General features: G+C 39.0%; 18 protein-coding genes and 4 long non-coding RNA genes across 27 annotated transcripts; 6 read left to right on the top strand and 16 right to left on the bottom strand.

Annotated features, from left to right (window-relative positions):
* The first annotated feature begins 7,519 nt into the window (after positions 1-7,519).
* lratd2b (LRAT domain containing 2b) lies at positions 7,520-9,890 on the top strand. Its single transcript, XM_083539000.1, has one exon. The coding sequence runs from the start codon at positions 8,079-8,081 to the stop codon at positions 8,868-8,870; it is 792 nt and encodes a 263-aa protein (XP_083395126.1). The 5' UTR covers positions 7,520-8,078; the 3' UTR covers positions 8,871-9,890.
* A 35,822-nt stretch (positions 9,891-45,712) lies between these two features.
* tyrobp (transmembrane immune signaling adaptor TYROBP) lies at positions 45,713-47,067 on the bottom strand. Its single transcript, XM_083557980.1, has 5 exons — positions 46,888-47,067; positions 46,705-46,725; positions 46,457-46,594; positions 46,290-46,357; positions 45,713-46,055 (listed from the first exon to the last, which is right to left on the bottom strand). Exons 1-5 carry the CDS (start codon positions 46,928-46,930, stop codon positions 45,999-46,001), a joined length of 327 nt encoding a protein of 108 aa, XP_083414106.1. The 5' UTR covers positions 46,931-47,067; the 3' UTR covers positions 45,713-45,998.
* An 8,712-nt stretch (positions 47,068-55,779) lies between these two features.
* Positions 55,780-60,980, bottom strand: hcst (hematopoietic cell signal transducer). Of its 2 annotated transcripts, none has more exons than XM_083540328.1 (5): positions 60,469-60,980; positions 59,179-59,257; positions 56,927-56,950; positions 56,652-56,783; positions 55,780-56,541 (listed from the first exon to the last, which is right to left on the bottom strand). In XM_083540328.1, exons 2-5 carry the CDS (start codon positions 59,222-59,224, stop codon positions 56,498-56,500), a joined length of 246 nt encoding a protein of 81 aa, XP_083396454.1. In that variant the 5' UTR covers positions 59,225-59,257; positions 60,469-60,980; the 3' UTR covers positions 55,780-56,497. The 2 variants fall into 2 exon arrangements, with proteins under 2 accessions (XP_083396454.1, XP_083396455.1); XM_083540329.1 differs by lacking the exon at positions 60,469-60,980 and adding an exon at positions 60,228-60,461.
* Positions 56,958-57,797, top strand: LOC310725831. The gene is made up of 2 exons (XR_014533525.1): positions 56,958-57,552; positions 57,622-57,797. It is a non-coding gene; the product is annotated as an uncharacterized lncRNA (long non-coding RNA).
* A 1,367-nt stretch (positions 60,981-62,347) lies between the features above and the next one.
* LOC310723481 (uncharacterized protein) lies at positions 62,348-79,128 on the bottom strand. Of its 2 annotated transcripts, XM_083536581.1 has the most exons (5): positions 78,824-79,128; positions 70,066-70,164; positions 69,113-69,758; positions 65,822-66,789; positions 62,348-63,552 (listed from the first exon to the last, which is right to left on the bottom strand). In XM_083536581.1, the coding sequence occupies exons 2-5, from the start codon at positions 70,162-70,164 to the stop codon at positions 62,434-62,436; spliced, it is 2,832 nt and encodes a 943-aa protein (XP_083392707.1). In that variant the 5' UTR covers positions 78,824-79,128; the 3' UTR covers positions 62,348-62,433. The 2 variants fall into 2 exon arrangements, with proteins under 2 accessions (XP_083392707.1, XP_083392708.1); XM_083536582.1 differs by lacking the exon at positions 78,824-79,128 and having other exon boundaries at positions 69,858-70,154.
* Positions 79,129-79,323: 195 nt separating this feature from the next.
* Positions 79,324-79,673, top strand: LOC310733004. Its single transcript, XR_014535608.1, has 2 exons — positions 79,324-79,395; positions 79,495-79,673. It is a non-coding gene; the product is annotated as an uncharacterized lncRNA (long non-coding RNA).
* A 374-nt stretch (positions 79,674-80,047) lies between these two features.
* On the bottom strand, positions 80,048-87,552 carry znf576.2 (zinc finger protein 576, tandem duplicate 2). The gene is made up of 5 exons (XM_083538012.1): positions 87,294-87,552; positions 84,538-84,699; positions 84,192-84,307; positions 82,900-83,043; positions 80,048-82,054 (listed from the first exon to the last, which is right to left on the bottom strand). The coding sequence occupies exons 2-5, from the start codon at positions 84,683-84,685 to the stop codon at positions 81,248-81,250; spliced, it is 1,215 nt and encodes a 404-aa protein (XP_083394138.1). The 5' UTR covers positions 84,686-84,699; positions 87,294-87,552; the 3' UTR covers positions 80,048-81,247.
* Positions 87,553-92,100: 4,548 nt separating this feature from the next.
* Positions 92,101-109,164, bottom strand: znf576.1 (zinc finger protein 576, tandem duplicate 1). 2 transcript variants are annotated; one of them, XM_083534389.1, is made up of 10 exons: positions 109,018-109,164; positions 107,894-108,443; positions 104,889-105,413; positions 97,236-100,858; positions 96,861-97,068; positions 96,574-96,735; positions 96,391-96,480; positions 94,909-95,110; positions 94,612-94,819; positions 92,101-94,406 (listed from the first exon to the last, which is right to left on the bottom strand). In XM_083534389.1, exons 2-10 carry the CDS (start codon positions 108,393-108,395, stop codon positions 93,204-93,206), a joined length of 6,723 nt encoding a protein of 2,240 aa, XP_083390515.1. In that variant the 5' UTR covers positions 108,396-108,443; positions 109,018-109,164; the 3' UTR covers positions 92,101-93,203. The 2 variants fall into 2 exon arrangements, with proteins under 2 accessions (XP_083390515.1, XP_083390514.1); XM_083534388.1 differs by having other exon boundaries at positions 96,574-96,759; positions 109,018-109,163.
* Positions 109,165-110,741: 1,577 nt separating this feature from the next.
* On the bottom strand, positions 110,742-112,166 carry LOC310726551 (trypsin-like). Its single transcript, XM_083542253.1, has 5 exons — positions 112,069-112,166; positions 111,775-111,934; positions 111,428-111,687; positions 111,065-111,201; positions 110,742-110,913 (listed from the first exon to the last, which is right to left on the bottom strand). Exons 1-5 carry the CDS (start codon positions 112,106-112,108, stop codon positions 110,764-110,766), a joined length of 747 nt encoding a protein of 248 aa, XP_083398379.1. The 5' UTR covers positions 112,109-112,166; the 3' UTR covers positions 110,742-110,763.
* A 2,966-nt stretch (positions 112,167-115,132) lies between these two features.
* LOC310730758 (trypsin-like) lies at positions 115,133-117,179 on the top strand (the record flags this gene model as incomplete). The annotated part of the gene is made up of 6 exons (XM_083549889.1): positions 115,133-115,147; positions 115,451-115,529; positions 115,664-115,826; positions 115,910-116,169; positions 116,390-116,526; positions 116,699-117,179. The coding sequence occupies 6 exons, from the start codon at positions 115,133-115,135 to the stop codon at positions 116,846-116,848; spliced, it is 804 nt and encodes a 267-aa protein (XP_083406015.1). The 3' UTR covers positions 116,849-117,179.
* A 920-nt stretch (positions 117,180-118,099) lies between these two features.
* On the bottom strand, positions 118,100-236,184 carry LOC310725592. The gene is made up of 4 exons (XR_014533439.1): positions 234,956-236,184; positions 234,289-234,904; positions 232,894-234,040; positions 118,100-118,390 (listed from the first exon to the last, which is right to left on the bottom strand). It is a non-coding gene; the product is annotated as an uncharacterized lncRNA (long non-coding RNA).
* LOC310733647 (trypsin-like) lies at positions 121,720-123,411 on the top strand. Its single transcript, XM_083555070.1, has 5 exons — positions 121,720-121,817; positions 121,930-122,089; positions 122,177-122,436; positions 122,657-122,793; positions 122,943-123,411. Exons 1-5 carry the CDS (start codon positions 121,778-121,780, stop codon positions 123,090-123,092), a joined length of 747 nt encoding a protein of 248 aa, XP_083411196.1. The 5' UTR covers positions 121,720-121,777; the 3' UTR covers positions 123,093-123,411.
* Positions 130,247-152,310, bottom strand: LOC310733862 (transmembrane protease serine 9-like). Its single transcript, XM_083555322.1, has 12 exons — positions 152,214-152,310; positions 151,966-152,128; positions 151,540-151,799; positions 151,200-151,336; positions 149,984-150,127; positions 137,600-137,735; positions 136,706-136,755; positions 134,803-134,860; positions 131,277-131,436; positions 130,930-131,189; positions 130,570-130,706; positions 130,247-130,420 (listed from the first exon to the last, which is right to left on the bottom strand). Exons 1-12 carry the CDS (start codon positions 152,251-152,253, stop codon positions 130,271-130,273), a joined length of 1,695 nt encoding a protein of 564 aa, XP_083411448.1. The 5' UTR covers positions 152,254-152,310; the 3' UTR covers positions 130,247-130,270.
* LOC310723191 (uncharacterized protein) lies at positions 156,613-164,432 on the bottom strand. Of its 2 annotated transcripts, none has more exons than XM_083535942.1 (2): positions 163,757-164,432; positions 156,613-162,251 (listed from the first exon to the last, which is right to left on the bottom strand). In XM_083535942.1, exons 1-2 carry the CDS (start codon positions 164,160-164,162, stop codon positions 158,053-158,055), a joined length of 4,605 nt encoding a protein of 1,534 aa, XP_083392068.1. In that variant the 5' UTR covers positions 164,163-164,432; the 3' UTR covers positions 156,613-158,052. The 2 variants fall into 2 exon arrangements, with proteins under 2 accessions (XP_083392068.1, XP_083392069.1); XM_083535943.1 differs by having other exon boundaries at positions 156,613-162,370; positions 162,565-164,408.
* On the bottom strand, positions 167,549-175,124 carry LOC310726674 (uncharacterized protein). Its single transcript, XM_083542428.1, has 2 exons — positions 174,711-175,124; positions 167,549-172,629 (listed from the first exon to the last, which is right to left on the bottom strand). Exons 1-2 carry the CDS (start codon positions 175,075-175,077, stop codon positions 168,947-168,949), a joined length of 4,050 nt encoding a protein of 1,349 aa, XP_083398554.1. The 5' UTR covers positions 175,078-175,124; the 3' UTR covers positions 167,549-168,946.
* Positions 178,523-192,059, bottom strand: LOC310724045 (uncharacterized protein). 2 transcript variants are annotated; one of them, XM_083537807.1, is made up of 3 exons: positions 191,005-192,059; positions 183,226-183,648; positions 178,523-182,774 (listed from the first exon to the last, which is right to left on the bottom strand). In XM_083537807.1, the coding sequence occupies exons 1-3, from the start codon at positions 191,243-191,245 to the stop codon at positions 181,990-181,992; spliced, it is 1,449 nt and encodes a 482-aa protein (XP_083393933.1). In that variant the 5' UTR covers positions 191,246-192,059; the 3' UTR covers positions 178,523-181,989. The 2 variants fall into 2 exon arrangements, with proteins under 2 accessions (XP_083393933.1, XP_083393932.1); XM_083537806.1 differs by having other exon boundaries at positions 178,523-182,780; positions 191,005-192,058.
* Positions 195,704-198,256, top strand: prss1 (serine protease 1). Its single transcript, XM_083559171.1, has 5 exons — positions 195,704-195,789; positions 196,004-196,163; positions 196,311-196,564; positions 197,743-197,879; positions 198,024-198,256. The coding sequence occupies exons 1-5, from the start codon at positions 195,750-195,752 to the stop codon at positions 198,171-198,173; spliced, it is 741 nt and encodes a 246-aa protein (XP_083415297.1). The 5' UTR covers positions 195,704-195,749; the 3' UTR covers positions 198,174-198,256.
* LOC310723485 (uncharacterized protein) lies at positions 200,172-210,378 on the bottom strand. Its single transcript, XM_083536633.1, has 2 exons — positions 209,948-210,378; positions 200,172-203,637 (listed from the first exon to the last, which is right to left on the bottom strand). The coding sequence occupies exon 2, from the start codon at positions 203,322-203,324 to the stop codon at positions 200,616-200,618; it is 2,709 nt and encodes a 902-aa protein (XP_083392759.1). The 5' UTR covers positions 203,325-203,637; positions 209,948-210,378; the 3' UTR covers positions 200,172-200,615.
* LOC310723348 (uncharacterized protein) lies at positions 226,321-236,213 on the bottom strand. Its single transcript, XM_083536251.1, has 2 exons — positions 236,072-236,213; positions 226,321-230,426 (listed from the first exon to the last, which is right to left on the bottom strand). The coding sequence occupies exon 2, from the start codon at positions 230,357-230,359 to the stop codon at positions 226,823-226,825; it is 3,537 nt and encodes a 1,178-aa protein (XP_083392377.1). The 5' UTR covers positions 230,360-230,426; positions 236,072-236,213; the 3' UTR covers positions 226,321-226,822.
* Positions 236,214-236,507: 294 nt separating this feature from the next.
* On the bottom strand, positions 236,508-239,142 carry LOC310725763. Its single transcript, XR_014533498.1, has 3 exons — positions 237,839-239,142; positions 236,748-237,587; positions 236,508-236,699 (listed from the first exon to the last, which is right to left on the bottom strand). It is a non-coding gene; the product is annotated as an uncharacterized lncRNA (long non-coding RNA).
* A 10,645-nt stretch (positions 239,143-249,787) lies between these two features.
* znf1035 (zinc finger protein 1035) lies at positions 249,788-269,648 on the bottom strand. Its single transcript, XM_083533379.1, has 4 exons — positions 268,995-269,648; positions 268,806-268,887; positions 258,471-258,525; positions 249,788-258,385 (listed from the first exon to the last, which is right to left on the bottom strand). The coding sequence occupies exon 4, from the start codon at positions 258,292-258,294 to the stop codon at positions 250,573-250,575; it is 7,722 nt and encodes a 2,573-aa protein (XP_083389505.1). The 5' UTR covers positions 258,295-258,385; positions 258,471-258,525; positions 268,806-268,887; positions 268,995-269,648; the 3' UTR covers positions 249,788-250,572.
* A 1,885-nt stretch (positions 269,649-271,533) lies between these two features.
* LOC310723732 (uncharacterized protein) lies at positions 271,534-285,669 on the bottom strand. The gene is made up of 3 exons (XM_083537153.1): positions 285,437-285,669; positions 284,023-284,096; positions 271,534-274,680 (listed from the first exon to the last, which is right to left on the bottom strand). Exon 3 carries the CDS (start codon positions 274,293-274,295, stop codon positions 272,484-272,486), a length of 1,812 nt encoding a protein of 603 aa, XP_083393279.1. The 5' UTR covers positions 274,296-274,680; positions 284,023-284,096; positions 285,437-285,669; the 3' UTR covers positions 271,534-272,483.
* Between the last annotated feature and the right edge of the window lie 2,689 nt (positions 285,670-288,358).

The raw sequence follows: 288,358 nt of genomic DNA, 5'->3' as shown, positions 1-288,358 counted from the left end.
ATCAGACTCCCTCCCATATAAGCAGCTTCGCTTCCCACCAACACCATCCGTTATTGCCCTTATGGACTCAAGCTGTCAGCTCTACGATTCCCTTTCTGCTGCCAGTTTTGCTTGCTATTTCGACACGCTACTTTCGATACAGCCCCTTTGCTTTCGCCGCTTCGCTCCGGGTTTCTGTTCTGGTTGTGTGAGTGCTCATTGGACTTTACATCATCTGTCATTAAAACCCTGGTTTTGCACAGCTCCGCTTTCCGCCTCGTCCGTGCGTAACAGTCTGTACATGAGGAATATTTCCCATGCAAAAGCTGAGACAAACAAAAACAGTAAAAATTCTTCAGAAAACAGTATAAATGCTGCTCAACTGATTCATGGCTTATGCAGATGCAACTCTTTGACCTATCACAAGCTCTCAGGCATTTTACTCTATCCGACATGAAGAAGTGCTGAATGCTACTTTCATTTCTTTAATCCATGACAGGGTCTTAAACACACAGTATTTTTTGTATTACAAATATAAATACATTATTATATGTCATCTATTCGTTGTGCACAGTATCTTCTTATGTTTTCTTTTTTAAACAAAATTATGGTTATAAGCTAAGCTGAAAGAAGCACTAATTAGGAGCCCTACTTACATCCAGGTGTACATGGATTAAGTGGCACCATCTTCTGATGTATTTTGTAAAGTGTTCAATTAGGACTGGCGCACAGGATCACTCCACTTTTATCTTTCGGTTCCTTTTATGCACTCATTTGTGATCTTTCTTCCAATATCCACTTTGAACAAAATCATCCTGTGTTGACTCAAGTGGAAATGACCTCTGACAAATTATTACAAATAGGCCACGAATCAGCATCTTCATCAAGGCCTCAAATGCTGTATAGACATACTCCAAAAACACAAAAAAGAATTGCACTATAATGTAACACACTGTTGCAATGACATAAACAAAAACAGCACTATTCAAACCAACCAGTGTCACAACCAGTCAAGTCAAGTTTATTTCTATAGCGCTTTTCACAACGGACATTGTCTCAAAGCAGATTTACAGAATTTAACAGTGAATGGTGTGTGTTTATCCCTAATGAGCAGCCGTGGCGACTGTGGCAAGGAAAAACTTACCAGACTCAAAAGAGGAACCCATCCTCATTCAGGTGATATCAAGAGTGTGATTATAGTCTTTAAACAATACAGAACACTGGAGAGTGAGAACTAACATGAGTACCGCAGTGTGTGATTATGAGTAATGTCCTTTCTACAGTCTTATACAGTCATTCGAGGTTATAGAACCAGGAGCAATACTAAGCAAATCATAAAATAGCTCAACATTTGCGATCATCATAGATCCAACTCCAGCTTCTCCATGCCAGAGCCTTTAAACACTCAAAGAAGTCCAATGTCCAATGAACCAACCAGTGACACTGTAGATAACACAAACCAGAAACACCTTGGATTAATAGTATGGAATGGGAATACAGGAAACAATGCGAGTAAATTACACACATTGAAAAACAAAGTAGAATCTCATGCATAACCTCACTATATATTTAACCGTCAGAATATTATATATTATTCAAATCTCATATACATATACAAATCTCAAATGTCATCCAGTCTACAATGTGAAACGCATCACATCAGGGCACACTTTATATTTTGGTTCAAACAGTTCTCAAGGAAATGTAGCAAACCATTATAAACAAATTTGAACAAAGTTGTCCTTGTTACCTAATATTCAAGGATTTCTTTTTTATAATATGACCTGTACAGAATGTTCCATTACCTTACTACTGATGACGTTGTCTTGCAAGGTTGCTTGTATTAAGACCCAACTACTGAAGCGTGATGGAAGAAATGTCAGTTGAAAATGATGAAAATAAATTTGAGGATAATGTTTTGCGATTTTAGCTTTCAGTTATATTTGTTAATAGTGAATCTTAAGAAAGAAATTCAAGATTTCTTTGTGGTACAGTAGGATCTGGAAGTCTGCTCCTCTAGAGGTCAGTATAGGATGAAATAATATAAAATAAAAACCTTCGCTTTGTTCATATTACTCATATAGCTCTTCAATAATACATACAACCCCTTGCTCTATGCTCTATCATATTACTCTTTAAATAGTTAAAACTGTTGGATACTTTAAAAGCTTCTATGTAAAATTATTTCTGATAAGAAACCTAATGACATTTCAGATAAGACTGTAGGATGTAAAACCAGTAGATATTTGAAATGCTGTATAATGTATCAGCTGCAATTAAAATATTACTATCATTCCATGAACATTTAGAAACCTTGTGCTTAACTACTTGTGCTTGCGACCAACTGAACCCTGACTTGTTTTATGTAATTATCCTCCTGCACATAAAACCGTGCAAAAACTGATCAAGAACAGTTAACGTTCACATCAGACCTCAGAATGTGGGCATGGTTGTTTGTACCAGATGGGCTGGTTTGAATATTTCAGGAAACTACGGATCTCATGTGATTTGCATAATAGTCTCCAGCGATTACGAAGAATATTGTAAGGGAAAAAAAAAACATTAAACATAAAGTGAAAGCCACATTTGTGGGTACAAATTGTGGGTAGAAGGTTCAAATAGATAGGTCTGGTGTAGTTTCGTTGAACCTGTGTCCAATGTTGGGTTCGAAGACGCTCTTCCTAATTTTGCATTAATTAAGTGACCATAGACTTTCTTTTACCTTAAAACAATCTAGTAATTCTCTTCTGACCTCTCTCATAAACTCTCACTGAGGAGAGAGCTAAACATTGGAAATGTATTACCTGGTCTGATGAATCCCTGTACAGGTGATCCTATTACAATGGCTAGTAATTACTTACTTGAAATACAATAACCTGAACCTGAAATCATAAGGGGGATAACACCCCGTGGATCTTCCCACTTCATCCAGGCCTGCCTCTGGATAGTGTTCTCTTTGACTGGAGGCCACTCTGTGCAGCTGGGGAAGGTTTGTCATCAACGCCTTGGGTGGTTCCATGAAATTCCGGAGTAAGAACGGGAGCTTTGAGGATGGATTGGACTGTAGTTGTTGTCAACAGTCTCCTACACTGACTCAGAAATACATTTCGCTTTTGATCATCATCACTGTACCCGCAACATTGTATACCTGCCACAAATGGACATTCGGTGTAACCCAGATGAGGATGGGTTCCCTCTTGAGTCTGGTTCGTCTCAAGGTTTCTTCCTTATGCCATCTCGGGGAGTTTTTCCTTGCCACAGTCGCCAGTCGCCACCGGCTTGCTCATCAGGGACAAACTTACTCATAAAGCACATATTCATTTTTAATCACCACATTATCTGTGTAAAGCTGCTTTGAGACAATGTTCATTGTTAAAAGCGCTATACAAATAAAAATGAATTTAATTGAATTGAACACAATACCATTAAAAAGGGGTGGGTGAGTTACAGACAATGCTGGGAAGCTTCAGGCCAGCTGATACCTAGTCTGCCTCTTTTCCATGTGCACCACTGGTGGGCTTTACGTAGAGACGCTCCCCTAAAGAGATACCCACCAAGTGCTTCCAGCAATAATCCATCTTTGATGAAGAGCAGTAGACTTTAGGACCGTTCACCAGTAAAGGGGGGAATTAAGGGGCTTACTTTTAGCTGCTTAAAATTCTTTTAATGCAGCCAAAGTGAGAGCAAGGAAAACAAAAACCACTCTGTGTCACATTTTCTTTCATTTTTTCCCTCACATGTGCTGGTGGTTAACGCTGCATGTGGCCATATTTTTTCTGTGACTCATTTTGAAAGCTGTCAGTATCAAATGTCACAAATTTACATTAGTGAAATGTCAGGTGGTTTCAAATCCCCCCCAGTTTACTCATCAGGACAATGGTACAGAGTGTGAGGATCTTTTTTAACACATTGCTGGAGCTTAAGACTCTACTATAAAACTCACAGGGTGTAGATGGTGTCAGTCATTTATCATTTATGTGTCAAACTTGAGACTTCAGTATACGCATGAATGCAGGACTGTTTTTGTGCTCTCGACTCACACCAGTGCAGATAATACGAAACTGAAAGAGCTCTCTATAGTGCACGTGTCGTTCAACAACCTCCCCTATGTAGGTGTAGACATAAACGGCTAGAAGAGGCCTAGGAGAGGCAAATCTGATGAAAAAAATATTGATTAGAAAATGTAGTTTGCTGAGCAAAGAACAGAACGTAAATGTAAATAATCAGCCAATACAATCTCTTTAAATATAAATTAAAGTTCGGCGCTGGGGTTCTGTGAGGTGGAATATTGCGATGGGTGCTCAGCATGATAATGAGACACAGAGACATGCCTCACAGCAACACCTAGTGCAGGTCTTTCAGCGCGAGTAAACAAAGCGAACTCTCTGGCCAACTGTTAGGGGGGTTTGATTAAAAACTGGTGCACATACCTCCAGGTGGGCTCAGTGCAGGTGACAGAATGACAGATGAGTGCAATGACATGTGTGCAACACATGACCTGAGATCGTAGCAGCGTATATATACACACCTGTCTACATTTATCTCTGAAAAGATCAAAAAAAGTTATTTTAAAGAGCAATACCTGTCCACTTTTACTCTGCACATTTAAAATGACTGATTTATCTCTGATTTGCATCACCAGTGATCAGAAAAGGCCACTAACATGTTAAAACATTGGCAGAAAACCAAATAGATGACCTTTCATTGTGCAGTTACGATCTAACAAACTTAGAAGTTATTTAATCATGTATCAGTTGATAGGTACAGTGCATACAATTTATTATAGACTGAGAGCTTTGTGTCCACACCGTTGCGTTTCAATGCACATGCTGAAATAAAATAGAAAATAATACAATAACAATAATGCATTACATCAGTGCACCTTTCCTACACATTATCGAATCTTTATCGGAGTCTATTTCTCCTGTGCCGATCAGGGACATGTTTGTATATTCAATGCACGTGCTGAGGTTTGGGAACCAATACACACTAATCACTGGAGCATGAAATATTCAACAAAAGTCAAGCAAATAAATAGATAAAATAGAAAATGGAAAATAAATGTCAATGATTTTGTGTAAGAATTGCTGGATTGTGAGTAAAGGGAAGGTTTTATAGTGCTGTCACAGTGCAAAGAATAAGACCAAGCATTAGCAATTTACTAAAGGGATGAGAGACAACAAAGTGTAAAGTAAGTAATATGTACAGTAACTTTTATAGGTTTTATGGCACATGAATGCTCCCTTTGTTTCTATGCAACAAACTAGGTTGAAGGGCAAAAATACACAAGAATTAAGCAATGAATGAATACAAGTTCTGTGGACAATCTGAGTCCAATTTAGACATTTCTGGCCCTAACAAAAGAACTTATGTAAGATGAAAAACAAGAGAGAAACGATATCAGACTGGATTACACATACAGTCAAACATGGAGGTAAAAGCTTGGTACAGGGTTGTTTTGGAGCAGGGATGGTTGTAGATTATTCCAGGTGAAAGGAATACTGAACCATCATGGCTGCCATTCCATATTTCCACACCATGCAATTCCATCTGCACTGCGGCTAACTGGAACCAACTTCATCGTACAACAAGACAATGACCTGAGCTCTTTAAGCGTTATTTAGAGAGCAAACAGTCGGCTGGAGTTTTATAAATCTTCCTAAATCCTATTGAACTGCTCTGGAAAGTCCAACTAGTGTCTTTGGTCTTATGGACCAAAATATGTCCAACTAGTGAAAAACATCTTTGAAGAGTTTTACAAAGTATTTCAGCTCCATGTTTGAAAAATTAAACTGTTTGGATGCCAAACATGTGTTAAGCTTTCATTTATGCTAAGGAAAAAATAGTGGAAATAAATTGAATGTCAAGTGAAACATTTGTACATTTATGTATTTGTTTGTTAAAAGTAAATCTTTATACCATTAAATGACCTAGATTGTTGCAAGAAACGTGCATGTGTCTCTCAAAAAACATAATACTAGGTATTTTCAAACTATTAACAGTCTTGGTACACAGCGACTAAAACAATAATTTGCTTGTTAGCATTAACATGGTTCATGCAAATTCTACAACCAGGCAGTTGTTGTTCATTTGAGGCATTTTTATTGCTGCAAAGTACAAATTACATGTCAGGTAAGCAGTCTGAAAATGCGCAGTTGAGAAACTGGTCAAAGGATATTAGTCTGCGGTTCTCAAACAACCTGCCTGTGAGCATCACACTAAACATTCTCACATGATAATTTGCATAACTGAGCACAGAAATAGTCAAAAGTAAACAATCTAAAGCTCTGTTGGCGTCATTGTGGGGTTGTACCAAATAATAAGAATAATAATAAGTTTTTACCTGAGTTACATGTACCAACTACTGACTGAAAAAGCATGAGCCACATCACGATTAAACTCATGATTCAAATTTATTTGTATTACATTTTTAACAAAGTGTCCAGAGTTAAAAGGGTTTTAAAGTTTTAATTTATAAGATTAGAGCCTTTGAGTTTTTCCCTCATGAGCAAGCCATCGGTGACAATGGCAATGGAAACCTCCCTGAGATGCAGTGCCGGCTGTCAAGGCTTTCTCTACTGACCTAAATTCATCAGAATCACTGACTTACATTTTAATATATTTTTGTCCACGAATATGTAAATTATTAATTTTTTCCCAATAGTCTATTCTCTTCATTTTATAGCTTTTCTTTCAGGTTCACTGCTACTTGCAGCTTCTGTGTCTGTTTATGTTGGAGTTTCCATCCAATCAGATTTCAGCTGTCACGGTCAGCACCTGCAGACTTTTTTTTAGCATAAACTTTATACTGCTTGAAACTGTTGCTTTAACCAATCAGATTGTGATTTGGCCACTCCAAAGCTCTCCAGAAGAAGGCATCCGGTCACAATAGGCATTTTCACGTCTTTTGATTTGAAGGTTATCTGTAGCCCACTGAACAATCTCAAATATATTTGTGTGGAATTAATAGCTGGGTTTGGGTTTTTTTCATATCACAATGGATGACAAATAAGAAGAAATTGATTTGGTTGCAGATATATTTACAAGGGTATTTGCAAGAAGGACTGGACATTGTGAGGAAATGGTCGGTCACAATAGTTCGAAACAGTTGTTTAGCTTTTTTTTATGAACCATTTATATTTTTGCATTTTCTTTCCCACACATTTTTGGGCAATAACAATAACACAAAATTTGTCTTCGCGAAAAACACAGGGTCGTTTTATGAAGTTGATATTGATGCTTCTGCTGGACATGGTGCATGCTGGCAGTGAAGCTGTGGCTGCAGTGAAAGGAGACTAAATGAATTGTTTTATTCGGGTTTCTTGCTTTAGTAATGGCATTCATTCTCGCTGATGCAGCACTCCCTTATACTGAGTTTCTGTATAATATTGATGGATTTTAAAGCCTTGGTGTCATAATGTTGGCATTTAAAGGTGGATCGATTTAGGAAGGACACCACTGAAGGCCTATGTGTGAAATACATGGCCCGTCACTGCTGAGATAGAATGATGAAGAAACATTGAGAGGAATCAGACTCAAAAGGGAATCCAATTCTCATCTGAGTGGCAACGAATGTCCAATTCATTACACTCTTATCATTGTTGAATGAGTGTGAGAACATGTGTGGAGTATGAGTGCAGGTTGTGTGTTAGTGTGAAGACTGGTGAGTGGTGCACTGTGTCTTTAAATGGCAGCTCTGTGGAGTTAGTGGATATTTAGTCCGATGAGGTCGCACCAAACCGTCACAACGCAGAGCAGCAGCTCGTCTGTGTACTCCGTGTTCACTCACAGGAAGTTCTGCAAACAAATCCGGACTAAACTTTTACACACTTTTTTCTACTTTTTGAACATTTCCGGATCGTCTACACAACCAGCACTGGAGTACTTCAGCGTTTAAGTTCCACGCCTGTTCGTGGGACTCGAGGTAGAACCGGAAGTGAACAGGTGGAATACACCTTTTCAGGAATCTTAATATGATCTGAAGCCGAAACACTCAGACCATGTGGAATACTGCGAGATGGTTTAAGTGTTACTCATCATGATCTTGAGGAACATCTCGTCTCGGTAGTGTCGAAAAGTGTTTATTTTTCCCGAGTGCGATGGGGAATCAGGTGGAAAAATTTACCCATTTAAGTTACGACGAAGTTCCGACCGTGGACCCGAACGGCTACGAGAACGACGAGGGCCCGCGGATCGGGGTCTCGTACATTTTCTCTAACGACGACGAGGACGAGGAAGAGGAGCCCCCTGCGGAGAACGGAGAGGGCGGCGTGCGCGAAGTGGAGTGCGCGGTGTTCTACCGGGACGAGTGCGTTTACGAGCGGAAGGGCGCGGACGCGGCGCCGCTGCAGTCGTGCGAGAACTTGGCGGACAGGTGTAAACCGGGCGACCTGTTGGAGTTCGTGGCGGCCGGCCAGTATCCTCACTGGGCGGTGTACACGGGCGACTTCCAGGTGGTGCACTTGCACGGCGGCGAGATTAAAACGGACCACCTGTACGACGCGGGTCGAGGCAGACGCGGGCGCGTCGTGAACGACTTGTACCGATTCCGCGCGCTGCATCCGGACGTCGTGGTGAAGAACGCGCTCGACCAGGCCGGCGGGAAGGACGGCGCCGTGTGCTGGAGGAACTCCGAGTCATTCGCTGCGTGGTGCCGCTTCGGCAAGCGCGAGTTTAAGACGGGAGGAGAGCTGCGCATCGGCAAACAGCCGTACAGGATGAAATTACAGCTGTCGGAAAAGAGGAGCCACGACCTCGAGTTCCAGAGTCTGGAAGATCTGATCACGGAGAAGCGCAGGAACGATCAGATCGGCCGAGACGCCGTGATCCAAGAACTGGCGAATCATCTGAACTCCAGTGAAGAGGTCAACAGCGATTGCAGTTGTGATTAAGTAGTAAAATATGCTTTGTTTTTAGACTATAACCAGATGACTGAACTTTAAAACCTCTAGAAATCCACACATGATTGCAATAACCTATATGATTCACGATGAATAAGAAGATATTGATGGTCAAGGTCAGACCAGTGGATTTTGCATGTCTTAGGGTCGGCTGGTCACCAGAGATAAGAGAGAAGTAAGAACCGAAGCAATATGGACAGCTTTTATAAAGTCGAAAACTTTATTCACAATGATGGATATGAATTTGCTTACCGTGGCAGTGATTCCTTGTTTTGAAACGATACACCAAAGTTACAGATTCCTGTAAGGTCCAGTAGTGTTTGAGTCCTGTTTTCTGTGTTCTGTCTTCTCTGTGTGAGCACATCCACCACATGGCACATTACTGTGGTTTAGTAAAACGTGTTTACATTCACTACATTACGACACAAATCAAAGCTGTGTTCCTCAAGATCATGGATTCAAAGTGCACCCGGTTGACCGTTAACCTTCTTCATAGAAGTTGTATTACAAAAACAGCACTGTATTTTGTTCCCCACGATTAATTTGTTGCATCAAAACCAGTACTTTCAGGTGAACAGACACTACGTGTAAGCTACCTTTTGTTCATGCTGTCGTGGCTTAAATGACCTGTGTCATATTTTTTTAATATATATAATCATGGAAATAAATATTTTCAATAACCGTTTTGTAAATGGTAGATATATAGTGCACATGTATCCACTCCTGGCCTCACCTGAACACAATATTCACCTGAGATCCTATTTAAATATTAATTCGTGCACAGTGTTTACGGGTATTTGTTGGAATCGATGCACAGTTTGAAATGTGTTTTGTAACATCAGGAAGTCTTATGGACCAGCCTCCTTTTTATATGTAGCATTTCGAGCATTTTAAGGGGAGATTAAAACATTTTATAGTCTGCGACCCCTAACTGTTCACTCCACTGACTCTCATAGTACAGGTTAATTTTAAGCCAACAATTGACAATAAAAATCCTGATTTAAATGTGCACATTAATGTTTTGGCCCTTTATTAAGAGTTTTCTATTCACCGCTTTCTACTGACAGCACAATTTCTATTAAAATTAGATTTCTGTTGTCATTGATATCCGTGCTTGGGTTTTTTTTATTGACCTTTGGATAACACCCCTTTTAATTTGAGTGAACAGTCAAACATGGGCTAATGCCTGTATACTCAGGAACACCTGTACAACTGCAAATATCATGCACTTATCCAATCAGTCGATCGTGTGGCAGCAGTGCAGTGCAAAAAGCAAATCATGCACATACAGGTCAAGTGCTTCAGGCGATTTTTACACCAGTCATCAGCATGCAGATGTATTATCTATTCGACTGTGATGATCTGGCCTTAGCATTTTCAACAGTGCTGATCTCCTGGGATCAGCACAGTCAACAGTGAAGAAAGTAATTTGGTAAATAAATATGTAGAACTTTGCTAATAGTACATTGTGTGCCCTAAAGTATCTGGACACACAACCATCTTATGTATGTGCTTGTTGTAAATCCCAATCCAGATTTACTCCCATTAAATATTGCAATAACCTCCACTGTTCTGGTAAGGCTTTCCATAGATCTCATGGAAATGGGGGTTTGTGAACATTCAGTCCCGTTTATTCCAAATGATTTTCACTGGGGGCTCTGAAACTCAAGTTCTTCTGTGGAGCTTGCTTTCTGCACAGGGGCATTAGGTCCAAGGAAATGTTTGAGCCCCTTCAGTTTCAATGAAGGGAAATGCTAATGAAAATGATATAAAGATATTCAATACGATTGTACTTCCAGGTTTGTGGTGACAGTTTGAGGAGGACCTACATATGGGTGTGATGGTCAGGTGTAAAAGAGGTTGTAATTTCTGCCACTTTGCTTCATAGAGCACTTTGGGTTCCTGTACTGTACCTCACATTGGAAACCACTACTGGGGCAGCATTGTGACTTCTGAAGGTTTGGGTCCTTGATTAATGCATGTAGGATTCCTTTTTTTTTTTTTTTTGTTTGGCACAAACAAGTTTCATCTTGATATCAAATAAAGAGAAAAATGAAATCTGTCAAATAAGCATAAGAGATGTCTATATATTTAAATATAATTAATATAAGATATTCCACTGCTTTGTGATCATGTAGATGCCAGCATATAATTACTGTGTGTGAACCTCACAGTCTTCCACACATATCTTGGCTGGTGGTCTGGGCAGAGTTTAGACAAAAGTATCAGGACACCACACTTCTAGCCATAAGTACTTACTTCCCCTTATTCCCCCTCAACTTATCACAAAGTTGGAGGCATACATTTGTATAGGATGCCTTTGGATGTGGTCGCATTAACTTTTTCCTTATTTTGAACTAGGAGACCCAAACCTGTTCCAGCATGACTGTGCCCTTGCACACAAAGCCAGCTCCATGAACAAATGGTTCACATGGGTTGGAGTAGAAGATATCTTTGCTATAGAACTTTTACCTTAATCCTATTGAACATCTTTGGTATGAATTAAAATGCTGAATGCACGCTAAGCCTCCTCACAAAAGCACACTCCAACTACACACTCCATCTTCCCAGAACTGCAATGGTTTGTTAAAAAAATAGTACTTATAGTCAGGTGTCCACAAACCTATGTCCATATAGTGTATATTTATGCCTTAAAAATTATTATAAAGATATTCTTTATTTTAATAAACATTTTGGTGTTAAATTATAGTTCACTTCAGTCATTATTACAAGCCCCAAACATATAACACTTTATGCGGTTAGTGTAATCTAGTATAACCTTTCTGGGGTCTAGAACTGACTACAGAAGCCTATTCAAGGACTAGTACTAGTGCTAGGAGAAACTAAAGCAGCCTCCAAACCATGATAATATCTCGGTAGAAATTCAAAGAAGAAGCATGTGTTGGCCTAACAAATATTGGCTCTCATGCAGTGGAAAAGAATGCTGATGAGTGCAAATATATATCCAAATGTTATTTTTCCAGATAAAGACAGGAATGTCCTTTCTTTGTTAATCTTTTTTCAGTTTTAAAATACCTGAGGATGAAGAACATGTTAACACTCACCATATAATACATTTATTTTATCGATCACATTTAGGCTGAACGGACATGGACCTTTGCTGTACTGTATTTTGTCCCTCAGCGCTGCCATAATGCATACACAATTTCCTAGGGGTCAATTCAAATAGGTCCAGCTGTGTATACAGCTGTTAAAGTACACTGTTTTACATCTAAAATTACTTTGTTAATCGCACATTGGGGTCAAGGCCAGTTACAATTACAACACAGACCAATCAGAATGTTACATGAGGCTACATGTTTGGTGAATGATCAGTCTGTTCATCTGTTTCTTTTTAGTTTTCCATGAAGAGCAGTACTGAAGACATATTTCTATTAAATATCTGCAGGCTATAGACAGGTTGCCCAGTCATGATTTTATATTTATATTTATATATATATATATATATATATATATATATATATATATATATATATATATATATATATATATACATACACACAGTATATACAGTATATACAGTGATGTGAAAAAGTTTCATCTTTTTTTTCATGTTTGTCACACTTTCACTTTCATGTTTCAGATCATCAAACTAATCTAAATATTAGTAAAAGAAATAAGTAAACACGTGCAGTTTTTATTATTGAGGGAAAACAAAATCCAAAACTACATGGCCCTGTGTGGAAAAAGTGCCTCCTAAACCTAATAACTCTTTGGGCTGCCCTTAGCAGCAACAACAGCAATCAAGCGTTCGCGATAACTTGCAATGAGTCTGTTACTGTACTGTGGAGGAATTTTGCTCCACTCATCTATGCAGAATTGTTGTCATTCGGCCACATTTGAGGGTTTTTGAGCATGAACCTTTTTAAAGTCATGCCAAAGCATATCAATAGGATTCAGGTCAGGACTTTGACTAGGCCACTCCAACTTTATTTTGTTTTTCTCCAGCCATTCAGAGGTGGACTTGCTGGTGTGTTTTGGATCATTGTCCTGCTGCAGAACCCAAGTTCACTTGAGCTTGAGGTTTCGAACAGATGGCAGGACATTCTCCTTCAGGATTTTTTGGTAAACAGCAGAATTCATGGTTCCATTTATCACAGCAAGTCTTCCAGCTCCTGAAGCAGCAAAACAGCCCCAGACCATCACACTACCACCACCATATTTTACTGTTGGTATGATGTTCTTTTTCTAAAATGCAGTTTGACTTTTACGCCAGACATAATGGGACACACACCTTCCGAAAAGTTCAGCTTGGCCTTGGGGATCATCAAGATGTTTTCTGGCAAAACTTAGACGAGCCTTTATGTTCTTTTTGCTCAGAAGCAGTTTTTGTCTTGGAACTCTGCCATGCAGACCATTTTTGCCGTCTCTTTCTCATGGTGGAGTCATGAACACCAACCAAGTGAGGCCTGCAGTTCTTTGGATGTTGTTGTGGGATCTTTTGTGATCTCTTGGATGAGTCGTTGCTGTGCTCTTGGGGTAATTTTGGTCGGCCGGCTACTCCTGGGAAGGGTCTCCACTGTTCCATGTTTTTGCCATTTGTGAATAATGGCTCTCACTGAGGTTCACTGGAGTCCCAAAGCATTAGAAATGGGTTTATAACCTTTTCCAGACTGATAGATCTCAATTACCTTCCTTCTCATTTGTTTCTGAATTTCTTTGGATCTCGGCATGATGTCTAGCTTTCAAGGATCTTTTGGTCTACTTCAGTTTGTCAGGCAGGTCCTATTTAAGAGATTTCATGATTGTGAACAGGTGTAGCAGTAATCAGGTCTGGGTGTGGGGAGAGAAATTTAACTCAGGTGTGATAAACCACAGTTTTATCAAGAGGGGCAAACACATTTTAACACAGGGCCATGAAGTTTTGGATTTTGTTTTTCCTTAATAATAAAAACCTTCATTTAAAAACTGCATGTTGTTTTTACTTGTGTTCTCTTTTACTAATATTTAAATTAGTTTGATGATCTGAAACATTAAAGTGTGACACACATGCAAAAAATAAAACAGGAACTGATTTCCAACAATTTTTCACATATATATATATATTTATTTTTTATTTTTGTGCAAGTTCTCCCACTTAAAAAGATGAGAGAGGCCGGTGATTTTAATCATAGGTACACTTCAACTATGAGAGACATAGTTGAAATGTAAATTAAGACAAAATGAGAAAAAAGAATCCAGAAAAAAATCAATGTGATTTTCTGGATTTTCTTTCTCATTTTGACTCTCATAGTTGAAGTGTACCTATGATGAAAATGACAGGCCTCTCGCATCTTTTTAAGTGGGAGAACTTGCACAATTGGTGGCTGACTAAATACTTTTGTGCCCCACTGTATGTGTATATATATATATATATATATATATATATATATATATATATATATATATATATATATATATATATATATATATATATATATGTGTGTTTTGTGTGTGTGTGTGTGTGACCATAAATAAATAGGCTATATAGTATAGACTATAAATAGTATAGACTGGTCATTAGTTTTGTTGCTTCTACCCTCGACCACCCCCTACTCTTCTCTCTCAACTTGGAATGTTGGAAATGAGTTGTTCTGCTCTCACACTGTTTACTCCGAATGGAAATTTCTTTATAATAGGATAAAATAATTGGGCAGTTGTAAGTATACATCAGTGCCCATCCATGTTTAATCTAATGTGTGTACAAAACTTGTACAACCATTATCTTTAGACAGTTTTTTATAATTTACTGTAAATCTAATTCTGACATTTTTGCAGAACCTACTAAGATTTTTCTGTAGGTTCACATGATTTTTCCCAACCTAAACTATCAATCTTCACTCTTTCTTACTGTGCAGTTTTGCTAAGGAACCTGCACATACTGTATTTACTTCATGATACAAGATTCACTGAGATGGAAAAAACAATAATGTTCAGGCTGTATGTTGTTAAAATCAATACAAGCATCCCAGTTCTCCAAAACACTTTATAACTATAATCCCTTCCGATCTGCTCCTGTACCTAAGAAAAACCTAGTCACAATTTTTGACTAAACTAATTTACAGATTACAACCTGGACTCCAAAGTCCTGAACACTATTTGGTAGACTGTTGTATTTATTAGACACTAATTGGTAACTGTTTCATAGCTGTGGGGCATTGAAAGAGAAAGCTATGCCACACGTCTTCACTATTTAAGGTACCAACAAATAACCTGCACATTTTGATTGAAATAGGGGTGGCGGTCATAATAAACCAAAATTTTGCAATATAAAGTTTAACCAAAAATATAAAGATATGAATAAAGGGTAATGTTTTAAGAAATTAGATTATATATATATATATATATATATATATATATATATATATATATATATATATATATATATATATATATATATATATATACCAGTTTTAATTGCTTTGTCACACATTAATAAATATGGTGACTTTAAAGCTGTGAGACAACAACATACATCAACAGCATTTGGCAGAAGCCCTCAACCAAAGTGACTTACAATTATACTATTTATAGAAATGTGCAGTTGAAGGTTAATGGCTTTGCTCAAGTGTGCAGGAGTGGCAGCTTGCCTGGGATTTGAACTCATGACTTGATGGTTAAAAATCATTGTTTTAACCACTGAACTCCCACTTCCCTTCAGGTATCCAGTGCAACACTGGATAATATGGATAATATATTTTACATGAAGCAGAAACTAAGGTACACAATTATTTTGTACTCATATTCATAATGGTATTTACACACTGTTGAAGTGACACACTGTGAATAAAATACTATGATATTAGCACTATGATGTGACAGTCCCACAGGAATGTAAGAGAAATAAAATTAATAATGATCTGCATTTTGCTTTGTAAGTAAAGCCCTGGCCTACATACACTACATTTATTTGCTTTAACATTAGAATTTCACTTCACTGGAACAAAGAGGCCAAAACCTGTTCCCACATGACAATATACAAAACAAAAGTTAAATTCAATTTCATTTTATTTGTATAGAGATTTTAACAATAGACATTGTCACAAAGCAGCTTCACAGATGCAAATAGGTTATAGATATAAATTTTACATTTTATATATACAATGTATAGTGTATGTTAGGAGGATTTACAAATTCTTAATCTACATGTGTATGACATGAAAAAAAAAAAAAGATGTTGAGAATTAAAAAGTTAACCCAACCCTACAGTATATTGCTGTACATAGTCTTATGCACTGTTGGTGTCATTCGTTTATTGAATGTTCTAATAGTTATGCAATATGAAAAAGGACTTACTGCTTTTTTTCAGTATATTATACTAAATTTTTTTAACTGCATCTGGAGACAGTATAGCAATAGCGAATAACCCCTGAAAGCACAACTTAAATATGTTTAATTTAAATGTCCTCTGAATTTATTTATCTGCTTCTCAATTACCCAGAGCCATCCACATGCATTGATTTTTAATTTTTTTCTAGTTTCCTCATTTTTACCTAATCTTATTAATAAAGCCAGATACATTTCAGATGCTGGTGTACACAAGAGCTAAACATTTATTCACAAAATCTTCACAGAGCGCATTTCATGTACAATGTTATTTGTCGGAAATTAGTAAAAAAAATGTATAATAGATAATGTGAAATGTCTCAGCACTGACCCCACTAATGTATAATAGATAATGTGAAATAGCTCAGCACTGACTCACTCGCATCCATTCATCTGGTCTAGATATATTGTCAAATGACAACAATGAACTCATCCAAAGCAAATCTGAAATTTTTACTCTCATCTTTATGTTGTCGTGTCTCAGAGCAGAGTTTCCGGATTTTATATTCCACACACACTATTTTTGCGTTTGTCATTGTCACAACTGCTTTACATGCCCCAACCAAATTGGCTTGCTATTTGGACAAATAATGCTAATCATTACAAATGATTAGAATTAGAAACAGTTATGTTATTTTCCTATTTTTTATTCGGCTAGTTAGGCTAAAATATTTGCATAGAACCCAGACACATCACATTTCTTTGCATATAGACTGTTCATGTTGAGTTCACAAATTGAAAAAAAAATAACCTCATTATATCTGATTGTTGTACCTTTTCTGAAGCAAACATAGATAATTACATAACATAATATGCTGCTAATGATTGTGGCATTCATGCACAAAGAAATTCTAAGTCATATGATTAGTTTGGAGATTAGATTCGAGAATGATATCCGTAATGAAAAGGTCTTTGTGTAAGTGAATCTGATTTGGATAAGAGCTTTGCATATGCTGTTCACATAAGGGACAAATATTTTGATTGCGGCCCAAAAAGTCCCTGGGGCCCAAAGGTCTTAGAGTTTACAACAATCCTTTTCATTATTCATTACTTGTTCACAAACCATATTACACCTGTTGGTGTAGCAATATAAATACTCCACCAAGAAGTCTCTTGGTTTTGACCTCCATGCTCCTCATCTCTCTGCTGCTCCCTCCATTAGCTGCTTGAGTTTTATGCTGCTATAATCTGGAACACTGACTGCACCCCAGGCCTCCTCACCCTACATCAGTATCTGGCTTTACTAAAGCCTGTGTGGCACAATTCTGCACAAGCACACTCTAAAATCTATTGAAACAGAAGGATGGAGGTTGTTATTATTATTAACTGAATGTGGAGTGAGATGTTTAAAAAGCCCACATGAATCCTATGGTCAGGTGTCCACAAACATTTGCTCTCTATACTAAAGCAAGTGATTTGTTTTTACAATTCTGATGATTTCCAACATCCATTAGTCTATTCACTGTGTATGATAAAACCTTTTTTTTATTCAAACCAAGCTGGGGTGGACCACCATCACTCTACCTGCTTATATTTATGCATTAATACCCATTTCATCTTTTGCCTTTCTATCATTTGCCATTGTACCTCCACAGCATTTCGCCATTTACATTCTTCCTCCACAGTTCGTTCGTCACCTGATGCCATTTCTCTGGATGACCCCGGCAAAACAGAATGACTTTGATTTGTCATCCCAAAGGACTTGCAGCTCTTCATAGAGGCTGCCTCAATGATTGGTTTAGGTGGTTTCTATAGCGATCTCTTGTAGTCCACTTCCATGCTTGCTGAGGTTACTTCTCTGCCTCTCAAGGAAGTTATAATCTTCCTCTGTCACTGCCTATCTTTAAGGTCACCACTAGAATTGTGTCTTCAGAAAAGTTCAACACTATCTACTATTAACATCATCTGCACTATTTAAAAACTCAAGTCTTCTAGTATATTCATTTTTTAATTTGAACTCCCAAAAATTGAAGATACAGAGCCTGAAATAATTTGGATATGCATAGTTTTTTATGTTTTTTGAGAGACACATGCATGTTAGCCAATTAGTTATTATAACAGTATGAATATTTACTTTGACCAAACAAATGTATAAATGTACAGATGTTACTTTATTTTCATTTAAAAATCTTTTCTTAGCATGAATTACAGCTTCACACACTCTTCTTATCCGGACAGTTTTTTTTTTCTCCAAACATTCAGCTGAAAAACTGAAATAATGCCATGCCTCTTGTTAAATTTGTCAAATATATTCTTCAATAGTTGGAGATTCTTTTCTGACGTTGCGATCCAGTTCATCCCTGAGCAGTTCAGTAGGATTCAGATGCAGTTACTGGCAGGCCATTTCATGATAGATAACACTCAGCCAACTGCTCTCTAAATAATCGTTAGAGCTTATGCTTTTAGCTTATTTTATCTTGTTGTATGGTGAAATTTGATCAAATGAGCCTCCCTCCATATGGAATTGCTTGATGATGAAGTACGGAATGGTAGTCATGTTGGGTCAGTATTCTTTTCACCAAGAATAAGTCCAACCTCTACTGCTCCAAAACAACCCCAAACCATTAAGCTTTTACCTCCATGTTTGACTGTGGGTTTGAGAAAGTCTGCTAACATCATCCCTCCTCTTCTCAATCTTACATAAATTCTTGAGTTAGAGACAAAAATGTCTTGACTTATTTGTCCAAAGATTTTTTTTCCAGTCATTCACTGTCCAGTTCTTGTCTGTTTTTGTTTTTCGTTTTACCGAGTTTGCTGCATAGACGCAAAAGCCATAAAATACTCTATACTTCTGTTTTTCCATACTTTTGACCGACACTTTTATAGCTGTAACAAAAAAGTGTCGAACACTGATCCTGTGTTTGTACAGTGACATACAAGCTGCCATCATTTCCATCGGTCTGAATGCAATTACATTAAGCTTCACATTAAGTCAAGCTTTAGATTTATTTACTTTGAAATTTTCCCTTTATTAAAATTTTGAAATACCTCGTAATACTCCACTGACTTCTTTTAATTCTATTTATTTGTCATTTCTATTACGGTCACCTGATGTTGTGAAATAAGGTAGAAGCCTCTTATTCGTCTGCATCGAGCACTTGCTTTATTGCACACTTTAAAATGTCATCTTTCACTGCCTGTTGTGTTAAAAGCACAAAGACTCGCTTGCTCACCGCCCTTTACTTCCACGAAAACATTAAGAGTGTTTGCACTGCAGAGTCCCACGCAGAGACCTCGGAGAGAATGGGGGGTTAGGCAGGAAGGGCTTCGTGTGATCTAAATGCAGCATTCAACATCATCTAGGGAGAAAAGCAGAAACCTGCGTGGCCGTTAAAGTCAGATATGTTATCGTCATAACAAGTTTCTGATGAAGCCAGTTGCAGTCTATTAATGAGTCATTAAAACACTTCAGTAGATCGCTTTCCAATCACTGGAGTGATATTATGTGCGAGTCAAATGGGTTGAAAATGGATTTTTTTTCTCCTGTTTACATGAAATTAGAGACTACATTTTATTTTAATCTTCCGGCACTAGCGTTTCTAAGCACCTGGGCATAGAAAATAATTAGCTATGCACTTTCAAGCAAAAAAATAATAATTATAAGGTATAATAAATCAGAAGTGAATTCGGGCGAAGTGAGACCAACCGATACAGCCATGCGAATTGATATTAACATCCTCATCCGTCCTACTGATTCGATTGTAATTCCGCTGCTCAACCCATGAAGTTCAAAGGAATGATTGTGAATATGAATCACAGCTGAAATAAAAAGGATCGCTTTCAATAACATTATGCTAATTATGAGGTAGAGGAATAAAAAGCTTTATTGTCTCTGCGATTTTTTTTGCCTCTATCTAATTCCACTTCAGATGAACAAGAGCTTGTATTTGCTTCAGGGATTTGCTGAACCTGTGCACAGATTCACCTAGGCACAATAGGAGTAATCCTTTCACAGACACCTGTTTAGAATTGAAGCTCTCTCACACACTAAATGACTAATTGGGTGTGCGGACCTGAAGAGTCCTGAATTTCAACTTAGTCTGTTTTAGATTTGTAGGTATGATGCTGCACATTCAACTTCTTTATAGTGTTTCTAAAAAATGCTTAATTATACAGTATTCTATTTATACCTTGCACTGCTAAATAGTACCTGTTATATACTAATCATTATATATTTCCAATGATTATATACAATTTATACTTATAATCAATGACGGTATTCCATTATATCTTGCATTGCTAAAAAAAAGCAACTATTATATACTACTTATTTTAGGTGATAAATTATATAAAATATTATATGGAAATTGTTTTGTCTGTCCTAGGTTTGAAGCTGCGACAAAAAAAGCAGTAAAGACACTGTCAGCCTACAAACTCCCATGCATTTCACTAAGCAAATTGGGTTACTGAAAAGCAGAACAGGATGACGTTATATCACAGTGCAACCAGGTTCGGAAACGATTATGTAGAGCATCCGAGGTGTTTGCTAATTTCGTTTTCAAGCAGTATACCTTTGTGTACCTGGATTAAATGAATAACTTTTTAACCGTGACCTCGCTGTGTATTGTCTGCATCCGGTCTCCAAACAATATTATAAATCAAACTGAAATGAGGAGCCTTTATTCAATAAATATATTTACATTCAAATCGCTGTTGTTTGTGATCCAGGCTAATATCGTATATATCCATCCTTGGTAGCTAATAGACATGACAGCCAAGAGGATCCATGCTGCACCTTTAGACCAAATTGAAATTGTTTCATTGTTGTTTCAGTGGCAACAAAAAACTCCCTGAGAGAATATGAGGAAGAAGAACGCTTGAGAGGAACCATACTTGAAAGAGAACATGTCCTTATCTTGGTGACACCGGATATCCATTTATACAGTTTCATCATTGTAGATGTTATCAACTGTTCACTGATGAACACTTGAGTGCGAAACTGCTGTGACAGTTGTAATGCTAAGCCACTGTAAGAGATTTGTGTGGTAGAACAGTTCGAACAGTATAACAGTTCTCTATAACTTTTAACTGCTTATCACTGAACAGATCACCGCTACAGTCATGTAACTATAATGGACATTCAGTGTCATCCAGATGAGAATAGGTTCCTTTTTAAATCTTTTTAGATCTATTGTTTAAAAACCTGTATAAATAACACTGAAATGAATTGTATTGAATTGAATTGAATTGAATTCAATTATATTGAATCAGATCTCAGGAGCATCGACCCATACACACTAAAAAAAAACCCACTACTGAATAGCTTGACTTCGATTAGATTAGATCATGTTACACTATTTGTCGGTGATATAAATCATCAATTACAATCTTCTAAAACCATACTCTATGATGTAAGATTTTTTGGGGTTCTAGAGATCACCATTAATACGAGAAGATGTCTTGATTACAACCAAAAGCTTGAACAGCCTGAAAGGAGGAGAAGACACTTTTTGAGTTTGGACTATTTGTGCGTTTTGTTTATGTATCACTGTCTGTTATCACATCACACGTATTTAAAAGGGCTCTCAATCCTTGTCTCATAGGATTTTTGGCCTTGTTCTGTAGAACGTCTAGTTGATGAAGTCACTGATCATAAATTAATAAGGCAAGATCACAGAGTCCAGAGTCCCCAAATGATATCTGCTGTTTAGTATTTGGATACTGACTCAGTCAACATGAATAATGTATTCCTGAAACCAGCCATTTAGATTTGTTGAAAATTGAAAGGACAGTGTATTTTCTCAAGCCAGAAAAGAAAAGAAATCAACCATTTAACCATCAGCTGTTTACAATAACAGGTATAGTTAGAAGTTAGACACTTCACCATATGATTGTTTTGTGATTTTTTTAACATCCCATTCCACATATAGTCCCTATTTACAGTTATATTAACCTTCATTCTTCTGGGAAGATTTTCTAGATGTTTGTGATCATTCAGCTACAAGGGTGACAAAATCAGGTACTGACGTTGTCACCGTTCTACTACAGTTAAGGAGGTCTGTGGTGCAGTCAGAGTTCCAATTCATCCCAAAGGTGTTTATTAGGGTTGAGGTCAGAGCTCTACAGCAGGCCATTAAAGCTCTTCCACTCCAACCAATGTAAACCATATTTTTCATGGAGCACGTTTTCTGCACAGGGGCATTGTCATGCTCGAACAGGTTTGGGTCTCCTAATTCAAGTAATGGGATAATCTAATGGGATAACCCTATCCAAAGGCATCCTATAAAATTGTGTGCCTTCAACTTTGTCGCTTAGGAAAGAACCTTATATGGCTAGAAAAGTCAGGTGGCCCAATCCCTATTGTCCATATGATGTATCTGTACTATTAAGTTCTTTAAAATGTGTGTTTTGAAAAGATGTTAATTCACCAAAGACTGGGTTAAAATTAAATTTGAATGGAAATTCAAGCCTGGAAATTCATATGCATCAGCTCTTTCTGCTAAACACAAAGCACTGGCATTGCTGTCAGAAGCCATTAGAGAATGAAAAGCACCCCAGGCCCTCAGTGGTACAGTAGTTCCAAGAAGGCAAACAAAATCTAAATGCTCGGGGAAAAAAACACTAAAACTGTGTTAATAAAGGATGTGAATATGTGAGTTATAGTAAATTTGTCTTTATAAATAAGATAGACAAGTGAATAAACAATAAGAACACACTGGCACTATTTCAGGGGTCTCCAACCTTTTGTAAACAATAAACCAGTTTTGTTCTGAAAATATTCTCACTAGTGGGATGTGTGTGTGTGTGTGTGTGTGTGTGTGTGTGTGTGTGTGTGTGTGTGTGTGTGTGTCTGTCTGTGTGTGTGTGTGTGTGTGTGTGTGTGTGTGTGTGTGCCTCTAACTCACACACACTCACTCACACACACACACTCACTCAAATGTGTGTTACCGAACTGTACAACCTGGACTAAACACAATCATCACTCATCTCGATCCACTCCACCACCATTTATCTATCTATTATTATTTATACTCGCACCTTTGTATTACAGTATAATGTTTACATGCTGTCTTTGCACCTCCTTGCTGCTGTTTTTTTGCACTACATTGTTCTGTTTGTATTCTCTCCTGGGTATAGTTTTTACATTTCTCCTTCACAGTACTGTATAATCAAGTATACAGTAGGATTAGTCGGCGCTACTTGGTTTTTTTGTCTTGTCTTGTCTTGTGTTGTCTGTCTGCACTGTCTGTCTGTACTGTTTTTTGTTTGCACTGTTTTCACCAGGTTGCACTCGATGCACTTTATGTTTGTGTTGTAGCTCTATGCTGTTGTTGTTTAGTGTAGCACCAGGGTTCCAGGGGAACGTTGTTTCATTTTTACTGTGTGCTGTGTACCACTGTGTATAGTAGAAATGACAATAAAAGTCACTTGACTTGACTTGACTTGACTATTGGCTCATTATCTAATATATGATAAATAACGTATTATACACATAGGGTTTAGAGCATGTGAACTGGAGCAATAAATCTGTCTTATATGTATGAGTATTCATATTTTTGGAAAAATGCTTTTATTTTTTCCCTTTCCAGCTGTCTTTCTTTCTGTTTGCTTGATCTTTTCTTCCCTTTTCCACCAAACAAACTTTCAAGGGATGTTTGTTAAACCCTCATGTTAATAGCTGAACCTGCGGCAACTGTGGAAATGATGATTTCTGCAATCGCACTTTGCGTAAATGATTTTAAAAAATGTTATTTTTCATTGCTATTCATCTGAATTAATCTCTCACTCAGTTCTTCAAAATGACTGATCATACGGTACACTGATTGATTGTGTCTTTGAATTAATAAGCCTAAAATGCTCTTTACATCTCAGTCAGCCTTACAATTATACAATAGCTGCATAAATTCCTTTTTATATAATAGTTTAAAGCAGTGTTTGTAAATCCTAATCTTATAATATGTTGAAACAAAAGCAAAACAAAAGCCAGCAGAGAGACAGTGAAGGAAACTCTCCACCCTTCCTCTTGTACTCAGGGGAACGCTTATGACAATGATGAAGGCTTGCAGAGGAAGTTTAGTTTAGAAGGAATTAGTGACATTGCAAAAATATTCAGCCTCGAGTTGTTCAAAGAGTCAAGTTCCTCCCCAAACTGTTACCACAGTTGGAAGCACACAATTGTCATAGTATTAAAATTTCCATTAAGTTGAACTAGAAGATCCAAATCTGTTTTAGCATGATAATACCCCTATGCAAAAACAGTTTTAAAATGAATTGGAAAACAGACCACAGACCTTCTCACTGAATGAGCACAAATGTCCACAACCACACTGCAAAATCTTCCCAGAGGGATGGAGGTTTTATAACAGCAAGTAGGGACTAAATGTAGAATGTGATGTATAAAGAGTACATATGAATCTTGTGGTTAGGTGTCCATAAACTTTTGTCCATATAGTGGATGTTATTGCGTAAAGTTGTAAGACACTGCTAATCTTAATCCCATCATCTTCCAGAAAAAACATACTGTTCCTGTAAACATTGTTATCAGGGGAGGTGTAGCTTCCAGGATTTCCTCGGCAGATTAAAATTATACTGCAACGCGTCAAGATAATTTGACTTTAAAAAAAAAAACTACCGAAATCTCTGTTAAAAACATTGCTACAGTTTTTGCACCTATTTCTGAGATCAGTTACAGTACAGAAAATGTGCTATTCTTTTATGTTTACTACATAAATCCATGTTTTTTCATAGTTTGGATGTACACTGAAGGAGAAGTCCAAACTTTTGATACATTTGGTACTGTTCAAAACACATGTTTTTACAGGATTTATATGGTATGAACAAATTTGTCAGCAGAGCAGAGGAGCGTGCTTTGTACATTCCAGGATTGTGAGTAATGCCAGTTTCCCGTCACCCTAAACATTTCATTTCTTTCAAGCCTTTAATAGGTATAATAACAAGCAACAGAAAACCTCATCATCATCAAGATAAAGTTGCAGGTTATAATTCAATTAACTCCTTCTATAACTACTATACTGAGTCTATAAATACATTTCATCTGACAGTATCAGCAGGGTGTGATGTGTGAAATCGAATCACTCTTAGGGCACCAAGGAGGCACTGTCTGCACTTCTGATAATTTACACTAGTGACCATCTGAATCCAATTTGAGAAGATAGACCTTATTATCACATATATAGTATCCACCCGTGGAATTCTTTTTTTCCTTCACATATTCTAACTTGTAAGGAAGCTGGGGTCAGAAGGCATGTTCAGGGATCTTGTTAATGTGCAAAACAGTAACAGGGCTCTGATTTATACTCCCAACCTTCTAATCAGCAGCACAGTAGCTTCCAAACTAATCCACTGCTGCCTTGAGTTGGTGTGCAAAACGTTACTATCCAGGATAGCTTCATCATGAATAAGGGGCGAGTCAATATCACACTTCCTCGCAAAAGGCCAAGTGCAAAGCAATATGTTCACCTTTGACGTAGTGTGCTTCAAAACAGTGACAAAATAGATGGTAACTAGAAAATATATGCATTCCAAATTTATAACCAAGATTCAATGAATCAGCAATTTTGATGACATCATGCTACATTTTAGGTGCTGAGCAGATTTTCTGTCCGAACAAATTCAGTACAGAGGTTATTAAGTGTAAACGTATAAGTTTAGTGTCTATAGGTTGTTACAAACCTTATGTTTCTGTGCCTGAATTCTGTTGTGTATGTTGTCTTGTTTGCAGGTCCCATTACCACCCTGAGTTTCCAGCCTGCCCTAGTCTGCCTTGGTCCTGCCTCCAATTAATGACCTCATGGCTGATGACTCTATTAAAGGGAGAGAAGGAGAAGCCACTGGCAGAGGGTTGTTGTGGAGTTTGGTGTGGTTTTGTAGTTGTAGTAGTAGTAGTAGTAGTAGTAGTAGTAGTAGTAGTAGTAGTAGTAGTTGTAGTTGCAGTGGTGGGCCGTGCATTTGGTACCTGGGCCTTCAGTGGAGACTTACCCGACTTAATCTACCTCTTAATACCACCACTATCACGTCACAATTATAAAAATCATCAATACTATACAAAAACGCAAAATAACAACGCATGGAATTACAGAGAGAGAGAGAGGCATTTCACATATGGAGGGTGAATACCATTTTATTAAAGCAAGAAACCCAGTTAAGATTCCAAACCTCTACCCTACAACTGCAACTGTGCACCTACATCATCTGGAGCAGTTTAAAATCAATAGTTGTCTAATAACATGACAAATACATCACCAGAGATACATACTCATAAATTGCACCGCTCCACAGAGGCTGTAATCCAGTGGTACGGCTCGTATTCACTGGTCTGGAAGTGGTAAAGAAATCCTTTCCCGGGCTGAGACGAGCTAGCTAGCTTCGGGGTTGGCCGATCTCTCCTCACGATGTCTAGCTTTTTTTTTGTTATATTTTTTTGTACAAAAATATTTTGTGTACAGTAGAAACTTGGCTGTAACAGTTTCCCTTTGACCAACCAATCAGAGGACGGAAAAATGCTGACACTATTCTGGGCCAGCTGGTTAAAGAAACAGATCAATTGTTAATAAAGAATAAGGTAAAAATTCCAGCACTACTGATTCACCACATAGAGCCTGAAATCTGACTGGACAAAAAAATCTAACATCCACATCCACGTATTGGAAGCAGTTCAGCCAAGAAAAACACTACGAAATGAAGAGAATAAACTGTTGGGAATAAATTAATACAATTTCATGGAACAAATATTGTTTTTTATTTTGTAAATGTAGGTCAGTGTTTCTGAATACTACAACAACAACTACTCAGTGGCGGGCCATCAGGGCTTCTCTGCTGTAGTAGTAGTAGTAGTAGTGTTTGGCGTTGTGATATATGTTTCTTCTGGTTATGACTTTGGCCTGTATTTTGACCCTGAGATTGGTTTGCCCTTTTGGACTTTGTTGCTGTTTCTTTATATAGTTACCACTGTATGTATAGCATTTACTTGACTGGCAGTAGGGGTGTGGCTGCTATTTCTTTTGGAGTGGGGATTGATGTTCTGTGTTTTGTAGTAGGGAGTTAGGGAAGCTGAATGTTATTTTGTTTCTTTTCTTTCAGGCAAGGAAGCTTAAACTCAAACATTTTTGTTTATTATTTTGGCCTTGGCCCACCCTGAAGACAAACCATTGTACAGTTGTGTATATCTGTAATAATTACACTTGTCTTATCAATATACCAACAGTTTCAATATACCTTTGTGTGTGTTTAATTAGTATTATTTTTTATAAACATATCTATTTTCTTCAATCCTGAGCTAGTTACTCCATGCGGCCTAACCCTAGACTGAGTCGTAACATGGTTGACAGGAAACAGTCTCAGAAGGGAACCCATCCTCATCTGAGTGTCACCGAATGTCCATTCATTAATGTTCATCATTGTGCTTAAATGCAGAAATGTTCAAGCAAATGTGAATTTTATCCACTGTCAACATCTATCAAACTCATACTCTATTCAAAATGCAGGAGCCACTCAATATGCCACGGTCTGGCTTCTGTTTCAGTGGAATTTATGTAATAACATTGTGTGATTCAAGTGACTTTCATTTTCAAAATGAAGATGTTGCAGAACTAGCAAAGTCAATTTCACACTTTCCTCTCAGGTTCATGAACAAAGCACCAGAAAAGGTGAAAATTACACTTCAAACAGCAACACCTTTATGAGCCGTGCTTCCACCACTGCTTGGCATGTGGCATGCATGCAGGGTTTGCATCATACTGTGTCTTTAGAAAACACCACCGTGACATCCACACCCTTTTCACTGTTCTCACAAGCATCAAAAAGGTTTTTTAATCCATGCTTCTTTTTCCTTCCCAAGACGTTTGTCTCACGCTTGTGTGTCAAACCCTCGAACCTCCTCTAGTCCCTCTTTCACATCTCAGCACACAGCATTTCCCATCTGACTAACTTCTGCTTAGCTAATGATGTCCCTTCATGCTAGGGAGCCATAACTGATGCATATCAAGCACATACAGTAAGCAAATGTAATCGATATGAATGTAACACATTCAGCTTATTGCTGTTTTTTTTTTTTTTTTTTCAGTTGCTCCTCTTGTCCTGTTCCCAAATATATTAATAATGAGTTTCATCCCTAATTAGAGTGTGCTATGGCTGTAAAGACAATTTCTTGCATGTTGACAAAGTATGAAGAACTTATTAAATAAATAAATCCCACAGCTGTCAGATATGGGTTTTGTGTTTTATATCCAGGTTCGTGCTTTCTCTTAGTCTTAGCAAGTCATAGTGAGCATTTAATATCAGGCTTCCAACAATTAAATCTACCACATCTTTGGTTTTTTAGCAACCAAAACAGCAGCTTTCTATAACATTCAGCACATTTTTAGGCTTGGCAGTAGTTAATGAAGACATAAATATCTGTTAAAAAATTGCTTATAAGTTACACAGCAGCACAATGTTTACAAAGTTGTACATCTTGTTGCTGAACAAAACCTGAAGTTCCTGACAAGGTGCTGTGTTCCTCAGCTTCTACAGACTACAGAAATCTGGAATGATATCAAATCAACCCATACAGTGTTTTCCGGATGGAAGAATGACATTTGTTTAACTGAATGTAGTTACGTAATATAATTGTTGATTGTGTGCTTTTAAAGAGCACTGCAGTGACATTACATAAGAAAAGGAAAAAAACACACACACAATATAGTGTGCTGTTGGAGAGAAAAAACAACAACAACTATGCCGTGGTGTGATGTGACCCAAATTTGAACATTCTAAAATAACAACATATGCTAAAATGTTTTGTTGAGCAATTTTCTGAGCAAAGGAACAGTGGCTCAGTGGTTAAAATGTTACACTTTGGATCAGAATGGAATGAGTCAAAATTCCAGACTACCACTGCTGGACCCCTGAGAAACAATTGACTACTCAGTATAAAAGAGATCATTTCAAGTATAATATATATAATATAATATATGGCAAGTAAATAAATATGATGTATAAAGGTATAACGTAAAGTATAACTGTGCTTTTTGTTCCTTTATGATCATGTTATGTGAATTTTCCAGTCAGGAAAAGTTGAAAGTAAAATGAATAAAGTAATAAAAGACTTAAAAAGGTAGAAAGAGATTAGTCTAGTCATTAGTCATAAATTACCCAAATTACGTGAGTTTACATGAGTTACATGGAAAGCAAAGGAATATGTTAACACTTACAGGTACAGGTCAGTCACATGGACCGATTGAAAAAATGGAATTGAGGACATTTAATAAATGTTGCAGTTTTGTACACCAAAAGTCTATTTAATATTCATGCAAATACCTAAACATACTTAAAAGACTTGTCCACTTCTGCTCTATAAACCTGCTTGGGCTGTCCTGATGTGCTAAATCTGGATAGAGTTCTCAGAAATTGGAAATTATACAGCTGAGGTTGGCTACATGTGAACAATCTATAGATATATGATGATACTCTGCATGGTTACACTCAGAAACCATGAAAGTAGCATCAAATCCCACCACCACCACCATGCTGCCACTGCTGGGCCCTAGAGCAAGGCCGTTAACCCTCTCCTGCTCAGTTGAAAGTCGCTCTGGATAAAGGTGTCTGCAAAATTCCATAAATGTAAATTGAATATAAACAGTTTGCTACAATGGCTCAGGACTCCAATTGCCACAAACAATTCACTCAAATGTCCATTAATTGACAGTTGATAACGTCAACAATGATGAAATGATAATAAATTTATATTCTGTGCCACCCAGATGAGGATAGGTTGTCTTTTGAGTCTGGTTCTTCTCAAAGTTTCTTCCTAAAATCAACTCTAATTTAAACTTTAATTTCAGTGTTTACTATTAAAAGCGATATACGAATAAAATCGAATTCAATTGAAACATAAATTCATCTTAAATTGTTGACTTCAGTTCATTTTTGTATAGTTCTTTGAACAATGGACATTGTCCCAAAGCAGGTATACAGAAATAAAGTAGTTATAAAGTTGTATAAAAGTTGTATATTTATAATGTGTATTTAGTGCCTATACATTTGTTCATTACAATTTTAAGTTTATCCCTATTGAGTGAGCCAGTGGTGACCGTGGCAAGAACAACTCCCTGAGATGGCATAAGAAAAAGAAACCCAGAGAAGAGCCAGACACAAAAGGGTACCCATCCCCATCCTGGTGGCACCGAATGTCCACCCACGACAGTTCCATCATTGTTAATTTGTGTTGTTCAGTGACATGTGCTTGAATGCAGAACTGTTCATGCAATCTGTGGTCCTAAGTCATTGCAGTACAAAGTTGATATTACAGTCCAAATCAAATTACTCAGTAACTTGATGGATCTACTTTAGGTACTCTCTATACAGATGGATTTGCCGGAAGCCAAATATTAAATTCAATTAATTTTTTTTCTAACCAGACTCAAAAGTGAACCATCCTAATCCAGGTGAATGTTCATTCATTGTTGGTCCATCATTGTTGAGGTTATTAACTGTTCACTGATGGACACTAGAATGCAAAACTGCTCATGTCAATTACAAGCCATTGCAGCAGACTGTATTATACAGTATATTTATATTATAATTATATAATTATATTCTGACCTAATAAAAAGTTGTTATTATTATTTGCAGTTTGTTTTATTTGTTTGTATTAGCAGGATCAGTAAAAGAATTACGACCCTACTACATCACTGTATCACAAATCTCCGAGTTAATCAAGGTCATCAGCAATAGATCACCCAATATTTCTATCTGTAATCTAAGGATCTTTATATAGAAATTAGCGACCTCTGCTGTTTCGAGGTGGAACAGCAGGCAAGCTGTAAATAATACTGAATACTTTACAAACGAGTTTACATACAATACATACATTACTCACAAAGGGTTTCAGGATTTTACATTTAAAGAATGTTTCAATAAACGAGATAACAAAGTACTCCTTTGAGATTAGGAACATTTTGGGAACACTATACCCCCACCCCAACACCAACCCGAGCTCACCCTCTGGTTTATTTCCTATCATTAAAATTCATATTCATTTTCTCTTCATTATAAGATATTAAGACAAAAAAAAGACATTCTTCTGACATCTTTATGGCTGTTATAGACAACTGACACCAAAGAGAAACTCCTTCCATAAATACAAAATAAATGACTCTGAACAGAAAATGTCACGTCTTTCTTTGTTATATAACCCTATGCATGAGTTCTTCTATGAAATCATCATATACTACAAGGGGTATGATCATATAAAATGTCTGCTCTTTGAGAAAATGCCGTGCATAATACATTATAAAACAGATATAGAATAAAATATATTAAATGAACCAGCTTGAAGAAGATGCATTCACAAATAAAAAGAAAACGGTAAGAGAATTTACAGTCTACATAGTACATCTAAGCTCTCAGTTGTGTCAGGGTAAGAAATTGTTTTTCTGACTTCTTCTCAGCTGAGGATCATCGATGTGACACACATTAGCCCTGCTCTCTTTGACTGACCCTATAGAACACTGCGTGTATATCTGAGTGTGTATCTGCGTGTATATATGTGTGTGTGTGTGTGTGTGTGTGTGTGTGTGTGTGTGTGTGTGTGTGTGTGTGTGTGTGCGCTTGTTTAAAGTAGAACACAGACAACTATCCCTCCCTGCAATTTCATAGACTTCTTCAACATTGACCCATAATTCTTTATTTTTGTTCCTTAAAAATATGTAATCGCAAACTTAGCGATGATATTTTTCCTTTTAGTTTTCTCACATTTCTCATTGGTTTGCTGTCTGTCACATTTTCTCGCTCCTTTTAACACTCCAAAAAAACAAATATGTTTTCAATCCAATTTAGAAAGTTATTCCAAGTTCGAAACGGTTTCTATTTCAGCACATGTCCTACTGCCTTTACTGAACTGAATACAGCTGAATGTGTAAATACAGGTTCGAACGTTTTGGTATCATGTTTTCAAGATTTGTTATTAGGGGCAGAGGTAAGAGTTAAGTTAACTTATATGCCAATGACCTACAATAGGCCTACATTTCTTTGTGGAAATAAAGAATGGCATTAAATATTATATATAGAATAAAATATCTGAAGACATTACGAATGAGCATTTTTTTCTTTTTTCACAAGCAATATTTATGAAATTACATCATTTCTGGTCCTTTTTTGGACCACGTGGACACTACAGTAATGACAAGGTATGCAGTATTGTCATTAAATGTGCAAAATGCATAACACTCTGTCATATCTTTTAAAGTAACAGCAGGCTTTTTGCAATAAACAAAACCACAGCCCTATCCCAAGAACATCAACCTCCTCGAACATGACAAATAAACTGGATTAGAAGTGATTCAGCATTAACAAAGATGTAGAGAAACAGTTCATTACTTGGTGTGTATTGTTTGCTTTCTAAGGGACAAATCACCCAAATGAGGATGGGTTGCTTTTTGATTTAATGAGGATGGGTTCCTCTCAAGGTCTCTTCTCAGGGAGTTTTTCAGTGCCACAAGATAATTAGGGACTCATTTATGGAGCTAAAAATGTTTGTTCTTAATCCATTTCCAAAAAAACTGTTTTGAGACATTATTAAAAGCGATATACAAATACAATTGAATTTGGTTGAAATACTGCTTTCAATTGTATGAAACCAACTGGTTCTGGTGTTCTGGTGAGAAGGGTGAGAGAGAGATAGGGATAGAGAGGAAGGAAGGGAGATATCCATTGCATTCCACACTGTTAAAGGGGAGGGCTGCTCCTACTTGAATCTTGCCAATTTGAACTTACTCTGCTTATTGCACTCCTGTGTTTCAAAACATACGACAATGAGTGCTGACTCTGACCTTGAACTCTGGATTTTTTTTTTTTTTTTTTTTTTTTTTGCATACCAGATTTCTGGGGGAAAAAAAACCCCAAAAAAACAAAACATCTGCCATCTTTCAAACTCAGTCCTGTAATTTCTTTCCAGATTTTTACTAAGTATTTTTAACTATGCTTTTGGAGACATTAGATATTATTGTTTAATCATTAACTGAGTTTGTAAAGAAAGCACTCCCTCATGCCTGTCTGGAAGTGTGAGTCTTTGTGTGTTTGTGTGTGTGTGTGTGTGTGTGTGTGTGTGTGTGTGTGTGTGTGTGTGTGTGTGTGTGTGTGTGTGTGTGTGTGTGTGTGTGTGTCATTTGCTGCAGGACAGGGTTCAACAAGGCCCGGTATAAATCAGAAAGTCCTCTGGTGTTTATTTACAGATGTTGTAATGGTGTTTGCCGTTACAAACTGGAGTAATTGTTTTTTAATATACTCTATTTACTCACTCACAGTATCCTAAAACTATGTAAGCTTTGGAATGTGAAATAAAAAATGAAAATTACATGTACAGAAGTATTCATAGTCTTTGCCACACTCAGAATTGAGCTCAGGTGCATCCTGTTTACACTGATCATTCTTGAGATGTTTCTACAACTTGATCGGGGTCCACTTGTGGTAAATTCAGTTGATTGAACATGATTTGGAAAGGCACACATCTGTCTATAAAAGGTCCCACAATTAACAGTGCCCGACAGAGCACAAAACCATGAAGTCTCTCTCTCTCTATCTCTCTATCTCTCTATCTATCTATCTATCTATCTATCTATCTATCTATCTATCTATCTATCCCTACTGTGAAGCATGGTGGTGGTAGCATCATGCTTTGGGGGTGTTTTCCTGCACATGGGACAGGGCGAATGCACTGTATTAAGGAGAGGATGACCGGGGCCATGTATTGCGAGATTTTGGGGAACAACCTCCTTCCATCAGTTAGAGCATTGAAGATGGGTCGAGGCTGGGTCTTCCAACATGACAATGACCCGAAGCACACAGCCAGGATAACCAAGGAGTGGCTCTGTAAGAAGCATATCAAGGTTCTGGCGTGGCCTAGCCAGTCTCCAGACCTAAACCCAATAGAGAATCTTTGGAGGGAGCTCAAACTCCGTGTTTCTCAGTGACAGGCCAGAAACCTGACTGATCTAGAGAAGATCTGTGTGTAGGAGTGGGCCAAAATCCCTCCTGCAGTGTGTGCAAACCTGGTGAAAAACTACAGGAAACGTTTGACCTCTGTAATTGCAAACAAAGGCTACTGTACCAAATATTAACATTGACTTTCTCAGGTGTTCAAATACTTATTTGCAGCTGTATCATACAAATAAATAGTAAAAAAAAATCATACATTGTGATTTCTGGATTTTTTTTTTTTAGATTATGTCTCTCACAGTGGACATGCACCTACGATGACAATTTCAGACCCCTCCATGATTTCTAAGTGGGAGAACTTGCACAATAGCAGGGTGTTCAAATACTTATTTTCCTCACTGTATATATATATATATATATATATATATATATATATATATATATATATATATATATATATATATATATATATATATATATATAGAGAGAGAGAGAGAGAGAGAGAGAGAGAGAGACTTCATGGTTTTGTGCTCTGATGTGCACTGTTAGTTGTGGGAGTATATAGTTGTTATGAGTAATTCTAAAATGATGATCATGAAGCAATTTCAACACTGATGTTACACTTCCAACACATTTGAACAATTTGGGGAAAAAAGAAAGTTCTGTTCTGGCCGTTTTAGTCTCAGTAGTTTTTTTTTGTTGCATAAATAGAGCAGGCAAGGCAACAAAGAAGCAAGTCCCTGAAATCCTCTTAGGACCAACCTGATGTAAGATTATTAAAAGATTAGCTTCACCTAGTTTCATCTCAGGACTCAGTTTATACCTTGGGGTTGCAAACAAAGAGCCTTTAAACAACAAGAAAGAATGTAACCGCTGACACTCTGAGCACAATATGGGATCATTATGAATTTTGAAATAGAGTTTAGAGCTAACTGTTCAAATCAGCATGTGTTGGATGTTTCAATTACAAAATGTGTTTGTGCTGAATGTTAAATTAAATTCATTTATGTTTAAAAGAAATGAAGTGAAATGTTTACATGCAATATTTTGATGGCGTGTCCTTTATATACAGACATCGCGTCTTTGTGCTTTGTGGGCCGTAACATACATATATATATATATATATATATATATATATATATATATATATATATATATATATATATATATATATATATATATATATATATATATATTAGCCTATCCCAATAACCTTGAATCTTTCAATATACAGAATTATGGATACCCTTAATAAAAGAACATTCGCTGTATAAAATAAGCCACAAAATTGCTTCTGTATATCTACTCAGGCAGGCCAATGGAGCTTTATAAGAATTCAATGTGCTCTAATCCACAAGAACATCACATCAGCCTGTTGTAATGGCCATCTTATCTACAAACAATATAAACAGTCATAATTAAACTCTCCAGATAAACCCAAGTCATAGCTCATTCCTCAGTTTTTTATATAAAAGCAGATTATTTAGTATGGTGTTAAAGAGTTATGCAATGCGAATGTTACGACTGAAAGTGGTTAAAATGTATTTATAAGACATCAAGGTTAGTTTGGTTGCTTTATATAATGCATATTATATAAACTAGGACCAAGCCTTCGTCATGTGTGTGTGATATCGGGTTGATCTAGCATCGTTAGCAAGTCTGTCTATTTAAGAAGGATTTCTAAATTAATATGACAAGGCACAGGGCTTTTTTTTTTCTTTTAATTATACACAAGTCAGCCATTAATGTGATAAGTGAGCCATGCAGCATTATCTGATTTTCACAAGACGTTGATCAACATGGAAGGGAGGCAGCTTGCTGCTGAATCAATTTTATACTGTGAAAATCCTTGGACGTTCAACTGGTTTATGCAAATGTAGTGATATGACTTTAAGGTATGCTCATGCAATAGGAAGCTAACATGATTACTGTTAGCATGACAAGGCTCAAGCTTTAGATCTTTAATCTGATTTTTCTGTTCTCTTTTTTTTTTTCTAAAATAAGTATGGTGGCTTTTAAGTCATTTAATATCGTTGCTATTTAAAATCAAAGCATTTTTTTTTGTGTGGAAACAAGTGACCGGCTTTCCAACAAAACAAGTAAACATGGTTCACTTCTGTTTTATGATTTTACCTTTTCTTTCTTGATCAGGGAAACATGTCTTGTCTCTGGTGCCATACATACTGGGATACCTCACTTTTCCAGCCATATGTGGTTCTTTCCACAAAATTGGAGACACACAGTTGTATAGGATGTCTGCATTATGCACAATTGTATAGCATTCAATTTTCCTTTCACTTGAACTCAGAGACCCAAACCTGTTCCAGCACGACAAAGCCCCTGTGCACAAAGCCAGCTCCATGAAGATATTATTTACATGGATAAGAGTGGAGGATCTTGAGTTTAGAGCTCTAACATCAACCCTACCCTATTATAACAGCAAATAGGGACTAAATGTGGAATGGGATGTTCAAAACACACACTTATGGTCAGGTGTCCACAAACTGTTGTTCACTTTGTGTATCTGTGTATAATTAAGGTGGTGCATGCATTCAGTTGCAGAAACATGCTTTCCTTTCTATTGCCCTCCCTTTGACCCCATGCTGCATTAATGTGACTGTGAGGTTGAAAATACAGTACTTGGTTGTACATAAGAATGTCTAATATTTAATAGTATGAAATATATTTGGGTCATTAATATAGCTTCGGTGCATCGCCCAGGCTTCACAAATGCATCGGAAACATTTGTTAAAAGTAAATTCTCCAGGTTGTACAGAGATGGAATTCAAGATCAGGGAAATTCTTAAGAATTGAGATAAGCTGCCTGGAAATCACGCCTCCAGAAATTCTAGGCATAGAAAGTTACAAAGTCTAAACTGATTGAGAAATAGCAGGTGTAAATAGAACTCTTTATATCTTTATTAGTACCTATAATTCATTTAAAATAATACACTCTTAAGGATTCATCAGTCTCTCCCTTTGGGGGTGTGGGGGACGTTGATGGTCCTAAAAGAAGGTATTAATTACTATTAAAAAACAATTGACAAAATACTTAAATTGTCAAAGTTCTTTTTTAAAGGTAGTATTTTTAAGGACAACATACACAATAATCTATTACAATTAGCATAGTTGACATGGTGCCAACAATGCTCTACCTGTTCAAGCATTAATAAAACATTGCACAAATAATCTCACCTAGATGTTTAGAAGAAGTATAATTAGAATAAAATCCCTAATTCTTGTGGTTTTTAACATGAAACCTTCTCCAGACCTTTTACATTTTTATGATATAATGCTAAATTTTCCGTATCCGAATTTTCAAACTAATTAGTTTTTTTTTCTTGATAACTTTTACTGTAAAACTCTTTTAGACCTTGCACCAACTCTGTTTCTCTGTAAAGGACCTTTGTGTTCATTTTCAGAGTAAAAAAGTGAAATTTTCTTAATAAAAAAAATTATTCTGGTTTGTATAATTGCATCCATGCAAATAAATAATGAAATAAAATTTTGGTTGTTTTTCTGAAATATAATCTAATGAGTGACTTTTGGGGAAAAAGACATCAGAAAACATTAATGATTTTATAAAACAGAGAACTGGGTACATCAGGGATTTTTGAAATGCCCAAAGCATACCACTAATATTTGCTTAATGAATTACCTCAGGTGCACTCCCAGTCTATGACAGCTCTTTTTTTTCTTCAGGTTGTTAACTAATTGAGTGATTCCTATCTCTAGTCCTGTAGGACCAGCAGTATTTTAGAGTTTAAAAAAACTGATGGGTTGGAACAGCTTCATTGATTGAACACAAATGTGCTCTGGGACCAGGTTATGATTTCTTTAACAGACTCTTGTTTCCCTCTTGTGGTGGAACTGCTATTGTACAGTCACTTCATATTATTTGTATTAGCTCTCAGTTAAACTTTTAATATTCATAGCCAATTTTATTTAAAAACATCTCGTTAAAGATTTTGTTAAAAGTTTTTTTTTTGTTGGTTCATGTGCATGTGATCATCAGGTGTCCACATACAATATAGAATGCGCTAGATACTATATAGCTCATATAGCTTTTTTTTAAACATGGACAGCAAAAAAAGTGCCACACTATAACTGGATGAAATTATTTTTCTTTTGTTTTGGACCTTAATTTTCTGATAAAAGTAATTGCACATTGAGACAGATCTTTATAATAAATATGGGCATAAACCCTCACATACACAAACTATACGTTTTTATTTACATTAACAATAAGTTGTTTGCTAGCATGAAAGTTTGACTCTCTTTTTGAGAAAGGATCAAGCTTCACTGCTATAAATGCTTAGTTATAACTATATTATTCTTCGAAAACATTATTGTTAAATGCATAACTGAAAGGATCGCTATCTAGCTCGAAGGACCAAATGTGAAAAACCAAGAGTGTCAGTAAAAACACGGTATAGGATTCAAAACAATCAAACTTTACTGGGTTAAGGATTTGATCTTGTGTGGTGTGATTCATGCTGTCATCTGCTAGCTGCTGTTTGGTAGGTTGTGCGATGTCGAATGAGTGACTGCTAGATGCTGTCTGTGTACAGTCGACCCTTAAAGTTGACCTCTGCAGACCTTACTTGTTTATCTGCTCCAGGAAATGACCTATTCACTCTCCCAATTAACCAAAGGACTCGTGGTAGCTGGGGGTCAACCATCATAACAACAGACCAAACTGCAAGGGTTATAGACTCTGCATGCCATTTGTGTCATAGCTGGAGATTAGGTAAGTAGTATCTAACGAATCTTGACTAAAAATGATCAGTGAGAACTTGACTCTGCCTCCATCTATGAACTGAATATGTCATTCGAGGTAAAGAGCTGTCTGGCCGCCCCATTAACAGGAGATTGGAGGAGACATAACCTAGAGGTTTGCTAGTGAGAATTCCCTCTATCTCTATATGTATTGTTTGGAGAACTTCCTCTGTTACTGTTTGTGCACCTACTACTGTACAGAGGGCATTTTTAAGAGATCAGATCTCTTTCGAAGCTGCCACCAAAGTGAGGGGCATTAGGCGGGTTAATCGAAATTCAATCTTTTGTTTGGTGAAATGTTGTTGAAGTTCCTGGCTGCAATTCATTAAGGCATCTCTTAACTCTCTCTCCACCCTTTAAGTTAGTGCCCTGGTCAGATAACAGTTCTGATAGGGTGCCTCTGCCTGCTATAAATCTCCCCAGAGCCATAAGGAAGGAATCAGTGACTATAGCTGTGAGAAGGTCAATGTGTACACATTGAGTCGGTAAACACTTAAAGATTACGCCCCGTCTTTTCTCCAGGCGTCTACCTATTTTGATTTGAAAAGGCCCAAAACAATCCATACCAGTACTGTAAAAGGGAGGATTGTGGAGTCTCAAGTGTGCTGGAGTAAGATCAGCCATTTTAGGGGTCTCAGGTTTAGCCTTCCACTTATGACATTCCATGCAGTTATGTTGGGATTTACGAATTGCCTCACAACCTCTTAGCATCCAGACACTTCTCCTCATTTCGTCGAATACTTGTTCCGGTCCTGGTTGACACAGCTTACTGTCCTAGTCCTGAATGAGTAGTTGTTGGCTCGATGATGAGGATCTAGGATAATGGGGTAAAATGTTTGGAGTTCCAAGCCTTCGGGATGACGTAGACGTCCTTCGACCCGTATAAGCTGACTGGCTTAATCAAACTCTGGGGCTGAAGTGAGTAATCGGCTTGTAGTGGATACAGGCTTACCAGATTTTAGTTGTTCATATTCCTCTGGAAAACTGTCTTGTTTAAGGTTATGGAAGAGGAGATGTTCTGCTGTCACATAGTCCTTAGCTGTAGGTAAACTAGATTGATTTAGGTCCCTTTGACGGTGTTGAACTGTGGCTTCAACAAGGTATTTCCAGGAACTGTACTCACTGGGATTTAAGGAATTTGTTGTTCGTGTGACAGCGCAGAATACACTGGCTCTCCTTTCCAATTCAGGAATTTTTAGAAATGTCAGAACTAGCCACTCTGAATCAGCTTGAAGTAAGAACGGTGGGCCTTGACTTCACCTGTTTGGTGTAACAAGCTCTATTTTCTTAATCTCTTCATTATACACAACAGGCTCAGTACAGGCTCAATAGGTCTTATAAGGTGAGGATGGTCTACTCCTTTTAAAAAGGACTTACTTTGTCAATGAGCTGTAAAGGAATGCTTTTCAGGTGTTGGTATCTTTGCTGGAGCGTTGCAATGGGTTAAGAATGCTCAGCCAAACCTAAGCGTTCAGAGGTAAAGGCATTCTGGATCTGGTAGCTCCATTGGGGCTACGATATAGAGAGTACTCTAAATATAACTGCTGCCCCATTGAGTTTCTTAACATTTTGTCAAAATGTTCTTAATGCTAAATCCTCTGTCCATGCTAGAAGCCCTAGTTTCTGAACTGCATTTGGGATTAGCATGGTCCTTTCGGATCCATTATCGAGTAATGCGTAGGTGTTTAGGGTTCGATTGTTGTGTTGTAATACAACAGGGATCACTTTCAGCAGAACATGCTTGGATCCCTCAGGCTTGTATAGGGTTTCGCTCGTAGAACTCACTAGACAGGTATTCTCTGTTTGAGATCAGTTACTTACCTCATAAAGGATTTGAAGGCGTTTCCCACTGCACAGATGACAGGGCTTCTTGGGTACAATTTCTAGCTAAGTGTGATCGCCCGCATTTTCAACAACTTTGCTGTCTTAGATACATTTGATCATCTCTTCTTTACTAAATGTCTGGAAAATGGTACACTGTCTTAAGAAATGTTCGGTACTGTCTCAGGATGGGCACAGAACTCTAATCTGTTCAGATTTCTGTGAAGGTGCAGGACAGAAGCGAGTCTAGGCTTTGCTATTGTGGGGCAATATATATTTGCAATATATATTTGCTATTGTGTATTGGAGGGCAAACTAATCAAAACAGGCTAAATCTCCAGGCTGAACATCAGAAGCATCTATGACTGCTGCTATCTTAGAATCTGTCCGGCGATTCTCTTCAAACCTCAAGTGGTCTAGGAGAACCTGATAGTGGAAGAGCTCAGTTGCATCAGCAGGGAAAATGTAATCAAGGGCTAACTTTGAATGAGTGAACTCACCAGGGTCAGGACAGGTGAAATTTGGAATTGTTGGATGGACATACAGTAGGCCGCACCATCAAGGAAGGACATAGTAGATCATGATCGGTATCAGGCTGTGGGCTTGTCTTGTAGGTTTATGGGGGTCTGCGGGGAGTGGGTTGTGGTATATAGGGCACTGGCTTGGGCACCAGTGCTCCAGGTGGTTTATAAATAGTTCTCGGTATTGGGACTTGAGTCTCTTTGACCTGCTGTGATTGATGAGCTGGTAAAACTGACTGCTGCTTTACTGTTAAATATCCTTTGAAAGGATCTGTAGTTGTCAGACTTCCTGCTGAATGGCTCCTGAGCTTTACGCAGTTGCCTATTTTCTCTCTCAAGATCTTGAAGCTTCGACTTGTGCCAGGTGTGAGTGCAGCCTCGTCCTCTTGTAACATAAGCTCCCCCTCTCCATCACTTACAGAAGGCGGTGTGGTGAATTGCGGTCTATCTGGTTGTTTGTCACCATTATCATATGGACTTGAAGGAAGAAAATTACTAAGTTCGAAGGGTAACACACAAGATTCGACTCTCACTGTTTCTCCTCTTCTTGTCCATGTGAACGTTTCATAGGATATTGCACCTCATTGTCTTTAAGGAAGAAGGTTGCTCTGATATCCTGTCTCTGTGATAAGCACACTTATCTGGCTCGAAGGACCAAATGTTAGGAAGGATTGCTATCTAGCTCGAAGGACCAAATGTTAGGATGTTTTACGATCTGGTGTACGCCGATCAAGAGATTGCACTCTCTCCCTCTAGTGGTGAAGCGTGGAAATACAACTGAAGGGGAATCCTTTCCTACAATAACTCTGTACTGTACTGTACTGTACTGTACCACCTGCTGCCAAGACTGTATGAGGAAAGCTCTGGAATTTTTACCAGCCTATTGAACACCTTTGGGATGAATGTGAATGCTGACTGCACTCCAGGCCTCCTCACCTACATCAGTAGACAGCACTAATTCCTCTGTGGCTGAATGAGCACAAATGTCTACAAGCTCACAGCAAAGCCTACTGAAACATCTTCCCAAAATAATGGAGATTCTTGGAATGTTCAAAAAGCACATACAAATCTTATTGTCAGGTGTCCACAAGCTTTTATATAGTGTTAAATATGGTGTATTTTTGGATGACAAAAAAAACCAAAAGAAAAAAGTGTGATACAAATAAGTCTCAGCAAAAGCCAGTTCATTTGCATTTACACATGCTCTTTAGGCAAATTATTATAGGCTGCTACTCCAACTAACTAAGATGAACAGTAGCTCAGCACTGGTAGATTTGCCATAACCTTATAACCTTCTACTTGTTGTTCCTATAATCACAGGATGGGGATGAGGATGGGTTCCCCTTTTGAGTCTGGTTCCTCTCAAGGTTTCTTCCTCATAACATCTAAGGGTTTTTTTTCTTGCCACAGTCACCATGGCTGCTCATCAGGGATAAATACACATCCTTCACCTTAACTCTTAAATTCTGTATATAGTACATGCTGTACATATGCTACATATTTATCTGCACTTGTCTATTTGCACAATTGCTACTATTTAGAATTATCTATCTATCTATCTATCTATCTATCTATCTATCTATCTATCTATCTATCTATCTATCTATCTATCTATCTATCTATCTATCTATCTATCTATCTATCTATCTATCTATCTATCTATCTATAACTGCACACCTCAACAATGTTGGAACTGTAATGAATGGACATTTGGTTCCCTTTTGAGTCTGGGGTCCTTTTCAAGTTTTCTGCCTCATACCGCCTAAGGGAGTTTTTCCTTGGTCACAGTCACCACTGGGTTGCTTATTGTGGATAAACTTACAATTATAAGGCATAAAGCTGCTTTATGACAATGTGCATTGTTAAAAGCACTATACAAATAAAAATAAAGACTTTTCTTTTTGCTAACACAAAAATAAACAAAAAAATGAATGAAATAAACAATAAAAGAAACTGAAAAAGAGGTTTCTTTCAATATAATAAATAAAATAACTAAAGGTTACTGTGTGTGCAGAGTTTCTGTTCGTGTTCATTCATTCACATGAGGAAGAGTTCTCTGTCTGGCTCTGTTTCTTCCTCATATCTTCTCAGAGAGTTTTTCTCACCACAGTCACCTCTGGCTTGGTCATTAGGAAAAAAAAGCTGCTTTGTGAGAGTATTTTTAATAAAACAGGTATACAAATCAAACCAAAATAAACTGAATTGAATTCCAGTAGGTTCAATTGCTGCTTGGTGTGTAAGTGTGTTTTTATTGTGTCCTGCATTACCTGTTGTACCATTTAGGGTCTATCCCTAGAGTCCTAGGTCCTAGAGATCCACATCTAATCAGGATAAACAGTGACTGAATGGAGGAATACATTTGGTATGATATCCTGGTCTATTTAATAGCATTAGAATATGTTTATATAATATATATAATTATTACATACACACTATATAAAGCATGCATGAGTGAGAAACAAATAGAGAGACAGCAAGAGAGAGACATATACAGTGAGACAGAGACATTTACTAAAAGAGACACAGAGACAATTAGATAGAGAAAATAGAGAGACAAAGATAGCGAGATATAGCCACTTCCTGTTGGAGTGTTTATCCCGAGCGACTCTTAATGATCTCATTTACTAAATGAGCAGTAGTGAGTTAAGGGCTTGCTCAGGTGCCCAAAACTGGAAGCTTGGAGGTGTGAAACATGTATCATATTTACAGCATGTGATATGTATGTAAGCATATGTACAGTGATTAAATATAAAGGCTATATCAGTGCAGAGATGTGTGGACATCATTTAGAGCCTTTGCTTCCACACGGACAGTTAATGAGGTGATACCGGAGAAACTGCACCTCTTCAAGTCAAGTCAGGAAGCTTTTATATATATAAAATTATAGACATTTTACAGATTTGAATGATGTATTGTTTTTATCTGTACGATCAATAAAGACAGTAATTTAAGTTTGTGTCGCCATTATGAGGGAAAAACCCACAAAACACCACCCAGAGGGTAAATTGTGTAAAACATGGCGGATTTGGTGTTTGATTTGAGACTTGGCGCAGAAATAAAACAAAAGTTTACTGATTAAAATATTTTTATCTGGAGTTTATTTATTTATTTTATATATAAGAAAGGATGTCGTGGATAAACATATTTTTTGCCAAAGGTTTTAATTGCGCCTCTTTTTTATTTAGTTATTTATTTATGTATTTACATTTTCTATAAAAATGGTGAAACAGAAATGCGCGCTAAATTGGTAGCGCGTTAATAAAATTTAGTGCCGTTTACAATCATTTTAATTTTGACAGCCAAATATACATATACATACATACATACATACATATATATATATATATATATATATATATATATATATATATATATATATATATATATATATAAATATATATATATATATATATATATATATATATATATATATATATATATATATATATATATATGTATTAATACAAAAACGAAATAAAAATGTTGTTACCTAATGAATGTGTCCAGGCTGAAGATCCACATATAGAACACAAGCAGAGAAAAGATGATGATGATCAGGAATGTGTCTGTTCTCAGTCATGTTTACATCACTGACTCCCTCTGTCTCATCCACATTAACCCCAAACTTCTTACTGCCTTCTGCCTGCTGATTCTTAGCTCCATAAACTAGTCTACATCTGTGGTGAGTGAGAGTCAGGACTTTATACACCAGTGGATTGAACGTGCAATGACAGGAAATCTGTTGTTCGGCTGAAATCGGCGCAAAGTGAAAATAAAAAAAAAATATCACCAAATCAATGGATTAAAATTGAAGTAACGAGCCGTTTTTGAAAATGTAAGAAGTAAAAAGTACAGATATTTGTGTAAAAATGTAATGAGTAAAAGTAAAAGGTTGTCTGAAAAATAAATAGTGGAGTAAAGTACTGATACCAAAAAAATCTACTTAAGTACAGTAACAAAGTATTTGTACTCCGTTACTTTCCACCTCTGCTAAGGGCTGCATTTGCAATGAAGTGTTTTGCATTCAAGTGTCCATTATTGAACAGTCGATAACCAAAACATTGATGGAGCTGTAATGAACAAACATTGGGTGTCACCCAGATGAGTCTGATTCCTCTCAAGGCTTCTTACTCATACCATCTCAGGGAGTTTTTCCTCACCACTGTCTCACTCATTATGGATAAATATTTAGGTACTAATTTATCATGTTTAATTAATATTGCAATCTATTTATGTCTGCAAAGCTCCTTTGAGACAATGTCTACTATTCACTTCTGCTTCATGTCAAATCACTTAATCTCAATAATCCATGGAAAAGACATAATCTTGTAAAATCGTGTATAATTGTTTAATACTCTGTACAGTTTTTTTTTTTATTCGTCAGCCAAATATTTTCCTTGAGTCATCACCATGTGCTGATTTGTCTCCTGGCTTAAAACTGCTCATGGCATAGGGAAGTTCCAATTTAACTCTCTTCATGATTTATCACAAGGTCTGAAAATGTGCACTCTGTTTTTGACAAACAAATGTGTTTATTCTGTTGTAAAGATATTGTACTCAAACAATGCAACAATGGAATACATACAGTATAGAAATGTATTATAGCTACATGATAGATTTAGATTAAGGCAATAATTAACACACTCAAAAACACACCCACACAAACATAATGTTATATTTCAAAATTTTAAAATTGAAAGTAATAGAACTACAGTAAGAATGTCTAAGTCTTGAAGCATTTGTCCAGTTTATAAATTGTTGCTGCTAAGCATCTGAGACCTTTTAACCTGTAGAAGCATTATTTCCGATACTGGTGAAGATCATTGTAAATATCCGACTGTACTCCATAGAGTTCCTGTTACAAATTACACAAAGAAACAGATTCCATTACAACCAGAAATTTCATTTGTCAAGGAAATAACTGCTTTTAAAAGTGTTTAAGGACATGTGTTTCATTACAAGAGGTTATAAGGGATTCCATTACATAATTATAGCAATAAAATTAAATATGGGTTATTTCTACTATTAAGTTTATAAATGTTGTTCATCCGACAAGGTTCTTATTGTTCTTAAGAAGCAGAAATTTGACCTGATAAGGTGACTCTGTAATTTCCACCTCCTTTGGTTTGCTTGATGACTGCCGAAATTGAGCTTTGACTAAGGGTGAGAAAAAGCATCAAGTTCATTTATGTTCATATCCAAGTCGTTAACATTTCTCAAGCAAATGAACAAACAAACAAGCACGCAAATTCTTACGTGGACGCAAACTGTTCTTCTTTTTTTCCCGTGATGCAAAACAGTAGACTGAGATTGTAATGAGTAGTGTAAGAATTATATCACAGGTAATTATGGCGATAATAACCCCCATGTTCAGCTGATAGCATGTACCACAGTCTGAAAGAGAAACAGACAGACAGAGAGTTTGCCATACGAGAGGAGATCCAAAAAAAACAAAGTACTGGTATCTGTTACCATATCATCATATCTGCGAGAATAAACATTACCTTGAGTTGCTGCCACATAACCTGACAAAACAGTAAAGTATAATTTAAAAAAGCAACCAATGAAAAACATATATATATATATATATATATATATATATATATATATATATATATATATATATATATATATATATATATATATATATAGCACATACAGAAAACAGAAACACAAGACAAACTCACCAAGTCCACTAAAAAGAACCAAAGAGTGCAGGATCCACCCCATGATGGCTACACTTTATCCCCATATAAATGATGCGCAAAGGCTTGTGTTCAAATCCAGATCTCACATTCAGAAGCGCACAATCCTTTCTGTTGACTAAAACCTAAAGAGGGCCACTGCGGTGAGAGTCTGAGTAAAAGCTGAGACGTGTCAGTTTCTGCCGGTCAGTGTGATACTAGGAGGAGTCAGTAGTTGTTGTGCTGGGTTTTTTTTTTTCTTCTTTGTCCTTTCTTTTAAAAAAATGCAAATGTATATTGCATAAAATTGCTAAAAATACTTACAAAAAAAGTTAAGAGTTTTAAGTGTTACATTTACCTATGTTTCAATGTGGGAATGGTCAGGATTTTGTCCCAGCTAAAATCTTGGGCCTCTTTGCTTAAAATGAATACAAAACAAACACACAAACTCAAAGTTCTTATATTTGAGCTGGTGTGTAGTGTAGTATGTAGGCGTATGGCTTGAGCTTATTTCCGTCCTCAGGCCAGTTGAATGCAAACTTTGCCTTCTCAGCATGTGGTTGATTATTTAGATTCACTGTTGTGGGTTTCTATTTTCATGTCAATCTGTCCGCTGTAGTTTTGTTTTATCACTATAAGCATGCACAAGCTTACACAGTGTCACCTTGGCACAGCCCTAATTTCAAAGGATAATGTTTACAGCAGTTGCAAATCATAGTGAAATTGTTTATCATTACAGTCAGAGTTGTTTGGACCATCATGGTGGCAGTGTGCATTTTGCATAAGTGAAGGTGGTTATGTGGTTTACACTTTCTGTTGTTGTTCCTAAAAAAAATTGGAACATGGTTTACTGTGGGTTTGAAATTAAATAAAAAAATCTTAGTGAAAGAGGAAATGTTTTGTGAAATAAAAGTAGGATGTCTACATACGAAATAATATAGAATGTTTTAGAAATGTGGCCAGGTCACAGTAACACGACCATGGTTGCAAAATATGATATTAATCATTCACCTTCTCTCAACACACACACACACACACACACACACACACGCATCTCTTTTTCTCTCTCCATTTGTGGGTTTTCCAATGACCTTGATACTTAGCAAGGTATAACCTTTTAACTCTCATTATTAACACCAGATAAGTATCAGGGATGAAGAATGGAGAAGGACACAGACATAAAGAGGGGTTTTTTGAAAAGAGGCGGGTTTAAGATCAGGGTTTGAAAATGGCTAGGTTCAGGTGATCAACGCAGAACAAGAAAACCAAGAAACAAGACCTGAGAATAACACCACGGAATGACAAGAGCTTGGCAGGCAGTTTTTGGGTGGTTTGTAAGACTGTGATGCAATAATTAGAAAGCTGGTATGCTTAGAACACACGGAAATTTGTAAAATAGAATATTTATATTTAACTATTTTAGCCATACAGAAACACCACAGGCTTTTTGCTAGCTAGCATAGAATTAGTCATTGACATAATTAATTGATAGGTTGTAATGACCAAAGATGGCATGTATATACATAGACAATCATCTTGACAGGTGATTGGCCTATTATTTACATTTTACATTTATTTACATTTGACAGACGCTCTTTTTCAAAGCGACTTACATTCATCTCATTCAAACAACAGAGCAGCTATGGGGTTAAGGGCATTGCTCAGGGGCCCAGAAATGGCAGCTTGGTGTGGCTGGGATTTTACCTCACTACTTTCAGATCCACAATTATAATGGTTTAATCACATGCTACCACCTCCCTGTTAACTCTGAAGGAGGCTTATCAAAGACATACTACAGGGTTAACATTGTTTATTAACAATATTTAAGAAATTCTCACAGGACACAGATACACTGAATATACTGTACACACTAATCAAAGAGAAAATGAAATATAAAAGTGCAAGTAGTAGAAACACATGAAGGAGACAATAAATGGCAAGACATAGGTGCAGAAAGGACATAAACCAGAAACTAAATATTAAACAACATTGAACACTGAAGTTAGTGCTTCGACTGATCCGGTATTAAATTCTGATTCGTGATCCACATATTGTTTTTGAGACGTGTTGCTGATATAAATTTCTAAGTTAAATTGGTGTTGTATGCTTATTTGCATATTTGCCACCATTTTTCATTTGTATTTGGTCATAATATTCTAAACTAGTTTTTTTTTTTTTTTTATCTGAATGGGCCAACAAGAAATTGAATTTTAGGGAAGAATAAAGGAAAATTTCCCCCTCATAATACTGACCTTTGACCTTGAGTTGCTGATTTACATCACTTAATCTGAATATTAAACCTTTTACCCATTTGCTCCTTGAAACACTAACCATTAAGGGTGAAACATGAGTGACCAAACATATATAAATAGCAGTGGTGGGCGGTCAGGACAAGCAAGGCCTTCTCTGCTGGCCTAAACACTATCAGAAGCACTGAACTACATTTACAACCTAAATTCTAATATTTGTTTCATGAAATTGTATTCATTTATTCTCAATAGTTTATTCTTTTCATTTCGTAGTGTGTCTTGGCTGCACTGCTTCCAGTACGTGTATGTGGATGTTTGATTTTTTTGTCCAATCAGATTTCAGCCTCTATGTGCTGCCATGTCAATCTAATCTGCCCAGGGCCTTCACAATCAGTACTGCTGGCCGATGAACCTTAAAATATATTAGCAATGTTTCTTTTTCTTTAATCAATCTGATTTTAAATATGCCAGCTAAATGGCCCAGAAAAGCTTCACCATTTTTCCGGCTGGTCAGAGGGAAACTGTTACAGCCAAGTTTACTAGCAAAAAACATCTGTAGCGCTCTGCACCCAGTGATACATCTGAGTTTGACTTTTTTTACACCCACAATGGCTGAAAAGGAAAATAATTGAATTTGGTCTCAGACATACTTAAAAATCCATTTTCAAGAAAAGCTAGACATTGTGAGGAGAGGTCGGCCCACCCCGAAGCTAGCTAGCATGTCTCAGCCTGGAACATGGTTTGTTTGCCACTTCCAGACCAGTTATTACGAGCTGTACCACTGGATTACAGCCTCTCAGGAGCGGTACAAATTATGAGTATCCATCTCTGGTGAGTAAATTGTATTTTATTTATATTTTTAATGTTTTTGTCATGTTATTAGACAAATATAGATTCTGAACTGCTCCAGATGATGTAGGTGGAACAGTTGGGGTTGTAGTGTAGAGGTTTGGAGTGTCTTAACTGGTTTTCTGGCTTTAGTAAAATGGTATTCACCCTCCATATGCAAAATCTCTCTCTGTATTGCCACAAGTTGTTATATTGCATTTTGTACAGTATTGATTTTTATAACTGCGATGTGATCGTGGTGGTATTAAGAGGTGGATTCATTTCGGTAAGTCCCCACTGAAGGCCCAGGTACCAAATGCACGGCCCACCACTAATAAATAGACACACTGCATCATGCTATATGTGTTTATTGAACATAACATTATACATATAGTCATCTTTGCTGTTTTCACTCTTTTGGGATGGCGTTCCACTATATTATTTTAGGTGCAGCTGTAGGGATTTTTGTTCTTTCAGCCACAAGAGCATGAGTGAGGTTGGGGCCTGATATATATATATATATATATATATATATATATATATATATATATATATATATATATATATATATATATATATACAGCACATATAGCCACTATCTGTTCTGGTTTTGTCAAGCTGACTTCCAGTTTCACAGTGTAAGAATCAAAACTTCACAGAATGTACTTTTTCAGCTTATTGTTTCCAATCAGATTAGAACAAAATGCTGAAGTGTTTTTCGTTGGTTCGTTATCAAGATGAAAGATAAAGAGACTGCTTAGCTGCAGATGGTCATTAGATGTAAATACAGACTGCAGTACAAAACAATTCTACTTCATTTACTTCTTTGCACAAATAAAAGATTGTTGACAGAACTAACAGAATCAGAGTTTTTTTTAAGTAATATGTAATATTATTATGAAGAAATAGTGAGAGATTAGAGCAGGGGTGTCCAACCTGAGGCTCGCGAGCCGCATGCGGCTCTTTGGCTGGTTTCATGCGGCTCTTACGTTCATATCGAAGTTTGTGTTTGTGTTTTTTTTTAATGTGTGTTCGCTTTGCTTTAGTTCAATACGCTATTTTTTAAGACTTAAATGATCTTGCCCCTACTGGAAAACTTTGCGGTATATTCATCTCACGCACATGCCCATTTGACGAAAATACCGTATTGAAGTGAACATGCACATAAAAAAAAAACCCCACAAACAAAGTCTGTGTTTTCTACCCAGAAACACGTGAAATCAAAGCATCGATCTGTTCTGACTGACACACATGTAAAATAATTGCTTTGAGTGGCAACAACGGAATACAAGGCAGATTCGAAGAGGATTGTTCAAGGCGAAGAATGCCAAAAGTCCCACTAAGTAACATGCATAGTAAAAGAAAAACGCTATTGTAAATTATTATATTTTTGTTTGTGAACTTGGTTAAACTGAAAGTTCGTGTGTGTGAGACAGTGCAGTGTTCATTGTTGAAAATGACTGTCCTGTGGTCTTAGTACTGTAGGAGTCAATTTCTGTCATTATGTTGGTGTGTGACATTTACAATAAATCTGGCTGAGCAGAGGTTTGTGTGTGTGTGTGTGTGTGTGTGTGTGTGTGTGCGCGCGTGTGTGTGTGAGAGGAAGGGATGGGTGATGTTCATGTGTGCCCATGTGTATGATGTGGCTCTTTGCGGTAACACAGTAAAAAATGTGGCTCTCAGTCTCTGACTGGTTGGCCACCCCTAGATTAGAGGTTACATAATTTACCTGGTTTGTGCAAAACATATATTGTATTTTCACACTTTTATACACTGTATATATGTTTTATAATGAGCACAAATGTGTAATAGTGGCGAAGGCGACCTTGGAATTAAGGAGCTCTTATAAAAAAAGAACTTGCTGGGTGACAGGGCTGGTCAGAAAATATGACACTTGCATGAAGGTTAAGTTTAATGCTACATTGAATTATATTAAATTATATTAACTCTGAACTTATTAAACAATTTATATGTACTTTTTCAGATAAAAAACTAATCAGTTTTTATGGAAATGCATTAATTCATGGGTTACTGCTTTGTCTTTTATAAAGCACACAGTAAATCTCTCCTAAACATCTTCATGCATCTACCAGTTTGTCAATGTGGTCCTACTGAATTTCAACTCTTCATCCTCCTAATCGCTGCTCTTCTTTCCTACTTACTAATCCTATCCCACCTCTGCCTGGCCAATCGGTATAAATCCTTTTCTCTTTCTTTATTATCCAACCTCTCATACAGCTCCTCACTTTTCTCATCACTCTATCTATCTTGATTCTGTTTTTTTCCCTTTCTCCTGATGCTGTCCTGCACGTCCTCATTCCACCACCACGTCTCTTTGTCTTTCTTTCTATTTCCAGATGTCACACCAAGTACCTTTTTAGCTGTCTCCCTTATCACTCCTGCAGTAGTTTCCCAATTATCCGGCACCTCTTCACCACCACCGAGCCTCTGTCTGACCTCTTCCCTGAATCTCACACTACACTCTTCCTCCTTCAGTTTCCACCATATTATTCTTCTTTCAGTCCTCACTCTCCTCTTTTTCTTCATTTCCAAATGGCTGTCCCCTGCCAACACCTTACAGTCTCCAATCTTTTTCAGGTTACAGCTCCTACATAGAACATAGTCCACCCTATTTCACCCTACACACGTCACCCTATGATCCTCCTTCTTCTTAAAATACGTATTTACCAGTGCAATTTCCATCCTTTTAGAAACACCAACCACGAAGGGTAAAACATGAGAGACCAGACATATATAAATAAACACACTGCATCACCCTATATGTGATTATTGAACATAACATTATACATATAGTCATCTTTGCTGTTTTCACTCTTTTGGGATGGCGTTCCACTATATTATTTTAGGTGCAGCTGTAGGGATTTTTGTTCTTTCAGCCACAAGAGCATGAGTGAGGTTAGGGACTGATGTTGGCTGAAGAGTACAGTTCATCATAAATGTGTTCAGTAGCATTAAAGACAGAATCCTGTGCAGGAAACCTGAATTCTTCCAAACCAACCATGTCTTCATGGATTTTGTTTTGCTTTGTTATGTTGGAGCATGTTTGGGCCTATTAGTTCTAGTGAAACTAAAAAATTAAACCGATATATATTTAAAGCACATAAAGCCACTGTCTGTTTTGGTTTTGCAAGCTGACTTCCAGTTTCACAGTGTAAGAATCAAAACTCGACAAAATGTACTTTTCAGCCTATTGTTTCCAATCAGATTAGAACAAAATGCAGGTGTTTTTCGTTGGTTTGTTATCAAGATGAAAGACAAAGAGACTGCTTAGCTGCAGATGGTCATCAGATGTACATAAAGACTGCAGTACAAAACAATTCTACTTCATTTACTTCTTTGTACAAATAAAAGATTATTGACAGAACAAACAAAATCAGTGTTTTTTATTAATAAGTAATAAGTAATATTAGTATGAAGGATTAGTGAGAGATTAGCGGTTACATAATTTACATGGTTTGTGCAAAACATATTCATGAGAGCTACACATTCTAAAAAAGTTGGGACAGGTAGCAATAAGAGACCGAAAAGGTTGAATATACACATAAGGAACAGCTGGAGGACCATTTTGCAACTTATTTGGTCAATTGGCAACATGATTGGGTATAAAAATCCTCTCAGAGTGGCAGTGTCCCTCAGAAGTCAAGATGGGCAGAGGATCACCGATTCCCCCAATGCTGTGGCGAAAAATAGTGGAGCAATATCAGAAAGGAGTTTCTCAGAGAAAAATTGCAAGGAGTTTAAAGTTAGAATCATCTACAGTGCATAATATCATCAAAGGATTTAGAGAATCTGGAACAATCTCTGTGCGTAAGGGTCAAGGCTGGAAAACCATACTGGATGGGACAACATTCCTATTCCTAAACTTGAGCAACTTGTCTCCTCAGTCCCCAGACGTTTGCAGACTGTTATAAAAAGAAGAGAGGATGCCACACAGTGGTAAACATGGCCTTTTACCAACTTTTCTGAGATGTGTTGATGCCATGAAATTTAAAATCAACGTATTTTTTCCTTAAAATTATACAGTGTCTCAGTTTAAACATTTGAATTGTCATCTATGTTGTATTCTGAATAAAATATTGAAATGTGAAACTTCCACATCATTGCATTCCGTTTTTATTCACAATTTGTACACTGTCCCAACTTTTTTGGAATCGGGTTTGTAATTTAGTTTTAAATAGTATTATTAATATGGACATTATCCCACAGAAGCAAGGAAAAACTCGAGACTTCATGAGGAAGACAAATTAAGTGGAATCAAATTCAAAAACAACCCTAATCATTCATAATAGTTCCATTGTTCTGTACACTGATGGACACTTGATTAATAAAAACAGTTCATAGTTAATTACAGCCCTAAGTCTGTAGCAAAGTGTTTATATTAATTAAAGTCCAAATCCAACCTCATGGTTCTTGGGTTGAAACCTTCCACAGGATCATCATGGGTCTTAATTGTAGAGCACTCACTGCTGCTCAGGATGGTCCCATCACTTGATTGGGTGACTCAAATTTATAGTATACAGAACTCCATCCAGAAGCAATTTAACACCTTTAATGGTTTGTTGCTGCGGTGTTACAAACAAGCAAATACCAATAATTAGTTTGATCATACTGTAAATGTCCTTTATTGTTTTAGAGCACAGAAAAAAGTTTAAATAAAACAAACAAAAGAAAATAAAAATAATTTGTTCATAAGTTTGAGAAATGATTCATAACACAAATATACAAAGAAAAATACCAAACAAAGTTATTTATTTGCAAACAAACTAAGTTATTTACACTTCATGCATTATTATTAGGCAAGTCTTTATCATGTTCTGATCATCATTTCTTTGCATATTTTCCAACTCTTAACTATATAAATCTAAATGCTTACAGATATTAGATGTGCATAGTTATTAAACAGCCTATTAGAAAAATGGATAAAAAGAAAAGAGACTGGAGATGTACAAATTTTCAAAATAAAATGTTTCAAGCTATAGATTTTGGTATGAATATTCAACAGCTTCGCACAAAAATGTATGGAGACAAAAAGGCAAAAGTTGACTGCAAAAGACTCAAAAATTAAGGTAAGTTTACCAGGAAACCATTATCCTTGAATGCCACCATATTTCCAAACTTTAAACTTCCAGGAAAGTTCAGAAGTATAAAGTGTTAAGTGGGCAGAAACATGGACATCATGGACATGAACGTCTAGAGCAACTGCTCTAGAGGTTCATACCATCTCAGGAAGTTTTCCTTGCCACTGTCAAAACAGGCCTTTATAGATGAACCAGATCACTAATGGCTACAGAGAACCAGAGACAAGAAGGTGTTCTGCTGTGGGCTGGTGTCATTAATGATGAGGAAGTTGGACCTTTTGAAGATGGACTGAATATAAACTCCCAAAAGCATTGGTTCAGGAAGGAACATTCAAGAAGGCTATGAGAGCAAAGATGACAGAATTATAACCTGAACCTTCTTCCTTACCTGACTTAATTCATATTGAGTATTTCTGGGCCAATCTTAATCATGAGATTTACAATGAAGGAAGACAATTTCACTCTTTAAACAGAAAATTGATCAATAAAGTGGCAGATTCAATGGACAGAAGGCTCATAGTGGTTACTGAAAAGAAGAGTCCCTGTATTTGTTATTCATTATGTGAGGCCAAAATAGTTTTTTTTTTTTTGCTAATTGTTATATACTGTAAAACTGTAGTGTACACAATTTGGCAAAAAAAAAAAAAAAAATCTAGTTGCCTAATAAGGGTACATGCAAATAATTTTCTCTAAGAAAGACAAATCTAATTTTTTCCCCCTTTTGTTAAACATTTTATTTTTAATGTAAAACATTTACCAATAATGTTACACAGAAAATAGAATTTGCTTCAAAAGTGTGCATGTACTGTATACACTATATAGACAATAGTGCTGGGACACCTGATTTTTACATCCATATGTGATTCTTCCCCAAACTGTTACCACAAAGGCACACAAATTTACAGGATGTCTTCAGAAATGGTAGCATTGCATTTTCCCTTCACTTGAACTGGGAGATCCAAAACCATGACAAAGCCATGCTCCATGAACATACGGATTACATGTGTTTGAAACTTGTGAGAGTCCTGCTACAGAGCTTGAACCTTAACTTAACTGAACACATTTGAGATGTTTGAAATGCTGAATGCACCCCAGGCCTATTCACCTCACCTCTATCAGTACCTGAATTTGTTAAAAAATGGGGACTAAATGCATGGGATGTCAAATAGGATGTTCAAAAAGATTATACGAATCTTATGGTCACAATTTGTGTCCACAAATGTTTGTCCATCAAGTGTATTTCAACAGTGAAATGTCTCTCAATTGAGAATGCCTCAATACATACATATTATAAATTATTACAAATGCAACCAAGTGATATAGTTGTTGGAGCCACAGACAATAAATAACTGAAATGTGAAAGTAGGAAAACAAAAGTTTTTTCAAAATGCAAAAGTATAACTTTGTTACAGTCAAATCTTCATCTTCGTACATCCATTATTGTTTGCAGTTCGCTCTGACATTCATGTAGACTTTATCAGCTGTGAAAACAGGCATACACTTGTTAATGCTAATACAAATACGTTTAGAATTGCAGAAATTGGCTGATGATAAAAAAAAACAAAAATTGGGCCTTTTTTTTAGGCTTTACCCTTTTCCTTTTTGATTCTGCGCTTACTAGCACAGTAGTATGTAGCAGCGACAATTATTACTGTAAGCGTGATGTCACCGAGAACCACACCTGCCAGCGTGCCTGGAGCTATCCGGTAGCATGCACTCATTTCTGGAAAAAGGATAAATACATCACCGTGTCTATGAAACTCACAGTACTGCACTGTAAAGTGTGTAAAAAAAACAAAAACAAACAAACAAAAAAAGGACAAAAATAAACTGAGGTACAAGCAAAACTTCCAAGCTGATGCTTACCTGGCTCTTGTGCACTGGCCATGGCTTAGGACATAAAGGAGATAAAAAATTGGAGGTGAAAAACAATGTGATTCAGATATAAATAATCAAACAATTAATTTGATTAAAATATTTTTCGGTAGTCATACTGGGATTAGTTTCTTAGTAGTCAGTACATTTAGCTTCCTATTATTCTCAAGAAAACAAAGTACAAAATTCTTTGTTACTGTAATTAAGTAGATTTTTCTGGTATCAGTATTTTATATATATTTCTCACACAAATATCTGTACTTTCTACTTCTTAGATTTTTTCACCAGACTCATTACTTTAGTTTTACAGTTTTTCACAGTTGCTTTTGAGCATTTCTGGAATCATCCTTCATATTTGCAAAAGCCTGTACTTTATGTAACCTTATGCAACTTTACTTTATGTAACTATGCTCATTTGCACACGGCTCTTCTTTGTATTGCTGTTCACCATTACCTAACTACCATTGTATATATACCCGCTTTCTGTTTATAGTAATAGCAATATATATATATATATTCACCTTTCACATCCTCCTGTAAATCTCTGTGTATAGTAATAGGCATCTGTATATCATGTTCACAGTACATATATACTCATCTGTATATTATTGTTCATAGTACATATATATTCATCTGTATATTATATTCATAGTACATATATATTCATCTGTATATTATATTCATAGTACATATACATCTGTAAATTACTGTTTATAGTCCTATATTACCATTCTATTGTAAATTCATGTAAAAACTGTATATCCTGCACTTGCTGTTATTGCACTCTGGTTAGACCCAAACTGCATTTCGTTGCCTTGTACTTGTACATGTGTAATGACAATAAAGTTGAATCTAATCTAAATCTAATCTTTAGTCAAAATACTTCTCGGTTCAGTTCATCTCTCTAAAGTAAGTATTTGTGTCAATGAACAGATCATTGCCATCAGAATAGCAAGTCCTTTTGTCAATGTTCACAAACAATATCCTTAAAATATTCAGTCATGCTGTCAGTATGATGCTGCACAGTTTCAGTATTTCCTGATATAAACTACTGGATTTACACTGATTCAAAATGCAAAAGTTGAATTCCTTCTTTATAGTATATATGACTTTCAGCAGCACAAATGTGTTTATTTGATTGCATATTTGAATTATATTGATTGCAAGAGACCGGACAGCATTCACACTTTTACTGTACAAGTGTTCATTTCTTGGTTGTTCATCTATTTTTAGAAATTGTAATTCTGTGTTTCGCTCTGTTGCCAATTAAAGGTTTGCAAAATTCACCTTTGACCTGTTTTAGAGAACTAGTTGATGATTGGATGATCTGATGCCGTACACTCGCCTTCATAAGTGACATTCAATCTTCATCTGCACAATTCATCAATTCAAGACACATTTACAAAAAAAAAACAATGAATAGAAATTTAAGCCTGACAGATGAAGACAACCTGTTTAACTATTTTGCATTCAATGACCTATGCAGTGAACTGATGCCCACATGTTTTGGGGGTTTAGGACTATTCAGGTGAAACTAGTATAATATATTTTGATCAACATGACAAACAACTGATGATGTAGGAAACTGCAGACAATTGTACACAATTGATTAAATGAAGTACCAAAGCTTTTGCACAAGTGACTAAATTATGAAGTAGTGGTTTTGAGAATCTCATTTCTGATCTGAGAAATGCTCCAAAACAACTGAGAAAAACTGAAATCTATTTGGTGGCATATTTTTTTCATCTCATTGCATGCCGTTTTCAGCTTATCAACCTCTTTCTTGTCATTGTGTGGCATTTTCAATGTATCATTTCCTGGCTCTCACACACCACAGACATAGGCTAGCTTATGGAGCTAACAACAAGCAAGGTAGAAGGCAACAAGACTGAGAACCGAGACATTCCTGATCACCTGAGCATCACATTATATATTTATATTATATATACATTATATATGTTTATATATAAAAAACTAAGCACTATTTAAGTTGATATGTTCTGTATTGTAGATTAGGACTTCAGGACAAAAGCACCCCTATATATAATGTAAATATATGCATTAATATAAATATACCTCATTTTGAATACAATGCAAACACAAAGTTGTATAAGTTACTCAGATGCTTCTAATGTGGGGAAACACAATCTGTTAACACAGGAAATCAGTAGACTTAGCAAACATGGTTATGGTGGTCTCACTACATATGCGAGTATGTGCGAAGGTGAGAAACTTGAACTTACCTAAGAAAGAAAGGAAAAAAAACAAAGGAAAGCCTTGGTTTGTCATTTCCTGTGCAGCCGGTTGCTGAGATAGTTTCACCTACAAAACCATAATAAACAGTTATAAACATATATATATATATATATATATATATATATATAAAACTTGACACACAATGGACCCGTATATCTAAACCGAACTACTGAATTTGAACCGGAATCCTTTTCGATATGTTCAGGAAGAAATCAGTTCTCATTAAGAAATTTAAGCTAAACTAGAACATTTCCAGAGCAAAAGAGTGCAGCTGAAAACACTGATGAGTTCGACACATTATTAACCATATTCATTCCAGAACATTAAAATTAGTGGTCCTGGTCTACTGAAGCTTTTATTTTTTTCAAAAGAAAAAGCAGATTTACTATGAAAGTTGTATCTATCTATTTGCACTAAATCAGCTTTTGGGTTTTCTGTACCAAAGTCATTTCTGTATCGCTAATACTACTATAGAGATGCTACTATGCAAGTAGAAGCAGAAAAGGGATGGTACTCGTGATGTGTGCCTCATGTGATGTAAAGACTAAAGTGTCTTAGAATATTTAATCTGGTCTAATCCAAAACCAGCACAAAATATTTTACAGTGATCTCAGGTAATGAGATTTTTATTTTACATTTCTATATGTCACACAAGTACATAATAAACCACAACTACTGTGAATTGTAAAGGCTGGTGGTGTCAGTGTGATTTCACAAGGCACAATAAACTATATCTGTACAGAACATGATATTAGGCTGGAGTGTATGAGATTATAACACCTTAATATATTAGTCTTTACTTCAAATTCAAGATGCAATTAATTTAAACATTTTCCATAATTTGCTAACATTTTACTAAATTCATCCCTTTGGAGTTTAGATTCTGTACATTCTACTATGACTACAAAGAATAAAAATGACAGAAAAAGCATGCCCACTGTTAAAATTAAATGTATTGCTGACTTGCTGTTTTTATAGAGAAGAAATAAACCCGATAATGCAAAACGTCCCAAAGTGAAGAATCACTTGCACTTACCGATTGCACTAGTTCAATAAACGAGCTTGTATTACCCTCATTTCGTCAACAGTTCTGTTACTTATTAATAACTGTAGTGTGTATTATCTATAGTAATTTTATATATATTATTAATGCAGTGTCTAACAAAGAAAAAAAGGAATGGTTCTAGGAAAAATCAAACAATGTTAATCCGTAGGCTACGTTGGGCCACGATAGAAATGTAAGTAAGTGTGCCAGTGAAAAAAAATAAATGTCTTACCGAAAACAGTTACGAGTTGCTTAAAAGAATAGTCTGTCAGTCAGCAGGATGAAAACCATAAAGAGGATACCACAAAGTACCGTGGGCGGATGTTGAATATGGAACATAACTTTGCACAGATCTAATAGTTTCAGCGTCCTAAATGGGGAGTTTCAGTCTGTACCCAATTCGACAGAGTTTTTTTTTTTCCTTTTTAAACTCGCATTCACCACATTCGGTTATCATGGGTTTTTTTCTCTTTCGATAACATAACATGTACACACTTTGGGTGAGCACTTAATGCCATTATGTGTTCTTTGGAAACTGCTGGGGTGTGACAATTTCACTTTGCTGCTCTGCAATGCACATTTTCCTTAACCTGGTCCCCCACTGTCTGTCTTCGGTTCTCTAAGCTTTATTCTTCCTCTTCCCTCTTCCGTGCCTGTAACGTGTAAAAAACTGAAGTGCTTATTTATCTAGACTTTTATCATATTTACTCAATACACAGACTTTAATAGTTGTTAAAAAATATTGACATTAAATTATAAGCAAAAGGTCACATTGTGAGGTATATTTGCTATGGATATATGATATATATAAACACAGTATCTCACAAAATGAGAGTAGTCCTCTCAGATTTCAGCAACCATTTTAGTATAATCTTTTCAAGGGACAATACTATAGAAATGAACCTTGGATACATTTTAGAGTAGATAATGTGCAGATTGTATAACAGTACAGATTTACTGTCCTCTGAAAATAACATAGAGCCATTACTGTCTAATTAGATGTATATCTACAGTATATATATATATATTATCTGTCTCAAAATGGTCCGATCCAAATAGTCACTAGAAGAGCTGCCATTCAGTCGTCATCCATTATTATGTTTATTAACACCTCTAACGTTCATTTTGACTGTGCCATGAAAAAATTATGAAGCTCAATTTTCGAAACCGATGACCTCCTGTCTCATGTTTACACAGAATGGAGAGGAAAAACACCACGTATCCAGCCACTGCTGTGGGCGTAAACACAGTGCTGAAAGGGCAGAAATACTCATTTTGAAAAGCGACTGGTGATTGGGGGTGGTCTTGGTGGAATAGACTGTCAGCATGTTAACAAGTAACTGGTTTACATTAAAACATTCAGGCAGCACACAATATGGCCAAATGTTGGAGGAAAGCTAACCATCACAACCATATGTGCTTTCTGAGAAGAGTTTACACTCGATCTGGTGTGGAGCATCCACAATAAATGAGTGAAGTCGGGCGCTGATGTTGGACGAGGAGGTGAACAATTTGTTTCATTATCAAAGTGTGTGGTTGAGGTCAGGACTTTGCTCGCTTTGTACATTGCCAAGCTGAGACACTGTAACTTTGTAGCAACATTATGCTACAAAGAAATACCAATACCAGTAAAACATTTAGATGACCACCTGCCTTTGGGACTACAAATCAACGTAAAGTCCAATGTTGTACTGCATTTTTAATCTTGCTCCCAAACAATATCAGATAACGACAGTTTTAGTCTTATATAATAACCCACACTGTACATCCATCAAGTGTTATATTAAAAACAAGTTCTTTAAAAAAAATAAAAATAAAAAAGAAACAAAATCAGTTCGGTTTGATTTGAAGCAACAGATAATTATGGATGCGTTCAGAGTTTTATCCTGACCATAGAAAGAAAACGAAACGTGACCTCAACAATATTATTGCAAATAAATGTTTTTTTTTTGTGCAAATCGTCTGCAGAAACAGTTCAAACGTTTCAGCGATATTGTTGTACGGTTTCATTGATTCAGTCTCATCCCGAGCGCCGATAATACTGGATTTAATAAAGATTTTTTTTTTATGATTTAAATTAAAAGTTTCAACAAAATGGAGGAGAGCCTCTCTTTCTTTTTTTTAAATCGTCCATTTTTACAAAAGGTTCTTAGATGAACCTGAATCATTCATTTCGAGCTTTAGGAAAACCCGCCACCTAGGAACAGGCTGAATGTTTCCCATTGTGTTGGTCCAAGTCCTTTTCTGAAATCATTTCCCCGCAAACTTCGCACTGCATTACATCGGAGTCATCACCTAACCCCGTGCCTGCCCTTTCCACCCCCAAGTCTTTCTCCTCAGTGCTTTTGTCTGTCTTGTGTTCATTTCTCTTCGACGATAGCTTGTCCGGTTTCGAGGAGAATTTGGGTGGTGAAGGAATCGCAGATTTGGGCATTTGATCTTTTTCGGGCTGCTTTTGAACTGCTGAACTGTCACCCATTACTGCTGAAGAAACGGAGTAGGAGGACTGAGGTTGCAGTTTTGCAGCGGCGGGATGATCAGTCACTGTGTTTGTTTTAAACCAGACGTCGCTGCTCTTTATAAGTGAGGGGTCACCGTTTTCCATCCTCGAACCGCTCTGTTTTTCATCACCTGCTTTCATCTCAGAATTGACTGATACTACAGAGATGAGGCTTGGTGTATTTTCCTTTCTTGCATCACCACCACCGTTTTTCTTCAGCATGTTCAGGATTTGTAGGATCTCCAAGTTGGACAAAACGTTCTTTTTCAGCTCGTTCTTTGCGTCCGGCTGCTTCGCGTTCGTGTCCAGCACTTGTCCCGTCTCCTTTTTGATGGTGTATATCGTTGTTACTGAACCAGACGTGCATGGACCCTCTACTACCGTCCATTCTGCTTTTCCACTTTTCAGAGATGTCAGAGGTATTAAAATGTTCGAGCCAGGCACAGGACTAGCTAGGTCTTTAATCAACACTGTTTTGTCCGATTCTTTACTTACAGAACGGTTATTCGAGGCTAATGGAATGTGAATGAGTTGTGGGGCGGAAACACGTTTCTTGGAGACGTCCGAATTGGGGATGCATTTGGGCTTGGATGTAGAGGATACAGGCAGAAGCATCACCAGGGGGACAGGAGTAAGAGGCTCATTATTCAACGTGATTGTGGTCAGAGCTTCGGGAGGTTTGGTTTGGCCGTTTAGTACGGTAGTTGGATGCATGGGCACGAGCTGTGGCACGGATTGAATTTCCTTGGTTTTAGGGATGGTCACAGCTTCCTTCCTCTTCGGATTTGCCTCTTTCTTTTGCTTCTTTGTTGCAATCTGTATATAAAAACATAAAAACTAAAAGGTTACACAAGACTTTGGGGTCGGAAATTAAATGTGTCGGCATTTATTTATTTATTTTTTTAGAATTTCCACTTTACACAAAGTTCTCACTAAGCAGCAGCACCACCAATTACTCAGAAAACCATTTTCTGACGACGAGCACGTTGAGCCTAAAGTTAAATATGGATTCAGCCGAATCTGACTGCAGAAAAACATATGCTATTTCCACGGCAGTTGTGTTTTTTTCTTTCTATAATGAAGTTGTCTAAACAAAATCCTGTCTGGAGTGTGTGTACATTTAAGAGAATAATATAAATATTGTTGTCATAATTATATTAATAACTGAGTGCAATCCCTCATAATAATATGTAAATAACAGGGTTTGGTGTCAACATGCGACTAGTGAACATGCAATTTCATTCAATTTGGATTTTTTTATTTCAATCTATTGTTTTTAGGAAATTGATATAAAATGGATGAATACTCATTCAAATCCAACACATTTTTAAAAAGCACAAAGAAAAAGAAAAAAAAAAACTGGACGCCAAGGGTTTTGACACGATTTCCCAAATCTCCACCATGCTGTGCTACTTATACTACATGATTTTTATTTCTTTCAGCCCGTGCTTTTGTAGATGTAGCAGTTTGCATACTGAGCAAGCAGCAGAAGATTCTACAAGCACACCTGATCCTCAAATCCTGCTTGTTAATGCATATAATCAGGAGAGCTGTCTATTGTGTAAACAATCTGCACTATTACATACAAAAAACAAGATAAAGGATCAAAAGTTGGTTAAAAAAAAAAAGAAGAAAAAAAAAAAGGACAGCACGACTCATCTGTTGAACAAAGAGCTATAATGAGAAAGTGAAAAGATGTGTGATGTAAAAATCTTGACCTGGTATTGACCTATACCTGTGTGATTGTATGTATTGTGCTGCTGCATGATTAGCTCGACAAAAAAATTTTTTTTTTAATTAATATTCCTTAAAATATTACATTGTCTATCAAATAAAAAAAAGATAGATTATTTACATGCAGAACATAAAATCAATTAAATATATAAATCACACACACACACGTATTAGGGGTGTAACAAATACAAAGATTTTCAACTATTTCTTTTTTGCGCATGCATGAAAACGATAAAAAGTCTATAGCGCTAGCGTTAGCTGCTAACTCTACCGCTATGGATTCTTCAGCGTTTTACCTCCAGTCAAGAATTTCTCTTCTAAAATAAGAAAATCCTGACAATTCCAAATATCGAGGGAATGAAGACATTTGTTAAAGTATGCTGAAATACGTTGAAAAACAGTTAAGTAGATCAAATCTTTAGAAACTTAAATACTACACACACACAAACACACTCTCACACATCTGTATTACCTGAATGGGGTCTAACAAATGTAAACTATTACATTTTTCCATTTATTTAATTTGAGCTAATTTAGTTGATTACTCAGTTTGAATCATATATTAAAAAGTGTATTGTGTTCGTTTGGATTATTCTATTTTAGTTTTTATAGAATCTTATAAAATATTAATTTGGATATTATTTAACCAAGCAGGCAGTTTTGTGTTTTGCATTTTCTCCCCCTAATTGTACCGAAATTGAACCGTACCGTGACTTAAAAGCCGAGGTGCGTACCGAACCGTATGGATAGCTAGATAGATATTTGCATCAGTAAATAAAATTAATTTATTTCTTTATAATTATTAGTAGATGTACTATACTTCTATTATGTCGAAAGCAACTGATAATTTGTGATCAATATTTTATCTGTTGACTGATTTCCCCACGTTAAAGCGTTTCCCGAGCTTTTCCTCTCAGCACCGATGCGGCTATGTGAACATGACGGTCAACACTACGGAGACCGAGGCGTGTCCTGAGAGTCACATAGAATACAGATTAACATGGCAGAGGTAGAGCTGCATCTTCCTGCACACAGAGCAGGAAAAGACCGTCTTGGTTTATTTCTATTTAGAAGTCAGAAGGCACTTTAGTATGTTTATCATTTGCTGTCTGTCTGAATCAAAGAAATGAAAGTCAACTGTACCATACTGAATTGCGAAGCGTCCTATTTTTTACATTGAATCGTATCGCATCGCACTGACTCGCATCGTGTTGAATCAAATCGGATCACACTGCGTCGTAATTGTGGTGAATTGTATCGCATCGGCAGCTGCTTTAAATGTATCTATAATGTATCGTTAAATCGATATTTAAAAATGTTATAGAAGGAAAACCATAATAATTGTAAATACCTCTGCTGGATTCACAAGCCCACAGGTTTTCAGGTGACTGTCGTAAGCCTGTTGATGACAGAAGCCCTGACCGCACTCTTGACAGAGACACGGCCGATTAGCCGCATGACCCCCCATGTGCGACATGAGCATAATTGACGAGCGGAAACCCATTCCACACTCCGAGCACCTCATGACCCTCTGATGCGTCCCCGCATGCTTCTTCAGTTCCTCTGAACTGTCGAAGACCTGCCCACACTCCATACAGCGGATGTCATTCGTCTTTGTGTTGAGCGCCGTCTGGTGGCCCCAGCAACCGGTGTCCTTCTTGTGCTTCAGGAAGTCCTCTTTGCTCTTAAAGATGCCGAGACATGCCACACATTGCAACTGTTCCGGTTTACACTCGTGCTTCATGTACTGGGACGATAAGCGGAAATGGCGTTTGCAGCGTATGCAGGTGTAGGGCAGAAGGCCGAGGTGATGAAAGCTGTGGCGCAGGAGGACGGCTTTAGTAGAGAACGCCAGTCCGCAGTCGGTGCAAACGAAGACGCCTTTTTTGTGCCGCTTGAGGTGGTAGAGCATTGAGCTGCGGTGGTGAAAGCTGCGTTCGCATTTCGGGCATGGGTAGCGCTTTGCGGGCCGCTTGTGCGTTTGCACGTGCTTCTTGCACTCTGCCATGCCGGTAAAAATGCGCTTGCAAAGATCGCACTGAAAGAACTTGTCCTCGAAGTGGTTCGTGTCCAGATGATTCTGCAGCTCCTCTTGGTTTGGGAACTTGGACGTGCAAATGATGCACTGGTTGGCCGAGGCTTGTGAGTGCGAGCGCAGGTGCTTACGGTAGTTCGTTTGATGGCAGAACCGCTTGCCGCATTCAGCACATTGGTAGAGACGCACGCCGTTGTGTACATGCAAATGCTCATGTAGGAGAAATGTTGTGGAAAATGTGAGGCTGCACACCTGGCAACGGTGCTCGTCTGAACCATTTGTGTCTGCAAAAACATAATAACAAACGTGTCAATTTTTCCATTTCAGAGGATGTGCAGTAATGTTTGGCTCTAAGCTCATTAAAAGAAATCGATCTCTTTAGACGGTAATGGCACCTAAACACGATGTTCCAGGACTTGCATTCTCTGCTCCCCATATCTAAAACCTGGTCCAAACCACTTCTAAATAAATGCTGTAGATAAACTAATGCTCAGCTTCTGTGCAGTTCTGATATAGAAGGGGAGTTTTTGTGAAACATCAATTTCATTAAGGTCAGCGTCTTTTTTTTTTTTGGGTGGTTTTTGACACAGACTTGACACAGACTCTTGTGTTCAGATTTCGGTTAAAATCTCATTCTTTCATCTCAGAAACATCACAAGACTCCGCCCCAAGTTTCGGTTTCTGAAAAATGGAACAATTCTTTTGTTTTTTTTCCACACATCGATTACTTTAATGCTTTGTTTGTCAGGGTTTTGAAATCTACATCAAACAAATTACAGTGTGTCTAAAATTCAGCTGCTAGAATTCTGAATAAGACCAGGTCTGGTAAACAGATTTCTCCAGTTTTGGAGTCATTGCTTTGGCTTCCTGTCAGATTCCGGATTGATTTAAAAATTCTGACCTATGAAGCCCCACATGGTACGGCACCTCATCTTTTAACTGCATACACTCCCAATCTCCATTTTACTGATTCGGGTCTTTTAGTTGTTCCCACCACCCGTTTATGCTTTATGGGTGATCAGCTTTTCCCTCACACGCACCAAAGCTGTGGAATTCTCTCCCTACTGAGATCAGACAGGCCGAGTCTTTTACTGTTTTTAAATCTGCTCTTAAAACTCGCTTTTTCAGGACAGCTTTTATGTGATCTTTTTATTTTGTGATGTTTATTTACTTCTTTTACTTTTCTCGTTATTATTTTTCTTATAATTTTTTTATGCTTGGAAAGTGCTTTGAGATGCTACTTTAAGAGGGGCTATAAATTTTTTTATTATTATTATTAACAATGTCCAGCTTCAATTAAGTATATTAAAATGCATTTTAAAAAATTCCAGTTTCAAGCAGAAAATGTGTACATTTATATCATATTGTTAATCAATATCACATGAAAAGTGCATATTGATTTAATACAACAGTCCAATAAACAATGAGTTCATATTAAGAGACTTATGATTTAGACACCACACTGCCTTATTTTGCTCTATTTTACAGACAAAAATTTGTCCAAACAAAGTTTTTTTGAGCAACATGAAGAATATCAAACATTGTAGGAGTCAGCCGTCCACGGTAGTCCTTAAGGTACCAGCACAATATCACACTTGGCACAATGTCGTCTAATTACCCCGATTTATAAAATCCCCCCCAAAAATTGAGATATACATTTTGTCACAATGTTAAGCAACTTGTCAAAGTTACAATGCAGCTACTGCCATGGACCCAAGTTATTTATTCGTTGCTTCCTACATTGGAGTGGGACGTACTGATAGGCAGACAGCCGTCCAGACAGACAGACGCACAGACAGACAGACAGACAGACAGACAGACACACAGATGTTCAGACAGACAGACGTACAGAAAAACAGACATACAGAAAAACAGACACAAAGATGTACAGAAAGACAGACAGACGTACAGAAAGACAGACAGACGTACAGACGTACAGAAAGACAGACAGACAGACATACAGAAAAACAGACATACAGAAAAACAGACACACAGATGTACAGAAAGACAGACATACAGACACAGATGTACAGAAAAACAGACACACAGATGTACAGAAAGACAGACATACAGACACAGATGTACAGAAAAACAGACACACAGATGTACAGAAAAACAGACACACAGATGTACAGAAAAACAGACACACAGATGTACAGAAAGACAGACATAAAGACAGCAGTACAGGCTTACAGTTGTACAGACAGACACAAAGATGTAGAGAAAGAAAGACAGACAGACGGACAGAGACACACAGATGTACAGAAAGACAGACATACAGACAGCAGTACAGACAGACAGATGTACAGAAAGACAGACACACAGATGTACAGAAAGACAGACACACAGATGTACAGAAAGACAGACATACAGACTGGTGTTGATCCTTTTTTCTGAAACAGCATGCTCCATCATGCTTTATTTTTTTCATATCCGAATCAGGGATTCAACCTTCTGATAAAAGAACTTCTTCCAATTTCAGAAGCACTCATATCAAGGCTGTCAGTATCCACACCTTATATATTTATCAATATTTCAGTGTAATAGATTCTGTGTCTCTGCAAAACAAAATATCTGTCCACCAGGTCAATTCTTACACTCACTCACCTGAAGACAACTCGTCATCGCAGTCCTCGTCTTCAGTCAAGACGTCATCGTAATCATCTGCTTCTTCGTCGCCATCTTCCTCCTCCTCGTCCTCATCTTCCTCCTCCACGTTTTCTTCTTCGTCCCCTGAAACCACAACGTCGATCTGAGCTCCTTCGTCCACGAACTCGTCTTGTTTTCCTTGATCTTCGTCCATTTTTTTTTTCTTCTCCTTTATTAGTGGCTCATCCGCCATCTCATCATGCCACGGATGCTGCCTTTTTTCTCCCACATGCCCACTTTGTTCTTCGCAATCAGTGAAAGTCTTGGTGTCATCAGTCTCTGTGGGATCTACAGGAACTAAAGTGCTATTAACCGGAGAGCCATGATCACTGGGAAAGGGGTTTAAAGAGACAACAGATCCGAGATCTGGCTCTGTTTCCTCATCCCCAAGGGTTTCCACCCGCCTTGGACACGACCATGATGTTGCCCTGAAAGTTGATAATGATGAGGTTGTTGATGGTGATGATGATGATGATGATGATGAACCATATTCCAGGTCTGACGTCTGCTGTGTCTCTTTCTGCTTCAAAACCTGAAAATCCCAGCTAGAAAAGCCCAACTCTGTTAGCTGGATGTCTATAGTCAGCTCTGAAGACATGTCTACCTGTTATGGAAGAGATCAAACATGACATCAGGAGACCATAAGCTTACACCATGAATTTTACATGCATCGCGGAAGTGAGTCAAGAACGTGCTGCTTTACCCTGTGCACCAAAACAGCCCGGGCTTGTTCACAGCAGCTAGCTAATCCTGCTAGCTATCCAGCACGCCGCTTTATTTCAGATTTCCACTTTCACAGACGGTTCATGCACAAGCTGTCCGACATTTATTTTTTCCACAATGTGCCCAATTATTTCCCAATACGCCAAAAACATATTTTACAATGTAAAATGTGAGGTATTTGTATATACTCGCTGTTCTTGTTGTTCTTCTTCGCTGTCGTCATCTGCTTCTTCGGTGGTGTTTATTTTTGGCGGTCGGTGGAGCAGGGTAACGTGTAACACCGCCATCTAATGGCCTGGAGGAACGAGAGGGCAGAAATATACATACACACAATATTACACAATCTTCAGGTTATTAAAAATGTGCCATTTGCGATCTGTTGCTGTAAACATTTAATATGTTGTACAGACAGCTGTGAATGCCAGGGAAGCCAACCATCATCAGGGGGAGAAATCAATCCAAATCTATCAGAGATGTTGGTGTAATTCAATCTTTAATAGAAAGAACACACCAGGGAGTTCAGAAATTTCATATGTATATGTATATGTATATGAAGATGTATATGAAGATGTATATGTATATAAAGATGTATATGTAGATGTATATGAAGATGTATATGTAGATGTATATGTATATGAAGATGTATATGTATATGTATATGAATATGAAGATGTATATGTATATGTATATGAAGATGTATATGTATATGTATATGTATATGAAGATGTATATGTATATGTATATGAATATGAAGATGTATATGTATATGTATATGAAGATGTATATGTATATGAAGATGTATATGTATATGAAGATGTATATGAAGATGTATATGTATATGTATATGAAGATGTATATGAAGATGTATATGTATATGAAGATGTATATGTATAAGTATATGTATATGTATATGAAGATGTATTTCCCTGGTAAAGGTGAAAATGACTATATGTTTTGGGACTTTTCCAGCCACATAAATGTCTTCCACAAACAGTTACTACAACGTCGGAGGCACACAATTGTACAGAATGTCTTTGGACGCGGTAGCATTAAATTATCCCTCATGCTTTACATGGGTTGAAGTGAAAGTCTTTTAAAACCGTTTTCAGATGAGTGGAGGTTATTATACATTATGTGATCTGATGGTATACAAACTTATGACGTTTCCATCAGAGATCCAGTGTCTAAAGCACTAAACTATTGTTAGAGCAAAGGTCCAGATTAATGGTTTTATTGGCTTATATGGATGTTCATCTGCGGTCCACATACTACTTTTCGCCATATAGTTTATTTTAAACATGGTTACTGTTACAACCCTTTTGCTTTTGTTATTTCTCTGTGCTCGGGTTTTCTGCGTCACGTGCAGGAAACGTCATCCGATTGGCTCCAGCAGGCTGATTGCTGCTGTCTCCTGATTGGTGCGCCACACTATAAAAGCCACGTCATCACTTCCAACAAAGAAGGACTTTCTGTTTTTATTTTTTATTTTTTGGCGGTGTGGTGGTTGGGCGAGGAGCTCAGAACTTGTGCTAGATTTTGGGATGAAGAATTATTATTATTATTATTTTTTTTTGAGATTGTGAATGTTTGATTGAAAGTTGTATCCTCAATTTAAACCTTTTATTTACACAGGACTTGTTACTTTTAAAAATTTTTAATATATTTTTGTAGTATTTATTGCATGTTATTGCTTAAGTTTGTAAATAATGTTGAAATGTTTACATTTGCCATTGGGATGAATAAAGTATCTTCTCTGTCTAAACAATGTAAAGCCTGTAAATGCTAAAATTGGGAGTAAAGAGTTTCAATTTCCTAAAAAAAAAACACCACTTCCCCACTCTGTTTTGGGTTCAATAGGTTGGGTGGTGAATTGATTTGGTTTGGGGAAAGTTGGTGGTTAAACCTTTTTTTAAATGTTTTTATTTTGGTCTTGTAGACTCCTGAATTAATTCTCCAATAAAGGAGTTGTTAGTTTTCCTGTCCACACAAATCCTTTCATGGTGTCTTCTCTAGACGGTGTAACATTTGTGTAACATGTCCGGGATGTGCGACATTTATTTTAAACATGTTTATTTATTTGACCTGTTCTTTATAAATTTGTATCAAAGTGTAAACTGGATAGATTTATGATGGTGCCCACATAGGAGCTCTTGTGAAGGAACAAATGTAAAGACGTGTGAATTGCTTCTTATTTAATCTTTATTATTTTAATTTTTTTAAGGCGCTAAAAATGGGAATTTTCGCAACATTGCACTCGGAGCTTGTAAAGCAGCAGATCTCACCTGTTGGCACAGGTGATACTGGACCCCGTTAATCTTCACTAGAAAACCAATCTTTGGCAATCCGGTTAAAAGAACTGAAGCTGAACCGACACCGCTACAGTACCAGTGTCTCCTGCTGCATGTTCAGGCCTCCACCTGCTCCTGTGTTACGGTAAATGCTCGTGTGCGCTAAACGCGTCCCTACAGCCTTGTCTACGTTGCGGGTAAATACCGACACTAATTTTGATTAGCAGACAAATTTCGTTAATTCCCACAAATATTTGGCGTTTATTGTTTTAGTGCAAACTCGTTGGTAAAGTACAAATGCGCAAAGTTTGGATTATGCTTCTGTTGAAGCGGCCGTGTTAAGAGTTTACAACAGAAGTTTAGAAAGCATGTGCAAAACAAACATTTGTTATGAAAGGTGGTGTGTTGCATAGCAGTCATAACTTGTGAGCAACAAAGAGTTCTTTAGTAGAAGAATTTTAAGCATTGCATTTCTGAGAAGTTTATTATAATGAACAACGTTTCTGAACTGCGGTCAAGCCAGCCGCACTTTGTTTTTATTTGCGCGTCTAATCATGCACTTACGGTATGGGTGCTGGAAGCTCTGTGTATGTGTGTGTGTGTGTGTGTGTGTGTGTGTGTGTGTGTGTGTATATACATATGTACATATGTATGTATGTGTATGTTTGTGTGTGTGTATATATGTGTGTATGTTTATACATATGTATGTGTATATGTATATGTATGTATATGTGTATGTATGACGACCGTATTCAAACACTTTGAAATTATAAAGGCAAAATCACCTAAAACATCAGTGAATTTGAATCATGTTCTATTTAAACACTAGTTAAACAGATCACTTTAAAGGTTTGCTCCTTTATTTAAATAATTTTGAGTTTTTAAATTAAATAGTGATAGACTGGGACACTTTTAATAAGACGTCTTTGAAAGTAAAAAGGTTTGTGTTTGCATAGAAGACATGATTGAAGGTGCGCTTATGTTTGAAGTGATTTTTTGCCTTTCCTTTTCACAAACTGTACAGTAAAATAATGTGAAAATGAATACAGTAATAGTCCGGGATGCTCTAAATAAGAATTATTTGAATACATGAGCAAGCCTATAAAGGAATGTTTTGAGCAATTTATAGCAATTTATATGGCAATTCAAATGCACTGAAGTTTATTTCTCAAATTGTACAGTAGAAGGGCAGTAGGGTCACTATAAAAATCCACTAAATAAATTAACAAGCACGGAAGGTAATATAAAGGTGATTTTTGCCTTTAAATTTTACTGTATTGACTCAAATTATAGAGTAAGATGTTTGAAGTGAGTGCGTGCGCATGAATACATGCATACATATATATACATATACACACTGAACAAAATTATAAACGCCCCCATTTTTCATAAGCTGAACTCAAAGATCTAAGACTTTTTCTATGTACACTTCTTCTTCTTCTTCTTCTTTCGGCTGCTCCCATTAGGGGTCGCCACAGCGGATCATCCGTCTCCATACCACCCTGTCCTCTACATCTGCCTCTTTCACACCAACTACCTGCATGTCTTCCCTCACCACATCCATGAACCTCCTCCTTGGCCTTCCTCTTTTCCTCCTACCTGGTGGCTCCATCTTCAGCATTTTTCTACCAATATAATTCATGTCCCTTCTCTGCACATGTCCAAACCATCTCAATCTCGCCTCCCTCACCTTGTCACCAAAACATCCTACATGTGCTGTCCCTCTAATAAACTCATTTCTAATCTTGTCCATCCTCGTCACTCCCAACGAAAACCTTAACATTTTCAGCTCTGCTACCTCCAGCTCCACCTCCTGTCTTTTACTCAATGCCACTGTCTCTAATCCATACAACATCGCAGGTCTCACCACAGTCCTATAAACTTTCCCTTTCATTCTTGCAGATACCCTACTATCACAAATCACTCCTGTCACTCTTCTCCACCCACTCCACCCTGCCTGCACTCTTTTCTTTACTTCTCTAACACACTCTCCATTACTTTGCACTGTTGACCCCAGGTACCTGAACTCCTCCACCTTCTCCACCTCTTCTCCCTGCAACCGCATCACTCCACTGCCCTCCCTCTCATTCACACACATGTACTCTGTCTTACTCCTACTGACTTTCATTCCCCTTCTCTCCAGCGCGTATCTCCACCTCTCCAGGCTCTTCTCAACCTGCTCTCTACTCTCACCACAAATCACAATATCATCTGCAAACATCATAGTCCAGGGAGACTCCTGTCTGACCTCGTCCGTCAACCTGTCCATCACCACTGCAAACAGGAAAGGGCTCAGGGCCGATCCTTGATGCAGTCCAACCTTCACCCTGAACCAGTCTGTCGTACCTACTGCACACTTCACTGCCGTCACACTGTCCTCATACATGTCCTGCACCACCCTCACATACTTCTCTGACACACCTGACTTCCTCATACAATACCACAACTCCTCTCTCGGTACCCTGTCGTACGCTTTCTCTAAATCCACAAATACACAATGCAGCTCCTTCTGTCCTTCTCTATACTTCTCCATCAACATCCTCAAAGCAAATAAGGCATCTGTGGTGCTCTTCCTCGGCATGAAACCATACTGTTGCTCACAGATGGTCACCTCTTCTCTCAGCCTGGCTTCCACTACTCTTTCCCATAACTTCATGGTGTGACTGATCAACTTAATTCCCCTGTAGTTACTGCAGGTCTGCACATCTCCCTTATGCTTAAAGATCGGTACCAGCACACTCCTTCTCCATTCCTCAGGCATCCTCTCCCCTTCCAGAATTCTGTTAAACAATCTGGTTAAAAACTCCACTGCCATCTCTCCTAAACATCTCCACGCTTCTACCGGTATGTCATCTGGTCCAACCGACTTTCCATTCTTCATCCTCTTAATCGCTGCTCTTACTTCCTCCTTACTAATCCTATCTACATCCTGCTTCACCAACTCCACATCCTCCAATCTTCTCTCTCTCTGATTTTCCTCATTCATCAGCTGCTCAAAATACTCCCTCCATCTTCTCAACACACTCTCCTCACTAGTCAACACATTTCCCTCTCCATCCTTTATTGCTCTAACTTGCAGTACATCCTTCCCAGCTCGGTCCCTCTGCCTGGCCAATCGGTATAAATCCTTTTCTCCTTCCTTAGTGTCCAACCTCTTATACAGCTCCTCATATGCCTTTTCCTTGGCTTTCGCCACATCCCTTTTTACCTGCTGCCGCATCTCCTTGTACTCCTGCCTACTTTTCTCATCACTCTGTCGATCCCACTTCTGTTTTGCCAACCTCTTTCCCTTAATGCTCTCCTGCACTTCCTCATTCCACCACCACGTCTCCTTGTCTTGCTTTCTATTTCCAGATGTCACACCAAGTACTTTTCTAGCTGCCTTCCTCATCACTCCTGCAGTAGTTGCCCAATCATCCGGCACCTCTTCACCACCACCAAGCCCCTGTCTGACCTCTTCCCTGAACCTCACACCACACTCTTCATCCTTCAGTTTCCACCATCTTATTCTTCTTTCAATCCTTACTTTCCTCCTCTTCTTCTTCGCCTCCAAAACCATCCTACAGACCACCATCCGATGCTGTCTAGCTACACTGTCCCCCGCCAACACCTTACAGTCTACAATCTCCTTCAGGTTGCATCTCCTACACAGAACATAATCCACCTGTGTGCACCTTCCTCCACTCTTATACGTCACCCTATGATCCTCCTTCTTCTTAAAATACGTGTTCACCACTGCCATTTCCATCCTTTTTGCAAAATCTACCACCATCTGCCCTTCCACATTCCTCTCCTTAAAACCATACCTACCCATCACCTCCTCATCACCTCTGTTCCCTTCACCTACATGCCCATTAAAGTCTGCCCCAATCACCAATCGTTCTTTCCTAGGTACACCATCTACCACTTCATCTAATTCACTCCAGAATCTTTCCTTCTCCTCCATCTCACAGCCAACTTGTGGAGCATAGGCACTGATGACATTTATCATCATCCCTTCAACCTCCACCTTCACGATCATCACCCTATCAGAAACTCTCTTCACCTCCACTACACTCTTACTGTACTCTTCCTTCAGAATCACCCCTACACCATTTCTCTTTCCATCCACACCATGATAAAACAGTTTAAATCCACCTCCAATGTTCCTGGCCTTACTCCCTTTCCACTTGGTCTCCTGAACACACAGCATATCTACCTTTCTCCTCTCCATCATATCAGCTATCTCTCTCCCTTTACCCGTCATAGTACCAACATTTAAAGTACCAACCCGAACCTCTACTCTCCTACACTGCTCCTTTTCCTGCCGTCTCTGTAGATGTCTTCCTCCTCTCCTTCTCCTCCTTCGGCCAAACAGTAGCCCAATTTCCACCGGTACCCTGTCGGCTAACGATACCTGTGGCGGTCGTTGTTAACCCGGGCCTCGACCGATCCGGTATGAAATTCTCATTTGTGATCCGCATATTTGATTTGGCACATGTTTTACGCTGGATGCCCTTCCTAACGCAACCCTCCCCATTTACCCGGGCTTGGGACCGGCACTAAGAGTGCACTGGCTTGTGCCCCCCTAATGGCTGGGTTACTTTTTCTATGTACACAAAAGGCCTATTTCTCTCAAATATTGTTCACAAATCTGTCTAAATCTGTGTTAGTGAGCACTTCTTCTTTGCTGAGAGAATCCATCCACCTCACGTGTGGCAGATTAAGATGCTGATTAAACAGGTGTGCTTTAGGCTGGCCACAATAAAAGACCACTCTAAAATGTGCAGTTTTACTGTACTGGGGGGGTCCAAAAACCTGTCATTATCTGATGTGACCACCATTTGCATCTTCTTCACATAGAGTTGATAAGGTTGTTTGTGGCCTGTGGATTCTGTGGATTCCATAGACCATTAAGGAAAACGCTTGATGGCGTAACGTGATAAGACAGTTTTTCTGTTTTTTTTTCCTTGTTTTTTATATATATATATATATATATATATATATATATATATATATATATATATATATATATATATATATATATATATATATATATATATATATATATATACAAAGACACAAGCCGGTAAACGCAATAGTAAAGCATATTGTGTAGCGGTCACCACAGCGGATCATCCGTCTCCATACCCCCCTGTCCTCTACATCGGCCTCTTTTACACCAACTACCTGCATGTCTTCCCTCAGCACATCCTCCTTGGGCTTCCTCTTTTCCTCCTAGAGTATTCAAAAATATTCAGAGCCTAAGCCTGACGTGTGTAATTCAATAATGAGTTTGGATCCTCCAGATGTTGGATACCACTGTTGAGGCTTGAGTCTTAAACTCAAGTTTTTTGATTTTCCTTTTGCAAATGTTTAATTTTTTTAAATGGTGTTTATTGGTGCGTTAACAGAGTCTTGAGGACTGAAAGCATGGCTGTGGTGTGGTATTTTAGGTAGTTGCTCCAAAGTTCTACTGGGAGAAACCTACAATAACCTTTTGAAGCGCTTTTTGTTTAAGCTTTACCATGCTTGTCAAGCAGGTGATTTCACCAGCATATGAATAAACAGCTTAAGAAACTTGTAATTGTAACTTTTCTCTGGCCACTCGTATTTATTAACTTTGTTGTGCTCTGCTGCTAGGTTTCCCGAAGCCGTCCCACTACGTCGTTTGGTCCGCCGAAGTTCATTCGGTCTGATCTGGGATCTAATTTCATGTCGAGAGTATTCTGTAAAATAACATGGGAGCTGAACATAACACATCGCAGATCTAGTGCTCATCTTCCTCAGTCGCAAGGTGTCCTTGAATGGTTTCATCAGACGCTCAAGACCATGATCAGAATTTACTGCCGCCAACTTAAGTGAGACTGGGATGAAAAGATCCCATTTATTTTTGTTTTCTGTACAAGTGCAAGAATCTCTTTCAGAATTCAGTTCAGCTGAATTAGTCTTTGGGCATTTTCCTTTTGGACCATTAAAGGTTTCACATAAACTTTCACATTTGTCTAAATCATCCCAAAGAGAACTTGGACAAGTATTCCTTGCTTTTCTCAGATATTTCTATGGTGACGCATGTGCTGAAGCATGGCATTGATGGTGGTTATGGTCCTCTTAAGCAAAATGCTTATCGTGAAAATCCTGTCAAGTGTGAAATAAACAGAAACCCAGTACCTAATTGAATATGGTTTGGCTGGGCTAAGCTGTAGTCCATGGTGTTTCCTATGTATGTTAGTTCTAAAACCTGATGGAACTTCTGGTAATCAGTGCCAAAACACGGTCAATTAACTAAATCAGATTCCCAAAATAAAAGATTGTATTGACCGTATTGTTTGTGACCAAGTTGGACTTGCTTAAGGGATATTGGCAGGTGCAGCTTACTGAGGCTGCTTTTGAGATCTGGTGTGGTCACAGCGATCTGCTGTAGTGTGACCCCTAGTGGGAGCAGCCAAAAGAAGAGGAGATCTAACATGCAACAGTCACCTACTTGGGTATAGACGTTGGTCATGGTACAGTCCGCCCTTTAAATGCTAAAGTTCAGACGATTGTTGTTTTCTATGCCTAAGTCTGAGATCTTGGACGTTTCCTTGAAAGGGCTAGTTACTACAGAATTTTTGTAAAACCTCTTAAAGATGAGCTTTATAAAGCTGTCATTCAAGTGGAACTCTAAATGTCAACTTGCCTTTGAATCTTTGAAAAATTGTTGTGTGCTGCTCCCGACTCCACAAGACCTTTAAAAATTCGAAGTGGATGCCAGTGGTGTCCTGCTGCAAGATGATGACCAAGGAATCGACCATCCTGAATGTCTTATTTCTTCTCTTTTCTATTCTTTTAAATCAATAAATTTCTGTTAGCTCTACAACATTTTGAAGTTTGTTTGATCTACCTCCCGGCCTGTTGATATATACGCTGATCATAACCCACTTATTTTTCTCCAGCATAGGTGTAACAAAAAAACAGCGTCTGACACTTTGGGCACTCTTTGACAGCTTTGATTTGTGAATCGTGTACAAAAAAAGGTATCTGTTATCGATTTTGTCTAGATGTCATGTTTAAACTTGGCACATGGGGGTATTGCATTCTTGTTTTATTTCTCTGTATTCGGGTTGTCTGTCATGTGTAGGAAACCATCCGTTGGGCTCCTGAAGGCTGATTGTTGCTGTCTCCTGATCGGTGCTTCAGCAAGGGGAGCCACTCTGTTCGGTTTCTTTGTGCCGTTTGTTGGACTAGCTCAGAACTCCAAAAGATTTTGGGGTTAAGAATTCTTTAGAGGGGGAATGTGATTTGTTTTATTCTTTTGGTTGAGTAATTTAGCGGTTAAACCCAATAATGATTTGTTTATTTGGCCTGCAGATCGATCATCTGAGGTAAGTGTTTTAAATCTGATCAGAGGAGCTACAGGAAGCCAATAGAGGGAATGAGTTGCAGTAGTCCAATCTACTGGAAGTGCCAAGGGACTGAACGAGCACCTGATGTGCAAGTGTGGACAGGAATTGATGAATTTGTATTGTATTAAAAAATTGCTTAATGGCTTTTTTTTTTTGCATTTTCATAATTTATCCTCTCTGGTTTTAGTTTATACTCTAAACATTTTTACTGGAATGTTTCTAATGTTAGCAAACCACCTGAAAACTTTGGTTTACACCAAAATTAAGTTGCTTTAAATGGTAGAAAAAAAAAAAAAAAAAAAAAAGCTTTGTAATTGCAATGGCCATCATGACAACTTTTCAAAGATCCTTTTAGAAAATGTTAGCATTGTGTGATAGTAGAACTAAAATTTCCACTACGTGCTTGATTCACTGCACCTGACCAGTTGGAATGAATTCCAAATACCAAGTGAGAGAGAAATCAGTAAAGGAAATTGCTGGGCCATGAAGCATTTACACACTGAATACAAAGCAACTCATTTAATTGTGGTGGTCTTTAATTTGAAAAAATGTAGGCAACAGGGGAGAAATTACACTGAATACACAGGAGTTTTTAAATACATTTCTTTTTAGAGGGCTAGTGGTCAAACTTTGTGCATAATTAATGTAAAAAAAAAAAAAGGCATCGGATCAATCATGTCAAATTTACAGATGTAACATTTTTACTTGCTTGAAAACAAGACAGACCTGAGCTATCTCTTCTGATTTAAATTAGAACAAACCAATTCTTCACATCAAATAGCTGCATTTAGGAGTTTAAAAACGTACCTGCATTACTATGGTCAAATGAGAGCTGTAAAGAACAACCCTATTAAGTAACCATAGTAAGACACTTGCTGGTTAGAATTGAATGATTTACAGAGGACTCGTGCACCATTAAAAATGATCTCGTAAAAATGTTTGAGCAGTCACCCAGTTAAAAAAAAAAAAAAAAAAGTCACTGGAAAAAGGCTGACTCAAACATCTACATAGCAACAGGTTCTGTATACGTCAATGTTCTGCTGCACCATCAGGATTAGAAGCCACAGGTTAATTATTATTTTTATTTTTTTTATAAAAAAAAAAAGTGTAACGTGTAATCAATTTTTTTATTACAGCCCCGAACTCTAGTCACAGGTAAAGTTAAAAGTAGCACCTTGTGGTGCAAGAGGAGAAATTAAATAATCTAAATACTAATTGATGCTTGCCATCAAAAAACTGATCACTAACTCCATTTTCTTTCCTCCCAAAAGGTCTAAACAAATTACTAAAAAAAAAAAATAAAAAACATAAAAAAAATTAAAATACATTAAAATATTTGAATAAAAGCCAAATGCAAAGCCTCTTAGCAGGAGTGGGCTTTAAAAAAAAAAAAAAAAATCTGGTTCATGCCCCTACAATTCTGGCGTATGAGAGACATGGGTTTGATTACACTATAGATTTTAAATTGTGGCCCAAACCGTATACTTTGCCACAGCTATAAAAACATGATATGAAATGAGGAAGCCATATGGGACTTCTGGGTTTCCAGACTCCAAATAAAACAAGAGTTCTCAACCTGTGAAAGAAACTCCAGCCTGTTTCCAAGCTCTAAACCAAAACCCAGGTTTTTCTCTTCTTCTTTCACTAAAGTCTGCTTTACAAACTGTGAAACCCAAACCCCCGTTCTGTCAAAGCCTCATTCCTCTCTCATGCTCGGTTTATCTCTTGCCTCCCCCGCTAGACTTCTCGTCCTCCTTCTCGTGGCTCTGTTGGTGAGCTTTAAGGTTGCTTTCTCGACCGAAGCTCTTGCCACATGTTGAGCAGGAGTAACGGCCAGCCTTGTGTGCACGAGCCATGTGAGCCTCCAGCTGCTCGGCACGGTTAAAGCTCTCCTCACATTCTTGGCATGGATTTGCTTTGCGCTGCGTGTGCTTCTCTTTCTTATGAGCCCGGAGCTGAGCTGGTGCAGAGAAAACGAGATCACATTCTGGGCACGGGATCTGGCGAGCTGTCTGAGAAGCCGCCTTTGTCTTCTTGCTGTCGGATTTGTCTTCGTCTGGTTTGGGATCCTGCGAGGCAGATTTTGGAGGCCGCCCTCGCCTTCCCCCTGCTTTGGGTTTTGCCTCAGCTGGTGGCGGCTCTGCTGCCGCCGGTGCGGGAGGCGTGTCCTCGGGCTTCTCCGCCGCTTCATTTTCGCTCAGTTTTTGTTTCTTCTCTCCGCCTGCTGAGCTCGTTTCGGCTTTGGGGGGCCGGCCACGCCTCTTGACAGGTCCGCCGCCATTGCAGTGCTGGTTTGATGCATGGTTTTCTTGGTGCTGCAGCAGCTCAGACTCCTCTTCAAATCCCCTGCCGCATTTACCGCAGCGGTGGGTTTTACTGGGATCGTCAGTGTCGTCTCCGTCTGGGCGCGCAGGGTGCTGGGCCACACGGTGGGTACGGAGAAGCGCCGGGCTCCGGAATGTCTCGTTGCATTCTTTACACGCGAACTGACGCTCAGGACACACCTGCCGCCGGTGCGTGGTCAACTAGGGACATGAGAAGACAAACCGATTGATTAAACAGAGCTGAGAATAAAAAGAGCTTCATACTATACAAGTTAGATGGCTTCTTTGTAGAGGTTGATGGATAAATCGGCACTGATTTGCAAGAACGATCGGCAAAAACCCATACAATTTTTTCCGCTTTCCGGTCCGAGGTCATTATGAGAGCGACCTCTAGAGGCGAATCACTGATGCCATGTGCTTCTTACACAAGATTACATGCTGCATGGAGAGCGCTATGATAGTTATTCTTTTAATTATGAAATTAAAGTACATTTGATTAAATATTAATTTCCTTTACATCCATGTACATTTCATGATTCAGTACTGTTTTATTCTTTGAAAAGGAAAAAAAGAAAAAAGGCCAGTAACTATTTGATCGATTGATTAATCAGTTATCAGCAAGTACAGGCCAACCTAGCTATTGGTATCAGTAAAATCCACATAATTATTATTTTTTTTTATATATTTCAATTAGTTCTTTAGGTCATTTACAAGTTAAATTTTATTTTATTTTTTTTTAACTATGGCTCATAACTACCCAAAGGCTTCATGAATGCATGGCATTCACTGTGTGAGGCAATGACACCACAGTATCAATACTCAGAAATCAGACAGTGTTGTTGCTACTAGATCTTTTGAAACAAAGTATGGTTGGAAAGGAAAACGAACTAGTTTTTTTTTGCTGCTCGGCCAATATATTGTCACTGTCGAAGTCTAAATACGTCATGAGATGATCTGATTGAAGCACATGCTTTAATTAGTCATGAAAAATAACGCAGCAAAAAAAAAAAAAAAAAAAAACCCAGCTCTCTGGGATTTCCCTTCACCTCTGAGAATGTACGAAAACTCTCTCTGCAGTGTGCACACTTGAAGGGCTTGTCCTCCTTGTTGTGAGTAGACTGATGCAGTGTTAGTTCCTCTGAAGATGGAAATGTGCGATCACACACGTAACAGGTGAAGAGTGTATCGCACTAGAAAAGCAAAACAAACAAAATATCCATTACTGGTGCTTGTCCAATAAATATATATACATTTTTAAGCAGAAAAAAAAGGATTAACTCAGATGTTGGTTTGAACGATTTCACTAATTTGAATCTAATTACAGATGCTAGATCACCATCTCCTAAAATTTCACAGAGCACAGTATATAGTCTGCTCATACACTCTCAAATGTTTGGAAAAACCTAGTTTTTGAGCTGTGCATTTTCTTTTTGTTTCTATCCAGCAAACTAAGTAAAAGGCTAATACACAATAATTAAACAGTGAATGACTGGAACAAAGTTTTGTGGACGAAATGTGACATTTTTGGCTCTAACAGAAAAACTCATGTAAGTCAGAGAACCGGAGAGATGTTAGCAGACTGCCTCACCTCCACAGGCAAACACAAAGGTGGAAGCTTGATGGTTTGGGGTTGTTTTGAAGCAGGGAAGGTTGGAGTCTTATTCCAATCGAAAGGAACCAACATGGCTACCATTCCCTACTTAAACAGCATGCAATTCCATATGGACTGCGGCTCATTGGAACCGACTTTACCATACAACAAGACAATGACCCAAAGCATACATCCGAGCTCTAAGTGTTATTTAGACAGTAAACAGTTGCCTGGGCTGCTATCCATTATTGAATGCCCTGCCCAGTCACCGTGCCTGAATCCTATTAAACTGCTCTGGATCGCAAGGTCAGATTTACAAGAGGCACGGCAAAGTATTTCAGCTGAATGTTTAGGAAAAATTTACTGTACAGATGCCAAGAGTGTGCAAAATTATTATTCATGCTAATAGAGGATTTTTTTACGGTATATAAAGTGACGCAGCTGCACATTTATACATTACACATATACATACCTTTATACATAAGGTAAATCCTCAGTGTTAAATAACCTAGTTTGTTGCATAGGAACATGCAGACATCTCTCAAATGGTAATGGTAAATATGCTATGGTAATGTTTGTGCATCAGGCATGCATCCTGAGTACGTTTTATTGAGTAGATAAGCATGGAATTGTCCAAAACCAGTACCTGTATTAATGCACCATTACAAATTAATACATGTCTCTGTTACTAAGAACCCTAGATTCAATATTAATCACCCCGGAGATTGAAAAGGATTTAAAGCTAACCTGCTGCAGTTGCTGTTTGTACTCTTCACGGTGACTCTTCTTCATATGCCTCTCTTTGGCTTTAGAGTTACAGAAGGTTATAAAACACTGGAAACACTGCAGACTCTCGTGCTGGTCTGTAAATTAAACCAAAATTCAAACATTGAGATCTTGTGTTCTAGGATTATATTTCAGTTTGCTTTGTCATCAGAAAAACACTATAATAATGAGAATGAAATCCAGGGAATTTTGCGAGTAAAAATATTTCACTACAAAGCATTACAACGCTGCCAAAATGTCCAATCCAATACGGTTACATTTATCCTGACATCATCTTTAGCCTCCGAGTGAAGAGAACCGTTCTTACAGGACTGAATGACAGGTGGCACAGGAGGATCCTGGATGATGATCGTGGTGTACGGCTTCCCCTCTTTCTCGGGGCTCACATCAGCAGGGGCAGCAGTCTCTCCACCTCCCATCACAATTTCCTCTATCTTCAGTATATCAGAATCCATTCTGAAGTGCGGGCCTAAAAAAAAAATAAAAAAAAAACGAACAATTACTTGTACACTTATGCAGGTAGGATTGTAACCATAAAGACCAAACTATTAATAACAGACATCTTCAAGTGTGAAAAGGAAATGATGTAATCCTGCATCCAAGCTTTTGTAAGCTGCTTCCCTATGAGGTCTTCAGATAAACTCACTTTATAAATAAAACATTCAAAGTGAAACAAAAAACATTGCTCTTGTTAAATCACGTTACATTGTGGTTCATACACACATTTACATTTAATACACACAAATGCATGTGTTTACAGGTGTGTGAGACAACGGTAACCGCAGTAATAATCGGAGAGGTTGGTGATAGGCGGCTTGTTCCTAAAGGGTCGATACTTTTCATACTGGTGTTGTATCAAGAGGATCTATTTTTACGTTGAAATAAATAACTCAAATCCATGGCCGTTATGACCAGCCTTTTATTAATCCTATTCTCCGTCTTTTCCTGGTACTGTGAACCCGAATGATCGCACAAACTCCAAATCCCAAGACCCTGTTTCTAAAGAGAATCTTCTAATCAAAACTTCATTTTAGAAATAAAATGTGTTTTTCCATCAACAAAACAGAATATAATGCATGTAAGGACACTGTAGGTAACATTTATTCGACAAAACAAAATCTTCTTACATTTAAACACAAATGTGAGCGTGAAATTTATTTCTTTTGTTCCATTGTCTAGTCACAAATGATCACATTTCTGCATGTACCCAGCCACTGTTCTATGCTCGATTTCCTCACCGCTGATTGCCTGTTTTCATAACCCATCCCATGGAACAAATGTAGAAAATTTGTAATAAATCTAATAAAATAAGTTGGAGAGAATGTAATAATAACGGCTTTTAAAAATACCAGAAGCAATATTGATGATTATGGGTTTGAAAGATCTTCTTGGGTCTTTCCACAGATGCACAAATGGGTTGTAGGAAACTCAGGGGATATTCCACATATAGTCTAATCTGAAAGTTTCTTTGTTTTTTTCAGATTCAATTCTGAGTGTGTGTGATGTCGAGTTCTGTCCAGGTGTGTGTTAGTATGTTGTGTGTGTTGAGTCTGGTGTGTGTTAGTATGGTGTGTGTTAGGGTGTTGAGTTCTGATCTGGTGTGTGTTAGGGTGTTGAGTTCTGATCTGGTGTGTGTTAGGGTGTTGAGTTCTGATCTGGTGTGTGTTAGGGTGTTGAGTTCTGATCTGGTGTGTGTTAGGGTGTTGAGTTCTGATCTGGTGTGTGTTAGGGTGTTGAGTTCTGATCTGGTGTGTGTTAGGGTGTTGAGTTCTGATCTGGTGTGTGTTAGGGTGTTGAGTTCTGATCTGGTGTGTGTTAGGGTGTTGAGTTCTGATCTGGTGTGTGTTAGGGTGTTGAGTTCTGATCTGGTGTGTGTTAGGGTGTTGAGTTCTGATCTGGTGTGTGTTAGGGTGTTGAGTTCTGATCTGGTGTGTGTTAGGGTGTTGAGTTCTGATCTGGTGTGTGTTAGGGTGTTGAGTTCTGATCTGGTGTGTGTTAGGGTGTTGAGTTCTGATCTGTTGTGTGTTAGGGTGTTGAGTTCTGATCTGGTGTGTGTTAGGGTGTTGAGTTCTGGTACGTGTGTCGAGTGTCAAGTCCAGGTGTGGGTTAGTGTGTCGAGTCCCGGCATGTCGCATTTTGTTCTGGTGTGTTAGTGTGCCATTGTGTGTTGAGTTCTGATCTGTTGTGTGTGTTAGGGTGTTAAATCCTGTTACGTGTGTCAAGTCCAGGTGTGTGTCGCATTTTGTTCTGGTGTGTTAGTGTGCCGAGTCCCTGTGTGTGATGAATTGTGCGCAGGTGTTTGTGTGCATCAGTGTGTCGAATCCCGGTATGATTTAGTGCGTGTCGAGTCCCTAATCGCAGTCTGCTGTGTTTATAGCAAACTTTCGCACACATAGTGTGAACTGCTTCATTAACACATATGAATTCATTACAGCTAATAAACATCTAATAGCAGTTTAGCAGCTGATATTTCTAAAGTTGTACAATCCCCGTCCTGTGAATGTGTCCTAACCCAAAGCCACGGCTCATCACTGCTAACCATTTAGCCGCTTGGCTTCACCAATCCGAGTACATACAAATAACTCGCTTTTAATAAATAAGTTGCGCTTAAAATAGTTAAATTCCTAAATCAATATTTTCCCCTGGAGAATAAAACCAAGCAAGTCGCCGCCGTAGTTAAACACAAAACGGTTAAACATGAGCTAACCAAGCTAACTAGTAGGCCTCGTCCGTGCTGCTTAAGAACAGAGCTCCGGTAAAGGCCAGCTGGCTGAGGGGACACACACACACCGCGGAGAAGTGCACTATTCATTTACCTGCTACTTGGTTGCTGGAAAAATAACTTTATACAAACCGAACTCACTGCCGTGTAGATGTGATGCTGCTAATATGAAAGCGAGCTAAGCTAATAGGCTGAGAAACTAAACTAGCCAACTGTTGACGAAACCAGACTGCCTGCCGAGCAGCTCCTCAACCTCCACTTTATATATAAATCATTTCCAGAGTATTTTGTAATTAGTGGGGAAAACATAAGCCACAAAACTAGGAAGGCTTCACGCTTACCTTATATATCTGCACTTTTTATGGAGGGAAAACACCAGCAACTGCTCATGCAAACGATATGAAGGGGGCGCAAGTGAGCCGCGGATGTAACAACTGTAACTGGCGGTGATTTGCAAGCGCCGATTAGACGGGCCTACGGAGGGGACAAACCGCGCAAGCGCGAGCTGATGGGCCTACGGAGAGGACAAACCGCGCAAGCGCGAGCTAATGGGCCCATCGAGGGGAAAGTGCGCGTGCGCCGATACTATGGCGCTACATGCGGGAAAAGTGCGCGTGCGCACTCTCCACACAGACTTGCAGCAACGGTTAAATCCGAGTGAGTCGAATTTAGTGCGTCGAAGCACGTGGGAGTCGACTCTTTTCGGTGTAAACAAAACGGCTCATTAGTAAATGAAGTGAAGAAAAACCCCAAAACAAAACAATGTTCTTTGTTAAATAATGAAATACATTGTTACATTGACGTTTATACACATGTAAACACAGTTAAAACACTAAATCTAAAAGCAGCAGTCAAAACGATCACAATTTTACTCATTGTTTTTAGTGTTTTGTGTTTTTAGCGAATGCTTATGCATTTGTACACCAACGCAAATTTTTTCCTTTTAATTAAACCTATTAGTTTGTAGTAATTTGTTTGTTACAACAGTCACTTATCTGTTTTAAAACGTGATGTACTGCGCCTTTCCAATACGATCAGACGCTTGTTTTCAGTGTTTGTATATTTAATTTATGCATATATAATTTATTAAACAAATTTGTATTAAAATATTTATTCTATATGCTTATATCTTTACAAATTAACAAAACAAATTTGTATTTTTTTAAAAACAAAAATTGTCAAAACATTATATGTATATTTTATATTGGTTATTTTAAGCACGGTTGTCAACTTGCCATCTGCAAAATACAATACAAATGTTGATTAACATAAATTGCTTCACCTTGCATACTTAAATGCTGTTTTTGTTGTTTTGTTTTACAGAAAGAAGCAACCCAGCATTAGGGAACTTGTTCAAAGGAGAAATCCCCCATGCACTCAACAAGCAGCCACTATAAGCTTTAAAATGTCTAAATTCATTATGGGGCTTTTGCATTTGTTAAGTACACTTTTATACATAAATTCCATGAATTATTTTATTTTGGACAAAAATTGCTGCTTTATGCAAATGTATGTTTATTATTAGTGAAACCAAAAAAAAGAAAAAAAAAGAAAAAAACAATAGAAACCAATAGAAAAAATCACTTTTTTTGAGATTGCTGTTGTATGTAGCACCAGGGTTCAGGAGGAACTTTGTTTCATTTCACTGTGTACTGCGTCAATGACGATAAAAGCTTCTTGACTTGACCAGACTCAACATAGAGCATGAAGACCAACTATTCTTGTGAATGTTTAAGTAATTTTGGTGTTATAAATAACGTAAATAATCAGGACACCAAACGGAACCTTTGCTATGTTTCCACACAGGCAGTTTTAATTGCCGGATGTGTGCATTCATATCTGAATTTGACAATTGGCGCATCAGTAAAACCAATGTTTAGTGATAAAAAAAAATTCTATGGATTTATTTGTATTTTTTTTAAATATCCAAGTAAAGAAAGGACATTGTGAGTAAATGTGAGTTGTGTTTGGAGGTTTTCATTTCTCCTCTTTTATATGTATTTATATTTTTTTGTAAAAAATGGTCAAACAGAAATGCACGCTGCAATAATCACACATTAATAAAAATGAGTGCCGTTAAAACGAAATTGCGTTAACGTGTTATTAACATGTTAATTTTGTCAGCCCTATCTAAATGTACATTTATAAAATATAAATAATCTATCAACAGTACAGCAGACCCAGACATACTAATCCCCCACTGCAGCGCCTCACGTAAACTCTCAAATAAGTGTACAGGTAAAAATATTTTGCCTCAAACCTTTTAAAATGTTCACATGTAAAATAAAAATAAGTCTGATATTTTACTAATGTGCTTATAAATGTCTAAGGGGACCTTTGCATATGTTTTCAAGCTAAATAATAAAGAGCCCTTATGGAAACTTAAAGCTGTTGCACTGCCATATATTATATATAACATTAAATCAAAAAGTTTATTTTCACCATTCTTTACTCTCTACAACTCAACATATCCTAGTGATAATAGTACAGTAGGATATGTTGAGTTGTTAATTATGTCAATTTTTATTAATAGCTTATTACACTTTATGAACATAACTATATTACTAATTCCTGGAAAGTCATTTACTAATAAGATTGGCAAGCACGCATTACAAAATGAAAAATTATTTGTATAAACATCATGGCAAATTCTCTAAGAAAATATTTTATTGACTACATCTCATCAGTAAATGATTTTCATTGTTCTATTTTTGCCTTCAGAATACTCTTCTACTGTACAATATTTGTAATTTCTGGCACTTAACCTGGTAAAAACAAAAAAAATACAGATTTCTATTATCTCATCAGAAGATGACAAAGTAGTCATTACAGTTTAGAAATAAATGGATCTGTAAAGTCACCGTTTCACACTGAGAAAACATCAGGCATCAAATTGTTGGACTGTTTATATACCGCACATGCTAAAACATTTGAAGGAAATAACAATTCAACATAACTAAAGAGGAAAACTTCCTAACATTCAGTCCTATGAGCCCGATAGGAAAAACTTCCTAACAGCTATACAGTAATCCCTCACCAAATCGCAGTTCAGCTTTCGCGGTCTCACTGTCGTCTTCTTCTTTCGGCTGCTCCCATTAGGGGTCGCCACAGCGGATCATCCGTCTCAATACCCCCTGTCTTCTACATCTGCCTCTTTCAAACCAACTACCTGCATGTCTTCCCTCACCACATCCATGAACCTCCTCCTTGGCCTTCCTCTTTTCCTCCTACCTGGTGGCTCCATCCTCAGTATTTTCCTTCTGATATACCCCATGTCCCTCCTCTGCACATGTCCAAACCATCTCAATTGTGCCTTCACCACCTTGTGTCCAAAACGTCCTACATTAGCTGTCTCTCTAATAAACTAATTTATAATCCTGTCCATTGTCATCACTCCCAATGAAAATCTCAACATCTGCTCTGCTACCTCCAGCTCCACCTCCCGTCTTTTTACACAATGCCACTGTCTCTAAACAATACAACATCACAGGTCTCACCACAGTCCTATAAACTTTCCCTTTCACTCTCGCAGATAGCCTTTTATTACAAATCATTCCTGCTATTACTCTTTTCCACACACTCCACCCTGCCTGGACATTTTTCTTCACTTCTCTAACACACTCTCCATTACTTTGCACTGTTGACCCCAGGTACAGTGAGGAAAATAAGTATTTGAACACCCTGCTATTTTGCAAGTTCTCCCACTTAGAAATCATGGAGGGGTCTGAAATTGTCATCGTAGGTGCATGTCCACTGTCAGAGACAATCTAAAAAAAGGAAAATCCAGAAATCACAATATATGATTTTTAAACTATTTATTTGTATGATACAGCTGCAAATAAGTATTTGAACACCTGTCTATCAGCTAGAATTCTGACCCTCAAAGACCTGTTAGTCTGCCTTTAAAATGTCCACCTCCACTACATTTATTATCCTAAATTAGATGCACCTGTTTATGGTCGTTGGCTGCATAAAGACACCTGTCCACCCCATACAATCAGTAAGAATCCAACTACTAACATGGCCAAGACCAAAGAACTGTCCAAAGACACTAGAGACAAAAAATTGTACACCTCCACAAGGCTGGAAAGGGCTACGGGGAAATTGCCAAGCAGCTTGGTGAAAAAACGCCCACTGTTGGAGCAATCATTAGAAAATAGAAGAAGCTAAACATGACTGTCAATCTCCCTCGGACTGGGGCTCCATGCAAGATCTCACCTCGTGAGGTCTCAATGATCCTAAGGAAGGTGAGAAATCAGCCCAGAACTACATGGGAGGAGCTGGTCAATGACCTGAAAACCCCATTTCCAAGGTTACTGTTGGTAATACACTAAGACGTCATGGTTTGAAATCATGCATGGCAGGGAAGGTTCCCCTGCTTAAACCAGCATATGTCCAGGCACGTCTCAAGTTTGCCAATGACCATTTGGATGATCCAGAGGAGTCATGGGAGAATGTCATGTGGTCAGATGAGACCAAAATAGAACTTTTGAGTCATAATTCCACTAAACGTGTTTGGAGGAAGAAGAATGATGAGTACCTTCCCAAGAACACCATCCCTACTGTGAAGCATGGGGGTGGTAGCATCATGCTTTGGGGGGGGGGTTCTGCACATGGGACAGGGCGACTGCACTGTATTAAGGAGAGGATGACCGGGGCCATGTATTGCGAGATTTTGGGGAACAACCTCCTTCCCTCAGTTAGAGCATTGAAGATGGGTCGAGGCTGGGTCTTCCAGCATGACAATGACCCGAAGCACACAGCCAGGATAACCAAGGAGTGGCTCTGTAAGAAGCATATCAAGGTTCTGGCATGGCCTAGCCAGTCTCCAGACCTAAACCCAATAGAGAATCTTTGGAGGGAGCTCAAACTCTGTGTTTCTCAGCGACAGGCCAGAAACCTGAATGATCTAGAGAAGATTTGTGTGGAGGAGTGGGCCAAAATCCCTCCTGCAGTGTGTGCAAACCTGGTGAAAAACTACAGGAAACGTTTGACCTCTGTAATTGCAAACAAAGGCTACTGTACCAAATATTAACATTGACTTTCTTAGGTGTTCAGTTTGCTGGTCTGGAACGTAACTCCTGCGATAGGTGAGGGATTACTGTAGCCCCGTAAACAATAAAAAAAAATCAAATACAATTCACATTCTTTACTGAACAATCAATTCATTCCAAAAAAAGAAATAAAAAATCAGTCATAACACAAGACATTTTAATTCAAAACTCAAAGCCAAACTGGCACTATACATTCGTCACTGACATCGAATATATATCAGGGGAAAAATAATAAATAATAAAAAAAAAACACAGCTTAAATCTGTGGACAGTTCATACTGTACAATTACATTTTTTGTACAAAATGTGGGTCTGGGTTTATAAAACCTTAAGATAAAAAAAATTAAATAAAAATAAAAATAAAAAAAATGCAGTACAATGATGGTTAAAATAAGCAAACTAAAAACTGACAGTTGTCAAATAATTTACAGTATAAATCTAAATTCTAACAGCAAATGGGTTTCATCAAGCAACATAAATAAGATAAAAAAATATATAGTACGACTGCGAATTAAAATCTAAAAACACGTTTAAAACTTAAATTATTACATTTAGTATTATTATTATTATTATTATTAAGCAAACACCTTTGTTGTAGCCCTGAAAGTGTAAAATTCTGCTAAGAAAGGATTTCTCACCCACATGTTTTTTGAGTGCACTGTATCACTTAAACGTCTGTTTGCACATCTGCACAATTTATGTACAGCTCAATTAGTGTAATATATAATACAGAAATATCAAATCAGTTTCAAATAGTGTAGATATGTGGGGGCAATAATTAAAAATAAATTATAAATCTACTAGATAGGGCTGCTATAGCAGGGGGGAATAAGGGGCCCCGAAAGTAAAAAAAATTATAATAATTTACACAAGCGGCAAAATTCCCTATGTAAACGATTGTTGTATACTTAAAGTGTAAAAACATAAACTGTGCAAAATCGCTTCTTGAGTTTTTTTTCATGAGGGGCATTATCATTCAGACCTAGTGTGTGTCAGGGTTAAGCTTACACAGCTGTAATGATCCACGACCCTCCGGCAAACTGACATGTACAGCCCTGTACCAATACTATAAATCGGCCTGTGGAACAACATGCTTGCATGTTTTAAACAAAATTAGGACAGAGCAAACAATCACAAGGATAAAAAAGATTAAAACTCATTGAACTCATGACCTACGATGAGAGCAGCTGAGGAGATTCATGTAGTTCCTTGGCTGTGAAACTTCAGGAAGCAATTGTGATTGCGAGAAATACAGAGGAAAACGCAGCATTTGAGACAACGTACTCTTGACATTTGCTCACAACCCCCAAACCTACACCTGGCCTCCTCGCCCTCGGAGAGTTGTTCTGGCCAGTGGCCCAATCCGTCGTATCGCGTGGCTGCATCAGGTAAAGGTGTCTCAAAGACATCCGAACGTTCTGTGGATGTGTTAGATACAGGCCGTGTTGGTGGAGGAAGATACGGGGGTGAGGAGTCTTGCACTGCAATATTGGTGGAGCGGATTAAAGCTTTGGAAACTTCCAGTCGAAATGCCATCAGTGACAGGGGTTCTGAAAGGTGGTTTTGATCTTGCTTGTACTGGAGCCAAGAATTAACTAATGCCAGATCAATAAGGTCCCAAAGTACAGACTGTGGCCAAGCACTGGGTAACAAGCTTGTGCATGGTGTGCGATAAAGGCTCCTCAAATCCCTGTTCAGATTGGCAGCTTTGATTGCCCTCTCAAAGCCACTGACGAGCGATGTCGAGCGGGATTTTTCCTTCGACACTGCTGACAGGATAAAGCCATGATGGCATCTGAACAGTTTTAGTTTCCCATCAGAAGTGACAAACTCATCACCTATTTGCCCCCTAGCACCACCAACTTTGCCGGCACTGCGCACCCCTGCCTCGAGCAGGTGCTCCAACATGGAAGGTGTTGAAAGCTCTGGCTTGCAAAGGAATACCATTCCTTGCTGGTCACTTTTCTCTCGAGCGACCATTCTCTTAACAATTTCCTCCCTGTTGCAGTCATTGACACGCAGGCTAAAATCCACGACCAACCCAGCTGCATTGATCACGACTGTATGATGTAATGAGTGTGTTGGGTGTTTCTGAAAAGGGAGGGGATACTGGTCAACGCCATAATTTCCGTTTCGCTGAAGCGCTTGACACCCTTCTCGAACTCTGTTCACTATCGCCTGAACCTTCCATAGAGGATCTTTCTTTGATACCAAAACCTCGTTGCAATTGCGTGTCCCCTGATCCTCTTGTGCATTCTGTCCGTTCTGGTTCAGCCCATCTTCTTCAAGACTGGCCAATCTTAGATTAGATGCAAGTTCAGAAAACATGGCCGCAGACATGGCATCAGCAATCAGTGGCACTCGTGTGAAATCGTCCCAGTACAGCTTCATACTTGGAAACTGAGGGTTAATTGGAAGGAAAAAGAAAAACAGTGACTGGCTTGTTAATGCAAGTTGTTCAGCATGATTCCAGACTTTTAGCATGTACTATCTAGCAGCAAAGCCTACATCTACGTTGAGTGTGTGCATCATATTGAATACAGGGAAATTTTTGGGTCCTTGATAGACCTTTACGGAATTTATTGGCAAAAATTATATTACTCACCTTTAGGGTTCCCATTGCAATGTGGATTCCCACAAAATGGGCTACCTCCTCTTTAGTAACAGGCTTTGCCAATTTGGACACTTGCCCTGTGCAGACTGCAATATCCTTCCATATATTCCAACTAAAATACTGAACGAAGTAGTCAATAGGCTCACAATGCTCTTTACTGCCCGTCTGCTGGTCTTCTGCCTCAGGACAACCTGTATTTCTATAAAAAAAAAAAGAGCCATAGAAGGTACACATAAGACAGATTTTTGCTCTTTTCCTTAAATAATTATTCACGGCAACAAGACTTACTTTGAAATGTTTGCATGATGCTCAGCGTTGGCCATCTCACATGGTCGCACTGCTCCATTCGCATAGATACCGCAGTAACAAGATAAAATGTGAGTTTCTGCTTCTGGCTCAGAATGGACACCTGCATAGTCCTCCCGGTCTGACGTTTGGGAAAGGAATTCAAGGATGTTTTCGGTTCTCGGCTGCTCAGCATCAGCATTGCCTGCATGTGAAAACAGTTGCACATTCTCAAAGGCAAACTTTAATTAAAATAAGCTATGTATTATTTAAGTTATTTATTTGTTTTTACACAAGATGACACTGTTATGATATCCGACAATGAGATCCGAAATGTATGAAAAATGCCACCAAACAAATCCCCCTCAAAATGTATTAAATGTTTATAAAATGCCACCAAACAAAAATCACCCCAAAAATGTATTAAAAAGTGCACCCAAACAACTACACTCGTATTGGGTGTATTAAAAATGCCACCAAACAAAATTCCCTAAAATGTATTAAAAATGGCACCAAACAAAAATCACCCCAAAAATGTGTATATAAAAAAAAAAATGCAACCAAACAACTACTCCCAATACTTTTAAAAAAGCCACCATACACACTCCCTCCCAATGAATTATAAAGTGACAAACCAACAACTTTATGTAATATACTAGCGAAAAGTACCCGTGCTTCGCTACAGAAGGCTGAATGCTAAGCAATATGGCAATAAGCAGTAAGCACTGAGCAGGACTGGATGATCAGAGATCAGAACGTCTGTCTGTACTGGTCAGGACCATGAACTTAACTAAGCTCCGACTATGTTGTGTCTACCCACTATCCAGACAGTGCGAGGTGGGGTAGGGGAGGTCAGAGTCCGATGGGCTCTCAGGTGATATGGAAATCAATACAGGCCTCAACCTGTAAACCATTGTCTTTATTTACTGTTACTACACTGACTTTGTATATTAGTCGTACAGAGAGTACGTGATGGTTGAACACTCATTTTTATAGTTTGACTGTAACTCAAATAGAAAATCTTCATCCAGTAAACACTTATTCACTTAAAGACTTATTTTACATCGAGGGAGCCCTAATAAAAATTATTATAGCACCTTTAGCTAATTATTAAATTTCCTCCAAAGAAATAACGTCAACAAATAACGTACTACCCCTTTGTAGTACCGATACAGGGCAAACTACTTTGAAAATAATTTTTATCGTGCATCTAACATCTTATAAGAAACAATGTAGTAAGTTTCATGAGGATCCGTAATGTTATTTCGAAGAATTTACAATGCGTGAGAAATCGCGTTTTGCGCGAGTTAGCCGCGATCCAGGGCGAATTTTTTCAAAACTCTTTCTTAGTGAGCACCTAAGACCCAAGAGGAAGGTATGTTCCAAATTTCATTGCAATCCGTTCAGTGGTTTTTGAGATTTCGTGATGAGTGAGTGAGTCAGTCAGTGGTATTTGAGCTTTATATATATATATAGATTACTTACACTCTTCAGTGCTGGTATATATATTATGGTGCACTTCCATTTGTGTGCATCCAATCCTGATCTGACACTCCTCTAATCCAGCTGTACCCCCTACAGATTGGTAGAAAGGACAAATTAGTGTTATGGTGTCCAGAACTTCACTTCCAAACTCATGCACTGGCTCCAAATATCTAGCGATCTTACATGGCTCTGTCCTCTCTTCTGATCCCTCTGAACCTGTGGTCTCTTGGTTATTAGCTTGTGGCTCTACCAACATCTCCCCCTCCTCCTCCTTTACAGGGTAGAAAATACACTGCTTGGCAGTAGACGAATGAGTGGCTGTTGGTGAGCCAGAGGAAATTCCAACTGTGGAACAGTCCAGGTGCTTTTCTTTAGTGTATGATGAGAAAATGTATTGAATTATAAACAAATGCCAACTAGACTGATTAGATTCGAATATTATAAAGTAATCTGAATTACAAAATCCTTACCTTGACATGCATTGTGGTTCATTTGTATATGCTGAGCTTCCTGTAAAACGTGGGGATCGTTTGAAATTTGCTGATCTTCTGCTTTTACCAAAATCATTTGAACTCCTTGCAAAAAATCTCCATCATTCACCGGGGGTGTGAGGACAGATGGACTGGCTTCCATTTTCACGTCAGCTGAAGTTCCAGCAGAGGTTAATCCATGATCGGACTGCAGATTTAATACACAACAAAAAAATCATGTGGCCATAGGAAGGATGTTAATCCTGCTGGCTAAACCCCATAAACTGCTATTCATTTTTTTTTTATTATTTCACTTTAAACAGTTATCAAACACATAATTAAGAAATCTGTATTACATACCCAACAGAAACTTACCTGTCCTGTCATTCCACTCTGGCACTGTACAGAGATGATTCTCCTCTTCCTTAAGCTAGTGGAGAGACTACAGTTCTTGTCATGTTCTCCAGACTTCTGACGTAGGAAACCATTTTTTGATTTTGTCTCCGAAGCACTGGCATTAACAGGCTGAGGCAACACGCATACTTCCTGAACTTCTAAAGACTCTGTCGAGGCTGAGCGTGGGGAAGATGCAGTAGCATTAACTGAGGTGTCTTTTTGGTTTTGGATGATTTCCTCGTTCTTTTCCTCACTGGTACCTGTGAGTGAATAAAGCTCAAAGACGACCTGACAGTCTTCTTCACTGGCCACCAGTTCTTCTGGGTGTTTGTTTTCAGCAGAACGCCTTTTTCCCAGTTGTCTCCTCCCCCTACCCTTGCTTCCTCGTCCTCTTCTACCTCTTGTCATAGAAGTGTTTGTTTGGCTCGCTACCGTCTGAACCAATAACTCGTCTGCCTCCTGCTTAATCTCTGATCGCTCAAAGTAAGAGCCAGGATTAGAAGTGGACGCTGCATTGACAGGATTTGGAGACAGCTGGTTAGTAAATGATGGAATGTGACCGATCGTGGTGTGGCTTGCTTCCACTTCCTGTGCATCAGAAACCTTGTGGGAGTTATTCTGGGAGAGGATGGGTACCTTAGTGGAAACATGGGAATCACCTTCATTTTGAGCCTCAACCGTGACTAAATGTCCATCCATGATTTTCTCTGGCTCAGACAATGAGGCTGGAAGAAGTAAAGGAACACCCATGTTCTCCTGTTCCTTAAGCTTAGTTTTATTTGTTTCAGATTTTTTACCAACCGCCTTTTTAAGTCGAACCGGAGCCTCGTGATTTTTAGCCCCATCCTGTTTACCTTCTACTTCAACAAAAGGTGTCGTCATTGGAAAAGAAGGGGAAGGATTGAGGGCTGGAAATGAAAGCCTGTGCTCATTCCTTTGTTCATCCCCCAAACCGATATCTCTCATTTCTGACTCTACATCCCAGTCTGTCGGTACGCGTATTTCGAAGCCGCTCGAGAGGACTGTATTTGTAAGCATTATTTCGTTCGGCCTTAGGCTAACGTTGGGGATTTCAGAATCATTGCATGGTACGATAGACGAGAGGGCTCCATGTCCGGAGTGCATTGATGCCATGTGCTCTTGCAAAGCAGACACCTCCGAAAAGCTCTTCCCACAATCATGGCATCCGATTATCAGGTGAGAATAGGGAGGACTTAATGCAATTTCCTGATCGATTTTCGCAGTAGCTTTACGCTTCCTTGCAACTTTTTGTTTTGGACCAGGAGTTAATAATTCACTGTTAATAGGAGATGTCTGCAAGTGAGATGCTTGTTTTGAATCTACTTTGGATTTCCTCCTCATTGTTTTTGGTTTCTTCTTCTTTTGGCTTGCTGATTTACTTTGTAGCCCTTCCTTTGCTGGCTCCACTGTAGTCTCATGGCCATAAATCTCATTGGATTGACACTTTTGTATTAGTTGGTGGTCTAATCCTGTAGTCTTAGCATCCAACTTGTGCACCTTCAGCTGTGGTTGCTTGTGACCTTTCAGCAGAAGCAAGGCCTGTTCCTTTATTTGGTCTACGATCTGGGTGTCTGATACGTCTTTATCTTTCTCCCGCTGCTTCGCCAGCTTGTGGCTTTTCCTATTTACTTTATTTACTTTGACGTTACTCTTCGCTTTCTTTTGGGTAACTGCCTCAGGAATTTTGCCTGACTTTTTCTTCTTTGGCACAGGGTTTTCATCTTGCTGGGTCTCCTGCGCAGACCTTCCTTTCTTTACCAATTCTCTCTGGCTTTCAAACTTCCGTTTCCGGGGTTTCCCTCGGTGTGCTTGCTCCGGCACCTTCATAAGTTTTTGTTCACAGGGAAGACTAAGGGCCTGGATGAGACCAGCAGACCTTTCAGCTTTCCTTCCTTTTTTATGTTTATGTTTTAATTTTCCTATCTCAGTGTGTGAAACAACAGGCACATTTCCAAGATCAATGTCTTCTTTATCTTTATATAGACTGTTTTTGGATATATTCAACAGTTTGGACTTGGAATTCTTTTTCTTTTGTTTATTTCCAAAATGCTTCTTTGTCTTCTCTTGTTTCTTGGAGGACTTTGATACAATTTTCTGATTTTTTGTTATAGGCAATGTACCTTTTGTAGCCTCATCCTGAGGTTCAGAGTACTGGGACTGCTTTTTCAACTGCTTTTTAGAACTTTTCTTCTTTGCGGGGAGCACTTTCTTAACGTACGGCGAATCTTCTGCCAAAGGATTCTGGTCGTTAGTTTCCACTCCGCTATGTTGTGCACTGGATTCACTACAGGGCACTTCCTCCGAGATAGAACTTTCTTCATTGGGTGGTTTGAGAAGAGAAGGTTTAATCATCAGATCCTCTGATGAGAAAATTTCCTTCAAATGCTGTTGGTCTAACTTATCTTCAATCGCCTGACTCTGATCAAGTTTAGGATTTACCTGCTCAATTTTTGGCTGAGGTTCTACAAATGAATCTGTTGCCTTCTTCGTCTTTTGACACTGAGACTCTGTGTCAGCATTGGTCTCATCTAGTTTATCTGGAGCATCTTGCTCAGTTTGCGGCTCGGATTCTACTAAAAAACCTATTGCCGCAGATGGCTGTTGACTTGGAGGATCTGCACTAGTCATATCAGAGTTATCTACATTCCCCTCCACAGTTTGGGTCATAGGTTCCATCAATAAATCAGCCAACTCTAAGTCCTTTTGACACGGCTCTGCATTAGTGTTGTCCTTCTCTGAAACTGTGATGTCTGTCGGGTTAATCTCAAATTCCTTCTCACTCGCCATTCTACTTTCAAACTCGGTTATGAACACCAAAGATGGATTGTTCAGCGATTCCGGAGATTTGACATCCATTGCATTTTGAATCTGCAACATGTCTGTTGTAAGCATAAGTTTATGACTGGCCTCCAATTCAGGAGGTAAAAAGTCTTTTTCAGTCAGTTCTGGCAGAAGTTCATACTGAATCCCATTCAACTGTGCTCCTGTCAAGTCTGATTCTATGACGTTCACCTGTTTTTCTGGACACTCTGCACAAATAGTTGCCTGGACCACATTTTTCTCCACAGTTTTCTTTTGTTCATCAGCAACCTCGATGCTGATCGATTCTAACAACGTGTCTTGCTCATTTCCAGTTGACGCTGTTCCTTCGTGTCCTATCCTGTCCTCTGCCGACTGCAGTACAACTTCTTGATCTGTTGGCTGTGTGAAATCAAAATGCATCTGTTGGATGAGACCCTGTGGGTGTTGATTTCCAGCATTTTCTGCCTGAAAAGGTACCTGGTCAAGTCCAAAAATTACCAGTTGATTTACTTTCTGGACATTTCCCATTTTCTCTATTAGTCTTTTAATTTGTTCGACTCCAAGTGGACTTATTTGCTGCACTGTTGGTCCAATGGCTTCTATGTGTTGTAGGGGTAATTGAACTACATCAGTCAGAGATGGGCTTCCTGTTGCCACAGCACTGAAAGGCTTAACGAATGAGCACTGTAAGTGCTTTATCTTATTGTGATGCAACTGTGATTTGGCCGTCTTGAATGATTCATTACATTGTGAGCATTCGTATTTCCTAGTGGATGTACCTGGAACAGTAAAAATGTGTTTGTATAAGTATCTTGTTAATCATAACTATGCACATTTCCAAGAAATGCATTTTTGCATTAAAAAAAAAAAAGGGTGTCTATGCCTTTGGAAAACCTTTAAATGGACCTTAACAGCAGCTATCTTTTAGTTAATAGCAACCTCAACCCCTAGCGATTCTCGCTCAGTTCCAGTTGAATTATGTTTCTTTATGTTCTTTCTTGTCCCCTGCTGGTTGCAGTGCAGCTGTTGTGCAACTATTGGCTACGGCACAACACATGACAATTCATTTGTATGGCTGGACCAAAAAAAGCATATAAAATGTATAGACAGTGAAAAAAAAAACAAGCGAAAAACACGTAAAATGTTTATTGAAATGCTTATTATATATTAGTACTGCCTACCTTGCATGCAGCTGATAGAAGTGCTGGTATAAATCAATAAAACTGGCCAACAATCACCTATTTTTTACAGACAAAGGCAATTAAACTGAAATGATTCTATGAGCCATAGATAACCAGAGTGTAACCTCTGGATAGCTTTGTGAGAACTACAAAATTATTTGCAATAAATATTGCTACTATGCAACAATTACGTCATAGAAAACTCTGTATCTTACCATGGTTGATGGCCCAACTCATTTCTTTATTATCTTCTGCTGGTTTAGTGAATATAATGAAAATACAATCCCTTACAAGACAATGCCCCTGTGCACAAAGCCAGTGCCATGAAGATATGATAGATTTATATTGGGTTGGCATGGAAAATCTTGAAGATCTTGACCCAGCTCTACAGGTCTGAGCTAAAACCTTATTGAACACCTTTAGGGTGAATTGGAATGCACCCCAGGCCTCCTCATCCTACATATGTGGATGAATGAGCAGAAATCTCTGAAAACACACTCCAAAATCTAGTAGAACATCTTCCCAGTAGAGTGGAGCTTATGTTTTCCACAGCAAATGGGAAACACTAAATGTGGAACAGGATGTTAAAAGATAAAACGCATCAATCGAGCATTCGGGTGGCCATGCTCTCTATTGTGTATGTAAACCAATGTTGTATGACTGTGATATTTAATCTAAAAACCAAATCGTATATTACACATATGACACTTTATGCAGATAACCGGATATCCAGGTGTAACACAGTGCCTTTGGGAGGTTAAAATAGAACAAACCACATACCTCAGCTTGTGGCATGAGGATATCTGGTTTACTTACCCACCAAATTCTTTAAACAAAATCTAGAGCATCCTCTTTGGTAGAGATGCCCAAAGTTTTTAGCCCGTGGTGACTGATGAGCATAAGGGGAGGTGGTAGCTCACTGGTTAAGGTATTGGACTTCAGGTCCTGGGTTTAAATCCAAGCACCACCAAGCTGCCACTGTGGGGCCCTTGAGCAAGGCCCTTAACCCTCACTTGCTCAGATGTAAGTCGCTCTGGATAAGGGCCAAATGCCGCAAATGTAAATGCATGAACTATGGCCATACTAATTATATATATATATATATATATATATATATATATATATATATATATATACACACATACAGTGAGGAAAATAAGTATTTGAACACCCTGCTATTTTGCAAGTTTTCCCACTTAGAAATCATGGAGGGGTCTGAAATTGTCATCGTAGGTGCATGTCCACTGTGAGAGACATAATCTAAAAAAAAAATCCCGAAATCACAATATATGATTTTTAAACTATTTATTTGTATGATACAGCTGCAAATAAGTATTTGAACACCTGAGAAAGTCAATGTTAATATTTGGTACAGTAGCCTTTGTTTGCAATTACAGAGGTCAAACGTTTCCTGTAGTTTTTCACCAGGTTTGCACACACTGCAGGAGGGATTTTGGCCCAGTCCTCCACACAGATCTTCTCTAGATCAGTCAGGTTTCTGGCCTGTCGCTGAGAAACACGAAGTTTGAGCTCCCTCCAAAGATTCTTTATTGGGTTTATGTCTGGAGACTGGCTAGGCCACGCCAGAACCTTGATATGCTTCTTACAGAGCCACTCCTTGGTTATCCTGGCTGTGTGCTTCGGGTCATTGTCATGTTGGAAGACCCAGCCTCGACCCATCTTCAATGCTCTAACTGAGGGAAGGAGGTTGTTCCCCAAAATCTCGCAATACGTCGCCCTGGTCATCCTCTCCTTAATACAGTGCAGTCGCCCTGTCCCATGTGCAACCCCCCCCCCCCCCCCCCCAAAAGCATGATGCTACCACCACCATGCTTCACAGTAGGGATGGTGTTCTTGGGAAGGTACTCATCATTCTTCTTCCTCCAAACACGTTTAGTGGAATTCTGACCCAAAAGTTCTATTTTGGTCTCATCTGACCACATGACTTTCTCCCATGACTCCTCTGGATCATCCAAATGGTCATTGGCAAACTTAAGACGTGCCTGGACATGTGCTGGTTTAAGCAGGGGAACCTTCCGTGCCATGCATGATTTCAAACCATGACGTCTTAGTGTATTACCAACAGTAACCTTGGAAACGGTGGTCCCAGCTCTTTTCAGGTCATTGAGCAGCTCCTCCCGTGTAGTTCTGGGCTGATTTCTCACCTTCCTTAGGACCATTGAGACCCCACGAGGTGAGATCTTGCATGGAGACCCAGTCCGAGGGAGATTGACAGTCATGTTTAGCTTCTTCCATTTTCTAATGATTGCTCCAACAGTGGACCTTTTTTTACCAAGCTGCTTGGCAATTTTCCTGTAGCCCTTTCCAGCCATGTGAAGGTGTACAATTTTGTCTCTAGTGTCTTTGGACAGCTCTTTGGTCTTGGCCATGTTAGTAGTTGGATTCTTACTGATTGTATGGGGTGGACAGGTGTCTTTATGCAGCTAACGACCTCAAACAGGTGCATCTAATTTAGGATAATAAATGTAGTGGAGGTGGACATTTTAAAGGCAGACTAACAGGTCTTTGAGGGTCAGAATTCTAGCTGATAGACAGGTGTTCAAATACTTATTTGCAGCTGTATCATACAAATAAATAGTTTAAAAATCATATATTGTGATTTCTGAATTTTTTTTTTTTAGATTATGTCTCTTACAGTGGACATGCACCTACTATGAAAATTTCAGACCCCTCCATAATTTCTAAGTGGGAGAACTTGCAAAATAGCAGGGTGTTCAAATACTTATTTTCCTCACTGTATGTATATATGTATATATATATATATATATATATATATATATATATATATATATATATATGAGAAGGGGGGGGGCACACGTTTATATTTAAGCTGCAAAGTAAGAAGCAAACAAAATGACTCAACTACATAATATCCTTAGCTTTATGTAGTACTGTATTGTAACTTGAATAGCCATATAAGCATTGAACTCTATAAGTACTATAAATGGGAGGGTTTTTTTAAGTCATCACAGAAAACAAAGAAAGCGTTACAAACAAACTTGAATTAAACAAACTGCTTTAGGTGATCAGATTACAGAATCATTTTGTTTATTTATTGATTGTTAACTGGGTGAAAGCCCCTGCACAGAAATGTGTTTACCTGGAATTGCAGACAGACAATTAGACTGCAATCTCCTGAAAAGTCTGAAGCTGTAGGAAGTGGCAGCTGAGCAGTACTGGGACTTGAACCCCCGACCTTATGATCAGCAACCCAGAGTCTTAACCACTAAACCACCACTGTGTATGTACTTTATAAACTTTCTTTCGGCTTTTCCCATTAGGGGTCGCCACAGCGGATCATACGTATTCAGGATCCGCATGTTTGATTTGGCACATGTTTTTACGCTGGATGCCCTTCCTTACCCAACCCTGCCCATTTATCCGGGCTTAACCGGCACTAAGAGTGCACTGGCTTGTGCAACTCTAATGGCTGGGGTCAGTTCAAAAACCGGGGATCGAACCCGGGCCGCAGCGGTGAGAGCGCCGCATCCTAACCACTAGACCACCAGGGAACCTAAAGTGTATGTACATTATGTCTAAGAAAATTGCCTGCAGTAGGAATAGACAGAATAGTAAAATAATAACCCTATTGGTTAGAGACACTTACCCTTGCTCCTCCTTCTCTTTGCTTTGCATGAAGTATTTGTCAAACAATCGACACCCCCGATCTCGTCCTTTTGATGTGCTTCCAGGTGCTTCTGCAGGGCTTTGGGCATGATAAACCTCTTGCCACAGTCTTTATGCAAGCATACATATGGCTTTTCTCCGGTGTGTATGCGCTGGTGGTACTTAAGCAGAGTAAAGGTTTTGTAGAGCTTGCCGCAATCCGAGCAGGTATAACCCTGCTTGTTGTAGTGTACCTTTTTATGGCTTGTAAGCTTAGTCGATCGACTGAAGGATTCTCCACAAATGGGGCACTTGAAAGGCTGCTTCTCTGTGTGAGAGCGCTGATGAGCCATGAGCTCCGTAGAGCAGGTGAAATGCTGATCGCACACATAGCAGGCGAACAGCGAATCCCCGAGCATGCACTGCTCATACTCAGTTGGGTGGTTCATTTTGAGGTGACGCTGCTTGCTCTTGTCATCGCTGAAGATGATGTGGCACTCCAAACACTGCAGTGAGAGCTGAGACGCTGCAAGCGAAGAGAAGAAAATTAGAACCATTCAGCAAGTCAAGAAGGAACAGACAAACACAAACAATGCATTAAGGTGCGTCATGTCTGCCGCATAAAAAGCTTATCGAGATGGTGCCAAGGATGGCAGCTTTCTTTTTGTTTATTGTCTGTGTGTTTGGTTTTCCTAATCTGATAACTTAAAGTAGAGAAGAACTGCTTAACATCGGGCAGTTCACTACAGTTTTTACAAACTCGAACGTTTTCCGAGCTCTTAGTTGGAGGAGCAGCTTCTCTCTATAAAACATGGAGGAGATGCTGGCTGGGGAAGCGCACTGGTGCGCTAGTGAAGATGCGACAGTGGGGATTTAGAACTGCGCTCCCATCGATTCACCCGGCGAAACTACGATAGTTGCTGAACAAAATTGACAAAATGATTCCTCCGCTTTTACCTCCAGCATTCAGAAAGCCAGCACTGGCGCTCCTCAGGGATGTGTACTCTCCTCACTGCTATTCTTCCTCTATACTAACAACTGAACATCAAGTCAAGTCAAGTCAAGTCAAGTTTATTTGTATAGCGCTTTTCACAACAGACATTGTCTCAAAGCAGCTTTACAGAAAACAACAGTGAAGGTGAATGGTGTGCGTTTGTCCCTGATGAGCAAGCCTGACAGTGGCAAGGAAAAACTCCCTTAGATGATATGAGGAAGAAACCTTGAGAGGAACCAGACTCAAAGGGGAACCCATCCTCATATGGGTGACATCAAGAGTTTGGTCATAAATCTTTCAACAATACAGAACAATTTGTGATCATCATAGATCCAGCATCAGCTTCTCCATGCCAGGGCCTTTAAACACTCGGCATCTACTTCTCCATGATCATCCATAATCTTCACGAGGTGGGACGTGACTAGAGCTGGCCAAACCTCAGGATGCCTCGGGATGGGGAGAGAAAGAGAAGCAGTGGAGAGGAATTAGCTTAGCTGCTGTTCATGATATTAACAGCACAAGTTGATAATGTGCATGTAATCATATATTCTGGAGCACAAGGTTGTGATGTGATGTGTGTGATGTGTGTTATGTGTAGGCTTTGCTAAAAAGATATGTTTTTAATCTACACTTAAACTGGGAGAGTGTATCTGAACCCCGAACACTGTCAGGAAGACTATTCCAGAGTTTAGGAGCTAAATGTGAAAATGCTCTACCGCCTTTAGTGGACTTTGCTATTCTAGGAACTACTAGAAGCCCAGAGTTTTGAGATCTCAGGGAGCGTGACGGATTGTAGCGTGTTAAGAGACTGGATAGATACATGGGAGCCAAACCATTTAGTGCTTTATAAGTGAGTAGCAGTAGTTTGTAGTCTATTCGAAACTTAATAGGAAGCCAATGTAGGGACGATAAGATTGGGGTTATATGATCGTATTTTCTTGACCTAGTAAGAACTCTTGCTGCCGCATTCTGAACTAACTGAAGCTTGTTTATTATCAAGTGACCCAACTGTTAAACTTCTGAAATTTGCTGATGATACTCTGCTCAGTGGACTCATCCAATATGGCCAACGAGTCTGCATATCAGCAAGAGGTGAAGCGGCTGGTGCTATGGTGCAGTCAGAACAACCTAGAACTAAAACACTCAAAACTGAAGAAAATACTGGACTTTAGGAAACACCCCTCAACACTACTCCCCCTCACAAGATACAATAGCCCTGTGTCATCTATCAAGAACGTAAATTTTCTGGGAACAACCATTTCCAAAGATCTAAAATAAGAGTCCAACATAAACTCTATTCTTAAAAAGGCTCAGCAGAGGATGTACTTTCTATGCCAATTAGGGAAGTATGGTCTGCCACAGGAGATGTTGATGTAGTTCTACACTGCAGTCATTGAATCAGTCCTATCTGGTTTGGAGCAGCAACAAAACAGGACAGAAAAAAACAACAACACTGTTAAAACAGCAGAAAAGATCAGTGGTGTTCCCCTGCCCAGTCTCCAGGACTTGAATTATACAAGAACCAGTAACCGGGCAGCAAAAATCACTACTGACTCTTCGCACCCTGGACACAACATCTTTCAGCTCCTCCCTTCTGGCAGCGCTACAGAACTTTGTTTACCAAAACCGCCAGACACAAGAACAGTTTCTTTCCTCAGGCAATCACCCTCATTAATAATAACTGTCAGCCATCACATCATCCATATATGTTACACACACTGTGACGGCTGTATATCTTATGTGACGCACAATACTGCTATTTGTAATTTTATTTATGTACATTACTGATCTGTCATAAACTCTGTATATTGTCCTATTTAATACTCATATTGCTTATATTGTCTCATATTGTCTGTTTTGTCTTCTATAGTCCAAACAAAATGACTAAATGTATAGTGTTATTTATGTCTCTACATTTACAAGTCACCAACAGCTTGTGTGTGTCCACACACTCGGCCAATAAACCTGATTCTAATTTCATACACCGTAATAAACAGGTGAGGTGAACTTACAAGTCAAGGGGATCACCGTAGACTTCGACATGTCCATCTTGAGTGGTTCCATTCTATCCTTCTTTGGCGGGATTGCCTTTCTGGCACTCGCATCCTCTTTAGCGATTTCCATCTCTCCAGGAACCGTAGGGTCAAAATCTTCTGGCGCTTCGCAGGGATTCGAGTCGGACCCTGAACAGTCCATGCCTATGATCTCATTTGGCATCCCTGCATCTAAAGGACCATCCAACCTAACGATTTCCTCCTCGGCAGCCTCATATGCAAGCGCGCTTTCCTCCGGCAATTCCTCCGGCAATTCCTCCGCCGGGGATATCGGTTCGATTATTGCCTCCGAAGGGACATAAAGGTCCAGTTTGCCCTCACCAAGGCCAATGATCTGGGTGGTGATGTCCTGTACTGTGTGATCTAATGTCGTTCCTGCAGGATTCACGTGCTCCAAGGATAGAGACAGATCTCCTTTTGAAAGAAAGAGATCGCTCACCGACTGACTGGCAAGCTCCATGATCTTCAGCTCTGGCAGGAATCCGAAGGAACGAGGCGACCAAAGCTCCTGAAACAAATGCAAATGAGAAATTCACAATGAGACTCGAACAGTGAACCAAATAGCAGGCACAATGAGACGGTGGAGGAACTGGGATTTACAACCAACAAGAACAATAGGCAACAAGCTAGGCAAGGGGCTGAACCTTACTTATCTAAGTATCTTGAATTGAAAGGTATTGTAAAAACGTGCAAGAAACCATATGATGATGTGCTGAGAATCAATAAGGACCACCAATGCTCAGTAATGGGTTATTGAAGGAGATGTGCACGCTGGCTGGACCTTCAACCCACATATACCTCACTGCACCATGAAATCCCATCAAAAATGCGATGAAAACCTGCACATTTTACGGATTACTCGCTGTTTAGCCCCAACAAACACGCCGATTTCTCGACTCGCCCATAGTTAGCTGAAGCTGTGGATGAGGATAAACCAGAAGCTAACTGGGGAAGCTGAAGCTAAGCTACCTCTGCTTTATTCAGTCTTATAACGCTAGCACGACTCTATTCATACACTTCACCCTCTACACCCACACACACTTTACTGTCATACGGCGACTCTATATGTTTATAATACTTACTTTAATGCCACAAAGGTGTCCAAAGTACTGCTATATCGGCCATTCAACCGACCTGCATTGTTTCTGCTCTGCGAGCAGCATCACCATCAAGAGGAAACCGGGGCGCGTGACGTCACCTGGGAGGGGGAAAGTACTCTTGGATATTGTAGTCGGTTCCCAAAGCAGGCCATGACCATCTGTTTTCTATTTTCTAAAAAAAATGATACCAAGTGCATTTGCAAAAACACTTTCCATTAATCAGATTATAAGCAAAAAATCTTATTTAGCATCATTCTGCTAGAATCTCAACACCACCTGAAACAGGGCATGAATCAGGCAAAAAGGCGATGGCTTTGTTTATGAACTAACACTTTTTCTATGAAACATTCCTGTATCTTGCTATAATACGGTATCCCCATGACATATCATTGTAATGAATGGACATTCATGCCACCCCAGATTCCCTTTAAAATCTGGTTCCTCTCAAGGTTTCTTCCTTATGCCGTGCCACAGTCGCAGCTGGCGTGCTCATTAGGTACAAACTCACAATTATAAGGAGCAAATAGGCACTAAACTTATCTTTGTAAAGCTGCTTTCACGCAATGTCCAATGTTAAAAGTGCTCTACAAATAAACGAAATTGAATTGAATATAATGTCATGGCATATGGGATACCACTTAGGAATTTTATTTGGGGTATATATATATATATATATATATATATATATATATATATATATATATATATATATATATATATATATATATATATATATATATACACACATACAAACAGTATATTATATGCATGTATATATGTAAAGTATATATATATACTGCACACCACCATGCCACCTCAAATCCAAATCCTATATATAACAAACTTTGCTTTGCTTGGGGGGAAGGCTAGAGAAAGCTTTTTCACAATAAACATTCCTGTTTTCGTGCTGTAATACGGCATCCTAAAATAAAACATTCTTTTTTTCACTTTTGCTTCACAATCTTAAATATTAATATGTATAATATATATTCATTCATTCATTCATCTTTTCCCGCTTATCCGTAATTCGGGTCGCGGGGGCAGCAGTCTAAGCAGATTCTCCAGACACTTCTCCGTGTCCAGGGATCGGGCTGTCAAGGCCCCCGCCTTCGACTGCTGCCCAATCCTCACAGCACCAGTCCCTTTCGGTCCCTCCTGCAGGTGGTTAGCCCACGGGAAGTGTATAATATATATGTTTAATCTAAAACTAAATTATAAAATACAATATTTTAAACACTACTGTCATTCATATTGGTTTATTTATTTGAAAACATAACATTTTAATAATTAGAACAAGAGTGTACATTTAACATTATATTAAGTGGATCCATAGGTTATATTGCCAAGTGACATTCACTGAGATAGAACAAGAAAAATACAGGAATATCCTGAATCAAAATTACATCAACTTATGAGTTTATAGTTACAGGTTAGCTTTAATAATTACAGAATATAATCATGCAATAAAAAGGCAAAAATAACTAAATACATTGTACAAATAAATGATGTTCAGTATGATTCATATTGTGAATGTGATCGAACAAACCACATGTCATTACCCTGACCAGATTCTGTTTAGAGCTGCTTCTTACACATAATTACTTACTGGCATCATCTGATCAATTAATAATCAAGGACATTAAAGAATGTGTCGCATGAGTGTAGTTTAAAAAAATCGAATTAATCAAATTAAACATATATTCGTGTTTAAAACTATAATGTTGTCTCTTAGTTGGTAGCCATGATGTTTTTGACCCAGTCAGTGTAGCGGCAGACTTCAGCATAAACTCCAGGTAAGCCAGGGAGCGCACATCCATCACCCCAGGACACAACACCCTTCAGCTGCCCATTGCACACAACAGGACCACCAGAGTCACCCTGGATAAAAGGTAAAAGCAAGGAGTGAATGCAAAATATAATAAACTGCAAAGTGAATGAATCTGGAGTGAAGTACAAATTGTTATATTATAAACAAAAATAGAGCTTTTCAAATGCATCCATTCCTCATGCAGTTCTACTGTGATTTTACCTGGCATGAGTCTTTGCCTCCCTCCAAGTATCCGGCACAAAACATGTTACTAGTGATTTTGGAGCCATAGGACGCCTTGCATTTTGCCTCTGAGAGTACAGGCACATTCAGGCACTGTAATACGGATGCATAGATCACTGGAAAAGATGAGAAAATACATAATTAGCTTGTTGTGATTTCAAGTATAACTGAAAGCAGCACTGCTTTACCATTATTGTCTATGTACCAACTGCAGCAGAAAAGTCAACAAAGTTTACAGAATCTACTATAATCTTGTATTCATCTCTACAGTGCTTCTGTTCCTGATCACACTGTGAATTACTTATAAAGTTCCACTTCATATTTATTTCTATGTTCCCTTACCTCCAGTGTTGATCTGATTTCCCCATCCAGACACCAGGCACTCCTCACCTGACGCTACACAAGAGGATGCCAGAGGTATAGGCTGAACATACTGGTTAAAAACTGCAGGCTGGCTCAGTTTGATCAGCATGAAGTCATTGTCAGCTGTGCGGTCATTATATTTGGGATGTGTTATGACTTTCTCAGGCCGAATTCTCTGCTCTGTGTCTTCGTCAACAAACACACGGTGTTCTCCAAGGTGAAGCATAAGTTGATTAACCCTTTGGATGAGATTTTTCAAATGTAATAAATGTATTTTTAATGATTATGTTGCATTATTTTGCATACACATGTTGTGAGATACTCACGGAACGTAGCAGTGAGCAGCAGACACGGCCCATAAGCTGTTAATTAAGGATGCGCCACACCAGCGCCGTCCGTCAATGGTTAGAAAAATCTGCCAGGGCTGAGAGTGAGGTGTACATTCATAACCCCCGATGATCTTATCATCATCACCTCTGCTGTGGTCTAAATCAAAAACATTAAACAGTTATTAACAATATAATATATTGTACAAATCATTATTCCAGTAACTGACACACAAAACAAGATCTACATTATTTCACAACAAGTCTCGAGTGAGTAATAAAACATTTACTTACGTACAAACACCAACAACAAAACAGTTACAATGAGCCTCATTGCCACTGGTACAATTACAACAAGAATGAACAAGTCAGACTACAGGATAACTGTGTCTATATATCTTAATATCTATGTGTGATGTCATGGAGCATTGGCCTCAGAACAGCCAGTAAAAAATGAGCAAAATATTCTTGAACTGAAAGCTGCCAACTGTGCAAACTATTTTATCAGTTGAAACTCTTAGAAAACCTGATTATTTTAGGGTGACAGACACAAACTGCTTTATTTAGCCTACTCAAATAAATATACCTAAATATTGGAAAACAATTATTCCTACATGAGTCATGCAGGAAACTTCAAAATGGAAAATGAATTCACCCAGGCTTATGTTTTACCTGTTTATACTCCATTAGTCTAAACATAATGTATTTTTTTGTAATACTAAGACACAATTTTTTAGTAAGTTTAAGTTTTAGTACATTTGTCCAATTTTATCTAAATATCTTTAGGGCAGGGGTCCCTCAATTGAATTCACTCATGTTTTACCTGTTTATACTCCATTACCATTTTTTTAAACGAATGCAGGTTTTATTTAATAAGGTATTCTATGGTATTTTAGTCCTTTGCAGGTTAACTACATTTTAGGAGTTAGGAGGTCATGCATGTGGATATGTAGAAAACATGTGACAATCCACACAGACGGTATCTCAGGCTCAGTGTTGATCCTGTATGGGTTAATGACATAAATCCATTAGTGCTCAAAATACATGCACTGTTAATCAACAGGCCAGTGACTAGGTGTACATATTGTTATGCATCTAACTTTTGCTTATATGAAACAAACTGGGTAAAAGTTTGGTATGAAGATTTACTTTAACCAAACAAATCTATAAATATACAGATGTTAAACTTTATTCTCATTGGAAAATGCTCCATAGCATTAGTTACTGCTTTTCACACTCTTAGTATCTGGACAGTGGCTGCATCTGAAATCACTCAAGCTTACACTAATTCACTAATTCCTTTATAGTGCATGACAGTTCAGTTCACTATATGGGAAGAAGAAAATGAAAATGAGTGAGCAAATTTTTACACTGATGTAAATGGTGAGTCATGGAAATGTGTACTCCTGTATTACATCTGCATTAAATGTTATTTTTTCCTGTTTGGTTCACCATGTAGTTTATTATTTAAAACTACATTACATTACATCATGTTATAATTAAAAAAAAAAAGTTTTTTAAAAACACACTCATTTTATTTATCTTATTTGTTTGAAAACAGAACATTTTGGTTTTGGCAAAACCTTTTTTTGAGAAGAAGTTTTTTTGTGTGTGTGTCATGTTGCAGTATGAGACAGAGTTTGTTAGCAAGTGTACATTGGATATACGTTTATAATCAGAGTGCATCGTGGGTAAAAATGAGTGTAGGGAGTGTAGGGAATGATGTTGTTTACTCATATATTCGAACACCACTACAAAAGTACGATAGTACTGTAGTACTGGGATGTTATAGTGCTTTGCCTCTTTATTGGGACATCTGCCTCTAAAAGGTGATATTGGTAAGTGGCACTCACTGACATGGGACGAGAAAGAAACAGGTGAACCCTGACTTGGAACTACTATGATTTTAATATTTACAGAATACAATCTTGCAATGAAAAGGCAAAGAAAACAAACTACATTGTAGAAATAAATGATGTTCTGTACAACTTATATTGTGCATAGGCTTAAACAAACCACATTACATTGGTCTGACCAGATTCTGTTTAGAGCTGCTTCTTACACATAATTACTTATTGGCATCATTCATTCATTCATTTTCTCCCGCTTATCCGTAATTTGGGTCGCGGGGGCTGCAGTCTAAGCAGGCCCCCGCCTTCGACTGCTGCCCAATCCTCACAGCACCGTCCCTTACGGTCCCTCCTGCAGGTGGTGAGCCCACGGGAAGGCAGCCCCACGTCACTCCGACATCACAGACCTTGATATTTCCCTCGTAAGGGACCCCCGGAGCATAGAGGGTTAAGGGCCTTGCTCAAGGGCCCAAGAGTGACAGCCTGGCGATACCAGAGCTTGAACCCCAGACCTTCCGATCGGCAACCCAGCGCCTTAACCGCTGAAACCACCACTCCCCCAGCCTTATTGGCATCATCTGATCAATTAATAAACAAGGACATGAAAGATTATGTGATGTGACTGTAGATTAAAAAAAATCCCAGTGTATGGAGATTTATCAAATAAATCATTTCATATTTTTAAATGTAATGTTGTCTCTTAGTAGTAATTATGTTATTGACCCTCTCAGTGTAGCGGCAGACTTCAGCATAAACTCCAGGTAAGCCAGGAAGCGCCCATCCATCACCCCAGGACCTCCAGGATTATCCTTCAGCTCCCCATTGCACATAACAGGACCACCAGAGTCACCCTGGATAAAAGTAATACATGTAAAGGGCAAATGTATTACTGCTCCCGTCTTGGCTTATACCTTTAATTTTGGAAGTGGATGCTACCTATACATTATTATCACAAAAGCAGGATGCAATGTCAGGCCAACAGCCTTTGCTAGCCGTGTCTCCACCCTCCAGAATGTAACATGCTTAATAATAGTTCAATGAATTTGGAGTATTTGGCATTGAAGTGGACTGTTACAGAAAACTTTTGTGAAACGTGTCTACTATCTGAGAGGAGCAGAGAACTCCCCACTTTCTAATGTTAGGTCAGTCAAGATCCATATTTCCCAGTAGACGTTTTGTTGGGCAGGGTACAAGAGCCAGAGGCTGCGTCTGTGAATGAGTGGATCAGAGCCTATCAAGCTTGAATTCAGGTTGCATTTGATGTGGCTAGGTAGTAATTGGTAAGGGATGTTTTACAATGAAAGAGTTACCATGATAAGAGATACACTATGAAACCCGCCACAGAAACAAGTATGCAAGCTTGCAGGGACAATAATACTGGTAGTCACTCCAATTGAGGGACCCCTGCCCAAAAGATATTTAGATAAAATTGGACAAATGTACTAAAACTTAAACTTACTAAAAAATTGTGTCTTAGTATTACAAAAAAATACATTATGTTTAGAGTAATGGAGTATAAACAGGTAAAACATAAGCCTGAGTGAATTCATTTTCCTTTTTGAAGTTTCCTGCATGACTCATGTAGGAATAATTGTATTTTAATATTTTCCAAGGTATGTTCATTTGAGTAGGCTAAATAAAGCAGTTTGTGTCTGTCACCCTAAAATAATCAGGTTTTCTAAGAGTTTCAACTGATAAAATAGTTTGAACAGTTGGCAGCTTTCAGTTCAAGAATATTTTGCTCATTTTTTACTGGCTGTTCTGAGGCCAATGCTCCATGACATCACACATAGATATTAAGATATATAGACACAGTTATCCTGTAGTCTGACTTGTTCATTCTTGTTGTAATTGTACCAGTGGCAATGAGGCTCATTGTAACTGTTTTGTTGTTGGTGTTTGTACGTAAGTAGATGTTTTATTACTCACTCGAGACTTGTTGTGAAATAATGTAGATCTTGTTTTGTGTGTCAGTTACTGGAATAAGGATTTGTACAATATATTATATTGTTAATAACTGTTTAATGTTTTTGATTTAGACCACAGCAGAGGTGATGATGATAAGATCATCGGGGGTTATGAATGTACACCTCACTCTCAGCCCTGGCAGATTTTTCTAACCATTGACGGACGGCGCTGGTGTGGCGCATCCTTAATTAACAGCTTATGGGCCGTGTCTGCTGCTCACTGCTACGTTCGTGAGTATCTCACAGCATGTGTATGCAAAATAATGCAACATAATCATTAAAAATACATTTATTACATTTGAAAAATCTCATTCAAAGGGTTAATCAACTTATGCTTCACCTTGGAGAACACCGTGTGTTTGTTGACGAAGGCACAGAGCAGAGAATTCGGCCTGAGAAAGTCATAACACATCCCAAATATAATGACCGCACAGCTGACAATGACTTCATGCTGATCAAACTGAGCCAGCCTGCAGTTTTTAACCAGTATGTTCAGCCTATACCTCTGGCATCCTCTTGTGTAGCGTCAGGTGAGGAGTGCCTGGTGTCTGGATGGGGAAATCAGATCAACACTGGAGGTAAGGGAACATAGAAATATATATGAAGTGGAACTTTATAAGTAATTCACAGTGTGATCAGGAACAGAAGCACTGTAGAGATGAATCCCAAGGTTACAGTACATTCTGAAAACATTTCTGCTGCAGTTGGTACATAGACAATAATGGTAAAGCAATGCTGCTTTCAGTTAAGCTTAAAATCGCTACACAAGTTGATTGTGTGTTTCCTCATCTTTTCCAGTGATCTATGCATCCGTATTACAGTGCCTGAATGTGCCTGTACTCTCAGAGGCAAAATGCAAGGCATCCTATAGTTCCAAAATCACTAGTAACATGTTTTGTGCCGGATACTTGGAGGGAGGCAAAGACTCATGCCAGGTAAAATCACAGTAGAACTGCATGTGGAAGGAATGTATTTTTAAAGCTCTATTTTTGTTTATAATATAAAATTTTTTACTTCACTCCAGATTCCAATTTTTTACTTCACTCCAGAACCACTTTGTAGTTTATGATATATTGCATTCACTCCTTGCTGTTACCTTTTATCCAGGGTGACTCTGGTGGTCCTGTTGTGTGCAATGGGCAGCTGAAGGGTGTTGTGTCCTGGGGTGATGGATGTGCGCTCCCTGGCTTACCTGAAGTTTATGCTGAAGTCTGCCGCTACACTGACTGGGTCAAAAACATCATGGCTACCAACTAAGAGACAACATTATACTTTAAAACATAAAACATTGTTTTATTTGATCTTAATAAATAAGAGTTCTTTTCTTTTATCTAAAGTCAAGTCAAACATTTTTTCATGTCCTTGTTCATAATTTATTAGATGATGGCAATAAGTAATTATGTGTAAGAAGCAGCTCTAAACAGAATCTAGTCAGGCCAAGGCCATGTGGTTTGTTCAAGCCCATTTACAATATGAGTCATACACAACATCTTATATTTGTACAATGTATTTTGTTATTTTTGCCCTTTTACTGCAAGATTGTATTCTGTGATTATTAAAGTCATAGTATTTGGTGTTACATATAGAAGTTGATGTAATTCTTCTTTATTACACAGTGTAAAATGTAAATAAAAACAAAGAACTAAAGCTGGGCAGAGCTTCACCAATCTATGAAAGACTGTGGAACAATTATACAATAATGTTCCTCAACATAAAATTGCTAAATCTCTGTGTACAAGGCACATGGGCAAAAATCAATATTGGATGCATATAATCTTTGGGCCATCAATGCTGTACTTATTACAGGTTCAACAAATGCTTCCATTCAGAAACGTCTTTTTCAGGGAAGGCCTTACATACGTGAGGAAGGCAATGCTAACCGCATACTGCATCTATTACATTAGCATGATTTTGTAGTAGAAGATTCCAGGTGCAAAACAGGATTGCGTGCAGTCTAGACCAGGGGTCTTCAAACTTTTTTCAGGACAAGGACCCTTTGGGCCTTTGGGACCAGAGACATGGGGCAGGGACCCTTAATACAACATGTCAAATATATCCACTAATATTAATAGAAACAAATCATATTATGCTAGCTATATTATGCTAAGACAATTAGAACTATGTTGTTGTTGTGTGTAAATGCATCATTGTCTTATTTGACTGATCATTTTCAGTTTGTTGATGCTAGAAGTAAACTTTTGGATTAAGTAGCATCTCTGGATGGTGTTTCTGTCTCATTGTGTACAGCAGCCAAAAACCTTGGTAAATTATTGAATGTAGTCTTTCCTTTTGAGGTACATGTGAATAACATTACCAGGATCGCCTTCTTTTACTTTTAAAATATTGCTAAACTTAGAAATATGATGTTGTTACAGGATGCAGAAAAACTACTTTATGCTTTTGTTAGTCTACATTTTTATACAACAGTAAGGATACTTAATAATTGATATTTCTTCCCCCCCCCTTTCTCTCTCTCTTTCTCTCTCACGGTCGAGTTATACATTTCTTAATTACTGTACGCCTCTATATTTATTCACTGTACTTCTGAATGTCCACACATCTCTGCACTGAAATAGCCTTTATATTTATTCACTGTATATACTTTCATATATACCGCTTGCTGTAAATATGCCAGATAGTTATCTGCACTGTAAATATGCTAGATATTTATCTGCACTTTTGCACGACTGCTACATTTTGCACTTCTGGTAGATGCCAAACTGCATTTCGTTGCTGTGTACCTGTACTATGCAATGACAATAAAGTTCTATCTATCTATCTATCTATCTATCTATCTATCTATCTATCTATCTATCTATCTATCTATCTATCTATCTATCTATCTATCTATCTATCTATCTATCTATCTATCTATCTATCTATCTATCTATCTATCTATCTATCTATCTATCTGTGTAAAACTGCTTTGAGACAATGTTCATTGGAAAAGCGCTATAAAGATAAAAATGAATTGCTGTGAATTAAATTTATGCATCATAACAAACATATACAGTACACTCGCAATCAGAAATATTCAACCCCCTCACCTTAATAGACAATACAGTGATGTTGATGAAAGATAATGAAAATAAATGATAAAAAACAATATTTATTTATACATATTTAGTTATTTTGAGTTATTTTGACAACAGAAGTTGACTTAACTTTGAAGTTCAAATAAGAATTGTAAGTCTTGTAACACATAAGCATGTGTAGTATTATTATTCTTCACCTGCAAAAGCCCCTAACTCAGTGCTGTTTGACGGCTTCCATGCTGCAACTGCCTTCTTCAAATCCCACCAAAGATTTTCAATTGGATTTAAATCTGGTGACTGAGAAGGCCACTCCAGGACACTCCAGCATCTTTTCCCCAACCAAGCTTTGGTTGATTTGGAGGTGTGCTTGGGATCATTGTCTTGCTGGAAGATCCAATATTCACCAAGGTTTAATTTGTCAACAGAAGGCATCACGTTCTTCTTCAAAATGACCTGGTATTTCTGGGAATCCATGATGCCAGGTACACAATCAAGATTGCCAGTTTGCCGAAAAACAGCCCCTCATCATTATTGACCCACCTCTGTGCTTGACCGTGGGGATGGTATTCTTCTGGTCATAAGCCTGACCTTTTGCACGCCAGACATACCGCTGGTCCATATGTCCAAAAAGTTCCAGTTTGGTTTCATCAGTCCATAGAACTGTCTCCCAGAACTCTGTAGTTTTATCCAAATTCCTCCTGGCATTTTTAATATTCTGATAAACAGTGGTGATGTGAAAGTAAACTGAGGTAAGCACTAAGAAATGCTTCTGAGCATGGCTAAGCTACATTATTACTTGCCCACTGCATGTATTCTCTGAACAAATAACTACATTTAAAACCATTAAATCACTTTTTGTTATCTTTTCTTTTACAGATGGAGGTCAATAACAGTGACTGATAATGACAGTGTATTATATACAGTAGTATTGGGATGTCATAGTGCTGTGCCCCTTTATTGGGCCATCTGCTTCTAAAAAAAGCTCCTGCTTTGCTTAATCTGGTTTAAAATCACCTTTATTATCATAGCATTTTCATTTTTATTAAGAGACAGAAATAAATATGTACATTTTACTTAATAAACAGGAGAATTACATCAACTTCTAAATGTGACACCAAATACTATGACTTTAATAATTACAGAATACAATTATGCAGTAAAAAGGCAAAAATAACAAAATACATTGTACAAATATAAGATGTTGTGTATGACTCATATTGTAAATGGGCTTGAACAAACATGGTCTTGGCCTGACCAGATTCTGTTTAGAGCTGCTTCTTACACATAATTACTTAATGGCATCATCTGATCAATTATGCACAATGAGATGAAAATGTGTGACGACTTTAGATGAAAAAATAACTCAGATTTATTAAGATCAAATAAAACAATGTTTTAAAGTATAATGTTGGCTCTTAGTTGGTAGCCATGATGTTTTTGACCCAGTCAGTGTAGCGGCAGACTTCAGCATAAACTCCAGGTAGGCCAGGGAGTGCACATCCATCACCCCAGGACACAACACCCTTCAGCTGCCCATTGCACACAACAGGAGCACAGGAGTCACCCTGGATAAAAGGTAAAAGCAAGGAATTGGTGCAATATATCATAAACTACAAAGTAAATGAATTTGAAATGCAATGCAGTGTCACTAACTGCCCACTGATTATTTGTACCAGCCCACCCTATTATAATTACCTAGAACAGGCCCTGGTGCATTAAATCTCTTTTGTGTGTGTATGTGTGTATATATATTATATATATATATATATATATATATATATATATATATATATATATATATATATACATACACACATACACTGGCGATCAAAATTAGAGAACAATTTGTAAACAATTGAACAATTCTGAAATAATCTGACACATGAAAAAAAAAACCTTCTTCTCAGAAAAAAAGGTTTTGCCAAAACCAAAATGTCTATTTTCAAACAAATAAGATAAATAAAATGAGTGTGTTTTTTTTTTTATTATTATAACATGATGTAATGTAATGTAGTTTTAAATAATAAACTACATGGTGAACCAAACAGGAAAAAATAACATTTAATGCAGATGTAATACAGGGGTACACATTTCCACGACAGATTCTCACCATTTACATCAGTGTAAAAATTTGTTCACTCATTTTCATTTTCTTCTTCCCATAAAGTGAACTGAACTGTCATGCACTATGTATGACAGTTCAGTGTAAGCTTGAGTGATTTCAGATGCAGCCACTGTCCAGATACTAAGAGTGTGAAAAGCAGTAACTAATGCTATGGAGCATTTTCAATGAGAATAAAGTTTAACATCTGTATATTTATAGATTTGTTTGGTTAAAGTAAATCTTTATACCAATATTTTACCCAGTTTGTTTCATATAAGCAAAAGTTAGATGCATAACAATATGTACACCTAGTCACTGGCCTGTTTATTAACAGTGCATGTATTTTGAGCACTAATGGATTTATGTCATTAACCCATACAGGATCAACACTGAGCCTGAGATACCGTCTGTGTGGATTGTCACGTTTTCTACATATCCACATGCATGACCTCCTAACTCCTAAAATGTAGTTAACCTGCAAAGGACTAAAATACCATAGAATACCTTATTAAATAAAACCTGCATTCGTTTAAAAAAATGGTAATGGAGTATAAACAGGTAAAACATGAGTGAATTCAATTGAGGGACCCCTGCCCTAAAGATATTTAGATAAAATTGGACAAATGTACTAAAACTTAAACTTACTAAAAAATTGTGTCTTAGTATTACAAAAAAATACATTATGTTTAGACTAATGGAGTATAAACAGGTAAAACATAAGCCTGGGTGAATTCATTTTCCATTTTGAAGTTTCCTGCATGACTCATGTAGGAATAATTGTTTTCCAATATTTAGGTATATTTATTTGAGTAGGCTAAATAAAGCAGTTTGTGTCTGTCACCCTAAAATAATCAGGTTTTCTAAGAGTTTCAACTGATAAAATAGTTTGCACAGTTGGCAGCTTTCAGTTCAAGAATATTTTGCTCATTTTTTACTGGCTGTTCTGAGGCCAATGCTCCATGACATCACACATAGATATTAAGATATATAGACACAGTTATCCTGTAGTCTGACTTGTTCATTCTTGTTGTAATTGTACCAGTGGCAATGAGGCTCATTGTAACTGTTTTGTTGTTGGTGTTTGTACGTAAGTAGATGTTTTATTACTCACTCGAGACTTGTTGTGTGTGTCAGTTACTGGAATAATGATTTGTACAATATATTATATTGTTAATAACTGTTTAATGTTTTTGATTTAGACCACAGCAGAGGTGATGATGATAAGATCATCGGGGGTTATGAATGTACACCTCACTCTCAGCCCTGGCAGATTTTTCTAACCATTGACGGACGGCGCTGGTGTGGCGCATCCTTAATTAACAGCTTATGGGCCGTGTCTGCTGCTCACTGCTACGTTCCGTGAGTATCTCACAGCATGTTTATGCAAAATAATGCAACATAATCATTAAAACCACATTTATTATATTTGAAAAATCTCATCCAAAGGGTTAATCAACTTATGCTTCACCTTGGAGAACACCGTGTGTTTGTTGACGAAGGCACCGAGCAGAGAATTCGGCCTGAGAAAGTCATAACACATCCCAAATATAATGACCGCACAGCTGACAATGACTTCATGCTGATCAAACTGAGCCAGCCTGCAGTTTTTAACCAGTATGTTCAGCCTATACCTCTGGCATCCTCTTGTGTAGCGGCAGGTGAGGAGTGCCTGGTGTCTGGATGGGGAAATCAGATCAACACTGGAGGTAAGGGAACATAGTAATAAATATGAAGTGGAACATTATAAGTAATTCACAGTGTGATCAGGAACAGAAGCACTGTAGAGATGAATCCCAAGGTTACATTATATTCTGAAAACATTTCTGCTGCAGTTGGTACATAGACAATAATGGTAAAGCAATGCTGCTTTCAGTTAAACTTAAAATCGAAACTCAAGTTGGTTGTGTATTTTCTCATCTTTTCCAGTGATCTATGCATCCGTATTACAGTGCCTGAATGTGCCTGTACTCTCAGAGGCAAAATGCAAGGCATCCTATGGTTCTAAAATCACTAGTAACATGTTTTGTGCCGGATACTTGGAGGGAGGCAAAGACTCATGCCAGGTAAAATCAAAGTAGAACTGCATGAGGAATGGATGCATTTTTAAAGCTCTATTTTTGTATATTATATACATATTTTTCTTCACTCCATATTTATTCATTTGTAGTTTATTATATTTTGCATTCACTCCTTGCTTTTACCTTTTATCCAGGGTGACTCTGGTGGTCCTGTTGTGTGCAATGGGCAGCTGAAGGGTGTTGTGTCCTGGGGTGATGGATGTGCGCTCCCTGGCTTACCTGGAGTTTATGCTGAAGTCTGCCGCTACACTGACTGGGTCAAAAACATCATGGCTACCAACTAGGAGACAACATAATAGTTTAAAATATGAAACTTTGTTTTATCAGAGTTCCTGTTTTTAATCTGAAGTCAAGTCACACATTTTTTTATGTCCTTGTTCATAAGTGATCAGATGATGCCAATAAGTAATTATGTGTAAGAAGCAGCTCTAAACAGAATCTGGTCAGGCCAAGGCCATGTGGTTTGTTCAAGCTCATTCACAATATAAGTCATACACAACATCTTATATTTGTACAATGTATTTTGTTATTTTTGCCCTTTTACTGCAAGATTGTATTCTGTAATTATTAAAGCCATACTATTTGGTGTCACATTTAAAAATGGATGTAATTATGGTTATTACACAGTGTAAAATATAAATGAAAACAAAGAAGTAAAGCTGGGCAGAGCTTCACCATCTGTGAAAGACTGTGGAACAATTACACAATAATGTTCCTCAACATAAAATTGCTAAATCTCTGTGTATAGGGCACATGGGCAAAAATCAATATTGGATGGCTATAATCTTTAGGCAATCAATGCTGTACTTACATACGTGAGGAAGGCAATGCTAACCGCATACTGCATCTATTACATTAGCATGATTTTGTAGTAGAAGATTCCAGGTGCAGAACAGGCCTGCGTGCAGTCTAGACCAGGGGTCTTCAACATTTTTCAGGTCAAAGACCCTTTGGGCGATAGAGACATGGGGCAGGGACCCCTAATACAACATGTCAAACATAGCCACTGATATTAATAGAAACAAATCATATTATGATAGTTATATTATGCTAAGACAATTAGAACTATGTTGTTGTTGTTGTTGTTGTTGTTGTTGTTGTTGTTGTTGAACATGCATCATTGTCTTATTTGACTAATCATTATCAGTTTGTTTATGTATATGGTGAGTTCTCCACACTCTCTGTTGTTCTGCAAGGATCTGTCTTAGGCTAACTGCTTTTCTATTTACATATGTTGCCTCTCTGTGAAATTATACGTAAACAGGGCATTAGCTTCCATTGCTATTCTGATGATACACAGTTGTATGTTTCAGCAAAACCAGATGAGAGAGATCAGCTTAACAATGTTAAGGACTGTGTAAAGGACATTTGTGGATCCTTGATAATTTCCTTCTGCTCAACTTAAATACTTTTACTAGGTCCACATGCAGCTAGAAGTAAACTTTTGGATTACGTAGCATCTCTGGATGATGTTTCTGTCTCAGTGTGTACTGCAGCCAAAGACCATGGTGTGATTATTGACTGTAGTCTTTCCTTTAAGGCTTACATGAATAACATTTCCAGGATCGCCTTATTTCACCTTAAAAACATTGCTAAAATTAGAAATATGATGTTGTTACAGGATGCAGAAAAACTACTTCATGCTTTTGTTACATCAAGATTGGACTACTTGCTTTACTGTCTGGGTGTTCAAGTAAGTGCATAAATAAGCTTCAGTTAGCCCAGAATGCAGCAGCAAGGGTCCTTCGTGGATCTAGAAAATATGACCACATCACCCCTGTTATAATGAGTCTACACTGCTCCCAATTAAATCTCACATTAAGTGAAAAATACTTTTACTGATGTATAAAGCACTTAACAGTCTCGCACTGCAGTATCTGAGTAAACTTCTATAACATTATGATCCCCCACGCCTACTTAAATCAAAATTTTCAGGTTATTTGTTGGTACCTCAAATAATGCAGACTATAGCAGGGGGCAGATCTTTCGAGGATGGGTTCCCGCTTAAATCTGGTTCCTCTCAAGGTTTCTTCCTTATGCCATATCAGGGAGTTTTTCCTTGCCACAGTCTCACTCAAACTTACACTTACACTTATAAAAAACATCTTAATAATTTTTTATGACCACATTATCTGTGTAAAGCTGCTTTGAGACAATGTTCATTGGAAAAGTGCTATAAAGATAAAAATGAATTGCTGTGAATTAAATTTATGCATCATAACAAACATATATTTTGCTCTTTAAATCATAATTTATTAAGTTGTTTACAGATGTCTCTTGTTTTGATAGATTTACAGTTTCATACAATTTCCTTTTACTATCAGGTGGACTACTAAACATTTACATGAAGTTCAGCATTCATTTGAATAAGATTTAATTGATTTTAAGTGTGCTTTATAATTACAATTTTATTCGATATCATAAAACTGTCTTGTAACTTTTTGTTGAAGAACATTATTCAGAAATTGTTCCACATATTTGTAGACACAATCTTTCTCAAATTGGTGAAGCTCTGCCCATCATTACTTCTTTGTGTTTATTTACATTATGCACAGTATACCAACTTTGTTTGGAATTGGGCTTGTACTTACGTTCCTCTGTTAGAGCCACAGATTTCGCATTTGGACTCATCTCTCCACAAAACATTCCACTATTTACTGGCCAATTCTTGGGTGTTTTTGAGATTTACCCTTGTTTGTTGCAGAACAGGAAAAGGAAAATACATGTGTCTCAAAGACAATAAACAGAGGTGGCAAAAGTACACACATCCTTTACTTAAATAGAAGTACAGATACTCATGTTTTAAAATACTCGGGTAAAAGTTGAAGTACTGATTAAACTTTTTTACTTAAGTAAAAGTAAAGAAGTTTTGGCTCTGACATGTACTTAAGTAAAAAGTAGTTATTACTGCTACCTGTTTTAGCTGTTAACTGGACCTCACATGATTAGATAGATAGATAGATAGATAGATAGATAGATAGATAGATAGATAGATAGATAGATAGATAGATAGATAGATAGATAGATAGATAGATAGATAGATAGATAGATAGATAGATAGATAGATAGATAGATGGATGGATGGATGGATGTGATAGCCTAGTGGGTTTATGTCAGGGTCCCCACGAGTATGAGTTTGAGAGTTTGATTCCTGGTTGCTGTGTTGGTAAATAAAACTTCTGGACCTTGTCCACTCTAAAAACATTTCAATTTTGTCCTTTCTGTGTTGGATTAATTTCTTGATTTCCTGGTCTTTAATGAAAGATAACTTCACCAAAAAAAGGCACGTCTGTGGTAGCTCAGTGGGTTAAGGCTTGTGCCTGAACATGTTCCTTAATATAGTCCACGCTGGTGATTAGGTTTCAAAGCCAGTCCTACATCCCTTCTTTCTTAGATAGACATGCTTCCCAGTCTGCATCCCAGACATGCCCAGCCCAGCATGTTCCCAGACATGTGTCCCAGTCTGATCTCTTCCATGGTTCAGTGGGTTAAGGCTGGTGCCTCGCTGATAGTGAGGATCAGGGTTTGAATCCTGCTTTCTGCCTGCTATTTGCGATGTAGGTTATGTTCCTGCTTCCTAAAACTTTCTTTAGCTTTATATTCTTGTGTTGATGGTTTAAAGGTAGATAGACCTGCTCTAAACAACCTTCCTGGCCGGTCTTCCCTGATGGTTCAGTGCGTTAAATCAGGTTTCTTGCTTATGGTGCGGGTGAGGGTTCGAATCATGCTTTCTGTCTGCCAGTCTCGATCAGGATTCGCTTCCTACATCTTTCTTTAGCGATATATTTTTGTTATTAATGTGGTTGAAAAGAAAGATAGACCTGCTCTAGATAAGCTTCCTAGCTCGTCCTCACCAATGGTTCAATGGGTTAAGGTTGGTATCTTGCTGGTGGTGGGGCTCATGGTTCGAATCCTGATTTCTTCCTGTAATTTACAATGTGGGTTCAACTTGTGCTACTTACATCTGTATTCGCTTCCTACATCTTTCTTTAGCGTTAAATTCTTGTGTTGATGGTTTGAAAAGAATGATAGACCTGCTCTAATCAAGCTTCCCATACTGTGTTTTTCTGATGGCTTAGTGGGTTAAGGCTGGTACTTTGATAATGTTGGTGGTCAGAGTTAAAACCTGGCTTTCTGTCTGCTAGTCATGAGGTAGGTTAAATTCCTGATTCCTACATCTTCATATTCTTGTTTTGATGGGTTAAAAAAAAAGATAGACCTGCTCTTAACAAGCTTCCCAGCTTGTCCTTCCTGATGGTTCAGTGGGTTAATGCTGGTGCCTTGCTAATGGTATGAATCAGGGTTTGAATCCTGCATTGTCCCTGCTAGTCACGATATGGGTTTGCTTCCTATGTCTGTCTTTAGCATTATATTCTTGTGTTGATGGTTTGAAAGAAAAGATAGACCTGCTCTAAACAACCATCACAGCCGGTCCTTCCTGATGGTTCAGTGGGTTAAGACTGGTATTTTGCTGTTGGTGGGGTTCAGGGTTTGACTCCTGCTTTTTTTGTTTCTGTCTGGTCTGAATTTCTTGTTTTGGAGCATGAAACAAAGGATAAACAACACCCCCTCAAAAAAATTGACAGAATTTTCCCTATATATGCAAATCTAAGTTGATACTTTTTTGCTTCATAAGCCGATGTTTTCAGCTTCTCAGATGCCAGGGGGGCAGATGCTCAGATATTGCCCCTCTGCTTCAGGATATGCCCTCCGAAACAACATCCAACCTTCCACACAGCCATTTCTGACACCTTCCTTACTACAGCCACCGGAACCTTCCACACTCTTAACTTTGAGCCCTGGCCGGGATTTGAGCCGGCAACCTCTCAACCCAGCGGTAAAGCGCTTCCAATTGAGCCACAGGATACCCTGCAAGAACCTGATTTTTAGGACCTTTTTTGGTTCTTTTTAAAAACTTTTTAAAAAATTTAATGGAAATCTAAGGGGTAGGAATCGAACCAGGTGAGTCAGATAGCAGTGATGACTTCACTGACCATTACACCAACACAGGAGGGGCAAACATGCCTTTGCTTATTGGACTCTTGGCTTTTCTATAGTTAGGAGACCAGTGTTTTCTCTTAGATCATGATGGTAGAGGGTCAAAACATTTCCTTCCTGTACATTCTCTCAGTTACTCGAAGTCTATGAGAAGTGACTCAGGTACAAGAACCACATCTCCAACACCTGCACCACTGATATACCATGATTTGCCAGCAACCAATTTTAATGACCTTTCATTGTTCTGTTTTTAAAAACTTCTTATAATGTTCAATATAAAACTAGAGGTAAGAATTGAACCATGGAAGTCTTTCATCATAGATCACTAATGTCATTACTTCAAAACTCAAAACTTTGTTACACATGTAAATAAGCAGGAAAGACAAAGAGACACAGACACAGCTTTAGAAAGAGTGAGAAACAAATAGAGAGACAGCAAGAGAGAGACATATACAGTGAGACAGAGACATTTACTAAAAGAGACACAGAGACAAAGATAGCGAGATATAGCCACTTCCTGTTGGAAGTGTTTATCCCGAGCGACTCTTAATGATCTCATTTACTAAATGAGCAGTAGTGAGTTAAGGGCTTGCTCAGGTACACAAAACTGGAAGCTTGGAGGTGTGAAACATGTATCATATGTACAGCATGTGATATGTATGTAAGCATATGTACAGTGATTAAAAATAAAGGCTATATCAGTGCAGAGATGTGTGGACATCATTAAGAGCCTTTGCTATGTTTCCACACGGACAGTTAATGAGGTGATACCGGAGAAAATGCACCTCTTCAAGTCAAGTCAGAAAGCTTTTATATATATATAAAATTATAGACATTTTACAGATTTAAATAATGTATTGTTTTTATCTGTACGATCAATAAAGACAGTAATTTAAGTTTGTGTCACCATTATGAGGGAAAAACCCACAAAACACCACCAAGAGGGTAAATTGTGAGAATCATGGCGGATTTTGGTGTTTGATTTGAGACTCAGAAATAAAACAAAAGTTTACTGATTAAAAATATTTTTATCTGGAGTTAATTTATTTATGTTATATCTAAGTAAAGAAAGGAAAAAAATTTCGTGCCGTTTAAAATTATTTAAATTTTGACAGCCAAATATATATATATATATATATATATATATATATATATATATATATATATATATATATATATATATATATATATATATATATTAATACAAAACAAATTAAAAATGTTGTTACCTAATGAATGTGTCCAGGCTGAAGATCCACATATAGAACACAAGCAGAGAAAAGATGATGATGATCAGGAATGTGTCTGTTCTCAGTCATGTTTACATCACTGACTCCCTCTGTCTCATCCACATTAACCCTAAACTTCTTACTGCCTTCTGTGGTGAGTGAGAGTCTGTACTTTATACACCAGTGGATTGAACGCGCAATGACAGGAAATCGGTTGTTCGGCTGAAATCGGCACGCAGTGAAAAAAAAAATAAAAATAGTTCACCAAATCAATGGATTAAAACTAAAGTAACGAGTCTGTTTTGAAAATGTAAAAAGTAAAAAGTTCAGATATTTGTGTTATTTAATGAGTAAAAGTAAAAAGTTGTCTGAAAAATAAATAGTGGAGTAAAGTACTGATACCAAAAAAATCTACTTAAGTACAGTAACGAAGTATTTGTACTCCGTTACTTCCCTCCTCTGACAATAAATGACTAGGTGTTGCCAAACAGGCACTGTATTACACAATCATGTTATAGGTCAATCAATAATATTGCTGTTTTTAACATATTCTGATAAACAGTGGTGATTTGAAAGTAAACTGAGGTAAGCACTAAGAAATGCTTCTGAGCATGGCTAAGCTACATTATTACTTGCCCACTGCATGTATTCTTTGAACAAATAACTACAATTAAAACCATTAAATCACTTTTTTGTTATCTTTTCTTTTACAGATGGAGGTCAATGACAGTGACTGATAATGACAGTGTATTATGTACAGTAGTATTGGGATGTCATAGTGCTGTGCCCCTTTATTGGGCCATCTGCTTCTAAAAAAAAGCTCGTGCTTTGCTTAATCTGGTTTAATATCACCTTTATTATCATAGCATTTTCATTTTTATTAAGAGACAGAAATAAATATGTACATGTCACTTAATAAACAGGAGAATTACATCAACATCTAAATGTGACACTAAATTATATGACTTTAATAATCACAGAATACAATCATGCAGTAAAAGGGCACAAATATAAGATGTTGTGTATGACTCATATTGTGAACAAACCACATGGCCTTGGCCTGACCAGATTCTGTTTAGAGCTGCTTCTTACACATAATTACTTATTGGCATCATCTGAACAATTATGAACAATGGCATGAAAAAATGTGTGACTTGACTTAAGTTTAAAAACAGGAACTCTAATAAAACAAATATTTTCATATAGTTTCATATTTTAAAGTATAATGTTGTCTCCTAGTTGGTAGCCATGATATTTTTGACCCAGTCAGTGTAGCGGCAGACTTCAGCATAAACTCCAGGTAAGCCAGGGAGCGCACATCCATCACCCCAGGACACAACACCCTTCAGCTGCCCATTGCACACAACAGGACCACCAGAGTCACCCTGGATAAAAGGTAAAAGCAAGGAGTGAATGCAATATATCATAAACTACAAATGAATAAATATGGAGTGAAGAAAAATGTGTATATTATATACAAAAATAGAGCTTTTCAAATGCATTCATTCCTCATGCAGTTCTACTGTGATTTTACCTGGCATGAGTCTTTGCCTCCCTCCAAGTATCCGGCACAAAACATGTTACTACTAATTTTGGAACCATAGGACGCCTTGCATTTTGCCTCTGGGAGTACAGGCACATTCAGGCACTGTAATACGGATGCATAGATCACTGGAAAAGATGAGAAAATACACAATCAACTTGTGTTGCGCTTTTAGCTGAAAGCAGCATTGCTTTACCATTATTGTCTATGTACCAACTGCAGCAGAAAAGTCAACAAAGTTTACAGAATCTACTCTAATGTATTTGTTCATCTCTACAGTGCTTCTAATCCTGATCACTTTGTGAATTACTTATGAAGTTCCACTTCTATTTCATGTCACTGTTCCCTTACCTCCAGTGTTGATCTGATTTCCCCATCCAGACACCAGGCACTCCTCACCTGCTGCTACACAAGAGGATGCCAGAGGTATAGGCTGAACATACTGGTTAAAAACTGCAGGCTGGCTCAGTTTGATCAGCATGAAGTCATTGTCAGCTGTGCGGTCATTATATTTGGGATGTGTTATGACTTTCTCAGGCCGAATTCTCTGCTTGGTGCCTTCGTCAACAAACACACGGTGTTCTCCAAGGTGAAGCATAAGTTGATTAACCCTTTGGATGAGATTTTTCAAATGTAATAAATTTATTTTTAATGATTATGTTGCATTAATTTTCATAAACATGTTGTGAGATACTCACGGAACGTAGCAGTGAGCAGCAGACACGGCCCATAAGCTGTTAATTAAGGATGCGCCACACCAGCGCCGTCCGTCAATGGTTAGAAAAATCTGCCAGGGCTGAGAGTGAGGTGTACATTCATAACCCCCGATGATCTTATCATCATCACCTCTGCTGTGGTCTAAATCAAAAACATTAAACAGTTATTAACAATATAATATATTGTACAAATCCTTATTCCAGTAACTGACACACAAAACAAGATCTACATTATTTCACAACAAGTCTCGAGTGAGTAATAAAACATCTACTTATGTACAAACACCAACAACAAAACAGTTACAATGAGCCTCATTGCCACTGGTACAATTACAACAAGAATGAACAAGTCAGACTACAGGATAACTGTGTCTATATATCTTAATATCTATGTGTGATGTCATGGAGCATTGGCCTCAGAACAGCCAGTAAAAAATGAGCAAAATATTCTTGAACTGAAAGCTGCCAACTGTTCAAACTATTTTATCTTCGAAAACCTGATTATTTTAAGGTGACAGACACAAACTCTTGGAAAATCTTGGAAAATCTTTATTCCTACATGAGTCATGCAGGAAACTGTTCAAAAAGGAAAATAAATTCACTCAGGCTTATGTTTTACCCGTTTATACTCCATTACCCTAAACTAAATGTACACTTTTTGCAGTACTAATGCAGTTCATTTTTTATTAGGTACTCTTGATTATTTTAGTCCTTTGAAGGTTTTAGTATTAAGATGGATACATTCCTATGCTGTCTGCTCACAAATGGTGAAAATAGGTGAGAGTGTGTGGGTGGGCACTTCGGGTTGTTTATCCAGGTGGAAAAGAGAGAAAAAAATAACATTGTTATTTTTAAAAGAGTGAGCAAATGTAGGGAATGTATTGACTTCATAGTAGAAGGGTCCAGGTGCTGAACTGGTCTGCCTGCAACCTGGATCTTTCACCATGTGACAACATTTGGTGCATCATGAAATGAAAAACACAACAAAGTGCACTCTTAGTGCCTGTCCCAAGCCCGGATAAGTGGAGAGGGTTGTGTTAGGAAGGGCATCCAGCATAAAACAAAATAAGGGGGCTGATAGCTGATATGATGGTGCGGAGAACGGTAGATATATTGTGTGTTCAGGAGACCAAGTGGCCCAAGTTTCTGATAGAGTGATGAACATGAAGCTGAGTGAAAGAATGTTAATTGGGGCAGACTTCAATGGCCAGGTAGGTGAAGGGAACAGAGGTGATGAGGAGGTGATCGGTAGGTATGGCCTTAAGGAAGAAATGGGGAAGGGCAGACGGTGGTAGATTTTGCTATAAGGATAGAAATGGCAATGGTAAATACTTATTTTAAGAAGAAGGAGGATCATAGGGCGAAGTATAAGAGTGGAGGATGGTGGTCTGTAGGGTGGCTATGGAGTTAAAGAAGAAGAGGAGGAGAGTGAAGACTGAAAAAAGAATACAATGGTGGAAACTGAAAAAGGAAGACTGTAGTGTGAGATTCAGGGAAGAGGCAGACAGGGGCTCGGTGCTGATGAAGAGGTGCTGGATGATTGGGCAACTACTGCAGAAGTGATAAGGGAGACAGCTAGGAATGTACTTGGTGTGACATCTGGAAAGGGAAAGGAAGACAAAAAGACTTGGTGGTGGAAAGAGGTAGTGCAAGTAAGCATAAGGCAAAAGGTTGGTGAAACAGATTTGGGATCGACAGAGTGATGAGAAAAGTAGGTAGAAAGTGATGAGAAAAGTAGATACAAGAAGATGCGGCAGAAGGTGAAGAGGGATGTGGCAAAAGCCAAAGAAAAGGCATATGAGGAGCTGTGTTTGATGTTGGACACTAAAGAAGGAGAAAAGGATTTTGAACCAATTGGCCAGGCAGAAGAAGTTACTTAGAACAATAAAAGATGCAGATGGAAATGTATTGACTAGTGAGGAGAATGTGTTAAGAAGGTGGAAGGAGTATTTTGAGCAGCTGATAAATGAGGAAAATGAGAGAGAGAGAAGGGTGGATGGAGATGGTGAAGCAGAAAATAGATAGGATTGGAAGTCAGAGCAGGAAAGGAGCATTTGCGTTTGCATTGAACAAAAAAGAATCACTTGTTCACTTTGGTTTAAATGTTTTTCATCCCCAAACTGTTCTTGGATGGTTCGGAGAAAGTTGCTCTCTGTGGATGTTTTGTACAATTCTTTATTCTGGTTGTGAGTGAGCCCACTCACTTGTGTAAGAAGCAACATCCCGCATCCTGTTGGCATGACTCAAGACTGATGTGGCGCTCACCTTTACTTCTTCAGACAAGCTATTTTTTCAGATGCCCCAAACAATCGGAAAGGGGGTTCATAAGAGAAAGCCACTTTACCCCAGTCCTCAGCAGTCCCTGTACAGTTTTGCAGAATATCAGTCTGTCCTTGATGTTTTTTTCCTGGAGAGAAGTGGCTTCTTTGTTGCCATTCTCAACACCAGACCATTCTCCAAAAGTCTTCACTTTGTGTGCAGATGCTCTTGCACCTGCCTGCTGGCATTCCTGAGCAAGCTCTGCACTGGTGGTGCCCTGATCCTGCAGCTGAATCAAGGAGATGTCCTGGAGTTTGCTTGACTTTCTTGGGTGCCCTGAAGCATTCTTCACAACAATTGAACCTCTTTCTTCGAACTTCTTGATGATCCGATAAATGGTTGATTTAAGTGCAATCTAATCAGCAGCAATATCTTTGCTTGTGAATCCCTTTTCGTGCAATGCAATGATGGCTGAACATGTTTTCTAGCAGGTAACCTTTTTAACAGAAAAAGAACAATGATTTCACGCACCACTCTCCTTTTGAAGCTACCAGTATGTTATTCTAACTCAATCAGCATGACATAGTGATCTCCAGCCTTTTCCTTATTACACTTTCACCTGTGTTAACTAGAGAATCACTGACATGATGTCAGCTGGTCTTTTTACAGCAAGGTTGAAATGCAGTTACAATTTTTTAGAGGGGGGATTAGGTTAATTTTCATGACAAAGAGAGACTTTAAAATGAATTGCAATTCCTCTGATTAATATAACATTGTGTTGAAATTCCTTCATAACATTGTGGAGCATCCCTCACATTTCAGCAACTATTTTATTATATGTTCTCAAGGGGCAATACTACAGAAATGAAACTTGGATATACTTTAGACTAGTCATTGTGCAGCTTGTATAGCAGTACAGATTTACTGTCCTCTAAAAATAACTCAACATACAGCCATTATTGTCTAAATAACTGGCAACAAAAGTGAGTAGAGGCTAAGTGAACATGTTAAAACTGTTTCCAGAGAGTTCATTTTTTGTGTGAGCACCATTGTTATCTAGCACTGCCTTGAACCCCTGCGCATGGAACTCACCAGAGGTGCACAGGTTGTTGCTGGAATTCTCTTCATTCTCTTGCACTCTTCCATAATGACATCACAGAGCTGCTGGATATAAGACACATGGTGCTTCTACACCTTCTGCTTGAGGATCCCCACAGGTGCTAAATAGGGTTCAGGTCTGGAGACATACTTGGCCACTCCACCACCTTCACCTTTAGCTTCCTCAGCATGGCAGTTCGCCCCAGTTTCTGAAGGGAGGGCATCAAGTTCTGTTAAGAATGTCACAGTTCAAGTTTAAGTTCAAGTTTATTTCTATAGCGCTTTTCACAATGGACATTGCCTTAAACCAGCTTAACAGAACGTAAGAATTATTGAACAAAAAAATTTGTATATAATTGAAATATGTTTATTAATCCCTGATGAGCAAGTCTGGGCGACTGTGGCAAGGAAAAACTCCCTTAGATGGTATGAGGAAAAAACCTTGAGAGATACCAGACTCAACAAAGGAACCCATCCTCATTTGGGTGATATCAAGAGTATGACTATAAATCTTAAACAAAACCAAACACTGGATAGTGAGAACTACTATTAATACCCGATTGTGTGTGATTATGAGAAATGTCATTTCCACAGTCAGTTGACATTCAGCAACCAGGAGTCAAGAGTCAAGAGGCTTTTTATTGTCATTTCTACTATACACAGTGGTACACAGTACACAGTAAAAACGAGACAACGTTCCTCCAGAACCATGGTGCTACACTAAACAACAACACGAGCTACATAAAGTGCATCGAGTGCAACCTAGTGCAAACAGTGCAGACGAAAAACAGTACAGACAGACATTACAAGACTAGATAAGACAAGACAAGACAAGACACAAAACCCAAGATAGCGCCGACCAGTAAACCTACTGTATACTTCGATTATACAGTAATGTGCTAGGAGAACTGTAAAAACTATAACTGAGAATAATATAAACAGACACAATGCAGTGCAAAAAAAAAAAAAGCAGGTGCAATAAACAGCATGTACACAGTGTAATACAGTCAAAGGTGCAAAAAACAGCAGGTAAACAATGTAATGCCATCAAGTATAGATAATAATTAATAAATAATGGTGGAATGGATTAAGATGAGTAATGAGTTTGTGTAAAGTTCAGGTTGTACAGTTCGATAACACACATTTAAGTGAGAGTGTGTGTGTGTGTGTGTGTGTGTGTGTGTGTGTGTGTGTGTGTGTGTGTGTGTGTGTGTGTGTGTGTGAGAGAGTTCCATTACAGTTCTGTGTATTGAGGAGCCTGATGGCTTGCGGGAAAAAACTGTTGCACAGTCTGGATGTGACGGCCCGAATGCTTCGGAACCGTTTTCCTGATGGCAGGAGTGTGAAGAGTATGTGTGACGTGTGTGTGGGGTCGTCCACAATGCTCTTGGCTTTGCGGATGTAGCGTGTGGAGTAAATGTGAATAATAGATGGAAGAGAGACGCTGATGATCTTCTCAGCTGTCCTTACTATCCTCTGTAGGGTCTTGCGATCCGAGACGGTGCAGTTCCCAAACCAGGCAGTGATGCAGCTGTCCAGGTTTTAATAGTCCCTCTGTAGAACATGGTCAGGATGGGGGGAGGGAGATGGGCTTTCCTCAGCTTTCTCAGGAAGTAGAGACACTGCTGGGTTTTCTTGGTGATGGAGCTGGTGTTGAGTGTCCAGGTGAGGTTGTCCGCCAGATGAACACCAAGGAATTTGGTGCTCTTGACGATCTCCACTAAGGATCCATCGATAATCGGTGGAGAATGATCACACTGTGCTCTCCTGAAGTCCACAACTATCTCTTTGGTTTTGTAGACAGTAGACTTCTTCGGCACGGGAACAATGGTCGATGTCTTGAGGCACGTAGGAACAACGTTGCTGCTCAGGGAGATGTTGAAGATGTCTGTAAAGACATCCGCTAGCTGTTCTGCACATTCCCTGAGCACTATGCCAGGAATGTTGCCAGGCCCAGCAGATCTCCATGGGTTAACTCTGCATAGAGTTTACCTCACTTCAGCTGTGGTTAGACAGAGCACCTGGTCATTGGAAGGAGGGGTGGTCTTCCTCACCCTCACGTTGTTCCGTACCTCAAACCGGGCATAGAAGTCGTTCAGCGCATCTGGGAGGAAGGCGTCATGGTCACAAGCAGGTGATGTTGTCTTATAGTAGATGGCCTGGATGCCCTGCCACATGCTCTAGGTGTCTCTGCTGTCATGGAAGTGGTCGTGGATTTTCTTTGCGTGTGCGCGCTTCGCCTCTCTGATGGAATTGGACAGTTTGGCCCTTGCTGTTCTTAAGGCCGTCTTGTCCTCTATTCTGAAGGCAGAGTCTATTTGTTTCAGCAGCACACGCACATTTGCAGTCATCCACGACTTCTGGTTGGAGCGTGTAGTGATGGTCTTGGAGATGGTCACGTCATCAACGCACTTGCTGATGTAGCTGGTCACTGTTGACAAGTATTCCTCCAAGTTGATGGAATCGCCATTGATTGCAGCCTCCCTAAACATGTTCCAGTCAGTGCACTCATAACAGTCTTGAAGAGCAGAAGTAGCTCCTGCTGCTGTTTTAGAACCAGTTTAGAGCGTCTGACTAGCGGTCTGTATGCTGGAATTAGCATAACAGAGATGTGGTCTGAGAAGCCGAGATGGGGGGCTCTGCACGAAACGCGCTGGGGATGTTTGTGTAAACAAGATCCAGCGTGTTCGCTCCTCTTGTTGCAAAGTCCACATGCTGATGGAGTTCATAGAGCACAGTCCTGAGATTCACATAGTTGAAATCTCCGATAATAAACAATCTGTCAGGGTAAGCATTCTGCAGGTCGCTAATAGTGCCGTAGAGTACACAGAGGAGCTACTGAGCAACTCATAAAATAGTTCATCAGCTGAGATCATCATAGATCCAACACCAACTCCTCTATGCCAGAGTCTTTGAATGTTCAAAAAAGTCTAATGTCAAAAATCTACATGAAGTGTGATCCAAAGGGCACTCGTACGTCTCTAGATGGTTCAGGATAATTGCGGGGTCGGCATTTACTCTTTGAAGGGCCATAATGTTGATGAGGTGGGACAAAGCTGGAGCTGGCGCAATCTCAGGATGCCTCTGGATGGGTAGAGAAAGAAAACAGAGGAGAGGAATTAGCGTAGCTGCTGTTTATAAGATTAAAAGGCACAAGTTGATAATGTGTTTAATCAGATGTACTGGAGCACAAGGTTATGATATGTGAGATGTGATCATTGTAGGATTTGGTAAAATGATACATCTTTAATCTACGCTTAAACTGGGAGAGTGTGTCCAAGCCCCGAACACTGTCAAGAAGGCTATTCCAAACTTAAGGAGCTAAATGTGAGAACACAATACCGTCTTTAGTGGACTTTGCTATTCTAGAAACCACTAAAAGCCCAGAGTTTTGAGACCTTGAAGAGTGTGACAGATGGTAGCGTGTAAGAAGACTGGATAGATGCATGAGAGCTAAACCATTTAGGGCTTTGTAAGGAAGTAGCATTAGTTTGTAGTCAATTCAAAACTAAACAGGTAGCTTGTGTAGGGATGATAAAATTGGGGTTATATGATTATATTTTTTCGACCTTGTGAGAACTTTGGCCTATGTATTCTGGACCAACTGTAGCTTGTTTATTAATGATGCAGGACAACCACCTAGTATTGGATTACAATATAACAGTCATGAATGCATGGACGAGCTTCTCTGCATTATATACAGTATAGATAACATGTTTCTTAGCTTAGCAATATTTCTAAAGTGGAAGAAGGTTATTTTTGTAATATGGGTGATATGAGTTTCAAAAGACAAGTTGCTGTCTATTAGTACTATGTCTTTACTGTTAAACTAGTAGTTACAGTACATACTTCTAAATGCAAGTGGAATTGCCAGAACTTCTGTGTACTGGTTTTCGTGCCGACGAGCAATATTTCTGTCTTATTAGAGTTTAACAATAGAAAGTTATTCATCATCCAATCTTTTAATTCTTTAACACACTCAGTTAACCTGGCTAACCATAACAATGGAAGCTAATCTCATGCTTTATAATAATATTTCCCAAGGGAAGCATATATATTGTGAAAAGCAGAGGTCCTAGAACTGAACCTTGTGGCACCTTGTATTTTACTTACATTAGCCTGGATAGTTCTCAATTTAAATCTACAAAATGGTAATGATCAGACAGGTAGGATTTAAATTAACTTTATGCCTGTCAGGTCAGGTCATTTGTGATTTTAACTATTGCAGTTTCTGTGCTATGATGGTCCTGAAACCTGACGGAAACTGTTCAAAGATCTTGTTTTCTTGTAAGAAGAATACAAACCCCTCTGTCCTCTACATCTGACTCTTTTAACCCAACTACATGCATGTCTTCAACACATACATAAACCGCCTTTTTGGCCTTCCTCTTTTCCTCCTTCCTGGTGGCTCCATCTTAAAACGACCTACATGCGCTGTCCCTCTAATAAACTAATTTCTAATCCTGTCCATCCTCGTCACTCCTAACGAAAACCTCAACATTTTCAGCTCTGCTACCTCCAGCTCCACCTCCTGTCTTTTACTCAATGCCACTGTCTCTGAACCATACAACATCGCAGTTCTCATCACAGTCCTATAAACATTCCCTTTCACTCTTGCAGATACTCTTTTATCACAAATCACTCCTGCCATTAATTTCGACCCACTTCACCCTGCCTGCACTCTTTTCTTCAATTCAATTCATTTTTATTTGTATAGCGCTTTTAACAATGAACATTGTCTCAAAGCAGCTTTACACAGATAATGTGGTGAAAGTAAATAAAATTGAATATGTTCATCATAAGTAAGTTTGTCGCTGATGAGTGAGCCAGTGGCGAATGTGGCAAGGAAAAACTCCCCGAGATGGCATAAGGAAGAAACCTTGAGAGGAACCAGACTCAAGATTGAACCCATCCTCATCTGGGTTGCACCGGGTTTCTTCACTTCTCTAACACACTCTCCATTACTTTGCACTGTTGACCCCAGGTACCTGAACTCCCCCACCTTCTTCACCTCTTCTCCCTGCAACCGCACCACTTCACTGCCCTCCCTCCCAGACTCTGTCTTACTCCTACTGACTCATTCCCCTTCTCTCCAGCGCATACCTCCACCCCTACAGGCTCTTCTCAACCTGCACTCTACTCTCACCACAAATCACAATATCATCTTCAAACATCATAGTACATGGAGACGCCTGTCTGACCTCCTCCGTCAACCTGTCAGTTACCAACAGAGGTGGGAAGTAACGGTGTACAAATACTTCGTTACTGTACTTAAGTAGATTTTTTTGGTATCAGTACTTTACTCGCCTATTTATTTATTTTTTACTTTTTACTTTTACTCATTACATTTTTACACAAATATCTGTACTTTTTACTTCTTACATTTTCAAAACCGGCTTATTACTTTAGTTTTAATCCATTGATTTGGTGAAATATTTTTTTTATTTTCACTGTGCGCCGATTTCAGTCGAACAACCGATTTCCTGTCATTGCGTGTCTTTTTCAATCCACTGGTGTATAAAGTCCTGACTCTCACTCACCACAGATGTAGACTAGTTTACGGAGCTAAGAATGAGCAGGCAGAAGGCAGTAAGAAGTTTAGGGTTAATGTGGATGAGACAGAGGGAGTCAGTGATGTAAACATGACTGAGAACAGACACATTCCTGATCATCATCATCTTTTCTCTGCTTGTGTTCTATATGTGGATCTTCAGCCTGGATACATTCATTAGGTAACAACATTTTAAATTCGTTTTGTATTAATATATATATATACATCATTCAAATCTGTAAAATGTCAATCATTTTATATATATAAAAGCTTCCTGACTTGACTTGAAGAGATGCAGTTTCTCCGGTATCACCTCATTAACTGTCCGTGTGGAAACATAGCAAAGGCTCTTAATGATGTCCACACATCTCTGCACTGATATAGCCTTTATATTTAATCACTGTACATATGCTTACATACATATCACATGCTGTAAATATGATACATGTTTCACACCTCCAAGCTTCCAGTTTTGGGCACCTGAGCAAGCCCTTAACTCACTACTGCTCATTAAGTAAATGAGATCATTAAGAGTCGCTCGGGATAAACACTTCCAACAGGAAGTGGCTATATCTCGCTATCTTTGTCTCTCTATTTTCTCTATCTAATTGTCTTTGTGTCTCTTTGAGTAAATGTCTCTGTCTCACTGTATATGTCTCTCTCTCTTGCTGTCTCTCTATTTGTTTCTCACTCTTTCTAAAGCTGTGTCTGTGTCTCTTTGTCTTTGTCTCTGTCTTTTCTGCTTATTTACATGTCTAACAAAGTTTTGAGTTTTGAAGTAATGCCATTAGTGATCTATGATGAAAGACTTCCCTGGTTCGATTCTTAACTCTAGTTTCATATTGAACATTATAAGAAGGTTTTAAAAACAGAACAATAAGAGGTCATTAAAATTGGTTGCTGGTAAATCATGGTATATCAGTGGGGCAGGTGTTGGAGATGTGATTCTTGTACCTGAGTCACTTTTCATAGACTTCGAGTAACTGAGAGAATGAACAGGAAGGAGAAGTTTTAACCCTCTACCATCATGATCTAAGAGAAAACAGTGGTCTCTAAACTATAGAAAAACCAAGAGTCCAATAAGCATAGCCTTGTTGGCCACCCCTCTGGTAGTGTAGTGGTTAGTGATGCGGCCTCTGCTATCTGACTCACCTGATTCAATTCCTACCCCTTAGCTATCCTTTAAATTGTTTAAAAAGTTTTATAAAAGAACCAAAAAAGGTCCTAAAAATCAGGCTCTTGCAAGAAATCCTGTAGTTTAATTGGAAGAGCTTTGCTTCTGGGTTGAGAGGTTGCTGGTTAAAACTCCGTCCAGGGCTCCAAGCTAAGAGTGTGGAAGGTGTGAAAGAAATGGAAGGTTGGATATTGACGGTTTTAGAGGGCGTATCCTGAACCAGGGGGGCAATATCCAGGCATCTCCCCCCCTGGCGTCTGAGAAGCTGAAAACAGGGGGTTATGAAGCAGAAACGTCCAAAAAAGTATCAACTTAGGCTCCTGGCAGAAATTTATTTAATAATTTTTTTTGTTAAATTGTTAGAGCAGGTCTATCTTTTCTTTCAAACCATCAACACAAGAATATAATGCTAAAGACAGACTTAGGAAGCAAACACATATCATGACTAGCAGGGACAAAGCAGGATTCAAACCCTGATTCATGCCATTAGCAAGGTGCCAGCATTAACCCACTGAACTATCAAGAAGGACAAGCTGGGCAGCTTGTTTAGAGCAGGTCTTTCTTTCTTTTCAACCCATTAAAAACAAAAATATATCGCTAAAGAAAAATGTAGGAAGCGAATCCTGATCGTGACTGGCAGGCAGAAAGCAGGATTCGAACCCTGAACCCCACCAAAAGCACGACACATGATTTAACCCACTGGACCATTAGAGAAGACAGGCCAGGAAGGTTGTTTAGAGCAGGTCTATCTACCTTTAAACCATCAACACAAGAATCTAAAGCTAAAGAAAGATTTAGGAAGCAGGAACATAAATGACATCGCAACTAGCAGGATTCAAACCCTGATCCTTACCATCAGCGAGGCACCAGCCTTAATCCGATGAACCACTGAGCGACCACTGCTGAAAAGCATGTGTGCTTTTTGGAGGGTTCATACTTTGTTTCATGCCAGCGCAGTAAGAAAGAATGCATGTAGGACTGGCTTGGAAACCTTATCACCAGCGTGGACTATATTAAGGACCATGTTCAGGCACAAGCCTTAACCCACTGAGCTACCACAGAAGTGCTTTTTTTTGGTGGGGTTATCTTTCATTAAAGACCAGGAAATCAATCAACCAGAAATTAATCCAACACAGAAAGGAAATGTTTTCAGAGTTGACAAGGTCCAGAAGTTTTATTTACCAACACAGCAACCAGCTCAACCAGGAATCAAACTCTCAAACTCATCCTCGTGGGGACCCTGACATTAACCCACAAGGCTATCCCCTCCATCCATCTATCCATCTATCTATCTATCTATCTATCTATCTATCTATCTATCTATCTATCTATCTATCTATCTATCTATCTATCTATCTATCTATCTATCTATCTATCTATCTATCTATCTAATATGATGTGAGGTCCAGTTAACAGCTAAAACAGGTAGCAGTAATAACTACTTTTTACTTAAGTACATGTCAGAGCCAAAACTTCTTTACTTTCACTTGAGTAAAAAAGTATAATCAGTACTTCAACTTTTACCCGAGTATTTTAAAACATGAGGATCTGTACTTCTACTTAAGTAAAGGATGTGTGTACTTTTGCCCCCTCTGGTTACCAATGCAATGGAAAAGGCTCAGAGACGATCCTTGATGCAGTCCAACCTCCACCTTGAACCAGTCTGTCATTTCTACTGCACACTTCACTGCTGTCAAACTGTCCTCATACATGTCCTGTACCACCCTCACATACTTCTCTGACACACCAGACTTCCTCATACAATACCACAACTCCTTTCTCGACACCCTGTCGTACGCTTTCTCTAAATCCACAAACACACAATGCAACTCCTTCTAAAATTTTCTTCACTTCTCCATCAGATACATAATCAACGTTTTGTTGCTTATGCTAAACGAATAACATGACCAGATGTGGAGTTCTTATCGTCAACCGTTTTTATGTTCTCACAGTATGGTAATATGTATCTTGTTGCCATTAGTACGTATAACCCAGCCATTCGGGGGGCACAAGCCAGTGTACTCTTAGTGCCGGTCCCAAGCCCGGGTAAATGGGGAGGGTTGCGTTAGGAAGGGCATCCAGCGTAAAACATGTGCCAAATCAAATATGCGGATCACAAATGAGAATTTCATACCGGATCGGTCGAGGCCCGGGTTAACAACGACCGCCACAGGTATCGTTAGCTGACAGGGTACCGGTGGAAATTGGGCTACTGTTGGCCGAAGGAGGAGAAGGAGGGGAGGAAGGCGTCTACAGAGACGGCAGGAAAAGGAGCAGTGTAGGAGAGTAGAGGTTCGGGTTGGTACTTTAAATGTTGGTACTATGACGGGTAAAGGGAGAGAGGTAGCTGATATGATGGAGAGGAGAAAGGTAGATGTGTTGTGTGTTCAGGAGACCAAGTGGAAAGGGAGTAGGGCGAGGAACATGGGAGGTGGGTTTAAACTGTTTTATCATGGTGTGGATGGGAAGAGAAATGGTGTAGGGGTGATTCTGAAGGAAGCGTACAGTAAGAGTGTAGTGGAGGTGAAGAGAGTTTCTGATAGGGTGATGATCGTGAATGTAGAAGTTGAAGGGATGATGATAAATGTCATCAGTGCCTATGCTCCACAAGTTGGCTGTGAGATGAAGGAGAAAGAAAGATTCTGGAGTGAATTAGATGAAGTGGTAGATGGTGTACCTAGGAAAGAACGATTGGTGATTGGGGCAGACTTTAATGGGCATGTAGGTGAAGGGAACAGAGGTGATGAGGAGGTGATGGGTAGGTATGGTTTTAAGGAGAGGAATGTGGAAGGGCAGATGGTGGTAGATTTTGCTAAAAGGATGGAAATGGCAGTGGTGAACACGTATTTTAAGAAGAAGGAGGATCATAGGGTGCCGTATAAGAGTGGAGGAAGGTGCACACAGGTGGATTATCTTCTGTGTAGGAGATGCAACCTGAAGGAGATTGGAGACTGTAAGGTGTTGGCGGGGGACAGTGTAGCTAGACAGCATCGGATGGTGGTCTGTAGGATGGTTTTGAAGGCGAAGAAGAAGAGGAGGAAAGTAAGGTTTGAAAGAAGAATAAGATGGTGGAAACTGAAGGAGGAAGAGTGTAGTGTGAGGTTCAGGGAAGAGGTCAGACAGGGGCTTGGTGGTGGTGAAGAGGTGCCGGATGATTGGGCAACTACTGCAGGAGTGATGAGGGAGGCAGCTAGAAAAGTACTTGGTGTGACCTCTGGAAATAGAAAGCAAGACAAGGAGACGTGGTGGTGGAATGAGGAAGTGCAGGAGAGCATTAGGGGAAAGAGGTTGGCAAAACAGAAGTGGGATCGACAGAGTGATGAAAAAAGTAGGCAGGAGTACAAGGAGATGCGGCAGCAGGTTAAAAGGGATGTGGCGAAAGCCAAGGAAAAGGCATATGAGGAACTGTATAAGAGGTTGGACACTAAGGAAGGAGAAAAGGATTTATACCGATTGGCCAAGCAGAGGGACCGAGCTGGGAAGGATGTACTGCAAGTTAGAGCAATAAAGGATGGAGAGGGAAATGTGTTGACTAGTGAGGAGAGTGTGTTGAGAAGATGGAGGGAGTATTTTGAGCAGCTGATGAATGAGGAAAATCAGAGAGAGAGAAGGTTGGAGGATGTGGAGTTGGTGAAGCAGGATGTAGATAGGATTAGTAAGGAGGATGAAGAATGGAAAGTCGGTTGGACCAGATGACATACCGGTAGAAGCATGGAGATGTTTAGGAGAGATGGCAGTGGAGTTTTTAACCAGATTGTTTAACAGGATTCTGGAAGGGGAGAGGATGCCTGAGGAATGGAGAAGGAGTGTGCTGGTACCGATCTTTAAGCATAAGGGAGATGTGCAGACCTGCAGTAACTACAGGGGAATTAAGTTGATCAGTCACACCATGAAGTTATGGGAAAGAGTAGTGGAAGCCAGGCTGAGAGAAGAGGTGACCATCTGTGAGCAACAGTATGGTTTCATGCCGAGGAAGAGCACCACAGATGCCCTATTTGCTTTGAGGATGTTGATAGAGAAGTATAGAGAAGGACAGAAGGAGCTGCATTGTGTATTTGTGGATTTAGAGAAAGTGTACGACAGGGTGCCGAGAGAGGAGTTGTGGTATTGTATGAGGAAGTCAGGTGTGTCAGAGAAGTATGTGAGGGTGGTGCAGGACATGTATGAGGACAGTGTGACGGCAGTAAAGTGTGCAGTAGGTACGACAGACTGGTTCAGGGTGAAGGTTGGACTGCATCAAGGATCGGCCCTGAGCCCTTTCCTGTTTGCAGTGGTGATGGACAGGTTGACGGACGAGGTCAGACAGGAGTCTCCCTGGACTATGATGTTTGCAGATGATATTGTGATTTGTGGTGAGAGTAGAGAGCAGGTTGAGAAGAGCCTGGAGAGGTGGAGATATGCGCTGGAGAGAAGGGGAATGAAAGTCAGTAGGAGTAAGACAGAGTACATGTGTGTGAATGGGAGGGAGGGCAGTGGAGTGATGCGGTTGCAGGGAGAAGAGGTGGAGAAGGTGGAGGAGTTCAGGTACCTGGGGTCAACAGTGCAAAGTAATGAAGAGTGTGTTAGGGAAGTAAAGAAAAGAGTGCAGGCAGGGTGGAGTGGGTGGAGAAGAGTGACAGAAGTGATTTGTGATAGAAGAGTATCTGCAAGAATGAAAGGGAAAGTTTATAGGACTGTGGTGAGACCTGCGATGTTGTATGGATTAGAGACAGTGGCATTGAGTAAAAGACAGGAGGTGGAGCTGGAGGTAGCAGAGCTGAAGATGTTGAGGTTTTAGTTGGGAGTGACGAGGATGGACAAGATTAGAAATGAGTTTATTAGAGGGACAGCACATGTAGGATGTTTTGGTGACAAGGTGAGGGAGGCGAGATTGAGATGGTTTGGACATGTGCAGAGAAGGGACATGAATTATATTGGTAGAAAAATGCTGAAGATGGAGCCACCAGGTAGGAGGAAAAGAGGAAGGCCAAGGAGGAGGTTCATGGATGTGGTGAGGGAAGACATGCAGGTAGTTGGTGTAAAAGAGGCAGATATAGAGGACAGGGTGGTATGGAGACGGATGATCCGCTGTGGCGACCCCTAATGGGAGCAGCCGAAAGAAGAAGAAGTTGCCATTAGTACGTATAGCAATTTTGCTGTATGCTTCTAGAATAACTTTTTTGTATGCTTCTGTTGACCAAACCCTGAACTATCCTTTTGTGGCATGTGTTACTTTGCTCGTACACACACACAGTGGTTCCAACATAACCTTGTGGAGTTGTCTCTCCTAACTTTCTCTTCTGTTCACACACACACACACACACACACACACACACACACACACACACACACACACACACGGCAGCCCACCCCCTTTCTCTCCTTCACTTTGGAAGTATATCTTCATGTGTGAGACAATAAACTTTGAAACTTCTCTCTGAAAGCTGACTTGTGTGTTTCATTGAGACTTCCCCGTGCACGTAGGAGAGCAAAGATCAAGAGGAAAGGCTGAATTCGGGGGACAGAAGGCAATCCTGCCCAAGCAGCAGAGGATAAAACACTTCCTTACAATTCTCAAAGCAAATATTGCACTGTGGTATGCTCTTCCTCGGCATTAAACCATACTGTTGCTCACAGATGGTCACCTCTTCCCTCAGCCTGGCTTCCACTACTCTTTCCCATAACTTCATGGTGTTACTGATTTCCCTGTAGTTACTGCAGGTCTGCACATCTCCCTTATTCTTAAAGATCTGTACCAGCACACTCCTTCTCCATTCCTCAGGCATCTTTTCACCTTCAAAAATCTTGTTAAACAATCTTGTTAAAAACTCCACTGCCATCTCTCCTAAACATCTCCATGCTTCTACAGGTATGTCATCTGGTCCAACCGAATTTCCACTCTTAATCCTCCTAATAGCTGCTCTCACTTCCTCCTTACTAAGCCTATCCACTTCCTGCTTCACTATCTCCACACCATCCAACCTTCTCTCGTTCTAATTTTCCTCTTTCATCACCTGCTCAAAATTCTCCCTCCATCTTCTCACCACACTCTCCTCACTAGTCAACACATTTCCATCTCCATCCTTTATTGCTACAACTTGTATCACATCCTTCCCAGCTCGGTCCCTCTGCCTGGCCTATCGGTACAAATCCTTTTCTCCTTCCTTAGTGTTCAACCTCTCATACAGCTCCTCATATGCCTTTTCCTTGGCTTTCACCACATCCCTCCTTACCTGCTGCTGCATCTCCTTGTACTCCTGCCTACTTTTCTCATCACTCTGTTGATCCCAATTCTGTTTCACCAACCTCTTTCTCCTTATGCTCTCTTGCACTTCCTCATTCCACCACCACGTCTCTTTGTCTTCCTTTCTATTTCCAGATGTCACACCAAGTACCTTTCTAGCTGTCTCCCTTATCACTTCTGCAGTAGTTTCCCAGTCATCCAGCACCTCTTTATCACCACTGAGCCCCTGTCTGACCTCTTCCCTGAACCTCACACTAAAGTCTTCCTCCTTCAGTTTCCACCATCTTATTCTTCTTTCAGTCCTCACTCTCCTCCTTTTCTTCTTCACCTCCAAAACCACCCTACAGACACCCATCTGATGCTGTCTAGCTACACTGTCCCCTGCCAACACCTTACAGTCTCCAATCTCCTTAAGGTTGCATCTCCTACATAGAGCATAGTCCACCTTTATTACTTATCATCGAATTTGCCAATGACATGACCCTGGTGGGTCTAATCAGCAAGAACGACGAATTAGCATACAGAGAGGAGGTGCAACAGTTAACAGCCTGGTGTGGAGCAAACAACCTGTCTCTGAACGTTGACAAAACCAAAGAGATGGTTGTGGAGCACAGAGCGGCCATTCTCCACTGATTATTCCTCAACACCAGCTCCATCACCAAGAAAGCCCAGCAGCGTCTCTACTTCCTGAGAAGGCTGAGAAAAGCTCATCATCATGAAAGCACACACTACGTTGTTGTATAGTGTAGCACCAGGGTTCTGGAGGAACGCTGTCTCGTTTTTACTGTGTACTGTGTACCACTGTGTATAGTAGAAATGACAATAAAAGCCACTTGACTTGACTTGACTTGACTTGACTTGACCTGTGTGCACCTTTCATCCACTCTTATACGGCACCTGATGATCCTTCTTCTTCTTAAAATACGTATTCACCACTACCATTTCCATCCTTTTAGCAAAATCTACTACCATCTGCCCTTCCACATTCCTCTCCTTAAAACCATACCTACCCATCACCTCCTCATCACCTCTGTTCCCTTCACCTACATGCCCATTGAAATCTGCCCCAATCAGCAAACTTTCATTCCTAAGTACCCCTTCTACCACTTCATCTAACTCACTCGAGAATTTTTCCTTCTCCTCTATCGCACAAATCCCACTTGTGGAGCATACGCACTGATAACATTTATCATCATGCCTTTAACTTCTAGCTTCACGTTCATCACCCTATCAGAAACTCTTTTCACTTCCACTACACTTTTACTAAATTCTTTCTTCAGGATCACCCCTACACCATTTTTCTTTCCATCCACACCATGAAAGAACAGTTTAAACCCACCTCCAATGTTCCTGGTCTTACTCCGTTTCCACTTGGTCTCCTGAACACACAACATATCTACCTTTCTCCTCTCCATCATATCAGCTACCTCTCTCCCTTTACCAGTCATAGCACCAACATTTGAAGTACCAACCCAAACCTCCACTCTCCTCCACTTCTCGTTTCCCTGCCGTCTCTGTAGACGTCTTCCTCCTCTCCCTCTCCTCCTTCGGCCAACAGTAGCCCAATTTCCACCGGTACCCTGTTGGCTAACAATACCTGTGGCGGTCGTTGGTAACCCAGGCCTCGACCGATCCGATATGAAATTCTCTTTCGTGATCCGCATGTTCGATTTGACCCATGTTTTATGCTGGATGCCCTTCCTAACGCAACCCTCCCCATTTAGCCGGGCTTGGGACCGGCACTAAGAGTGCACTGGCTTGTGCCTTCCTATTGGCTGCGTTGGGGGATCTGCTTATCTGGCTTCTGATAATGGTCAAGTCTGTTTTGAAATTTGGATTTTAACCTACACTGGAGTAATAAATGCTTCTGAGCAATTAAAACTATTAAAGCCCTTTTTTTTATCTTTAATTTTACAGACCGAGGTCAATGACAGTAACTAATAATGACAGCAGTGTATTATGTACATTAGTATTGGGATGTTATAGTGATGTGCCCCCATTTATTAGGCCATCCGCCTAAAAAAAAAGCTCCTGCTTCAGGTAATCTGGTTTAAAGTTACCTTTATAATCATAGCATTTCAATAAGAAATAGAAAAAGGTTTGTACTTCTGAGTGCAAGAAATTGTATGTCATTACTTATTACAGAATACAATCATGCAATGAAAAGGCAAAAATAACAAAATGCATTTTACAAATATAAGATGTTCTGTATGACTCATATTGTGAATACGCTTGAACAAACCAGATTCTGTATAAAAAGGCTATTTACACATAATTACTTATTGGCATTATCTGAACAATACATGAATAGAAACTCCAATTTATTGAGATTTATCAAAAATAACAAAGTTTCATATTTTAAACTTTTATGTTGTCTTTTAGTTGGTAGCCATGATGTTTTTGACCCAGTCAGTGTAGCGGCAGACTTCAGCATAAACTCCAGGTAAGCCAGGAAGCGCACATCCATCACCCCAGGACACGACACCCTTCAGCTGCCCATTGCACACAACAGGACCACCAGAGTCAGCCTGGATAAAAGGCAAAAGCATGGAGTGAGGCCAATACATAATAAACTACAAATTAAATAAATCTGGAGTGCAGTGAATTTTTTTTGTATATCAGGAACAAAAAGAAAGAACTTTATTGGGTTCCTGAATGACATAACAGAGACTCAGGACTTTTCTGCTGACCTAAACTTATCAGAATCACTTACTTACTGTTTAATATATTTTTTTCAATGAATATGTATTAAATCATTTTCTATAGTATATTATCTTCATTTCATGTCGTTTATCTTGGTTGCGCTGCTGCAGCACTGTCGAGTGTGAGTTTCAGATTAAGCTTCTATTCAATCAGAATTCAGAAGTCACATTTTGTATTGCCATACGGCCAACAGGAATAAAAAGCACGGGCTCTTGTTAGATTCAAATCTATGTTTCTTGAAGCTGTTGCTTTAACAATCAGACTGCATGCTAGAAGGCATAGAAACATGTTATTTTGCGTCCTTTGGATGGATGGTCAAAGATCGAACTACTGCAACCTACATCTGTTGCAGACTGCAGATCTCGAATATATTTCTCTGGATTTAATTGCTGTATTATGTTTTTTTTATTCCACCAAGAAAAGAAATTGATTTGGTAGCAGCTATAATTACAAGACCATTTACAATAAGTACTTTTCAGGAAAAGCTGGATATCATGGGAAACAGTTCAAAACAGTTATTACGCTTTTTCATGAGCCTTTTATACTTTTATGTTTGCTTTCCTGTAGAATTTGCACAAAAACACAATTTGCCTTCATTTAAAATCTCCAGGATAACCATAATGTTTGGGGGGAAAATGCTTTGGCTGCAGTGAAAGGAGACACTTGCATTGGGTTTCTAAGATTTTTTTGCTTTAGTAATGGCATTTATGAAAAGTAGCCAGATATTTGGTCAACACTTATCATTGGATTCATGTGAGAAATTAATGGAAAAATGTATTCTTATTAGTTAATTTTTAGCAACCATTTAGCAACAGTTCATTTATATCTAATAATGTGATGCCACCCCTACAGCCCCAAAAATGCTGCCATCCAGGAACAGTTCTACTGTGATTTTACCTGGCATGAATCTTTGCCTCCCTCCAAGTATCCGGCACAGAACATGTTATCAGTGACTGTGGAACCATAGGACGCAGTGCATATTGCCTTTGAAAGTACAGGCACATTCAGGCACTGTAATACGGATGCATAGATCACTGGAAAAGATGAGAAAAGACACAATCAGCTTGTTGTGATTTTCAAGTTCAGCTGTCTATGCATCTACAGCACCAAAATAATAAGTAAATGCACAAATAGAAAAAGTTTCCAGAAAATACTCTAAGCTGGGTGTTTGTCTTAACGGTGCTTCTAATCTAACACACTGTAAATTACTCACTATTTCATGTCACTGTTCCCGTACCTCCAGTGTTGATCTGATTTCCCCATCCAGACACCAGGCACTCCTCACCTGCCGCTACACAAGAGGATGTCAGAGGTATAGGCTGAACATACTGGTTAAAAACTGCAGGTTGGCTCAGTTTGATCAGCATGAAGTCATTGTCATATGTGATGTCATTATAGTTGGGATGTGGTATGACCTTCTCGGCCCAAATTCTCTGCTCGGTGCCTTCGTCAATGAACACATGGTGTTCTCCCAGGTGAAGCGCAAGACGATGAGCCCTTTGGGAAGGAATTTTCAAATATAGTAAATGTTGTTTAAGTTAGTCAAAGCATACAATATTAAACTACTGACTAGATTGAAAACATTAATATTTAAATCATAGTCATCATTTTGACTTATGTTCTCTGACTGGAACAAACAGAATACATGCTGTGAGATACTCACGGAACGTAGCAGTGAGCAGCAGACACGGCCCATAAGCTGTTAATTAAGGATGCGCCACACCAACGCTCTCCGTCATCATGGGTTAGATAAATCTGCCAGGGCTGAGAGTGAGGTGTACATTCATAACCCCCGATGATCTTATCATCATCACCTCTGCTGTGGTCTAAACATTTTGAACAGTTATTAACAATATAAAATAAAACAAAAAAAGATCTACATTAGTCTCAAGTAATAAAACATCTACTTACGCACAAACACCAACAGCAAAACAGTTACAATGAGCCTCATTGCCACTGGTACAATTACAACAAGATTGAACAAGTCAGACAACAGGATAACTGTGTCTATATATCTTAATATCTATGTGTGATGTCATGGAGCATTGCCCCCTGAAACAGCCAGTAAAAAATGAGCAAAATATTCTTGAACTGAAAGCTGCCAACTGTTCAAACTATTTTATCAGTTGGGCCTGTTAAACAACATGACTATTTTAAGGGTATATACACACACAAACTGCTTAGCCTGCTCAAAAAAAAAAAAACAAATACAGAAACCTTGGAAAAGCTTTCAAAGTTTTTATTCCTACATGAGGCAGGATGCTGTTCAAGAATGAAAATAAATTACACAAGCCTAGGCTATCCCCTGAACAAAATGTAATACTATAAAATAATCAAATAATATAATACAATCTCTGTAATACTAAGGCACACTTTTTTTTAATTAAATTACTCTTCTGTATTTTCGCTATGGCTCCACTTCTTCCAAATGCATTTGGATATTTAGAAATTGTGACAGTACATACAGACAGTAGCTCAGGTACAGCCAATCTGTCTGGGGTTATGACATATTCTAATTCAAAGGGCAATAAGTGGGTTTATATACGGTAATATACTATATGTATATCATATGTCTAACCAAACACAGGAATTACCTGACCTTATGTAACGTCTGCCCAGGTAAATGATTAAAAAACAGAAGTAGGTCTTATCAAATCATCATATCATGATGTTTGTAGCATGCACTATGTATTAGACACATAAAAGCAGATCTTGCACCTAATTCTAGTCCAAAGTTCAATTCAATTCTATTATTTTTTATTAGTATAGCACTTTTAACAATGAACATTGTTTTAAAGCAGCTTTACACAGATAATGTGCTGATAAAGAATAAGGTGTTCTTTTTAAGTGTAAGTTTGTATCTAATAGCCGGAGTCGGAAGTTGCAAAACTCCCCAAGATGGCATAAGGAAGAAACCTTGAGAGAAACCAGACTCAAGAGGGAACCCTTCCTCATCTGGGTTGCACCGAATGTCCATATACTACAGTTAAACGATGTTACAGTGATGGTGATGTAAATGCAAACTGTAGTCTTGAGTCAGTGTAGCAGACCAAATCCATCCTCAATGCTTCTGTTACACAAAGGAGTGGCTTAGGGACAACGGAAAGTCCTGGAATGTGCAAAACTTGTTGCATCATACCCAAAAATATTCAAGGTTGTAATTGCCGCTAAACGTGTTTCAACTTAGTACTGAATACTTATGAACAATGCAATGTTTTCATTTTTTTCCCCTCTTTTTAATAAATTTTACAGACATTCCTAGAATTCTGTTTTCACTTTCTCATTAATCTACTAAGTGTAAAAAAAAATCTATTTAAACGATTCTAGTACCAGGCTGCAATATTACAAAATAAAAAAAAGTAAAAAGGTTTTGAATATTTATTGAAGAAAATCGAAAATAGGAATAAAGAAAATAAGACCAGCCTGATTCACTGAATAAGTATTTAAAAAGGTGAATGCAAAAGGGCAAATCTTTCACTTACTCTTAGTCAAAGAGTAAAAATCTAGTTGCAAAGTGATACCACAAAATAAAAGTGATGGGCTGGGTTAAAAAGAATTAAGTATTGTAAACCCAACACAATGACAAGTACTCATGTTCAGGATAAGATAACTTTACCAGGATGTCCCCACCCTGATATATTTGACATCTCCTGCATGAAAAAAAAGCACAAAAATCTAATCTAATGAAAAAAGATGGGACATTACAAGATGTAAAATAAACTATTTCCAATATACAATTCTTCTCATCTATCCAAACATGAACCGTGAAGTTAATTTTTAACCCAACAGGATGTAAAAATGTTATCACTTAATCACTTTTGACAAGATCACATGAATGGCTCAGTGGATTAATCATGTATACCAATCTCAGCTATGAATCTCAGTTTGTAGCTGTTCCAGGTGTATCTTGGTTCAGGGCTTGAATAGGACTATACATATTACTGGAAAGAAGGAGTCTAGCCAAACTGTTAATTTACTTGAGCCCCTGGTAATAAAATATATGTTTTGGTAGTTTAGTGGTATTAACATTGGCTCCAAAGGTCATTAGTTTAAATCCCAGCCTCACCAAGCTTGGACATCCAATGACACCTGTTTAGTGCCCCATTGTAAAGAAAATAGGACCAACATAATTCACCCTGGAAAGCGAGACAACAATTTGAATACAATAAGCCATAAACTAAAACGTAAATAAATCTGCATCATAACTGCAAACTAAAGTACTCAAGTTAAGTAGTTAAGTGATTGTCTAGTCCCTGGTGGTCTAGTGGTTAGGATGCGGGGCTCTCACCGCTGCACCCCGGGTTCGATCCCCGGTCAGGGAACCAACCCCAGCCACTCTTAATGCTGGTCCAAAGCCTGGATAAATGAGGAGGGTTGCGTTAGGAAGAGCATCCAGCATAAAAACATGTGCCAAATCAAACATGCAGTGGATCTGCTGTGGAGACCCCTAACGGGAGAAGCCGAAAGAAAGTTTTTTGTAGTTAAGTGATTGTCTTGCTACCTTAATAAATAATGAATTGGGTATTTCTGGGAGAGCATCCAGATTCGCTGAAATCTTCCCCAAAATTAAGCATTTACTGAAGATAATAAAGATGTTCTATGTACTTATAAATAAGCACAGTATTATCTCAGGTAAAATATGACTTGCTTTGTACGTGGTGACCGTCGATTTGGCCTGACATGCCATATATAAGATGAGGGAAAAAAAAAAAAAAAGATCATTTCTAATTGAACATAATTTTTGTTTTAATTTTTAAAACAGTGAGTGCTTAGGAAGATGCACCTCAGTGAAATTTGGGTGGATGCTTGTCCTGTTTCAGGAAGAAGGAGCAGTTAAAAGTGAAAAAAATGTGTGGTGCAAAATAAAAAGCTGAAAGATGCACAAAAGAATGGAGGAAAAATAAACGTTTTGAGTTATCTAAGCCTTCCACGAGCTGAGGAACATTTCAGTACTCAATTTAGTCAAAAGAGCAAGTCATCAACTAATTTTGTATACAAAATACTCAAGCTTTAGAATTTTAGATTTTTCAGGTCAAGGAAGAAAATGACCATTTTGCACAAATATGAGGGCTTCACTTGATCATTTTACACTCGTACCTTCTCGTATGGTGCAAATACTACGAATAAATCAAGAAAGGCAAAGAAAGATAAAGAAGAGGAAAATGGGAAGGAAGGTGAATCATTATTTGTCCTATGTGTATTATTATTATTTATTTTTTTTACCTGTTTACTTTTTTCCTGTAAATGGAGTCCAGAGGGAACATCCGCTGTATCTTCACCCTCTTTTAGTTTATGTATTCATGAAGGGCTGTATAAATTATTAAATTATCTAAAGATGAAATGTCTCAATGTCTCAAGATATATACTCTAGAATTAAAAAGTAAATATTTGAACTAAAATTGAGCGATGCCATTTATGTGTGAGATGGACTTTTATTAATTGTGATTATGGCACTGAAACTAGACTATTAATTAGACCAAATGTTTGACATTTAGACTCTTTCCCAGAGCAACTTTATGACCCTTATTTTAGTATACAACTAAGCAGTTGGAGGTTAAGAGCTCATCAGTGGCAGTTGAGGTGTTGCTGAGGTTAAAACTGTAAATGTAAATGTAAAACTAAAACTTTCTGATCAGAAATCCAATGTCTTAACCACTAAGCTACCAATGGACACATGACCATCATTCCCATATGTGCTTTCTAAACATTTAAATCCAGAATTACTCCTCCCTTTACTGCTATAACAGCCTTCACAGGAACATTATTAAGGTCAGACACTGTTGTTGGGTGAGGAGACCAGTCAGCATTCATTCATTCAAAAGGTGTTCTATGGGGTTGAGGGCTGTGCAGGAGCCTCATATTCTTCTACTTTGTGTCTTCATGAAGCTCATTTGCACAAGGTTACTGTTATACTGGAACAGAATTGGGCCATTTACCACCACTGAAGGGATGTTTTACAGCAACAGCAAACAAAAACATGAAAAATTTATTTCTTTTAACATTGTGGTAACAATTTGGGCAAAACCCTCATATTAGTACGATTAGCAGGTGTTCGCATACATTTAGCAATTAAGTGCAGTTACAATGTCTTTATATGGGGGTTTGACTCTTACTGTTGAAAAAGCATAATGTGTATCATCTCTTAGATGGTATGTAACCCATCTAGTTTTTTGTGTTCTGCACCACAAACACCACGAGATTTTGGGTAGACTTAATACAGCAAATAATGCTGTTCCGGTTCTCTGAGGTAAAAGAAGAGAGAGAAAATCTGAGGCAACCTCTTCCATTTCAATCACACTCCTGGAAACTGTTTATATTCGTACTTTTGCCTGCTGTTTATTTTTCATTCGAAAATGTGCACCATAAAACATTCAGCAGATTCACAGGTTTATTAACTCGTTCACGTGTTTAAATACACCACACATCATTACAACAGCATTCCTTTTCATCAAGAGATCTTGCACACCATGTTTGTCCCAAGTTTGTGGCTGTTCTGTCATTCAACATCATAGGAGGAAGGAACAAACAAAAAAACTAATCAGGTCTAAATACCTACAGGAAAAAAACATTTAAAGTAAGGAAATTAAGTGACTCGCTGTTATAACTACATTCATTTTAATGCTTACTGATGGCAAACGATAAATATACCGGTTATAATACTATGTAATGAATCATTTAAAAGCATTTTTAAACAGAAGTTCATAAGGCATAAACACAGTACACGCATGACGTGGGTATGCACTGTCAGATCTTTATCACAAAGTAATCACGATCATGAAATAAAGATTACAGCGATTGGAAAATGACTGTCCATGAGAAGGACACTGAGCATCTTTAACTGTGTGCAGCACAAATGCAAATTAATCACAACAGCTGGAAAACACTAATTCCAAAAAAAAAAAGAAGCTGCTGTAAATTCATGGTCCACCTGGTCAATTCACACGAAGAGTCCTTGATACGTGGAACTTAAAAGCTCTGCCAAGTTTTTTTTATATCATATAAAAAAGGGACAGAACTTTCCACCATAACGAAATCCACTGTTATATACCCACTGAAGCGCGTTTAATCAAACGTCAAGCGATTGAAGAAAGGAAAAAATAAAAATCTACATAGAGGTGATTCGAAGCTAATTAATCTCCACGAGGAATCTCAAAACATAAAAAGGTTACAAAACCAATTCAGTATATACAGTAAACATGAAGACCACCAGGTGACGGAAATAAAGTATACACACTTTATCCACATGTACATAACGTGTGCATTCTACATGTTCATTTCAAACATTTCTGTTACGGACTGTAATGCCTTCATTTCGTATAAAACATTTTTTTTTAATTACATAGACTTGACTTTGGATGTATAATATCTCTACGTTTTATTTAATAGAATGCAACAGGTTAAACCGCTGAATAACTAAAGTATGCGACAGCATTTAAGCATTTACAAGACGTGCTTCATTCGCATAACAAGCTGCTTTTTCTTTTCAAATGCATAATCAAACAGGAAGAGAAACCTGAAAATGCTTAGTCTATCTTATTCTTTTCGTTCAGTTTTCCAATCTGAAAAGGTGAAAAAAAAATCCTTAGCAATGAGACAACTATTGTTATTAAGTGCAGCAAAATGTCTCATAACAAGCCAGAATAGAATGGTAGAGTCTAATGGAGCCAAATCGTCTGAACACTAGAGTTGTTAAATATTACAAAGCATTTTCATGTTAATCAACTACCTCCGATGAATTAAGCCGAACCTTTCAGAACTCGCCACGTGCATGATCGATGTAGTGCTGATGCAAGTCTGTTTCCTGGCTGAACGAAACCCCACACTCGATGCACGTCAGGCTCTCTGTATCTCGAAAAGAACCTGCGGGGGCAGTGTTGTCTCCCACTTCTTGATCACCCAAACACTCCTGATGATGATCAATGAGATCCTTGATCTCGACAAACGTCTTCGGGCAAAGAGAGCAACGGTAAGGCTCGTCAGGCTTGTGGAGAGCCTGGTGCTCCTTGAGTGCACGTGGGGAGAGAAACATTTTGCTGCATTGGTGACATTTGTAATTCCTGTCCACTTGCACATTAGCAGCAGTTGAAGGTGATTTCGCTCTAGATACCAGGTTTGTGCGCGAGACCTGGGGTTTGGCCGAGGATCCCGAAACTATGGAACTGTTAAGCCTGTAACGGAGTTCAGTTGGGAGACGGCGACGTACTTCATCGTGCCAAATGAGGTGCTGCTGTAGCTGAGATTCGGTCCAGTAGCCACGACAGCACAGTGCACAAGAGTGTAGCCGTGCGTTCGCTGCCTCTTTATGGGCATCCAGTTGCTTCTCACTAGAGAAGGCTTTACCACACTTTGGGCATTTGAAGAGGCACTTTGTACCGGGCTTTAAAGGCCTATTCTGTGATGGTTGCTCTTCTACTACATCTGGATTGTATGGTTGTTTCAGGCTTTCGTTACTTCCGATGCAGGTCCGTTGATGGTTCTGTAGGGCTGCTTGTGATCTGTAGCACTTCTCGCACTGCGAGCAGGGAAACGGTTTTACGTCTTCGTCTGTGTCCGATGCCGACTGTCCTCTGGTCTTCCTGTGCATCTGCCATTTGTGCGCACGAAGACCTCTCGCATTTGCAAATTTCTTGTTACACTGGATGCACTGGTATTTTATCTTTGGTTTGTCTTCTCCGTTTGCCGAAGTCATAGCTGTGGGTGGACTCGCAACTGGCAGGGCAGGTTGACTAACGGGGGCCTCCTCATGTACCTGCTGCTCGATTTCAGCTTTGTGCGACTTCGCATGATGAGAGGCAAAGTGGGCTGCAAGGAGAGTTCCACTAAGGAAAGATATGTCACAATCTGGGCAGTCCAAGGTGCCCTTCAGAGACGGACCGCTGAGGACTTCGGTAATTTTAAGGTTTACTTCAGGGTCCTGCTGTGACAAGATCGGCGGGTGATATTTCTGGTGCCGACGAAGAACGCACAGGTAAAAAAATCCCTTCCCACACAAGTTACACAAGAAGGGTCCATTCTCCATAGTTTTCCTTGACATTTTACTGCTCTTTAATATAAACTTGGCCAGTTTTTTGTCTTTATGCCACCGCCGGTGTGTACCGAGGGCAGAATTTGAAGAAAATCTCCTACCGCATTCGGAACAACAAAACGCAGCCCTGCCGGTTGGTTCTTCAGGATTGTTGGGGGTCACATCCTGCGACTCTATGGAATCAAGCGTTTTATGGTGAATAATTTTATGAAAATTAAGGGCGCCTAAAACAGAAAAGCTCCTGTCACATTCGTCACATGCGTATTTCGTGTCAGATGTAAGGAGCTCATCGTCGAGATGGTCCGATTTGTCCCCATGACACGTTTCTATAAGTCCCTCTTTTGCTTTCAAGCAGTGTTTTTGATGATCTTCTAATGACGTCTTGCAAGTGAAAACGGCATAGCAGATCGGGCACTGAGGTCCGCCAGGAGTGTTGGCCAACGCCGCGTTTTCCACTGGAAGCCCCGTTTCATAGCCATGGCTTTTCATGTGGAATTGAAGTTCCATGGCATGAGAACATTTTTTGCCACAATCAGGACAACAGTAAATGTTCTTTTGCAACTGGTTAACCTGATGTTTAAAGGACTTTACTGGAGGTGGGATAGACTGGTTTTGGTGAACAAGCTTATGTTTCAGAAAGCAGCCAATAACCCGATACGATTTATCGCAAACGTCGCATTTAAACAATTTTGATTTGATGCGATCGGTCATTACGCGAGGTTTGCGGTTGTCGCTCCCCGTCAAGCCTCTCTTACGACCTCGTCTCTTACTTCTTACAAGCCCATTCTCGGATTTGACAGCGGCTCCCGAACTGCTAGCGTTAACCTCGCCACATTGCAGATGATACTGTTTATGATGAAAGAAGGCACCCACAGACCAAAATCCCTTCCCACATTTTTTACAATGGTGAACTTTAGGACCCAGCAGTGTCTTGCTCGGATTAAACTGCTCCGGCTTTTTGTCCTGGCCGCTGAGAGGATTGCAGTTCAGAGGACGATCGCCAGTGCAGACTTTCTGATGGTTGTAAAGAGAACTGAGGTTCGAATAGCTTTTATCACACTGAAAGCATTCGTACGGTTTCTTCTCTTTTTTGTGATGCTGCTGATGAGACTGCAGAGCCGAGAGGCGCGAGAACTGCATTTCGCATTCGTCGCATTTGAAGCTGTTTTTCTGCAGATTTGCGAGCTGATACATAATAGACTTGTAGGGTTTTCGCTCTTCGTGTTTTCCCAAATGTACGTAATGAGAGGCCTTGGTAAAACTTTCATGTCCACAAATCTCACATTTAATTGTAACCCTCCGGACAGGATTCAACATGAGACTTTTTCGCCGGTAACGTGACTTTTTCCCCATTCCTCCCCTGTGCCATAACATATGACAGCGCAAGGAACATGCTTTATCAAATGCCCGATTGCACTCCGAGCATTTGAAAACTTTTGTGTCTTGGGAAGGACTTTGGTCTGTCTCCGTGTTTCCTAACCCCTCATCGAAATTCACACAGTCTATCTGTACAATGTTTACATCCATCTCTGGATCTATAGGCTGAGGAGTAAGCACAGTTTCTTTGTTTGGTTTCGAAGTAAAGTCTTTTTCCTCTTGGTCTGATTCACACACCAACTCAAGATCAGAGTTTTGTTGGAAGCCCTGGTCGTGTTTATTAAGATCAGAAGCTGCTATGATGACCGATTTAATATCTTTATATGTTCTAAATGTTGCTTCCTGCTTTGATTCTTTTTCTAAACTATTGGTTTGCATTATGTTACGTGAATATGCTGAGGTTCCTGCGAAACGAGCGACGCGGTCTGGGTTATTTAAGTGCGACTCAAGGATTTGTCTATCAGAAGACTTCTGAGAAGTGCCCTCTATGATGTCACTAAAGACGTCGGTGTGACAGAGCTGATGCGACTGCAATGCAGAAGCACGAGAAAACCGGCGACCACATTCCTGGCATTCGAAAGCTTTCTTCTGGAGCTGAAAGACTTGATGGAGAAAACTCTTGGCTGGTGTCTCTTTAGTATGAACCAAACGTTGGTGTTTATTGTAGAAGGTCTCTGAAGTAAAAACCTTGCCACATTCCTTACACTGAAACGGTTGATCGTTACCGTGGAACTGCTCCCGCCTTTTATGCCAACGCTGATGGCATGCCATTGCCATGGGACGGTGAAAAGTCTTTCCGCATTCGGTGCACTCGAACGAACGCTTGGCACGCACCTTGTCGGTCGTGTTTGAACAGTTGACTGAGAATCTCTGGTGTGTCCCAAGGCCACACATAGTACGGAAAGATTTTCCACAGTCTAAGCACTCGAAGAGTTTTTTTGGAGACTCCTCTAACTGTTCAGAACTGGTGTCGGTGGAGTCTTCGGTTTTAACTTCGGTTTTAACTGTAACTTCGTCCAGCGGCTGTTTTTCCCCGTCACTGTTTCTTGCCTTAAACAGCTTTTCCTCGTGGCAACGCCGATGCGCATCGAGAGCCGAAGCACGAGAGTAAGAGCGGCCACAGGTGGGGCACTGAAAGGATTTTTTCTTTAAATGTGCCAGCTGATGGAAAACCGATTTCGAGGCCTGCTTGTGTGAACGCTGATGATTGAGGCATTGTCCGATCGATGAGTATGCCTTCCCACAGTCTTTGCACTCAAAAACTCTCTGTTTTGACAAACTCTCACCAGCCTCCACGATCGATTCTTGTTTAACAATCTCGTTACGGTGTTCAAGTTGGTGAGTAAAAAACTCTCTGGAGTTGGAAAACCTGCAGCCGCACAGTGCACAGCACAATGTTCGATGACCTCCGTCTGTGGAGACGAGAAGGTTGTCCCACTGAGAGTCTGTGTCCAGACAGACTATGGGGCCGTCATGGGTATGCTCCCGTCGATGCTCCTTGTTCCCAAAAGCCTCGATCCTCTCTTCACTGGAAACTGGCCAATCCCCTAAAAACAGAAAAATTACAATTACAAGGCAGGAATCACCAGAAAAATGGGAAAAAAGAATCAAACCCATTCCCCAATCAAAGTGTACGGGGTGGGGGGGTCGTGAAACACACACACACCTTCCTCTTCAGTGTTTTTTCTTCATTTTATCATCATTGTACATTAATACTAAAGACATCCAAACTATGAAATAACATATGGAATTCTGTAGTAAACAGATTCAGTGTATTAGAATTACCAGCCTCAGAAACTTCTCAGAGTTTAACTGGCAGATATATTTCAACATCCATTGTTCAGAGAAGACATTGGAGACTTGCTTGGGCCAATAAACGCAAACATCTCTGGGAACTTCAAGATAGTTTGAAGTCACCATTCCGAGTGACTGGAACGCTTTTGCCACGAGTGTGAAAAGCGGTCATTAAAAAGCAAATGGTGGCTACTGTGAGGAATCAGATATATAAAATATATTTTAGGTTATTTAATGTTTTGTCGACTCCAAAATTCTGAATATGTTAACAGTCTATATTCGGTTAGACAGTTAGTTCCTTTTCCCGTTTACATTACAAACACTTTTTAAATAATTTGTAAATTAATTTCAACATTATACTTTTTATATTATGATAAACAACGTTTCCGATCCGTGTATTCACTCATTCTAAATTAGGCGGAGCGTCTTCCGGAAAAGTCTCTACACTCCGCCATTACTGTAGCAACAAAACGCATTACCAACCAGCGCATTGATATTAAAACGTCGTCCATATTTTAGCCGGATCTACTTTCAGAGTTCTATGAAAAAGATGTCCATCTCTCATGACCAATCAGATTCGAGCATTTCACCGCGCTCGTGCATGTATAAACAACTACAGCAAATTATAAAAAAAATAAGGATTAAAAAAAAAGGATGCCATCGCTATTTAATCATTAATTTTGTATGCTTTTGTTTTTGTTTGTTCACAAACAATGCAGATTTACGACCAAATATATGTGCAGAAATACAGTAAACGCTAACAAATACTTCCGGGTACATAAAACGACACTTCACATAATGCAGTGGGGTACATCCATAGCGGAAACATGAGCCACGTGACTATAGGCCAGCTATTCGCCATTGAAAGCAGACGCTCCTTAACTTTGTGAATCGAGTCCAAATAATACTCCAGAAATACTGACAGACTGCAGTGTGGACGAGTGTCAGATAACCAACCGAGTGACGATTTATTATCAAACTCCACTAAAAACCAAGCTTTTATTTACTTTATATATAAATGTATATAAATCAGAGCGTTAGTGTATCGACGTGAGCACTGGTGTAATACTCACATCTGACCGAGTGACCAATCAGACAGACACTTTTCCCTTTAAATTTGTACATTAACACCCTGTCATTTCCATCTGAACGTAGATAAAGCGCACTGCCCCCGGGGCTTCCAGCAGGGTCCAGGCGGCGCTCTTGCAGTTGCCCTGCAGGTCCGCTTTGTTAGTAGTCGGTGAATCGATCCGCTTACCCTCATCAGCGCGGCCATCGATTTCTCCGACCGGTAAACGAGCTCCTGGGGCCGCCTGCTCGTCCCAGTCCTCCTCCCCGATATCCTCCACGTGCACTTCCACGTACTCGCTCTCTTCCCCCTCATCTTCATCCACAACCACCTCCTCCTCCTCCACGGGTTCTTCTTTGATTCGGATCAGAGGAACCGCGGCAACGCTCACGGCCGCATCTCCTGCGTGCCCGCGGGCCTGCGGTGCAGCACTGACGCCTCCTCCTGCCGCAACACCTCCCACAGCGCCGCTCGGTTCTCCACTCGAGGCTTCATCGCAGTTGTTCTCCCGGGATGAGTCATCATTTCCCGGCGACACTTTCTCCATGCTCAGCCGCAGCCTGGTGGTCTGCTTTTTCGTGTAAACAGCAGCCATGTTGCTACGGGAGCGCCCTCTCCCCTGGTTCTCCCGCCTCTTCCTTTTCCTCTCTCCTGGTTATTCCTCCTCTTCCCTTTCCTCTTCTCTGGTTCTCCTTCCTCTTCCCTTTTCTCTCCCACACGGTATCGCGGGCTTTCCCTCCTCTTTCTCCCTCTCACGGAAACGCGGTACAGTTCGCCGGGAAGGACACTGTTAGCACAGCCGGGAGGAGGAGCAGCGCGGCCGCTGACAAACCTGCACCCAGGCCTTTTCCCCGCCTCCTGTACATGTGATTGGCTACTGACAATCGCTGGCTCAGCTAATTGGCTTTGGCATTCGCTAGAGGGCGCTGACACACACACACACACACACACACACACGTGATGGATAAGATCGGATCATTTTAATGACTTGGTTCTTTAAATCTCGTTTTTAAAAATAGTATATATATATTAGTTTTTTTTTATTATTATTATTATTTTTTAATTAATTTAGGTTTATTTTGTTCCTACGATAAAACTAAATGTTAAATTTTTAATAAACAGATCCCCCGACACGTCTACATACACGACCTTGGAATAATATTCCAATAATGAAATGATGACAAATTATGCTTAAACGAATAAATAGCTCACCTCTAATATCTTCTGGTATCTTTTGGATCATTATTCTGCTGGAGGACCCATGAGCTGTGACTGAGACAGAGCTATCTGATGCTAGGCAGTACATTTCCCTTCAGAATGACTCAGTCGTCTTTCATTGTGCCCTGCACATATTCAAGGCTTCCCATGCCAGATGCCCTATTTATCTGGTGATCATCTTCTTGACTTAAAAAGCTACTTTGCATCTGTGAAGCTAATTTCACCAAAGGACGTTCTCCACAGAGCACTGTGGCTTGTCGGTATGCATTTTAGTAAATAATAAAAAATGTGGGGAAAAAAATATATTTTAGTATACTAACATTTATTTAGTAAACAATTATCATCATCAAAATAATATAATTATTTATATTTTTGTCCACATCTGAAAGAAAAAAAAAACAGTTTTTTTTAAGAAAGTGCTTCATATTTAAAAACTCAGGATTTCTGCAGATTTCAGACTGTTTAAGAACCTTTTCAAGACCATTGAGGATGAAATTTCAATATATTAAGACCAATATCACAAATCCGAAAGAAGGTAGTGTTACAGGACCTAGAACAGCCTTACATTACAATGGCCTTACATTTTGCCCTACCTTTTTCTAAATTGTAGACTTTTTAAAACTCTGGAATGCCTGTAACTATAAATTCTAAAAATAATAAAAATAAACCCACTGAATTTAGTTTAAAACACCGATGCATGCTTTCAAAGCTAAAAATGGACCAACACCTTCTCACCTCAAAGCTTTTGCCACTCCTTGCAACATGCTCTCCTAGAGCTCTGCTCGACTGTTCCACCTTCTCTCAGGGTAAGGAGTACAGTATCTCACAAAAGTGAGTACACCACTCACATGTAAGCAACCATTAGAGTATACCTTTTCAAGAGACAATACTATCGAAATGAAACTTAGATATATTTTAGAGTAGTCAATGTGCACCTTGTATAACAGTAGATTAACTGTCCTCTAAAAAATAACAACATACAGGCATTATCGTCTAAACAACTGGCAACAAAAGTGAGTACACCCAAAATTATAACAGCTGTACCTCACTTAACCTTAAGTCCTATTTATCATGTTCATGTTTTTGTCTGCTTGACACGACCATACAAATCTGTGCATCTTGTATTAGAGCAGTTAAAATTTGGTGCTGTGAGTACAATTCTCTCATACCACTGGAAGACTCTGGGGATTTGAGAATTACAATTGTTGCTCTCCACAAGGATGGCCATGGCTATAAGAAGATCGGTAACACCCTGAAACTGAGTTACAGTGCTCAGGGTCATACAGAGTTTTTCCAAGATGGGTTCCACTCGAAACAGGCCTCGCAAGGGTCCATCAAAGAAGTTGAGTCCTCTTGCTGTGCATCAGGTGCAGAAGCTGCTTAAAAAAATAGACACGAGTGCTGCAGCATTGCTTTAGATGTTACAGAAGCGGACGGTCCACCTGTCAGTGCACAGACCATACGCTGCAACTGCAACAAGTCGGTTTGCAGGCCGTCGTCCCAGAAGAAAGCATCTTCTCTAACTGGCTCACAAGTAAGCCCACAAACAGTTTACTGAAGACAACCTGTTCAAGAGCATGAATTACTGGAACCATGTCTTGTGTTCTGATGAGACTAAGATAAACTTGTTTGGCTCAGATGGTGTCCAGCCTGTGAGGCAACGCCCTGGTGAGGAGAACCAAGAAAATTGTGTCTTGCCTACAGTCAAGCAAGGTGGTGGCAGCGTCATGGTCTGGGGCTGCATGAGTGCTGCTGGTACTGGGGAGCTGCAGTTTATTGTATGAAACATGGATTCCAACATGTAATGTGACATTCTGATGACAACTGCCTTGCTGAGGAGGCTGAAGGTTAAAGGTGACTGGGTGGGCAAGTATTTCTCCAGACCTGAACTCTATTAAGCACCTGTGGGGCATGTTCAAGCAGAAGGTGGAGAAGCACCATTCAGCAGCTCCGTGATGTCATTATGGAGGAGTGAAAAAGGATCCCAGCAACCACCTGTGCAGCACTGGTGAATTCCACCCCCATTAAGGCAGTGCTACATAACTCACTACTCACTTTTGTTGCCAGGTATTAAGACAATAATGGCTGTATGTTGAGTTATTTTCAGAGGACAGTAAATCTGTCTACTATACTGACTACTATATTCAAGTTTCCTAGTTTTTTATTCTATAGTATTGTTTCTTGAAAAGATTATATTAAAATGATTGCTGAAATGTGAGGGGTGCACTCACTTTTGTGAGATACTGTTTGCATACATCAAGACTCTCTTCTGTTCTGGCACCGAGCTGGTGGAATGAACGCCCCCTAGATGTCCAAACAGCTGAGCCACTGGCTTCATCTTCAAACAACGGATAAAGAACCACCTCTTTTTGGAACACTTGAACAAACGCTGATTTTTTTTTTTCCTGTTTGTTTAATGTATTTTGCAAAAAGTGCAATAATTCCTCCAGTTTTAGGCTGATGGTATCCCAAGTCTGTAACTAGTGAACCAGTGTTGATGTATTCATCTATAGAGACTTCAAAGCACTTTTGTACATCACTTTGTATAAGAGCGTCCACTAAATGCAGTAAATGCACTTTAGATTTCTTTATTACAAATCGGAAATTCAATTCAATTAGCTTTCTAACACCAAGGCAGGCTTAGAGTATAACACAAAAATGACTTTGAGTAGTTAATATGAGCAACATATCAATTGAACGACTGTTAGCTAAAAAGGGTTTAATAGGTTCTGTATTCTAATCATAGACACTTAAAACATCAACATGATCAATTCCAAATCAGATTTATTGACTGTAAAACTACAGACGGAGGTAGACAGATAACTTTCAGTGATCTTACATGGAAAGGTCCTAGTAATATTTTTCCTCCTGTGTTTGCCATTGTAACTTACAAATACAGGTCTTACACAATAATATCAGTTTACTGTTTCAGAGATTTGACACGTAATGCTGTACAGTTTAAACAAAACAAAAAAAAAGAAAAACTGATGTGAACATACAAGTACACATAATGGCCCTTATTCATTAAAGTTGCATGTAAAAAAAAACGTACGCAAATGTCCGATCATCTCTTGGCCGGGATGTGTACATTTGAGGACGACCTACAATGTGTGTCATCGATAACCAAAACATCACGAGTGATATCAAAATTTATTTGCACATTTATGTTGAAAAGGCCACAGAAACCTCTGTTCTGGCTGAATGTAGCGTCTCGGAAGGCGAAATATTCAAAGACACGTTAAATATGATTGTGCACTTTTAGAGCTCATTACGTTATACTTTGTATAAAAGAGCCAAAAATGTCAGGCGTGGTTTTATTAATTTCAGTAGTCAGTGTCTTAGTGTTTTTTATTTATTTATTTTTTGTGCTTAAAAGTAAAATAAATATGTTTTTTTGTTCAGGGTGAATACTTGGCTCATGTATATAAATAAAGCTAATTCAATGTAACTTGATTTACTCTAAAAGGTAAACTTCAATTAACACTCCAGTAGGTGAGGTTGGAAAACTGTTTGGTATAATACATGATTCTGACTTTGGTTTTTATTTAGACCAATTTCAGACAAAAGCTTAAACGGGCTTCAATGAACTTTTCATTTTCTTTAACTTTCCATTTATAGTGCCTGTTAAATCCTTTACATTTAACGGTTCAATTTCTCAAAACCTACACAAACTGGGTTTTCGTTTAAAAAAACAAAACAAAGTAACGTCTCGTGGAATGTAGTGGGACAGTTTCATGAATCAGGTGTGCAGGTGACAGTCTGCACAGTCTGCAATTGTTTCTATGCAACTTTGATGAATAAGCACGATGTGTCATTACAGGTTGCGAACATTAGCCTGGGTTGGGATAAGCATTAAACTTGCCTCAGATGGGAAAACCATCGTCTAACATCTGAACACTGAAGGAGAAAATACAAATAAAAACTCCAACATGGGTGATTCATTTGCTGCAAAGTGAAATAAACTCAGTTAAGCATTTGAACCTGTTCATGTCGTTTTTCGTTAACTGCTTAAGTGCTGATGGTCACGTCACATCTCGTATGGTCAGAAAACGAGGTGAAATTCAGAATTGAGAAAATGAGTCAACAATCATCGTATACAACAGTCCAGTTGGCACAATAACAGCCAGGGTATAGAGTGACGTGCTTAAAAAAATAAAAATTTCAGACCTCACCTTGGACATGTTGCATATAGTGCACCTGTAATTCTACTTCTCCAGGTAAAGTGCAGCCGCAGATCATGCAGCGAAACTGATGATCTGCGGCAAACGAAATCTGACCGACAACTTTGCTTGGTTCTGTTTGCTGTACTACAGGAGTTGAGGACAAAGCCTGTGGTATTACTGGTCTCTCATTCACTATGGCTGTTGGAGTGAAAAATATGTTCTGAGGTGCTGACCCTGGAAGTTGCCCTGCTACAGAACGGATGGGATGAGGACCTGGCAAAGAAAGAGGAGGTGCCAGAGGGAGCGGTGAGGTAATAAAAGGAGCAGCCTGATTAAGAAGGATTTGAGGGGCAGAAACTAGAGGGGATTGCTGCTGTGACCCCTGCTGCACCGGTCCATGTATTAGAGCTTGGGAAACAACTGGAGTGGTCTGGAAGCCAAACACTGCATTTCCGTTGCCATTGGAAAAAGGAGTTGTTCCGAACTGAACACTGACTGACCCTAATGGATTTGTTTGGGGCTGATGAAACTGCTGTTGCTGAAGAAGCTGCAATTGTTCGGGTTGCATCTGCTGCATCGTCTGCTGCAAAAGCTGAATTTGCTGTGAGGGCTGCAAGACCAGCTGCAATTGCTGATGCTGCTGTTGTGAAGATGTTGATATTATATGAAGCTGCGGGTGCTGAGCCCCTGTTTCATTCGTGGGCTTTTCTTGCGAGTTTACACTCTTAGGCCTTTCAAGAGGAGTTACAATATTCAAAGGGTTACCGCTTTTTGGAGCTGCGCAGTTATCTGCCGCTTCTGAATGTTGCTTTGTTTGTGTTGAAATTGATGCGCTGGCTAGAGTAGACGACGGTTGCGATTGTGGTTGCTCAAACGGATTGGATTCTGTGTTAACCTGCTGTGTACCTGCTGCTGGTTTTAAGCTTAAAGTAATTACATTTTCCTTTCCTGATGAACCGAGTGCCAGATTAGTGTTTGGGGCTAAATCAGAGACTGGGCACTGTACTAACTGTTGGCCTTGAACATTTAACCCATGGTTGGGAGAATTCTGAGTGTTTGACACTGGTGAACCTGGCTTTGTATCCAATGACAAAGAACCCTCAGCAGTGCCTGGTGACTTTGGAGTTGATGACAGTTGTTGCTGCACCTTTGCTTCACCCTTGGATGGGCCATCGGTCCCACCGCTAGTAGGGGCTGATGTGCTTGTGGATGTTGTTTTGCAGTTGGTTTGTGCTGTGCAGTTCTCTGGAAGCTGTTTGCGAGTTGCGCCACGCTTACCTGATGGGGCCACCACAGACCAGCCAGGACTCTGCTGTTGAGATACAATCTTGGAAAGTCCGCCCGGTTTGGGTAAGATAGGTTTGAGATGTGTTACTGTTTGCCACTGGTGCCTGAAATTACTAGCCTGTCCATCAGCTACCCATTTAGACTGCTGTAGCTGTGAGTGAATTTGAATTTGCCATTGTTGTTGCAACTGAAGAGGCATTAGAGTTTGCTCATTCTTATCGGAATCAAAAGCGTTCGACTCTTGGCCCAACAAGTTCTGCACCGAACCTTGCAAAAGCTGATTGGTGAAAGGCACCTGTTGCAGTTGCATTGCCCTGTCCACATTTCCTCCCATTCTTGAAACCCATCTACTGCCTCTTCTGCCCCTTCCAACAGCACTTGTCCTCCCTCTTTGCGAACCCACAGGTGACGAGTTGGACTGGCTTGCCCCTTGACGTTTTCGTGCATGTATTTTCTGATGGACAAGGAGACTGCTGAGCCAGGGGAACGATTTATGACACTCTTGGCAGCGATGTGGCCTCTCCCCAGTGTGGGTGTTCAGATGGTCGCGAAGGAGATACGCTAAACCGAAACTCTTGTTGCAGATGTGACACTTGTGAGGCTTGTCTCCCGAGTGGCAAAGCATGTGGCGCTGCAGTTGACTCTCATCGCTGTAGCCCTTGCGACACTGTGTGCAGCGGAATGGTTTCTGTTGATGCAGTCTCTGGTGAGTCTTCATGTTCTGAAGAAATGCAAAGTCTTTTCCACAGTCAGGGCACTTGTATGGCTTTTTGCCGGAATGGATGATCAAGTGCTGCTGTAAATAGCTGCTAAATCGAAAGGACTTTTTACATACGTGGCACTGGTAGCCCCTGTTGTGAATGCGCATGTGAAGCTCTAGAACAGAACGGTAACGGAAGCTTTTGCCGCAGTCTTTGCACCTCAAAGGTTTTTTTTCTGACTGCTCTTCCCAGTCCCCATCTGCTGAAATGTTATCAGTGCTAGCTGAGCTTGCTACACTGAGAACCTCTCTCTTTAATGGAGTTGCTATAACCTGATGACTCAAGGCATGCGACTGTAGGGTAGATTCATCAAAGAACTGTAAACTACAACTGGGGCAGGAGTACACTTTGTAATTAGTTTTCCCGTTACTCAATTGTTCATATTCTGCCTCATGTGTCAGTATATGGGCCCTTAAGTCAGCTGCTTTGTAAAAGAGCTGAGGACATAGTGGACAGTTGCGTTGGTGCTCTGTGTTTGTATTCGTGTTCTCCTTTCCTATAGATCCCAGACTGGTACCATTGGCCATTTCGGTATTTTCCGCAACAGCTCCCTCGAAACCATCGGGACACGTGAGTTTCTTGTGTTGGCGACAGTGTGCACGCATATTCTGTGCAAATGCAAATCTCTTCCCACATTCTGTGCACCGGTATGGCTTCTGGCCAGTGTGAAGGTACTGGTGCTGTTGCAAAAGGCTGCCATATTTGAAGGTCTTACCACATATGCTGCATCGGTGTGGCCTTTCTTCAGTGTGTTTGCGCCGATGGTCGTCCATGAACGAGCGGTGCCTAAAGACCATGCCGCAATCAGGGCATTCGTAAGGTTTAAGAGCGGCATGGGAGCGCTGATGGATGTGCAGTGTAACGGCACACTGAAAGCCCTTGTTGCACTCGAGACACCTGTAGGGACATTCTAATGAATGGCTTTGCATGTGAGCATTGATGGACACTCTATATTGAAACTCCTTGCGGCACAAGGGGCAGCGGTAAGGCTTTTCCAGATTCTGCTGGCAGGCATGGAGCTTGAATCGGATCAGAGATGCAAAACAGTCACCGCAATGATCACATTCGAATATCTTTTCCTCCCTGAACTCTCTTAGTTGAGACTGTTTATAAGAGACGGACGTTAGATCTGGCATACAGTTTTGTTTGTGCTCACTGCGGTGCTTGATGAGGCTGCTGCGATGCTGAAAAGTGAGGCCACATTCTTTGCAGGTCAGAGAAGCCTGCTCATTTTGATGCATGTGGAAGTGGCGATGCAGGTCGTATGTCTCTCGTCGAGTGAAACACTTCCCGCAGTCGCGGCAGTTCAGGCGGGTTTTCCGCTGCTTGTCAACGATGTCGGCTTCATGGCACTCTTCCTCATCAACTGGCCCCCGGTCATCACCTTCTTCAGCTTCTTTGCCACCCAATTCAGCTCTGGGCTCCTCTTCTTCTTCTTCTTCTGAAATGTCCTCTCCATTTTCCTCTTCGCCCTCCTTAGAGTCACTGTCACCCTCCATGTCCACACTTCGATCTGTCAGTTCTTCCTCCTCATCTTGTGCTAAAACATCATCATGTCCTACAGTACTCCCAGTTTCTATGCCAAGATCTTCTGTTGTCCGCTCCTCTGGTGTTCCCTGATGAAGTTCATGCCCTGTGCAAAAAAACATAATGATATTTATTTTCCTCAGGATGCCTGATGATCATGTATATCTGAATCATTCATTCACATAAACAAAGAAATGTGTCTCACCTACACATGCATTTTACAAAAAAGAGAAAAATGGATTTATCAATATATAAAAGGGTATATCGCACATACAGATTAATACACCTTCACACAAAACAGATTTCTTTTGCAGCATCTCAATTGCTTGCAACTGTTTTTTTTTTTTTTTTACCGTTTGCATATTGCATGTGGTTTTCCTGTATATATAAAAAAAAAAGAAACTGCTTACTTAGTTTACATCTGCTTAAATACTTTTTCTGACACTTAATAAGCAGATGCTGTTTCTTTTTTCTGCATTTACAGTCACCTCCAAAAATTCTGGGACTGCAAGGCCATTTTTTTCTTATATGCTCAGTACTTTTGGGTTTGAATTAAACCAATAGGAGATGATAAATCAGAATTGAATGCATTTATTCCCAGATGTGTTTAACAAGACATATTTGGTGGTACAGCACCCAATCTATTGGTGTGTAAACGTATTGGAACAGACAGTTACCTACATTATTTTAAGCTTAACTATTTGGTTGCATTTGATCATATACCCAAATGTCTTCAGTGTACAGCAAAATGGACTGGCATTGCTAATTGCTACCTACCTACTTATCAGTAATTCACCTGGCACAGTTCACTGTAAACAGACAACAAAAAGAACTGTGTAGTGATGAATTCTATTAATCAGAAATCACCTATTTAAATTTTATTGACTTTTGCAGTATGCAAGTTGTATGTTTTTTTTTTAATGCACCGTTAAATTAAGCCCCCACTGATTCTGCATTATGGTGAGTTGAGTTACATTTTATAGATAAAAAAGGGGCATTTTTTCTATTCACATGTACATTACAGCACATTGAAATTCTTTCTTCACATATCCCAGTGATGTTAAAAAGCTGGGGTCAGAGTGCAGGGTCAGCCATGATATAGCGCCCCCTGGAGCACAGAGGGTTAAGAACCTTGCTCGAGGGCTCAAGACTGCTTGAACCCCTGACCTTCCAATCGGTAATCCAGACCCTTAAGCACTGAGATACCACTGAGGAGGACAATCCCCCAACGCCTCACTCTCATATTCATACACACACTGAGCATTCAGAAAGTTCGTTTCTCCAAACATTTAACTGAAATACTTTGCCATGGTGTTCTTTACTAGTTGAAGTTCATTAGGAGTTAGGTGTGGTGACTGGGCAGACATTTAATGAAAAGTAAACACTCCAGCCCACCTACTGTATATTATGTCATGTGATGCACACATCCGGTAATTAAAACAATCCGTGTGGAAACATAGCAAAAGTTCTGTTTGGTGTTTTGATGATTTACGTAATTGAAAACATCCATAACTTATTTAAAACATTTACAAGTATATTTTGTCTTCATGCTCTATGTTGAGTCTGGTTTCACTAATAATGCACATAAATCATTTGCATAAAGCATCCATATTTGTCCATGCCCATGTTGATAAAAGTATTAAAAACTCGAAAACGATTAATTCAAGGTACATATAGCTAAAAAAAAATGTCAGATGAAGTTTGATTCGATCATGTGATTAAATATTTTAACCGACTGACAGCCTTATTTAAAATAAATGATAAGTTAAATGCTTTTTGAATGTAACAAAAAAGACATTTGGTCTATTTTCATGACCAATAATTATTAGGGAATAAATTAAATGAGAAGTTTGGTCATAATTATTAATGAATAATAACGGCTTTCAAAAATCCTTGGTACCGATATCGGTATGGATGATATCGGTATTGCATTATACTTGGATACCGGATCGGAAAGAGCACAAATGGTATCGCCCGTCCCTAAGCAGCATCCCTAGTGCTGTCCGATGTGTCCATGGTGCTGAACGAAGCAGTCCAGTTCTGATTGTAAACAGGACAAACAACAGTCCAATTGCAAGAAGCTTTCTTTTTCAGGTTTGGGGTGTTTTATTATATTTGTGGACCGAGCTTCAGTTCCTGGATTACAATAAATCAACATATGATTGCAGCAGGCGAACTCCTACTCACCTGTGCTTTCTTTCCCTGGGACGTTGCATGTCCTCGAATCCAGCTGTTCCTCTGACTCGGACCGAATGTGTCCAGGTTCCCCATCCCGGGAAACCTCATCCTCGGGTTCGGGAGCACGTGTCCCGGGCGCTGCTGAGTCACATTCACGGTTTGATTCTCCGTTTCGTGTAAAGCCACCATGATCGGCAGAACGGTTCAGTCCCTCTGCAGACTCCTGCACTTCCTTTGTATCGGCGTTGCCTTGAAATAAATCCTCCTCCGCCTCAGGAGCATCATCCACACTACCCTGGGGTCCATCTTCCACTAAATCACTGTTGCTGCACGGCTTGTCAAGGCTTTCTTCAGGTTCAGGCCGTACAGCGGCCATATTCTACTGTAATCTACCCCGTCTCACTCGTCTGACGTCACTCAAACACACACTCAAACACACACACACACACACACACACACACCACCCCTCCTTCACAAGGTACGGTGGCCAGTCCCGCGACCGCCCCCTGCTGTCCTGGAGTACACGATGTTCACCTCTGAGCCTTCAGTTGTCTCCAGGGGTTAGGGTTGGGGTCTCCAAATTATGCTCGATTTCATTACGCAATATTTTATTAAGGAAAAGTAATGCAAAACTCCAGCCAAGTCACAAGTATTATACTCACATCAACTTGGATAACTATTTTTTCAAATTGTCACTGACTCATTCCATGAAGATGCTTGAGAACTGAAGCAATGCGTCATGAAATCGGTTCATTCTTCTACATATAATAAATATATAAATACAATAACGTATGTTGAAAGCTCCTTAAAGTTTGTGCTTAGGTGGTTCTTCCTCTTGGTACACAGATTAAAGGCACAACCACTTTCCCAAATAGTCTGCAGTAACTTGGTAAACGCTAAAATCTTGGGATTTAATAATGCTAGCGTTCTGACATTTGGATTTTTAAGATGTAGAATAGTAAATACCTGTTTGTATTGAATAAACAAAGTTTTTGTATTTTCCTTTGCAATGTCCAAAAACAGCTTCACATTTACATGTTTTTGTCTTTAATCAGATGAAAATATGGCTAATAAATATACCATTTGTGTAATGTTGATTAAGTTAGAGGTTTGTTCATTTTTATACAGAATTTTGTGGGAAAAAATGGAAATGGAAACAAAGTTAGGCACAGCAGCAATACATTCAAGGTTTCTTCAAGAAGATGAGTAGTTGCAGTACAGTGCAGTTAAGAACAATTATTATGGTTTATTTGTTATATGTTATATTATTATATTTATTATTTATAAAAAGAAAGTCCAGTGCCATTTTTATGTCATGCCACTTGTGTTAGGGCAAATGACTTTTCCCATCGGACCCCCCCCCCCCCCCCCCCCCTGTGCCTCCTCATTAAAAAACTCTATAATCACCCCTGGTTGTCTCCTACCTGAATCAAACCACCTCTTAATACTATAATTTTAACACTACTGCTATTGAAACCATCAATACTAAACACAAACACAGTTTAAATGTCCCCATTTGCACCCTGGTGCCCATACTTACACCCTAAATGGTGTGTTTTTGTGCAAATTCTATGGGAAAGAAAACACAAAAGTATAAATGGTTTATTTAAAAAAAAAAAAACTTAACAACTGTTTCAAACTGTTTTGAACAACCTTTTCTCATGATGTCCAGCTTCTCTTGTAAAGTCCACCTTGAAAATGGTCTTGTAAGTGTATCTGTGACCAAATAAATTTCTTCTCCTCTGACAACTGTTGTGGAATGAAAAAAAACAACAACGATTAAATTCACACTAAAATATTTTAGCTTGTGCGGTTTGCTAGCTCTGAATACTGCGCTCTCTGACCATTCAAATCAAAGCAAGTGAAATTGTTGATGTTGTTGTATGCCTGCTAGATGGCCCCATTGTTGCCAACTTGAAATATGATTGGTTACAGCAACAGCTTCATGAAGCTACAGTTGTACGCAATATTGATTGAAGATTTTTTTTTACCCTGGAAACATATGATGGCTAAAAAAAATGATTGGATAGAAACTCTAACATAAACATACACTCCTGGAAGCAGAGCAACTAAGAGAAAAGCTCCTGAATAAAATGAAAGAATAGACTATTGGGAATAACTGAAAACATATTGATGGAAAAAAGATATTAAAATATCGAAATATATTAAAAAGTCAGTGAACCGGCACTACTGAAGGTATTAGGAAAACAGTCAAGTTTTGATCTTCCCCTGGATGTCCGTACAGTGGAGTCCCTGGCTATCTTCAAACGACTGTTGAAGACATACCTCTTCCTGAAACACTTTAATAAGCACTTTCCAAGTTTGCTTTGTAGAATTCAAGAGTTATATTTAGAAGTTTTAAATCTTGCATACCAGTGTAGATTTATTCATTGCTAGAGTCTCAAAGCAATAATGATTTAATGATTTGGAGTTGGAGGCTTATTCTGGATTAAAGGAATACTGAACCTAAATGGCTACCACTCCATACTTCAACACCATGCAATTCCATCTGGAATAACTTCCTCCACATAAGACGAGCCGAAGCATGCAGGTGCATCTCGATAAATTAGAATATCATAAAAAAGTTAATTTATTCTAAGTCAATATAAACAGTGAAACTTGTATATTATATAGATTCATTAAACACAGACTGATATATTTTATAAGTGTTTATTTCTTTTAGTTTTGTAATTATGGCTTACAGCTAATGAAAAACCAAAATTCAGTATCTCAGAAAATTTGAATATTGTGAAAAATTCAATATTGGAGACTCGTGGTGTCACATTCTAATCAGCTCATTTAAGATGGAAGACGAGAGGAGAGGCACAGAATCCAAGGTGCTTGAGGTCCAGTGTAAAGTTTGCACAGTCAGTGGAGGTTTGGGGAGTCATGTCATCTGCTGGTGTTGGTCCACTGTGTCTTATCAAGTCCAAGGTCAGCACAGCCGTCTAGCAGGAAGTTTTAGAGCACTTCATGCTTCTCTCTGCTGACCAGCTTTTTTGGAGATGCTGATTTCATTTTCCAGCAGGATTTGCCCATACTTGCAAAAGCACCAAAAGTTGGTTAAATGACCATGGTGTTGGTGTGTTTAACTGGCCAGCAAACTCACCAGACCTGAACCCTATAGAGAATCTAGAGACCAAAAAAAATGCAGATAGAAACCTGGGCTTCCATACCACCTCAGCTGAGCCACAGACTGATCACCTCCATGCCATGACGAATTGAGGCAGTAATTAAAGCAAAAGGAGCCCCTACCAAATATTTAGTACATATACAGTAAATTAGCATAATTTTCAAAAGGCTAACAATTCACTAATTTTTTTTTTTTTATTGGTCTTATAAAAGAAATAAAAACATTGACCATATATCATGTGTATGATGAATCTATGTAATATACGCGTTTCACTTTTTGTATTGAACTTTTTAATGATATTCTAATTTTACTGGGATGAACTGAATTGCAAGGTCAGAAAGTAAATCTCCAACCATTGTTTTACAAGAGGCGCGGCAAAGTATTTCAGCCGTTGAGAGAAACAAAATGTCCGAATGCCAAGAGTGTGTAAAGCTGTTATTCATGCTAAGGGAGGATTTTTCAATAAAAATAAACAGGAACATCTATGCATTTATATATTTGTTTGGTCAAAGTAAAACATACCATTTAATTACCTGGTTTGTTGCAGGGAACATCGCTGCAATTTTTTAAAATCATGGTAATCATGATTGTTGGCAACCTCGTGCTGGAAGAATGTAAAGAATTTAAAGAATTGAAACTTTTGACCCCCAGTAAATATTTTACATACAATGCAAACGTTCACACCGGATGACTTGTAAGGTATTTAATATAGCAGATAACAGTGTCTTTTAATATATATGTTCCTCTGAAACATTATTTCAATGTTTAAAATACAGTATATTGCTTTAAGGGACAAGCTACTTCAACTAGCTGACATCCCCTTTAATCCAGGTTTACATCCAGACGTATTTTTTTCCCGGTAAAGATCTCTCTTATTTACACGACGGGGCTATAAATATACAAAATATATTCACCAATCTATTGAATCTACATTGCACTGCATGCAGAGAATATAGTAAAGTGGTTATTCATTTTATTTCCTTTAAATCTAACAGTGCACTCTTTATAGAGCACTTAAAAGAAACAGCAAACAGTACAAATATCCTTCAACACCACAAATTCACATCTGGTCTCTGAAAACAAAACAAATAAAGCAACTATAAGTGCCCAAGCACAACCATCAGAACTTGTGTAACATCTCGATCATAAAATGAACACAAGGCTGAATGAATACAGGTTGGAAGTGGTGAAATTGAAATGGAAAAAAGAAAGTGCTAAGTATATGTTTAAAATACGTTGGCGAAGATATAGAATGGAATTAGGGTTATTCCATGTCAAATAGCCTGCAGGAAACTAACATATTATATATACTTCATAAGTATCTGAAGTGGCAACAACAGTTTAATATTCAAAATATTTGCTTTTGGAAATGTTACTTGGATGAAAAGAATCTCCAAGGGTGGAAATGAAATAATTTAAATATAGAAAACAAAACCTTCAAGTTAAAACCCGATTTGCATAAAAAAGACCCATAGGATTGTGAAGCAAAAAATAATATCAAATAAATACTGATACTGGAGGACCATAAAAGCTTTGAGCTCTGAACGGTTCACTTTCCTACTCGCATACATCAACATTCTTCCTTCTCATAAAGACTTGATGGTTTTATAAATATGTCATATAAAAATATAAATGTTTTTCTGTCATCCCACTATTCACCCTGGTTACACTACTCTACATTACTCACGAACTGGCAAGAGGCGACATGCGACCCAATGTTTTCTGTACTTTAACCCAAGCACTAGACATCTGTTCTCCAAATTTTGGAAACCGCTGGCAGCGAATTGACTGCATTTCCTGCCATCGCTTGTAGGCCATTTAAGCGAGGCTAGACCGATGTTCAAAATAACTGACAGCAAATCCAGTTTATACTGTCCACTTATAAATGTTCAAATCTTTTCATAATACTATCAATTAAAAAAATAAATAAAATACCAGACAGATTTAGAAACCTTTTCCCTCAAGTGGTCATGGCACTGATGTGTGTGTTCAAGGCAACCTACGAACAAAAAATTATATATTTTCTGTTAAAGGTTTATGGTTTTTGAGACTCGTGCATGTTCCTCTTGTTTCTATGCAACAAACCAGACAAAAGGCAAAAACCACACAAGACCTGGACAGTGAAAGACTGGAAGATGATTGGTGGAAACTCAATGGTTTTTGGAGTCTTATTCTAAGTGAAAGGAATACTGAAGCAATATGGCTACCATTCCATAATTCAACACCATGCAATTCTGTATAGACTGCAGCTAACTGGAGCCAACTTCACCGTACAACAAGACAATGACCTGAAGTCCACGAGCCCAAGCTCTGTAAGCGTTATTTAGAGCGCGAACAGTTGTCTAAAGTGTTCTTTATCATGAAATGGCCTGCCCAGTCACCACATCCAACATCTGTACAAATCTTTGTACTGTTAAAATATCTAGTTTGTTGCATATAAACAAATGGAACAAGCACATGTCTCTAAAAAAACATGTGACCTTTGATAGGCTTCATAGTTTGTATCCAGTTTGATAAATGAGACCTACGTCAGCCTGCCGATGGTCAACAGCTGATTCACAGATTCTACAGCTACAGTTTATTCTTATAGCTTGATATAATATTACATATCAAATATAACTATTCCCCTACTATTTAAAAAAGTGATTTCAGATTGTTTTTTTCCAAAAAAAAAAAAAAAAAAAAAAAAGGTTCATCCTCTGCAGCAGCTTTTAGTGTGAGATTTGTCAGAACCAGTCCCATAGGGGCAACACTAATGCCAAACAACTAGCAAGGAGTTGATGACTTAGGAAACAAAAACTGCAAGGAGACATTTACAATGAGATTGCATTGTCAAATTGGGATTAATTTAACTGCCCACTTTATTAGGAACACTTGCAAATCTCTAAAAGAAGACATTTGGCAGCAGTGCAGTGCACAAGATACGGCAGATGCAGGTCAAGGACCTGTTTGAAAAGCTTGATCACTGTGGCATGGTTGTTGGTGCCAATGCTGCTGGTCGGAGTATTTCAGAAACTGCTTGTAGGATTTTCACACACAGCAACCTCTTTATGAAGAAAGATGTAAAACGTCCAAAAGATTTAGGAAAACAACAGTTTTGTGAGTGGAAACACCTTTTTTGCTAAAAGAGGTTGGAGGAGACAAAGGAGCTCAGATATTCAGCCATGGTGAGCATGCACAATAAATCAAACCTTAAGAAAGATAGGAAACTGAAGATCATCACACTGGGTTCCACTCTGGTCAGTCAAAAGCAGGTATCTAAAGCTATGGTGGGCACGGATTTACAGAACAGTAATTGGACAGTCAAACACTTTCACCAGACTTGAATAATTCAGATGCTTCTTCTAGAAGTAGACCTTCGTGTAGTCTTCTCCACAGTAGAAAATTATAATGATGTACTACAGAGCAGTCTGGTCATTTAACTCTTAATTCCATAATCAAAAAGAGATTCAACCTGCAGACCCTCTGCACCTGCGATGTTTTTTTGTTCTCTTACTTTTCTGAGAAAACTCTGGAAACGTTCGTGTGTGAAAATCCTAAAAGATCAGCAGGTTCTGAAATACTCAAACCAGACATTTTACGGCGTAAACCTGCTTAAGGTCACAGAGATCAAGTTTTTTTGCCCCTTTCTAATCTATAGGAACAGTAACTGAAGCTGTTGACTCGTATCTGCCTGCTTTTATACACTGTTCTGATGGCACATGATTGCCTGATGTGATAAACGCATGGAGGTGCAAGTGTTCCTAATAAACTGGATAATAACTGAATAAAATAGAGGAACGTCATGTAAAACTATAAAACCCCAACCCAGTTAGCCATACGTCACATCCCAGTTCTGTAACTATACCTCTTCCTTTACCATGTCTATCGTTTGTGAATCTTTTATCACACAAGTTCCCAATCCCAGCCCCTTTTTTTTTTTACAGTAAAAAAAAAAAAAAAAAAAAAAAAAAGACGCCATCCCATGCGGTGCTCTGCAAACGAATTCTGAACAAATCCACAGCTATTTAACACAGAATAACCCATTGATTTATCATCATTAATATTTTCAACAGGCAAAATGTTTTTATATGGCAAGACTTTTCCGTACTCTACTGCCCACCTTCATATAAAACCTCTGTAGAAACAAACAGCATTTCAGAACAATTTACATCTCTAATGTCTTCGCTTCCGTCTGTGGTCTCCTGGTCTTCCTCGACATGGCCTCTGGACGTTCATCTCAGTAGCTGATTCAGGCTGGGAAGTACCATCTAAAATATCCGGGGGTAGCGGAACAGACGTAGCAGCCATTGATATTTGTTCACTTGCATTTTGTGGGATTTGTTGTTCGAGCTCTTGGGATAAAATTTGCTGTGGGAGATCATTTGGTTGCTGCTGATGCTGCAAATGCTCTTGAGACGATCGCTGCGAAAGCTGGTGATGGGGAATTTGGTGCTGCGGAGGCTGCATTTGCTGCTGCTGCTGCATTTCCAGAAGGCCCAGAAGTCTTTGCAAGAGCAAATTATTTTGCTGCAAGCTGATTGTCAGAGCCTCCTGTGAGGCCACGAGTGTTCGCATGTCGCGTCTGAAACCTTCTCCGAACTCCCTCAAGTTCTGCTCGAGGCGATCCCCAAGCTGCACAGCTGCTTCACCGAGTCCCCGGAGTTCATCCTCCAGCCAGGAAGTGCGCGAAGGAGGAGGATCAACGGGGCCGTGATGAGCTCCAAGTGATGGTTCTGGGCTTGGCTGAGGAGTACCGTTCAGGAAGGGGGCGCTATAGAGCGGCGAAGGAGGAAGCCAGCGTTCAGACGTCGCGGCCGGAACTATTCCTAACCCGAGGCCTAATCCCAGTTTGTCGTCCATGCTGTTATCAACACCGTCGCAATTGGTTCCTTCATCACCGTCCTGCTCATGAGACTCGTCCTCTTTTTCAAAGCCATCTCTCTCAGAACCGTCTCCTCCTGTAACTGAAACAAAAGCAATCTCAGTTATATGTTTCTCCCGAAATGTGTAACTTTCCACGTGACATGCCAATGCACTTGAACAGAAACAATTGTCGTGAACGACTTATTCCAAATGTTCTATCATTTGTTTCTACATAATGAGGCGTGGCATTGGTAGCATTTCTGCAGCACTAGTCCCTGCTACTGAAGATGAATGAATTCACTTAGAAATATTGAATCAAGATGTCCTGTTGTTCTCTGCAAGAGAATTTGTTTGTCTATTGATTTTTTAGAACAAACAACATTGATGGGTCAAAATACAGTGAACCATTTCCAAAAGGTACACCAATGTTCATGTTATTACACTAGAGGGGGGAAAAACATACAAACTACTATGCTGGAAAAGAAAAAAGCAACAATGTGAACAATTCAATTCTAATTTTTCATGCAAGGGGTTAACCTTCCTCACCTGGATCAGTGTCAGACAAACAGGTGAAACTGGCCTTTCCCCTTGTACTCAATTTTTGTCGGGTTTGGTGAAACCTGGGGCTCAACTGGCTAGGCCCTCCCAGAACTGCACTCCCTCTACTGGAAGGAAGCCATGAGCGGAACCTCGCGTCTGCCAGCTTTCCACCGTTGCGCCTCTTCAGGTCGTCCCAACGTTTCTTTACTTCCCGAAGGGTGCGTGGGACTCGGGAAACAGCGTTCACACGCTCCAAGATTCCGGCCCATATTCGCTCTCTCTCACGCCGCCTGAGTCTGCCGGCCGGGCCGAACAATTCCCCTTCGCACCGGGTTACTTCAGAGACCAGCACCTCCAGCTCAGCACCGCTAAACCTACTCTTCCTTTTCCCTGCACCCCCTGAAGCCAGTGCTGCTGAAACACCTCTGTCTGATGGTGAAAGGCAAACTTATTAAACATGTTGCTATAGACTGCCATTATTTTTACAAAACAGGCAGTGAGCTGAGAGTAAACAGTTACCATGACAGTTAGGAAAATAGAGTCCCTACATACATAGAAATTCACCATTAGAGCTGGACTTTTACTGTCATTTTACAAAAAAAATATAATCAGATCAGCAAATGGTGATGTGCAGGTTAGTAGTTAGTAAGTGCACATATCTAAAAGAAAAAAAAGGGATTCTAGGGAAATGGTCTGTGTTGCGTTCATTCGTTTTTATGTTTCGAAAATAAAAAACAAAATGATGAAAAAATTGACAATTTTAAAACATTTTTTCCTCATTTCGTTTCTTGCCATCTCATTTTTTGAGTTATTTGGGTAAGTAAAATTGATCGGCTACCAGCAAATAATCCATTAGTGGATTCATCCAACATTCTGGCTTCGCTCCGAGAAGTTCATATGGAGCGCTACCTGTTTTTCAAAAGCAATGAGAGTAGCAGGAAATGGGAGTCTAACACATGTCCTCATCTTAACGATGTTATGCCATGCAGGACATCTTCACACGCTCGTTGCAGAACCACCACACCTCACCCCGCCCCTCACCATTTTCTATTAGATTGTCTGCGATCTCTGAGAAAAATCACCCTAAGGTCCATTTGGCTCCCAGGATAGGATGTTACATTGGAAATATTCTGTACTAAAGAGCACTGATCATATTTGGTATTGTAAGATTGGGGTTCTACACTGTGTGATTAAGAGTTCATTTTAAAAGTAATTTTCTCTTTTTCTTGTGTGTTCAGAAACAAGAGAAAGCTGTTACCTCCTTGTTCTGCTTTACTATTAAATAAAAACTTTCTTTCAGCTTCTCCCGTTAGGGGTCGCCACAGCGGATCCTCCGCACGTTTGATTTGGCACATGTTTTACGCTGGATGCCCTTCCTAACGCAACCCTCCCCAATTTATCCGGGCTTGGGACCGGCACTAAGAGTGGCTGGGGATGGTTCCCTGACCGGGAATCGAACCCGGGTCGCAGCGGTGGGAGCGCTGCATCTTAACCACTAGACCACCAGGGGACCTTGCTTTACTATTAAATAATAATAAAAAAAAGAAGAAACAAAAAGACATCATTCATACTTTGATTTTGAATAAAAAAAAAACAAACAAACAGATGAACGCAACATACGCAGACCGTAAAGAAAAATAAATATATTGGGGGAAAAAAAGTGTAAATATGGGGAATTTTTTTTTTTAAATATGGTACAAAACTTTTTTTTGGCTGTTTTGCAAATACATAATTTGTATTAATCCAGTATATAATAAAAAAAATTGTAGGGGGGACAAAATGCAAATTTGGTTAATAAATAATTAATAAATAGGACATAAAATGAAAAAATTATTTAAAAAAGCACACCTTGAAAAACCACTGCAAACAAATGTAAGACCTTGTAGTAGCCATATCTGACCACCAGTCTTTAAAGCTGCCAGTAGAATCTTTGTCCATCTGGGTAAACCTGGTAATATATTCAAAACTGTATACACCGTGTTAAAAGTGTGTAAACACCTAATCTGTTATGGTTTCTGAGACACATGCATGTTCCTTTTGTTTTTATGCAACAAACTGGGGAAAAGTGCAAATACACACAAAAAGTGCACAGTGACTGAAAAGAAAGTTGATTGGACAAATAAGATCAAATGTGACATTTGAGTCTTTTGGCTCTGATAGAACAACATGCAAGAGTAAAGATGTAAGCAGACCAGCATCACACCCATATTTAAACATGGAGGTGAACGCTTCATAAAATAGAATGGAATAAAAGAAACACTGAACCAACATGGCTACCATCCCATACTTCAACGCCATGCAATTCCGTCTGAACTGAAGCTAAGACGATGACCCAAAGCATGCATCTCCATCTCCAAGAAATCTCCATCTAGTGAAGAACATCTTTGGAGAAACAAACTGTGCATTAAGCTGTTATTCACGCTAAGGGAGGTTTAGAAAGCTTAACATCTGTACATTTGTTTGGTCAAAGTTAATCTTCATAATGCTAAATAAACTATTTTTTAGCATAGAAACAAAAGGAAGATGCATGTGTCTCTCAAAAACCTAGGTGCAATCCAATTTTTGCGACAGACTCTGTAGTTTTACAGCAAACCTGATTAAAATGACTAAAGACCCATATACTGAGTCAATAAGCCACGAAGAGGCTGGGTTTTTACAATGGCTTCAGACTGTAATGTTTTGCAATCTTCGTGGTCGTATTTCAGCTCTGTGACAGTCACACTCTACAGACAATAAAGACAATAATTTTGGGAATTCACCAGGTCATGGGATCGACAGATCAGATCCGGGATGTGGAGGAGGACCGGCGCTGCGTGCTTTAGTGTTTACTCCGTTTTATCACAAACAATTTACCTACAGTAATAAAAAGACTGACGGTTAAAATAAAAGACTATTACTGACTTGATTATCGACAGAATATTCAGAAGAGCCTTTTTTTTTTTTAACAAGCACTTATTGCTATGATGGTCAGAAGTCCAACACTCCGGCTGTATCATTCCTTACCCGAGCTTTGTTCTGGAAATATTTTATTATATGTATTCGTTTTCCAAAATATTGCACTGAGTATGCAATAGCGAGAGATATAAACACCAAAACTGGCAGCTGCCCCAGGTCCTTCGCTCTCACCAAATACCCCTGACCCTGAAATACTACAACAGGGACACGCAAAGAGCTCATGGTAATTACTAGCCTGCCGTCATGAGTTCTCTTGGTAAGCGACGTTACAACTTTTACGATGAGACAAATTCCGCAATAAAAATAAAACTGCTGAGCAACATCGCTAGCTTCCTTCTTACAGAACAAAAACATGTCTTAGAAGACAGAAAATTCTCTCTCTCATTCTCACCTCGAAGTTTTATGCCGAACATCGTCCTTCTTTGCACTCACAGCACGAGGCTTTATATATACACACTGAACAAAATTATAAACGCAACACTTTTGTTTTTGCCCCCATTTTTCATGAGCTGGTCTCAAAGATCTAAGACTTTTTCTATGTACACAAAAGGCCTATTTCTCTCAAATATTGTTTACAAATCTGTCTAAATCTGTGTTAGTGAGCACTTTTTCTTTGCCAAGAGAATCCATCCACCTCAGTGGTGTGGCAGATTAAGATCCTGATTAGACAGCATGATTATTGCACAGGTGTGCTTTAGGCTGGCTACAATAAAAGACCACTCTAAAATGCGCAGTTTTATCACACAGCACAATGGAGTGTGCGATTGGCATGCTGTTGTCTGGGTTCATTTCTCTACCATAAGCCATCTCCAAAGGCAGTACATCCAACCGTAGTCCACATGTAAGCACACCAGCCCAGGACCTCCACATCCAGCATCTTCACCTCCAAGATTGTCTGAGACCAGCTGCTGCAACAATCCGTTTGCATAACCAAAGAATTTCTGCGCAAACCGTCAGAAAGCGTCTCAGGGAAGCTCATCTGCATGCTCGTCGTCCTCATCGGGGTTTCGACCTGACTGCAGTTCGTCGTCATAACCGACTTGAGTGGGCAAATGCTCACATTCGATGCCGTCTGGTATTTGAGAGAAATCGGCCTTTTGTGTACATAAAAAAAGTCTTAGATCTTTGAGTTCAGCTCATGAAAAATGGGGGCAAAAACAAAAGTGTTGCGTTTATAATTTTGTTTAGTGTATTATATATACATACACACACACAGTGGGACCTCGGTATGCAAATGCAATTTATTCCAGATCAGTATAATTAAACTAAATCATACATATAACAAAGGGGATTTCCCTATAAGAAATATTTTTAAAATCGGATAATGCGTTCCAGGACCCAGTAAATATTCATATAAAATTAACAAATACATTACAATATACAGTAATATGGTATAATACATTTATAAGTGATTTGTTTTATTACTGTATATTGTAACATAAAAAAATCTAATGAAACAAAGAACCAATGTACCAGCGCGATGTTCGTATAACAAGACAAACGTACACCAGGGCGTTCGGAAACCCAAGTTTCACTGTGTGTGTGTGTGTTTTTATACATATATACATTATATATATATATATATATATATATATATATATATATATATATATATATATATATATATATATATATATATATATGAGCTGACTGTAAATTTTTATTACGGGATCATTAGGGTGACATATGTCACCTCAGCAACATCAGAATTATAGTTTTTTCGTCCACTTACGCTCAAAATAAATCATATACATCTCACACACTTCAGTTTTAATAACCAAAAAAATTTAATCCAAAAATCTTTTGGGTCATTACAAGCCACCTGAACAGCTTGGATAGATTCTACAAGAGCCAGGAACTGGACTGGAATTCAAGCGGATATTATCTAAGCTGATGGCATAAAGGGATGAAGCCGATCGGTCGGAGTGACTTTGTATTGAGTTGCAGTGATTCTTCCCTTTAAGGGTACAAATGAACCTGAACCACACCATCACACCGAAGTAACATGGGTAAATATTTTCCCCTCGAACTTTCATCCATCTGCGGTTACTACTACAATAAGCCTAGTGACTATTTTAGCTTTTCAGCTATACAACTGTTAATCCCATTCACTTAATTGTTTGTATATGCAGCATTCCAAGACTGGACATTTAACTGTTTCTTTCCTTCCTCTTGTGTGTGTTCAATAGATAATGGTGGGATACTATAAACCCAAGAGTGGTACACTTCATAATCACACGTGTAAGCTGTGGAAAAGGGATGTGCATCTCTGTAACTGAGGCCGATGCGATTCTCATTTTGATGCATAGCAAACGATATGATACATTAAAGATGCATACGAAGCAGCTACCACCGCTGCACATCTATTAGGCTGTAAACCAATGTCGATGCAATTCAATGGAAGAAAAAAAAATGATGCTATGCAATTTAATATAGTACAGATAGTCCGCGTTCATTCCTTTGGTTCAGACAGACGGCAAATCGTCAATTTACTTAAGTGCCTTCTGACTTCTAACGCATGGCCCCTTTAACAAACAGGCCTTTAGAGTGCGATAAAGAAAAAAAATAAAAGAAAGAAAAAGAAGAAATAAAACCAGACGTTCTTTCTCTGTTCTGTGTGCAGAAGGTTACAGCTCTACCTCTGCCATGTTAATCTGTATTCTATGTGACTCTCAGGCTGCGCCTCGTCTCAGTAGTGTTGTGATACGTCATGTTCACGTGGCAGCGGTGGTGCTGAGAAAACATGCTTGAAAAGCATTTTTTTTTTATTTTTTAACTAATGTAAATATGTTAAAAACTATGAATTGCGGATGCAAACGCCAAATAGTAGTCAATGCGCAACAGAACACTTTTCTGTATGCTGAATCATTTCCTTCTTCAAGACGCAAAGTGAATGATTACGTAACGTCTGAAACTCGAAAGAAAGAGAAAAACGACCCTCTTATTGTACCACGCGAATCACATATTTTTGCGTTCACCACAGTTCAGAATGCTCTTACAGTTGTGTAAAGAAGTACACTCTCTTCAAATTCAATGGCTTTACATACAAGGACACAATAAAACAGATCAGAGAATTATTTAAATACAATCTCAGATAAACACCACAACATATTAACACTGTGAAAAACTAAGTACAGCTACACTGCTTCCATAGGAGTTAACAGGCTAAATAGCAGTCGTGCTGCTAATCAGATGCCCCCTAATTAATTGATCAGCGTTAACACAGTGCCAAGAAGGAACGACAACAGCAATGATCTTACAGAAACGACTCTTAAAGGCCATCAATCCAGGAAAAGTAAGAAGGCCATTTTCAATCTAAATGCCATCATTCAAAAGTGGAAAAAGTGGAAAAACCTTCTAGATAGTTACCAATCATAACAAGGGTGGACTTTCCAGTAAATTTACCCCAAGATCAACAAAAGTGCAATGTGCCGTGTAACTGCAAAAAACCCGAAAGTTACATCCCAGACTCTATAGGCCTGTTTGCACATTAAATGTGAAAGTTCATGATCCAGTAACATTAGAAAAATCACCAAATATGATTTGTTTGAAAGGGTTGCCAGGAGAAGGAAAAAAAAAAAAAAAACATTGCTCATGACCAAACAAGACTTCTGTTCTGAAAAAGAACAGACTTAAGGTGTTGCATGAGCCCAATATCAGCAGTCCTGGTATTCAAGTCCAACAGCAGTCGGCAATATTGCAGAACTATTTCAGTTATTATTTGTACCATGTTTTAACATTATGATGATGATTACTAGTCACAGAGTGAATTAACCAGTATAAAAGCCAAATTCCAGAACAAAATGTGTGATGGTGTATTGTCTACACTGAATGCACAGTAATATAATAAAACTCAAAAACGTTTGGAGCTGTTCTAGGCTGGGTAAATAATGTACAACACGAACTGTCCATTCTTCAAAGTGAGCTTCATATAAGAGGTATATTTTTCTTATTTACAGCATCCATGCCAGATTTCCAGCTCACTGGATGAGGCAAGGTTATATCAATGAATAGGAATAGTAAGTCACAATTAAGTCACTTAACGAGCTCCTGCTCCAATGTGAAAATTTAACATGTTAGTTCTCACTCTCCAGTGTTCTGTATTGTTTAAAGACTACAATCACACTCTTGATATCACTCAAATGAGGATGGGTTCCCCTTTTGAGTCTGGTTCCTCTCAAGGTTTCTTCCTCATAACATCTAAGGGAGTTTTTCCTTGCCACAGTCACCATGGCTGCTGATCAGAGACAAATCCACTCGTTCACCTTAACTGTTCAATTCTGTAAAGCTGCTTTGAGACAATGTCTGTTGTGAAAAGCGCTATAGAAATAAACTTGACTTGACTAGAAGCAGAAGGCCATCAAGGACCATTTCGGGTGAAAGGCGTTTGTGACCATGATTACAATCCAAACAATAATATCACCCTAATTGTTGACCTGTAAAAACACCCAGCAAAAGTCTCTGCAACCGTGGTCACCACTATACTATTTTTCCCCCGAGTCCAGGAACTGTTCAGGGTACTTGCAGATGAACCCAAAGTACATAATGTATTCATTTAGTCTCTGCTACACTGTTATAAACGATCTATAGAAGATCTGCAATGTCCTCCTTTTTTCTATTGGACCCAAAGTCACTACCAAAAAATGATTTTACAGCGTGCGAACTGTCACCGACACCGAAATCGGACCAGTACCAACTACTGAAACTAGGTTTAAACAAAATCAACTTTGTTTTAGTGTCTGCAGAAGCCTTTCTTGCAGTCACGTGTCTGATGGAGAAAGCTTACTGGCAGCTTCAAAGCACTCGAATGATTGACTAGGTGCAGCTTACTTTGTTGAATGGGTATCATTTCATCAGAAGCCACTCCTGGAGCAACAATGTTGGGATGCACGACCACGACGTTGAAAGGCAGACCGGCGTGATCGCAGCTGCCCTCGGAGTCGTCGTCTTCGCGTGGGAAGCCGTCCTCCGAGACACGACCCCCGAAGGCCCCTTCAGGCGACTCCACTTTAATGTGCATGGGAGGCGAGCGCTCGTACAGCAACCCGCCCTCCTCATAATATTCACTCATGGGTCACAGGCAGTGGAGCGCCATTCACACACTTAGTCATGACTGGGGTTCACCCAGCGTGCACAGGGCATGGCACGCCCCAATGCTCCTACCTTGGGTGACAACGCTATGGAAGTGAAGCTGAAGAGAAAACTGTTCCCTGATATACAGGACACAGGTTGTCTTTCAACATAAGTGGACCAATTGGAAATGCACAGACATACTAGAAAAATATATATTAGACTGAAAAATCAGTGCGATCCTCTCTCAGAACTGATATTAATTTTTTTAACATGAAAAATGTTATATTTAAAAAATAGGCATGTGATATAATGGACAGATCTGATGGAAACCGATCTGGAAATAAGGAGTAAAATATTAGCTCATAAACCAAAATATACATAAATAAATAAAAATTTAAAATCAGAACCAACAAACAGCAAAAATCAGCCTGAGAAACACTTCAAAACGGAATCAAATCAATGCCAGTGTTGAATCTGTCGCATCACTGCTCATTTATTCTGCACCAACATCCGCAATGCATGGACATCCGGTATACAGGAGCTAAGCTCACTGCTAGCTAGCGACCGTAGCAGAGCTTGTACTTGCCAAATGAACACCGCTGACTGGCTACAATCCCTTACTGTCTGGATAAGCGAGGTCGTCTCTCACTTCCGTGCCGATAGTTCATAACTCACAGAATGTATTTGGTTTTAAATTCTACCTTAAAAACGCAAAGTCTATGTTGAAAATCGTTTGGGGCTCTACATGTACACAGACGGAGAGCTGTCGCCGGAATATGACGTCACGCCAGCCCTGACAGCTCGTCGGAAAAAATTAGTTAGTAATTAATTAGATCACACATTTGCTAAAAATAAAAAACAAAAATATATATATAAATAGTTAAAAATTTCAGAACGGCCTATCTAAAATTTTTCTTCCCAAGGCAAAAAAAAAAAAAAAAAAAAATGTGCCTTTGTTATGTATGCACATGTTTATATGAAGATACAGAACATATATTTAATAAATGTGATATGTCTAAGTCTTTTTTTGGAAAACATTGCAGGACTGGATGGTTGAGAGGCGTGAGGTGATGAGGAGGTGATGGGTAGGTATGGCCTTAAGGAGAGGAATGTGGAAGGGCAGATGGTGGTAGATTTTGCTAAAAGAATGGAAATGGCAGTGGTGAATACGTATTTTAAGAAGAAGGAGGATCATAGGGTGACATATAAGTGGAAGAAGGTGCACACAGGTGGAATATGTTCTATGAAGGAGATGCAACCTGAAGGAGATTGGAGACTGTTAGGTGTTGGCAGGGGACAGTGTAGCTAGGCAGCATCGGATGGTGGTCTGTAGGATGGTTTTGAATGTGAAGAAGAGGAGGAGAGTGAAGACTGAAAGAAGAATAAGATGGTGGAAACTAAAGGAGGAAGAGTGTAGTGTGAGGTTCAGGGAAGAGGTCAGACAGGGGCTCGGTGGTGATAAAGAGGTGCTGGATGATTGGGAAACTACTGCAGGAGTGATAAGGGAGACAGCTAGAAAGGTACTTGGTGTGACATCTGGAAATAGAAAGAAAGACAAAGAGATGTGGTGGTGGAATGAGGAAGTGCAGGAGAGCATAAGGGGAAAGAGATTGCAAAACAGAATTGGGATTGACAGAGTGATGAGAAAAGTAGGCAGGAGTACAAGGAGATGCAGCAGCAGGTAAAGAGGGATGTGGTGAAAGCAAAGAAAAAGAAGCCAGGCTGAGAGAGGAGGTGTCCATCTGTGAGCAAAGTATGGTTTCATGCCGAGGAAGAGCACCACAGATGCATTATTTGCTTTTAGAATGTTGATGGAGAAGTAAAGAGAAGGTCAGAAGGAGTTGCATTGTGTATTTGTGTATCTAGAGAAAGCATACGACAGGGTGCCGAATTGTGGTATTGTATGAGGAAGTGGTGCGTTTACAGGGAGAGGTGGAAGAAGAGGTGGAGAAGGTGGAGGAGTTCAGGTACCTGGGGTCAACAGTGCAAAGTAATGGAGAGTGTTTTAAAGAAGTGAAGAAAAGAGTGCAGGCAGGGTGGAGTGGGTGGAAAAGAGTAGTAGCAGGAGTGATTTGTGATAGAAAAGTATGTGTAAGAGTGAAAGGGAAGGTTTATAGGACTGTGGTGAGACCTGAGATGTTGTAAGGTTTAGAGACAGTGGCATTGAGTAAAAGACAGGAGGTGGAGCTGGAGGTAGCAGAACTGAAGATGTTAAGGTTTGGTTGGGAGTGACGACGATGAACAGGATTAGAAATGAGTTTATTAGAGGGACAGCTCATGTAGGACGTTTTGGAGACAAGGTGAGGGAGGTGAGATTGAGATGGTTTGGACATGTGCAGAGGAGGAACATGGGGTATATCAGTAGGAGAATGCTGAGGATGGAGCTGCCAGGAAGGAGAAATAGAGGAAGACCAAGGAGGTTTTTTATGGATGTGGTGAAGGAAGACATGCAGGTAGTCTGGGTGAAATAGGCAGATGTGGCGGACAGGGGGGTATGGAGACGGATTGTGGCGACCCCTATTGGGAGAAGCCGGAAGAAGAAGAAGAAGCTATATAATACCTTATACATAAATGTCGATATTTGAAATCTCCTCCCTTGTTTATTCGTTTTTAAAAATTATCTAAAATATTTCTCAGATGCCCTTAGTAAAATGAGATTTCCAAAGGTAAAACTGTTTAATTTGTTAGTAGTATATAATTTGTTGTAATTATATTTTCTTTATATTCTGTTATTGATATTTTCTTTTCGTTCCTGTTTCTTTTTTTCATATTTGATTATGTTTCTTGGAATATTTTTTTTATTTATCTTATCCAGAAATTAATATGGTTCTTTAGTGTTGAGCCTTCCATACCAAATTCTTTGTTGTATTCTGAATCACATGCTTTTTTGTTGTACTCAGACTTTGTACTCAATAAAAAAAATAAAAGAAAAATGTTTTAGTACCAGACCCATGTGTTCTGGTTTATCTAATTATCAATAACATAATTTTGTTTTATAATGTATTATATAAATTATTTCCTTGAGATCCTACTTCTGTATGTAATTAATATATATAAGTATAAATAATAATGAAAAAAATCTCTCATCAATAATACTTTATATTTTTTATTAAATATTATAACGTCTAAAAATAAAATAGAATAAATCAAATTAACACAAAGTACAAAACCTGTGCTGTGACTGCAGTAAAATTATACCTGTCTGTGATGCAGCACTCGGTAATACTGCGTATCTGTATAATATCAATGGTTTCCTATAGCCTATATACACAAAAGTGAGTACACCCCTCACATTTCAGCAACCATTTCAGTATTTTTTTTTTTTTTTTACAAGGGACACTACTATAGAAATAAAACTTGGATTATATTTTAGAGTAGTCAATGTGAAGCTTGTATAGCAGTACAGATTTAATGTCCTCTACTGTCTACTGCTCCCCTTGAGAATATTGTCTAAATATGTATTTATAATATATTTTTTTCCCCTTTGTTTTAATTTACTCTATTTACTTCTTTTTTTGTTGTTGTAGTGCTCGGTTAAAATGATCAATTGTGAATTTCTTAATGAATATATTCTTGTTTTTTCCCCAAGAAATGTTATAAATAAATCTTAAATCATATTACGATAAAATACTATACATGAATGCAAAATTTTACATAATTTAAACCCTAGTTCCCTTGCTCAAAAGAACAGACCTATAACCAAAAATAAAACTTTTTTCCATTGACAGGTGTTAATTCCCACACAAGCCGTGTTCCAGGGCTCTTTTCAGTAAATAAATGTGATAACTAATTATTTTTTCCAGTCGTGCTTCGACCTTGAAGTCGAACAGTAAATAGATGAGTAAATTAAAAAAATTACTTTATTTCATTCTGGAGTTATTAGTGTTTAAGTTTGTAAATAATGCACAATGCGTTCTAACGAAAAAGTAGCTCTTTTGCAAGTGCGTTGTAAAATAATTAATGAAAAGAATAATAAGTATTATTTCACTTTATATCACACCATACTGCACATGGACACTTTAAGGACAATCACACAATCACTTTAATTTGTACTGTCAATATCTGCCATACTTCTCCATATATATACACATATATTTCTATAGTTTATACTTTTTATTTATTTACTTTATTTTGTATTATTTTTATATCCTTAAACTCTATTCCTTTTGTACCTAACACTCATGACTTTAGGCACTGTAAAGTTTGGACAGAAAACCAGTTTTTCTTCAATGTAATAGTATGTAATATAACCTCAACACAATCAGATCCATTGCTTTCATTGTAATTCAAGTATACTATCTTAAAAATGTAAATATTAATTGAAATAAAAGAATCATAATCTATCATGATATTTAGCCTTGAGATAGTCAATAGTAGACCATCTGCGTATTCCCAGGCAGACTAATCATTAATCTATGGATGTAAATAATTCTAAGATAAGCAAAGAATATAAAAGCGACGTTTACCATGTACTTTAAACACGTTCAGCTTTGACTCCAATTATGAAGTGGATTATTTTACTTTCTTTGTTTGCAGTGGCATGTAGGTTCTTACTGTGTATTTCTGCTTTATATACTGTATATATATATATATATATATATATATATATATATATATATATATATATATATATATATATATATATATATATATATATGTATTTTAATGTATTCGGTTCCATGTTCTGGTTTAAGTGTCTAGGGCATATTTGTGTATGTGCAATGATTGTCTTTCTTTTCTGCTCTCTACTACAAAGTCACTGCCCCTTTCGAGGAGGAGGATAAAATCGTTGGAGGTTATGAGTGCAGAAAGAATGGGGTTCCCTATCAGGTGTCACTGAATGCTGGCTATCACTTTTGTGGAGGCTCTCTGATTAGCAATCTGTGGGTCGTGTCAGCTGCTCATTGTTATAAGTCGTAAGTACATTTTCTCTTACTCTGTCTCACTGTTCCAAAATATGTTACCTGCTCTGGGATGCAGTAAATCCTGAGCTTATCCCAGTATAGAGTCCATATAACAGAGAGTGTACAGGATTACTGAGTATCTTGGGTGCTTTTCAATAGGCGTATTGAAGTGCGTTTGGGTGAGCACAACGTTGACACCAACGAAGGAACCGAGCAGTTTATTAGCTCAGCAACGGTCATCAAACATTCAAGTTACAGCGGCAGCACTCTCAACAATGACATCATGCTCATCAAGCTCAGCCGGGCTGCCACCCTGAACAGCTATGTGAAAACTGTGGCTTTGCCATCCAGCTGTGCTTCTGCTGGTACAAAATGCCTCATCTCTGGATGGGGAAACACTCTCAGCAGTGGCAGTAAGTATTTAATTATACTTCTCTTTGAATGATACAGAACTTTGAATGTCAATGTTTATCCTTAAATGCCGTAAACGATAGTAAGTTGTCCAAACACAGTTCAGTATGGACTCATAGTGAGCAGAGTGCACATGCTGACCCCAGTCCACTGCCCAAAGCTCATATAGTAGGCACATCAGAACTAAACCATAGTACAATGGAAGAAGGTGTTGATAAACAGGTTCGCTTACCTTGGGAAGAGGTGGTACCAGGAAGCACTATGGGATGAAGGCTGCCTTCCTGGCAGAGGCATGGTGATGCTCTGGGCAATGACATATTGGAAAGCTTGGGTTCTGGAATTCATGTGGATGTTACTATGGCTCGTACCACCTGCCTAAATTTAGTCGCAGACCAAGTAACACCCCTTCTTACCAATGGTATTTCCTAATGTCAGCAGCCTCTTTTAGCAGGATAATGATCCCAGGCAAACTGCAAAAAGGGTTCAGGAACCTGACAAACTGAACCTTCATCTCCATTCCGATCGAGCACCTGTTTGGAACAAATCAAATTCAGGCCCCACCTTTAAACAGGATTTAAAAGCCTTCTTGATGTTAGATACCACAGCACACCTTCAGAGATGAGTCCAGACCTCGACAAGACAGAGCTGTTTGGAAGACACAACATGGACCTATACAATATTAGACTTGTGTTTGAATGGTATTAGGGTTTAAATTAAATACTAAAATTAAAAGATAGAATAAGAATGAGCATATGTAAACACCTCACTGTTCATTTCATATGTGTTACAATAACAGAGTCAACAAGGAATACTACATTGCAACCCTGCACATTGGACTTATTCGGAAAGAATAATCATTGCACTTTACATACCCTGTATAAAGCTGTGTAGCTAATGTCTAACAATTTGATTTTCCTAGGTTTTATATTTTTCTCATATATATATATATATATATATATATATATATATATATATATATATATATATATATATATATATATTTTTTTTTTTAATAGCAGCAGCTCACATTGACATATTCCTCATACACCCATAATACTTGCAATTTAAGATGATTCCTACTCTGATGACTGTAAACAGCTTACCAAAATAGCTCATTGTGTACACTGTACATTATGCAGATAGCAATTACATCAACAGTTGCTCATGTTTCTTTTAAAAGCAAACTACCCTTCCAATCTGAGGTGCTTGGATGCACCAATCCTGAGTGACACTAGTTGCAGAAATGCTTACCCTGGTCAGATCACTTCGAACATGTTCTGTGCTGGCTTCCTCGAGGGAGGCAAAGACTCTTGCCAGGTAATGAGATCACGGCTTGAACCAAAAATGTATATTCATTTAAAAATACTATAAATACATTAACTCTTAATAGTATTAACTTCTATTGTGGCATCATTAATCACTAACCTATTCCTTTTTTGTCTCTTCCCTCCCAATTTTTAGGGAGATTCTGGTGGTCCAGTCGTGTGCAACGGTCAGCTGCAGGGTATCGTGTCCTGGGGTTATGGCTGCGCTCTCAAGAACAAGCCCGGTGTCTACACTAAAGTCTGCAACTACACTGCCTGGATCAGGGACACCATGAACCGATATTAATTTCTTCAGTTGGTGCATTTTTTTGACATTTTAGTGCTCATTACAACAATAGAAAAATGTCTAAATAAACTGAAAACCTTTTACCTCTGCAACAGAAAAAAAAGTGATTTCTTTTGATCTTAGCCCATGTCTCCATGAGAAAATGTGAACAATACATTATAGAGAGGAGGTTAGGCCTAGACCACCCTTAATAAAAGCAAACCTAAAAAATAAAAATGTAAAAAAGTCTTGCAGTCCAGCCATACTAAAATGGCATTACCTGTTGAAATAAGAAAAATAACACACACACACACACACACACACACACACACACACACACACACACACACACACATACACATTTTTTTTTTTGTTCAAGTTAAAGTAAAGAAGTTTGGTCTCGGACATGTACTTAAGTAAAAAGTATCCATTACCACTACCTGTCTACTACCACACTGGTAACTGGACCTCACATCATTTTAACATTACAGCCGCCAATCGAGTATAAAAGTTAATCACGATTAATCGCACATTTTTTATCTCTTCTAAAATGTACCTTAAATTCATACTTTTCTAATTTTTAATACTTGAATTAACCAGTCTACGTCTGTGGTGCGTGAGAGCAGGAAATGATACACCAGTGGTAGGTTGAAAAAGCTGTGCAATTACAGGAAATAGGTTGATGGGCTGAAAACAGTGAAGGCACCACCATGTCACCAAATAGATTAAAACTGAAGTAACGAGTCTGGTTTGAAAATGTAAGAAGTAGAAAGTACAGATATTTGTTTAAAGAAATGTCATGAGTGAAAGTTAAATGTTGTCCAAAAAATAAATAGTGAAGTATTGATACAAAAAAATAAATAAATAAAGATAATTAAATAATGAATTAATAATTAATTTGCTCTAGTTCACTGCGCATCATGTAGACTCGTTACAGTCGCCGACTAGCTAGCGGCGGCTTTCCCCCATTTCGATTTTTTTTTTTTTACTCCGAACAAATTTTACTTTGTTTGTTCGTATCCACAAAAGTTCCTAAAGTGAATTTTCATAAAGTGGGGAGCATCTGTGTGTGTGTGTGTGTGCATATATTATACACACACACACACACACATACAGTACAGACCAAAAGTATATATGACTCTACAGTTTTCATAGTCATGAAAATAAAGAAAACTCTTTGAATGAGCAGGTGTGTCCAAACTTTTGGTCTGTACTCAAATATATATACTGTATATATATATACACACACACACACATATATATATATAAACTTTTGGTCTGTACTCAAATATATATACTGTATATATATATATACACACACAAAAAAAATCTGAAAGATGACTGGGATCACAGCAATGTGCTTCTCTTACATTTTGCTTGCATAACTGAATTATTATTTTTTTTTTTTAACACTGTACCTTTAGTCATTATACATCAAATCTTGCATCAAACAGATATCTGAACAGGAGGATGCAAGCTTGAAGTGGTGATGAAATATAAAACTGATCAAATCTATGTTTCTAAACAATCTTTAAAAGACTGACTAATAAGGGGTGCTGCTCGATTTTTGCAAGTATCATTCCTTTTATTGTTCACACTGACCAGTGGTCTGACTTCAAAGTCAAGTGACTAATCTATGTAAGTAGCAAACATGAACATCTTCCCAGACCAGTGGAGGTTATTATAACAGCAAACTGGGACCAAATGTGGAATTGGATGTTCAAAAAACACAGACCAATCAATTCAGCTTCTGTAATCTGTGAAGGTTCTGGTTCCTAAGCTGAGGAGCAGCTGGCCAATTCTTCCAACTTGCATTCCACTAAACTTCTTCTTTTTTGAAGTTTTATTGACTTATTTTTAAAACATGCATGCAGAGAAAATAACAATTTAGGTATAAAAAAGTACAGGGATATTAAATAAAAAATCTATACAAAACATGATATACAAAATATAATGGAAAAAACAAAAACTCTTCTGAGTATGGAACCCCCTTAAAACCACCGTGTTGAAATAGACAACTTTTTTTTTTTCCAAACCAGGTTTAATCACAAAATTGTACAGCAGTTTTGAACAGCAAACTAAACTAGTTGGATGTTTCAGATAGTCCAGATCATTTTTTTTATGTTCCACTCAACTACATAGTTAAGTGCTAAATATAAAGCTTTACAGACCCAAAAGAAATAATATTTCACCGATGACATCCGACTGCCGAAAATACTTCCGACACTCACTGGATTAAATGTGTGTCAGTGTTTCTACGAGGAGAACGCTATTCACATTCAAACCATGACAAATTGTGCACTTCAACATCTCATAGTTTCTATGAGTTTCAGAGTGAAAAATCTCCCATGCAGTGCTCGTGGGGTGTGTTTTCAAAAGTTCTCTTTCGAAAAAAAAACAAAAAACAAACATAAATAAATCAAAAAAAGGATGATGGGAATTATTATATAAACCGCATCGTCTTTATATCTCTCCTCTGGCATGTTTCAAGTAATGTTCATGCAATGCTGGAAGCAAAGCGAAACAAGCACCGCAGTCCGTGCACACTAGATGTCCAGCTTTGTGCAGTGATTTGGACTCTAAAGTAGTCTCACTGTGCGTTTCCTCAGCTTTCACAGAATTCACGCAAGAGCACATGGTGCTTTTTATTCCTTTTTTTTCTAAACTAAACTTTTTTTTCTTGGAATCTGCGATGAGTGGCGAAGTCGTTGCGTTTTGTGCGTCACGGATATCCGTTCCCTGCTGGGTTTGTGTTTGAAATGAAATGGGAGGAATGGAAGGGAAGCGATGAGTATGAATGAGATCTTGACATGGTTCCGAATTGTTCTGATGAGATGTAGAAATGCTAATGAGGAGGTTGTTTTGGTCCGATGGAGAGTGTTGCCTCTTGTTCGGGTCTTCGTGGCCATTGTTGGTTCGACAGCTCAGGCCTTTAGGTGAATGGCAGAGCTGATGACTGAAAAGTAAATCCAAGGTTTTAAAACTGGCAGCACACTTGCCGCATTCGTAAGGTTTGATCATCGGCTGCACGTCGACCACATACGGTATGTCTACCGTATTGTTTTTAAAACAATGTGTTACTCGATGACGCTTTAGGACTATGGAAGTCGAAAAACCTTTCCCGCAGATGTCGCATAAATGTGGCATGCTCGACCGATGCCATTCCTGTTGGTGGTTCTTTAAACTTGTGGCATTGGAAAAGGTGTGAGGGCAGATGGGGCAAAAGTATGCATTAAGCTCTGGATGCTGTTGCAAGTGCTCCATGTAGATGCTGGCAAAGCGAAATCCCTGACTGCACTTCGGACAAAAGAAGCGTCCTCGTCTTTGCTTGTGCACGCGCTGGTGACGCCAAAAGTTGCTCCAGTTTTCTGAGATTTTCCCGCAGTGTCCGCAGGTGAAGCTTTTCCCCCGAGCATGACTTAGCATGTGGGCTCTCAGTCTTCCTACGTGCCTGAAAAGCCGCCCGCAACGCGGACACAAATACTTCCTTGGGTCCGATTTCTGGTCCAGACTGTTCAACAGAGCTACGATGTATCGTGCTTTAAAAGGCTGACAATGACTAAGGCTGTTCTGAGGCTCGTAAGCAGAGGTAGCGATCACCTTGGAAGGGCAAGCCAGCAGAGAAGGGTACTTCTTGTTTTTTGGATCCAGGAAAAACTCTGACTGGTGTGTTTTCATTTGCTTAGTCTGGTATTCCTGTTTAAGAGACTGAACCAAGCTGGGTATCTGCACTTCGATTGCTGCGAGATCTGCGTTTTCAGCCCGTGAACCTTCCGCTGTTTCAGGCTCAGTGGTTTTGGTTTCTACCTTGACTGAAGAATGACTATGTGGTTTCACATTTGCATGCCACATCGATAAACAATGTTTCATGTGAGCGTCGAGCTCAGAGCGAAGGCTGTATTTCTGACCGCACCTATCGCAGCAATAGCGGTGACTGTCTGTGTGGGCTTGCACATGAACATCGTACTCATCTCTCGTGCTGAAGCACTTCTTGCAGAGATGACACCTAAAAGTTACCACCCCAGCTATTTCCATTTCTTTCAAAGTAGCATGGGTCTGCCTCTTCCCATCACAGGTATGGCCTTTCAGTGTCCCGATCTGTGAAAACTCTTTCCCACATTTGGAACAGAGAAAAGGCTTGATGGACCAGTGCACTCTTTCGTGCACGCGTACCGTGCACGCCTGCGTGAACGCTTTGCCGCACACTCTGCAAGAGTACGGCTTTTCTCCACTGTGAGTCCGAAGATGTATTTTAAGCACCGATTTGTAGGGAAAGACTTTTCCACAGATCGGACACGCCACCGGTTTCCTGCTTCGATTCAGAGACTCGTTGGATTTGGTTGGATGGTCATTTCTAAAAACTGGAGTTATGCACACTGGGTTCTCTCGTGGTGGCGTCACGATCTTGGGCGCAATGGCTTTGTTTAGTAATATGCTGGAGTTTTGCAAAGTTAAACTCTTCGGTGCGTTGTGGATCTTTGTGTGCGAACGAAGGTTGGAAAGCTGAGCGAAGGCTTTACCACAAACCTGGCAACTGAAAGGCTTCTCACCCGTGTGGACACGACGGTGGATTATGTAAGCTGACGCATGGTTGAAGAGCCGTCCACAGAATTCGCATTTGATGAGCCGTTTTTCCTTGCGTGGGCGGCCACGATATGAGGAGCCATCTCTTTCAAGTGGGTTATAAGCGTTTGCCGCGTTGCTTTCTTTAGGAGGACAATCGGTTATAGTCAAAGGTTTCAGAATGCACTGCTGAACGTTGTGCTTCTGCTCAGGTGTTGAAAGTGGTACACAGATAGTAGATAAGCTAATCGAGGCAGTAGCCACCTCACTTGCTTGTTTGGACCGTTCAATACGTAAAGAGGCTCTCTGAGGCTCTGAACCGTCATGTTCGTGATTGGCGTCATTCATTTTCTCATCTTTTTCCGAACCCTCCTTCAAACTAGACATTCCGTCACAGGAAATACCAGACAGAGACTTGCCATTGGGTGCTTGCATTTCTGTAGGGTCTTGTACAGATTTTGTATGATTATCAAAAGAGTCCTTGTTGTTAACCTCCACTAAACCATCAGGCTGTTTGTTGTCTTCTTTGGGAGACATTTTAGACATACAGGTGTCCTCCAAGATTGTGCAGGACTCCTTCATTGTAGAATTGTGGTGTAATTCATCCATTGTGTGACCGTATCATTAGATCAGTTATGAAGAGAATTACTTCCATGTGCATTTGTAGCAGGCAGACTAGCTAATTCAGTCATCATGGTAACTAAGCTGCTTTTGAGTAAACGAGTTGTAAAGCTGTTCAAAATGCCATTGTGCCTTTAACACTGTTTGGTCAGATCTTGAGACGTGCCAACAGAAACGGAAGTGTATCATTGCAGATTTTCTTTTGAGATCCATGCTCTGTTATTGGCCGAGCTCTCCAATCCCAAAAGCCTTTGCATGACGTCCCGTTTTGTCCTTCCATAGATGTAGCACCACCAGGAACCTGTAAAAAGATTAAAAATAAGATTTTTAATTAACAAATTAAAACAGAATCTAATTGAAAGTATGCAAGTAAGCTTTTAAAAAAATATATATAAATAAACCAGATACAATTATAGATACATTACAGCACAGTGAAGTTATTTCAAAAATCAGAGCACAGAGTCAGCCATGATAAAGTGTTCTTGGAGCACAGTGTGTTAAGGGCCTTGCTCAAGGGGTCCAAGATTTGCAACATTCGGGCCAAAAACAAAAAAACTAAACAAAACTGCGATCATCGTTGTAATAAAATACTATTAAACAAATTTTTCGTGCATAGATTTAAATGGATATGATACATCTTTGCACTTCGGCATCTATGTTTTTGCCCTGCTGTGAAGTCTGACAGCATTATTAAGGTTGCAAAAGCTTTTATAGTACAAGAAAAGGGGTAAGAATTAACACGATGCAAGATGATAGATTTTTTTTTTTTTTTTTATCTTTTTTTTCTTTTTACTTTTAAAATGGCTATCAATGACTCAGTGGTGGACGAAGTACACAAACCATGTACTTGAGGTAAAGTACTTAAGTACAAATTACTATAATTTCTTATGAGGGAGAGAGAGAGAGAGAGAGAGAGAGAGAGAGAGAGAGAGAGAGAGAGAGAGATAATGAGAGTTTGCAGTCTCCAGCCCCATGCTGTTCTTGTGGTATTCTCTCCGGCTCTTATTTCAAAACGCAGTTGACTTAAAACTTCACCTGCTTCAATATAAATACAATTACTCAATTCATTTAAATAATAATACAATTTGTATTCACTCATAAAAAGGAGCGACTGATTTTGCTAAATGTAGTTGAATAAAATGTATGATATTTGATTTTAAAATGTAGCGAAGTTAAAGTAAAATTCTTCCCAAACGGAAATACTTAAGTAAAGAACAGATACGCAAAAAAGATACTCAAGTAAAGTAACGAATTACATTTACTTTGTTACTTTCCACCACCGCAATGACGTCCAATACTTTTGTTAATTATCTCAAGCTTGACACTTATATTTTACATACCAATAACTATACCACAGCCAGAAGGACTAAAATCCCACGTATCTACATGATATTTACATGAATAAACACATTTTTAGACAATAAAATGGTTGGTGAGCATATATATATATATATATATATATATATATATATATATATATATAAATAAATAAAAGGTGTTTACAGCAGAGTGAACTACTTCCTTCAGAGCACTTATTTGTCTTAAAGAGCTTTTAAATGCACAGATTAGACAATAAGGGCAAACATCAGATGTGAAAAGATGTCTGAAAATGTAGCCTATCCAGAGACTTCCTCCACTCTATTTGAGAGATATTACAGATCCAATACTTCAATAACACCAATTTAATCCATGAACTGTTGCTTGGCATCTATCTATAGTTTTTTATGAGACAACCATATGTTCTTCACTATGCTTGTGTGACAAAAGTAAAGAGATATTACTTTTTTTTAATCTAATGTTAAATTCAGGACCAGAGACCGACTGGTAGTGGATTAACTGATACCAATAGCTAGGTTGGATCGTACTTGCGGATAATCAACCAATAGTTTTTAGAAGTGGATACAAATAAACATCACTCCATGTTTTTTTTTTTTTTATTTCATGTACTAAATGAATTAAAATGCATTTATTAATTATATTAATAAATATAAAGGAAAATAAGACCTGCATTTAAACTGAAACAAAAATAAACTATAACTAAAATGAAAAAAAAAAAAAAAAAAAAAAAAAACTTTAAATAAACAGCACATGGAGGCAGTGATTGGCCTCTAGAGGCCGCTCTTGTATTGTATAAAACAGTATGGATTTTTTGCTGATAGCCAATAATTCCAGCAATCAACTATCTGTGCCGACTAATCAGCAAAACGGATGAATCGATCGACCTCAATGTCTACCCTGGTTGAGATAATTTTCCTACTGCATAATTAACAGCTCTAAAAAAAAAACTCTTTGGAGATTGTAGAAACTAATGGCAGGTACACTTGATATAACCATGTAACCAGCTAACTGTTTAGTTCAGTACACCTAAATATTAGCATATTTTGCATTGTGGATAAACGTTGTACTAGCTAAATAAAAAAAACAACAACAAAAGTGGATTCACGTTTATTATTATATTTAGAAAATACCAGTTTTTATGCCGGTCGTATGATTTTATTTTGTTGTATTTATTCGCCACACCTTAAAGGTTGGTCCGTGAAAATATTGTCTGACATTAAACCGGTCAGTGGTGCAAAAAAAGTTGTGGACCACTGACTTAGCCCTAGACCTAGTGTCTACCAAGAAAGAAGAGGAAAGGTAATGACGCACATTATATAGAAAGTATTGGGACACCTGACCTTTCTATCCATGTGTGCTTCTTCCCCAAAATGTCACCACAAAGTTGGAGGCACACAATTGTATAAAGTCTTTGGATGTTATAGCATTACATTTTCCTTCACTTATACTAGCAGACCCAAAACTGTCCCAGCATGACAATACCCCTTTACACAAAGATATAGCTCTCATGGTTTGTAGTGAAAGATCCCGAGTGGCCTGAAGACCGTTGGGATGAATCGGAACGCTGAATGCACCCCGAACCTCCATACCCTACATCAGTACCTGGCTTTACTAACACCCCTGTATATAAATGAGCACAGATCTCCACAAGCACACTCTAGTGGAACATCTTCCCAGAAGAGTAAAGGTGATCTTAAATTGCATCCTGCACAATATACAGCACTAGCACCCATTATCTTGTACTTCATGAAGTGAGTATATAGAAACTCAGGAATCTTGGGACAGATTCAGTTCGGACTGCTTTGGTTTATCGCCAGTTTGATTCTGCAAGTTTGTGTTACAGAAAAAAGCTCTTCTGTGGGATCAGACCAGAAGGTCTAGCCTTCGCTGCACAAATATATCACTCACCGTTTACAGCCACGGCCCTGTTGCCAATAACAACATTCATTTATTTCAAGTTTGTCTGGATATTTATTTATTCAACTGAATATCGGTATAGTTAATTCACTCAACACAACCCTATTTGCAAAAATAAATTGTTGCTGTTTCCTTCGTGTGGTTATTATTTCAGGCAGGTGGTTTTTAAATGTAATTTTTGATAGCCTGTGTAAATAAGAAAATATTTATATATCCTGGCCTGTTGCTTGGAAACACTTCCCTTCGCGAATGAAAACGTGCTCGGCTATAATAATCTTTCGTCTCGGACAATGAAAATAATGATGTCTAAGGGTGTAGATGAATGATAATCACAGCCGTGCAATTGATCCCGGTGCGACATGCCCGTGCTTGGCTGTCTTCTAGGTCCAGGATGTGGGCGTTTCCGTCACTGCTGCTTTGTTCACTGTTTGTTAATACATACAAGAACAAAAAGCACACAAATTTCATAAATATCCCAAAATGAACTTGACCTGCCAAAAAAAAAAAAGCCTGAGCCAACCTTTTTTCATAATGATTAAGAATTGACTTCAAATAACTTGGTGGTTTTGGCTCTCACACAAGGAATGGTCTCAAGACTGTAAATAAAGCAACCCTGTCATTTGTATACGTTCCTTCATACACTATAAAATGCATATAAAATTATCTAAACTACACAAGCATGTGCGCTGTGTTGAGCAGCTGATTGGAAGAGGTTGATTCTGTGACTGGTGTCTTTTATATACATCATGAGTCGATATTAGAAGTTCTTTCTTAAAGGTACACGACTAATTTGCGTGGGCGGGAGTCAGAATTCTTGCTAATTTGATACAAGATCGAATATTGATTTCGCTGGATCAAATACAAATTTATTTATAACCTTTAATGTTTTTTTATGGATTCTTTCAATATTAATATATAAAAATTCTAAACTGTTCACTTCGTTGTAAACTGTTTGTCTGAACCAATGAAATAAAGGCGTAACTATCAGTACAATATGGTATTGCATAGCACAGTTTTTTTTGCATCTTATTGCATCGAATCGCATTTTGTTGAATGAAAATAACATTGGATTGCGCCAAATAGTATCGCATCGCATCGCTAGCTGCTTCATATGTGTCTTTAGCTCTTCGCATCGCCCTCAATTATAAAGATGCATAACTGATAAGATTTATTTTGCGTATGCGTGAAAACACAAAAAGATATATACTGTCTTTTGCTAGCGTTAGCCGCTAACCAGGAAATGATTGATCACAAATGTTAATAATAATAAACTGCGTTAATAATAATAAAAAAAAAACAAGCAATTTTAGGTTTTGCATCCCCCCCAACCGTACCGAAATTAAACCGAACCGTGAATTTTGAGTACCTTTACACCGCTAATATATAATATTCATTTCACTGTTTTTGTTGAGCAGTTTCTGTTCATTTTTAGTGCCCACAGCCTATTTATTTATTTGCTGGACATATATTTACATATCTAATTAGTAAACTGCAATTTGTTGACATGTACAAAACTATGCAATGACAAATATCTATTCGTTGCATATGCCACCCTGGCTGTACGTTTTGCATAAATCCTTTCCTCTTTCCCTTTACTTCATATACTACACTATAGACTTTGCAGTAAACCCAATCGGATTCTGATTATGATAATTAGGATGAGAAACGTATTCCCTTTGTAATTTGGTTATTATTAGTCTCTATGATTGTTGTCTTATTTTAAACCTGTTTGGCCGGGATATGAATAAAAACCCTAGAACAGGGTGCAAAATAAAAGTGTGTTTCTCATCTAATCAATAGTTGTTCACAGTGCAAATAACAGAAAAGCCTCTCTTATACAGGTTCAAAGATTTGCCTACTTTAACACTGACCTACAACCCAGATTTTTTTTCTAAGTCGAACAATAACAGTTTAAAAAGGGACAACAACAATAGGGGTGATGGAGGAATGGTTAAAATTGTTAAATATCATATAGAAGGAAGGAAGATAATGCTTAATGCTTTTCACATGTACTTTACAGAACAGTGAATTCTTCGCATAGGAGCACAGAGGATTGAGGGCCTTTTTTAAGGGCCCCAAGAGTGGCAGCTTAGCAATACCAGCACTTGACCCCCCCACCGACCTTTCAAATCAGTAACCCAGCGGATGAAAATATTCCTTAAATTTATCATCAGAAAATGTTTTAAATTCACCTTATTCCATTTCAAATCAAAAGGAAAATCATAGTTTTTGTACCAAACTGCTACATAAAAAAATTAAAATAATTTAAAGTAAAATGTATGTCACTTTTCAAAAATGGACATTGTCCCAAAGCAGATTTACACAAATAAATAGATTACAAACATTTCTAATATACAAATGAGTGCCTAAGTGTATCCCTAATAAGCAAGCCTGGTGCAACAGTAGCAGGAAAAACCTTAAGAAGATAAAAATGGATTTGGACTGTAAGAGTAACAGTAACAGTCCACTTTAACGACTTTACAATCCTTATTTCTCTCTCCTTGTCGCCACTCTTCTCTCCTTCTCTCTTTCTGTTGGGTTAAACATGATCCATATCCTGTCATGATCCAGTATTCCGTTCCCTTTCTTCTCTTCGGATCTGCCTGATTCATCCCAACCTCCGGATGGAGTTCCCTTCAATTGGAGACCACCTGAGGATGGTTCCTCATAAACAGCCTAAAGGCATTGAAGTTACTGGGCATCTCAAGAGCTGTGAGGATGGATTTGGACTGTAATTAATATTAACACTCTATGGCTCTGGACCATTAGTTTGCATGAAAAGTCTGCGCACTGAACAATCACCTCATCAATGATGGAACTGTATTGATTGGACATTCGGTGTCACCTGGATGAGGAATGGATTTGCTTTTTAGGTTTTTTTGGAGTAAGGTTTCTCCTTCATGACATTTCAGGGAGTTTTTGTGATCAATTGTAAGGAGAAAATGTATATGCACTAAACTTATACATTCTTTTTATACAACTTTAAAACCTCTGTAATGCTGCTTTGGGACAAGGGCCATAATTAAAAGCACCCTGCAAATAAATAAATATGGAAGTGAATTCAAAAGAGGTTGTACACAGGCTGTAGGAGTAAACAGGATGTGCAGTATGTATGTGTTTTCATATTAGATATATATATATATATATATATATATATATATATATATATATATATATATATATATATACATACACACACATACATACATACACAGAGCTCTACATGTATGTTGCTTGAAAAGGGATAGTGTTCAATGAAACATCCAGCATGCACATTTAATCCACACATCATGACCAAAATAGTTTTGGAGAAAGGATTTTCTTTGCGTTTTACACGACGTGCCAAAACGACTTACTGGAGGCGCTCCTGCATCCGGCACGTCGCGCAAACACCGAGGGTCCTCGGGGATCATTTCATTACAATCCACCAGCGTCTTGCAGCGCTCCTCCTACAGCAATGCCGTCCGATCGCCCATCCACGTGTGCTGTTTCTTTTCTACAAGGTCGCCAAAGTAGCCACAAGTCTCCAACAGGGCATGTTTTTCCTTCTTGGATCGTTTCCCGAGTGTCCGGCAGGACCTGCGGAGGCTGGGAACACTAGCTAGTTTTGCACGACGGCCACCGGAAGTCCCTTTTTTTAGAATAAAAGACTCAAAAATACAGAAGAAACAGTGGAAAATAATATTCCCTAGATTTCCAAAAACGCAGACACAACCTGCAGATTGTCATGTCTGCAATATGCAATATACAGTATGACTGCAGCAATCAATACTGACCACGTAGACCTTTAAATCCCAAAACTAAGCAAAATTAGGTCTAGGGTCCTTGAGCAATATTTGACCCTGACCCTAAAATCCATGTGACCATGTTCACAACCATACACAAATACACTGTCATGTCAATTCGATTCACTTTTATTTGTATAGCACAACTGTCCCAAAGCAGCTTTACAGAAATAAATTGGTTATAAAATATGTATGTCCGAATATCCATTCATTTCAGTTCCATCATTGTTGAGATGTTGATTCCATAAATGCCCCATTTGAAAAGACCTTTATCCAAAGGTGGGATATTAGGATGAATCAGGTGGATTCGAAGAGAGGAAAGGGACAGAACTTGTCCTTGGTACCTCAGGATCGTGTGTGTGTGTGTGTGTGTGTGTGTGTGTGTGTGTGTGTGAGAGAGAGAAAGAAAGAAAGAGAGAGAGAGAGAGAGAGAGAGAGAGAGAGAGAGAGAGAGAGAGAGAGAGAGGGAGAGATGGGGGGGGGGAATTATTCACTCTTCTACTGCTTTGGCGTTTTTTACCTTTTAACCATTTCATTATAGTGTGTCTTTATCATATATTACTTTATCAGTATATTCATAGCAAGTGATGAATGAGTGATTCGAATCAGCATATTTGAACCATCAGTGAGCATAATGTACCTGCTCTGAACTTCTAAAAAGCTGATTTGTCAAGATTAATTCAGTAGAAGATATGGTCAGGACTTGAGATGGATCCTATGATAGATGGTCATTAGCGTTCCATAACTTGGACCATGAATAAATAACATGATACTTAAAAAATTGTGATGAACAGGTTTTGCCATCTTTTTTTTTTTTATTATTATTAAATTAAAAAGAAGATATTGGTTGCAGACAGGGTAATGGACAACAAAAAAGATGGTAGATGTAAATAAGAATTGTACATTGTGGTTTTTTTGGTGCCTCCATGGAACCCTCTGACTGGATCCTGGACATGATTTGTTTCTTTTCCTTGGCTTTTTAATTTGTCATTGACGTTGTTACTTTTTTATATAATATAAATTGTCCATGACACTATTACACTGCTTACAATGTCCACATTGGTCATGTTTTTGCGGTCATTTAAATTAAACTCAAATCTGCGAGTGTACCAGCAATGTTCACAATGCGTACACAAACACTACAGCACTTCCACAACACATCCTTACTGCACATCGTATCTGTAAACACTGTACCCACAGAATCTATATACACAGAAGCTTTACACACTGAAACTGTACACACCGAATTTTACATTGAACCTGTACACAGTGTATATTTATACACTAAATCTTAACACACAACACATCTGTACATACAGAATATGTACACACCAAATCTGTACCATCACATTGTTATAGTGTAGCTGTATACACTGAATCTGTACACACACACAGAATCTGTACACACACACACACACACCGAATCTGTGCACACCAAATCTGTACACACTGTCTCTGAAAACACTGAATCTGTACACACTGTATTAGCAGTTATTAAGCCCCTCATTAAAAAACCTAATCTGGATCCAAACACGCAATCGAATTACAGACCAATTTCAAATCTCCCATTTATGTCTAAGATTTTAGAAAAGATTGTCGCTGCCCAGTTATGTAACCACTTGCAGGAGAACAATATCTTTGAAGAGTTTCAGTCAGGTTTTAGGCCCCATCATAGCACAGAAACTGCTCTAGTTAAAATCACTAATGACCTGTTTTTAGCTCCAGACCAAGGCTACATCTCCCTATTAGTTTTACTAGATCTTAGTGCTGCGTTCGACACTATAGATCATGATCTTCTCCTCGATCGCTTACAGAATTACATCGGTATTCAGGGACAGGCATTAAGCTGGTTTAAATCCTACCTGTCCAATCGTTACCATTTCGTAGATTTAAATGGAGAGCTATCCAGGATAATGCTAGTAAATTATGGCGTGCCACAAGGGTCAGTTCTAGGACCCCTGCTTTTCACAATATACATGCTTCCGTTAGGAAATATTATTAGAAGGCATGGAATTAGCTTCCATTGTTATGCTGATGATACCCAGCTATATATTTTATCCAAACCAGGCGATACAGCTCAATTAGCTCGCATAACTGAGTGTGTTGAAGAAATAAGAGATTGGATGACCCATAACTTTCTGCTATTAAATTCTGATAAAACGGAGATTTTGCTCATCGGCCCAAAAAAATAGTACACAGAAGCTCCAGCATCTCAGCCTGCATTTAGACGGTTGTTCTGTAACTACTAGTTCAACGGTAAAAGACCTGGGAGTTATTTTAGACAGCAACTTATCTTTTAAAAATCACATCAATCAAGTTACAAAAACAGCCTTCTTTCACCTTAGAAATATTTCTAAGCTAAGAAATATGTTATCTATATCTGATGCAGAGAAGCTCGTCCATGCGTTTATGACCTCTAGAATAGACTACTGTAATGCATTACTAGGTGGATGTCCTGCATCATTAATAAACAAGCTTCAGTTAGTTCAGAATGCGGCAGCAAGAGTTCTTACTAGGTCAAGAAAATATGATCATATAACCCCAATCTTATCGTCCCTACATTGGCTTCCTGTTAAGTTTTGAATAGACTACAAACTACTGCTACTCACTTATAAAGCACTAAATGGTTTCGCTCCCATGTATCTCTTCAGTCTTTTAACACGCTACAATCCGTCACGCTCCCTGAGATCTCAAAACTCTGGGCTTCTAGTAGTTCCTAGAATAGCAAAGTCCACTAAAGGCGGTAGATCATTTTCACATTTAGCTCCTAAACTCTGGAATAGTCTTCCTGACAGTGTTCGGGGTTCAGATACACTCTCCCAGTTTAAGTGTAGATTAAAAACATATCTTTTTAGCAAAGCCTACACATAACACACATCACACACATCACATCACAACCTTGTGCTCCAGAATATATGATCACATGCACATTATCAACTTGTGCTGTTAATATCATGAACAGCAGCTACGCTAATTCCTCTCCACTGCTTCTCTTTCTCTCCCCATCCCGAGGCATCCTAAGGTTTGGCCAGCTCCAGTCACGTCCTACCTCGTGAAGATTATGGACCAATGGATGATCATGGAGAAGTAGATGCCGAGTGTTTAAAGGCCCTGGCATGGAGAAGCTGATGCTGGATCTATGATGATCACAAATGTTGAGCTATTTATACCAAAGACTGTAGAAAGAACATTCACTTATAATCTTATACTACAGTACTCATGTTAGTTCTCTCTCTCCAGTGTTCTGTATTGTTGAAAGATTTATGATCAAACTCTTGATGTCACCCATATGAGGATGGGTTCCCCTTTGAGTCTGGTTCCTCTCAAGGTTTCTTCCTCATATCATCTAAGGGAGTTTTTCCTTGCCACTGTCGCCACGGCTTGCTCATCAGGGACAAACGCACACCATTCACCTTCACTGTTGTTTTCTGTAAAGCTGCTTTGAGACAATGTCTGTTGTGAAAAGCGCTATACAAATAAACTTGACTTGATTTGACTGTATTAATATATATATATATCTATATCTACATATCTAATTGCACAGCATTGGCACTGACAGGGACATGGGACATGACCGGAGTGTGATGTTTGCACAAGTATAGCAGGAAGATCAGCCGTGCTGAGATTTTACTGCTGGCTTGAGAAATCACCAAACAAATATTCTAAACAATAGTGTCAATCATGTACTTTTCCCTTTTTTTTTTACACTTATGGCATGACACTCTTATCCAGTTATACATTTTTCTCACAATCGAGCAGTTTGAGGTTAAGGGTTTGGCCCAAAAGTCTAACAGAGGCAGCTCGGTGGTGCTGGGATTTGAACAACCTTCCAATCAGAGGTTAATGGCTTCAGCTATCACTTCCACATCTTATTTGCACTGATAATGCAGCCCTACAGAGTTTTGTGATTTCCCAAATCTAACATTTAACCATTGGTAACTGGTTCATTGGTAAGGCTTTGGGACAGTGTCATTTGTTAGATTAGTGTTAGCACCATTCAAATAAACTGAATTCATCAACTGAATCATGTTGGATGTGTTAAGGCAGAAATCCGAACTCTGTAATCCTGTAGACTTCTGGGACTGGAGTCTTAATATATCAGATTTTTGATTATGTGCTCAAAAATGACTTGTACCAACAAGTTACTTATGATAAATGTCATGCCTAGAAAATTGAAAAACACAATACCTGATACATTCATACCAGGTGCCACACGCACACACACAAAGTCATTTAAGTCTCAGTGCTGTCCTGAGAACGTCCACCAGCCAAAAATGATGTGTTTATTGGTGGTCCTATTGCAGAATGGTGTAAATGGAAAATGAAAAAAATCTTAACATTAAAATAATAATAATAAAAAAATGGTGGTAATTGTAGACCTAATAATTAACCCTATAGGTGTAGCTGATTATTTGGCCAGTGAGTGCAGCTTTAGTGATAGATCAGTTGCAGCTCAGCAGCAAAGACATAAGACTGCTAAACTAGGGAGATCAAATCCAAGCTCCACCAAACTGCCCACTGCTGGGCCCTTGAGCGAGGCCCTTAACCCTTAACTGCTCCACTATATAAATGAGATAATTGTAAGACCCTTTGCATATGGGTGCTTGCCAAATTCCATAAAAGTACCTAATGACATATAGATAGATAGATAGATAGATAGATAGATAGATAGATAGATAGATAGATAGATAGATAGATAGATAGATAGATAGATAGCATATTTACAGCATGTGATAAATATTTAAGCATATGTAAAGTGAATAAATATGAAGGCTATTACAGTATATATATATATATATATATATATATATATATATATATATATATATATATATATATATATATATATATATATATATATATATATAAGATAATCCACAGATTTTCTGGTGGGTAGAATAAAAATGTAGACAGCTGGTGTAAAAGATCCTGTCCAAAGACTTTCTTACCGCACAAGGTTTTGAGGTTGAAATTAAATATTAATGAATGAATGAATTAATAAGTAATTAAGTCCAAAATGCATTTGGAAATGTTCTATACAGTTGATAGACACATAAGTACCTCACAACCAATACGTCAGAGTAGTACGTTTTCCTTTCTTGCATCACAAGAACCACACATGAGAAAAAATGTGATTAAAACACTGCACAGTTTATTTCATCTGCTTTATAAAGCAGCTACATCTGTTTGTTTAAGTTGGTCCTAATTTGTAGGCTGTGCATCGCTCTGTTGTTTCCAGTTTAAAACATTTTGTGCCGCTTGGAAATACAAGTGAATATACTTATTAAAGCAAATATCACTTAATATGCTGTTTATTTATTTTTGGCTTTATATAATATATAAGATATTAGATTATATTATAATCTATTATCATATTATATAATAGATTATATTATAATCTATTCGATAATTTATATTTATAAACTATTAAATTATAAACAACTATTAGACCTCTCTAAAAGTTTGACTTTTATTTTGTTATTAAAACGGAAGTTAGAATAAAAGCAGTGATTTCAGTCGTAATCGCCGTTGACTAGGATAAAATGGAATGTTCATAATATTTCAGATGTTTGTTTCTTTGGTACCTGCTGATTCTTAAAAAAAAAAAAAAAAGACTAAAAAAGTAAAGTAAAGTAGAAAGTGGTGCCTTATCAGGGCGATCAGCACACAGCAGGAGGTTTGGGACTGAGGGACTGTAAGGCTGCATCCTGCCTCTGAAACAGTCCAAATTAGTACAAATGTTTAAATCTAAACAGCTTCATTTAAACAAGAAGGACATTATAATCCTCGCCACATTACTGTCTATCTTCATATTCTGCTTATTATTATTTATGTGTTTTATAAAAGTTATTGGATTATATTTAGCAGCGCGTGACCGAGAGGTGATTGACAGCCAGAAATACACGCTTGACTTGAACACGTTGTGGCGTCTAATGATCATATACAAAACACGTCTTAATAAAGATTACATTTACTCACTCACTCAAGCATATACTTACTAAATCATATACTCACTCATCTACTCACTCACTCAGTCATATACTCACTAAATCATATACTCACTCACTCACTCAGTCATATACTCACTAAATCATATACTCACTCATTCACTCAATCATCAACTCACTCACTCACTCAATCATATACTCACTCACTCACTCACTCACTCAATCAATCATATACTCACTCAATCAATCATCTACTCACTCAATCAATCATATACTCACTCACTCAATCAATCATATACTCACTCACTCAATCAATCATCTACTCACTCACTCAATCAATCATATACTCACTCAATCAATCATATACTCACTCACTCACTCACTCAATCAATCAATCATCTACTCACTCACTCACTCAATCAATCATATACTCACTCACTCAATCAATCATATACTTACTCACTCACTCACTCACTCACTCAATCAATCATATACTCAATCAATCATATACTCACTCACTCACTCAATCAATCAATCATATACTCACTCAATCAATTATATACTCACTCACTCACTCACTCACTCACTCACTCACTCACTCACTCACTCACTCACTCACTCACTCACTCACTCACTCACTCACTCAATCAATCATATACTCACTCACTTACTCACTCACTCACTCACTCACCTAATCATATACTTACTCACTCACTCACTCATCTATTCATTTACTCACAAATCTATTATGGACTATAAAGTAACCCTTTGAGGAAGTGCATTTAAAACTAGAAAATCATCTAGAGTTGCTTTGTGATTCCTTTTCCTTTTATGGAACCACACATTTTAGGTTTTAATATGTAGATGCATGCCTGGAAAAGACCTTTTAAGAATCTAGTGCATGCAGTGGCGGGCCGTGCATTTGGTACCTGGGCCTTTACTTAGGACTTACCCGACTTAATTCACCTCTTAATACCACCACTATCACAACACAATTATAGAAACCATCAATACAATACAAAAACGCAATCTATCAATGCATGGCATTACAGAGAGAGAGGAATTTCACATATGGAGGGTGAATATCATTTTACTGAAGCAAGCTCCAAACCTCTACACTACAACAGCAACTGTGCCACCTACATCATCTGGAGCAGTTCAAATTCAATATTTGTCTAATAACCAGTGTTGGGCAAAGTTACTTTTAAAAGTAATGCATTACAATATTGAGTTACTCCCCAAAAAGTAACTAATTACGTTACTTAGTTACTTGTTATGGAAAGAAATGCGTTATATTACTTTTGCGTTACTTTTGCGTTACTTGTATTTCTTTCACGCCTTACAGGTGTAACAGGTGTAATATAGATAGTTTCCATTAAGAAATACGTTATATTAGGGCAAAAGACATGTCTTAAACATTTAAAATGCTTAATAACTTCTCAGAGAACAACAATAAGATGATCGACTAAATTTTGACCACAAGGCTGAACACTTTCCAGTCGCACTTCTGTACACTGCTTTGCAATCTGCCTTCGCCGTCAGCAATGTAACTATCGTTCGTGTATATAAGGTTAAGGGTGTGGGCTGCACACCGGTGATGTGGAGGGAGAACATACCTTTCGCTGTCATCACGTAAAACATCGTGCAATTCCGTAAATATGACCTCGTCCTCGTCTACATCATTCTCTGCTTCATCATCAGGTTGAAACATTCTGAACGCTTTTACAAAGTTTGCGCTATTATCAGTGACCGTGGCAGTTTATCTTCCCACAAAGAGCAAATGAGCTGTGAATTAACTCTCTTTCTCCGCTGCGATCTGTAGTGCTGTGCTTTGCATGCAGATGTTTTTTTTTTTTTTTAAGTGGTATTTTTAGCAGTTGACAAGAGCTTTTCACCAACACATAATCTACACTTAACCATTATTCCTTTCTCCTTTTCCTCGACTATTTCAAAATAATAAGAATACTTCCATCACAGTAATGTAATGCTCTGGTTTGCCATCTCCGCTTCTGACCAGCTTCTGTTTCCGCTGCTCGCACGTCTAAATGCGCGATTCTACGTGACTACGTTCATTTTAATTCAGTATTTATTTTTTTATGCAAAATAATTTAACTGAAAAGTAACTCGCATTACTTTTTTATAAAAGTAACTCAGATATTAATGTGTAAATTTATAAAGTTTACTCGTTACTCCAGAAAAGTAATATTATTACGTAACGCACGTTACTTGTAACGCGTTACCCCCAACACTGCTAATAACATAAATAATAAAATCAAATACAACCTACTCACCAGAGATGCAGACTCATAATGCATACACATATAGTTTGCACTGCTCCTCAGAGGCTGTAAGCCAGTGGTACGGCTCGTATTCACTCGTCTGGAAGTGGTGAACAAAACCTTTCCCGCGCTGAGAGAAGCTAGCTAGCTTCGGGGTTGGCCGACCTCTGCTCACGATGTCTAGCTTTTCTGGAAAAGACTGCCTTAAAAAATTGATTTTTTGGACGTCCGTGACTAAATCAATTTCTCTTTCTTCGTCAGCCATTTTGGGCATAAAAAAAGTCTAACTTAGATGTATTAATGTGTGCAGAGTGCTACAGACGTCTTTTGCTCTGTAACAGTTTTACTCTGACCAACCAATAAGAGGAGAAAGAAATGCCGACGCTATTCTGGGCCAGCTAGCTGTCCCTGTGAGGCAAATTTGAAATCTGATTGGTTAAAGAAACAGACTCATTTCTAATATATTCTAAGGTACATCAGCCAGCACTAATGATTATGAAGGCCCTGGGCAGTTTAGATTGACATGGCAGCACATAGAGGCTGTATTCTGTATTCTGTGTCCACATACCAGCTGCTGTTGGAATTTGGTCCCATTCTTGCCTTATATAGGTTTCCAGCTGCTAATGAGTTTCGTGTTCGTCTTTTTTTGTTTAATGATGCGGCAATGACAGGCCAATTCAGCACCCAGACTCTTCTACTACGAAGCCATGCTGTTGTAATAGTATGTACCAGTATGTGGTTTTGTATTGAAATTGTTTTCATTGCATTGTGACTTTCCCTGAAAAAGATGTCATCTGGAGGGGAGCAAATGTTGCTCTAAAACCTTTATATACCTTTTAGCAATCATAGTGCCTTCCAAAATATGCAAGGTACACATACCGTAAGGACTTATGCACCCCCATACCATCAGAGATGCTGTTTTTTTAACCTAACGCTAAAAACGCTGGAAGGCCTCCTTCTTCTTTAGTCCGGAGGGCACGCCGTCAGTGAATTTTAACAAGAATGTTAAATTTGGACTCGTCTGAACACTTTTCCAATTTAAAACAGTCTATTTTAAATGAGCCTCGGCCAACAGGACACGAGAGTGATTTTGGATGATGTTCAGTGGTTTCTGGAAGTATTCCTGGGCCCATTTAGTAATGTCAATGACACAATCATGCTGATAAGGGATGCAGTGTCATCTGAGGGCCCGAGGACTATGGGCATCCAACAAGGGTCTTCGGAATTGTTCCTTACACAACAAGATAGTCAACAAGTCAACAAGTTAGTCAACAAGATTTCTACAGTCTCTCTGAACCTTTCAATGATGTTATGTACTGTAGATGATGAGGTTTGCAAAGCCTTTGCAATTTGACGTTGAAGGACGTTGTTTTTAAAGTATTCCACAATCTTTTTACCCACTCGTTCACACAGCCTCTGCCCATCTTTACTTCTGATAGACTTTGCCTCTCTAAGATATCCTTTTATATCCTTATAGGTAATCATGTTACAGACCTGATGTAAGTTAATTTGATTAGTTGCTAGATGTGCTTCCAGCTAAATATTTTCAAAATCTCTGAAAAATCTCCAAGATTTCAGGAATTCGGGTTGTACATAACCTACATATTTTCCATATACGTCCTTCAACGTCAAATCCTTGACTTTGCCTGACAAGAGTATTATGACTTATGTCGAAGTACAGAGGTGCTTTTTGGCATTGTATCTATCTTTGGTTTTATGTATGTATGGCTGCTGCCGTAGAGTAAATGGTAAGTGCATGACAGTATAACAGAGTATGCAAACATTGTTTCAGGTCACTGAGGGTTGCAGGCATTTGTTTATGCACACAAAAAAAGTCCTGTCACAGCATTTCAGTCGAGTTGAGGTCTGGACTTTGACTGGGCCATTGCAACAACTTGATTCTTGTGTACATTTGCTGGTGTGCTTTGGGGTCATTGTCCTGTTGCATGACCCAGTTTCAGCCAAGCTTTTGCTGACGTATAGATTTTCTCACATTTTGACCTTTAGAATACTTTGGTATTCGGAGGAGTTCATGGTCAACTCAGTTACTGCAAGATGCCCAGGTCCTGTGGCGGCAAAATTTGCCCTAAACATCACCCCTCCACCACTGTGCTCGACAGTTTGTGTGAAGTGGTTGTGCTGATATGCTGAGTTTGGATTTCACCAGCACTGTGCATTATGGTAAAACATCTCCACTTTGGTCTTGTCTGCCAAAAGTACATTAGTCCTGTAGTGTGTTCAGATGCAACTTTGCAAACCTACAGTAAGTTGCTCTGCCATTTTTTTTTTTTTTAGAGAAGTGGCTTTCTTCTGGGAACAAACCACAACTGTTTAGTCTTTTTATAACTGTACTTTCACTTTTAACAAGCTAACTAAGGCCTGTAAAGATGTAACTCCTGGGTTTTATGCAATTTCTATTCTCAAAGGGAACTTCCTTGAATGTTTTCCACTTGTAAATAATGTATCACACTGTAGAATAATGCCATTTGAATAGTTTGAAGTGGTCTAATAACACTTCCCTAGTTGATGGTTAGGAACAAGATAAACTGCTTAAATATGGCCTTTTATAGAAGTAAAGCAAGCGGTCCCACTTGCTGATGCTCAGTTAATTAAGGGCATTTGATTAGTAGCACCCGACTGCCACTTAGCCATTAATTCATATAAGAGCAGTAGGAATGTGCTTAGTTTTCCACATATGGCTATAACATTTTGGCTTTATTTTGCAAAAAAAAAAAAAAAAAATGACACAGTTGAATATGTTGTGGTGTTGTTCATCAAAGGTTGTATTTATCTAATTCTAAGACCTGATAAGGTCCAGAATGCTTTAGTACTTTTGGCCAGAGGGCAGGAAATTGAAGGGTTAGTATATTTTGTGTGTGGTCATTATGTACTCAGCTGTCCTCACTATAGACTGCAGGATCTGCTGCATCTTTTCTGTAAACTGACATCTCAATTGTTGTTGAGATCCACCACAGCTGTGTCATTGGTAAACTTAATGTTGTTTAAGCTGTGAAGCTTTAGGTCTTATTCTAAAATTAGCTTCATCGTAAACAAGCATCGTTCACTATACAAAATGATCAGAGGTGATTCTAAATGCGGTCTTCTACACATTTCCCTTTCTGATCTGGAGGAGATAAGCACTGTGTAGGGCAAATTTGTTTATATACCTTAATTTACACATGAGCTGCTTTAAGGGCAGACTTGTTCCATCCACTTTTTTCAATGCGAGTGCAGAACTCAAAAGTATTTTTTTTTCTTACTTGAGTGACTGTCAAGATTTGCTTACCAATCTTCTTCTTTTCCATCTTCATGGGGGGTGTTAAAAAATCCTCCACAATGAGGTAAAAAGATGACATACCAAAATGTCATAGCTCACTTTCTTCACTCTTCAGAGAGCCCCCCTCGGCCAGAATAGTAGTTGGCACTACTGTAGTAGTTGGTTTAAAGTCTCTCCTGTATTTATCAATTTAATTCAATTCATTACAATTATTTCAATTCAATTGACATTCTTGTTAGTTTTTTTAGCCAGGGTCCTAAACAAATGCAAAGAAATTAGTCATCATGTGTTGTTCTGCTACAAGTTTTTCTTGGACTGCCATAGTGTTGTCTAAGACTGATGTAATTACAGTTTAGACAGTTTGGGAATTTTGGGAAATGATTGACCTCCAAGGTAAGATGTGCTAATTCTTACATATTTTGATTGGATGCATTAGCAAATAGCTGATAAAGGTGCTGGCTGGCTGAAGTTTTCAAGATAATTATAAATCTTTATAGTAAAATATCTATAGACAGGCAGGGGTGGACTGGCCATCTGACAGACAGGGCATTTTCCCGCTGACTTTTTGGGCCGATGCATCTCAAACACATACAGATTCTTTGCAAACACACAGTTGTCTACTATCTGTAATGCAAAATTTTTACAGCTTTCTAATTTAGCCAACAGAATGATATCAATAAAATAAATAAATAATACATTAAGTATAAAAGACATGGAAGACTTAAGTGTTCATTGCTATTGGGTATACACTGTTGGCACGCTCTGTATTTTAAACATTTCCCTCTTGAATTTTATATACTACTGTAAAGATAATCAATACAATTAAGTCTGATATACAACATGCACGGCATGGTCAAATATACAGTGGGTACGGAAAGTATTCAGACCCCCTTAAATTTTTCACTCTTTTATTTTGCAGCCATTTGCTAAAATCATTTAAGTTCATTTCTTTTCCTCATGAATGTACACATAGCACCCTATATTGACAGAAAAACACAGAATATTTGACACTGTTGCAGATTTATTAAAAAAGAAAAACTGAAATATCACATGGTCCTAAGTATTCAGACCCTTTGCTCAGTATTTAGTAGAAGCCCCCTTTTGATCTAATACAGACAGGAGTCTTTTTGGGAAAGATGCAACAAGTTTTTCACACCTGGATTCAGGGATCCTCTGCCATTCCTCCTTGCAGATCCTCTCCAGTTCTGTCAGGTTGGACGGTAAACGTTGGTGGACAGCTATTTTTAGGTCTCTCCAGAGATGCTCAATTGGGTTTAAGTCATTGCTCTGGCTGGGCCATTCCAGAACAGTCACAGAGTTGTTGTGAAGCCACTACATCGTTATTTTAACTGTGTGCTTAGGGTCATTGTCTTGTTGGAAGGTAAACCTTCAGCCCAGTCTGAGGTCCAAAGCACTCTGGAGAAGGTTTTCGTCCAGGATATCCCTGTGCTTGGCCACATTCATCTTTCCCTTGAGTGCAATCAGTCGTCCTGTCCCTGCAGCTGAAAAACACCCCCACAGCATGATGCTGCCACCACCATGCTTCATTGTTGAGACTGTACTGGACAGGTGATGAGCAGTGCCTGGTTTTCTCCACACATACCGCTTAGAATTAAGGCCAAAAAGTTCTATCTTGGTCTCATCAGACCAGAGAATCTTATTTCTCACCATCTTGGAGAACTCCATGCGGGTTTTCATGTGTCCTGCACTGAGGAGAGGCTTCCGTCGGGCCACTCTGCTATAAAGCCCCACTGGTGAAGGGCTGCAGTGATGGTTGACTTTCTACAACTTTCTCCCATCTCCCGACTGCATCTCTGGAGCTCAGCCACAGTGATCTTTGGGTTCTTCTTTACCTCTCTCACCAAGGCTCTTCTCCCCCGATAGCTCAGTTTGGCCGGTCGGCCAGCTCTAGGAATGGTTCTGGTCGTCCCAAACGTCTTCCATTTGAGGATTATGGAGGCCACTGTGCTCTTAGAAACCTTAAGTGCAGCAAAAAATTTTTTGGAACCTTGGCCAGATCTGTGCCTTGCCACAATTCTGTCTCTGAGCTCTTCAGGCAGTTCCTTTGACCTTAATGATTCTCATTTGCTCTGACATGCATTGTGATCTGTAAGGTCTTATATAAACAGGTGTGTGGCTTTCCTAATCAAGTCCAATCAGTATAATCAAACATTTCTGGACTCAAATGAAGGTGTAGAACCATCTCAAGGATGATCAGAAGAAATGGAGAGGACCTGAGTTAAATATATGAGTGTCACAGCAAAGGATCTGAATACTTAGGACCATGTGATATTTTAGTTTTTCTTTTTTAATAAATCTGCAACAATGTCAACAATTCTGTGTTTTTCTGTCAATATGGGGAGCTGTGTGTACATTCATGAGGAAGAAGAATGAACTTAAATGATTTTAGCAAATGGCTGCAATATAACAAAAAGTGAAAAATTTAAGGGGGTCTGAATACTTTCCGTACCCACTGTATGTGGAGCCCTGAACCTCATACCCATATCTAAGATGTCAATAAATTGTTGCTACAAACGGTGGTCTAGCATGTCTTTGAATGCTGTTCTCTTCACTGGAAGTCCTGGAAGACTGATGTAGAAAAACTTGAGACTCCTGCACATAGTCATGACATTAACTACACTCAACACCTTTGTGTTGAATGCCAAAGAACACCAACTGCATGCCAGTTCTCCTTACTATACTAATTCTCTTGTGGCAGAATGGACAAATACCAAGTTTCACATTCCAAAATCTAGTGGAAAGCCTTTTCCCAGAAGGTTTTAGTAAGGTTTAATAAGCAGATGAATAACTGAACATTTAAATATTTAGTTAACCTAAAAACATTCAATGGCACAGTATTTATTTGTACAGTATGGGATCACAATTTCCAAAACACTTCCATTAAACAAACTTTACTACATTCACAACACACAGATTATAAATTACACCCTAATTTACGTTTTTCTTCTGTTGTGCATGCACTTACCGAATATTTTTAAATGCTGTGTCAGAGTGTGAGGAAGATTAAAAAAGGCATAATTATTTACAAAATATAATAAAAGGACTGTTGTGGAAGGTGACCGGTATCTCTCACTTTACACACACACACACACACACGACTTTTCTTATATGGAATATACCACCTTGCTTCAAAAGCTCAATGGGCCTCATTAAAAAGTTGTCCAAGTTTGCAAAAACAGAACCAGACAATGTTTACACTGGATTTACACGTTTTGGAAAGGTCGGTTTATTTTATACTCGTACATGCAAACCACCAATTAATGATGACCACAATTTCTCACAGAGAGCTGTGAACATAAAATAAATGGTATGGATGAAAGCATAGAGGGAGAATATTAGGTTTTGTGACTCACCTCTAGATCAACTAAAAGATTTTTAAATAGTAATATTAATAATAAATACGTTTTTTTTATTTATGACCTAGGTAACAGCACTTTTTTTTGACAAAAAAAAAAAAGGATAAGATGTGGCAGGGCTCAAAATTCTACTGGAAAGGGCTACTGACATTATAGCATACTGGTGCCATGAAGAGGTGTAACATCCCTCTACTTAATTAGATGGTGTACACATGACGTGAAAAAAGCATGATAAATCGGACCTTCTTCAATTGCTCCATTGTCTAGTTCTGATGCTCACATGCCCACTGTAAAATGCTTGTGTCAGTTGTGGTCAGCAGTGGCACACGTACCGGGCTGTGGCTACACAACCCTGCAGTGATGTACCGTTTTCTGACACTTTCCTTTAAGAGCCAGCAATTACCTTTTCAGCAATTTCTGCAACAACAGCCCTCTGTAAAATTGGACCAACCATGACCTTATTTCTAGTTCACTAGTTGTCCTTCTTTGGACAGCTTTTGGTAGGTAATAACTGCATACCAACAACACCCTAGAAGACCTATTCTGGAGGTGCTCTGACACCAGTTGTCTAGCAATCACAATTTGTCCCTTTTCACATTTGCTCTGATCCGTGACTGTTCACATGATGGCCACCATATGCTATTTCCTGACAGATGCCATAGATATAAAATGCAATAATCTATGCCATCATCAAGTCTGTCAAATGCAAAGTTTAGATTACTTCTTATTAGGGCTGGGCGGTATGATGGTATACATCATTACCATCGAGTGAATTGTCAACCGTGACAATTATTGGTTTATCGCATATGTAAATAAGTAAATAAAAAAAACCTGATGAGGACCCAGAAAGAAATCCTGAGCGGGAGGAACTTGTTATTAAAAGGTGCGACATCTGTATTGTGGACATGGTAATTTTGCAAACCGTGTCATGCTAATGTACTCGCTAGCATCTTTAGCACAAGCTAATTGTTTCATCGCCTAACAATGAAACGTGCAAAAAAGAATACGGCGAAAGCCAAAAATTACCAATTTCTCTTTTGCTGTAGAAAATAAACTTAATAAATGAGGCCCATTGTTGGTATACTTAAGTGTAAAGATAAAATGAAAAATCTTATGGCAAGTCAGTACCTACCATTGAAGCCATGCTTCCACATTACCACATTTAAACACTTGCAGCTTTTACTCCTCAGTATTACAGTAAAACTGTTAACAACCTAAAATGCAAGCTAACAACTGGCAATGACAATCTTATTCAACAAAATAACTGACTGCTGCCAATTGAACAAATATGAATAGCCAACATAAGTGTCTCCATCAGTAACAAATAGAGACAGAATTGAAAAAAAGTCTACTAGTGTCTCATTTCTACTGATCATACCACACACCACAGACAGATGAAATGAGAACAGAATGAGTATCCAACATATTTACAAATTCATTATTTTGGAATCTATTGCAGTCACCATTTCTAAATTCTAATAAAATTGTACAAAGTTGAATGCACAAAAATGTCCCAAAGTATGTTATTTCTAACATTCTACATATCATTAAATCATAAAACACAGTTATCCAATAGGCTGAAAATCTTCACTTGGATCTGTGACATGAAAAACTTCACTGTGACTTGACTGTGATTGTTCCCTATTTGTGGCATCCATTTTTAATGACTCAGGTACATCCTTTAAAATAAAGTGTTCCCTCCTTTTGTGATTATTTAACGCACCCAGGTCTGGATAACCGAGATTGCAAATCTGGCATTTAAAAATACTTCTTTGATGTTGATGCGTAAAACCTTTGTGTATTTCAAGACCAAGACCAAGACCGCCCAGGATGCGATGAACCCGCCTCCTGTGGTTTCTCAATGACCTTATGTCAGGATAGGTGCGTGAACAGATTTGACACTGGAATGGATTGGAATGACTTTGCTGTAGGTTTCCTCTTGAAGGCGGTAGTCCAGCTCCTACAGGACGATGGACCCTCCTCCTGTGATTTCTCAGGGTCTGAATATCTGGGAAGATGCGAGCACAAAATTGACACTGGAACTGCTTGATCTGGCTTGGTTGTACAATTTCTTTTGACAATTCCATGGGTGCAAAAGTGCCAGGTTTTGGTCTATGAACCTTCCTTAGATGGTCTTTCAGGGATTGGAGTTTTGGGTAACTGCGTTGACATATCTGGCAGCGAAAGGCATCAGACGAGCTGCTTTGTGAAATGTGTGCTGACTGAACAGTAGGTAACTCAGAATCCTTGCTTGTGTTATGAACGTTCCGCTTATGCTCCTCGAGTGCGGCATGGCTTGAAAATTTGCAACCACAAATCTGACATGTCAAACTTTCTCCTTGGCTGTGTGACAACAAGTGTCTCTTAAGTCCTTCAAGGCTGCTGAACCAGCGCTTACAGACTGGGCAACAAAGAGGTTTGAAAGCAGGGGTACAAGTGTTACCACGCATGTGGAGATCAAGCGCTAAAGAGTTTTGGAAAGTCATGCCACAGCGGGAACAAGAGTGTTTGTTTTCAGCTGTGGAATCCCCCTTGCAACTCCGTGAGAGGTGCCTTAGCAAAGACTTGCGTAATCTAAAGATCTTCCTACATCTGTGGCAAACATATGGCCCTGTGAAGGGTCTGTGATTGAATCGGGTTTTAAACAGATTTTGAGGCTCCTTTTTTGGATTTTGCACAGATGTCTGAATATTTGGCTCTTGTTGTAGCTGCACAAGTGATTGCTGCTGTGACCCTTTGTCCTCAACTTTCGGTTGTGAGCAAGGCTGATGTAATTGTTGATGTGCTTCAAATTCAGCCCAAGACTGCAAATTCTCACCACATTGGGAACAAATGTAAGATTCCATCGCATGCATTTGTAGATGTTCAAACAAAAGACGAGGGCAAGTAAAACTAGCACTGCACTCGCAAGTCACTTTTCTGGGAAGCACAGATGGTAATGACATAATGCCCCAGTTTCCACCTCCAGCACTACTACTACTTCCCTCCTGTCTCACTTGACTCTTCGAAACTGGGGGCAACACAAATATGTTTTCCTGTGCCGCTTGATTCCGCTTGTCCAACATTCTATTTCCCTGCAAAGTGTTTGGATGCCTTGTGGATTGGCACCTCTTCCTGTGCATATTCATATTATCTTTGCGAGTAAATGAGGAGCCACAATGGGGACATGGAAACTTTTTCTTCACCCCATGGATATTAGTTGACACCTTTCCAAAGGAATTCGGCTCAGTTACTTTCCTTGATCTACAAATCGCGAGGTGCTGATTTAGTGTAAAACGCCTAGAATAGCTTTTCTGACATCTGTTACAGGAAAAGCGCCTTATTCCACCATCAGAAACATGCACCTGAAAGTCTTTACTGATTAAATGTGTTGAATTTGTTGTTCCACAATTAGCAGACGGCTCTAAAATGATAACCTCATCATCAGTGTTTTCCTTGGGGGACAAGTCCAAATTACTGCAACTTTCTTCATCAGTCAGTATGTCAATCTCAGCATCATCCAGTGGTACAGTCCATTGGCCTCCTTCTAATGATTCATTTCCTTTTGTGTTGCTCCCTGCCCTACCAGCAGCTTCAGAGGTTGAAGAGTTACTGGAATTGTCGGTTTTTAACATTTCATTAACATTCTCTTTTGACTGCACCAAAACAAATTTAGACTTAAGAGAATTTGATGATTCGTCACTCTCTTCAATCTTTAAAGGGGTACTGGCTATAGTGTTTACAGCAACATTTGCAAAGTTTGATGGCTTCTTCACTGACAAAAGTTGTTCTCTTGCATTAGACCTCTCTCCAGTATTGCAGCTTACGCCATCTTTTTGGGCTAAAGCAGCTTTCCACATACATTTATGCGTTTTTAACCTATGGCGCCTTGTATAGCTCCGATTACACAGATGACAACGAAACAGTTTTTGCGGATACATTAATGTGAGGAAAGAGTTGGCGGTCCCAGCATGGCCAGAACAGATATGGTTATCCGGGACAGGAATTACACTGATGATAAATTGTTGACAACGACGACAAAATTTGACTCTTTCCTTCTTATGCAAGACATGATGCATTATTAAGCTGTCCTTATTTTGAAAAACCCGGCGACAGACCCCACACTGAAATCTACCGTCAACATTGTCCCCACAAAGCTTTTGACGAGTCTCAAGTGCCACCACAGGACATAAAGGCTTGGTCATAGTTACAACACAGTTTTTTTGTGAAAAGGTCCTGTCTTCTTGATTGGGGGTGCATTTTTCATCCTTTTGTCTTAACTGATTACCAGCACACTCAGTGTTTGATGCTGGAACTTGTATAGGTGCCCTAGGTGACACTTTTCGGGGTGGCAGAGCCCTCTTGCTTTGTGTTGGAGGTCTACAGCCCATATAGGTCTTGGCTATCATTTTAAGAAGTGAAACGTTCTTATCTTTTACTGTTGATTGGTCTGGAGACTCCCCACTGTCAGAATTGTTCACATTATCATTTTCCACAAGTATAGCTTCATTTTTAAAGGACCCACTTTGTGCTTCTGTGAAACTCATGGGACTGGACGGGTGTGTTGGTAGTGACCCGTCGTTATAGTCTTGTGAGATGGGATGCTGCATAGTATCCACATTACATGTAGATATACAATCGATTTCCTCAGCTTTGGAAAGTGTCTGTGTGTTCTGTTCAAGTGCCTCTTTAGTACCATGGGAAGAGCTCTCAGAAGGAAAAAAAGGATCCGAGTGACTACCGTCTGTCATGACTTCGATTTTTACAGTAGCATTATGGTCCAACTCTGATGAAGGTTTTGTTTCATCTGCCTTACTATGCTCACAAACAGCACCTATTTCCTGAAACCCTTCCTCACTTTGATGTGTGTGTGAATCTTGAGTTACAGGAGGGGGCAATAGCATGCACTGGTGCTTTTCAAGAAGTTCTTTGCTTGCAAATAATCCACCACAGTGACTGCAAACAGGTGATGTAGCCCCTAGTGGACTAGAAACTTCATTGGCATGAGAGGCTTGATGTACCAAGAGAGATGCTAAACCATGAAATGTGGCTGAGCATGCCACACAGCTGTAGGATTTTGTGGAGGAAGTCCCAGCCGGTCTTGTCTCCTGTAGCCCAAGCATTGTGGGATGCCAGAGGGAGGCAGTAGTGAGCCTTGTATACTCAATTATGCCAATTCTTGTAGATTTCCTAAAAAAGAAAAGCAAAATGCAAATCAAAATATCATCAATAAAGAAAGAATGGTGAACTGTTCTAAAGTTTTACTAAAAAATATATATATATACTTGCTGGCTTCTTTTCATTAGCTATTATTTAAAATGAGCAAAAAAGGATTAGATCATCATTATAAATTCATTGTATAAGGAAATCTTTGGATTGATCTTGTCGATAAGGACAAAAGTCTGTGGGCGTCTGACCCTAAGATTGATATATGCTTTCTTAAAATTCCATTCTACATTTAATCCCCATTTGCTGTTATAATAACCTTCACTCTTCAGGGAACTTGTTCCAATATATAGTCAAGGGTGCTTTTAGAGATTTGTGCTCATTTAGCCACAAGGGCATTAATAAAATCAGGTACTGATGTAGGGTGAGGAGCCCTGGGTTGCAGTCCAATTCATCCCTAAAGATATTCAATTGCGTTAAAGCCAGAGGTCCACAGCAGGCTACCCAAGATCTTCCACTCCAACCCATGTAAACCATATTTGCATGAAGCTGACTTAGTGTACAAGGCAATTGCCATGTTGGAACAGGTTTGGGTCTCCTAGTTATAGTTAAGGAAAAATTTACTTCTACTACATCCAAAGACATCCTGTACAATTTTGTGCCTCTAACTTTGTTGTAACATTTTGGCGAAGACCAATATATGGCTAGCAATGTCTGATACCAACATACTTTTATCCATATAGAGTATACTGGTCTATTTTTCTTTGGTTAATAATTTTCACAGGTTACCAAAAATAGAGAGAACAGACTGTTGTAACACAAAAACCCCATCATTTTCAATCAATTTTTTTTTATTAAAATTCGAATACATCCTTAATCAATGAGCAATATTTATTTAATTAATAGAATTTTAAAGAATATGAAAAAGAAGGTAAGATCAACAAAACTATTTATTTTGTATATTTGCCACAGTATCTTCCAACCAGTAAGCCAAGACACAACTATTTAAAAATATTAGTTTCCCTGTGTTATGTGCATGATTTCTTAAGCTCAATAAATATTGACCAATTTATCGGTTTTATCATCGAATAATCAGCACCGATATTTGCTGGAATTATCAGCAAAAATCAATACCTAAAGTTTTTCCGGGTTGCATCTGCACTGAGCAGCTGAGAAGGTCCACTGTCAATATACAATATGAGAGCGGTCTCTAGAGTTGGATCACTGATGCTGTATGTTGTTGCTATATGTTTTGACATGTGAGACGGGGTGCTGCAGCTAATTCATGTTGGTTCATAGTTTATTAACTAAAGCTATCAGAAAATGAATATTAGCAATTTAAAAAATGTATTAGTAAATGTTTGAATCAATTGTTTGTTTATTGAGCGTTTACGCCATGTTAGCATCAGGGCTATATACATGGCAGACAGAGAGTCATTAAATCCATTACATGTAAATTACTATATATGATTTCAGCTTTACATGAGACAAAGAACTTAAAACACATTCAGGTGATAAATTATAAAAGAACCCTTGTAAACATGTTTCAAGATTAAATTGTGTATCGTTAAACCTACAGTCCAATGAGATTAAATGTTGAAATGAACAAACAATAAATAAAGCATATCAATTTCAGTTAATGCTACAAGCAATCCTACTTCGAAGCGTTACCGTTTCATATAAATCCTTAATCATGCTTAAAATGGCAATCTTTAAATGTCTTTACAAAGGCCAGAGTATTATTTTATATATATTATAAAATATTTTATATATATTAAATTTTTATGTTTATCTCATTTATTTTCTTGCGCCGTGTGGTTTTTTTTGCCCATCTTATAAACAGATTGGTGATTAATCGGTTATCTGTTTTCGGGAATCTGTCAAATCCAATCCACTCCATCGGTTGACACTACTCGATACAGAGGAGTTTTTCACTTCTGTGATCATGTCATGTTACTTCATTTATACATAATCTACTGTTTCTGCTTGTTATTTAATATATTAAAAGCTTAAAACAACTATTTAAGCTATTGCAGAAGTTAAATAATTGATCAAAAACTACTAATTAATCATTGCATTAATTTCGACTTAATCAGTGAATCGTTTCTTAATCGTAATGTCTGGTTGTCAAATCCTCTTAAGACATACAGTAATGTGACTATTAGGAACAGATAGAAGTGCACACAAGCACTGCAACACAGCTAGAGGCAATCTGGGCTGCATTGTAAAATGATTTGACAAATGTAAAAGCAAATATAAAAGTACACTTCTTACAATTGACTACAGCATATATGATGTAAATAATGCTCTGACGCTGGGATCATGTCGCATTTTACTGCAACTTCTCAGTTTTAAATCAGTAGGTTATACTGTAAATTGTAATTTGCTCCTTCTGTTTGATCATAAATCTGCCCTTGGTGTCCGTGTATATCAACTTGTTGTGAATGATTGATAGCAAGGGGTTTAACAGGTCAGAGGCAAAAGCACCTACCGTATTTTCCGGACTATAAGCCGCTACTTTTTCCCTACGCTTTGAACCAATCGGCTTAAACAATGAAGCGGCTAATTTATGAATTTTTCCTGGGTTTTTCCCGGTTTCACAGCCCCATAACATTAGACCAATGAAAATGCCGAACGGGTTCAGGTGAACCAATGAAATTCTTTATATTAAATTGAGCACGCTTCCACTGAATCAGCCCGCCCAACATCATAAATATGGATGAAGTTCCTCTGACGTTTGACCTGCCGCTCACTCGGACTGTCAACAGGAAAGGAGAATCATTCGTCACGCTGAAAACAACGGGGCATGAAAAAAACGCACTTCACCTGTGTTCTGAGCTGCATGGCATCGGGAGAAAAGATTCACCGATGGTGATTTTTAAATGCACGACGATGCCAAAAGAAAAACTCACGGGAAAAATTGTTGTGAAAGGAAGGAGGAAGACAGTGAACAATGACTTTCTTGGTAGGCTACTGTTTAGATACAAGCCATGTAACAGACACTGTCTTTCATAAAAGCCTTTGTAAAGTTCATTAGTTTCAATTATAGACAGGTGCGGCTTATTTATGTTCAAAATAAAAATCTTTGTAAAATTCAGTGTGTGTGGCTTATATTTGGTTTTGCACTTAATAGTCCGGAAATTACAGTGTTTTATTTTACCCTGTCAGACTGGTGAGTTCAATAGATTAAATAATTCAATCCTCAACTAAACCCATCATCTTGAGGACTTGCTCGAATACACCTTCATTATTACGCAGAAAAGAAGAAAAAAAATGCCAAAAAGGAACTACACAGTTAAAATAAATTGCAAACTTAGATCAACAGTTCGGTCAGCCATAAATTTTGTCTTCACAGGAGTCTTTTGTCCATTCTGAACCCAACTAAAAACAAACTATGCATAATATTGGTAAAACAATCAGCTGTGTTTTCTAGTCTCTGAATGGGACAGCCTTTTTTTTTTTTTTTTTTTTTTTTACACCAAAGCTACCCATAATGTGCACAAGTACAAACATTTAACATAGAAAACTGGGGTTGTGGCGGTCAATTAAGCAATACTGCATGAGCAAGTGTGCAGTTATCGTAAAGCAGTGTGATGTCCAAATGCAGTCATCACTTTTTTAGGATAGGAAAAAAAAATCTTATTTTAGGATGACGCTTAACTAATCAGATTACTGGACCCCTGACCAATTATCACAATACTGAATTACAAATGGTGCAATGAAATTTCAGTGTCCAATTATTTATTTTTAAAAACACTGGAACTCAAAGGCAATTATTGTAATATGTTGTTTTTATTTCATAAAGAAATGGAAGCTGAAACACACCACCCCGGCACTGCCACAAAAAGGCCTCCTTCGAATGTCAGAACTCTATCAAGAAGGAGACTTGTGAGTGAAGCCACAGAGAAACCAACTATCACTCTGAAGAAGCCACAGAGATCAGTGTCTGGGAGTGACGTAGTGCTGCACCAGTCAACTATATCACTGCATAAGGCTGCACAAGCCTGACTAGTGTGGGAGGGTGCCAAGAAAGAAGCTAGTGCTTAAAAATGTCCATCTTAAAGCACGCCTGTCCACATTTGACAGGAAGCATGTGAGGTTAGCTGCGATTTGGGGGTAGATGGAGTTTTTAATCTGTGACTGCAAATGTGTGGCAAAAATTACCCATGCCACAAAACACACCATAGTTACAGTGAGGTTTGGTGGTGGCAGCATCATGCTGTGTGGAAGCTTCCCATCAGCAGGGGCTTAACATATTAATAGAACTGAAGAATTTTAAATCAGTCCAGTATAATTCACAGCTAGGAAGCACATGAATTCTGCCTGGAATGAAACGCAGCCAGCACCAACATTCAGTAGATATTTAACATTTGTTGTGTTAATTATAAGGTTCAAATACACAACAAATCAGGAAAATGGGAACAAAGTATGTGGTTTCTGTTCAGAAAAAAAGCCCAGAAAGCTTAAGGTCTATGTGAAGAAGAGGAAAAGAGCGAGGTGCTCTCACACACACACACACACACACACACACACACACACACACACACACACACACACACACACACACACCCTGATCCTTTTATTTAACCTAGCCTCTTCAACACCTTGTTGCATGCACTTTGTTTGTCTGGCTGCTGTAAGATTACAATTTCCCTTTGGGACTAATTAGGTGCTCTCTCTCTCTCTCTCTCTCTCTCTCTCTCTCTCTCTCTCTCTCTCTCTATACATCTATTCTTCCATCCATCTAAAAAAAACAACAACATTGCAACCATCAATTGCTGTCAAAGCCCTTATGCAAAGTTTTTGTAACATGCATCGGTGTTTCAGCTCATATAGATTTATATAAAGACATCCAGAGTGTTAGGGTCGAAAACCCTAATCCAATATCTTCAGAACCAACAAAGCCGTCCTTCTGGTCCAGTAATCATTTTCTTCACACATTGTATTACATTTCTTTTTTAGTTGTCTGAACAATGCAATATTGCAACATAATAAAACAACAATAACTGTAAAACTGCAAATCCAGATGTTCGAGTCCTTCAAGGGCAGGACTGAGCAGTTCAGGATGTACCACTGTGTCGGAGCTCAAGCCGGCTGCAGAAGATGTATGTGCAACTCATTCATTTCAGTACTGTGCATAACCATTATATTGATCCCTATTAAGATCAAATATGTCCCCTGCTTTTTGAATGGAAAATTAAATAAATTAGAGATCAGTCACTGCATAAAGGATTCTTCGACATGGCGCGAATCGCTCCATTAGGTGGGTAGATGCATGTTAAAAGGCACGGCGATCCGTTTCCGGATTCGTTTCCGCATTTCGTCCTATACAACGCAAACATCTCTCCCATGAATTAATATCATCATTATGCACAAGGCGGGATTTCCGTTTCAGAAATGATTGCAAATCATCTGGCGCGCGCTCATAGCAGGCCTGCGCATAGGGCCTTGCAGTGCAGATAGCGCGTGCACTGGCCACGTCTTGGCCCTGAAAACCCTTAATGCACCACCTATCAGTTACAATTACGCATCGAGTCTTTAATAAAGACCAGCAACGAACCATTTGACGTCTTGGAAGTCAAAGCCAGAAACAGAAACTGTTTTCTGGCAGTCCGTCTGGAACTAGGAACTGACGTATCTGTGCATTTAAAAAACAGCATGTTACTCACGGGCATGAGGAATCACCCTTCCAGACTGGACAGCGTTGTGGCCATTGTCATCAAATTCGCGCAATGGACTGTTTCAGTCCACTGCCATGCATTGTCTGTACAATGCGCCGACTGCAGAGCAATGGAGGGACCAGCTGGACTGGGTGTTCCGAGACAGAAAACAGGAAAGAGGCGTGTACACAATAAAAGTCCTATTAGGTAACCCGTGTAGGTAGCCAGGATAAACACATGGATGCTTCCATAGCACTGTTAACCAAACACTTTTAGACTTTGCAATATATATATATATATATATATATATATATATATATATATATATATATATATATATATATATATATATATATATATATATATATATATATATATTATGTGGATCTTTTCCAGACTGTTACCACAAAGCATGTATAGGATGATCTTTGGATGTGGTATGATACAATTTTGCATTTTGTATTTACTTGAACTTGAAGAGCCAAGGGATATATAAGAGCAAATTGGGAGTAAATGTGGGATGCGATGCTCAAAAATCACATACCATACTTATGATCAGGTGTATATATAAATATATAATCTCTTTACAACAGGTTTACTGGCAGAGCTATTTTGTATTTTGTGTTTTGTGTATTGTCTTGCACTGTCTTGTGTTGTCTTGTACTGTCTTGTGTTGTCTTTGCACTGTCTTGTGTTGTCTTGCACTGTCTTGTGTTGTCTTTGCACTGTTTGCACCAGGTTTCACACATGCACTTTATGTGGCGAGGACAATTACTAGTCCTTAGCCCTGTGTTTTCTGTTTCTGTGATTGTTGTTTTTTAATTTAGCACCAGGGTTCTGGAGGAACATTGTTTCATTTCAAGGTGTACTGCGTCAGCTATATATGGTTTAAATGACAATAAAATCTTCTTGACTATAAAAGGAAGTGCAGGGAGGGAGAATATATCATATCAGTACCAAATTATATTTACTTACATTATTTTAATCGAGTATTTATTTTCATGTACTTCTACTTTTAAAAGTAGCTTTATAAATCTTTTACTTAAGTATGTTTCGTTTGAACTATTGCACTTAACTACGTTCTAAATCATATCCTTTACTGACTAAAAAATAATAATAATAATAATAATAATAATAATGCAAGGGAAAATTATTCCGTGCCTCGGAAACTACTACAGTGATTGAATGGAAGGCAGAGAACAAACTCTCTAAACTTACAAGAAATGAAGATAGAGACGGACAAGACAGACACCAGGGACCCAGCTGAAAGCAAAATGCCCTCGGTTCGAAAGTTGTTTCAATGCATGTGCTCACTGTCTGAATTTGTGATTTCTCTCATCATCATAAATTACATTATAACATGATTTATTTTTTTGCTGCGAAAGCACATAACATTATACTCGTCATGGACACCTATGTTTTAATTTATGTTTGTTTTTATTGGACTTTAGTTTCAATTACAGACAACTAGATTGAAATTTATATCCCCTTGTCCTTTTTGAACTGCACTCTCGCTATTAAAACTCTGAGTACATTGTTGAAAGATTTATGATCAAACTCTTGATGTCACCCATATGAGGATGGGTTCCCCTTTAAATCTGGTTCCTCTCAAGGTTTCTTCCTCATATCATCTAAGGGAGTTTTTCCTTGCCACTGTCGCCACGGCTTGCTCATCAGGGACAAACGCACACCGTTCACCTTCACTGTTGTTTTCTGTAAAGCTGCTTTGAGACTGTTGTGAAAAGCGCTATACAAATAAACTTGACTTGACTTGACTTGACTACATTTTAAATGAGCTTCCCTGTTCTTTTACTTGAGTAGATTTTTAGACCAGTAACTTGACTTGTACTTAAGAAAACTTTAATGGAAATAGCTGTTTTTTTATTTGAGTAGAATATATGGTTATCACTTTGCATGCTGCGATAGTAGATCATATAGATTTCTGTCTTAAAAAAATTTCCCCTCACTATCTAAAAGGCCACAATTAAATATTTATTCAATAAATTTTTCCCATGATATCATGTGAAACTGGATCAGGTACCTAAATAGATGCATGCTTTTAGCAAGGCCTACACATAACACACATCACATATAACCTTGTGCTCCAGAACATTTGATCGCATGCACATGATCAACTTGTGCTTGTTAATATCATGAACAGCAGATATGCTAATTCCTCTTTACTTCTTCTCTTTCTCTTCCCATCCCGAGGCATCCTGAGGTTGTGCCAGCCCCAGTCACGTCCCACCTCATTAAGATTGTGGACCTTTAAAGAAGTAGATGCCGACCCCACAAACATCCGGACCATCTAGAGATGTACCAGTGCCAATTGGATCATACTTCATGTGGAGTTTGGACATTGGACCTCCTTGAGTGTTTAAAGGCTCTGGAATGGAGAAGCTGGTGTTGGATTTATGATGATCGCAAATGTTGAGCTATTTTATGAGTTGCTTAGTCGCTCCTGGTTCCATAACTTTAAATGACTGTATAAGACTGTAAAAAGGACATTACTCATAATCTTACATTCCAGTGATCATGTCAGTTCTCACTCTCCAGTGTTCTGTATTTTTTAAAGACTATAATCACACCCTTGATGTCACCCAAATGAGGATGGGTTCCCCTTTTGAGTCTGGTTCCTCTCAAGGTTTCTTCCTCATAACATCTAAGGGAGTTTTTCCTTGCCACAGTCTGCTTGCCACAGGCTGTTCATTAGGGATAAATACACATCGTTCACCTTAACTGTTGAATTCTGGAAAGCTGCTTTGGGGCAATGTCTGTTGTGAAAAGCGCTATGTAAATAAACTTGACTTGACTTGACATGACATGACATGCATCCACCATTATAACCACCAATGGCTTGCTCATAAGGGGTAAACTGATAAGGAGCAAAATTATAGGCACTAAACATATACCTTTACATTACATGTACATTTACATATACAACTTTATAACATTTAAACCTGCTTTGAGACAATGCCCATTGTTAAAATTGCTATACAAATAAAGCTAAACTGAATTAATGAATAAAAACATAAAATGTACATTATCTTACATAAGATGTAAGTGTTTGTTATTTGAATATAAAAAAATGTAAATTATGTGCGGAATCTTTCAAGTGTAGGTTTGAAGCACTCTTTTACATCCTCAGTTACATCTGTTTTACGTTCATATTTAATTTACTTTAGAAAGAGTACTTTGATTTGACTTTGCTATTTTAATGATTTTTAAAATGACATTTATTTATTTTATGTCATTTGTGTGTTAATTCAGTGTTAAACTCAACTTCATGTCTGGTTGAAAGTCATTTATTTTGTGTTTAAACAATACAACAAGCAATCTTTAGTAAAATCTTCCCGTACAGCACAAGCACACACAGTTCCTGTTTTGATACATAACAGTAGTATGTGGATGAGAAAAATCTAAGTAGAGTTTATTGCAGTAAAACCACAATCAACCCTAGAGCATACTCATGACATGAAAATCAGTGTCAAAATCTTCATTTATACACATTGAACATCCCTTGATTACTATTCCATTTGGAAAATCCCCAAATTCTGGCCTTCCCCAGTTACCTTTATTTAAAAAAATATATATGTGAATACGTCACTTAGGGGTTTGTTCGATTATTCTAATTCCCATTAACCTCAGCCTATTTAGGGTTGGACTAAAAAAATTAAGAGCCATCTTATCTCCCCCATTTCCTTGCCATGTTTATTTTTACATCAGGCCACCACACACATGCACATGTCATTTTCTCAATATTTTATTTAATGTTATCATAGATTAGTGACAGCATGATTCTGCATACGTGCTCCAATTAATACTAAATCATGTTATGTTTTTAGCCAGGCAAATCCCTGTACTGCACAGCCTTCCACAAGGCCCCTTGATCTCACTTAAGAGATGGGATCGTGATTTTATGCTAACGCATATGGCTGTTAAATAGGCGCTTTTCTTGATACTCTGAAGACCACTACACCTGACCCAAGAATGTGGCCATCATACCGGCTGGTTCGTCCCCCTCGATCTCTGACGCTTTAACCCAAATGGACATATGCCTTCCTGATACCAACCTATTTCCAGATATTGATAATAACAATGTTGTATCATGTTCTAGTGTCAGTGTTGATTCACATAGTAGTGTAGGTGGTCATGATTACAGGCCAACCTCACTTGTATGTAAGGACCTTACTGGTCAGACCAGTAAAGATTTTACTGAGCTATCCTATGGTTTCTCTTCTGCACGTTCTCTTAAGTATTAGCTCTGTTCTCAAGGCCAGTCTGGCCCAGAACATTTCACTCAGGTACTATGACCATGTCAAAATAAATATCCAAAACAATCTGCCCCTAGTAACTGTGTGCTGTGTCATTTTTTCTCCTAAATTTACAGTGTGCAGTCTGTTCATTAATATGAGTATAACAAACTCACTGGTTCCACGCTGGAAGAAAGAGAGACAGGCAATAGATCATAAAGTAGAGCATTCTTTATTTACTTTTACTTTTGCCCCAGTGCTTTTCTGCCCAGTACCCAATATGGGTCTCACCCACACTCTTGAGGTCTCAGTGTCCGCCGTTCACCGATTGAAGACCCTTCCGCTCTCCACTGCTTGGTGTCTTTCTCCCCCAGAGGGTCGTGTCTGCTTTATTGCCGTCGGCGGCAGACCGCAATGATTAGTCTCATCAGTTACAGGTGTAGTCTTATCGCTCGTTCCATCCGGCTCTGCCCTTCACTCATGAACCGCTGCCACAATGAGCATGAAGTTTAAGTTAAGTTTTAACTTAATCTATTATCCTACATTGCGCAGCTGCATTTTGGATCATTTGCAGTGAACAAATAGCGTTTAGTGGTAGATCTGCCAGCAGAGAGTTGCAGTAGTCCAGTCTCAATATTAAAAGAGATTGAACAAGCACCTGAGCAGCCTGTGTGGCTAAAAATGGTTGAATCCTTCTAATGTTTTAGAAAAGAAACCAACAAGACAGTTGATTGTCCATAGTTACTTCAAGGTTGCAAGCCTTGGCTGACGGGGAGATCAAAAAGTAGTATAGCGTTATCCTTAGATCCTGACCTGGGGATTAATCACCTGGGATGACCAGAAGTTTTGTTGGGGTTGAGTTTCAGTTTAAGCACTTATCCATGATGATATGACTGCCAAGCATGCTAATATCTAAGCATAAGCTATGGTATCTGAGGGAATAAAGGATAAGATGAGTTGAGTGTCATCAAAATTGAAGTGGTAAAAAAACCCATGTGAGGATATAACTTCACCAAGAAATTGAGTATAGAAGGAGAAAAGGAAAGGACCAAGTACTGAGCCTTGTGGGACACCAGTGGAGTGTCGACCAACTCCATGTTACCTGGTATGTGTGACTTTCAAACCATTCCAATGCTGCTCCACAAATTCCAAGGCTCCTGAGAGTTGACAAGAGAGGCTTGTGGTTGACCATGTCGAATGCTGCTGAAAGGTCGAGGAGGATGATTACAGATGATAGCTTGGCTAATCTAGCAGCATGTAGTTTCTCAGTGACAACCAAAAGGGCAGCCTCTGTGGAATGTGCTACTTCGGAGCCAGACTGGTTGGGATCTTGGAAGTTGTTTTGTGGGAGATATACAAACAGTTGTTTAAAGACAGGAGAGAAGTGAAACCGATCTGTAGTTGATGATGTCTGATGAATCCAGAGCAGACTTCTTCTAAATGGGAATAAACCTTGCTCTCTGAGAATGCCAAGAATTGATGATTGTGGAGATGACTGGCAGAAGGCCTTTAATTCAATTTAATTCATTTTTATTTGGATAGATAGATAGATAGATAGATAGATAGATAGATAGATAGATAGATAGATAGATAGATAGATAGATAGATAGATAGATAGATAGATAGATAGATAGATAGATAGATAGATAGATAGATAGATAGATTTCCCCGAGATGGCATAAGGAAGAAACCTTAAGAGGAATCAGACTCAAGACGGAACCCATCCTCATCTGGGTTGCACCGAATGTCCATTTATTGCAGATATACGATGTTGCGGGTTACAGTAATGGTGATCAGAAGCAAACTGTAGTCCTGAGTCAATGTAGCAGACTGTTGACATTAACTACAGTCCAAATCCATCCTCAAAGCTCCCGTTCTTACTCCGGAATTTCATGGAACCACCAAAGGCGTTGATGATGAGAAACTGTCCCCAGCTGCACAGAGTGGCCTCCACACGAAGAGAACACTATCCAGAGGCAGGCCTGGATGAAGTGGGAAGATCCACGGAGGGAAAAGGGGCAGGAACAGTGGCCACTAGAACCTCAGGAGCATGTTTAACTGGACCGAGAGAGAGGTCACAGGTCTTGTGAGATGGTCCTAAACAAAGGTGAATGGATTGGATCTAGCAGGCAGGTGGTAGAATTGCAAGATTGGATTACAACAAAGGAGTGGGGGATTCCTAGCTGTGTAATGTAGGTATAGTCAGGACAGAAGGGAAGGTCTGAAGGGATCTTCTTAATCATCTTATCATTGAAGGAGGTGTTCAGCAATCAGGGAGGATGAAGCAGGTGGAGCAGGAGGGTTGAGTTGTAAAGAGATATTGTGGAGCTTACAAAGATCTTGTGCAGAAGCCTCAAGCTTTCCTTTAGAAGGCAGTCTTGGCAGAAGTCCCGTCTGAAGAAAATTTGGACAGGTGTGCACAGTAAGAGGTAAGGTCTGTGTAAAATATAGATTTTTTCCCCTTCCTTCCTGCTGATATCTCGCAGATTGCTGTGTAACAGTTCTGACAACCAAGAGGTGGGACAAGAAGTCTTTTTGGGTTTAGTAGACAGGGGGCAGAGGGCAGAGACATGCAAAATTGAAAGAAAAACCGCTGCTACCGCCAGACTAATACCAACTAACGGTGTGGAAAACACAGAAAAACTAAAGTTGACCAACTCTCAAAAAGCACCCGACATTGCCCGACAGTCGACCGTCAGCTCGGTGTGTCCAGTGCTTTACTCAGCAGCAGGGTAGCAGAGCTATTCACTAACACAACATTTAAAAATATACAAAGTCAGAGAAGATACATGCTCTGACAATAGCCAGCCTATACATATCAATGTTACAGTGTACAATATATAGGTAAATAATGCAAGAGCTGGTCCCCCAAAAATTCTAAACATTTGCTCCATTTTTCTCACTATAGTGAGAAGGTCAGAATTCTTTTTACTTAAATTGTATACAATCATCAGATTTATGGAGCATAGTCAAATTTATATACTTGAGCCACTTAAGGCCATTAAAATGTATTATTCTCAATACAAGGGAAGATGTCAAGGAGTGTGGACATTAGGATATTAAGATGCAAAGGGACAGCCTGTTCTCAAAGTTGATGGTTTAGCAGCTAGAACAGTAAGCAAGCTGATCTAATAAATTTTGACAAGGAACAAATTTTGATGGCTAGACAAGTGGCTCAACACATCTTTCTAAAACAGCAGGTCTTGTGGGGTGTTCCTGGTATTCCTGATAGGTACCTACCATAAGTGTTGCAAGGAAGCAAAAGATAAGTGCTCCAGCACCAACCCCAGCAGCCGCCATAGCCATGCGCTACATCAAGATGCGACTCCAGGACAACTACTTAATTATAGGAAAGCACAGCCTGTGGCCCTGGACTGGTTGGCCATCCTTTTTAAACAGCACTATTGATGCTAACATTCAGCAAGCTTAGCTACCCATTTGAGTTCACCCTACAGCTCTAAAAACCCACCCAGGGGGAATACAGCCCAGAGGAGTGGTCAATGTTGTAGTGCTTCAGCAGTGTGCCACTCAGCTACCAGAAGTGATGACAATAGGTCCAGTGCAACCAAGTCCATTTGGCAGAAGGCCACTTGGAAGCATTTCTGGTGCAAACAAGCTCACTTTCTCCCCCTCTCTTTGACCTTTTCCTTGCTCTACCTGTCCTTGCACCATGGACACAGGGCTACTAAAAGTAATACCTGTGTTTCTCCCACTTACAATTTTTCTGTCTCTTGTTACCTGCCAAAAGAGTGACTGCAGGGCCAGAGGTGTGGAAATAACGCCTGGGCCAGTATATTGCCATTCCAGGGAACCTGGGCAATTGCAGGGATAGCACATGATGGACAGCATGACCTGGATTTCCCAATGCACTGCAAGCCACCCCTGATCAAGCTGGGACCTCATTCAACAGTGTAGTATAGGCTGGTAGGGGCACAGATTTGGTTGAGGAGGCATTGGGTTAACCATGACTGTTTAGCTTATGCCTCATTCTGAAGATGTATCCAAGAAGGCAGAACAGTAGTAACTGACAGTGAAAATTCTGGATCCAAAATGGTGCATCTTTTTGTTGCCTATTTCACATGACCTTCGAACATCGGAGCATCCGGTGTCTCTCGGAGCATCTTTTCAAAATAAAAAATAACAAAAAAAAACATGGCTTACTTCGGGAACCAGGCCTCCAGACCTAGGTGTTGACTGAGGCCAATGGCCAGAAGAGGAGACATTTAAAGCAGTGCATGAGAAGTGTGGAAAGTGAACAGGAGTCAGTGCTAGGCTAAAAGCAAACCTTAGCTGGCCTGCTCTACCATCCATCCTGCTCTCAAATGTCTGCTCCCTGGGCAATAATTTAGATCACTATTAGAAGCTATCAAGCTACATGGCATGAGTTCAGAGACTGCTGTGTCTTTGGTTTCATGGAGACCTGGCTAAGCATCAGAGTTCCAGAAGCTGCCATTCAGCTGAATGGTCTGGCCGCATTTTTTTGTGATAAAAATGCAGCTCTGTGCGGTAAGGCTTGCGAGGGGAGCTTGTGTGTTTTCATTAACGTGGAATGTCCTAATTTCCACCCACCGCTCATCTCTGGTTTAGTTTGTGATCATGAAATGTAAGCTATTATATTTACCTTAGGAATTCATCACCGTTATAATACTCAGAATGTACATTCCACCTAAAGCTAATGCTAACGAGGTGCTCTGTGTACTCTACTGGACTACACACCCTTACTGTTTATTGTCACCAGAGTTTCCACCATGCAAGACTCAGAACCGTGCTCCTTAGATTCCATCAGAATGTATACTTTGCAACAAGAGGGGAAAACACACTGGATGTTATTTAAAAAAAATCATCCCTGGTTTGTACCCGGTGAAGCCCAGCCCGTCTTTGTCTACTCAGACTAGAGACCTGCACGGGACAGATTTTTCAGTCCCGCTCCCGCAAAGTCTCTACCACTCCAGCAAAAATATATATTTTCTCCCACCAGCATTATTTAAGTTTTTTTCCAGCTCCCACCCGCAGGTAAAATGTATAAGTAGTTTTATTTTCAATGCACTGACTGCTTCTTCCTGCTACTCTGCTTTTTTTTGTTTCACTTGCTTTCCTTAACAAACATTTAGTTTTATTTTAGTTTTTGTGTAAATGATGAACATCGACACGAACAAGGACATTTTCAAAACAAAGAAGATCAACTGAAACGATATCTTGTAAAAGCCTTGTAAAAACCAGGCCAAGCTTTTGTTTGGATGTATAATCCTTTTTTTTAAATAATGAAGTAATATCTGTGGCACTTAGCGATTCACCTGTCTTTTCGCTTCAGACATTTTGCCATTTTGACCACTCATCTGGCATTCAAACTCAGTTCTGAAACAAGTGAAAACCTGGCCAGCAGAAACCATCTCTTCTTTTTAGGACTACCTTAAATTTACTGAATGAAACATGTATAGGGAGCCCACAACCAATGGCCACATCACCAACTTGGAAGAGTACACAACATCAGTGACCAGCTACATCAGCAAGTGCATTGATAATGTCACTTTGCGCAGACTTTCCTGGGCCATTAGAGATAAAACGTGCTAATGCCCAAAGTATCCACAAACACTTCATGGACAGGAGCAACACACAGCACATGTGGCAGGGCATCCAAGCAATCACCACCTACAGGACATCATCACCATCCCTATGATAGTGATGGCTCCCTTCCAGATGTGCTGATTAGCTTCTACACTTGATTTGATGGTGGGACCAGTTAAACAGTTCTAGAAGATCTGATGGCGTGTAGTGCAGTGCAAAGAGTAATAAGAGCTTTGAAACATAAGTAACTGTTCCATTTTTAGCTTTCTAGACAAGCATTAGTGTTTTGAATCTTTGAATGCGTTCAGCTACTGGAAGCCAGTGAAAGAAGTGCAGCTGTGGGGTGGTGTGACAGAATTTAAGCAGGTTAAAAACTGTATTTTGGATCATTTGTACAGGACAAATTGCATTCAGTGGAAGACCTACCAGCAGAAAGTTCCAGTAGTCCAGTCTCAAAAAGATAAGAGACTGAACAGTAGGAGTAAGACAGAGTATGTGTGTGTGAGAGGGAGAATGTAATGAAGAGAGAGTGTTAGAGAAGTGAAGAAAAGAGTGCAGGCAGGGTGGACTGGGTGGAGAAGAGTGGCAGGAGTGATTTGTGATAGAATATCTGCAAGAGTGAAAGGGAAAGTTTATAGGACTGGTGAGACCTGCAATGTTGTATGGTTTAGAGACAGTGGTACCAACTAAAAGACAGGAGGTGGAGCTGGATGTGGCAGAGCTGAAGATGTTGAGATTTTCATTGGGAGTGACGAGGATGGACAAGATTAGAAAATGAGTTTATTAGAGGGACAGCGCATGTAGGACTTTTTGGGAACAAAGTAAGAGAGGCCTGAGTGAGATGGTTTAAACATGTGCAGAGGAGGAACATGGGGTATATCGGTAGGAGAATGCTGACGATGAAGCCACCAGGAAGGAGGAAAAGATGTAGGCCAAAAAGAAGGTTCATGGATATGGTGAAGGAAGACATGCAGGTAGTTGTTTTGAAAGAGGCATGTGTAGAGGACAGAATAGTATGGAGACGGATGATCTGCTGTGGCGACCCCTAATGGGAGCAGCCAAAAGAAGAAGAGGATTACCCTTTTGAACAGACTTAAGATTAAACTATGTGGCACATCTTATCCCTAGTTAAAGTATTTGATGGCAATACATTTATCCCAATGTTCTCTTCAGTCCATATTCAGAATTAAGATAAGTAGCTCAAGCACCTGTTGTTTGCATTTTAAAAAATTCCTAATTTTGCAACCTAGTGAACCATTGTTAATTTATTAATTGATAGACTTCTAAACACTTTTGTATGTCATTCTGGATATGGGTGTCTGTTAAATGTCGTAAATGTAAATTTATGCTTTTTTGATCTTATAGCAAAGCTCTACACATTTGAGCAATTAATACTAGGTAAAAATTTGCAACAAGCACCAAGAAGGTCAAGCCCAGTATGTCAGGGTTCATTTAGCTCCAGGAATATGCACTGCGAGGTAAATTTGCTTTTCTACTCACACCAAGCTTCTAATTTCTTTCCAATTGGCAAGGCGCCCTTTGACAAGGTGCTATTTTACACGACAGGTCACACAACACTTGTATATAAGGTAAAGACAGTAGATAGTGACTGAGAGAAGCAGATTAACCACCTATGAAGTTGGAATTACACAGTCACCCCTATTGTTCCCACAAGTGCAAGAAACTCTGGCACAGTTTGGTAGTCTTGGTTTCTAGTTTTGTTCAGTTCTGTGTGGACTTTAGAAGTCAACGTGGTGTTTAAATTCTATGCATATCCAATGAATTAACCATTGACAAACTCCTTGATCGGCTAAGAGCAGCTATTATTCAAATATGGAATTGAAAATAAGATGCCCTCAACTTGCAATCTTTCCTGTTGTTTAGAGCTTGAACTGCATTTCGGTAACGCTTAGACAGAATCCTCCATCCAGATGCTGCTTTTGCTTTTCGCATGCTGAGTTTGACCAAACTCTTGATGTCACCCATATGAGGATGGGTTCCCCTTTGAGTCTGGTTCCTCTCAAGGTTTCTTCCTCATTTCATCTAAGGGAGTTTTTCCTTGCCACTGTCGCCACGGCTTGCTCATCAGGGACAAACGCACACCATTCACCTTCACTGTTGTTTTCTGTAAAGCTGCTTTGAGACAATGTCTGTTGTGAAAAGCGCTATACAAATAAACTTGACTTGACTTGACCTGACTTGCTTTTACCGCCTATTTAGAGGCGCTGTCCTGAGATTATTGAGAATATCCAAAGAAATATTCTCTCGGCAAGTGGTATCTAGGCTTCCATGGGCAGGTGTATCTGCAAACTTTTTGGAAAGCAGCAATTGTGGCCTGCCAATAACCCAATGCAAAAAGAGAAGGCGAGAGGTTTTGGAGGCCAATATTGGAGTGGAGAACAGAGTCCCTTTGGAGTTGTCCAAAGACTGCCCACTGTCCTCATTTCTCTCCAAGCCAAAGACAGTGTTACAGCTGGCTTTGATAGAAGGTGTTAGAACATATAGTGCATTGCAGCCTGCTCATGCTGACCCCCTCTTGGTTCTGGCAAAAGTGCCTTTTTTCTTTGGATGAGTATCAGAATTGACCCATGTAGCAATAGTAAAATAGACTAGTCAGATGAATCACATTCTTTTACATAATGTGGACAGCTGTGTGTGTTACTATAAGAAAGGATTGTACCAGGATGCACCAAGAGAAAAAGGTAAGCAGAAGCAGTGTAATTCTCTGAACACAATATTGTTGGAAGACACAGTACACCCATTCATGACAGCAGTATCCCTTCTTGGCAGTGGCATCTATCAGCAGGGAAAAGTGCTCTACCACACTGTAAATAATTGTTCATTGTCTTGCTCAAATATGTAAGGCCTTCCCTGAAAAACATTTTCTGGATGGAAGCATTTGTTGCTCTTAAACCTGTATATACCGTTCAGCTTCGATGGAGCCTTTCTAAATGTGCAAGCTACCCATTCCACAAGCACTAATGCACTTTCATACATCAGAGATAGCCAATCATCTTGCTGACCTGTTGTAAACTAACATTAGTTGCAAAACCTTTTTAATTTTAGTAACACTTTCCAGACTTTTGTTGCCCTGTCCCAAGTTTGAGACTTGCTGCAACCATCAAATTAAAAATATATATATTTTTTTTCTTAAAATGGTACATTAAGTTAAAATATTTAATGTTTTCCATTTTATTGTGAATACAATATGGGTTTGCAAATCATTGCATTGTTTTATGTACATTTTACATTCTCCCCTTTTTATTTTAATTGGGGTTATAGACCAAAAGGACATTTATCTTTGTCATTAATTTTCCTAGTAAACCCTTTTTTTAAGGGTAGAAGACTTTTACCATGTTGTGTCAAATTGGCATAGATTTATAGCTTCTGCTGTTAAGATATTAAAAGCTAATATCATTACACATAACAGGCTACATTTAATAACCATTTGACAATGACTAGTGTGTTAAATTATATTTAACTACCTAGACGTGTATTTATATGGTGATGGTTCTGGCATGTAGCTAGTATAGAGTTATAGCTAGTACAGCACTATGAAGTACACATTTTAGCTACTACTCTGTATTTCTAGAACTAACACAATGAACAGGTGCTATACTACCACAAAAGAAAGACAATAGATTCAAGCAGCTTATCACTATAATGAAAATGCAGGGGTATGTTATGACAGCTTTTATTGCCAAGCATTGTATCAGTTTGATTTATAGCACCTTATTCAAGTGGCTTTACCTCCCTAGTCAATATTTAGTCTATGTTGCTTGGCTTGGCTGCCTATTTAATACTATAAAATAACTGTATCCTGATTTTTTTTTAATTTTTATTTTTTTTAGAAGCAATCCATGACTCCCCTCAGTGAATGTGACAGATGTAGATCACCAAACTCAGCTATATTCAAATGGCTTTATTGTCCATGTTGGAAAATTGAACACACCATAACGGTCTTTAAAAAATGTTTTTAAAAAAAGTCACGTACGAATACACAGGTATATATAGATATATATACAGTCACTTGCAAAGTTAGGTTATTACACCTAATCATTGAGTGCTTGGTAGGTGGTCAACCACCCCTTATGAAAGAAAACGAAACAAATTAGCAACAAAACAGAAAAAATATTCCAGAATATTCTAGAAGAAACCAGTAAATATCAAAAATCACATTTTAACAAAGATATACATAACTTGAACAACCCTAACAATCGTGTATTAGACATGTAAAACTAAGGACATGAGAAATTTGACATTTTAAAAAAGTGTAAATAATTTGAGTCTGCAAATGACAGTTAACTACTTAAGTGTCTACTTAATTAAAATAAAAAAGAATTAAAGCCAATTATGTGTGTGGTGATATGTAAATTGTTCTGGGCATGCACATTTTTACCAAACAAGTTTTAGTTTTTCAATCATATCTTACATTTATCTGAAGTTTTCTATAAAACTCTAGAAATTCAGTACATAGTCCTCTGAAATGCAGTAGTAAAAACAATAATCTCTCTTATCTATGTACACATCAGAGAGTGATGAAATGAGAAACCCAGGAAAAGAAGCATACAACTAAAAAAATGGAGAAGTGGGAACCCACAACGTGAGTCAAGAAACTATACAATTTAACGTTTCCAGAAAATTGAATGACCAAGAACCACCTGCATTGCAGGAAATACGCTACAATATACTCTACTCCATAACTGGGCTTTGAAAGAGAATGTCTGATGGTGACTGGGATTGGTAGGAATCGGACGATGTCCCATGAGTTTGCTGATGTTCTTCTAAAAGATGTGGAAAGGCGAACGCCTTATCGCACTCTGTACACTCGTAGACAACTTGTCCTACGTGAGTTTCCTGGTGCTGTCTGAGCTGAGAAAGCAGGCTAAACGATTTATAGCACATATCACATCTGTGGTCACCACTTACTTCACTAAAGGTTTGCAATTCAGGATGTTTCTGTTCATGCTTCGAGAGATCATATGGGGTTTTAAACGATTGGCTACAAACTGAGCAATGGTATTTAGGAAGGGCCATGTGGGTCTTACGGTGAGACAAAAGTAATTGTTCCGTTTTGAAAGAACTGGAGCACAGGTTACATTGATACATGTGATCGTTGTGTACTCGCTGATGCTGTGTAAGATATCGCTTTTGGGCAAAGCTCTTTCCACAAATCGAGCACTTGAACGGACGACCATTTGCATGCAACTTTTGGTGCTCCTGTAAACTTAGGTTGGAAGGAAACCGTTTGTTACAGGTAGTGCAGTTATAGAAGTCTTCTCCAACATCAACGTCCTCCTCCTCCTCCGCGTTAATATTAGCGAGTACGTCAGAAGAATTCTCCAAACGTCTCCTCTTAGAACGATGCTCTTGGTGAACGCAGTAATGTTGGCGAAAGGCTTCGCTTCCAAGGAAGCTTTTTCCACATTCAGTACACTCGTAGTGTGTAGCTGCGGACAAATGGCACTGTTGATGTTTCTCAAGTTGTTGCTTGGTTGAGAATGTTTGGTTACAAGCAATGCACACATAAGCGTGAACTGAAAGGTGGTTTGCCAGCTCTAACACTTCAGAGAAACTCTCAGGACAAATAGGGCATCTGTAAATTTTGTCCTGATTTGAATCATCAGTGTTCAATTTCTTCACTTCAGTCAGCGTTTTGGAGGAGTTTTCACCACCGTGTGTTTGCAAATGGGTCAAGAAATGATGGCGGTGTCTAAAGCTCATGTGACAACTATTACACTGAAAGGACCGTGATCCAGATAACTGATGAGTGAGCTGATGTTTTTTAAGGTGAGAACCATGCAGGAAATGCTGATTACAGTCTTTACAGGAGTACGGGCGCTCTTTCGCTGGATTGCAGCCATGCTCCGAGAGCTGCTCAGGATCTGGAAAGCACACTTGACAAATTTCACAGCGATACCTGTATTGCTGAGCGGTACTTAAAGAAGGGCTGACGGAGACTGGTGGGGATGAGGCCTGCTTTGCCGGTGGAATTAAAGGAGGGAGCTCGTCCTCTCCCTCAGTGTGGATTTTCCGGTGCTCTGCTCGGCTTGACTTGCAAGAAAAGTTTTCGTGGCAGAGATCACATGGGAAATTTTCCTCCCGATGGGTGGTCATATGTTCTCTCAGTTTTGAAGACCGCGTGAAACTCAACTGACATTTTGTACAGCGATGGGGATGTTTTCCGACATGAGTGTGCTTATGCTTACGCAATGCAAAGAGAGAAACAAAACCTTTACCACACATTTGACACTGAAATTCAGACTTATGACTACGCTGATGCTGCTGCAGATTTACAAGCTGAATAAAGCATTTGCCACATTCTTCACATTCATAAGGCTTTTCACCAAGATGGCATCTTTGATGGTCCTCGAGATTTTCTGATGTCAGGAATGTTTTACCACAGACATGACAAGGAAAATAAGGGGCATCGCCATCATCCTCATCGCCATCGTCCTCACCGCGATCGTCCTCACCAACTGCTTTATCATCTGCATTACTTCTGTTGGATTCATTGTTGCTCAACTGATGTTCAGTAGAAGCACTCTTAAGGTCATCAAGACTTTTTGCACTCCCATTGTGCTTTGCCCTGATGTGCTTCATATACGACCTTCTTATAGTGTAAATCTTATTGCAGGGTTGGCAAGTATATACTTTAGGAGACACCTGATCAGTTTTCAGAGAAGGCGCAATTGTTTTGCGCGGTTCAGCAGAGGAATGAGACAACCTTTGGTGAGCATTCAAGGATTTGGGAGTCCAAAACCTTAACTCACATATTTTACAAACAAATGGCCGATTAGGGTCATGACAAGATCTGTGTATGTCCAAATCAGAGAGACAGCGGAAGCTTTTAAAGCATTCAGGGCAGGTGTTCCTAACAGCTTCCTGGTGATGGGTCTTTAAATGCATTTTCAGCATGTATGATTGTTTAAAACTCCTACTACAAATGTAACAGCGGTGGCTTTTAAATAATATGCGCTCCTGGTCTTCACGTCCATGAGCCTCAAGGTGACTTATAAGCATAAGCCCATCTGTAAAACTTTCTTCACATTCAGAGCACTGATATTTGTGAACTACAGGTCCTTTATCCTGGTCTTTGCATGAAAACTTTGTCTGTAGTACACCAGTTCCTGTTGCGTTGGAGTCTTTATTACGAAAGACTAGGATGTCGTCATTTGTACTTTCTGATGGAATGGCTCCTTTCTGGTTAGGTTCCTTTGTAGTGACTTCCAAACCCTTACACCTTCTTGTGTGCTTTTGTTGACCAGCTTTGTTCCAGAATCCCTTGTTGCATTTTTTGCAATAAAGAGTATACGATGCTGTATGAGTGCGCAAATGCATTGCAAGCCCGCTGTTGGTTATAAATCTAGTGTTGCACTGCTCACACTTAAAAGGTTTCGGCCTTTCGACATTTTTTTGCTCATTGTTCGCATTTATTCGATGACTGCTCTCATCATACTGGTCATCCACTGGTTCCTCCTTAATTTGCATATTACTTAACGGTTCATAGTTGGGGGTACTTGACTGCTGTTGCCGAACAGATCTGTGATTTGTTAAAACATGTTGCTGAAGCTGGGAGAACAACAAAAAGCGATTATCGCAGTGGACACAGGAAAATGCCTTGACCTTCGAAGAACTGGAAATACTGTCTGCAGGTCCAGGGCAGTCAATGGATTTTAAGCTGATGATACAGTTGTTTTGATGAACTTCAAGAGCTTCCTGAGTAAACAACCCACCACATCTGTCACAAAGCACTTTGGGACCTCTTTTCCCACTGCATTTTGTTAAGTGCCGTTTTAAGTAGTCTTTTCTGATGAAACCCTCATCACATTTGCCACACACAAATGGCCTTTCCCCTGTATGAAGACGAGTATGCAGTGTTAATTCCGATGGGTTTTTAAAGCGGCGGGGACAATACTCACAAGAGAACTTCCACTTATTAGAGTAGTTCCCCTCATTATATTGCAATAGTTTGGAGGATTCTCCACAAGCCTGTACTGAAGTTTTAAACTCTGTTGGCATTTGCATTTCCTCCAGGCACACTGTAGAGGACATCTTGCAGCTTCCCCTGAGATGGTGTCTCTTCAGACTTTCCCTAGTGGTATAGCTGTTCCTGCATGCTTTACAGGAAAATGGTTTAACAGTAGAGGGTGGCATGGAAATGGGCCTTGACAAGTTGCTTGTGGCAGAAATTGTCTCAGAAAGCGAATCACATTGTGGCTGTAGGTGATCTTCGGAGCCAACTTGGTCAAGAGCAATCCGCTTAAGCTGCACCTCAAGTTGCTTTTTGCCTCTACATCGTGCCTGGTGACGTTTCAGATGATCGTGACGAGAAAAACAACTTTGACATGTTTTGCAACTATACGGCTTAACGTCTGTGTGGGTAAGAATGTGTCGTCTGAGATTTCTAGGTTTTGTAAAGGTTTTTGTGCAAAAACTGCACTTTAACTGATCACCATTTTCTCCAATGATTACTGTGTGATTCTTGTTACTAGCTGCACTGTTTGGTATTGTTTGGGCTCCTTCAGGTTCATTTGCTTCATGTTGCCTCAGCACACCATGACATTCGGCTTCGTGCTGCTGACATGTGCTCCGATTAGCATATTTCTGACCGCAATGCTCACAAGCAAACTGTTTTTTCACCAAGTGAGTAGAAATGTGTCTTAATAAGTAAGATCTGTACTGGAAGCGCATGGAACAATGTGGGCATCGTTCCTTAAGACTGTCCTTGACATTTGACCCAGTTTCCTTTAATATTCGGCATGCTCGGTTAGGAACAACTACATTGGTACTTTTGCATTCATCCTTACATGCATTCCCAGATTCTTCACTTTTTGATGCCTCCCCATAGGACTCCTCCTTGGTATTGCAGACATTGCGATGTTCAGAGATCTTACTCCTTTTGTAACATTTCCCGCACTTTTTACACTTTTCAAGGCTGTTAGCCAAATGAGCCTTGACATGCAATTTCAAATAACTTGACTTGGAAAATGTGCGTGAGCAGTACAAGCAGGAAGAAATTTGGCGAACTCTTCTGGAATTTGATGCTGCTTTTACTTCACATTTCCCACGTGTTTCAGCTAAGGTTGGTGGTTGAGCAAGTTCCGCTTCCTCTAATCCTTTGCATTTCTCTTGGTGAAGCTTAAGGCGTTCCTTCCGGTGAAAAGTAATTCCACAGATATTACAGGCAAACGGTCTTTCACCGGTATGTAGACGAATATGTCGAATCAAACCAATTCGGGTCGTGAAACTATGCCTACAAACTGGACATTTTGAATCCATCGGTTTCGGAATGTGAATTAAACAGTGCTGGCTCATTGTTTTGGAATCAACAAATGTCTTTCTGCATATGCCACAACAAAAAGACCCCTTAAATGTCTTCACTTCATCAGCAGCCTCTTTGAGTGGAATATCAGCAGGCGGAACAGGTGATATTGGCAAGGGTTCTTTCTTTGCATGAGTTGCAACATGTCGGAGAAAGTACACAGGAAACCTGAACTGCATTGGGCAATCAGGGCATTGAAGGATACCCTTCTTTGTGTGAGACTGTCTGTGTTTCAACAAATCTCCAATGGTGGGCACAATTTTTTTGCAGACAGAACACTGTACTCTTCGCCTGTGAATATTTCTGTGAGATATCAAGTGTCCACGCCTTGCAAAGATTTTTCCACATTCCAAACAGACAAAGGGTTTCGCCCCCCCATGTTGCTGCAGATGTTTGCTTAACAAGTCATCTGAACTGAAACATTTATCACAAAAATGGCAAAGGAATGAGTCACTAGTAACCATATCAGGTGACTTTTGGCTTAAAGGTTCTTGGCTTTGAGGTTTCTTATTATTAGAGACTGTTACTTCATCAGCAGTTTTTTCAGACTTGACCCCTTGTACTGAAGAACGCTCAAAAAATGAATGTTTCCTCATGTGTCGATAGACTCCGGATTTATGCAAATACGACGCTGGACATATTTTACACTTGTAACATGACTTCTCAGTTGGCAGCACTGGCGTTTCCTCTTTTTTTACTTTGATATTTTGCATGACCAGTGTGTCTTTGATCGTATTTCTCTGCAATTTATATTGCTCAAAGCAAGTGTTTTTAATGTGTCTGTTCAAAGTACAAGACATTCCAAATGTTTCACTGCATAAGGGGCATTTATGCCTGTTTCCCACCTTTCCTTTCTGCATTTGCAAGTATGCTTTTAAACACCGTTCCCGCATGTGTCGTGTGCGGTTATAGGAATATTTAAAAGTCTGCGGACAAGTGGGGCAAGGATACCTGCTGAAAAGTTTATATTCAAAAGATGGTTTGGAAAGGTGTTGCTTGGTGATATTTCCAGAACATAGCTCTTTATGTTTTTCAAGATTCCAGGAATATTTAAAAGCCTGGTTGCATTGGTTACACTTAAAAGGCTTTGCATCCGTGTGCAATCTGAGGTGTAGTTTAAGTTGTGCTCGGAGTTTAAACCCTTTTCCACAAACAGAGCAGTTTACATTTTGTGGACACTTTGTTGTCCGTTTTATATCCACGAGTTTCACAAAACAATTGTGAAGCTTGTGAGAACCATCACCTCCAAGGGTAGTGGGTGGCTTTGCTGGATTTGGCTCTCTTTCTGAATGGGTTTTGCGCTGTTCATCGGGTTCTAGTACCAAAGGATTGCATCTGACTCTTCCCTTGTGAGAAATAAGTTTTTTATAAGTAGGAAAGTATAAGCCACAACAATTACACCTATAGTCTGTTACGCTTGTATGCCTTTCCTCATGATTCTGAAGGAAGAAGATTTTAATGAATGGTTTTAGGCAGTACCTACATAGGTATTTTGTATTCTCCTCAGTCGTTTGCTTATTAGTTGACAAAATTATACCAGACAGCAGCATGTCTTTTGGCCCAATTTGCTCACATGAATGTCCAGTTGCCAATGTTTCATTACAGAAATAGGCTTCACAGGTTAGGCAATACTGAAAGCTATGCTTAGAATGTTTGCAATGGTGGTGCTCAATAAGATCATCTAAACTCTGTGTGCTCTTTAGGCATATAGAACAACCATATAGGTTTCCATCTTCAGCATTACTTTTAGTGGTGTTCAAAAGCACAACGGGCTGCAAATTTTTCATCAACTTCTTGGATGACAACAAGGAAGGACTAGTTTTAATTCCGTTGTCATATGTACCTTCAGTTGATGCTAATCGATCAAAGACTTGCTCTTCTAGAGGGTCATTTTGCTGTCCCGGTTCCTGAGACACCGAAGTGCTCCTGTCAATGCTTGTTCTGCAAGGTTCTTGAAGACAATTATCCGTTGCTGCTTTTAACTGATCTGTGGGTACAGATTCAAGTGCAGGATTAGCAAGAACAGCAGGTTGTGAATGATCAACATTACAGTTCTGGGAAGTCATACTGGTGGACGTTGAATTGTTTGCAGCATCTTGGTGTAATTTTGTGTGGTCCAGACTGTTCAAACCAAAACATGACTGCAAGAACTCAAAACTGCTGTGTTCGACCGATCGACTTGTCTCGTCATTTTTTGGCTCATTATCAGGAGCAGCATTTTCAACGTCATGCTTAAATCCAGATTCTGGAGATTTACTTTCGGTGTCACAAGCATCGTTTTTCGCTTCTACGTGACGTTTATTTTGTACATCAACATTTTCAGTGCTAATGGCATTCTTCTCATAGTCTTCTATACCCTGCTTTGGACCCTTTAAATCCAAGTCCCAAACTGAATTTGGAGTGGTTGCGTTGTCTTTGCCACTCTCGATTTTTTCAGTAACTCTGCAGTCTGTATTTTGGATAAGGATTCCTCCTTTCACTTGCTCCTCAGATTTCAAAGGGCATCCACCATCACCTTCCATGGTAGTAAGAGTTAAAGACCTTTCCTTATCATTTTCACCATCTTTCACATCAAAACCACCACCATGCTCGTCACCCTCTGTATTAGATGCTCGACAGACATAACCTTCCTCCTGCGTGGCTTGACTGAATGATGTAGATGTATTAGGTTTTCCAGCATCTTCTTCCAATTTATTTTCATCTCTAGAACTCACTCTATCCTGGCACTCGGATGACTGCTCAGGGCCTTTCTCCAAGAGGTCCGAAGTTTGTTCAAAATCTGTTTCAGAACAGCTGCTAACATCCGAGTAATCCTCAAGTCTATTCACGGTCAACAAAGCAGGATCTTGCTCTGATCCATGCAAGGGTTTATTAAACATAGGTGGATCATTTTCTAAAAAGGTAATTTGGTCTGAAAACACACCCATAGACTGATCTGTTACAGCGCCAATAGCGACGTGCGGCGTTTCATGAACTGTGTCTTTTGTGTCTGGCAAATTTGCCACAGAGTTGACACAGTTCAATTCTGATGTAGGTACTTCTACAGAATCCATCATACTTGACAGGTCATTTTCAGTTAACTGATCCATATGTCCAATTAGCTATTTTGGCTAGTTCAAACTGAGAATCTTTGATTTCGGTACACAAGTCATTGTGTTGCATCCTTTGTTAGGTGGTTCTCTGCAAGACAATTTACAACCATTATTAAATAACATTTTTACGGCCAAGAAAAAACAAAAACAAAAAACAAAAGCACAATACTCACTGAACTTCATCCAGAGCACATCAGTGGAAGGGTTGTGTACCACCATTAGAATGAACTGCACAAAAGGAAAAAACAAACAACTAAGTAAACCGGATCCAAAGATAGTAGAAAAACTATAGTAGCCTGTAATTACTGTTTGTTTACTTTATACCTTTTTAGAAACAAGGTTTTTTTAAAAGTTGAAAAAAACCCAAAATGTTAGTAAGCTGTGGTCACAGCGCACAGTCAGCCAGGATACAGAACAACTGAAGCACAGAGGCTTAAGGGCCTTGCTCATGGGCCCATGAGTGGCAGCTTGGCAATACTGGGGCTTCAACCCCTAAACCTCCAATCAGTAACCCAGAGCCTTAACCACTGATCTGCTTCCCCACCCAATACGCTCCATTTTTGACTAGGGTCTTTGAGAGTACGGTCTTGGCACATAGCTAATGGGCAATTGCTAAGTCTTAAAATCTAAGTGCTACTGACCAGGTAAGCATAGCTGTACTAAAGCAGATTAACTTAACCCCCAGAGTATATTGCAGTCGCTTTATGGGGCCAACTATGGAGAAAGGGGTTCAGTCCTTTGTCTTTAACTACTGTGAATGAGAATCCAGAGATTTGGTTGAATAACCAGCACTGCAGCAACTTGTGGCCATGACAGCCCTCCTCAGGACCTTATTTACACCTTACTTTCCCCTCGTGATAACACAAATGAACTTCTTTATCAATGGACTAGGTTCTTTGAGAAATATTTAGGACTACATATGAAAGTGCTCAAGAATACAAGTGGACTTCTTATAGGAAGGTTACGAGTTTAGACGTATAAATGAGAAACACCTCCTAGTGGATTGTCTATTTTTATTATTTGCAACATTGCACATTATCACCAATTCTAAAACACATCTAAACCATGAAAGAACATGTAAGGAATTATGTAATACATAGATAGTACATAATCAGTTTTTCTAGTGCTACAACAACTACTGTACAAATTCATATTAAGGCAAGTACCACTCACTCAAGTAAAGAGAATAGAGAATCCAACATTTCTTGAAGTAATGAAGCTAGTCAATCTGAAAACTCAAGAAATTTAAATGCATCTCCAAGTGCAGTTGCCAAAAACCATCAATATGCTATGACGAAGCAGGCCCTCGTGTGGACCATGCCAGGAAAGGAAGGCCAAGAGCTACCTCTTCTGCAGAGGATAAGTTTATTATAATTACCAGCCTGAGAAACCGCCTATTAACATAAATGATTTTCAGAGTGGCAGACATTGATCTCAAGCAGAAGAGACTTGATTGGGCCAACACACAAAAAATGGCCATTAGATCTGTGTAAAACTGTCCTTTAGTCCGAGGAGTCTAAATTTGAGATTTTTGGTTCTAACCACTATGTCCTTGTTGGACCTACAAACTGTCCCATCACCCCCTCTAAAAGTGTGGTTCCCCCTGTGAAGCATGGAGGAGGAGGAAGTGAGATTGTGGGGAGGTGCATTGCTGGTGGCACTGTTGGTAATTTAGTCAAATTTGAGGGGACATTTTACCATAATGGCTACCACAGTATTTGCGACATACCTTCCACGAACACACCTAGGTTATGCAAGTGCTCTTTGTTCAAGGATGAGTGAGTGCTGTATCAAAAAACCTGGCCTCCACAATAACCCATCCTAATTCAGTTAGTTTGGGATGAGCTGGGGCCTGAGCGTAAAGGAAAAGCAGCCAACAAGCCCCTAAAAACTCTGGGAAATCCAAGAAACCATTCCAGGAGACAGATTTAGAGAATGCCAAGAGTGTGCAATGGTGTCATCAAAGCAAAAGGTGAATACTTCAACATGTTGTGGCTTATTTAAAACATTTCTGTTCACTACATAATTCCAGTTTGGATTTTTCATTTGCTTAAAACCATTCAGACTGCATTATGCCAGTCATTTATAACAACCAGCAGGGCAACGCAAGGGCAAGTGCCTTGCAGAGTTTTTATTTTTATTGTGACCAGGGGCCGATTGGGGAATAGTAAAAGTCTGTAGGATATCTTCAGCTTTTTACGGCAGTAACTAGTTGAACTAAACTGATTCAAGACACTTTTTTGTCTATGCATGGTTTAGCTGTAGAGTGACATTACTGGTGCTTTTGATCTATGCCATTAAATGGGATTGTCTGTTCACATATCAGTGATTCTTGCAAACACTGCCTGCAACCATACCCTGCACAACTGAAAGTTTTTCCAAGAGCTCAGAACCTGAGTCTCATTGATTAAAGCTGTCCAAAGCATGTTTGCAGGTGCAGATACAAATCCACTATGGTGATACTACCTGGCTTGTGCAACCCTAATGGCTGGGTTAGGTTCCCTACAAATCCAAAAAGAGAGACTAGCTCACAGCACTGCTGTCCCATGTTTTGATCCACAAAAGCTGCTTGACAGGTCCCAGACTCTTATGGTGCAATAAAGACATGCTTCTAGACACTGTTCTGGCACATGGTCTTAAACTGGTCTGCGTCACCTTGCACTTACTGGTGTTTCACACAACATTTACCTTCTTGATTGGAGTAAAAAAAGTTTAAGGCGGTGCGCAACTGGGAGGAAGTCCTTTATATAGAATGAGCTGGTACATTTAAGCTGTAGAATCTGTGCCCCAACAGCGTGAAATGTCAAGTGATGGAAGTGCACAGGAACCGCCAAATAAAGACCATCCCTCTAAAGTGTCAAACAAAAACTGGTGAAAAAAAAGGCATAAAGAGGCCAAGAATCACTTTGAAGGAGCTACAGAGTTTGGTAGCTGGGAATAAAAAAAATATTAGACATTAGACACATCATAACATTGGATTTGCCCATATCAAAAGATAGATTGTTTTGTGGCCAAACCAAAACAAAAAGCATGAGTCTGGTACAGTAAAGGCTGGAGTTGGCAGATGTGGGGATGGTTCTCATCAGCAGGGGTGAAGACGGTTGTCAGAGGTGAAAGAAGAATGAATGGAGAAAAACTTTAGGAAATACAGCAAGTGAACTTGATAATGCCTGCTTCACCTGTGATTCCAAGCACAAGGCCAAAAACACTGAAGTGGCTCAAGAACAAAAGACCCCCGAAAATGTACTGTGGTGTCTGTTGGCAAGACATAAGCAGCATATCCTTATAGTCCTGCAAGTTGCAGCCTCCATAGCTCAGACTACGCGGTCCAGCATATCTCAAAGATGCGAGATCAGAATTAGATCTGGGGAATTTGGAGGCCAGGTCATCCATGAAATGTTTGTCATTTTCAAACCATTTTAGAACAAATGCTGGTAGAGCAATGTAGCCCATTTTATCGATATTGAATTTAAAAGGTGGTGAAAAAAGTTAAGACTAATGATGCTAACTGGTGCTATTTCTGACCAAGTGTGTTAAAACAGCTGCAATTTCATTATGGACAGCAAGTTAAAACAAAGAGCAAACATGAAATTCTGCATGAAACTGGGCAAATCTGCCACAGAGATGGCTGACATGACGATGCTGCAATGAGTCAATGTGTTTTTTAGTAGCACATATACTGCAAGAGTGGAAGAACATCACTGGAAGACAATGAGAGATCAGGAAAACCTTCAAAGAGCTTAACCCCCCAAAATGTCAAAACCATTCAGCAATTTATGTATGACGTCCATTGGAGAAGAATCCACGATTTCACTTGAGCACCCAACCTACATGCCAGATTTAGCCCTCTTCCCAACGATGAATATCCAGCTAAAAGGTCACTCGACAGCACTGCAAAGATCCAGTGCAGAATCACTGAAGGTGGTTGTCACACTTCAAAAAAAAAAAAAAAGAAGAAGAAGTGACCAGAGAGGTGACCAAGAAACCAAGAGTTCCACAGATCCTGTCTGGAGATGGGACAACCATCACTGCTGACCTCTAAAAGATATGGGCTTTAAAGCGAAGTGGTTAGACAAATACCTAGACAAAAGCCCAAACAAACACTCAGACTGTGTGGAAAAAGTTTCTCTGGTCTGATAAACCAGGCTTTAACTGTTTGGCCAGAATTGTAACATGCTATGTCTGTAGGAAATCAGGCATTGTTATGACCTGCCCAAAACATTCCCATAGTTCTACAGTGCTCAGGACCTCAGTCTGGCCGAAATGTTCAATTTGCTACTTCACAACGACCCCATTTACACAGGCAAGACAACACAAGTTGCTTAGGGACACCTTAGGGAAGCCCGAGTTGAACATATCTGAAAAGACCTGAAACTGGCGATCCCCATCCAACCTGACCTAGATTAAGAGGATTTGCCATGAAGAATGGCAAAAAAAATATCCCCCAAACCAGGGGTGCATAGCTTGTTTCATAATACCCAAAATTACTTGCAATCGTTGCCAAAGGTGCTTCAACTAAGTACTGAGTAAAGGGTCTGAATACTTATGTACATGTTCATTAAGGATGGCTCTGTACATTGCTGCATTCATCTTTCCCACCATCCTGACTAGTCTCCCAGTTCTGGCTGCTAAAAAACATCCCCACAGCATGATGCTGCCACCACCATGCTTTACTGTAGGGATGGTATTGGCCAAGTGATGAGCGGTGCCTGGTTTCCTTCAGACATTACGCTTGGCATTCAGCCTAAAGAGTTCAATCTGTTTTTCTTATGGTCCGAGTTCATTAGGTGCCTTTTGGTAAACTACAGACAGGCCGTCATGTGCTTTTTACTGAGGACTGGCTTCTGTCTGGAAGGTTCACCTTTTCCCAAAAAGAAATTTGAGCTCTTTCAGAGTGACCATCAGGTTCTAGGACACCTCCCTGACTAAGGGCCTTCTCTCCCAATCGCTCAGTTTGCTCTAGGAAAGGTCCTAGTGGTTCCAAACCTCTTCCATTTATGAATGATGGAGGCCATAGTGCTCATTGGAACCTTCAAGTACTGCAGAAATTGCTCTGTTCCCATCACCAGATCTGTGCCTTGATACAAACCTGTTTTGAGGGGTCTACAGACAATTCCTTGAACTTCATGGCTTGGTTTGTGCTCCGACATGCACTGTTAACTGTGAGACCTTCTAGACAGGTGTGTGCCTTTCCAAATCATGTCCAATCAACTGGATAAACCACAGGTGGACTCCAAAGAAGTTGTAGAAAAATCAAGGATGATCAGTGGAAACAGGATGCACCCCAGCTCAATTTTGAGTGTCATGGCAAATGCTGTGAATTCTTATGAACATGTAATTTCCTTTTGCTTTTATTCTTATACATTTGCAAAGATTTCAAACAGACCTCTCACATTGTCATTGTGGGGTATTCTTTGTAGAATTTTGAGGAAAATAATTAATTGAATCCACTTTGGAATAAAGCTGTACCATATCAAAATGTGGAAAAATAAAGCACTTTGAAAACTTTGAAAAATGTTCAACCAAGGTTTAAAAGACACAGTGGAAAAAAATGTACACTTCCATGTTCCACTATTTTGCTAGCAAAATTTAGGGCTCTAACCTGGATACGTGATATTTAATTAGAGAATAAAATAAAATATTTAATTTCTTAGTGCCTTACACGAGCATGCCAATATTAATTAATCTAAAGCTAATGACGGAACAAAAAAAAAAATTTTTACTTGGGATTAGACAGCAATACAAATAAAGCAGCATCCTGTGGCAAGATTGCAGAAATAGTTCTGGAGTACACAGAGTACTAGAGAGGCCAAAAGGCACAACTTAGAAAAAAAATGGAATGCCTGTCCTTAAAGAGAAGCCCTTAAAAGAACATGTGTGTTGTGGGCCAATGAAAATAAAGAACATGCAGCGAAATACTGAGGAGGGTAGCGTTAGGAAGGGTATCCAGCGTAAATTGGCCAAATCAAATATGCGGATCACAAACCAGAATTTCATACCAGATCGGTCGAGGCCCGGGTTACCAACGACAGGCACAGGTATTGTTGGCCAACAGGGTACCGGTGGAAATTGGGCACCTGTTGGCCGTAGGAGAAGAAGGAGAGGGGGAAGAGGAATATAGAGACAGCAGGGAAAGGAGAAATATAGGAGAGTGGAGGTTATGGTGGGCACTTTACATGTTGGTACTATGACTGGTAAAGGGATAGAGGTAGCTGATAAGATGGAGCAGAGAAGGGTAGACCAAGTGGAAAGGGAGTAAGGCCAGGAACATTTGAAGGGGGGTTTAAACTGCTCTATCATGGTGTAGATGGAAAGGGAAATGGTTTGAGGGTGATCCTAAAGGAAGAGTACAGAGTAAGAGTGTAGTGGAGGTAAAGAGAGTTTCTGATAGGGTGATTAAATTTATTATCACCCCTTCACGTTCATTAGTGAGTTGTGAGATGGAGAAGGAAAAATTCTGGAGTGAGTTAGATAAAGTGGTAGGAGGTGTACCTAGGAATGGACGATTGGTGATTAGGGCAGACTTTAATGGGCATGAGGTGAAGGGAACAGAGGTGAGGGGTAGGTATGGCCTTAAGGGGAGAAATGTGGAAGGGCAGATGGTGGTAGATTTTGCTAAAAGGATGGAAATGGCAGTGGTAAATACTTCTATTAAGAAGAAGGAGGAGCATAGAGTGGCACGAGTGGAGGAAGGTGCACACAGGTGGACTATGTTCTATGTAGGGTGGTGGCAGGGAAGAAGAAGGAGGACTGAAAGAAGAATAAGATGGTGGACACTGAAGGAGGAAGACTGCAGTTTAAGGTTCAGGAAAGAGGTCAGACAGGGGCTCGGTGGTGGTAAATAGAGGTGCTGGATGACTGGGCAACTACTGCAGAAGTAAAAAGGGAGACAGCTAGAAAGGTACTTGGTGTGACATCTGGAAATAGAAAGGAAGACAAAGAGATGTGGTGGTGGAATGAGGAAGTGCAGGAAAGCATAAGGAGAAAGGTTGGCAAAACAGAATTGGGATCGACAGAGTAATGTAATAGTAGGCAGGAGTACAAGGAGATGCAGCAGCAGGTAAAGAGGGATGTGGCGAAAGCCAAGGAAAAGGCATACAGATTTGGGATTGGCAAAGAGATGAGAAAAGTAGGCAGGAATACAAGAAGATGCGGCAGAAGGTGATGAGGGATGAGAGAGAGAGCGAGAGAGAGAAGGTTGGATGATGTGAAGATTGTGAAGCAGGAAGTGGTAAGGATTAGTAAAAAGGAAGTGAGAGCAGCGATTAAGAGGATGAAGAGTGGAAAGTCGGTTGAACAAAATGACATACCGGTAGAAGCAAGGAGAGATGGCAGTAGAGTTTTTTTAACCAGGTTGTTTAAGATTTTGAAAAGTGAGGATGCCTGAGAAATGGAGGAGTGTGCTGGTACCGGTATTTAAGAACAAGGGAGATGTGAACAAAGTTGATTAGCCACACCATGGTTATGGGTTAGAGTAGTGAAAGCTAGGCTGAGAGAAGAGGTGACCATCTGTGAGCAACAGTATGGTTTCATGCTGAGGAAAAGCACTACAGACGCAATATTTATTTAGAGACTGTTGATGGAGAAGGTCAGAAGAGTTGCACTGTGTGTTTTTAGATTTGGAGAATGTGTACAACAGGGTGCCGAGAGAGGACTTGTGGTATTGTATGAGGAAGTCAGGTGTGTCAGAAGGGTGGTGCAGGAGGGTGGTGTGACAGCAGTGAGGTGTGCAGTAGGAACGACAGGCTGGTTCAACGTGGAGGTGGGATTGCATCAAGGATTGGCTCTGAGCCCTTTCCTGTTTGCAGTTGTGATGGACAGCTTGACAAGCGAAGGTCAAACACCAGTCTTCGTGGACTATGATGTTTGAAATGACATTTGTTTTAAGAGATGGGAGCAGGTGGAGCAGAGTCTGGAGAGGTGGAGGTACATGCTGGAGAGAAGGGGAATGAACGTCAGTAGGAGTAAGAAAGTACGTGTGTGTAAAGGAGAGGGAGAGCAGTGGAGTGCTGCGGTTGCAGGCAGGGTGGATTTGGTGGAGAAGAGTGGCAGGAGTGATTTGTGATAGAAGGGTATCTGCAAGAGTAAAAGGGAAAAGTTATAAGACTATGGTGAGACCTGCTATGTTGTATGGTTTAGAGACAGTGGCAATGAGTAAAAAAAAAACCCCAAAAAAACAGGAGGTGGAGCTGGAGGTAGCAGAGCTGAAGATGTTGAGGTTTTCGTTGGGAGTGACAATGTTGGACAGGATTGGAAACAAGTTTATTAGAGGGACAGCGCATGTAGGACGTTTTGGAGACACGGTGAGGGAAGTGAGATTGAGATGGTTTGGACATGTGCAGAGAAGGGACATAGGGTATATCAGTCGAAGAATGCTGAGGATGGAGCTGCCAGGAAGGAGGAAAAGAGAAAGGCCAAGAAGGAGGTTTATGGATGTGGTGAGGGAAGACATGGAGGTAGTTGGTTAGAGGACAGGGGTATGGAGATGGTTGATCCACTGTGGCAACCCCTAATGGGAGAAGCTGAAAGAAGAACACTAAAATATTTGAGTCCCATTATGTGGCTTTACACTTTTTATATGGTCGCTTTAGTATTTGAAGATGGAGGTGGTAGGGAGTGCTTGTTTAGAGTCAACTTGGGAGGCTATTTGGCACCTGCCAGGGCCCTGAGCATATGACAGTCTGCTTGCAATCGATCAAGTAAGCTTAAGATTGGGCCACAATATGCAACCCTCAGATCAAAACAGCACATTATACTGCCCTGCAACACATTTGGGTTCCATGCACACTGCTACCCAAACTATTTGCCCAACACAAAATTTTAAGGGTGACCCGTACAGCTATTATAGTAGTGAGCCCAATACACTGGGGTTCCACTATCGCTTTGCACCACCTCCAAGACACAGCGGTCTTCCACTCCTCTGACCAAGGAATGGGGATCACACAGATGTTCAGCTATCAAGAGGGCTCTGCTAAAAGCACAAGTTTAAATTATGTACGGCATAAATTCTAGAGCCACCAACACAGCTGACCAATATCTAATGCGTGGACATAAATGTGTCCAGCATAGATGACATTATATGCAACATTCATCAACAAAGGTAATTGCCTGTACAGTTGACTCAAATGACAGACATTATACAACAAAAACCATATGTTAATATGTACACAACCCCTTTGGATGCCAATTGCTTCAGCTCCTGAAAAAAAAAACCCCAGATGAAATATATTTGTTTCCCATTTCCCTGTTGCATTTGCTATCCATCAATTTGCACACATTCATCTCTTTCCTATTGAACTGCTCTGGGTGACAGAAATACCCAACCAGTGAAAAACACCTTTGGCAAGTTTTACAAAAGGCATAAAAGTATTTGAGCTAAATGTTGGAAGAAACAAACTGTTCGGATGCCAATAGAGCATAAAGCTGATTTTGTTTGTGAAATTGTTTAAACAGTTTATCACATTTTTGTTCAAACATCTTTACATGGAGAAAAAAAAAAAAAAAAAGAAAAAAAAGGTAAAAGGAACTGTCAAACAAAATTAATATGCATTTCTCTCTTGAACACTAAAAAAAAAAAACAGGTGTTTTCAAATTTTAACAGGCACTGTACATACCAACAACATTTCAATACATCAACAAGCAAAAAAGCTGGCAAAAATCTTAAAATATTCAGGTCATGAAATTGCATATGAAGCTCAAAAATAGTTTAACCAGTCCAGAGGAAAATGATAGCATTAAAATGTAAATGCATATAGACATTGAGGTTAAAATACATTCAATGAAAACAAGCTACCAGACAATGTAATAAAAAATACCCCGTTAAAACATACATAAAAAAAAAAAAAAAAAAGATATGGCTAAAAAAAAAAAAAACATTCAGACTTGTTCATTTAATTTATTTTAACGACTTTAAAATGGAAACGCAAAGTAAAAGCCACCTGATGTTTGCATGGTTTTTTTTAGCCTGTTACCAGCCAGTAACACGGTCATTAATTAAACCAGATTTGAGTTTTAGCGGGTATTTATAAACCTGGTTAGGAATAGGATATAGCTAGAATTAACGGCTTCATGTTTTAGTTTATTTAAACATTTATTTGGAAAGTTGGGTTCTTCTCTATTTATGTTTATTTCTTCAATCAAAAGCTATAAAGAAAATGGCATTCGCAGCAAAATGTCATCAACCAAGTCATTGTCTTTTTTTTTCTCAGAAAGTGTAAAAAGCAAAAGACAAACACTATTAACCATGATTTTTCAAAATGTGGTAGTGACATGTGGGTGTCTTTGACATCTATCTATCTATCTATCTATCTAGTCAAGTGGCTTTTATTGTCATTTCTACTATACACAGTGGTACACAGTAAAACCGAGACAACGTTCCTCCAGAACCCTGGAGCTACACTAGACTATCTATCTATCTATCTTAGATACATGAGAATGGTGTGTGTTTGTGTCTATAAATGCTGTTTATTTAATAGATTTAAATAAAATATTGAATGTAAATAACATACCATGCTTCATACAGCTAGAAATTCACCATCCACTTCAGCTGGGTCAACCTGATACTTGTGATGTGGAGTCTAGTAGTCCTCCCTGAAAATGAAACAAAAACACCACTACTTAAAAAAAAAATATATATATATATATATAAATAGTGGAGGAGGCATTCATAAAGCATCATGTAAAGAAATCTTAAACACTCACTCCATGTTACTAATTACACGCAACCCCGATGATACTTCCAGTATCAGGTACACGTTCTCTTATCTGTTTAGAAAATGAAACCAATTCATAGCTTTAAATGATAAGTGCTTAGGAAGCGTTTGCCTTTAACAGCCAGCCTGCTTGGGCATCTATCGATACACTAACTCAGACGGAAGTAGCTAGCCTGGATAATCCCATGCTTGCTACCAATGAGGTAAAGTTCACTTTCAGTCAGAGCTGACTATGTTTCAAATCAATTATTTAGAAGCTCGGAAAGTCCCTAGGATACCGAGATTTTCCTTCCCCGCATGCTACGACAACAATGATGAAGTTACAAATCAGCATAACTAACCGTATCACGAAACGAGCTAGTTTCCGAGTATGACAACTTGGTTGCTAAAAAATTAGCTGCGAGTTTAGCTATGGTATCAGTCACACGACAAAATGGACCATGGGCTTGGGCTGGGGCTACGGCGCAGTCCCTGCAAACCACATAGACGCGCGGCTTAACCTGCTTCCTAACTAACCTGAGGTGCAAAATACATTTCACTACCAGTCGCAAATGCTGGTTAAACGCATGCTGGGTGCCTGATCTAGAAGAGCAAATTGCAGCCTCGAGTTCCTGCAAGAGTACACATTCAATGTCCGCACGTCCCTCAGCTACCGACCGACCGACCGACCTACCGTCGTTCCGGTGGAAAGGTGTCGTTTCCTTCGCTCCCGTCCTACCAGAGCGAGCTGAAGAGTCGCCGAGGAGCACTGAAGCAAGTCCAGGTCTTCAAAAGTCAATGGAGTTGAGCGCGAGATATTAAAATAACAGAACAATTAATAATTTGCCGCGAGTCCCGTCCGCACTACTCATCCCCAAACAATGTGCAGAAGCCCGGGATATTCGGCGACACTACCACCTAAACCAATCAGACGAAAGTAAAAGCACCTTGGTCCCGCCTTCGGTTCTACGGGGCCTCCATTTCGGCGTCCATTATGCGGAATCTGGGCTGCCTTTGCGCATGTTCTCTCAGCTCAAGCCCTGTAAGATGGCTGCCTGGTTGTTGCCAGACTTGGCCACATGACGACGGCACCGACCTCTATTTGCTCCCAAACCTTTTTATTTCGAATGCCCAGGCATTCCTACTCCATGGTGTTGCCCCTGGTCCTCCTGTAGTCCTGCCAATGTTCCTGCACTTGGTGACTCAAGCATGAACATGCCCCCCAATATAATTTGGCACCTTTGTGGTGCCCTGCTGTCTGTCTTGCCAAGTCGGAAGCCATGTTTGTAACTCAGTATGTTGTCGAATACATGTGAATTGGCCAAGCTAAATGCACCAAGTATGTATTGTGAGCTTCAAAATTTACTGAAATATTGTTTACGAGGTGTTAAGCCCCATTCTTCTTTTGCCTACTTGATAGACCCTTAGTTGTTTTAGGTCTGGGGTGTCCAATCTTTTTTACACAAAGGGCTTGTGTGGGGGCAGGTTTTCATTCCAACCAGTCAAGGGCCACCCTGATATTCCTTGAAAATGAAAATCATTCGATTTAAACAGGTAGAATTTGGTGTGGACTTGCTTGGTTGTAATGAAAACCTGCACCCACACCAGCCCTTTGTGGAAAATATTGGACACCCCTGACTGGGGTAATAGGAGGCTGTGTCAAATGGATAACCGTCTCCTTCTGACAAGTAACAATAATATAACTTTGACACTGTGGATATGCATGGTTAGAATCCTACTGTAAACAGAGGAGTCTGACAAACAATGGTAACAGGCAAGGGTCCATTGGAACAAGGTCTTTTGGACCTTGTGCTACACATGTGATGACTGGGCACACCCAGACCAACTGTTCAGCTGTTAAGTAACGAGTTAGGCAAGTGCACTGAGGGTAGATAAACTGAACAAGGCAAGGGACCTCTACCCAGATATGTTTCTGGGATAGTGAGAAGTAGTAGATGAATTCAACTAGTGGTGAGCCGACCCAGTAGCGGGGTTGAGCAGGGCTGTTGATAAACCTCACCAGAATAATTAAGACACCAATTCTACCCAAATTAAACTATGGGTCAGGCTTTTACTGCAGCACCATCATAACGTATGCCTTGGGACCGGCATAAATGATAAGGTCACGTCAGCTCCCCATCCCTTACCCCATTACCCTAAATATCCCAAGTAATGGTTACCCAGTGACCAGAAACATTGTACCACCATTCCCAATTTAATTTCACAAACGTAATTTCGTTCCTTTGATTAGTGTGTTATGTTATGTGGAAAAATGACAATAAATCTTAAGTTGAGCTGAAACTGTGATCTCCAGAGAAATCCACAGCCTTCATATATCCATGACTTGTGATGGGGGCCTTTTTTTCATAATTCTTGTATACATTGAAAAAAGCAGTAATTGCATGTGCAGTATATCAGCGGCGGTGAAAATGAGTGACTCAGGTGTATAATATTAGTAGAAAACAAAAGGTATGTTTTTGTAATTTATGTAACAGTTGCTTTTTTCAATTTGTCACACCAACATAAACAAATACATTCCACATAATGTCAGATAAGTAATTTTATTAATACAAATACACAAGAGATCTGCAGTTGTGTTTCAGTCATTATTATAAAATAAAATAAAAAGATATCACCCACATAGCACAGAAACAAATAAAGGTGACCATTTGGGAACAGTTTTTACAATTTGCTAGAGGGAATAGAGCATAAAACAGGATACAAAATTGCTAAAATGTTGAACTGCTAAAAAAAAAAAAAAAAAGATCACCTATACTTTATTTCAGACCCTGGGATTCACTGTCTGTGGCTTTGGACACATGTATACAGTAATATTCCCATCTGATGGGTGTTAGTCCCCAGGATTCTTGCAATGGACTGAAACTCACTGTCCCAAAATGAGCTTGTAGAAGTGCAACCAGCATGTCCAGTACTTTAGCCTAGCTTTTTATATATATAGCTGTTACAGCAAGTCAGAAGAAAAGTCAGAATTGAATTGTCCTCAAAATGTCTACAAGTCTCCAAACAGCAAATGCAGTGATTATATTAGACGTTAGTCTTTTAGTACAAGTCCCTCAAGGAAGCCCCCAAACAAATCTGCACTCCATACTGCATCAGTAAGCTTAATTAGCACTGTACCCTGGGTTCCAACAACACATGATGTCAGTCTGAAAAATGGAAATACCTATTTTCTATGACCACTGTACCATCCGTTCAGGGCCTACTGAAGGCAATCAGAGGAGGAACTAAACATCTGTTTATGTCTAAACATACCAATGTTCTATGTTGTTAGTTCACTGTTTGACATTATTTAGTGGAGTAAGACAATGTACACAAATTCAGTGAACTTTGATATCAATACCTGGCAGCTTGAAGTCATTTAATATTAAATTGGTTGTCCAACCCATTGCAGATGTGGCATTGTATTAAACCAAAACATCAACATTTATTAAATCAACAGTTAAAGGTGCATTATACTGACTCTCCAAATACCTTTCAACCATGAGTGTGCTGATGTTTAAGGAATAGCTGTAGATCTGTAAAAGTCTCAGTACATTCAGTGCATTCATACAATATATATTTTGATGGACTCTCTTTTGTATCAGCTTCTAACTCACTTGTTTCAACACCTAAATCGTCTTCGTTTTCTAAATCCTCCATATTTTCCTCTGCAGTTGGAGATTCTTCCCCACCATGTTTCTCAGGGCCTTCTTTATCATGATTCTGAAGATGGCGCTCGAGAGCAGAGCGGAAGGTGAAGCGACATGGACAATGAGGACAGCTTAGCAATACCCGAGAGGGGTTTATTTTGTGGTAACGGCCATGTCGCTGAAATACGCTAAGTAGCCTAAAGACTCGACCACAATCTTTGCATTTGTAGGTTATTCTTGGCTTGAGTAGAGACGTCTCTTGGGTATCTGGCAAGTCTTCCTTGTCTGGAGGGTTTGATGACTGCTGGTCTTCGTTGTTCTGCAATTTATGATCACTGTCATTGCTTGCTTGTGTTTTTGGTGACGTATGAGTAGAAGTTTTATCTTCATGGTCTACTTTCTCCCCATCGACCTTTAGCTTTATGTCTGAGCTATGGTACATGGCAACATGCCTTGTGACATCGCATCTTTGTGGAAAGTGTCTACCACAATAAAGGCAAGTATGAAGGGTACCCTTATGGTAACGCATATGACGAGAAAGGCTACTAGAGTGTACAAAAACTCTATGGCATTGTTTGCAAGGGAAAACTTTAGTGTGGGGATTACTTCTGGCGGCACCTCCTCTTGGTCTACCTCTCATTCGTGGCCTCAATAGATCCATTCGTTGAGTCTGGTGTTTTGGAACCATTTGACGCATTACACCACAGTAATTGGCAGGCTGCTTTCTAATCTCAGGTACTGGTTCAGAAGAGTCCTCGTCTGGATGATCTGACAGATGATGGTCTTTCAAATCTGACAAGCAATTAAAGTGTCCGCCACACAAGCCACAACGATATGATCGGTCAGAAGTATCATCAGGAGAATGGGAGGGATTTTTTTTCAGGCTACTCTCATCCTGGTCCTGCATGTTCTCTTTCTGTGTAAGATCATCAGAGGCTTTGCTGACATGAGAATGATTCAGTAGATGGCTCTGCAGGTCTGATAACCAAAAGAAACGCAAGCCACAAATCTTGCAAGGATATGATTTATCTATACCATTTTCACGGTCTTCATCGAATTTACTTGAACTCTGGGATCCAAGAGACCTATGCCATTCTTTCTGATGTAGCAACAAGGTCTCTTGTCTTAAGAATCGTTTTCCGCAATGTCCACAACTGTAAAAACGTTCATGAGCATGATTCTGAAGGTGCCCACGAAGGCTCTCTCTATCATAAAAAACCTTGCAACATAAAGTACATTTAAACCCTTGCTCAAGGGGACGATATCGCTGGTGCTCTTGCAAACTTCTTTGGTTCCTGAACACTTGGCCACATCTCTCACATCTACACTGGATATGGTCTCGTTCGGCCACTCTGCTTGAAGACAAGGAATCCTGATAATGTGTTGTATTCGACAAAAACTTTGACATGGGTTTTCCAAATAAGAATGAGAAATTTGACAATGCGGATCGATCAACTACTGTGAGTGTTCCATTTTCATGAAGAGCAAATTCAATAGGTTTGTCACAGCCATTATCAGTTTCAGAAATGGAAGAAAACGGACCCATTGGCCCATGATTAGCCATGTGATTGATCAGTTTCGGGTACTGGCCAAATCCTTCCCCACACTCTGTGCAAATAAACTCATTTCCAGGAAAAAAATCGGAATGGTACGCCATGTCTGTTCAAACAAGTGTTGTTTGATATCTGATCAATGGTAACAATTCAACGGAAAAAGTGAGGAAAAAATGTAGGATAAATATAACATTTAAGTGTGCTTTAAAGATAAATTAAAAACTGTAGATATGCAAATTATATGAACATCGAACATTTTCCATTTGAAATTAATTACAATGATTAAGAGATCTAAGGCAAGCTAACATTACACAGTTTCAGCAATTCCTTCCATTGTCAGTTTACATTAAGGAGGTTACTGATTCAAATCCATGATCCCCAGATTGCAGATGGAAAAGTATGAAATCTGGGATGCAGAAAAAGGATGCGAGGCATAAAATCTATTCCTTTCCTTCCCTGGCGTGTGGTCTTGAGTCAGGATAATAGAATCTAAAAAAGAAAATGGGAGAACATGAGTCAGATAGGAATGTGCAAAATGTTAGATATAATGGATTTAGACTTTTCTTATAAGACATCAATCAGCCGAAAAGGAATTTAATTAATATCTAGTTGTCCTTTACTTCATAATTCAAATGAAGTAAAGGATGCTTTACTTTACTTAAAGGATGATTTACATGCCTAAACCAAAATACACTTATCTTTAAAAGTGCAAAACTGGCTAATAATTATTTGTTTACAGCTTATGTAACTGTACAGCAGCTTGGACAGGGAAACAAACTATTCAGATCTCAATAAACGGTTTGTATATACAACGTTTACCACAATTTTCCACTGCCAAAGTTACTATACTTGGCAGAAGTGCTGTTCAATCTCGTATAGGCTTATAGCAATGGACAAGTCACTGACAAAGAATTCTGATGTTCAAGCATACCATGGCATCTATACCTACTTAGTTCCTAGGGGCCTCAACAAAGAAAACCAAATAATACAAACAAAAAAGAAATGTATGTAAACAAGAAAAAGACAACTGCCTTATTTGTCACTGCTGGAAAAGAGGATCGACCCATTCATCCACACAAGCATTAGTGAGGTCACCAGGGTGTTCAGCTTTGTGCAAGCCACTCAATTTATTTTACACCAAGCTTAGCAAACTAGGTCTTCATAAACCCTCACTTATTCGTGCTAGAAATACTTTAGGGCCCTTATTTATAGTTAAGAGATACTACAATGTTATTGAGCAAAAGACAGGATGTGGATCTTGGAGGTAGCAGAGTTGAAGATGTGGAGGTTTTTGTTGGGAGTGACGACGTTGGACAGGATTGGAAACAAGTTTATTATAGGGACAGCGCATGTAGGACGTTTTGAAGACAAGGTGAGGGAAGTGAGATTGAGATGTGCAGAGGAGGGACATGGGGTATATTTCGATAGGTGAATGCTGAGGTTGGAGCTGTCAGGAACGAGTAAAACAGGAAGGCAAAGAAGGAGGTTTATGGATATGGTGAGGGAAGACATGCAGGTGGTTTGAAAACGGCAGATGTAGAGGACAGGGGGGTATGGAGACGGATGATGATTGCTGTGGCGACCCCTAATGGGAGAAGCCGAAAGAAGAAGAAGATACTACAAATGTTACAACCTGCAAAGACATCCTAAACATTCCAGTTATGTGCATCCAACATTTTTGCCAACAATTTAAAGAAAGATCACATGGTTAGGATTCTTAATCATAGAAAACCTTTTGCCATATAGTGTACAACAGTACAATGAAGAGAAAAATCAGCCATTATAGCAGTGTTAAAGCTTGAACTTGAAGGCAGGAAGCAATTGTGAGTGTTGGAGCAGGGTTAAACAAATAATAAATTCATTAGCCAGCCTGATTGGGATCAAGGAAGTTCCAGCGTCCAGTATTCCACCTCCAGGTTAGGTTTTGCATGCCAAATCTAACCGTCTGGTCTAGAATTTGTTAGCAAAAATGAATGTATGGTCTAGCCAGCTAGGTGGCTAATCATTAAACCTGGACACATTACACCCATAATAAAATAAAATAAGTGTATTACTTTTCTGAGCTGTATGTACTCATTATAACCCTCATCATAACAGTAAAAATCACATTCTAAAAGATTATTAACATTTAATTAGTAAAATTCCTGATTGGGTAATCATTGGCCCCAGATCAGAGTTGTGCAACCAATCAACTTTCAGTCACCTTTTCTAAAGATGGATATTTGTGTGTGTGTGTGTGTGTGTGTGTGTGTGTGTGTGTGTGTGTGTTTGTGTGTGTGTGTGTGTGTGTTACATTGAATATTTAATTTTCAAAATATATGATCTACTTAACTATGGAAGCCTGTTTCTGCCACTGAATAAAAAAATAAATAAAAAGCGTCTCACGTCTAACTTTTTTCCCCCTCACAATTGCGTGATACAAACTCGCAATTCGGATTTTTTTTCTCAGAATTTTGAGATCATATCTTACAACTCTGACTTTATATTTCGCAATTCTGACTTCTTTCTTTTAATTCCGACATTTATTTCTTGCCATTGCAAGTTTATAACTCATTTGCAAAACACTTTCTGGCAAAACACATTTTGTATTATAACATACAGTGGGTATGGAAATTATTTAGACCCCCTTAAATTTTCACTCTTTGTTATTTTGCAGCCATTTGCTAAAATCATTTAAGTTCATTTTTTTTCCTCATTAATGTACACATAGCACCCCATATTGACAGAAAAACACAGAATTGTTGACATTTTTGCAGATTTATTAAAAAGAAAAACTGAATTGTGGCAAGGCACAGATCTGGCCATGGTTACAAAAATATTCTGCTGCTCTTAAGGTTCCTAAGAGCACAGTGGCCTCCATAATCCTTAAATGGAAGACATTTGTGACGACCAGAACCCTTCCCAGAGCTGGCCGTCCGCCCAAACTGAGCTATCGGGGGAGAAGAGCCTTGGTGAGAGAGGTAAAGAAGAACCCAAAGATCACTGTGGCTGAGCTCCAGAGATGCAGTCGGGAGATGGGAGAAAGTTGTAGAAAGTCAACCATCACTGCAGCCCTCCACCAGTCGGGGCTTTATGGCAGAGTGGCCCGACGGAAGCCTCTCCTCAGTTCAAGACACATGAAAGCCCGCATGGAGTTATAAGAGAAATAAGATTCTCTGGTCTTTTTGGCTTTAATTCTAAGCGGTATGTGTGGAGAAAACCAGGCACTGCTCATCACCTGTCCAATACAGTCCCAACAGTGAAGCATGGTGGTGGCAGCATCATGCTGTGGGGTTGTTTTTCAGCTGCAGGGACAGGACTACTGGTTGCAATCGAGGGAAAGATGAATGCGGCCAAGTACAGGGATATCCTGGACGAAAAACTCCAGACCTCCAGAGTGCGCTGGACCTCAGACTGGGCAGAAGGTTTACCTTTCAACAAGACAATGACCCTAAGCACACAGCTAAAATAACGAAAAAGTGGCTTCACAACAACTCAGTGACTGTTCTTGAATGGCCCAGCCAGAGCCCTGACTTAAACTCAATTGAGCATCTCTGGAGAGACCTAAAAATGGCTGTCCACCAACGTTTACCATCCAACCTGACAGAACTGGAGAGGATCTGCAAGGAGGAATGGCAGAGGATCCCCATCTTTCCCAAAAAAACTCATGGCTGTATTAGATCAAAAGGGTGCTTCTACTAAATACTGAGCAAAGGGTCTGAATACTTAAGACCAATGTGATATTTCAGTTTTTCTTTTTTAATAAATCTGCAACAATGTCAACAATTCTGTGTTTTTCTGTCAATATGGGGTGCTATGTGTACATTATTGAGGAAGAAAAATTAACTTAAATGATTTTAGCAAATGGCTGCAATATAACAAAGAGTGAAAAATTTAGGGGGGTCTGAATACTTTTCATACCCACTGTATGCAAATCGTAAAGGATTACCATGCCAAAGAGTTCTGCTTCTTCTTTCGGCTTCTCCCTTCAGGGGTCGCCACAGCGGATCATCGGTCTCCATACCCCTCTGTCCTCTACATCTGCTTCTTTCAACCCAACTACCTGCATGTCTTCCCTCACCACATCTATAAACCTTCTCCTTGGTCTTCCTGTTTTCTTTCTTCCTGATGGCTCCACTCTCAGCATTCTTCTACAGATATACCCCATGTCCCTCCTCTACACATGTACAAACCATTTCAATTTCGCCTCCCTCACCTTGTCTCCAAAACGTCCCACATGCGCTGTCCCTATAATGAATTTCTCTTTCGTGATCCGCATATTTGATTTGGCCCATGTTTTTATGCTGGATGCCCTTCCTTAACGCAACCTTCCCCATTTACCCGGGTTTGGGACCGGCACTAAGAGTGCACTGGCTTGTGCAACCCTAATGGCTGGGTTCTGCACTGTCCCTCTAATAAACTCATTAATGGAAACGGGCTTCAATTAATTAACTGTTTTACTTATTTCAGCAACATTTTTAACAAATGTCATTCACTCCCTTTATATGTCAAATTCTCAGGATTTTCTTATTTTAATAGAAATTCTTAAAGCTGGACATAAAAGGCTAAAGAATCCATAGCGATAGGGTTAGCGGCTAACACTAGCTCTATGGATTCTTTATAGTTTTTCTTTATAGTCTTTCATGCATGCGCAAAACAAATCTTATATCTAGTAAATAGTGAGTAGCCACAGTGACACTGCGCTAACTGTAGTTTGTTTTTTATACCCCTGGCATTGTGCATGTTTTCAAGCTTAATAATAATAATAATAATAATAATACAAAAAAAATGCAGTCAAAATGCGAGGCGGAGACTAAAAGAACTTGCAGTCCACCACTTAATACGTTCCCAAGGGAACTCAGATTTTAACTATGTTTCGCACATAAAACGGATTGCATTCATGTGTACCGAACCGAAGCCCTGTACCAAAAAATTCAATATGTGTTCCGATACACCCCTAATTTAAATAGTTACAATGTGGTTATACGATTGTGGCATGAAGTGGTCTGAAATAAAATGTCTAGGAAATATCTAAACCCCCTTTTTATTTTGTATTAAGAACACCAACACAACTGTATGGGGTATGGTTTATTTAAAAAAACAAATGAAGAGGGGTGAAAAAAATTTATCAGAGCCATTGCACAAGTACTATGGCAAAAAAAAAGAGAAAACATCGACCAAATACAGAACAGGTCTGTCAACACATTTGATGCAGAAAACATTGATAACAGAAACATTGTGAATTCAGTGGAAAAATAAAAACACAAACACAGTGAGTGGCAAGTTCAAAACCCTCCACAGACAAAAGTGGTCTGTGAGGAGATGAATGAATCACAATCCACTGCTTGGAGAAGATTTCGAGAGACTACACCAAAAGGAGCAAACCCCTCATCAGCATTAAGAGCCCAAAACACACTGCCATCAGAGCAATTTCATCAGGGAAGGTATGGTAGAAGGTAGACTGGTCAAGTCAATCAAAAGACCTTAACGGATTGAGAATGCACTTTAACTTCTGAAGAGAAAACTGAAAGAAGGAATGCCCCCAAAACAAACAACAACTGAAACAAGATGAAGTACAAGTCTGGAAAAGCACTATAAAAGAAGAATGCCGTCGATGTCAATGGGCTGGCAGCTTGATGTAATTATTGCAATTGAGGGATATGCAACCACATATTGTGTTAGTTACTTTATGACTACCTCTTCCTACGTTTTTCGATATTATTGTAAAAATAAGCCCCATCTGGGCCATTATCAGCAAGTAGAAAGAACATCACTCTACATTCAACCAAGAACACCCAGGAGCTCTTTGCAAGATTTCTGAAAATGGAGTCAGACAGTTAGACAGAAGAATGTGCATGGAGGTTGTGAATTGCCTCACTGGAACGATGTTTAATAATTGAAAAAAATGTGTCATCCCCCCATTTTCCAGACATCTGAGGACGGAAATATCAAGTTCAAATCAACTCTGAAGTTGACTAGTTAGACATCAGTAAAAGATTACTGTTATTCCATATCTCACAGAGACAAGCTTGCTAATCTTAAAGATCCTTGATGCAGCTACTGACCTTGCAGGTAATTAGGTTCATGGTGCAGATTGAAAGAAAGCAATTTGCCCTATTGTCACCACATTAACATTTGTAGCATTAGACACACAATCTTATACAGAGCTACAAGGGTCTTTAAAGCCTTCATCAATAAATGCATTCTAAATGCTGTTAATTAGGAAACAGACTGAAAATACAATCAGTCTAAAGCTATGATAGAAAATAAATAAGTTGGTAAAGTTGATAAAAGAGATACATCATTAGATATAGATTGCTAGAGGCTTAGCTGTTTGACATCAAGTGGACATTTGTTACACCACCAGAACACAGAAGAGTCTTGAAACTTGTCTTTCCCTTATCTGGAGAAATGGTGGGAAGACTTGATCTGTGGCTAAGGATCGGAGAGGGCGTGGTGCAGTGTGGGAAAAGAGTTGTGGTGTATAGGGGTACATTTTAGCTTTGTTTTAAACCTGATGCAGGACACCTTGCCACATGTCACTATGATTGTTGGCTTTTATCTTCCTGTTGTGCAAACAAATTGCCTGTGTTGGCATTTGGTCACTTTATCTGAATCTTGGTATGGTCTGCATCATATCAACAAGCAGCTGTCTTGTGGCTTGGGTGGTAACATGATTGTTTCAACTTAGATCTTCCTGCTTGTACTTACCTAATGCTGGGAAAGGTTTATGATGGCTATTGCTCTATAAAACCATATATTATTAAGACTGTGTACCTACTTATGCTACAAGTACCACGGTAAAGTTCTTCTTCTAAGAAGATGTGAAAAAGAGAATGTCCGGGGTCCTCTCATCGGCTCCCTACACCACAACACTGGTTAAAAAAACATAGCAAATTCTATCCTGTCTAAGTATGCTGAAAAAGAGCAAAGCTACCCTATCTGCGGCTGGTGGCTTTCTACTCATGCAAAGAATGCTGATTTGGCATTCTGGCATGGTACACCAGCTGCACATCTCAATGAGTTATCAGTACTAAGCAAAAAATCATTTAAATACAGGTCCCAGCAGATCATTTTGCCTAAGAAAAATGGATCTGCACTTACCCGTAGCACCACTTGGTCACCCTCTTGTCACTCAACAGGTGGTATAGCACAGGGCTGCACACACTTTTTCAGTATGCGAGCTACTTATGAAATGACCAAGTCAAAATGATCTACATACGATAAAAATGCATAAATAAATATCTATTTTTTCATGTCTAGCAATCTACCCACACTAACTTTGTGATCGACCGGTAGATCGCGATCGACGTATTGGGCACCCCTGGTATAGCACAATGTAAATTTTCCCCTGAATTTCTTCCTAGTGTAATTTTGGTCCCACCCATCCACTATCATGCTGGGTCTTCGTACAATGTAACACACTGAGGAAAGTGTTCTGATCCCTACAGCATGCATGAGTTCACAGATGTCCATTACTGGATCGTGTTGCTGTGACTGATAGAGGCATGAATATGCTATCATTCCATCCATGACAGCAAACCAGTTTTGCTTTTTTGGACTCAATGGTATTGGAAACTCACAATCTTCCGTCCTTAGAAATAAACAGAGTAATGTACGAAAGCAGTTACTCTTTACTATGCTCTTAAAGTATCAACTTTAATATCCATTAAACAAGCAGTGGTGAACAATAGCATCATCTAGGACATCATCTATTCTGCGATCCATCTATGATGCATGAGGACCCTTTTGCATTTGCACAGCAAATATGCCCAAACCATCCCGAAGAGTGATCAGATCACAACGAATTTTCTAGGCATATTGGACCACGTTCAATTCTGTGCCTACTGATCACCTCAGTATGTCAGTTTGGTTGTACATGGCAAGAGGAAACAAGTCCAAATAAACAAATCATCATCTTTTGGTTGCTTCTGTTAATGGTCCCCATGGTGGATCATCTGTTTTCATCCACCTCTTCCAAACCAACCACCTGCATGTCTTCCCACATCAAGTCAAGTCAAGTCAAGTCAAGTTTATTTGTATAGCGCTTTTCACAACAGACATTGTCTCAAAGCAGCTTTACAGAAAACAACAGTGAAGGTGAATGGTGTGCGTTTGTCCCTGATGAGCAGCCGTGGCGACAGTGGCAAGGAAAAACTCCCTTAGATGATATGAGGAAGAAACCTTGAGAGGAACCAGACTCAAAGGGGAACCCATCCTCATATGGATCCTCACATCACATCCATAAACCTCCTCTTTGACCTTCCACTTTTCTTCCTGCCTTGTAGATCTAATTCTTCTTCATTCTTCTACTGATATACCCAATGTCCATCCTCTCCACATGACCAAACCTTCTCGATCTCATCTCTCTCACCTTCAAAACGACCTACCTCCGCTGTCCATCTAATAAACTCAAATCTAATCCTGTCCATCGTCGTCACTCCCAATAAAAATAACATCTTCAGCTCTGCTACCTCCAGCTCCACCTCCTGTCTTTTTCTCAATGCCACTGTCTCTAAACCATACATCATCGCAGGTCTCATTACAGTCCTATAAACTTTCCCTTTAACTCTCGCAGATACTCTTCTATCATAAATCACTCCTGCTATCACTCTTCTCCACCCTACCTGCACTCTTTTCTTCACTTCTCTAACACACTCTCCATTACTTTGCAAAAAAGACCTCAGATATTTAAAATGATCCACCCCTACTCCTTGCAACTGCACAAATCAACTGCCCTGTTTCACTGTCATCATACATGTCCTGCACCACCCTCACAACACCCCTGACTTCCTCATATAATACCACAACTTCTCTCTTGGCACACTGTTATACGCTTTCTCTAGATCCACAAACACACAACGTGACTCCTTCTGACCTTCTCTATACTTCTCCATCAACATTCTCAAAGCAAATAATGCAACAATAGTGCACTTTCTCGGCATGACCCCATTTTGCTGCTCACAGATGGTCACCTCTTCCCTCAGCCTGGCTTCCCCTACTCTTTTCCATAACCATGGTGTGGCTGATCAGCACACTCCTTCTCCATTTCAGCATTCTCTCACTCACCTTTCAAAATTTTGTTACATAAATTAGTTAAAAACTCCACTGCACTGCCATCTCTCCTAAACATCTCCATGCTTCATCTGATATGTCGTCTGAGCCTACCGACTTTCCATTCTTTATCAACTTAAAAGCTGCCATCATTTCCTCTTTACTGATACTATGCACTTCCTGCTTCACCATTTCCACATCATCCACCCAAGTCCAAAGAATCAAATATTACTGCTGAATAAAAGAAAACTGCAAAATTTAACTGGGAAATTAGTTATTACTTTGGTTGTCATGTTTTTTGCTGCAGCATTTAAAGACAAGACTGTTTACTCTTACACTCATGGGGGGAAAAAATATCACTTTCCTACTTTGGCACATCAATTGCTCAGTGTATAAAAATTATCTCATTTGTAAATGTAAAATGTAAAAGTTGCTCTGGATAAGGGTACCTTCCAAATATCTAGGACAATAATAGGACATTTTGACAGTTCGCATTTAATTACAATCTAAATCGGTTGGGTTTCTGTCCATTTCTTTACAGCATGTAACTTTTTCACCAATTATCTCAAAAACCTTTTTACTTTTTTATTTTTTTTTATTGTCCCTGTATTATAATCAGTATTTAATTGCATGTGTTGGATAATTTCTCCATGACTCACTCTTTAAAAATAAAAAAATAAATTTATTTCTGAGTTATATCTGGGGGGGTTTTAACCAAAGCTGAATGTAAATATTTTCGAATCAAAGTATTCCAGTAATTACCAATAATACATAGAATTTGTAAAATTTGTCACTTACCCCGATTCTATGACACACGTTGACCTCTACAGCCAGCTGATGCCAACATGCACAATATATTCCTCCTTAGAGGTCTATAGTAAGACAAACAAAAAAGTTGCGTTAAACTTTAGTAATTTTCCTTTTCCAGATTAGCTGAAATTTACAATGTTTTCCCAGGTTATTATCAATTTATATGATAATTCATATATTCGAATGTCATTTTGACTTGCAGAAGCACTGCATTCCAGCTTTATAGCGGATTTTTCCAGAATGTAACGAACCCAAAACCTTCTGGTATTGATATGGTAAGGACAAATATTTCGAACACAACATAGCTTCAAATAAAAACACAGATAATGGCATCCATTACACGGCTAATAAGTGCGTACGAGGACACGGTTCACTGTGAATGGACATAAGCCTTGGACTGCTTCAGCAAATTGACAAATCGGTAAAATTTGTCTGCGAGTTCCTTTTCAGTCTGGTTCCTCTCGAGGTTTCTTTCTCACACCATCTCTCGTTTTTTCTTTGCCACAGTCGCCACTGGCTTGCTCATCAGGTATAAACAATTATAAGCAACTAACTTATAGGTAATAAACGTACACATTCTTTTATATAATCTTATTTCCGCTTTATCTGTGTAAAGCTGCTTTGGGACTGGTAACTACTTTTACTTGAGTATAATATTTTATTACTCTTTCCATCTTTTGTACAAATATTTTGCTATTAGACTTTTCTTTCATTCATCACTGACTTGTCTATCAATACAGTGATACTTTTAGACTAGGTACTAATCTGATATGATGTTTTAATATGTTATTCCAAACTGCTACACTCTCAACTCTTTGGAGGGTTTGAGACAAATCACTGTATCATTCTTAGAATGGGAGTGTTTACTGGACTTTTGTGTTACCTGTATTGCAAAATATAAACAATAATAATTGTGATTTCTTCAAAAATCAGCCTGGTCATATGAGGCTGGTTTAATTTCTGAGTGGCTTCTGACATTCTGCACTTTGGAAGACACCTTAAGAACAAATCGTGTGGTGTCTGTAATCGAGAACTAGATCATAATTCACAAATCGGCCCTAATATGATGTGTACAGTACCACAGTTCAGACCAATACAAGATTGAATAAGGAATTGTGCAAACCTTATCATATGCCTAGCTACACAGCTAAGTCCAGTTCAGTCGGCTATTGTTAGCTACACTACGCATATTATAATCAATAATAAATTAGGCCACGCGAAATACGCATGCGCACATCTGAAACCTTTAACTTAAGCGTTTAAATCTGCAAAATCATATGGTAGAGAATATGACACTGGTTTGCAGACTGGGACAATTTTCTATTGTGTTGGATGCCTACGCTGGCATGCTAGCTAAGACACTGCTCTGCGTCTATATGTATGCTTTGAAAGAAGCACTGACCGCTTTCATTCTTCGTGATTTCAACGTTTTTTTCGTCCTTATGTGCAGTGTTGATTCATCTCGCAGCATATTCGCAGCAAAACACTTTAAAAAAAAAAAAAAAAAAAAAAAAGTACAGCAAAAGGCAATGCAGCGTAGCGATAACACCCAGCGCTTCTCTTTAACCGAAAGGTGTAATGAGAAAGTTGACGGTCCGGAAGTCCAGGCAATACGCTTCAACTCGCATGCGCACAAAACAAGGCGCATGCGCAGTATACACGTGCGTCCACTCGGTGAGACTCGAAACAAATAGAGGGCACTAGTGATGGAAAGATCGGATCATTTTAGTGACTTTAGTGGTTCTTTGAATCTCGTTCATCAATATAAACGGATCTTTTGGTTTATTACGTTTCCTTTGATCAGAAATAATACATTTTCAACGAGCAGATCCCCCAACACTTCAACATACACAATCTTTGACTATAGTTTCAATAGTGGAAGTATGTTAATGTAGCCAATGACAAATTATGATAAACAGAATGAGTAGCTCATCTGTCATTTATTCTGGTCCGTGTTCATTTTTCACGTGACTCCCATAATTATTGGAATGTCAGAACAAAAAAACTTATCTTTTGCATTGTGCATTGTCTTGTAACAATGTCAAGATTATGAACAAAACAACCTGATCTATTGCATCTATTGCATCACTTGATAAAGAACAAACGATTTACAACATCTAACAACTACCAGGTAGAACCTAGGTGCTGAACAAAGTGCAAAAGGCAATGTAATTATAACAGACAATCAATTACAAAGTTTTACTCCTATTCACGAGAATGACTTAATTTCATTAATTTCCTCATCAAAATCATCAACCTGCATTCTCGATCCCTTGCCTACAAGTTTCTTTAAACAGATCATTCCAGAGGTAATTGAACCTGTTTTAAAAATAAAAAACTCTTCCATTAGCACTGGTTTTGTACCAAAATCCTTCAAACTGGCAGTTATCCACCCCCTAATTAAGAAACCTGACCTTGACCCATGTCAGCTGTCCAACTACAGACCAATATCAAATCTCCCCTTCATAGCCAAAATTTTGGAAAAGGTTGTAGCACAGCAGTTATGCTCACACCTACTTATGAATAATATTTTTGAAATGTATCAGTCAGGATTTCGGCCTCATCATAGCACAGAGACGGCGCTAGTTAAGGTGGTAAATGACCTGTTATTGGCCTCTGATCAGGGTTTTGTCTCCTTACTTGTTTTGCTCGACCTTAGTGCAGCTTTTGACACCATTGATCACACTATACTACTTGCTAGACTTGAGAACGTTGTTGGAATAAAGGGAACGGCTCTCTCTTGGCTCAGGTCTTATTTGACTGATCGCTATCAGTTTGTTGATGTTAATGGTGAGTTCTCCACACTCTCTGAGGTAAAGTTTGGTGTTCCTCAAGGATCTGTCTTAGGCCCTCTGCTTTTCTCTTTATATATGCTGCCTCTTGGAGAAATTATTCATAAACATGGTATTAGATTCCATTGCTATGCTGATGATACACAGCTATATATTTCAGCAAAGCCAGATGAGAGAGATCAGCTTAACAATGTTAAAAAATGTGTAAAGGACATTAGACAGTGGATGCTCGATAACTTTCTTCTGCTAAACTCAGATAAGACGGAAGTACTTTTACTAGGACCACATGCAGCTAGAAGCAAACTTTCCGATTACCTAACATCTCTGGATGGTGTTTCTGTTTCAGCGTGTACGGCTGTCAAAGACCTTGGTGTGATTATTGACTCGAGTCTTTCCTTTGAGGCTCACGTGAATAATATTACCAGGATCGCCTTCTTTCACCTTAGAAATATTGCTAAAATTAGAAATATGATGTCGTTACAGGATGCAGAAAAACTAGTTCATGCTTTTGTTACTTCTAGATTAGACTACTGTAACGCTTTACTGTCTGGGTGTGCGAGTAGGTGCATAAATAAGCTTCAGTTAGTTCAGAATGCAGCAGCAAGAGTCCTCACTAGATCTAGGAAATATGACCACATCACCCCTGTATTAATCAGTCTACACTGGCTCCCAATCAAATCTCGCATTGATTATAAAATTTTACTACTGACATATAAAGCACTTAATGGTCTCGCACCACCGTATCTGAGTGAACTTCTGTACCAGTATGATCCTCCACGCCTACTTAGATCAAAAGGTGCAGGCTATCTGTTGGTTCCTCCAATAATGAAGATTACAGCAGGGGGCAGATCTTTCTCTTATAAAGCCCCGCAGTTATGGAACAGCCTTCCTATCAGTGTTCGGGACTCAGACACAGTCTCAGTGTTCAAGTCGAGGTTGAAAACATATTTATTCAGTCAAGCCTTTAATCAGTAGATTTTTTCTCAGGTAAAGGCTCAGATCTGGAGGGAACATTGATATAGAGTGTTTGGTGAACTGGGATATTTGTACGCTGTCGTCCCCTCACATTCACGTGTTCACTCAGGTTTGTTGATGGTGGTGTGGTGGGCCGTCTCTTATCCCAGAGATCCCTCATGTCTGTGTTGCCTTCTGGTTCTCCCTTTTAGTTATGCTGCTATAGCGAGTCTTGCCGGAGTCCAAACTGCACAGTGACTTTAACTCTCATGCAACAATAGGTACACTTAATAATCCATATCCTTCTCTTCCTGTCACCCTCTTCTCTCTCTCTCTCTCTCTCTCTCTCTCTCTCTCTCTCTCTCTCTCTCTCTCTCTCTCTCGGTCGAGTTAAACATGCTCCTGAGGCTCCAGTGACCACTGTTCCTGCCCCTCTCCCCCCCGTGGATCTTCCCACTTCATCCAGGCCTGCCTGGATTGGATGTCAACAGTCTCCTACACTGATGTCAACAGTCTCCTACACTGACTCAGAAATACACTTCGCTTTTGATCATCATCACTGCACCCCGCAACATTGT

This window comes from Silurus aristotelis (genome assembly GCF_946808225.1).
Source record: "Silurus aristotelis genome assembly, chromosome: 1".
Lineage (NCBI taxonomy): Eukaryota > Metazoa > Chordata > Actinopteri > Siluriformes > Siluridae > Silurus > Silurus aristotelis.
This window is presented reverse-complemented; position numbering and strand designations above follow the sequence as displayed.

Coding starts and splice junctions, on each gene's coding strand:
- lratd2b (XM_083539000.1), top strand. CDS start 8,079: ATGGGGAATCAGGTGGAAAAATTTACCCATTTAAGTTACGACGAAGTT.
- tyrobp (XM_083557980.1), bottom strand. CDS start 46,930: ATGGGGTGGATCCTGCACTCTTTGGTTCTTTTTAGTGGACTTG. Junction 46,595..46,704: donor TTATGTGGCAGCAACTCAAG/GTAATGTTTATT, acceptor TTTCTCTTTCAG/ACTGTGGTACATGCTATCAG. Junction 46,056..46,289: donor TTACAGAGTCACCTTATCAG/GTCAAATTTCTG, acceptor AATTTGTAACAG/GAACTCTATGGAGTACAGTC.
- hcst (XM_083540328.1), bottom strand. CDS start 59,224: ATGACAAACCAAGGCTTTCCTTTGTTTTTTTTCCTTTCTTTCTTAG. Junction 56,951..59,178: donor TTTTTTCCTTTCTTTCTTAG/GTAAGTTCAAGT, acceptor TTATGTCCTAAG/CCATGGCCAGTGCACAAGAG. Junction 56,542..56,651: donor CAGAATCAAAAAGGAAAAGG/GTAAAGCCTAAA, acceptor CTGTTTTCACAG/CTGATAAAGTCTACATGAAT.
- LOC310723481 (XM_083536581.1), bottom strand. CDS start 70,164: ATGGCGGTGTTACACGTTACCCTGCTCCACCGACCGCCAAAAATAAAC. Junction 66,790..69,112: donor CGATGACGAGTTGTCTTCAG/GTGAGTGAGTGT, acceptor ATGTTTTTGCAG/ACACAAATGGTTCAGACGAG. Junction 63,553..65,821: donor GGCTTGTGAATCCAGCAGAG/GTATTTACAATT, acceptor TTTTATATACAG/ATTGCAACAAAGAAGCAAAA.
- znf576.2 (XM_083538012.1), bottom strand. CDS start 84,685: ATGGATTCTGATATACTGAAGATAGAGGAAATTGTGATGGGAGGTGGA. Junction 83,044..84,191: donor ACAAACAGCAACTGCAGCAG/GTTAGCTTTAAA, acceptor TTGCTTTTCTAG/TGCGATACACTCTTCACCTG. Junction 82,055..82,899: donor GTTTTCGTACATTCTCAGAG/GTGAAGGGAAAT, acceptor TCATGTCCCTAG/TTGACCACGCACCGGCGGCA.
- znf576.1 (XM_083534388.1), bottom strand. CDS start 108,395: ATGGAGCTTGCCAGTCAGTCGGTGAGCGATCTCTTTCTTTCAAAAGGA. Junction 97,069..97,235: donor AGAGTGGAATGACAGGACAG/GTAAGTTTCTGT, acceptor TTAAATCTGCAG/TCCGATCATGGATTAACCTC. Junction 96,481..96,573: donor AGAAGAGAGGACAGAGCCAT/GTAAGATCGCTA, acceptor ACCAATCTGTAG/GGGGTACAGCTGGATTAGAG.
- LOC310726551 (XM_083542253.1), bottom strand. CDS start 112,108: ATGAGGCTCATTGTAACTGTTTTGTTGTTGGTGTTTGTAC. Junction 111,688..111,774: donor GCTGCTCACTGCTACGTTCC/GTGAGTATCTCA, acceptor TCTCATCCAAAG/GGTTAATCAACTTATGCTTC. Junction 111,202..111,427: donor AAATCAGATCAACACTGGAG/GTAAGGGAACAT, acceptor CATCTTTTCCAG/TGATCTATGCATCCGTATTA.
- LOC310733647 (XM_083555070.1), top strand. CDS start 121,778: ATGAGGCTCATTGTAACTGTTTTGTTGTTGGTGTTTGTAC. Junction 121,818..121,929: donor TTTGTTGTTGGTGTTTGTAC/GTAAGTAGATGT, acceptor TTTTTGATTTAG/ACCACAGCAGAGGTGATGAT. Junction 122,437..122,656: donor AAATCAGATCAACACTGGAG/GTAAGGGAACAT, acceptor CATCTTTTCCAG/TGATCTATGCATCCGTATTA.
- LOC310733862 (XM_083555322.1), bottom strand. CDS start 152,253: ATGAGGCTCATTGTAACTGTTTTGCTGTTGGTGTTTGTGC. Junction 137,736..149,983: donor TCAAAAACATCATGGCTACC/AACTAAAAGACA, acceptor CTACCCATCCAG/AGGCATCCTGAGATTGCGCC. Junction 130,421..130,569: donor GAGGCAAAGACTCATGCCAG/GTAAAATCACAG, acceptor CCTTTTATCCAG/GGTGACTCTGGTGGTCCTGT.
- LOC310723191 (XM_083535942.1), bottom strand. CDS start 164,162: ATGGCTGCTGTTTACACGAAAAAGCAGACCACCAGGCTGCGGCTGAGC. Junction 162,252..163,756: donor CGATGGCCGCGCTGATGAGG/GTAAGCGGATCG, acceptor TTCTGTTTTTAG/GGGATTGGCCAGTTTCCAGT.
- LOC310726674 (XM_083542428.1), bottom strand. CDS start 175,077: ATGGCCGCTGTACGGCCTGAACCTGAAGAAAGCCTTGACAAGCCGTGC. Junction 172,630..174,710: donor CCCAGGGAAAGAAAGCACAG/GTGAGTAGGAGT, acceptor TTTTTTGCACAG/GGCATGAACTTCATCAGGGA.
- LOC310724045 (XM_083537806.1), bottom strand. CDS start 191,245: ATGAGTGAATATTATGAGGAGGGCGGGTTGCTGTACGAGCGCTCGCCT. Junction 183,649..191,004: donor AATGATACCCATTCAACAAA/GTAAGCTGCACC, acceptor TTTCACCATCAG/ACAGAGGTGTTTCAGCAGCA. Junction 182,781..183,225: donor TTTGTCTGACACTGATCCAG/GTGAGGAAGGTT, acceptor CTTTTGTTTCAG/TTACAGGAGGAGACGGTTCT.
- prss1 (XM_083559171.1), top strand. CDS start 195,750: ATGAAGTGGATTATTTTACTTTCTTTGTTTGCAGTGGCAT. Junction 195,790..196,003: donor TTCTTTGTTTGCAGTGGCAT/GTAGGTTCTTAC, acceptor TCTACTACAAAG/TCACTGCCCCTTTCGAGGAG. Junction 197,880..198,023: donor GAGGCAAAGACTCTTGCCAG/GTAATGAGATCA, acceptor CCCAATTTTTAG/GGAGATTCTGGTGGTCCAGT.
- LOC310723485 (XM_083536633.1), bottom strand. CDS start 203,324: ATGGATGAATTACACCACAATTCTACAATGAAGGAGTCCTGCACAATC.
- LOC310723348 (XM_083536251.1), bottom strand. CDS start 230,359: ATGCTTGGGCTACAGGAGACAAGACCGGCTGGGACTTCCTCCACAAAA.
- znf1035 (XM_083533379.1), bottom strand. CDS start 258,294: ATGGATCAGTTAACTGAAAATGACCTGTCAAGTATGATGGATTCTGTA.
- LOC310723732 (XM_083537153.1), bottom strand. CDS start 274,295: ATGGCGTACCATTCCGATTTTTTTCCTGGAAATGAGTTTATTTGCACA.